The 276,153-nt window shown below is 42.4% G+C and overlaps 2 protein-coding genes, 3 long non-coding RNA genes and 3 pseudogenes across 10 annotated transcripts; 5 read left to right on the top strand and 3 right to left on the bottom strand.

Moving 5' to 3' along the window:
- The first annotated feature begins 20,258 nt into the window (after nt 1-20,258).
- LOC110287197 (testis-specific protein TSX) lies at nt 20,259-30,169 on the top strand. The gene is made up of 7 exons (XM_021153852.2): nt 20,259-20,418; nt 21,477-21,512; nt 22,214-22,250; nt 23,610-23,691; nt 25,942-26,042; nt 27,436-27,494; nt 29,876-30,169. The coding sequence occupies exons 1-7, from the start codon at nt 20,325-20,327 to the stop codon at nt 29,899-29,901; spliced, it is 435 nt and encodes a 144-aa protein (XP_021009511.1). The 5' UTR covers nt 20,259-20,324; the 3' UTR covers nt 29,902-30,169.
- Nucleotides 30,170-54,169: 24,000 nt separating this feature from the next.
- Nucleotides 54,170-93,339, top strand: LOC110287366 (small ribosomal subunit protein eS12-like; annotated as a pseudogene). The gene is made up of 2 exons (XR_015047160.1): nt 54,170-54,381; nt 92,920-93,339. The product of XR_015047160.1 is annotated as a small ribosomal subunit protein eS12-like (transcript).
- LOC115030082 (uncharacterized) lies at nt 64,586-83,525 on the bottom strand. Its single transcript, XR_015047159.1, has 7 exons — nt 77,449-83,525; nt 74,612-74,702; nt 74,331-74,462; nt 73,361-73,571; nt 73,068-73,216; nt 72,585-72,739; nt 64,586-71,786 (listed from the first exon to the last, which is right to left on the bottom strand). It is a non-coding gene; the product is annotated as an uncharacterized LOC115030082 (long non-coding RNA).
- Nucleotides 93,340-96,905: 3,566 nt separating the features above from the next.
- On the top strand, nt 96,906-177,202 carry LOC110287378 (uncharacterized). 4 transcript variants are annotated; one of them, XR_015047157.1, is made up of 5 exons: nt 96,906-97,099; nt 99,867-100,022; nt 115,211-115,330; nt 130,444-130,573; nt 177,112-177,202. It is a non-coding gene; the product is annotated as an uncharacterized LOC110287378 (long non-coding RNA). The 4 variants fall into 4 exon arrangements; XR_015047156.1 differs by lacking the exon at nt 177,112-177,202 and adding an exon at nt 131,223-132,502; XR_015047155.1 differs by lacking the exon at nt 177,112-177,202 and having other exon boundaries at nt 96,921-97,099; nt 130,444-132,510.
- LOC147004612 (receptor-binding cancer antigen expressed on SiSo cells pseudogene) lies at nt 135,202-136,486 on the top strand (annotated as a pseudogene).
- LOC110286322 (ankyrin repeat and SOCS box protein 13 pseudogene) lies at nt 172,989-174,272 on the bottom strand (annotated as a pseudogene).
- Nucleotides 177,203-192,353: 15,151 nt separating the features above from the next.
- On the bottom strand, nt 192,354-227,314 carry LOC110287272 (uncharacterized). Of its 2 annotated transcripts, XR_015047158.1 has the most exons (13): nt 227,144-227,314; nt 219,485-219,569; nt 217,478-217,650; nt 213,825-213,976; nt 212,153-212,411; nt 211,543-211,646; nt 210,941-211,075; nt 210,090-210,251; nt 207,810-207,857; nt 204,298-204,393; nt 201,987-202,063; nt 198,464-198,520; nt 192,354-195,058 (listed from the first exon to the last, which is right to left on the bottom strand). It is a non-coding gene; the product is annotated as an uncharacterized LOC110287272 (long non-coding RNA). The 2 variants fall into 2 exon arrangements; XR_003835677.2 differs by lacking the exon at nt 204,298-204,393.
- Nucleotides 227,315-233,581: 6,267 nt separating this feature from the next.
- Nucleotides 233,582-234,622, top strand: Zcchc13 (zinc finger CCHC-type containing 13). The gene has a single exon (XM_021153773.3). The coding sequence runs from the start codon at nt 233,673-233,675 to the stop codon at nt 234,183-234,185; it is 513 nt and encodes a 170-aa protein (XP_021009432.1). The 5' UTR covers nt 233,582-233,672; the 3' UTR covers nt 234,186-234,622.
- The last annotated feature ends 41,531 nt before the right edge of the window (nt 234,623-276,153 follow it).

The raw sequence follows: 276,153 nt of genomic DNA, 5'->3' as shown, positions 1-276,153 counted from the left end.
TCAGAGCTTAACTTTCCAGCCTCCATAGGCACACATGAACTCTCAAAAATACACACACACAGAGCACATAAAAATAAGCAAGCCTAGTTCTGTCAGTGGAAGTTGTTGACAATGACAATGGTTCTTTGAAAAGAGCAAGTTGAAAAGCTGAGCAGTAGTGTAGCATGCCTTTAATCCCAGCACTCAGGAGGTGGAAGCAGGAGGATCTCTGAGTTTGAGGCCAGCCTGGTCTACAAAGTGAGTTCCAGGACAGCCAGGGCTACACAGAGAAACCCTGCCTCGAAAAACAAAATAAAAACAGAGAAGAGAAAACACATACAGTTTATAACACAATAGAAACAAATATATTGGAAAAGTCTAGAAAAAATTGGTGTTGATGACTTCCGAGGGTTTATGTCCATCTCACAGTAAAATAGGAGCCCTAAAATAATGGAGCCACAGCAATTCAAACTTGCCCAGTAACCCCATGCTGGTGGAAGAAGAGATTTCCCACTATTCTAACAGCTTACCTCATGCTCAGATTACCATATGTGTATCTGCTGCTTTCTGTTCACCTCTTCAAAGTTGGTGTTGCTGTTGTTAGGTAGATAAGGTTAGTAGCCTTGAGGATGGACCTTTCTGGCATGGCCCTCTTTTCACCTGTACTCCCATTGCCTGCCCCGTCCAATTTACAACTTAAAGTTCCGTTGCCCAGATGGAGAGTTCCTTTACGTGAAAGCTAAACTTCCTCCCGGTGGAAAGAATGGATTCTGAGCTCTGCCTCTGGCTCTAGGTGGAAACTGACATTCTGATCACTCCAAAGATTAGAAAAAGGGCATAGTAGCGTCTCCACCCTCAAGAGTTAGCCCATGGCTGGAGGGGATGGTTCAGTGGTTGAGGGCTTATTGCTCCTGCAGAAGACTCATATTCAGTTCCCAGCCCCCACATCAAGTGGCTCCCACCTCCTGTAACTCAAGGTCCAGGGGATCCAGTACTCTCTGGTCTTCAAGAGCACTATGGGTCTGGGGTGCACATAAATTTACACAGGCACTCACATATCCATACACAGGAAGTCAATAATTTTTTAAATAATAATTAATCCAGGTGGGCCTGGAGACCATCCCACAAATTCTTGTCAACCTGCATTATTACTGAACATGCCGCCTTGGACCCTAACTCAAAAAGCAGGGCTTCCTCTTTCTCTTTTCTTTCCCTCCTCCGGGCAACTGCTGAGATTGACAGCTTGCATCCTCTGTATGCCTATCTGTTTTTTTTCTTCAAACTCTAGTAAAATGTTCCATGAGGCTAGGCTGTGGGAGTTTTATTGTTTGTTGTTGTTTGAATTTATTTTTTTGGTCTGTCCTTTTGGGGGGAAGAGGTGGAGGGAACACTGACTTACAGTATATCCTTGCATGGCCTGAAACTCCCTGTGTAGACCAGGCTGGCCTCAGAGATACACCTACCTACCTCTGGCTCCCAAGTGCTCCATTCAAGGCATGTACCACCATGTCTACCTGTGAATCTTTTATTCTTTTGTTAACAAGACTGAGTCCATACTGAATTTCCACATGACAAGGAAGAGACAATGAATCTTTCTTTCCCTGTCTTGTCCAAATTATAAGTAAACCCATTTTCCTTTACCAATTTCCATTCTCAATTCTTTTAAAAATACAGAAAAAGTAACAGCCTGCCGGGCGTGGTGGCGCATGCCTTTAATCCCAGCACTCGGGAGGCAGAGGCAGGCGGATTTCTGAGTTCGAGGCCAGCCTGGTCTACAAAGTGAGTTCCAGGACAGCCAGGGCTATCAGAGAAACCCTGTCTCGAAAAACCAAAACCAAAAACAAACAAACAAACAAACAAAAAACAAAAACAAAAGTAACAGCCTAAGGTTTTTTGGGGGAGGGGGTTGTTTTAAGGAATTATTTTATTTTATTTTTTACTTTTTGGTTTTGGGTGTTCCCTGCTCTTTGTTTTGTTGTTACTTCTTTTAAAGGTGGCCAGACCACAGTCACACACAAGGTAGCCTGAAACCCACCAGGTTAGCTCCAAACTCACAAATGTTCTGCCTCAACATTCTCAACTTGCCTGGATCGCAGGCATGCACCATGCCACTATACCTGGTCAGTGGCAGCCATTTTATGTGTCTGGGTGCTGGGTAACAATAAAGCAAGATGATTTCAGTCCATAAAAATCCCTAAAGTCGCCGGGCAGTGGTGGCACACGCCTTTAATCCCAGCACTCAGGAGGCAGAGGCAGGTGGATTTCTGAGTTCGAGGCCAGCCTGGTCTACAAAGTGAATTCCAGGACAGCCAGGGCTATACAGAGAAACCCTGTCTCGAAAAACAAAAACAAAACAAACAAAAAACAAAAAGGGAAAACCGGGAAAGAAGGAATCAGACCAAAACTGGGATTGATTTAAGGGTTTATTTAAGTTTACTGTTAATCCCAAATGTGGGAGGAGAAAGGCTACCGACTCAGATCATCAGAGCCAAATTAATTAAAGCAAACAATTAAAGCAAGCTCTTTTATTCATGTTATACATTTTTTTTAATTTTTTACTTACTCACTTTACATCCCACTCACAGCCCCCTTCCTGGTAACCCCCTCCCACAATTCTTCCCCCATCTCCCTCTCCCCTTCTCCTCTGAGAGGGTGGGGCCCCTCCTGCTTATCTCTCTCCACTTTCCTGGGCATATCAAGTCTCTGTGAAGCTAGGTGCTTCCTCTCACACTGAGGCCAGACGAGGCAGCCCAGCTAGAAGAACATATCCCACAGACAGGCAACAGCTTTTGGGATAGCTCCTGCCCTAGTTGTTCAGGACCCACATGACAACTGAGGTGCGCATCTGCTACATATGAAAAGGATGCCTAGGTCCAGCCTGTGTATGGTTTGGGTCCAGGTTAGTTGACTCTGTTGGTCTATCAATGGAGTTCCTATCCCCTCTGGGACCCACAGTTCCTCCTCCTATTCTTCCATAAGAGTCCCCAAGCTCCAGCCACTGTTTAGCTGTGAGTGTCTACATCCATTTGACTCAGCTTCTGGGTGGAGCCTCTCAGAGGACAATCATGCTAGGTTCCTGTTTGCAAGCATAACAGAGTATCATTAATAGTGTCAGGGATTGTTGCTTGCTTATGCAATGGGTCTCAAGTTGGGCTGATATTCATTGGTCATTTCCTCAGTCTCTTCTCCATCCCCTGTACCTGCATTTGGATACAGGATAACCCATCCACAAAACTTTCAACCCAAAATTTATCCTGTATCCAAATGCCTTGTTTTTCTGTTTCCTACCTGTGATGTATTAGGCAGTGTGGATTTCCATTTCTACACTGTCAAGTGAACAGTTTCACTATTCTTTAATGGTCTTCCCAGGTCTCCATTTTTAAGCTCACATTATTTAACATTGTAAGGCGACATTGTGCATCTTTACCAGTTCTTTACGTGCCCTAGATGCAAAGCTCATCCATTAACCTGAAACACCCCACCATTAATGGAATCAGAAAGGTCTTCTTGCGTCCCCTTGATGATGCCCTGCATCTTAGTCACATGGTGTGCAAATCTGTGCAGGCAGATAGAGCTCTATGAGCATAGAGAGGATGCTCTGGGAACTCAGGAACTAGGTTGAAAAATGAAGTATATGTGTCCTTAGTAGAATGTTCTCTAAGAGGATCTGACATTGTCTTGCATCTATGAATTGGTGTGGCCCTTGTAAGTAGAAATATCTAGTAACATGGGGCTGGAGAAATGGCTCAGCGGTTAAGAGCACCGACTGCTCTTCCAAAGGTTCTGAGTTCAAATCCCAGCAACCACATGGTGGCTCACAGCCATCTGTAATGAGATCTGACGCCCTCTTCTGATGTGTCTGAAGACAGCTACCGTGTACTTACATATAATAAATAAATCTTTAAAAAAAAAAAAAAAGATCTAGTAACATTGTTCCCTCGTTTGTTACCTAGTTAGCACTTGTGTACGGTATATGCTATTTCTGCAAATGTGTTTCCTATTATAACCATCCAGATATTTTTTTAAATTATAGTACACGTTGGGGATGCTATTCAAGTGTCTCCAGAAAAGGTACATTTGCCAGTCCACAAATCTCAACTTTTTATTCAGAAAGTAGAAAACACTCCTCTTTTACCACCACAACTAAAATATTATGGTATCATGAGAAGAGAAAAAAATCATGTTTTAAATTCCTGTCTGTATTATTATAGCACTTAAGATAGCATAGTAGGGAGCCGGGCGTGGTGGCGCACGCCTTTAATCCCAGCACTTGGGAGGCAGAGGCAGGCGGATTTCTGAGTTCGAGGCCAGCCTGGTCTACAAAGTGAGTTCCAGGACAGCCAGGGCTATACAGAGAAACCCTGTCTCGAAAAACCAAAAAAAAAAAAAAAAAAAAAAAACCAAGATAGCATAGTAGGTTTTAATCAAGCTATGATGTCAGCAGTTGGATTAAGAAAAGGTTAAATTTAGACTTCTCAAACAGGAGCAGGGCTCCCAGATATGGCATGTGACAAGAGTCCTTGTATTCACAAAAGCTACCCTGCCAAGATATTTTATTTATAATTTTTAAGAGGTAGGTACACAACATACTGAGGAAATGCATTTGCTTTTTTTGTTTGTTTTGTTTTGTTATTTATTTTTATTTTTTTCAAGACAGGGTTTCTCTGTGTAGCCCTGGCTATCCTGGAACTCACTCTGTAGACCAGGCTGGCCTCGAACTCAGAAATCCGTCTGCCTGTGCTGGGATTAAAGGCGTGAGCCACCACTGCCCCCAGCCCCATGCCTTTCGGTTCCTTAGACCTCAACCCAATCACATTTTACATACCTATAGGGCTTTTAACATTTCCACAGGTTTCTGGTTTCTCTCAAAAATTCTCACCGTCCAAAAGCTTGAGTTTTATCAGTAAAGTAGGCTTACTGATGTCTAACTTGAAGATAAGGAACTCCTTCCTGAGAGGGAAAGTGAGCTTCCTAACTGCTTTGTCTTAGAGCTTACTTCATTCTCTAAGCTGTCCATTCTCTAGCCTCCCCACTTTCTGGACTCCAAAGCTCTGACAGTCACAAAGTAGCCATGTGCTTAGCACAGTACTTAGAGCATTTGAGCTGGGGTAAAATTTAGAACCAGGGATGCTAAGGCTTAGGTAAACCAACTTGTCCAATGGGGAAAAAAAACCTAAATGTCCACTAATCTTTTTTTTTAAGATTTGTTTTTATTTATGAGTGTTTGTGTATGTGCATATGAACATGTTTGCAAGAGTTCAATGCCCACAGAGGTCAGAAGAGGACATCAACCCTCTAGAGCTGGAGTTTCAGGTAGTTGTGAGCTGTTCAACATGGGTACTGGGAGCACAACTCCAGTCCTTTGGAAGAGTGGCAAGGGTTCTTAACCACTAAGCCATCTCTCCAGCCAGGCTGAAGCTTAGGTAAATAAATTATCCAATGCTAAAAACAAATTAAATGACCACTAATATTTTAGTATAAAGTAAATGACCACTAATCTTTTAATATGCTTTCATCAATTATTTGAAATTTTTATATAGTGTTTTTTGCTCATACTACTCCCTACTCCTCTATCAGCTCCTCCAGACCAATCCCTAACCACTTCATTCCTTCTCAACATTGAGCCCTTTTTTAATAGATAGATAGACAGACAGACAGACAAACCACAAGTCCAGTTTGTGCTGTCCAAATTTACCTGGGTGTGGGCCTGCCCATTCACTGCAACTACCAAGGGCCACACTCTTAAAGATTTATTTATTATATGTAAGTACACTGTAGCTGTCTTCAGACACTCCAGAAGGGGGCGCCAGATCTCGTTACGGATGGTTGTGAGCCACCATGTGGTTGCTGGGATTTGAACTCTGGACCTTCAGAAGAGCAGTCGGGTGCTCTTACCCACTGAGCCATCTCACCAGCTCCAAGGGCCACACTCTTAAAGTTGAATTTCCCTCTGCCAACAGCTGCTATCCACTGTCAATACCTCCTTAGTTAGGGGATTCAGAGCCCCTCATCCTGCTACCACTAATACTTTAAATACCTATCAACGGGCCTTGAACTGATCAGTTAGCTGCTGTGCTCTTCTTTGCCTGTGTCTACTTGTCCAACGTCTTTGCAAAGAAGTCTGTCTTGTTTCAGACTTTTTGAGCTCTAATATTGACACGACTGAAATTGAGGTCCAGTAAGGTAACACTCATGTCACTGGTCGATTTGCTATCCTTTCCCAGCCAAAGAAACACATAGAGCCGGGCGTGGTGGCGCACGCCTTTAATCCCAGCACTCGGGAGGCAGAGGCAGGCGGATTTCTGAGTTCGAGGCCAGCCTGGTCTACAAAGTGAGCTCCAGGACAGCCAGAGCTATAAAGAGAAACCCTGTCTCGAAAAACCAAAAAAAACAGCACTCGGGAGGCAGAGGCAGGCGGATTTCTGAGTTCGAGGCCAGCCTGGTCTACAAAGTGAGTGCCAGGACAGCCAGGGCTACACAGAGAAACCCTGTCTCGAAAAACCAAAAAAAAAAAAAAAAAAAAAAAGAAACACATAGAAGTATAGCCGGGTGTGGTGGCGCACGCCTTTAATCCCAGCACTCGGGCGGGAGGCAGAAGCAGGTGGATTTCTGAGTTTGAGGCCAGCCTGGTCTACAGAGTGAGTTCCAGGACAGCCAGAACTACAAAGAGAAACCCTGTCTCGAAAAAGGAAAGGAAGAAAGAAAGAAAGAAAGAAAGAAAGAGAGAGAGAGAGAGAGAGAGAGAGAGAGAGAGAAGAAAGAAAGAAAAAAGAAATACATAGAAACAAGAGACCCCCCACAGGGAAAAGACGAAATTAGGAAACTATAGCATGTGTTCATCAAGTGGCTCACAACGTTCTTTACCTTCACAAAAGCTCCCAATTTGCAATTCACTTTCTATGTATCACCCTCTCCCCCACCTCCCCCTTTGAGATGAGAGTCCAACTCTTGCTGTCTAGCTGACTTACCAATGAGTAGAAAGAGATCTTGGGTATTTTTCAGTTCCTTATACAGAACCTGGATCTTGAAAGGACTGCAAAGGATCAGCAAAAGGCCTGAGATGAGAAATGACAAAATGCATGTTGTATCATTAGGTGAGCTGACTGCTGCTTATCTCTAGCCTGGTCTACTCTTGATTTTCAAGCCTTTGAGATCTAGCATTATACAAGATTGCTAAACCACAAAGATACGAAATAGAATACATGTTTCTTTTTTTAAAGGAGGGTATGATGACACAGGACTTTAATCCCAGCACTAAGTAGGCATAAACTCAGATCTCTGTGAGTTTCTGGGTAGCCTGGTATACACAGCACGTTCCAGAACAGCAAGAGTTGGACTCTCATCTCAAAGAGGGAGGTGGGGGAGAGGGTGATACATAGAAGTGAATTGCAAATTGGGAGCTTTTGTGAAGGTAAAGAAAGTTGTGAGCCACTTGATGAATAACAGGAAGTTAAATGGAGAGCCAGTTTAAAAAAAAAAAAAAAAAACCCTGTTATTTATCCTCCCTCTTCCTGCTTTTTCCATTTTTGATTCTTTGTGAATTTCACATCCTGCACTCCAATCCCACTCATCTCACCATCCCTGCATATCAACCCTCCAGTCTCGCAACCTCCCCTCCCCCCAAAAAAACTAAATATTTTTTTAAATTTTATTTATTATTTATATGTAAGTACACTATAGCTGTCTTCAGACGCACCAGTGGAGGGTGTGAGATCCCATTATGGATGGTTGTGAGCCACCATGTGGTTGTGGGATTTGAACTCAGGACCTTCATAAGAACAGTCAGTGCTCTTAACCGCTGAACCTCTCCAACCCTTCTCCACACATGTTAACTTGCAAATGTTTATTGCAATATGTCATTGGTCTGGTTCGAGACCTCTGGCTTCTGCTACACTATCAAAACCAGACCCTCACAGAGACTTCTCTAGGATATCCTACTGTTGCCCTGTGTCACAAAGACTGCAGTTTTGGTTCTGCAGACAGACCCCCTGCACGCACTTCAGCAGATCATAGGTAGGGTATGTGTTGGGGTGGGCTAACTTAAAGCCTTGGATCTGGGTCTGAGTGGTAGCTGACTTGGTCAGTCCACTAGCCCTCGTGGCCATGGCAAGGGGCGGGGCCTCCTTCCCCAAAGTGCCTCAGCGAGCAAGGGGCGGGGCCATCTTTCCCGCTCACGCCATTAAGGCCAGGCAAGGGGTGGGGCCAGCCCTCCTGCACTGCCCCACACTGGGGCGGGGCCAGCTCTCCCAGGTGCCTCAGCGAGCAAGTGGGGGAGGGGGGCGGCTAGGTACAGACCTCAAACAGCAACCTTTCCTCAGATGGCGTGTGAGACCACGCACTCCCGTTGTGGTCTTTGGTGGTAACATGGGCCATGGTCATTGACACTGATGCCTGCTGCTATAGAGCCACAGAAGCATACATGGCCTTTGGTGGCAGCACAGTCCCAAACATCATCATGGTGGCTGTGCAAGCCTCTTACATCAGGCTGTTCCTCATAGTTCTACCTCTCTTCATAGAGCACAAACTGCTCTGCTTCTCCTTCTCTGCCATCTTTTCACCACATACTTGCTCACTGTAGTAGTGTTTACCCTAGTCCCCAAAGGGCAGGCCTGTGGACTCTGGCTGTCTTCCACCCTGGTCCCAAGACTCATAGATCCCAGGCTGGCCTTGAACTCACTATATAGCTGGAATTCTGATCTTCCTACCTCCACTCTAGCTGGAATTGCTACAGTTTATTCTATCAAAGTCAGTATTGGCAAAGTTGATTTATGTAAGCTTAGTTTCCCAGGTTATCTATCCAAATGTAAGAGTGGGCTGAAATGAGCAAGCACTCTAACCAACTAAGCTATCCCTAGCCACTTCCACCGTTTCTTTTAGTCTCTAATCTGTCCCCAAAGCTTCTTTTGTCAATCTTCATGAAGATGGCTTGTTTATCTTTTTTTTTTTTTTTTTTTTGGTTTTTCGAGACAGGGTTTCTCTGTGTAGCCCTGGCTGTCCTGGCACTCACTTTGTAGACCAGGCTGGCCTTGAACTCAGAAATCCGCCTGCCTCTGCCTCCCGAGTGCTGGGATTAAAGGCGTGCACCACTACGCCCCGGCTTCTTGTTTATCTTTAAAACTGCCTTCCTCAAAGGGCCAACTGATAGACTCCCATACAGTTGAACTTGTGAGATCTAATTGGGGAAAGTAATAAACTGTGGTATTTAGGACCTAGCCCCAAACAGAATCTCTATGATGTAGTAATCGGGCATCTGTTTTTAGCCCTCCCTGCTTTCCTACCCTGGCCAGGTAATTCTGGTGTACAGGTTAACTGATTTTTATTCCCAATACTCTGATGTGCTAGGTGAGAAAACTAAGTGATGCCTAGAAAGGGGCAGAATTCAAACCTAGAATAACAATATCTGTAGTGAATGAAGTAGTATCAGAATCCCTTAGCCCATTTGTGTCAGTCTATTTGTGCTGTTATAATTGATAACACAAAAATACCACTCTCACCTCAAAGAGGGTAAGACAGAACTTACTCTGAAGCCAAGTAGAAGTGATTGCAGCCCAGGAAGAAGAAAGTCACAAACCAAAGCACTTTTTAAACACATTGATGGAGATAACAGGTTACAGGCAAGTGGAAAAATCTCAGCTATAAGTCTCAAATGTTATTTAATGTTTTGGGTCATGGAAATTGAGGATTTGTTAAATTAATACATTCCAAATGGTTTTTGTCTGATAGTCACAGGATAATGGATCAGAAACTGCGATGGGTAAGAAATAACTATTAAGGAAGCTAATATCAGGCTGGAGAGCTGGCTTAGTATTTAAGAGCCCTGACTTTCAGAGGAGCCGGGTTCCCAGCACCCACCAGGTGGCTCATAGCCAGTTCCAGGGGATCTGATGTTTTCTTCTGACCTCCTCAAGCACCAAGCAATCATATGGTACACAGACATAAATGAAGGCAAAACACATAAAATAAAATGAATAAATCTGATTTCTAAAGAAAACCTTTTTTAAGGAGGCTAAATAGAGCTTAAGATAACTAAATTAAGCTATGGACCAACAGCATTCCAACTTCTCCACAATCTTTGAAATTCTAATCAGTTAATCAGCCTTGAAGAAGTTTCTATGGAAGGTGCAGTTTCTAGTAACTTCCATTCACAGTTCCTCCTATAGGTCTAGCATCACATTTTGTGCATGTGTGAGGCAAATATTAATATGTCATTGTTATAAAGACTCATGTAGCCGGGCGTGGTTGCGCATGCCTTTAATCCCAGCACTCGGGAGGCAGAGGCAGGTGGATTTCTGAGTTTGAGGCCAGCCTGGTCTACAAAGTGAGTTCCAGGACAGCCAGGACTATACAGAGAAACCCTGTCTCGAAAAAAAAAAAAAAAAAAAAGACTCATATATGAGGCTGAGATGTACTTAGGAAGGTAAACTTTGGGAGAGAGAGGACTAGTTGAGAAAGCCATTAAGGAAGGTACTCCTGGATAATGTTGTCAAACTCTGCTAGCCATTAAGATCCCAGTCTGACTGTTTTTGAATTCTCTGCACTTAACATAACATGAGATATATGATGAAAATAATATGCCTAAAACCAAAATAATCAATACTGTCTAGCCTAACAAAATGAAGGCAACAGATGAGGAAAATAGGCATCTATTTTTTTTTTTATTTAATTAAATTTACTCATTTATTTTATTTTCCGAGACAGGGCCTCACTCTGTATCCCTGGCTGGCCTGCAACTCCCAGTGTAGACAAAACTAGCCTTCAACTCATGGAAATCCACCTGCCTCTGCCTCTGCCTCCTGAGTGTAGAGATTGAAGGTATGTGACATCACAACTGGTGAAAACAGGCATTTTAAACAGCCAAGATTTATATATATTTTAAAAACTAGATTCCTGGAGAGATATGAACAAGCTTCTACTCATTCCAGATAGGGAACCAACTACAGACCAAAGTATGGATACTATCTACATCCCACTTGGTAACCAATGAGTTTTATTGTGATTAATTTCAGAAATATGGGTGAGGAACATTTAAACTACAGAAGAAGTTAGATAAGCATACAGTATTTTTTAAATTAAAGAAAGTTGTCTTTTTCCATGTACCAGATTTTAATAATAATGGTGATGTAAATAAAAGGTTAAGACCTGTCAGGAATCATCATTTTGCCTTACAGACATAGCCAAATCTTATCTTTTTATCTTAGTAAATAGAAGGAGAAAAGAGACTCTAGTAGGAAAGATTATGACATTGTCCAGTTCCATTTTTTAAAGCAAAATATGCTTATCATTTAACAAATTTTTGCAATCCCACCTAATTATACCCTAAGACACCTTAAATACTCATTGTATTTGGCTTTGTCAAACATTTGAGCATGAAATACAGGACCTACCTTTTAGAGTGCTTAATTCATTGGGGTTTTTTTTAAAGACTTATTTATTTATTTTATGTATATGAGTACACTGTAGCTGTTTTCAGAAACACCGGAAGAGGGCATAGGATTCCATTACAGATGGTTGCTGGGAATTGAACTCAAGACCACTGGAAAAGTAAACAGTGCTTTTAACCACTGAGCCATCTCTCTAGCCCCATCAATAGACTTTTTAAAAAATATCTCTATCATTTGAAACCACATGCATCTATTCCTAAAGTATTTGGTGGGAAAAGCAGTTCTCCCACTGTGTCTTAGACTTGTCCAACACATTGTACAAGAAACATGATGGGGCTCAAGACACTGGATGACCAGTTCTCCTGAATGTCTTGTTAGGTGAGCCAATAAAGTTCCATTCATTCCACCATCACAGTATAGATGAAGCTCAGGGATGCTAGTAGCCTTACCAAACACTAGGTAAATCTTGGGCCAGGAATACATAAGCAAAGTGGTCTGGTTTCATTCTGTTGCTATGACAACTATCATAACCAAAGAAGCAATTTAGAAGAGGAACGGGTTTATTTGGCTTACACTTCCGAGTTATAGTCTATTACTAAAGGATATCAGAGTAAGAATTCAAGCAGGAACATGAGTCAAAATCCATGGAGGAATGCTGCTTACTGGATCACGCACAGACTCATACTTAGCTTTGTTATATAGCCTAGGACTACTTGCCCATGGTTAGAGTAGGCCACAATGGACTGGGCTCTCCTGCATCAGTTAATAATAATCAAGATAATGACTGATAGACATCCGCAGGCCAATTTGAACTGGACAGTCCCTCAACTGAAAATCCCTTCTTAGTTGACTCTAGGCTGTATCAACTTGACAGTTAAGGATGACTAAGACACTCTATTCCTTGTCAACTTGACATGGAACCTCTTTGTTTGTTTTTGAGACAGGTTCTCTCTATAAACCTTGGATAGCCTGGAACTTGCTATGCAGAATATGCTAGTCTCAAACTCACAGACAACCATCTGCCTCTGACTCCCAAGAAGCTAGTATTAAAGGTGTACACCACCATGTCTAGCTCAAATACTGTAACCCTCCATTCTTTTGCTCCAAAGAATTCATGTTAATGCCATAATATAAAACACAGACCTAGCTGGGTGTGGTGGCACACGCCTTTGATCCCAGCACTCGGGAGGCAGAGGCAGGTGGATTTCTGAGTTCCAGGCCAGCCAGGTCTACAAAGTGAGTTCCAGGACAGCCAGGGCTACACAGAGAAACCCTGTCTCGAAAAACAAAACAACACAAAACAAAACAAAACAAAACAAAACAAAACAAAACAAAAAACACAGACCGGGGGCTGGAGAGATGGCTCCACGAGTAGAACTGACTGCTCTTCCAAAGGTCCTGAGTTCAAATCCTAGCAACCACATGGTGGCTTACAACCATCTGTAATGAGATCTGACACCCTCTGCTGTTGTGTCTGAAGACAGCCCAAATTTTTTTAATTCCCACAGCCTTTTCTTTTAATCTAATATTTACTGAGAAGTGGTGGCACACACCTGTAATCCTAGCACTCAGGAGGCAGAGGCAGGAGGATCTATGAATTCAAGGCCAGCCTGGTCTATAAAGCGAGTTTCAGGACAGCTAGTACTACACAGAGAAACCCTGTCTTTAAAAAACAAAAAGGAAAGAAAAAGAAAAAAAAAAAGAAAGCAAAGGGGCTAGAGAGACTGCGCAGTGGTTAAGAACATTGGCTGTTCTTCCAAAGGACCTGGGTTCAATTCCCAGCACCCACATAGCAGCTCACAACTGTCTGTAATTCCAGTTCCAGGGGATCTGAACCCCTCACATAGACTTACATGCAGAGAGAACACCAATATACATAAAACAAATTTTAAGAAATAAAACAAGGGGGGCCTAGCAAACACAGAAGTGGATGTTCACAGTCAGCTATTGGATGGATCACAGAGCCCCCAATGGAGGAGCTAGAGAAAGTACCCAAGGAGCTAAAGGGATCTGCAACCCTATAGGTGGAACAACAATATGAACTAACCAGAACCCCGGAGCTCATATCTCTAGCTGCACATGTATCAAAAGATGTCCTAGTCGGCCATCACTGGAAAGAGAGGCCCACTGGACTTGCAAACTTTATATGCCCCAGTACAGAGGAACGCCAGGGCCAAAAAGTGGGAGTGGGTGGGTAGGGGAGTGGGGTGGGGGGGGGTGTATTGGGGACTTTTTGGATAGCATTGGAAATGTAAATGAGGAAAATACCTAATTAAAAAATTAATTCTAAAAAAAAAAAAAGATTTATAACTTCTTGATGGCTTGTTCTGTTTTTTTTTTTTATTTTTGGTTTTTCGAGACAGGGTTTCTCTGTATAGCCCTGGCTGTCCTGGAACTCACTCTGTAGACCAGGCTGGCCTCGAACTCAGAAATCCGCCTGCCTCTGCCTCCTGAGTGCTGGGATTAAAGGCGTGCGCCACCACGCCCGGCTTGTTCTGTTTTTAAATGCACTAAATATTTTATTAGCAGTCTTGTCTCTGATTAATAGTGATCTTTTCTTTTGAAATGTTCAGAAAATATGGTGATAAATTATATGAAAAAAAAAGAAATAAAACAAGGGCTGAAGAGATGGCTCAGTGGTTAAGAGCACTGACTGCTCTTCTGAAGATCATGAATTCAAATCCCAGCAACCACATGGTGGTTCACAACCATCCGCAATGAGATCTGGTGCCCTCTTCTGGTGTGTCTGAAAACAGCTACAGTGTACTTACATATAATAAATAAATCTTTTTTAAAAAAAGAAACAAAACAAATCTAGCAGTATAGATCTAAATCCTGTAGGCAAAGGTTTTGCATTTGAAACTCAATCGTTGTGTGGTCTTTGGGCTCTAAAAGGCGTGGTCAGTGCTTAGGGACTAGAAATTGGATAGCTCCCTGACAGGCAGATAGATAGGCAAAGAGGCCACATAGATCAGTAATAAAGATGGCAAATTTCCAGCTTTTTCCACACCCTCCTGATCTAAGACAAAGACCTGGTGGGCTTTTTCTCCTGATAGCAGGGTCTCCTTTCTCACTAACTAGACCAGACTGGTCACATATGTTCAAGGACAGTCTTTAATATGTTTACCTGAAGCTCTGGGCCTATGAGCTCCCCTTTCTTTGTCTAAGTTGACCAACTCAAAAATAGAGGAGAGAGACCTACCTACCCTATATTATCATGAATGCATGTTTACCTGAGGCTTTGGTCAGGGACTCCATCTCCAAAAACCACTTAAAACCCCCAGCCCCAGATTTTTTTTGGGGGGGGGGTGTTCAAGACAGGGTTTCTCTGTGTAGCCCTGGCTGTCCTGGAACTCACTCTGTAGACCAGGCTGGCTTCGAACTCAGAAATCTGCCTGCCTCTGCCTCCCAAGTGCTGGGACTAAAGGCATGCGCCACCATACCCGGCTTCCCAGCCCCAGATTTTAAAAACTGAATTTGGCTTTCCAAATCCCTTCTTGGCCCAGCAGGGACTGTTTTCTTCATGTGTGCCTCCCTCCACCACCACCTCCTCTGTCTCTCTGTCTCTCTCATATGTGTGTGTGAGTGTGTGTATTGTGCCCTTCACATATATTTAATAAAGTATGTTAAATATTGTTACCTGATGTGTCTGAGTTCTTTTTCCTGCCTTTTAATTCTTTAATTGGTGGAGAATGAACACAATCAAGACCCCAAGACAGTAATGGTACAGTAATCCACTTCACACCCGCCACTGTCCTGGATTAAGGTAAGTGCCCATTGTGTTTCTCCACAAGAACCTTGGCCAGGTATAGTGGTGCACATCTTTAATCCATGCATTTAGGAGGCAGAAGCAGGAAGTGGATCTCTTTGAGTCTGAAGCCAGCCTAATCTACATAGCAGGTTCCTGGCCAGCAAGGGCTACATAGTGAAACCCCATTTCAACAAAGACAGAAACATAAAAAACAAGAGACTAAAGGGAAATGGGGGCAGGAAGCTTTCTTCTTGAGGAGCAGCAGCAGTGAGAGGCCATGTTGGGGCAAGGCACTCAGCTCTCAAGAAAGACTAAAGGGAAGGCATGTACTGGGCAGTTTCTGGCCAACCCGACACACAGCAGGGTCATCGAAGAAAAGGGAACCTCGGTTGAGAAAATTCCCCCATCAGATTGGCCTGTAGGCCAATGTCTGGGGCATTTTCTTATTTAATAATTGATGTGGGAAGACCTAGCTCACTGTGGATGGTGCTTGCTCCTCTAGGACAGGTAGGAGGTCCCCTGAGCTATATCCACTCTGGGCAAGGGGTTCTGGATTGTACAAAAAAGCAAGTTAGGCAAGCCAGTAAGCAGCATTTCTCTGTGGTCTCTGCTTTACTTCCTGCATCCAGGCTCCCTCCAGCCTTAAGATTCTGCCCTGGCTTCCCTTCATGATGGACTATACCCAGTAAGGTAAAAGAAACCCTCTCCTCCCCAAGTTGGTTTTGGTCAGTATTTTACCACAGCAAGAGAAAGCAAACTAGAATAGAAACTTGTACCAGTATGGTCATTGCTGTGACAGAGTTGCCCGCATTTTGGAAAGGGTTGTGGTAGAGTGTGAAATGTTGGGCTAGAAAAGCTGTTGAGTGGTCACTGCTTAATGGACCACTCCATTAACAAACACCTTGGGAGGCTGAGAGAACTGCAGGCGATGAAGGCCTGGTTTGTGAGGTTTCAGAGGGAAGTTTGAAAGTACTTAGAAGGATGAAATAAACCCTTATCTCCTGTGTGGCTAGTTTTTAACTTAACAGGCTAAAGCCATCCTCACCTGACCAAACTCCTCCCTCAGATTGCCTGGAGGCAAGTCTGTAGGACTCCCCACCCCCATTAATGATTGATTGCTGTAAGATGGCCCATCCTGTAGTAGGCCTTGACTCCCTGGCCAGGTGCTCCTGGGTTCCATCAGAAAGCAGCCTCCAAGGCTTCTGCTTCAGTTCCTGCCTCCAGACTTTTGCCTTGAGTCTTACTCTGACTTCCCTCCCTGAGAGTAACTTGAGAATTGTAAGCTGAAATGAAAACCTTTCTTCCCCAAGTCACTGTTACCTCTACTGTTTTTTTTAAACTTCTATTATTATTATTACTATTATGTAAGTACACTGTAGCTGTCTTCAGACACTCCAGAAGAGGGCATCAAATCTCATTACAGATGGGTTTGAGCCACCATGTGGTTGCTGGGATTTGAACTCAGGACCTTCGGAAGAGCAGTCAGTGCTCTTAACCGATGAGCCATATCTCCAGCCCCACCCATACTGTTTTATCACACTAGAAGCCCTAAAATTATTGTTAAGCCGCCTATCAATAGAAAGCAAACTAGAACCCAGAAGGACTGCAGAAATGGCTGCCTAGGAACAGACTGCAGAAATGCCTGTGGGGGCTGAACGTGGTGGCGCATGCCTTTAATTCCAGCACTCAGGAGGCAGAGGCAGGCGGGTTTCTGAGTTCGAGGCCAGCCTGGTCTACAAAGTGAGTTCCAGGACAGCCAGGGCTAACACAGAGAAACCCTGCCTGGAAACACCACCATCCCCCCCCCCCAAAAGAAAGAAATGTCTGTGGGGAGCAAGCCGTTAATGTGAGCGAGCTCAGTATGCTTGCTTGCTTGCTTGCTTTTTAACTGTCAGAAAGAGCAAATTCTGTACACCAGAAGGCCAAGGGGACAAGCCTTCTGGGCTTGGCAAGTACAACTGGGAGATCTAAAGGTCTCTACAGTCAGTTGGGAGGAAGAACCAACCTCTTCAGTAAGATCTCGGTAACTGTTTCAACTTAAGGAGACCCAATACCAGACCCGGAGGCACTATGGGTCACCTCCATAGCCCAGTGAAAGGAAGAGCAAGGAACAGGTAGGTCTCACCCCACCAATGTATATGTATGCATATACAGCCAACCATGAACTAGATCACAGACATTTTCTTAGCTTTTCATCCTAGCTGGGGGGGAGACTAGGCACCAGCATAGTTTTCAATTTTTCAATGGTGATGTGACAGAATATTCACTGGGCCTTTAGGGTACTACAGAAGTCTGTCATTCTCTCATCATACACCCCTACCTGCACCCTCTTGATCCACATCCCTGCCTCCAGCCCAATTCACAGCCCACCTTATATGCTGCATGAGTAGTGCTAGGAAATCTAACAGTCTGGGCAGGTCCCTGGAAAGGAAAGCCAGGGTCAGAAGTGAAGTCTTGGCACCCGTAGAAGGCATAAAGAGGTCTGTTATAAAACCCAGTGAATGGGAGAACATAGGGACAATCCAACCCCTCAATATTAACTGGGTCCCAAACATTTTCTTCACAGTTCCAACCTAACTGAAAGAGAACTTAGACACCAGTATTTTCTAGGCTCTCCAACCACAACGAACCTTCAGGATGTGACAGAGATGTGACTTTTTCTATTCTTACCCCCCTAGAACCCTTGTGCTACCCTCCCCCTCCCCCACCCCCAGCTCCACTCTCCTATCTCCCTCTACTGCACCCTAATCCCACTTTGTGTTTCTCAAGCACTACTTCAAAATCAAATGGTAAGGTAAGTCAAGGTTAGCTTAGGGGCCTTGACTTCATTCTGTTTGGTTTAGTTCTGTTTGTTTTAGGAAGACAATCAATATCCCCAATAAGAGTTTAAGATCTTTATAAAGAAGAGATGCCCGGTACTTGATCTAGTGGAAGAAGGACTATAGATGCAAATCTCCACACCCCAACAACAATGACCAAAAAGTCCTGTTTTCTTAGCACTTCCAATCTAGGTGAGGGAGAGTGTGCATCAGTGTTTTCTGGGTCCTCCGACCAACGTGAGCCTTCGGATACTTTAGAGGCTTGACATTCTCTAGTCCTATACTCCCCACCTGGCCCCTTCACACACACTTGACTTGATCCTCCCCACCACCATCGCCACACTTGGAGAAGAGTGGTCTGTGTTGTAGGTTTGGGAGGATAGCTAAGCTAGTACCCGGGGCCCTCTCCTCCCGAATATTAACTAGATCACAGATATTTGTTTTGTGTATCCATCCTAGGTGATGGAGAATCTAGGAGCCAGTATTTTCTAAGTGTTCCAATGTGGATGGAACATTATGATACTACAAAGATCAGACTTTCTCTCTTCCTAGACTCCCAACCTCCCCCATACTAACCTCCCCTACTCCTCTCCCAGAACCCAGATGACCCTAAGCCTATCTTCTGGGCTCCATAATTACTGCTGGGAAATCTAAATGAGGTCTGTACAGGTCTCTGGAAAAGAGAGTCGTGCTCCAAAGTGAGGTCTTGCCATCTTTATAAATAAGGCAGTTCACTACCTGACCCAATATAAGGAAAAACACAGAAATGGCTGCCCCCTTACAAAATAGCAACCAGAGGACAGTGCCGTAGTGCACACCTTTAATGACAGTACTAGGGGAGGCCAGAAGCAGGCTAGTGGATCTCTGTGAGTTGGGGTGAATCTGATATATATAGCAAATTCAGGTCCAGCAGAACTACATACTGAGACTTTGTGTCAAGAAAACATTCTCTAGAGCACAGCCATTTCTTGTGCTCTAGGGTAGTTGAAGAATAAACAATGCCGCTTGCTGTTCTCTAGTATCATCCCTCAGAGAGCAGCCACGAGTCTTTAGCCTGCTGCCACAAAGGTGTGACAGTCTCTTCTAATGTCGCACTGCCCCAACTCCAGCACACCACCTCACTTTCTGGTCCCCCAGACCTGTGCACCACCACGCACCGTGCCCTGTCGTTCATTCCTCCACCTTAAGTACTCCACAAGGACTGTTTGAAAGTCTGGTGCTCATTACAGATCCACTGGGAAATCGAGTCCAGTTGTGCAGTGAGTTCTTGCTGGCTTTGTAAGGTAGGAGGTCCCAATATTTAATGCATCCAGAGGAAGAACATAGGGCAGCCCACCTCCAAGGCTTTAAACTAGATCAGACATTTTCTTGCTGCTTCCCATAGAGCTGAAACCTAGCAGCGAGTGTGTTTGTTCTAAGCCCTCTAATGAGGAAGCACATTTAGGGTAGGTACTACCAAAGTGTGCTATTTTCTAGTTCTTGTCCCACCTCTTTGCCCATCACCATCTTACCCCACGTAACCCCATAGCTCCTGCCACGAGCCCCACCTGTCATGGCGCTGGTTCCAGCCTCATGCCCACCCCCACCATCTGTGCTCCTTGAATACTGCTGGGAACTAACAGTCTGTGCCTGTTGATAGATAAGGAAAGTCAAGCTCTGGGAGTCCCAGTATCTGACACAGTGAAAGGAGGGGTATAAGAATGTCTCCTACAGCCCAGCCTTCGCTCAGATACTGTTAAGCTTTTCCACCCCAGCAGAGAGAGAAGTCAGACTCCAGTTTTTTTCCCATGCCCTTAGAGGATAGGGGTATAAAGTACAATGGCATTCTCTTATACTACAGCTCTGCAGAACTCCCTGCCTGCTCCTGGCCCATTTCCTCACCTCCACGTCTCACCTCCCATCTACTGGTTCCCAACCACCGTCCCCCACTGCCTGCTGATCCCACCCAGCCTCCTATTCTATACAAGTGCTGGAAACTGGAAGGGTAGATTGGGAAGGACAAGCTCCATGGTTGGAAGATCTAATACCTGATCCAGTAAAAAGAAGTACACAGGACCTACTCCCTCATCCCAATACTCACTAGATCACAGAGATTTCCTTAATACTTCTACCCTAGCTGAAGGAAAATGTAGTGGTCAATGTTTTCTAAGACCTCCTTGGAAGATAGGCATTTAGGATACTACAGAGGTGTGTCATTCTCTGGTTCTACCCATTCCCAATACCCGAGGCTCTCCAGACTCCACCCCCTCAACTTGACCCCACCCCATCACGAGCTGTGATAAAAACTTGAAGCTCTGGCCCAAACCCTCAGGCCTTTATTCACAGCACCCACCTAGACTTGGGTATCAGCTCCACCAACAAGGTCTCCCTCTACAGAAGCCGAATCCCGGAGCTATGTCTGAAGAGCAAAGCCCCAAGACCTCTGAAGCAGAATGCAGTGCAATGGACTTGCCGGAATTCGAGGATGAAGAAAACTGGTTTTTCAAAGGTAAAGACCTATTTTCTTTTTATAGTTACCGGAAAGAGGAAAGTGACTCCTCTGGGCACGAGTCCAGGGACACTGTTTCTTTCAAATTCCCCAGGAGCAAAGGGGAAACCATCTCCTGTCTCCCCAGGTTTTTCATTTCTCATGCCACCTCTCCCTTGATATCTAAGTAATATCATCCTAGGATCCTTAGTTTTCTCCAAAGCTGTCAAACTAAACCAGAGATTCCCTTTAACTGGAGGCAACCAGAATGATGAACAACACAGACTGTTGCGAATGAACTAAAGTTAGGAAACCGTGTGGACCTGGAGGTGGTAGACTGTTGGAAAGGATTGTCTTTTATAGATTAGAATGTTCCAGTATGAGCCTGCAGTTAGCATCTTCTTTCTACATTCTCCTCGAATGTGGGTTATCTCCTAAATCAAACTGAAGGACCTACGCAAGAACAACAAAAAAACTTATAAACTAAGACATTTAACATATACGTTGGATTCATTTTTTTCTCCTTAAGAAAGTAAGCAGGAAGCCAGGCAGGGGAGGTGTGTGCCCTTAATCTCAGTACTCAGGAGGCAGAGGCAGGTGGACCTCTAAATTCAAGGCCATCTTGGTCTACAGAGTGAGTTCCAAGAGAGCCAGGACTACACAGAGAAACCCTGCATTGAAAAAAAAAACAAACAAAACAAAACAAGAAACAGAAAGTGAACTAGATATGGTAGCATATTTAATGCTAGCCCCTCGGAAGGCATAGGTAGGCAAACCTCTTTGACTCTGAGGCTAGCCTGTTCTACATAGAGAACTCCAGGCCAGCTAGGGCTATATACAGTGAGACCCTACCTCCAAACAAACAAAATATCAATAAAGTTGTTTAAGCTTCCTCCATAACAGCCCATAAAATCTATATATTCTTGCTCCTATACCTCCTAAAACATGGAATACATGTGAGGATATTTTCAAAGTGCTTTGACTTCTAACACATTAAACACGAGTTTTATTTGCATTTGAGTCTGTGTATGTTTTAATCCTCAGTTTGCCTTTTTATTCTCTTTTTGTTTCTTTCGCAGTTCTGGGATTCCAGCCTGGGCCGTCCTCTGCTCTGGGCAAGTATTGCACCTTGGAACCCCACCCCCAACCCCCACCTTGATATTTTTGCTTCTGTTGTTGTTGTCATTTTGGTTTTTATTTATGCGTTGACAGTCTAGGTTTAAAAAAAAAAACAAAAACCAAAAAATAAACCAATACCAAAACCAAAACCCAACAGTTAAGCCTTCATGGGAATGAACTCAGCAGCTCGGGTTCTCTCCGTTAGCGCTGGAGTGGGCCTGGTCTGAAGAGGAACTCAGGTACCTTTTTGTTCTGCATCCCCCTTTAAGCTCATTTTCCTTCACCCATTTTAAGAACCTAATGTGTTTGAAAAAGTGCTAAATAATGCTGAAATTAATTTAGGGCTGAAGGGATTTTTTTCCAAGTTTACTTACAAATAGTCAAAACAATAAATGAAAATACTATTTCTTTGGTATGTGTAAACACAAAATTTAAAACACTAAAAAAGGTAGTAAAAGACAACTTTTAATTCTTTTCCTTTTATATTCTTGCTTGTTTAAAGGGCCCAATCTCCAACTATTCCACAGGTTGTAAACAAAAAATCTCTGTTGTATTTAGCTTCAACAATATCATTGAGCAGGTAGCAGTCTTCTGCACCCAACAGCTTAAGCCCAAGAGGCCTTTGAACCCAACCCCTCCTTTCTACCACCCTTTGCTTCCTATCTGCACTTTCACATTTGATTTTTTGTGATCACAGATGATGACACCGACATTCAGGCAGATAAGCCACTGAGGTAAGTAAGTTGTGCAACACTTTCTTCACGTCAGCAATGGTCACCTTTGGTGTCAGCAGCTGATTTCCACCCAAGTGAACAAGAAATGCATCTTGCATGACCTTGCCACACAATTTGATGCTCAGCACAGAAATGTACACTTCCATGAGACATCATAGAGCAGTAGCTGGGAATCTATGACACTCCCCCCGCCCCAAAAAGAAAAGAGCCTTTAGTCTTCTTGTGGATTGAAACTGGTAACTTGCTGTGACTTTTTAAAAAATGTGTTACTGCAGTAGACTAAAAAGTTTTCTTTGGACTTTTATTTCCCACAGTGTTTCTGAAGCCCTTGTTATGAACATGGTAGATAGCAACTTCTCTTTTGTACTCAGTTTTCATGGGGGATGTTCCCAAGGCCAGAAGCATTCTAGTTGCTAAGGCTAGTGAATGAGGCACAGTGTCCCAGAGAACTGATAATGGAATTCTCAGAAACTCTAGGAGAAAATGTAGCCTATTTGTTTCATGAAAACAGAGGGTGGGAACACAAGCACAGCCACACCAACTTGTAGAATCTTGGTCTAGACTGCCTTGAAAAGCACACATTCTCCACTGTGGATGGTCCAGGGCCCAAATTGCAATATAGTTAAATCATTTAGGGACTACTGTTAGGAACAAATCTGTTTCTGTTAAAAGTATTGGGAATCGCCGGGTGATGGTGGCGCACACCTTTAATCCCAAGCACTTGGGAGGCAGAGGCAGGCGGATTTCTGAGTTTGAGGCCAGCCTGGTCTATAAAGTGAGTTCCAGGACAGCCAGGGCTATACAGAGAAACCCTGTCTCGAAAAACCAAAAAAAAAAATTAGGCTAGTGATTGTGACGTGAACCAAAAACAAGAACAAACTGGATAAAATTCCAAAACTGAAGCTTTTTAAAGAAAAGTGTTTGGGGAACAAAATACACATATCAAGTAAGCCAGTAGAAGTGCAACAAAGTTATAGTCAAAAAACAGATTCACGCCGGGCGGTGGTGGCACATGCCTTTAATTCCAGCACTTGGGAGGCAGAGGCAGGCGTATTTCTGAGTTCGAGGCCAGCCTGGTCTACAGAGTGAGTTCCAGGACAGCCAAGGCTACACAGAGAAACCTCGCTATTTCAGTTCTTAAGTCTATACAATGAAAAGGTTACTCTAGGTGACACCCTTCAGCTTTTAGATTTTGTTCAAGGCATTTTTCTGAAGTAAATCATAGTTATTCAATCATTTATTTGGCCCCTGATTTTACTTTAAGCAACAGATTAGTACGTCTGTTTCTGAATTGCATGTAGTCTGTCATTGAGATAAATGACTCTCCAGTACATTTATTATTATGACACTTTTCTCTAGCGACGCCGAATTTCTTCACCTGCAAGATATTCTTCAGGAGGACAAAGTCAGCAGTACCAATGATGAGGACACTTGCCAAGCTGTAAGTGGTCCAAGGAAGACAGAAACACACCAAGATGGGACTCTGAAAAAACACAAATATCAAGGGTGGATAAGCTCTAAACATGATGCAATAGATATGGTACTAGGATAATGATAATGATGTCCACTGAAAACTGAACCAAGCTAAGATTGTATTTAATTGTTTTCCAGACGATCCCCTATAGTCAGGAGTTATAAGAGCTTGTGAGCTAGCTGTACAATGTGGGTGGTGGAAATTAAACTCAGGCCTTCTGGAATAGCAGTGAGAACTACTAAGTGCTCTGCTAACTCTCCGGCCCATAGTACATCCATTTTTGAAAGCCTCACTTTAAAAGTTTCCAAACAAATCTTGGGGAGAGGGGAGCTCATGGGGCTGGAGTGGGGGTGGAGAACTAGGAGGAGTGGAAGGAGGGAAATGCAGTCAAAATGTTATGTATGTGAGAAGAGCTTTTTAAAAATCCAAACAAACTGATAATGTGTCTAATTATATACCCCAAGAATTTTCCTTGGTAGTATATACCATGAATAAACTAAAGTGTAACTGCACACGTAGCAAGTTTATTCTTGGCCGAATTATTGAAGCACAGTATACAGAAAGCGCAGTGACAGTACTAACTTACTGTGTGTCATTCAGCTTCTGGCGCACTGTGTATTTTTAGTATCATTTTCTAAAGTGTGTGTCTGTGAAAAGGTATTTTAGCCCATAAAAAGTTATTTTAAAAGCCAGATGTAGTGTGATCCTAGCATGTCTATGGTGAGGTGAGAGGCAGAGACAGAATGGTCTGGAAAGTTGTAGGCCAGTTAACCTGAACTATGCAGCATGGCAGGAACAAGACTTACCCTGCCCCAGAGAAGGTAGAAGGTGAGAGCCAATCTCTCTCTCTCTCTCTCTCTCTCTCTCTCTCTCTCTCTCTCTCTCTCTCTCTCTCTCTCTCTCTCTCTCTCCCTCTCCCTCTTTCTCCCTCTCTCTCCCTCCCTCCCTTCCTCCCTCTCCCTCTCCCTTTTTCTCTCTCTCTCTCTCTCTCTCTCTCTCTCTCTCACACACACACACGCACGCGTACGCGCACACACATACACTTTAAAATTTGAACAAGACACAGCATCAATACAGCCTTGTGTGCTTAGACACACCCCATAGAGTTTTAGCACTATGCCTTGGGGTGGAGGTTGCCAGCAAAAGGAATGTAAATGTGGAAATTGTGATATTAGATGAACAATGTAGAGGATGTGTGCTTAAAGTTTGAGAGCTGAAACCAGGTGACAAATTGTTCATCTCTCTGTGTGTGTCTGAAATGACCAAAATGCAATTAAAGTATTTGCAAATTTGCAATATCGAATACATGAAAATTGAGAATTTACTTCCAAAGTAAAGATTCTTTCCAAGTAGCTGCTATTTGCCTACCCTGAAGCCAGGACACTAGCCCTGGGGAGCTAAGGTGAATGAGACTAGACAGATATAACCTTCTCCACTCCTCCTTCTTTCCTTATTTATTTATGAAACAAAGTCTCACTGTACAACTCACTCTGTAGACTAGGCTGGCCCTCAAACTCACAGAGATCTGGTTGCCTCTGCCTCCTAAGGGCTGGTGGGATTAAAAACTGGGCTTCGAGCCCTCAGTGTTGCCTCTACCTCACCAGTGCTGGGACTGCAGATGTGTATTGCCACATTCAGATTTCCTTTTGGGATTTTGAAAGAAAGAAAATAAATGTGAGCAGTAATAAAAGTCAATTGAGGATTATAGTCAGCAACCAAAGCCACTAAAATATTCTAGAACCAAGTCAAACTTCTTCAGGGTATCTGGTGCTTTCATTAATGTGAGCAATCTACCATTATAAGAACATTGGCCGGGCGGTGGTGACGCATGCCTTTAATCCCAGCACTTGGGAGGCAGAGGCAGGCAGATTTCTGAGTTCGAGGCCAGCCTGGTCTACAAAGTGAGTTCCAGGACAGCCAGGGCTATACAGAGAAAGCCTGTCTCGAAAAACCAAAAAAAAAAAAAAAAAAAGAACATTGTACCCAAGGCCCATTTTCTCAAAACTTATCAAGGTATCTATACTAATGATCTCGATGTGGGAGAGAAGCAGTAGTCCAGTCATAAGGTACAACTATTTACTAAGCTTTGTCCCAACTTTATTCTCATCAGTTAAGACTATCAACTCTAGGGTTAACATTAAGACAAAAGTCCTCCTTTGACAGCCAAAAATTACTACTTCAATTTTGACTTTCCCCTGTGTCTTTATCACTCCATAGGAATGTACTGAAGATGATGAAACCAGTTACAGTGGCAGCGACATAGACAATAATGTGAAAGTCACCACTGGCAACATTAAAGCAAGCCCCTCCATGTATACGTATGTATTCTCCATGTATATGTATGTCCTTGGGTTATGGAACATCCAGGGAGGAGAAATAAAATAGGAGTTGGCTCTCCATTAACTGTGCTTAGTCTTATCCTTGGTATCAGTTGAGAAGCAACGTAGGAACATGATGAAGTCTGTAATGACAAAGTGTTGTAGTGATCTGGTCTGTAGTTCCACACATCAGTTGCAATATGCTGCTGTTCCTTTATGGGATAGATTGTTTTTGTCTACTTTGTTTTGTGTGTACCTTTTCTCATAGATGATTTTGGTATGAAATTATGTAGGATTTTGCTTTTGTGGGCCTGGCTCTCATTTTTGTAGGAAGTCAGAGAGTTCAAAGAGTAAAAGAGACCCTAAGTCTATTTGTATTAATGTGACTTCTCTTGAGTACAAGCAATGTCCTAGAGAAGAACTTTCATGCTCTGTCCTTTCAGTACTGTCATTTGTCATGTGCTAGTGGAGGCTTACATTTTTTTCTTCTTTTTTTTTTCCTTTTTCCTTTTATTGGATATTTTCTTTATTTACATTTCAAATGTTATATCCCCTTTCCACATCCCCCCCAAAACCCTTTATCCCATCCTCCCTCCCCTGCTTCTATGAGGATGTTCCTCCACCCACCCACCCACTCCCACCTCCCCGCCCTCAGTTCCCCTACACTGGGGCATCTATCAAGCTTTCATAGGACCAAGGGCCTCTCTTCCCATTGATGCATGACAAGGCCATCCTCTGCTACATATGCAGCTGGAGCCACGTGTACTCTTCGTTGATGACTTAGTCCCTGGGAGCTCTTGGAGTTGGTTTATATTGTTCTTCCTGTGGGGTTACAAACCCCTTCAACTTCTTCAGTCCTTTCTCTAGCTCCTCCATTGGGGACCCTGTGCTTAGTCTAATGGTTGGCTTCAAGCATCCATCTCTGTATTTGTCAGGCTCTGGCAGGGGGAGGCCCACATTTGATGTCTTTTTTCCTTTGAAATGGAGAAATAGTCAGGTAAGATAGTGCACACCTTTCATTCTAGCACTTGGGAGGCAGAAGCAGGATTTCTAGGCCAACCTGCTCCACATAGTAGCTTCCACTTGCCTCTGCCTCCCAGACTGCTGGTGGAATAAAGGCTGGCCTTGAGCTCTCCATCACTGTCTCTACCTCACCACATTGCCACTTCCAGATTTCTTTTTGAGAGCTACGTAGAGTGTGATTTACATAGTGGCTTCTAGGCTGGTTAGGACTATGTAGTAAGAGCCTGTCTCAAAGGAGGTGGGGTTAGATAGCCTGTCTTAGTTCAAATATAAATGGGTCATATTTTCATGTGTGTGCATGAATGATTTTCATGTCTCTCTAAGTTGTTGGATTTAGCCTATTGACAGTTGATTACACTATATATTCTAGGGAGGTGCTCACTAATCAGAACCCACAAGCTGACCAAGACCTGGAAGAAACTGAATCAGGTATCTTTCTTGCCCTTTGGATTGTTATTAAAGTCACACATTGCATCCTTGCAGCCTGACATACATACAGGGAATTTAAAGGCACTGGAAGCCAGGTCTAGGGTGCACACCTTTAAGCCTAGCACTCCAGCACTTAGAGAGGCAACTGACAAGTATCTGTGACTTGCCAACATGGTCTACATAACAAGTTCTAGGCAAGCTAGGGCTAAATAGTGAGACCTTACCAAATAAATAACTAACCAAATAATAAATAAGACAATGGAGGGATAATCAGGATGTAGCTCACTAGTTATAGTACTTGCCTTGCATGAAAGAAGCCCTTGGCGCCGGGCGTGGTGGCGCACGCCTTTAATCCCAGCACTCGGGAGGCAGAGGCAGGCGGATTTCTGAGTTCGAGGCCAGCCTGGTCTACAAAGTAAGTTCTAGGACAGCCAGAGCTATACAGAGAAACCCTGTCTCGAAACAAACAAACAAACAAACAAAAAAGAAGCCCTTGGTTAGAGTCCTTAGCACTACAAAAGCAGAGTATGATATAATCCCAGTATCCAGGAGACAGAAGGCACCCTATCCCATTCCGAGGATGGTCTAGGCAGTCAAAGAACATCAAGGGTAAGGAAGAGACACAAATGGTCACTGTTCCCACAGATTACACTGTACTTTGGCCACAAGGGAGGACTCTAGCTCAAGGACTGTCCCTGGTGTCCTTTCCCACTCAGACATCCCCAGATAAGCACCCACTCCTTTCTCCTTTGTTAACAAACTAAGTTCAAGGCTCTTGAATCTGGCCAAGGAGGAGCCCCAGCAGGCTGGTTCAGCTGAGATCCCTGGGGAGTAGATAAGGTTTTCACCTGTAGGATCCAGATTGTGAGTAATAGTTATCAAGAAAAAAAGGAAATGAGAGAAATGAGACCTTGAAGGAACTGGGAGAATCTGAAGCAGTACAAGTTTATAGGGTCCTAATGTTCAGACCACACTAAACTGTACTGCTGCCCCTGGAACCAGAATCCCTGAAGCTACAATCACAGTGAAGGAGTAGAAGCTAGGAAAGAGCTGAGCAGCCAATCCCCAGCCAGTCCTCCTTCTGAGATCCCACCTCTTAGGCTCTGACTTTCCAGAACAATTGAGCTCTGAGAATATAGAATAGACCCACTGACTCAAACACTCTCCATGACTTGGCAGAATAGAGGGGAAAAAAAGAAAAACAGTGTCTCCTATAAAGAACTAAAACCATGTGGCTCAGTAGTTAAAAGCTCATATTGCTCTTACAGAGGAGGACCCACGCTTGATCCCCAGCACCTGTGTCAAGCTGCTCACAATCACCTATAATTTCATCTCCAGGAGACCCAACTCCTATTACCCCTGTAGGCACTAGCACTTGTATAAATTAGATAAAAGACACACAACTGCTTTTAAAAAGATTTATTTATTATTATATCTAAGTACACTATAGCTGTCTTCAGATGCACCAGAAGAGGGTGTCAGATCTCATTAAGGATGGTTGTGAGCCACCATGTGGTTGCTGGGATTTGAACTCAGGACCTTTGGAAGAGCAGTCAGTGTTCTTAACCACTGAGCCATCTCTCTAGCCCAACACACAACTTTTATCATTTACAGTAAACCTTAAACAGCTCAAGAGCTGGGCAGATATAGCACTCATGTAACACAGAGACATATAATTTTCAAAATAATAATAAAACACCATGAACATTTTCCTGGAAAGAAGTGAGGTAAATAGTTATTGGCTAAGCTTGGCATTAAGTAGAACTGACGTTTAGTAATCAAATCAGTGTAATTTCTTTATAAGTTTTCTTAAAAGGTAAAGTCACATTTCACACAAAGGAAAAGGATTTTATAGTTTCTGTAGTGCCTTCTGCCTTTCACAGCGTCAGAACTATAGTTTACAAAGCAAACCAATGACAACATCCATAGGTAAAGAAGGAAACAGACATTTAACTGTTTAGCATTGCATGTATTGGCAAGTACTCTTACACACATGCACACTCACAGGTTTGACAGCATGCAACTTAACCAGCTGCATCTCCAGCCCCATACTGCCTTTCCACGTAGGCATCTAATATAGCTGAAATACTAATGTTTGGCCTTTAATATAAGCAATCAACTGGATGGTGGTAGCACACACCTTTAATCCCAGTGCTCAGGAGATAGAGGCAGGCAGATCTCTCTGAGTTCAAAGTCTGCCTGGTCTACAAAGGAGGTTCCAGGACGGCCAGGGCCATTACACAGAAAAACCTCCCAAACAACAAAACACAGAAAGAGAATCGATAAGACTTGGTAGACCTTGGAAGGCCCCTTTTCTAAAGATGTTCACGAGGGAGGCATTACTGAAAAATAGAGAATAATTGAAAACCTTTCTTCCACAGATGGTGCCATGAACCCAACTGATTAAGCAGGCAGGCAGAAACGTGTCACCATCAGCTATCATTGTGCATGAGGATGCATAAATGAAGTCCTGATGGAAAACAAACAAACAAACATCTCTACTGAAAACAAATCTATACCAAACTGCTAAAATAAATGGAAAATACTTAATTTGAGCCTGGCTGTTTTGAAAATTGGAAATCCTTGTTCAAAATGAAAATCACCGCAAAACAATCTAAAGTCATCTACCGACTAACTAGGGTGTTTGATGCTTGCCAAACTTCCAATAAATTCTGCTTGAAACCTATGAGTTTCTGTGTCACTGTTTCTCATTATCCCTTCCTTGTCATGCTAATTATGCTAATTACCTCGTTTGTTCCTTTCCTTTCCCTTTTGGTTTGGTTTGGTTGGTAGTTGGTTTTTAGAGACAAGGCTTCTCTGTGTAGCCCTGGCTGTCCTGGAACTCACTCTATAGAGCAGAGATCTGTCTACCTCTGCCTCCAGAGTGCTGGAATTAAAGACATACACCATCATGATCAGCTTTTTCCCTTTTCTTTTTTCTTTTTTTCTTTTCTTCTTTTTTTTTTTCCCCGAGACAGGGTTTCTCTATATAGTCCTGGCTGTCCTGGAACTCACTCTGTAGACCAGGCTGGCCTCGAACTCAGAAATCCGCCTGCCTCTGCCTCCCAAGTGCTGAGATTAAAGGCGTGCACCACCACGCCCAGCGACCAACTTTTTTCCTTTTCTTAAAATGTAGTTTGGGATGCTGCTGGCTCATGCCTTTAATCCCTGCAAAAGAGGCAAAACCTGTGGGTCTTTAAATTAAAAGCCAGCTGCTCATAGTGAGGTCCAGTTCAGGACTACATAGTGAGATCCTGTCTCAAAATAAACTTTAAATTAGTTTAGTTGTGTAGATTAATTTCTTATATTTTCTGTTGCTTTTGTTAAGTGTGCTGAGAACACAAACACTATAACAATATAAAAAAACAAAACTATTAAAGATCTGGTCATTAGCTCCAGTGAGTAATTTTTTATTTGCAAGGTTTTTTTTTTTTTATAGTAAAGGTTTTTTTAAAGATTTATTTATTTACTATATCTAAGTACACTGTAGCTGTCTTCAGACACACCAGAAGAGGGCATCAGATCTCATTACAGATGGTTGTGAGCCACTATGAGGTTCCTGGGAATTGAACTCAGGACCTCTGGAAGAGCAGTCAATGCTCTTAACCACTGAGCCATCTCTCCAGCCCCTATAATAAAGTTTTGACTTTAAAAAAGAAGATACTTTAAGAAGTTAGGAAAAAATCAAGAGCACATTGCAATCACTCTTGCCTTACCAATGAGAAGTATGTTTCCAGATCACGTCACCAATTATAAAAATAGAAATCATTGTGCTTGCTGTTTTACAATAAATATTCAAACACCTAAACTTTAAAAATGAATAAGTCTGGTGAGGGGAAATTGCTGGAGTGAGGTACCTCAGTCAGTGGCTGAACAGTGAGGGATCTTCATTATTTGTAAATTCCAAATTTTAAAAATTTTATTTATTTTTATTCCATGTGCATTGATGCTTTTTTGCCTGCATCCATATCTGTGTGATGGTATAGGATCCCTTAGAGCTGAAGTTACAGACAGCTGTGATCTGTATGTGGTTGTTGGGAATTGAAACTGGGTTCTCTGGACCTCTGGAAAAGCAGCCAGTGCTCTTAACCTCTAAGCCATCTCTCTAGCCCCCAAATTCTGAATTTTTAAATATCCATATAGTAGATCTCTGATTTCGTTGCAAACAAACAGACAGTGGTTTATAGGAAAGGGCTTTTATTCCTTATCAGCAATTAAACAGTCAAGGGTTGGTTTGGGGTGGGGTGGGGGCTGGGGGCTTAAGCTGTTCTAAACCAAGTGATGGTTCAGTACATTTACTTTTTGAACTCTGACCTGAGGAGCTCTTGCCTTACACCTTACAGTTACACGTTACAGTTAAATCTCCTTACTACAAACTGGGCGTGGTGGCGCATGCCGTTAATCCCAGCACTCAGGAGGCAGAGGCAGGCGGATTTCTGAGTTCGAGGCCAGCCTGGTCTACAAAGTGAGTTCCAGGACAGCCAGGGATACACAGAGAAACCCTGTCTCGAAAAACCCACCAAAACAAAACAAAACAAAAAAAATCTCCTTGCTATAAATGGGTAGAGTATGCCCGGCCCCTCTTCCTGAATCAGAAAACAGCTGGAACCAAGTAAACACCAGTTTTTCTACTTCCTTCCTTTTCTCACTTTGTAATCTTCTATTGTTCCATCTATCCGGGGACTGTTACTCAGCCGATGCCCGTGATGCGGAAGAAACTTGAAGTACTACAATTGATATTATAAAGGATTTTCTACTGGACTTGCTTAGGAGACATTAATGCACACAAAGTAGAATTTAGCAAGGAACTGCTGTCTCCAAACGTATGAGCTGTGGAGTCATGACTAGCTTCACCTAGATTTCAAAGGATTCCTCCATGAGCTTTGAGAGCCAAGCAGAGAACCAGAGGAAAGCTGATAAGTCTCTACCAGCACAGTGCTTAGCGACTTTTGCTCAGAGAATAGACCCCCAATGAGAGCAATGCCCAAAAGAGCTATGAAAACACTGCTCTCAGTTATGATGCCAGAGCTATAGAGCCACCAGTATGCAAAAACAGCTTGGGAGAGGCGCGGGCAACTGGTTCTGACTGACAAGAAGTGCTGTGTCAGCGTGCCTAGCGAGGCAAGCCTAGAGCCCTGTGAACTCAAACGGCGCGCTCCATGTGTCTAGAGGCAGAACTTGGAGCCAAAGTTTGCTCTTGAGCCTTAAGATGAAGTATTACCATGTTGGGGTGCTGCTCCTCAGGGGACTTATATTCAGTCCCCAGATGTCTCAAAATTGCCTGTAACTCTAGCTCCAAGCGATCCAATACTCTCTTCTGGCATACTCCAGCAACCCACCCCCTGTACTGATAAATACAAGTAAAAATCTTGTTTTTTTTTTTTTTTTTTTTTTTTTTTTTTTTTTTTTTTTTTTTTTTTTTTTGGTTTTTCGAGGCAGGGTTTCTCTGTGTAGCCTTGGCTGTCCTGGAACTCACTCTGTAGACCAGGCTGGCCTCGAACTCAGAAATCCGCCTGCCTCTGCCTCCCGAGTGCTGGGATTAAAGGCGTGCGCCACCACGCCCGGCAAAATCTTAAAACTATATTTATAAAGAGAGAGCGAGGAGAGAGCAGTGGCATCTAGACCCTGGGATCCATCCCCTCTTAGGGGAATATGTTGGCGTACATACCTTTAATCCCAGCAGTCAAAATACAGAGGCAGGTGAATCTCTGATTTAGATGCCAGCCTGGTCTACCTGATGAATTCCAGGCCAATCAGGCTACATAGTGAGAGACTGTCTCAAACAACACAACACAACAACAACAAAACCTTCCCCTGATGTTACCCCACCCCTCCCTGGGGGGGTCTATAGTTGGTGAGAAAGGGAGAGAAGATCTGAGTGTGTAACTACTTGTAGGGAGTCCATTCTCCTACAAGTAATCCCCTCAACCAGGACTCTGAAAGCAACTATAATGAAACACTTTGGAGCACGTGCGCACACAGAAAGAACTCTTGCCCTGCCATGTCTGGGGCTTATTTGGTGTAATTTATCCCTTTCTTCTTTCCTATCTCTGACGTTTGGAATAAGTATGTCTGCCTAATGTCTGTCTCAAAGTTGTAGTTTTAGACTTTTTAAAGATATTTTTTGCTTGTTATTATTAGTGTGTGTGCATGCACACATCATGAGTAGGGTGATCAGATGGTGCACGGCTTTTGTCCTACCACTCAGGAGATAGAGTCAGGAGGACCTTTGTGAGTTCGAGGTCAGCCTGACTCCAGAGTTCCAGAATAGCCAGAACCAAACTGAAAAAACTTGCCTCAAAACCAAAACCAACCGAACAAAAACAACAAAAAAGATAAGGCCTTTTTGGATGTATTTGGTAGTGCCTTCATGAATCGATTACTGTTCCTGTCCTTGTAAGAACAGCTAAAAGTACACTCCTGGTTGTGTCTTTTGCTCTTCCATTTCTTCTGTCTTGTGAGAGAAGCACCTCTGTGGAAACAGGGATCATCCGCATGGCATGAAATCTGCTATCACTTTCTACCTTCTAGCACGTGAAAAGTCAGTGGGCTATTTATGAATTATCATTCTGGACATTTTGTCCTGGCAGTAATAAAGAGTACAATACAGCAGATATCTGAATTTCTTTCTTTCTGTTTTTTTTTTTTTTTTTGGTTTTTTTTTTTTTTTTTTTTTGGTTTTTTGAAACAGGGTTTTTCTGTGTAGCCCTGCCTGGCTGTCCTGGAACTCACTCTGTAGACCAGGCTGGCCTCGAACTCAGAAATCCACCTGCCTCTGCCTCCCAAGTGCTGGGATTAAAGGCGTGCACCACCACGCCCGGCTTTTGAATTTCTTTCTTAAAACAAAACACTATTTATTTCCTGAGTACACTGTGGCTGTCTTCAGACACACCAGAAGAGGGCATTGGATCCCATTACAGATGGTTGTGAGCCACCATGTGGTTGCTGGGAATTGAACTCAGGTCCTCTGGAAGAGCAGTCAATGCTCTTAACCGCTGAGCCATCTATCCACCCCCACCCCCCTTTTAAAAAATATTTATTTATCTTTATTTTATGTGCTTGGATGTTTTGACTGCCATATCTAGGTACCATGTCTGTGCAGTATCCACAGAAGCCAGAAGAAGGTGTCATGTTCCCTAAGAACTGGAATTATAGATGGTTGTAAGCTACTATGTAGGTGCTGGGAATTGAACTCAGGACCTCTAGAAGAGCAGTCAGTACTCTTTTTTGTTGTTGTTGTTTTGTTTTGTTTTATTTTTTCGAGACAGGGTTTCTCTGTGTATCCCTGGCCGTCCTGGAACTCACTTTGTAGACCAGGCTGGCCTCGAACTCAGAAATCTGCCTGCCTCTGCCTCCCGAGTGCTGGGATTAAAGGCGTGCGCCACCACAGCCCGGCGAGCAGTCAGTACTCTTAACCACTGAGACATCACTCCAGCCCTGGATTTCTTTTTTTTTTTTTTTTGGTTTTTCGAGACAGGGTTTCTCTGTGTAGCCCTGGCTGTCCTGGAACTCACTTTGTAGACCAGGCTGGCCTCGAACTCAGAAATCCGCCTGCCTCTACCTCCCGAGTGCTGGGATTAAAGGCGTGCGCCACCACGCCCGGCTTCTGGATTTCTTTTTAAGTGTAACTAATAACTCATTGAATATGAATCACACTTTATTTATCCATTTTTTCATTAATGGACACTTGGGTTCTGTCCAAGTTTCTCAATTTTAGGGTCTGCAAAACTTCTTTTGGATGTGAATTAAAGATCTGAATAAAGTTCAGCTGAGAGAAAATGTGAACAAAATTGAAGAAATTGCTAATATGTGTTAAGGACTAACTATATGTGAAATAAAGGCTATATTACATACAAATTTGCTTATTTAAAGAATTTTAACTGTATATATTAAAGTCTTTCTGTACATAGTGAATTGATTACTAGAGGTAAGATAATTCAGAGACATCTTTCTATAGTTGCCACAGTAGGCGGCACACACACAATCTACTCAGCAAATTTCAAGAGCATTACATAGAGGCTGGAGAGTTGGTTAAGAGCACTGGCTGCTCTCACAGAGGACCAGGCTTTAGTTCCTAGCACCCACATGGTGGTTCACAATCATCTATAACTCCAGTCCCAGGGGATACAATGCTCTATTCTGTCCCTCTCATATATATATATATATACAGGCAAAACACTCATACACATAAAACTACAGTTTTTGTTGTGTTTTTTTGGTTTGGTTTGGTTTGGTTTGGTTTTGGTTTTTGGTTTTCCGAGACAGGGTTTCTCTGTATATCCCTGGTTGTCCTGGAACTCACTTTGTAGACCAGGGCCTCAAACTCAGAAATCTGCCTGCCTCCGTTTCCTGAGTGCTGGGATTAAAGGCATGCGCCACCACACCCAGCAAAACTAGAGTTTTTTATAAAAGGATCTAACACAGTATCATTAACTGTGCTATGTATACATTAGATCTGTAAAACTTATTTATCTTACATATCAGCTATTTGTATCTTTTTAATTAGTGTATACTATTTGTACAAAGTAAAGATTTCATTAACGATTTCCATAATGCATATAACATAATTGCATATTCACCCCTCTAATTACTCTTTTTTATCCCTCCTACTTTTCCTCATAGTTTGGTAAAAATCAGTCCAGCAACTAAGTAAGTTGGTGACTATCTGGATCTGCTCGGTTGCACACTCAATCAGCCTATCCCTCAGCATTTTGGATAATGGCAGACACTATCATCAAACACTTACTTACGTCCCATTTCCTGACACTTAACAAAAGGAAAAACAGCAAATTCTAGACTTTAGCTAAACATTGCAACACTTCAGAAGTTTCTAGCTAACCAACAATAGTTAGATGATAAACAGCTCAGTTGATTTTAGCATTATTTGATTTGAGAAGTAATGTCTTTAAAATGATCCTGCCAGGTGTGGTGGGGTGAGGAAGACGGCTCTTTCTGAGTTCCAGGCCAGTTGAGGCTGTATCGTGAGACTCTACCTCAAAAATAAATAGCTAGCAGATAAAAACATTCCTTTAAAAATATTAAAGATAAAAAAGAAAGAGACAGAAAGGAAGGAAGAGAGACAGACAGACAGAGACAGAGACAGAGACAGAAAGAAAAAGTGCCAGGCAGTGGTGACACATGCCTTCAATCCCAGCACTTGGGAGGCAGAGGCAGGCAAATCTCTGTGAGTTCGAGGCCAGCCTGGTCTACAGAGAGAGTTCCAGAATAGTGAGGGCTGTTACATAGAAAAGAATGTGTCTCCAATAAGTAAGTAAGTAAGTAAATAAATAAATAAAAATAAGCAAACAGATAAATTAAAGATATATGTTCTTTGTTCCTGCATTTTATATTGTCTGCTTAGCACAGATACAATACTTCTTAATTATATTTTTGACTGTCTAAACAATAAAATTTCTTTTAAAGTCTTTCTTTCCAAGTAAAGCTACTACTTGAATATTGTAAGAGGTTATTACTTCATGACTTTTACATCATAGACATAGAAGATGAAGTCACAGATTTATCACCATGCTTGCTTGTTATTCTCCTTTTCTTTATTTCTTTACTAATTATTTAGAAAAACAGTCATAGTCTGGCCATCTTTTCCAGGCTGGCTTCAAACTCCCAATTTTTCTGTCTCAAGGTCCTCAGTTCTGGGATTACAGATATTCATCACAATATTCATATATAACACAAACACACACTCAGCTGATGGTAGAATTCTTATTTCTATTTTATTTGGTTTTCATTTTGTTTGGTTTCATTTTGCCACTTTGTGATTTGTGTTTTTGAGACAGGGTCTTTTTGTTGTAGTCCTGGCTGAACTGGAACTCATATTTTAGACCAGATTGGATTTAAATTCAGAGTTCTGCCTGCTTCTGCCTCCAAATGCTGGGATCAAAAGGCATGTTCTACCATGCACCCACCATATTTTAATTTTATTCGCATGCATGTGTGCGCGTGCCTGTATGTGTGTGCGCACGCACATACCTGTACGCATGCGCAAATGTGTGTGTGTGTGTGTGTCTGTGCCCGTGTGTGTGTGTGTGTGTGTGTGTGTGTGTGCATGTGTGTGTGTTCATGCGTGCACACGTGTACCCGTGTGCCCACACACTGCCAGCACGTGTGCTAGCTTGCAAGTTTTCAGTTTGAGTACAGACACCAGGCCGTAGCCCAATGGCGGCAGTGACAGGGAGGACCGTGGCAGCATGTAACAATCAGAAGACAACTTCAGCATTTTCACTCTGTCCTAAAAAGGTAAAACGCTTAAGCTCACTTTTGTAGAAAAGATGCGGTGATTTATGCCTACACCTGACCTTATTACTTATGTCTATACATGTTTGCTTTTTACTGTGAATTTAATAGAAAGGAGAAAGTTGAGGCTCTGTCTGGGCAATAGTCTTTTGTTTCACACATGCTACAGGGTTACCTAGACACCAAGTGTTTTCTTGCTCAGTAAAGATAATTTACATTGTTTTCAAAAAGCCTCCAAGTAGGGATGTTTAAGCGTCTGTTTTTCTCCTAAGGCCTACTATGGTGTTCCAGTGCAGTATAATTTGTGGTATAAATTGTAAATGATTGCCATTTCTCTGGACGTTATTTCTTATCAAGAATTCCAGCAGGAGGAGACTCTTCTTTCCCACTGTCATGGGAGTCTCTGGGACCTATTAGTCTTTTTTCTTTCTTTTCATTTCTTTCTTTCTTTCTTTCCTTCCTTCCTTCCTTTTTTTTTTTTCCAGAGATAGGGTTTCTCTGTATAGCCCTGGTTGTCCTTGAACTCTCTCCCTCTGTAGATCAGGTTGGTTTTGAACTCACTGATCCTCCTGCCTCTGCCTCTTGGGTGCTAGGATTACAGGTGTACATCACTATGGTCCATTTGTCTTCTTAAAGGTAGTGTTGTGGGCCAGTCACTGTCCACTAGCCCTCCACTCAACCTTCCTTTCACTTCCGTTACACTTCAGGATCAGTCCAGGAACTATAGAGACATATACTCCTCCTCCCACCCCACCCACCGGCCGGGGCACCTGACCACTGAAGGACACAAAAACGAGTTCAACCAGACCCACACCTTTAAATTCCAGCACTTGAGACAGAAACATTTCCCTCCCACCTACAGTGGAAAGACCTATTCCAAGAGACAGAGACTCTACTTGTCTTGTTCGTAAACAAGCACGGAATGACCTATCTAACTTGTCATCTGACAAAACACCGAAGCAAATTGCATTAAGCCAGACTTTCAAAAATACTTTAGACATTTAGTCTTGCATTTAATTACAATTAATTTATTTAGTCTTGCATGACAGGTTAACCCAGGTGAGCCTTGACACGTGGAATACATGGTGAAAATTTGTGTCAACTTTGTGTGTGTGTGTTTTGGTTTAGTTTGGTTTTTGAAACAGAGTCTTATGTAGCCCAGGTTAGCCTCAAACTCCTAATCCTCCTATCTCTAGCCTCCCATATCTGGATCAAAATTCTACAATTTGTCATTTTCACACTTACAAAGAAAGAAGAAAACTTTTAAATGTATTTATTGTGTGTGCTTGTGTTTGTGATGTACGTGCACTCATGTGTGTGAGCTTGTGCATACACGAAGAGGCTGTTACCATGTCTGCCTCTGTTTGCCTTGTTAATCCTCCAATCTCTGCTAGCCTCAGTGCTGGGCTTATAGGGATGCATGGGACCACACTTAGCTTATTATATAAAAGTGTTAGGACTCACACTGTGCTGTTCATGCTTACTCAGCAAAGCACTTTTAATCAGTGAGCCATCTTTCCAGTCCTCAGAATTTTCTTAAGTGCAAGTTGTGAGCTGTGCTTTTAGGTTTAATATCCATTATTTAAGTCACTTACAATAGTTGATGTTTTGTTTTGTTTTGTTTTTAAAGATTTATTTATTTATTATATGTAAGTACACTGTAGTTGTCTTCAGACACTCCAGAAGAGGGAGTCAGATCTTGTTACGGATGGTTGTGAGCCACCATGTGGTTGCTGGGATTTGAACTCTGGACCTTCGGAAGAGCAGTCGGGTGCTCTTACCCACTGAGCCATCTCACCAGCCCCTTGTTTTTGTTTTTGTTTGAGACAGGATCTCACTCTGTATCCCAGACTGGCCTCTAACTGATGATGTAAGCCCAGGCTGATGTTGAAGCCATAGTAATCATCCTGCCTCTCTCTCTCCTGAATATGGGGATTACAGGCACGAGACAACATACCTAGGTTCAACTTTATTAATTAAAAGAAAAAATGCAGCCGGGCAGTGGTGGGGCACGTCTTTAATCCCAGCACTCGGGAGGCAGAGGCAGGCAGATTTCTGAGTTCGAGGCCAGCCTGGTCTACAGAGTGAGTTCCAGGACAGCCAGGACTACACAGAGAAACCTTGTCTCGAAAAACAAAAAAAAGAAAAAAGAAAGAAAAAGAAATTGTGGCATGAAAATTAGAGAGATATTCTAGTTTGCTTTCTATTACTGCGATAAAACATTCTAACCAAAAATACATTGGGCAGGAAAGGGTTTATCTGGCTTGTACTTCCACATCACGGCTTGCTCCCCATGGCTTGCTCACTTTGCTTTTTCATACCTCCCAGGACCACCTATCCATGGGTGGCTCCACCCACATGGCTTAAGTGCCCCCCCCCCCCCGGTCAATCGTTAATCGAGAAAATGTCCCACAGATTTACTCACATGCCAATCTGATGAAGGCATTTTCTCACTTAAGGTCTCCTCTTTGAAGGATAACTCTAGTTTGTGAATGAGCACAGGGTACCAACTATTTTTTTTATTTGGCTAATTAACTTTCTGATTGGAGTTGGGGCTCACTTCCTAGGAGAAAGTTCATGCCTTGTCAAAAGCCTATAGCTGGGGAGACCATAGGCTCTAATGGAAAAGCTTTACCACTATTGCCTCCCTAGCTGGCCACGTTATGACTATCAAATTGTCTTCTAACCATGCATGTTTATACCTGTAGATTTGTGCTACTGTCAGCTTTGGTGAGTCTAGCTTCTGTTCGTGCAGACTTTTAGTTCTGAGTCATAAGAATATGTGATTGGCTGGGCGTGGTGGCGCATGCCTTTAATCCCAGCACTCGGGAGGCAGAGGCAGGCGGATTTCTGAGTTCGAGGCCAGCCTGGTCTACAGAGTGAGTTCCAGGACAGCCAGGGCTACACAGAGAAACCTGTCTCGAAAAACCAAAACCAAAAACAAAACAAACAAAAGAATATGTGATTGTATGATTGTTGAAGATCAGTCCTAATGGGATCTGCATCTCCTCCCTTGCAAGGTTCAAGAAACACCACAGCAAAGAGGGCAGAAAGGTAAAAGTGGAAGAAGGGATGGAGTATTGTGGAACATACAGCAGCAGTCATACTCATAAACTCACAGCACCATGTATATACAAGGGGACCCCCACATTCCTTAGGACGTGTAGGAAGATAAGAGTTGCTACAAGAGGCTCACAAGGCCTCATCCCTCCCTGAGGACTGATAGGCAGTTAACAGTGTCTAGGGGTAAGGGACCAAGATGCCTCATTCCTCCCTGCAGAAGGGGTATTGGTAGTTATTGTTTGCTGAGGGAGTTGGGAGGGGGAGATACTTTCTTCGGTAAGAATCTGCCATGTTCCTGTAAATAACCCTTCTTCCATGCTCATAGAAGAAACCAGAAAGCAGGAGAAGTATGTGAGCAGAATAAGGGGATCAGTAAAAGTGAGAGGGAGAAAAAAAAAGAGAGTAATGGGAGTGAATAGGAACAAAATCTTACGTGTATGTGATGTTATAATGATACCCATATTGTATAGAATATACCCTAATAAAATGTAAAGGGTTTTAGTTGGTTACTGTGGCTCATTCATGTAATCCCAGCACTTGAGAGGATGGTTGTGAGTTTGAGGCCAGGCTGAGCTACATAGTGAGTTTCAAGCAACCTTTAAGATTTTTGCTGGAAATTGCACCTTATGCCTGTAATCCTAGAACTATAGCAACTGAGGGAGGCAGACTCCAAATTCAAGGCAAGCCCAGGCTAAAGATGAGGCCCTATTAAAACAGATGAACAAACAAACAAAAAAATCTAGGTTTTGTGTTCTGGAGAGGCAAAATGGAAACCAATACCTTATTCTGCTCTGTGTAAAATGTGACGTTTGGTTTCCCCCAAGGTCCATCGGGACCAGAGCTGTTCCTTTTCAGGATTATTTTGGCTGTACATGGGTCTTCACGCATCTATATGTATTTTATAGTTATTTTTGCTACTTCCAAAATACAAACAGAAAACAAACAAAAACCCATTGGGAGTGCGATAGACATTGACTGACTCTACAGATCACTTTGAACAGAAGTAGTATTTTTGTTTGTTTGTTTGTTTTTCGAGACAGGGTTTCTCTGTATAGCCCTGGCTGTCCTGGAACTCACTCTGTAGACCAGGCTGGCCTCGAACTCAGAAATCCGCCTGCCTCTGCCTCCCAAGTGCTAGGATTAAAGGCATGCGCCACCACCACCGGGCCAGAAGTAGTATTTTAACAATATTAAATGTTCTAGTCAGAGCAATTATCTCAGCCTATTTTTTGTTATAACAACATTCCTCAAGCTAGATTAAGTCATGAATAGTAAAGATCAATTTAGCTCACAATTCTGGAAACAGAGACATTCAAGACTGTGCTGGTCAGGATTTTCTCAGTTTCTGGTTGGAAGCAGTGTTAACTCATAGGAGAGTTGTGGTAGGGAAACATCTATTTTGTCCAGTATAATATATGCACAAGAGCTATCAAGTAGATGCTATGATCATTTTATAGCAACCCCCTCTTAAAATCCAAGAACTCAGCTAGGCTCTTGTGAAATTAATTAAATCCTCTTAAAGATGCCACCACATTTCAGCACCAAGACAACATACGAATTGTTAGAGGAGTAAACCATATATTTAAACTATAACACCAAGTTTGCTGTCATGGCTTGCACCTTTAATCCCAGGACTCAAAGGCAGAGGCAGACAGATCTTAAATAAATTGGAGGCCAGCCTGGTCTACATAGTAAGTTCCAAGCCAGCCAGGGCTGTATCAAACAAAAACTCAGGTCTTCAGGCTTGGGGGCAAGTGCCTGTAATTGCTCAGCCATCTCAGTGGCCCTCAATTCACTTTTATACGCTCATTTTGTATCTTATAACTTTACAGCTGATTTACCTGAGTTGTACGGTGTGTTTGTGTGTGTGTATGTGTGTGTGTGTGTGTAGTCTCCCACATAAATGATCATGGCATCTGTGAGCAGAGTACTCCAGTCAGTTACAATTCAGATATTTTTTTAAAAAAAGTAATAAAATAAAACAGTATCTTTAGCCCAGGGTGACTTTGAATTGTAATCCTCTAGCTTCTATGTCCCGAGTATCAGGGTCATAGGCTTGTACCACTATGCCTGGCTTACACAGTGCTTGGGATTGCACATAGGGCTTTATGCATTCTAGAGAAAAGCATTCTACAGACTGTGGTACAGTCCCAGCCCTGGATTCCTTTTCTTGCCCAACTGTTCTGCACAGGACTATCAATTCTATTAGGATTGGAATCTAAGACAATAAAAATTCTTGGTTCATTCATCTTATTAAAGGGAAAGCACTCAAATTTTCACCATTGACCACGTTAGCTGTGGGCTTTTCCAATGTGGCCCTTATGTACTCAGACAATGTCCTCCTATTCCTAGTTTATCGAGAGTTTTTAATCATGAGTACACTGAGTTTTTCCAAGTGATTTTTTTAAATTTATTTATTTGTTATATGTAAGTACACTGTAGCTGTCTTCAGACACTCCAGAAGAAGGCATCAGATCTCATTATGGATGGTTGTGAGCCATCATGTGGTTGCTGGGATTTGAACTCACGACCTTCAGAAGAGCAGTTGGTGCTCTTAACCGCTGAGCCATCTTGCCAGCCCTGTGTTTTTTGTTTGTTTGTTTGTTTATTTTTTTAATTCTATCAAGATGATCGTCATTGTATTGTGGTGATATTGTGTACCCCGTAAATTGATTTTTGTATGTTGAATGATTCTTGCATTCCATGAGTAAATCCCACCTGGATATTTTAATTCCGTCAAACTCGGGTTCTGGATATTGTGATGATCATAAGGGGTGTGGGCTATAAATGTTTAACTTTCTTTTGTGTCTCTTTCTGGCTTTGATATCAGGATCACTCTGGCATCATGAATTGAATTAGATAGCATGCCTTCTGCTTCGGCTCTTGAGAGATTTTAAGCATTGATAGATTGTAAAGTCTCCTTTTGCACACGTGATTTAATTGAGTTTGTTATTGGTGTAGCTTAGTTTCATCAGCTTCTTTTTTTTTAAAAGATTTATTTATTATATGTAAGTACACTGTAGCTGTCCTCAGACACTCCAGAAGAGGGCGCCAGATCTCATTACAGATGGTTGTGAGCCACCATGTGGTTGCTGGGATTTGAACTCAGGACCTTCGGAAAAGCAGTTGGCGCTCTCGCCAGCCCCTCATCAGCTTCTTAAAAAAATTTTTTTTTCAAGAAAAACAGCATTTTAAAATGTTGTATTTATGCTCTAGCCTTTGTCATTTCTGTTTTCTGCCAAGGTTTTCCTGCAGCTGGTGGTGACTTAGAGATTCTTTCCTTAGGAATGCGCATCTGGAACTCCCCCCGCCCCCCCCCCACACCTTTGTGCGGCTTTAGCTTCATTCATTCCGTTAGGTTTTAGGTATTATCTTGTATCTTTATCCCATTTCCAGTTGTCTCCTGATACATTCTGCTTGTCTGGCATTGTTTGTCTCTTTATTGTTAGAGGGAGATTCTCCCTACGCATTCCAGGCAGCCTTTGAACTTCTGATCCTTCTCAGCCTTCCAGATTTGGAGGATTGCAGAGATGCACCGCCAATGACAAGCAAAATCCCTAACTAAATCCCTTCCCCTCACACCCCATTTGTTGTTCTGGGGTGTGCTCTGAAGTGTTAGCTTCCAAATCTTTGTGAATGCTCACTTCTTAATGCTATTGATTTTGAGCATCGGTTGTGTTGATGGTGTTGGTCTCCTACTCATGCATGTTGTCTCCGATCAATGACTTCTCTGCCCGTGAAACGAGACAATTCAAGCCCGAATGCATTAAAGGTGGGCTTATTGGGGAACTGCTCTCTGGGAGCTCACTGGCTTCAAGGATTGAGGAGTCGCCATGAGGAGAGGGGAGAGGAGAATGGGGAGAAGGGGTGCGCTCGTGCAGAGAGAAGGGAGAAGGGTGGGGAGCAAAATGTCTAGATAACATTGGAAAGAAAGTCTGGTGGAAGGGCAGCTAAGCCCCTGAACTAGAAAGTTCAAGGTTGCGAACAAGGTCTATCAGGTAGGGACTGAACGCAGCTGGAAGAACCTGGAGGCCAGGTCTGCATTGATATGTAAAATAAGCACCTCAGTCCCTCGTCTGGGGTCAAAACCAGTCTGCCTGCCGTTTTGTTTTGTTTTAGCACTTTCACCATGTTAATCATAATTAGATGTACCATCTAATACTTGCAGATGTCTACTGCGCCTGACTTTGGTTCTGATCTGTATTTTCTAGCTGAGATTTTTTTTTGTGTGTTTTAGTAAGCTTTACATACAGTGTTTGATGTGGTTGAAAATGAGGGCTATACCATGGTTGGGGAATGTTCCAAGTGTCTTTATTTTTCCTAATTTGTTGCTTTGGTTGCTCTAGAGACTTCTTGGATTCGTTCTGAGTTGTATGACCCGTTATTGTATTTCTCTGATAGTACAAGAGGCCTTGATGGTGGCAGGGTGTTTATTAGCTGTGTCTATGCCACTGAACTGTGGTCATCACAGCGATTCTTCTTGGGTCTTGTACAGTTTTCCTTCCCGTCGGTTAAGCAGAAGTGTGGTGGGCTAGAATTGGGCTTTTATTTTTTCCTTCCTTCAGGTCGGTTTGGGTCTTAAGAAAGCTAAGGTGGGGCAATGTTCGAGCTCCGGAGTTGCAGGTCAGCCTGGGGGTTAAGGGACTCAGTTACTTGAATTTCTAATGAGTCACGTTTGTCTGAGGCTGAAGCTAGGAGAGCAGACTGCTTTGGGGGTGTTTCAGAATGCTTCCTTTTCTCTTTCTGTTCCAATCCCTATGAAGATCATTTTCACTAAAAAACATGCTCTAGGACTCCTATGAAGAAAAGTCACAAAAGTGTATTGCTCGCTGGATATAGCCTGGATTATCTTATTATTAAATTTATTCAAACAGACCTTCCAAGAAAGCGTCAGTTTGTTTTCCTGTGTTCACACTGTCTGTGGGCAGGAGCTGTTTTCTAACTCATCAGCAAGTCGCTGCTCTCTCTAAGAGACTTTGTAATTTGGGGAATGCTATTTCTCTGATAGAGTCAAAGAAATTGTTAATTTTATTCAATTTTTTTGTGATGCTAAAAATGATGGCTTTGGCCTGGTGTAGTAGTTTTTTAATGGTGTTTTTGTTTTTTAATAACACACTGAGTCCTGTTTGTGCCAACCAACCATATATGCATGGAGATGGGGTCATCCATTGCAGGTTGATGGATCTATCAGAGGGCCACAGCATTAACTCCCAATGGCTCCTCAGCGGTAGATCAATTACCTCCCCCAGTATTGGAATGGGGAATCACAGCTGCTGTGAGCTCATGAGCACCGGTCCTGTCACTGCTGCTTAACCCCCCAGCACAGATAGCGATCTTTCTGCACCCCCCTACCCCCGTCTTAAGTGATTTTCTCTGAGGTTTGCATGTAACTGTGTGATATAGATGCCCCATTTAGAACTGAGCACCCTTCACACTCTACAGATACTATTCTTTCCATTTTGACTACATCAAAGCCCTGGTCACTACACAAAGAAGTGTCTCTGGGGGAGGTCTGAGAGCTACCCTAATCTATGGGTCTAGAAGTATGCGTTTAAAAGATCATTTATTTGTTCATTTCTTTATTTACTTAATGTATATGCGTTCTCTGTCTTCATGGACAATGAAAGGAAATTAGATTCCATTGTAGATGGTTGTGGGCCACCACGTGCTTTGAGCCACCATGTGGTTGCTAGGAATTGAATTCAGGTGCTCTGGAAGAGCAAGCAGCCAGTGCTCTCAACCACTGAGCCAGCTCTCCCATTGGAGGTCTGTATTTAGAAAGGAGTCAGATGATGTGTCTGATAAGCAAAATAATAATGGATGGTCCACCACTACCACCCCAAGGGTCTTTGAGTGTCCCCGTTGTGGGTTCTTGGTCAGATTTACAGCACCCATGTTTTTTTTTTAACTGTCTTTTTAATCTTTCTTTTATGTCAGTATTTACAAGTATAAATTTTCTGCTACAACTATTACTTTATGCTACAACTTCTGGTCTGCTGCTACTTTGAGATGCTTTTATCCATCTTCATATTTTATAATTTCCCTTCTTTCATTCTTTGGATGTTTAGGCAAATTGTATTTCAATGTATTTGTGAATTTTCCCTATATCTTTTTGCTTTTATTTCTAGTGTAATTCTATGTGGTTAAATTCTTTTTTTATTTTTAAATTTGTTTTTGAGAATTTATGAGAGCTATATTCATATTATTTCCCCTAGAGGTATGCGTTTAAAGATCATTTGTTTACTTGTTTATTTACTTACTCAATCTATATGTGTTCTCTGGCCTCATGGACAATGAAAGAGGGAATCAGATGCCATTATAGAGGGTTGCGGGCTACCATGTGCTATGAGCTAGCATATGGTTGCTGTATACTTGTATATATGTATACATGTGTGTGGTGTGTTACAACTTGCTGTGTTTCAATTCAACGTTTTAATATTTATTGAGGACCTCTGACAAGAAGCCTTGGGACTGTTGGAAAGAGTTTCCCTAAGAGTGAAAAAAGAAACATATGTAAATAAAATAGAAAGGAGCTAACAGCCCAAAAATGTATCCATGCTAATCCAGTCTGATTTGAAATGCCTTTAATTGGAGTTACATATAAACTATAGATCACTGCAGAGGACTGCATCCACCTAAAGTCATCCAAGGTACTACAAATAGACGACCAACCAAGCTCCTTTCTAGTGCTTTAAGTCTGTAGCACAAACCTGGGCTTATATTGCCACCTAGTGACCAAATAGCAAAACACCAAACACTGAGCTTGTTTTTCTGGAGTCTAGCTGGCTGAAAAATGGAGCAGTCTAGGTAGAATTCTACCATTGCAGAGGATACTGGGCCAGCACCAGGGTTAGCACATCCCGAGGAAACACTTGGTTTTTGCCCTAGGATACAGTCTTCCCTGAAGACTGAGCCTACAATGAGAAGCTTGCTTTCCTACTGTTGTGCCTTTGTATTGTTCTGTGTTATACAGTCAGATTACAGTATCACTCAAGTCTTTTCTTTGATTGACTATCTTCTGGATTTCCAGGAGACAATTTTGTTTTGTTTTGTTTTTTTGTTTTTCGAGACAGGGTTTCTCTGTGTAGCCCTGGGTGTCCTGGAACTCACTCTGTAGACCAGGCTGGCCTCGAACTCAGAAATCCGCCTGCCTCTGCCTCCCAAGTTCTAGGATTAAAGGCATGCACCACCACGCCTGGCTCCAGGAGACAATTTTTATTCATTTCTATTTTTCTTTTCTATGTATTTATTTATTTATTTGCTTATTCACTTTACATCCTGCTCACTGCCCCCAACTCCAGGTCCCCCCCCCCTCCCATGATCCTTCCTCCTTCTCCCTCCCCTTCTTCTCTGAGCTGGTGAGGGCCCCTGGATATCATCCCACCCTGACACATCAAATTTCTATGAGGCTATGTGCATCCTCTCCTACTGAGGCCCACCAGGCATCTCAGCTAGGAGAACATATCCCACAGACAGGCAACAGGTGTTGGGATAGCCCCCGCTCCAGTTGTTCAGGATCCACATGAAGGCCAAGCTGCACATCTGCTACATATGAGCAGGAAGGCTCTATTTTTCTTATGTACAAATCTTAAATTCCTATTTGTTTACCAGCCTGGTCATTTTTGGTTGTCACTGTGACAGGTTGAATTTTATAAGCTTGCTACTTGGGAAATAAATTGTGCTTTCTTTCTCAGAGTTTTGACCCCACTGCTCCCCTCCTCCAAGAATGAACAAGTTTATTTGTGTCACTTGCTACAGCACCTTCAGCCAGTTTCTGCCTGTTACATAATTATCACCAGGTCTGTTCCCAAGCAAACTCTCATTCAACGGAGCTGGATAAAGACGGCTTCCAGCAGCATAACGAAGGCTCAGTTCTGAGACCTATAGAATGTCCTTGCAAGGACACCCTGTGTGGGCTTGTCCCATACCAAAGATTTCTCACACGCCCATTGCTCATTTACTTGAAGTGTGTTTGCATATTGGAATTTGAGGTGTAAATTTTTATAAAATCCGCATTCTTTGTTGTGTGTGGCCATGGGTGTCTGTTTTCTAGACTTGACAGAATTTCCTTAAATATGTGATACAAAGAGGCTGAAGAGATGGCTCAGTGGCTAAGAGCACTGGCTGATCTTATGAAGGACTTGGGTTCAATTCCCAACACCCACATGGCAGCTCACAGCTGTCTGTAACTCCAGCCCCAGGGGATCTGACTCAAGCATCTGGCCTCCTCATTACTAGCCATGCAGGTGGTACACATGCTGGTAATTACCAAAACACATAAAAAAGAAACTTCAAAAAGAAGGGAGACAAAGCTATCTCTCCTACAATTTGCAGGTGGGCTCTATGTTCGTTGAAACACACTTTTAATACCCAGAAGGCAGTTTTCTGTTTGTTTGTTTGTTTGTTTGTTTGTTTTGTTTTTGTTTTTGAGATGAGACTTCTCTATATAGCCCTGACTGTCCTGGAACTCACTGTAGACCAGGCTGGCCTCGAACTCAGAAATCCACTTGTCTCTGCCTCCCAAGTGCTGGGATTAAAGGCCACCACTGCCCCGCAAGCAGGCAGTTTTCAATGTTGTCCTGTCCTTCACTTTACTGCCTTTGTGAACCTAGAAGCTGGTTACAATCAAATTAAGGACTTCAACCTTTTTCACCCCCCCCCTTTCTCCTGAATATGACTTGAGTAATGGGCACAGAGATGACTTTGTAGTTCCCCCAGAATTCGTAGAAACAAAATTTCAAAGCTATCTTCCCCCATCCTCACCTCAAAGCCTCCCTTTTGCTGGCTTTGACTATGTTGTCATAACCTAGATAACAACACTATAATTAATGTTTAAATGTCTGCCTGAGGAAGTTCATGTAAGTGGATCAATCATTAATGCCCTGAGTTGATCTTCTGGGAGCCAACAATCAAAACACAGGCCCACAATTATGTCCACATTCTCCACTCTACTCCAAGTAAACTCCATCAGCTATGAGCTGCTAGCCTTCAAATCCACCTCCATGTACTTCTGTTTTTAAAGATTTATTTATTTATCATATATAAGTACACTGTAGCTGTCTTCGGACACTCCAGAGGAGGGAGTCAGATCTTCATTACAGATGGTTGTGAGCCACCATGTGGTTGCTGGCATTTGAACTCAGGACCTTCAGAAGAGCAGTCAGTGCTTTTAACAGCTGAACCATCTCCCCAACCCCTCCATGTACTTTTGATTCCTGTAGCTTTGTAGGAAGTTTTGAAATCAGCACATGTGTACACAGTGCCTTTTAAACCTCTGAAATTCTCTGCAAATCTCTCTATTTCTTTTCAAGGCATTGGCTATTTTAGTTTATTCAGCAGGGACTACCTACTTAGCAGCCCGCTGTTCCCCTGCAGTATACTTTCTCTTTCCAGAGTTATGGTCACTGCTATCCAAATGTGTTCAGCTATTTGATTTCTGACTCCAGATAGCGTTCAGATAAATGTAGAAAGTAATGAGCGTGGTATCCCTAGATCTTTCTCCTTCCCGAAAAAAGAAACTGCTTCCTCCAACGTTGTTACATTCCACAAGACAGAGCTAGAGCAAGGACCAGGAAACATTTCACAAACTTTCTCTGCGGAAAAGAGGGCCTTGAACTTCCTCTTCTACTTAACCTCGCACCTTGTCTCTATCGCCATCTTGTGGAATTTTTACTACATTACAGAGCTTTGAATATGGGGATTCTGTGGCCGACCATGTTTGAAGGCTTATACTAAACTTTATATGCCCCAGTAGAGGGGAATGCCAGGGCCAAGAAGCAGGAGTGGGTGGGTAGGGGCGGAGGGCGGAGGGAGGGTATTGGGAACTTTCGGGAGCATTTGAAATGTATATAAAGAAAATATCTAATAAAAAATAAATAAATAAATAAAAGGCGGCTTATACTGCTAGCACTTGAATGGTGGAGGCAGGAGCATGAGTTGAACAAGATATCCCAAGCTTCCTAAGACTCTCCTCCCCCAAACAAACACCTGATTCTGGCAAATTTTTACTTTTGTTGGACATTTGAGTACTCCCCACATGCACACTGCCTTTCCCCTACTCTATTGACTTGTGTTTTAACATTATAGGTATTTTATACAGGGTTTGATGTTGTTATCTATTGTTGACTGGTTGGTCGTTTTGTTTTGTTTTGTTTTGTTTTGTTTTGTTTTGTTTTGTTTTGTTTCGAGACAGGGTTTCTGAATGTAACAGCCCTGGCTATCCTGGAACTTGCATTGTAGACCAGGCTGGCCTTGAATTCTCAGAGATGCATCTGCCTCCCTCTGCCTCTCTGCTTCTGCCTCTGCCTCCCAAGTGTTGGGATTAAAGGTGTGCATCACCACCACTTGGCTCCACTTTATATAGTTTTAATGTAATGATTTCTCAGGTATACTTGAATGTACTCATTTCTAAAGTGAGTATTTCCCTTTGGTTGCTGTTTTATATTTTTCAACTTCAAACTCTTCACTTTATTACTTTTTTCCTGCCAAAAATTAGTCCAAAAAACAAAATAGGAAACGCATACAATAAAACATTTAATAACCACATCCCCCAAATTGTAAGTAAGGAGAGAGGTACAGTCAACAGTTTACAGACTGTGGATTTATCTCTGACACCAATGATTCTCAGCATCAAGAAAACTTTCTCTGTAAAACATATACAGGGCAAATATTGAGCACAAGGTTTCACAAGTTCAATGGGCCTCCTGAAGTCGATTCATGACCTTCATTTTCAAAAGCAGTCCCCTCTCCCTAAGGACCAGTGACCATGGCAGAAGAGGAAACAGACTTTGTGATGTACAGGCAAAGCTGGACCAGAGCAAAACAATACTTTCAGGACAGGACATTAACTGCTGCACTTGTGAACTGTGGCTGCCTGAATAAGCTTGTGTTAATCACCATTCCAGGCATAAGGAAGCACTATTTAGAGTTGAGAGCTTCTGGGAGAGGGACAGTCACGGTTTTTTGACTCCTTGGTAGGCACACCACCCCAGTGGATGGTTCACATCCAGGCATTCATGTGTAGCACAAATTGGACACTGTGGGTTATTTTTTTTAATGAGGAGATTAAGTGAGAGAGGGTGGCAGGTGGTGGATTTGCAAGGGGTTAGAGAAAGGAATGGGGATGATATAGTACATATGCCAAATTCCCAAAGAATTAATAAAAATATTATTATAAAAATGTGGTGATAGTTTCTAGAAATCAGTATGTTTTCTCCTGTACGTCATAGAAATGCTATTTTCCCACAGTCAACTTTTGTTAGGTAATTAATGTTATCAGTTGACAACTACCTATAATACTAATCTCTATCAGCATCCATCATTAAAATATTTTATTAAATATTTTGGAGTATTGCTTTCTATCTTCTAAAGGTAAAAAAAGAATGCATTCCAGTAACAACATATGCATACTGGTCATTTTCGTTCATTTGAAGAAATATGAATGAATTGGGCATCGATACTTAAAAGCAAAGTATCTCACTGTTAAAGCTTTAAATTCCTAGAAAGCTCAATAATTTAATAATTTTACACACACACACACACACACACACAATTGTTTTATGGTTGTTTTCAAGACAGATTGTTTTCTCTATGTAGCCCTGGCTGTCCTAGAACTTGCTCTGTACATCAGACTGGTTTCGAAGTCAGAGATCCTCCTGCCTCTGCCTCCCAAGTGCAGGAATTAAAGGGTCTCATGCATCCCAGCCTGGCCTCAAACTCACTATATCGTCAAAGAGGATAACCCTGAACACATACAGCCAAGTGCTGCAATTACAGACTTGTGCCAAGCACACGGAACGGTAGACATACTAAGAACATGGAGCTATTTCAGTATACTTGGGAAAGGTAGGTGATTAGCTTGGGTGCGGCTTCGTGTGGCCTTCCATGAATTTTCATGAATGGGCTTCTTGAATTTCTACTGAGAATTGATGGCTTCTGGGGAGAAGCCATTTTACACCATTTGTTTCAGTTCAAAGAACTCAAGGAAGAACATGAAAGAGCTCCATTCCAGCTTTTCCTCAGTACTTTCTTTTGTATGTGAAAGATGATAAAATTCTTTTTTTTTTTTTTTTTTTTTTGGTTTTTCGAGACAGGGTTTCTCTGTATAGCTCTGGCTGTCCTGGAACTCACTTTGTAGACCAGGCCGGCCTCAAACTCAGAAATCCGCCTGCTTCTGCCTCCCAAGTGCCTGCCTCTGCCTCCCAAGGGCTGGGATTAAAGGCATGCATCACCACCGCCCGGCGAAAGGCTCTAATTCTTTTAATATTTCAGACCTGGATGGTATAGAGGGCTTTTGCCAAAAATCACATTCTTGGAGATTTTTGTATTCATTTTACTTGAAGAATCTGCCTTTTTCACTCATAGGGTTTTTTGTTTCCTCCCTTGGGCTACATCCTATTTCTTTGCAAAGAAGTTCCCCTCATTTTCTACTTTTATAAAATTTGTATCACATACCAGCAAAGCTTTGGGGACTGAAAATTGACATTGGGGTTAAAGTGATGGCACCGTGGCTAAGAGCAGCGGCTGCATTTGCAGAGGACCCAGGTTCGATCCCCAAACACTCGAGTACCAGCTCACAGACGCCTGTAACTCCAGCTGCAGGGGGGGGGGGGGGGGATCTGATGCTCTCATCTGGCCTCTATGGGCTCTGCACACACCCACACACATAAAATAAAAATATTTTTAAAAAATCTTTGAAAAGAAAATTGGGTTATTATGTGGCAGGAGGATTTTCTTTTCTGGTCCAGTCTAATTGGTGCTCTACAGGCTTCTTGTGTGTTTATAGGCATCTAGGCAGATTGCTCAGTTTGCATTGATACTGACTGTTATACATTTTTTGAAATTTGGATATGTACAGTTTAAGGAAAATTTTCTCTAGTAGATTAAGTCTCTTGTCAATTGAAGGAGAAGTATATCAATCCATTACAGTAGGTTTCCCTCAAACTCAGTCATTAAGACCGTAAAAGTTTAAGAAAGGGGGCAGGAGGAGGCAAGACTAGGGAGGAAAGGGTTGGGGTGCAGGCAGTCTGCCACAAACCAAACAAATGAGGCTGTGTTGGAGCTGAGCCTGGCAGCTTTGGTCTCTGGGTTTCCAGCATTCCAACACTCACCAAGGGCCATTCGACCAGGCAAGCTGCTACCTGCTGGCCTAGCTTTCCCAGTTCTCAAAGGCAAATGGGCTCAGGTTGCAGCCATTCTTTTCTGTGACTCCCACAAGGTCCATGCTCTGTTCCCCTAAGCTCTGCCCCCTCTTCTCTGCGCAGGTGGTCAAGTGTGCTAACCACACCCTCTCAGCAGGATCCCGCGCCTCAAGAGCCCTAGGTCCCGCCCCACACTCCCTCAAACCCTCAGTGCAGCGCTTGTGTCAGGCGCAATCTCGTAAGACCGGGTGAGGCGCTACATCGTGTTCCACTCGGTCCCAAAAGGGCCCGCAAGAGCCACACACTTGCGCTCTGCGCCCTTGCTCTGTTCTCACTTTCCGAGATATCCACGCATCTTGAGTCCTGCATCCACTCCCGGGAGGCGGCTGCGGCAAGCGCGTGATGGAAGAAGAGCGTCATAGCCAGCCAGACAGGTGGCCAGAGCGGAGCGGTGGGTGAGATGCGGGCTAGGGAGAGGACAGATGCCTAAAGTGCCTGCCGGACGGTGGGGAGGTGCCCCAGGCCCTTGCGGGATAGTGGAGAGGTGGCTGAAATTCTTGCGGGGTAGTGGGGCGGTGGCTAAGTGCTTGCAGGACAGTGGGGCGATGGCTAAGTGCTTGCGGGACAGTGGAGAGGTGGCTAAGGGCTTGCGGGACAGTGGAGAGGTGGCTAAGCGCTTGCGGGACAGTGGAGAGGTGGCTAAGGGCTTGCGGGACAGTGGAGAGGTGGCTAAGTGCTTGCGGGACAGTGGAGAGGTGGCTAAGTGCTTGCGGGACAGTGGGGCAGTGGCAAAGTGCTTTCAGGACAGTGGAGCGATGGCTACGTGCTTGCGGGACAGCGGAAGAGATGGTTAAAATGATTGCCAAGCAGCAGAAAGATTCCTAAAATGCTTGCCAGCTATGCGGAGATGAAGGTAAAATGTCTGCGTAGTCCCGAACCGATAGTTAAAATGCCTGCCGCATAGCCGAGGAATGGCTAAAATGACTGCTGGGTCCTGGAGCCGAAATTTAAAATGTCTGTCCCTTACAGGTGGTTAGACTACCGGCCAGGGACCTGGAAAGATAGCTAACATACCTGCCACGTACCCGGACTAATGGCTCAAATGGATGCCTGGGACTGGGAGACTTTACTAAAATGCCTGCCACCGGGGACCTGGGAGGTCGCTAAAATGTCTTCCACTAGGGACCTGGGGTTTCACTAAAATGCCTGCCACCAGGGACCTGGGTTATCAATAAAAATGCCTGCCACCGGGGATCTGGGAGGTCGCTAAAATGCCTGCCACCGGGGACCTGGGAGGTCGCTAAAATGCCTGCCACCGGGGATCTGGGAGGACGCTAAAATGCCTGCCACTGGTTACTGGGAGGTCACTAAAATGTCTGCCACGGGGGACCTGAGCTATCACTAAAATGCCTGCCGTCGGGGATCTAGGTCACTAAAATGCCTGCCACCGGGGGCCTGGGCTATCACTAAAATGCCTGCCACTGGGGATCTGGGAGATCGCTAAAATGCCTGCCACCGATTACTGGGAGGTCACTAAAATGCCTGCCTCTAGGGATCTGGGAGGTCGCTAAAATGCCTGCCACCGGGGATCTGGGAGGACGCTAAAATGCCTGCCACTGGTTACTGGGAGGTCACTAAAATGTCTGCCACGGGGGACCTGGGCTATCACTAAAATGTCTGCCATTGAGGATCTGGGAGATCGCTAAAATGCCCGCCACCGAGGACCTGGGCTATCACTAAAATGTCTGCCACTGGGGATCTGGGAGGTCGCTAAAATGCCTGCCGTCGAGGATCTGGGCTATCACTAAAATACCTGCCACCGCCAGGGACCTGGGGAGATCGCTAAAATGCCTGCCTTATAACCAACCCCTAGAGGTCGACTAAAATGTCTGCTGGGCAGAGAGCAGAGGTGATGAAAATGTCTGGGATACCGTAGAGACGGTTGACTAAAATGTTACAGGTAGATATGCAAAGCGTTCAATAAGCCTGGCGTGGATAATAAGCTGCAGTCTAGAACGGAAAAAGAAAGCTAAGGGCGTGGCTTGTAGCAGGATCTAGAATCGGCACACTCACCTCGGGGAAAGCCTCGTGTCTAAAAAACTCTTTGGAATAGTCTTAATATTTTAATATTGCTCAAGCCAAATTCAGCAATACTACGTCACCTCAAGTGTCTTTTTCAGGTAAGATTTTTGCTCTTGATTTTTTTTTTTTTTTTTGGTAACAATTTTCCCGCCATGTGATTATGCTAAAAAACAATGGGATTTTACCTCCGCTTTAGTGGGGTTTTCTGATTGTACGCCTTTGGATTAAAGTTGATGAAAGAATGTGGGGAGGGCACAGATTCAGAAAAGTGGAAAAATTACTGGTAGCGTGTGAAGTAACCAAGAACAAGTAACTAAATCTGCGATAACTTTCTTTGAGAAGCCCTGGAAGTTGAGACCTAAAATTTTGGTACTGCGTTCCGTTTATTTCCGAGGTACATAATGACCCGATCTCTGGTATTGTTGAAATTCGAAAATAATCTGAGTGCTTTGAAAACCCATTAATATCCAGTCTCTACTATCTGGGTCAAGGAGTATTTTCGGAGTGAGGGTGGAGGGCAAGGCAAAACAATTCTCAGTGGTTCGTAACTGGAAAATCATACTCTGATTTACTATAGGCATGGAAAATCCCTCCCGGTAGTGTTTATTCAGTGTGTTCAGACGAGCAAATAGCACTAAGGAATGAATCCAGTTTAGAAAGAAGGGAAATTAACGATCAGCTTTGGTTTGGATTTGGGGTGAATTTTTTTTTTCAGTGCCTTATTTCTGAGACAAGGTCTCAGTAAATAACCTCAAACTCGCAAAGCTCTGCCTGCCACTGCCTTCAGTGGGACAGTGCCGATTTTAAAGGCTTCTGCCGCCATGTTTGGCTTAATGTTCAGTTTTCAACGCGGAAGAGAAAGACTTGCAAAGTACTGATTTTGTAATACCTATGCAAATTCTTACCTGCGTTAATAGGCAGACAAATAAACATTGACTCCCCAGAATATACTAATATACTATATTGCATTGGAGGAAGGAACTGAGGTTTGTAATCAATCGACCTTGATATAAAAAGATTCCCCTAGAAGGTAAGGTGTCATTTCATTGAAATGGCAGGGATAAAAGATTGACAAAGACTCTAGTTCCGGCTATAGACATAGAGGAAGGCAATTACTAGCTAAGAAATTTGAAGCTGAAAAGGGCAAGGAAATGAGTTCTCTAAAACTTCCAGAAGGAATGCACCCCAGCTGATCATCTCAATTTCAACTGGGTGTCTCACACTGAACTTCTGACTTCTAAAGTTATAAGGTTATAGATTTGTGTTGCTTTAAGCCACCAAGTATGTGGGGGGCTTAAACAAATACAGCACTGTAGTGCTACCTGTGTCTCTGTATCTTCTTAGAGGTTGAGGTGGTTATGAAGACATCCAGAAAAGGAAGGCACAGAGTATGTCTTTTATTTACAGTTTCTTTGTAGAACACCTTTACCTAATGTCTTAATTAGCTAATTAGCATAGTAAAATACAACATTGGGTAGTTAGAGAACAAATGGTGTGTCATAGCTCAAGAGGCTAGACCTCTCTAAAATGGAGGTTGGGTTCTGGTGTTATCCCTTCCTGTCTTCCTGGATTGTGAATGGCTGCCTTCTGGCTGCCCTGCGTCTGGTAAAGAGACAGGTTTAGGCTCCATTCTTAAGACCTCATTTGATTTGAAATTACGTCTTTTATTTAGAGGTTTTATGTACATATGCAGTCAAATTCGAATGGTTTCTTTCTTGCGCTCGTGTGTGTGTGTGTGTGTGTGTGTGTGTGTGTGTGTGTGTGTGTTCATTTTTGAGACAGCATTTCTCTATGTAACAGCCCTGGTGTCTTGGAACTAGCTCTGTAGACCAGGCTGGCCTCGAACTCACAGAGATCCTCCTGCTTCTTCCTTTTCTTGTGCTGTTGAGTAGAAATAGCCTCAGATCTGGTGAATAAAGAGTTGATTACTCAAAAACAAAGTTGGAAGCTTCTTTACATGTGCTGGTATTGGCATGCCTGAAGCAGCTAGACAGCCTTTTCTGTGCAATGTAAGTAGGGTCTTCTACTGAAATCCATTTGGAATTATATATACTCTATAGGTCTACTTTATTATTATTATTATTATTATTATTATTATTATTATTATTTTAGATTTTACGTGTATGAGTGTTCTGCTTTTCTGCATGTTTGTGAATCATGTGTATGCCTGTTGGGCACCAATGTCAGAAGAGGGTTTGCTAGGATCCCTGGAACTGGAGTTATAGATGGTTATGCGCCACAATGTGGGTGTTGGAAATCAAACCAGGTCCTCTGTGAGAACAGAAACTGCTCACATTAAAAATAGTAGTTATAGCTGGGCAGGTGGCTCACACTTGTTAGCACTCTAAAGGCAGAGGCAGAAAGGGATTGCAGCTAGTTCAAGACTAGCTTGGGCTACATAGTCAGTTCCTGACCAACTTGGCTAGAAAACACATGTTTTTTTTGTTGTTGTTTTTTTTTTTTAAGTAAACATCTGAGCTTACTATTTAAACACACACACATGAGGGCATAGCCGCTTCAATTCATAGCAAATAATAAAACTTTTATCAATAAAAACTTATCAGGTCCTTGTATAATGAAAATGAAAGTTGACTAATAAACATGAAAACCCAAGAAGTTAGAATAAGGCTGGAAGTGAAAGTCCAAGGTAAATGGAATTATAGGGGGGAAAGTGATGGTTGGAATGTTGATGGTAATTGAGGAGACTACACATAGAAAACATTTAAGGTAGGCATTGGCATAAGTGAGGATTTGATTGTGAAGACTAACTCATTTTAGACAAATGGATGTTTTGGTTTTGTTTTGTTTTTATGAGACAGGGTTTCTCTGTATAGCTCTGGCTGTCCTGGAACTCACTTTGTAGACCAGGCTGGACTTGAACTCAGAAATCCGCCTGCCTCTGCCTCCCGAGTGCTGGGATTAAAGGCATGCGGCACCACACCCGGCTCACAATTGTTTTTAAATATGTGTGTCTAAGGCATTGGCCCCCTGGAGATAGAGTCACAGAGGCTTGTGAGCTACCTGACTTAGGTGCTTGGTAGCAAACTCAGGTCCTCTCAGCAAGAGCAGTATGTGCTGCTGACTGCTGAGTTCTTCTTCCACCTTTGTTCTTTTGAGACGCAGTCTCATGCAGTACAGCTGGCTTTGAGTTTGCTCCGTAGCCAACGCTGACCTTGCTCTTCCTGCCTCCACCTTCCAAGTGTTGGGTTTTCCCTATATTTAATATATTTATTTATTCCTTGGCAATTTCATACATGCATTCACTCGTACTTCCCCCACTCCCCTACACATCCCAAAGCTGTCTTCCTATAACCTTAATGAGGTCTCCTTTAAAAAAAAAAAATAGCCCTGTGAGTCCAGTTAGCAGTGTTTGCTAGAATGTTGGCTAATCTTGTCAGAATCCTATGCAGGTAGCCACAGCCGCAGTATGCTTGTGAGGGAGGCAGCTAACATTTTCACAGCTTGCCTCCCCATCTTTAGCTTTCATGTTCTTTCCAGCCCTGCTTCCACGATGTTCCATGGGCCTCAGGCAGTGTGTGGGTTGCTATAGACACCGTATTTGGAGCTAAGCATGCAATTGTTGCTCAGTCTCAGGCCAGCTCTGAGTCTGCGTTAGCTGCTCCTCCTTGCAGAAGAAACTTCTCTGGCCAAGGTTGAGGACAGTACAGTATTGATTTGTTCTTAAGATAGGATTTTCCAGGGTAGCCCTGGCTGGCTCACTATATAGTATAGCCTAGGCTGGTCTCAAACTCACAGTGATCGACCTGCCTCTGCTTGCCAAGTGCTGGGATTAAAAGCATGTCCCTCTTTGCCTGGCCCTACTTACTTTTTGACATGGGGATCCACTGTCTGGTGTCCCCCTCTTCCTATAACCTCAAAGTGGCTGAGCAGGAGGCAGGTAACTTGCTTCTCTGCCATTCCTGAAGCCCTGGGTTCCATTGGAACCTGCATAAACCAGGTAAGGGATGTGCTTGTAGTCACAGCACTGAGGTCAAGGCAGAAGTGTCAGAAATTCAAGGCCATCCTCATCTACAAAGAGAATTTGAGACCAGCCTGGGCTACACAAGACCCTGTCTCAAAACGAACGAATAAACAAACAAACAAAAAACAAATTCAGGGGCTGGAGAGATGGCTCAGTAGTTAAGAGCACTGACTATACTTCCAAAGGTCCTGAGTTCAACTCCCAGCAACCACATGGTGGCTCACAACCGTCTGTAATGGGATCTGGTGCCCTCTTCTGGTATATCTGAAGACAGCAACAGTGTACTAATATAAATAAAATAAATAAACCTTTAAAAAAACAAAAAACAAATTCAGGTGCTCCAGAAGAGTAGCAAATGTTATTGGTAACCACTGAGCCATCTTTCCAGCCCTCCTTTCCTTCCTTCCTTCCTTTCTTTTTCTTCTCCTCTCCTCTCCTCTCCTCCCCTCTTCTCCCCTCTTCTCTCTCTCTCTCTATTTTTTTTTGAGACAGAGTCTCATGACATTGCCCAGCATAGACCCAATTCTTCATCTTCTTGCTCTAAATCTCCCAAGTGCTGCGGTTACAGGCCCTTGCCTCCAACACCAGCTGGTTCCTAGGTTCTAGATAGCTATTCCAAGTGGGTAGATGCGAGGGATATCCAATTATAGTTTTGCTGCATTTCCCTAGTGGGTGGTAACCCAGAGAATAAGGCCTTGTTTATTTACTTACTTTTTTTAAAAATTTGTATTTATTATGTGTAAGTACATTGCAGCTGTCTTTAGACACCAGAAGAGGGCGTCATATCTCGCTATGGATGGTTGTGAGCCACCATGTGGTTGCTGGGATTTGAACTCAGGACCTTTGGGAGAGCAGTCAGTGTGCTCTTACCCGCTGAGCCATCTCACCAGCCCTATTTACTTACTTTTAAAGGCTCTCATGTAGCCCAGCCCAGCCTTGAATTCTGATCCATGGTCCGCCACCTCCAGGCTTACAATGCCTGCCAGCTTTTTTCAGACCTGTAGTCTTTTGTTGTTGGGTGTGTATGTATGTATTTATTTAGTGCATTGGTGTTTTGCCTGAATGTAAGTCTGTATAAGGGTGTCAGATACCCTGGAACTAGACTTACAGACAGTTGTGAGCTGCCATGTGGGTGCTGGGAATTGAACCAAGGTCCTCCGGAAGAGCAGCCAGCATTCTTAACCAAAGAGCCATTTCCCCAGCCCCTTTGTTTGTTTGTTTTTTAGGGACCAGTAAATTAATTTTAAACCTAGAAAGTCCTCTCTTGTCTAGAGAATTCTCTTAGTTCTCTTAGTTCTCTTAGTTCTTCTTTCTATTGGAACTGAGCTTAGGGTGAGTGCTTGGTTAGGGTGCCTGCTTGGTTAGGGTGAGTGCTTGGGCTTCCAGCAGTATGCCAGAGAGTTCCAAGCCAGCCAGGACTGCAATGTGAGACCCTGACTCAAAAATGAAAGAAAAACAAAAGCAAAAACAATTGTCTCTGTGTGTGCTTAGTTTAATCTTATCCACTCCACCTTCTCTCCCTGATAGGAGACAAATTTTGGTTCAAGTAAAGCACAGAAGAACTAATTAACCTGAGATTACTTGCAGAATAGCCCTTCCTGACCCTTGAAGGCGCCATATTATTACATGTTGCTGTCTTTTCTATACACAGCTTTCTTCCTCTTCTTTATTCTTGTGCCAGCTTCACCCCACTGTGCCATTGTGCCGGGAGGGCAGTTTTAATGGCCACTTGCTTGTCCTCTCCTGACCTTGCGCAAGGACCTGGGTTGAGGTGAGGGCTTTGGGTGCTGTGGGCTCCACGTGTTCCCAGGCCCTGCTGGGCCCAGGTGCAACATGGTGGCTTCCCGCCCTGGAATGGGAGGAGTGGAGGCAGGTGTCCCTAAGGACTCTGCCTCTCATTCTTCAGTCTGGGGAAGTGCTGGCTCAGGCTCTGACCACAGTGCAGATGGGAGAGGGGCCATGGGACAGAAAGGCAAGGACCCCCAGTGCTAGCAACTGCTGGCTTTGTGACCCATACCCAGCCCAGCTCCTGCCTCCCTCTTGGATGGCAGGGACAGTCTGGGAACTTCTCCTACCTGATCCTCACATCTATTCTCTCTTTCCAGAAGCCTCAGAAGGTCTCCCTGCCCCTGAGTTTTCAAAGCTCCTCACCCCAGGGGGAATAAGGATGCCCATGCATAGCATGAACCTGTCACTTGCAGGTTGGCTGTAAGACCCGGGCAGCTCACAATTCATGCCTTGGACCTTAACTGCCTGTTTCTAGTTGAGGAACCCAGGCTGAGGAAACCAAGTTATATCACCAAGAGCATTTATTCTAGCAAACCATGAAGGGGCTCATGTGTGCCGGGCAAACCCTCTACCACTGAGCCACATCCTTACTTAGCCCAGATCCCACCTTTGAAGAATTGCAGTGTTTGGCTTCTAAATGACCAGGGTGACAGTCAGACAAGGGAGTCCAGTGCTGCTGACCGTGCAGCGACCCTAGCCATCAGGGCAAGGATGCTGGCAGCCCTCCTCTTGGCTCTTTTTCGTTCCTTCCTTCCTTCTTTTGTGTGATGCGTATTGTATATGAATGTGGATGGTGTGTGTACACGTTTGTGGGTGAGGGTTGCACAGAGCATAATGGAGTCAGAGGACAATTTCAGGTATGCATTTGGCTTTCCACGTTGTTTAAGACAGCATTTCTCTCTCTCTCTTTCTTTCTTCTTCCTTTCTATTTTTTAAAACTTTATTTTGTTTTACATAAGTACTGTTGCTGACTTCAGACGCACCAGAAGAGGGCATCAGATTCCATTACAGATGGTTGTAAGCCACCATGTGGTTGCTGGGATTTGAACTCAGGACCTCTGGAAGAGCATCCAGTGCTCTTAACCTCTGAGCCATCATCTCTCCAGCTCAGACAGGTCTTTTGTTTTGTTTTGTTTTTGTTTTTGTTTTTTTGTTTTTGTCTTTCGAGACAGGGTTTCTCTGTGTAACCCTGGCTGTCCTGGAACTCACTTTGTAGATCAGGCTGGCCTCGAACTCAGAAATCCGCCTGCCTCTGCCTCCCGAGTGCTGGGATTAAAGGTGTGCACTACCACACCCGGCTTTAAATAGGGCTTCTTTATTATAAATTTTTGTTCTTTGACCATTTCATAGGTATATAGAATGCATTCTGCTTACTCTCCCACTTTCAATTTCCCTCCTGCCCTGGCCAGCACCCCTTATTCCTTAAAAAGTCTGTCATATTTGCTAGTTTTTATTTTGTTTAGTGTTTCACAGTTCACCTCAGACATAGTTTGGAACTATTAAATACTCATCAGTGGGCTTATCAGTGTATACGTTTGCGTGCCCCGTGTCCCAATCCTTTAGTTGCCAGTAATAAATGGTAAGGTTTCATGGGCTTCTTGGAGTTGGGCCAATACTATTTCCCAAAGATGTTAAGATTTACCATAATAGATTCTTGTACCTGCCTCACTCACACTCGCGGTACCTGTCTATCTTTCTCTTCTTACCAATCACATTGTAGATGAGGCTTTTGTGGTTTTGTTGGCCCCTTGTATTAGCATAAGGTGAACTGATTTCAGGTAAAATGTTGTTGCTTTTCTGGACCGTTCATTGGATGGCCCAATTTTGTTGGAGCACTTCTACTGGTTAGCAATGGCTAGGCAGAGCCATGTCTAACAGCACAAACTCTCCTGTGAGAATTTATCTTTTCTCCTAAGAGGCAATTTTGTCACTTTGAATTCTAGAACTATCAGAGGCCCCTTTCTCTACTCAAGGACTTGACAGCCATGTTCTTTCTTTTCATCTTACCAGTACTCCCACTCTTGAGCCTAAATATTTTGCTTCTCGTGATTTTATTGGATTTGTGTTCTCAGTATCTTTCTCCCGAACAACTTAAGGCTCTAAGTTATGAGACCTCAAATTACCCACCAAGGAACTGGCTAGGCCTGCCTGGTGGTATATAGGCCTTTAATCCCAGCCACTCCTGAGTCAGTAGCAGACAGATCTCTATGGATTTAGGGCCAGCCTACTCTACATGGACTTCAGACTAGCCAGATGGCCAGGGCAACATAACCAATCCCATTACGTAGGGAATTAAAACTGAGGTATCTGGTATGATAAAGGGGCCACTGAGTTAGAAACTATCATCTGAAAAGCAGGCTTAGTGGTGCAAGCCTGTAATCCTAACACAGGAGGATCAGGAGCTCAGAGTCATCCCGGCTACTTAGGGACTTGGAGACTAGCCTAGTTCTGGCTCCATGCAAAGGAAAAGGGGATTGTGGCAGTGGTGGAAACATCAGTTAAGAGCACTAACTGCTCTTCCAGGGGATCTGAGTTACAGTCCGGCTACACACAAGATGGCGTCTGTAACTTCGTTTCCATGGGATCCGACACCCTCTGCTGGCCTACAAGGGTATAACACCCAAACCTAATGCATAGACATATACGCAGACAAAACTCATGCACATTAAATAAAATTTAAGGAAAATATCATATACAGCACATGATGTTTTCAAAACAAAGCATTTTATTTAACAGCAAACTACTCCACCCACCCACCCACCCATCCACCCACCCATCCACCCACCCACACATGGACTCATTGTGACATGTTGGTAAGCAACAGTTTTTTTTCAAGCCTTCAAAACACCCAAGAGTCAACAGGAAGTTCTGCATTCCGCATCCGTTCACAAAGTCCAGGTGTCTTCCATGTGTTTTTACACAGTTGGTGGGAAGATGACTCCAGTCTTTCAACAACAGATTGGTTCACAATGTTCATTTATGTGATCAAAGCAGATGATGGTAGGATGTACTTAATCGGTAGCAATATTGATGGCAGTAACTGTGAAATGAAGGCTTTCAGTTATTTTTTCCTTTGCAAATTCCAGAAATGTAAGCCCATTCCTACCCATAAAGGGATATTACTGAATCCAGCCAATTTCCACTAATTAAAAGCTAATATTAGTAACACTTTTGATGCCCAATTGAGTTTTAATGAAAATGAAAAAAAAAATTTGTTTGAACTCCCAGACCTCTTCAACCTGGCTCCATCTTCTCTGTTCCTTTTCTTTTGCCTGAATGTTCTGATTGGCTTACTAAGTAAAGTCTAGATACTTTGAAAGTATGCATAAGCTACAATGAATAAGCTTCGTTACAGCAAATTGTGACTTCAGCTCTAAGGCAACTTGGATAAAGAGATCACATTGACTTAATCTGTTTCATTCCCATCTGACTCAAGGCTTAGCTGATAGCCATTTAGATGAAAATACATTTTCAGAAACATTTAACGAATTAATACCAATTTTGTGGAACTGCATTAAAGTCCCAACTTAGATTCCAGATAGACAGGCTTGACCCTTTCCTTCACTCGGCCTCCTGTCCCACCCTCTGTGAGTGAAAGAAAAATGGAAAGGGTCAAAGCACAGGCATTTTTAATCTTTTTCAAGTTCTTTCAATTTGGTCTTTCGTTCCTCCAGTTTTCTGATTGTTGTCAATTTTATTATTCTTAAATTTTATGCAAGAATGTTAAGCATTAATGTTATTTTCATCCTCTGGCATTATTTTACCATAGCAAACCACCTTGAGTATATAATAGTAAGGAGAACATTTCTAAATTACTGTGAGCATTAGCATGTAAAAAGGTAAAAGATTAAATGAGCACAGGCAAAATTAGTCAATGTATTTCAAAGCCTGCTGCAGCTCAAAAATGGCTTGTTTGCCCCAGGATAATGCAAAGTAGCCTAAGATTGTGGAACTTAGATGGCTGTCATCCCTCCTGACCAATAGTGGTCACAGTCATAGCTAAAATGGCCTAGAAAATTGAGTTTCTTAGCGTGGAGGGTTTCTGTAACTTTAGGGTCAGGCTTGTTACAAAGCCCAGCTTCCCACTCATTGCAGTGGCCAGAGAAGACATGAGGATGAGGACTCACATTGCATATTACTTGGAGACTAAGGACTAAGTTGTGCCACTACCCAGAAAACAGACCCCCAGATCCAGCACTTCCCTGGGAAGCTATGTCTATGTTTCCTTTTTCCATGTCTCAGGAGCCAAGTGAAGGCCTAAGAGACATGCAAATCCTTGTAGAACAGACGAACCAATAAAGCAAATGACTGAACCAATAAAGCAAATGAATGAATAATGACCTTCCTCCTGTATCCAACCTCTGAGGCAAATTGTGGGAATTGAGGAAAGTGTCCTTCAGTCTAGAAAACGTTTGAGCTAATATTTATGTTTAATAAAGAGCATCACTCTGCTTTCCAGGGCATCTGTAAGTTACACTAAGTGCCCTTTTGGAACAAATGTGTTGCACTTAGCATCCAGTAGCATCTTCTGCAATGTGTGGAACTGAGGAAATAAAGAACCTCTTTTATTATTTCCACTCTACCAAGCATGCCCATGAGGAGGGGAGCACCTTTTTATTTAACTTGCCTTCTCCACACCTTGATGTCTTTCCCAGCTAAAGTGAGAGCTGTAGTCTCAAGGTGTGACTGCAGTCCCCTCAGAAACTACTGAGGTAAAGTACACTTTGGGTTGCATTCTTTAAATGTCTTTGTTCTTTTCAGTACTTAGAACTGCACTTTCATCACACTTAAGTTAAAAGTATGAGTGTGATAGTATATTCTTCTTGCTCATATGACGCTGAGCCAGGCAATGAACAAATATGTTTAGAATTATCGATTCATCTTGATTCTCCTTTGAAACACTTCAACAGTAAGAAAAGGAGAATGGATAATGAATTAAAGGACAGACTGTCCTGGCTCCAAGCTAGGCCAATGAGAAAATGACTTTTGGAGCTTCCTTAGCTAGGAAGGTCTCCAGTTTATGTTGAAGGAATCTTGGCCTTGGTTGGGTTTTCAAATTAACTAATTCATCAAGCCTAGTACCTTCAAGCAAACAGCCATTAGAGTTAAAATATTTACTCAGAAGGCTGGAGAGATGACTCAGTGGTTAAGAGCCCTAGGTCCTGAGTTCAAATCCCAACAACCACATGGTGGCTCACAACCATCTGTAATGGGATGTGGTGCCCTCTTCTGGTGCGTCTGAAGACAGCCAGTGTATTCATATACATAAAATACGTAATTCTTTAAAAAATATAATTCACTCAGTAATCAGATATATTCTACAGGCTGGGCATGCGTAAGCGCATCTGTAATCTCAGCACTTGAGAAGCTGTGACAGTAACCAGTTAGAACCAGTTAGAACCAGCCTGGGCTATATGAGACCATGTCTCCTCTATGATCAGTGATCTAACACTAGGTCCACCTCACATTTTAGTTTTAGGACCTAGGTTAGCATATTTTATATACAATGTTTCATTAGGTGTTGTGTTCTGCACGCTTGGTCCCTCCAGCCAGTACATCTAGTTTGAGAGGTTCTGGACCACACTGAGTACACATACCATCAGATGCTCTGGCCTCTTCCCATTTGGTTCCCTGATACCCATGCTCTGGGATTACCTGACTCTGGCCCTATAAAACACCTTTACTGGCAAGGTGTTTGTAATTCATCTCTGGCAGCAGCATTCAACATTTAAGAAACTGGATGGAAAAAGTACCTCTCATTAATCAAACCTTTTCCACCTCCTCAGTCAAGCCAGCTGGGAAGTATCATTTAGCACACTGCCTTACACAAATTAGGTGGTGTTAGGTGATAAGCATTCTGATTAAGTTTCAGCCATTATGAAACTTAGAAAGTAATCACTGTTCACTGATAAAGCCAACAGTTAGGTCCCGGCTTTATAGAACTGTAGACTTCACAAAGTCTCCATCCACACAGATCTGTTGTACATGCCTGGGATAAAAGCAAAGTCATTGCACACCAGGCAAATATTGCATATATATATGGCAGTTTACAAATTATAAATTAATCTTATGCATAATTTCTTTAGATACACAGGACAATGAGAATTCTCTTTGCATCCCAGTGCCTAGCAAGGGCACTGTTTTGTAATAAATGACTGCCATTCAGTATGTACTCATCAAGTGCTGAATGCTTCATATATTCAGTGGTCCACAGCTACTTATTTACTTTATTTTCACAGTATAATAAATGTGGCAGAATTTTAAAAGCCTGGAAATTGATACCAAGTAAGAAAATAAATTGTTACATTTATATGGTACCTCCGAGTTCATAAAATGCCAATGTACATATTATTCTCAAGTGTGGACACACTGAAATGTACGTCTGTGTTATCTCTCCAGTACCCATGAAAGAGAATATACACATGGCAGACAATATTTAGCCTCCAGGTTTGAGATTGACCTTATGGTCTTCCCAGGCTAGCCTCCAATTTCTGGGCTTAAGTGGTCCTGTTGCTTCAGTTACCTGAGCTCAGAGCACATGCTACCACACCCAGCTTGTTAACTGTACTCTTCTTCCCATTGTGGGCCAAAAAGTACAATGAAAATCTCATAGAGACCATGCCTATTTTATAGGCAGCTTTATTGCTATAGAAAACTTGTCTTACACTAAGAAAGTACCCACAACCATAATGTGACCTGGGCAAATGTTCTTGTATTAACATGCCCTTATCACTCAAGTTTTGACTGATTAAATTAAGCATTGGCTCATTCCTTGTGAATGAATAGTATGGAATGCAAACATTCTTGTTTCATGGCAGTTACTCATGAATTTTTCATGTACCCAAAACAATATCGGATACATCAGAGGTAGTTAGTATTCATTCATTTGCATACATGGAACAATCGATAGCTGTATAATGCTTTATTTAATGCATTCTTTTGTAAATTCTAGTTCTGTGGTAATGTCCCCCTTTGTCATTCCCAGTGCTGAACATGGGTCTTCAGACATTAGAAGGTGATCAGAATAGGGTAATTAATCACCTGCATTAGTGGCCTATTTTGTAGTTTAAAATCAGTTTCCATATGTTTTCTCTTCTGCTACCTGGTATAATATAACTTACTGAGCCTCACCAAAGCAGTAGAAGAAACACATTGGCCTTAAGTATATGGACTGTTATTCATTCAAGCCCCGTTATGTTCATATATATGTTTTTACTCATTATTCCTAGAGCAATCTTTGTGCCTATAGCACATAGAAGCGTAGAATTCAGCTACTATGTAATATGTACCCATTCATCAGCACTGACTTGGAAGTTACAGTGGGCTTCATGGGTTACGTATTCATACGTTTCTTGGTTACCTGGTAATATCTTGTTACCTGGGAGTGACCACAGTGAAGCATCACAGCCTTAGTATTCAGCACAGAAAATATGCAGGGAAGGAAATTAATGTTACTCAGACATTCCCTGGCATTTATATCAGGGCTTGATCAAGTACAGGCAATGGACCAGTGTGCCTTTTTCTTACCTTTCGAAAAGGATTTGCAACTAAGACCATGAACCCACAAAGCTTCAGGTACTTACAGTCTGATGCCTTATAGGAAAATCTCTATGCTTTCAGATACTAACCATGTAGGATTGCCAATGTGCTATGAACATGTTACTTTTTCATCCCGTGTCATTTAACTTCCCTCTTACAGAGAAGAGGGAGGCACGAAAAAGATTAAGCCCGTTAAATAGTCCTCAGAGTCTCTCATCATTAATTTTAAAGGTAGGTATTAGACCCAGGAGTTCCTTTGGTGAAATGCACCAAATTACTCGGCCACTACTATGAGCAGGGAGTTCAGACCTCATTTTGTCCCCAAACCATTATTAGAAAGTCCATACCCTGCTCACCTAAGCCCAAAGAAGGAAGGTGACGCTGGCTGGTGCTTCTCAGAGGGTTGGCACATCTGCATATTGCTTGTCTAATTCTTCTCATTGGTCTGGAACAACTCTTTATTTATATTTTCTCTAGATAGCCTGACATTGTTTTCTCCCTAACAACCTGATGCTTTCCTTTTCTTGTCAGCCTAGGGCTGCTGAGGTAGGGAGGATGGCAATACAGTATCTGTATGCATGCTTATTCCTAGGGGAGTTTCAATAGTGAGGCTATATACACTGGCTGGATTTGGTTCTGTCTCCAGTGGAGCAGATGTGAAGAGAAATGGAAGTTGTAAAACGTCAACAATTTAACAAATGGCTAAGACCCAGTTTAAAACAGACCCTTGCACAATACTATCCAGCTAAAACGTATTCCTTTATGGGCAATGGCAACAATGAAAATTACATCTCAAGTGAAGACAGCTTAAATAGAAATATAAGAAATGGAAAAGGATGATGCGGTTGGGGGGCAGGTCTCATCTTCAAATTTCCCTTCTTGGTCTTGGGGATAGAAGGATAGAAATATCCTTTCAGAGTTCTGGGCCATAGGCCTTTATCTCTTAAACATTCTGTCCATATAGGATTGGGTCCTTAGGTCTTATGCTTGGACTTAGCTCAGGTTTTGTGTCTAATGACATACGTAGTTCTCCGCTGTTAGAAGTCACAGGTGTCCTGTAGAAACAGTTCCTCTTCTTTGGGTTGTCAGCATTCTGTCCAGCCAGCTCAAGACGAGCCATCTGTGTATTTTGGTCCTTTTACATCTCAAGTCACAAAACTTCTGTCTTCTACTTGGGCCTTCACTTCAGAGCCACTTGAATCCTGACCGGACGGAATGATGTATTTTGTCTTAGATTATTTCTCAGGGCAGTCTGGTGTGAGGAACGGCTCCACAGGTGACATTCTGGACCTATTGGGAAGGGGCTATGAAGCCCCTGTCACACATGACACACATAACACACACACACACACACACACATGTACATACAAAGAAATATCCAAGAAAGGATTACTTTAGAATACAAGAGAGACACAGACTTGTAAAGAGACTGAAATGCTCAAAGTGAACAGAAAGGAGGAAAGTAGAAGATAGAAACACAAGCAAACACAAAGCAACAGAATAATGCTGAGATAAGAAATCCACCAACAGCAAAGAGACACAAATACAAAAGAAAACAGAGAAAGTGGCCCAAGAAAGGCAGGAAAGAAATGTAAACAAGGATAGAAGCAGCAGAAAGAAAACTGAAATGGACTGACAAAGAGAACTCGAACAAAGAACAAGTGCGGTGAGCACAAGAAAAAGAGAGGGATGCATGCAACATGTGACCCAAAGGGGAGTCATGAAAGGCAGGAGTGAAAGAAGAGCTAAGAAAAATAGCAACCAAAGACAAAGCAGACCACACAGGCACCAGAGAAAGTGAAACAAAGCTCAAAGCTCTGCAAGAAAGAACATGTAGGAGAAACACGGGAATAGGTAAGACACACTGCAGACAGAAGACACACAAAGGGAGGAAGGAGACATGCAAAGGAAGGAAGAAATAGATGTAACAAAGAATTAGACACACAAGGAAGAAGTAGATACACAAAACAAGGAAGACATAGACACACAAAGCAAGGAAGAAATAGATGCAACAACGAATTAGACAACACAAGGAGACATAGACACACAAAGCAATGAAGAAATAGATATACCAAAGAATTAGACACAATGCAAGGAAGAAATAGACACACAACTGCAAGGAAGAAATAGACACACAAAAGCAAGGAAGAAATAGATGTAACAAAGAATTAGACACAACTGCAAGGAAGAAATAGACACACAACTGCAAGGAAGAAAGACACACAAAAGCAAGGAAGAAATAGATGTAACAAAGAATTAGACACAACTGCAAGGAAGAAATAGACACACAAAAAAGCAAGGAAGAAATAGATGCAACAACGAATTAGACAACTGGAGGAGACATAGACACACAAAGCAAGGAAGAAATAGATATAACAAAGAATTAGACACAAAGCAAGGAAGAAATAGATACATAAAACAAGAAATAGACACACAACACAATACACACTAATGGTTGGAAGTAAGCAAAGACCACCAGAAAGAGGGTAACAAGAAACAGGGAAGGGCAAAGAAAAAAATTGCCATTAGTACACTGTACCAGGCTATCTACAACAACTACTCCCCTACATATATGATAACGGTAAACTTAAGGTTTCCTTAACATAGGACACACCCGTCAACTCTTCCAAGTGGCCTAGTCATGCAACTCCAGGGCATATTTGCCAGGCTCTGTACTCAACACTTTCCATTCATGATTTCATTTGACCTTCACAAACAGACAGGTCTTAGCAGAACTAAATTGGCAAAGGGCATACAACTAGGGAATATTACATTTAAACACAGAATGAACATCTCAACATTCTGTTACATGGATTCTGTAAGCAGCAAACACTATAAGCGACTGCATATTTAATTGTCAGCTTCACTCTCCTCTTCTATTTAAAAAAAAAAAAACGGGCTTGGTTTTTACATCCTTCACGAGTCTAATGGCTGTTTCACAGATGGAGATAAGAAATAAACTATTTAAGGCTTTTCAATGTTTAAGTCTGTAAGAATGGTAGGGCACCAAGCCAAAACAAACAAACAACAACAACAGCAGCAACAACAAAACTTAGAAGCTAAATTCCTCTTGTGATCTAACTGGTAAGCAGATAATAGTTTGAGTTGCTGCTGTGAGGCAATTTGATGTGAAAGCCTGTTCATCTTCCATCGTGTACATGGCCCTGCCTCACATTAGATCTCTCCACCCAGCACCATCTTCCAGCAAATGCAAATCCTCAGAAGACTGTAATGCTGGTGACTTACCTCCTTCTATTGCTTTTAAGATGCTGCAGTCAGGCATGTTGATCCTCGGGTCATTTATAAAGCTGCCTTCCTTTTGTGTGTTCACATTGCTTGATCATGCTGAAGACCCAGTTTTCTGTGCTGCTTTGGGGAAGGGTAATATTTGGTAGATGGCACTACAAAGAACAAAAGAAGCTGTATGAATGTCAGGAAAGAAATACTAGAACATCCTGGCTCTTTAAATTCTGCCTAATGATAGATACTTCTGTATCAATTCGAGCCAGGTTTTCATTTGTAGTTAGAGGCATTCATCATCAGTAATGTTAGTGATGGCTCAGTGGTTAAGAGCACCAATTGCTCTTCCAGAGGTCCTGAGTTCAATCCCCAGCAACCACATGGTGGCGCACAACCATCTGTAATGAGATCTGGTGCCCTCTTCTGGTGCGTCTGAGGACAGCAACAGTGTACTCATAAATAGCTAAGGTAGGTAAATAAGCTACTCACTTGTTGTATTATATGGCATGAGTAGTGTAGCAGTGCATCTTGAAGTATGTAAACAGCTGGCAAAGTTCTCCTAACTTCTGGAGAGAGAACCAAATAGAGCAGAATGGCTTCCTCGGAAGGTCAGTGCCACTATTGCAGGAGCTTTTCTCCTAGAAGAAACATTTGCACTGTTTAGTTACATTTCCCAGATGTGGGAAAATGATAAAATTTATGTATATATCTCAAGTAAAAGGCTGACTCTAATGGAAAACAAGATCAAAATTAAAATTATTACACTGTTGCAGAAAACTTACCTATTTTGATGTAGGGTGGCATTCTTTGAGCCTTTGTCTTCCTTGCTGGGTTCAGGAAAGCGTCTCACTGAAATATGGACTAGGCCTGTTGCCCAGTGGTGGTGAGCTATTCCCCTGGAGGATCCTCATGCCCCATCTCCACCTAGGGATCGTCAAAGGGAATAGGTCGCCAGCACTGCAAAGCAACAAGCCCACAATTCTGGGGGGAGATCTGGAAAAGAGGTGAAAGAAAAACCATTTCTTGAAATCAAGAACACTGGGAATGTTGTCTCATTATGTAGTAACCAGCAGTTGTGTTAAATCATGGGGCGGGGCTTGGAGAGTGGACTCTTCCGATTTGTAGATCTTAGTGTTAACTTAGAGACATGAGAATTGCTCCATCCAAGTTCTTTCTGGCTTTTATTCTGTCACCTACCAATGAGGGATCCTTTAGATTATACGTTGTGTTAAAGTCCTTGTACTTCAAATACTCTGGGAATAAAGGGGTTAAATTATTTTCTTCTTTTAATTTGTGCTTTAAGCAATACCATGCCAGAACACTGGCAAGGTGAATAGCATTGTTTGGCTCAGTGCTTATGGTGCATATGTCCCTAGAAACTGGTGTAGCATTGGACCTCGAGTTCGAGGATATTCAGAGACCAGAATTATGACAGGCCTACAGAATGTGACAACAGCCATATCTACTTACTCTATCAAGTACAAAAGACTAGGGTGCCAGAAACTGGCCTTCATGGGCCTTCATTCCTCTGATAACCTATCTTTTAGGCATTTCAGAACAGAAATGTTACAGATTGGTCATAGCATGGTGGGGATGATTTCAAGGCCTCATCAGAAGGCAAGGATGTCATTGGCTAACTGACTATGCCAGGGGACCAGGAGATGGGGAGTGCTTTATTGACTTGCCCCCCTCATTCTCTGATGAACTGGAGATCAAATAGAAACCCCCCAAATAGCAAATTCTCCAAAGTACCTATTTTTTTCTCCCTGTGGCCTGTAAGCTTTTTGTTCAGAGTAGCAGGACTTGAAGAGAAGATCTGCTGAGATGTAATAATGTAGCCGTAACGGCTGCTGGCAGTCCTTGAATCTCACATAGGGATTGTCCCTGTGAAGAAATACAAGGCTAGCATTAGACTACAAAAATTGTTGAAAATTCCACACGAAAATAATGAGGTATTTACTTAGGATGTATAACCTGACACATTAGACCCTTAAGGGAAGAGACTATCTCAGTCAACCAAGTAACAGGAATACCTTTGGGCTCTCTCCAGCACTCTTCACTCCTCTAAATCCAGGCAATCCTTCTTCTTGAGGCAGGGCCACAAAACAGACTCCAAATTCATCCCTGGAAAACAAATGATAGTTATACTAAACTCTACAAATGATAATTTGATTACTAGCAATACAATCTTCATATGCACAGGCCAGCGTTTTCAATTGGTGGTAAGAACTCAGGGTGTGGATATGTTCTCATGGATCCCCTAGTTCTTAAGAGATGTGAAAACAGCCTTTGAACTTGAAAGCATGTCTACATTTCAAAGGCCTTTCATTTCTTTTCCCTTTTTGTACATTTAAGTACTCTATCTGCATGTGTGCCTGTGTGCCAGAAGGTCAGACGTCATTACAGATGGTTATGAGCCACCATGTGGTTGCTCGGAATTGTACTCAGGACCTCTGGAAGACCATCTCTCCAGCTCTCGTCTTAAGTGAGCTTTCTCTTTTCCTGTTTTATTTAAAATTAAGTAACAAAAAAACTTTCTTATGACTACAAATATAGCCATCTTTCCCTGGGATGAGCCAGAGGACTAAGTAAGGGACAGGAAGAAGAGGTTCACTGGACTGGGAGAGAGGGCACAGGTTGGGCAGGGGCTAGGTTATATGGCAGTATGCATACAAAGACCTGGTCTGGTTCTGCCACAGGACTTTGTACACAATCAGCTGGCAAAATCCACTACTTCCACTTCCCACTACTTAATGAAGGTGTAATTCATAAGCATTCTCAAATTCACTTGTTCTACAGAATTCTTTGTTTACAAACTCCTAAGTCTGAGTCAAGCCATTGGACAGCTTGGGAGAAAGATTTTTTTTTTTTTTTTTTTTTTTTTTTTTGGTTTTCTGAGACAGGGTTTCTCTGTATAGCCCTGGCTGTCCTAGAACCCACTTTGTAGACTAGGCTGGCCTCAAACTCAGATATCCGCCTGCCTCTGCCTCCTGAGTGCTGCAATCAAAGGCGTGCGCCAACACGTCCAGCTGAAAGCTCATTCTTAATGTAATTCAGGCAGCTTGAAGATGGTGATGGCGAGTTGGTGGCTTTCCATTCCATAATTACTGACAGTGAGGGCTGGGTCAGGACACTAATTTGGGGAACTCTTTGTATTCCATCAATTATGGGGACCGAAGATGGCCTCCAGATGGTTTTGTGTGATGGCACCTCCTAATGGACATTTCAATCACCGACAAGCTCATGTTCCAGATGTCCTACTACATGAAGTAGTGTGTATTTTACAGTGCCGTGGAGGTCACGTAGGACTAGGTTGCCATGACAGAATTGGCCCTGATTAATGATCTGCCTGCTCACACAACTTGATCATTTCAATAGGGAACTGTCAGTGATAGTGGGTTTACTGTGAATACCAGCAGTACCAGCTTCCTCCAGGCCACTAACTGGAGTCTGAGTCCTAATCTCTATTTAGGTCCACAGGTGGCAGGCTGAAAGCTTTGGGTGCCTAGGCACGTCTTGGGGGGGGGGGTCACTCTGCACATACTGGGGCGGGTAGCCAATGGTGCTAAGGTGAGACCGAAGCTCTAGCTATCTGTCTCAGTGCTCTAAACACATTCTTTAGCATCTCAGAAAGCTTTTTTTTCCTTGCAAATGTTTCCTTTTGAAGCAGTTACTTGTACAACAATGGTCCTAGTTTCCTAAAAGACTCAATAGTTCTAGATGTATTATCTCCTAGAGAGCCAGACAATGCTAAGCTTTTGGAGTTGGGGGGAAACCTGCTGCGAAGGAATTTACAGTGGACTTAAAAGGGTTAAAGTACTAGAGGGTCATTTGCATGTACAAAAGGCAAATGCAAAAAAATGTTAAGTGTTATGGACAAGGATGTTTTTTCAGCTAGACCATTTTCTATTGAGGAGTCAAGTATTTGTTGTTTTAACAAAGTATCTGTTGAAAAGTGCTGGCGGGGGTCCAGTGTGGCACCCACCCTTAATCCCAGCACTCCTAAGGCAGAGGCGGGCGGATCTCTTGCAAGGCAGAGGCTGGCGGATCTCTTGCGTTTGAGTTCCAGGATAGCCAGACTACACAGAGAATCCCTGTCACAAAACAAAACAGAGAACAAAACAAAATTAATTGATTAATTAATGAAAAAGAAAAATGAGCAAGGAGAGTACATAAAGTAGTCCATGGTAAAATTTGTTCACAAAACTTATCCTTTGCCCTTTTGTAAAAAAAGATTGTAAGCTATAAAGTTCTCTTTCTGAGCTGTTAGTGCCGTCCAGTAGTCTGTTCTGGGCAGAAATGCAGCAAAAATGGTTGAAAGAACCAAATTATCAAATGTATATTCCCAATTCCTAAACTTACTTCACAAGCTCATCCCTTGCTACCCTTGGCGCACAGCCAAGCATAATGCATGGAGTCTTTCACTCTTAATATTCGTTCCATGCTTCCAAGAGGTAGATAGAAACAGATGGCATTCAGATAAACCAACCAGATGGTACTAACCAACAAGGCAAAGTAAGCACACTTCCCTCTTCAAGAAGTCAAATTTCAACCCCAGTAGACTTCCTAAAATACTTAAACAATTCACATGGGCAGTACATTTCCTAAAATGATCTCAAGTGTGCTTATATTACATTAAGTCTTAAATAACATAATCATCGCACGGAAGAAATTTTGTAAAATATTATCGCTTCTCATTTTAGCGTACCCTGGCATAATGGCAATTGGGTACACAATGTGTTAATTCTACAATTTCATTGGCATACTATGTGTTGTGTATGTATAAGCTGAGAAGAGCTAGTGACTTATTAGTCACTTTGACTTTTCAGTGGGTGGAAAGAAACTTGAATGAGAAAAAGATAGTACTTACTGTAGTCTTAAACAGCCAGAGTCTGATGTAACTGAGGAGCAGTAGTTCAGCCTGAATCCTGCACTGGATGAGTTACTTGAACATCCTCCTCCGAAAAATAGTATCATTTTTCAGTAATGCCGGGAGAACTGCTGTTGTGATGACCATTTTCATCAGCAATGTCATATCAAACACTCAGCAGCGGGATGGCAAGATGGCACACGGAGGGTAAAGGCACTTGCTGCCAAGCCTGATGATCTGAGTTTGATCTCCAGGACCCACAAGATAGACGAACCAGCTCCCATTGTTGTCTGATCACCATGTGAATGAATGACTACGCGCAGGAACATGCATGTACACACATACATACACTCATACACAATAGCTCCAAAAAAAGACCTTAAGTACTCGGCGGCTACAAAACACCCTTTGCACTAGAGAAAGCTCTTTTCTTACTAGGCAGATCTCTCTTGGAAATGTACATTTAAAGGAATGATTAGATCCTGGCATATATATTTTAAAATGTAAAGTGGGGAAACAGGTTCCATCATCTCTAAAATAAATTCCCACTTTAGGAATTTTCAAGCTACTTCAAATTGTTGCCAGAATTTAATGGTGGATAGAATGAATTAATTAAATGTGATGGCCTATGATTTTCAAAGGTGACTTGACATGTTCTCGAATTTAATCCATCCACAGCCACCTTTTAAAAATAAGCAGGGACTGGTGACCAATATGTCAGACAAAATATAGATTAGAAGGCTTAGGCCATCTTCCTAAAAGTTAATCATACTAAAGGCCACACAAAGACTGACTTTTTCGTTTTGTTAAACTTGTAGTAAAGACCAAGCAAAGATACTTGTCTTAAACATTCTGCAATAGTTGCAGTGAGCTTTCCAGACTCACCACCCTCAGTACACTGAGACACTGCTTACTCTTCAGAAACATAACACAAATGGTTATTTTTACTTCACAAAAGCTAATGATCTCACAGTCAATCCACCTTGCAATCCAAATGCCTTTCTTAAGGAATAAAATTATCAATAACTTTTCTGGCAGTTGGTCCTGTACAGTAGCAATATACAAAATCGGGCTTAAAGTTTCTTAAGCAGACAGTTGGCTCCCTCCTGGAGGAAGAATGGAGAGAAAAGTGCTAAGCTTCCTTCTCAGGAAGACAATTTTCACTTCATACTGTAAAGGAAAGCCCCAAGTAAAAGGTGGCAATCCAACTCCCTGAGCTACTTGCCTGCAATATTTTGCACAATAAAGCATTAATAAAGGTAGGCAAGAGTGGTTTCTGGCCCTAGAATGTGCCAGCAGTTGGAATTGGAGTAATTTAGAAATGCAAGATTGAAGGCTCATCCACCTAGTTTTGGCCCGCTTTTGCTATTCAGTGTATAAATACACCAAAATTTATTAATGACACATAGGGTGTTTGGGGTAATTAACATTACCCAGAATAATGTAAGAATTCGAGGTGTCTCTCTGTTCAGTGGGAGCAAGGAGAAGGCAACTGAGACACTGTAGCCATATGAAGTGAGTAAACTGGTGTTGTTGACTTTAAGTCAAGAGAAGGGCTTTGCCCAGTCAATACTGTTCAAAGAGGCAAAAGGGATGGAGTGATGGAATCGGGAAAGTGCACAAACTCTTCCTTAATGATGGGTTTGTGAGAATTAGTGATTCAGAAGAGTGGTCAATGGACAAACTAGGGGCCGGGCAAAAGGAACACTATAAGGTGTGAGATGGTGACTATTTAGGATTGTATATATTAAAGCCATGCCAAAAGGGTCGAAATATGGGTCATTGTTGGGTGTACATATTGCTGTACTTTATTATATCATATCATTGGGAAACTAGAGGAGGGGATTTGCTCAAATTGGAGTAGAAAATAAACCATCCAGAACTGCCATTGTGCCTATTAACAGTCCCAAAATAAGTTTAAAGAAGAAAGCAAGTCATTCGTCAGAGCCCCTGTGCTCATTGACAGTACCGGGTATGTTAGGGGGCTCAGCAACCTCTGCAATAATGTGAAGGGGAGTTATGAGGATAAAATATTCCAGACGTTCATAGTTAGAAATGTGCATAACTTAGCAATTCTGGGGCTCAGTAGCCTTGATGGTATGCAAAGAGAGCACACAGGCCCTTGCCATTTTTGCACAGTAATCCAAATGCTGAGGTTGTTAATAGTTAGTACTGCTCAGCAGCCCCAGTCCAAAGGTAGGCATTTCAGAACCTTTGCTGCTGTACCAGTCATATGTGTAAGGGTACAGATTAATATTGACAAGAGAAGTGCTCAGAAATAATTAATGTGCCTCTGGTGTCAAAAGAGTACAAGGATGTAAAATCCGACTCCAAAGGTAATGATGGACAACTAACTGCAATAATGCACTCAAGTCCAAATGAAGAGCACTTCGTACAACCCTTTCTGCTTTAAAGCGGAGAAGAGGGTACAGTAGTTCTTAGAGAAGTGCTTAGACATTGTTCATGTGAACTTTCCAAATGAAAGTCTTGAGCTTAGTATCACTTCCTGTTGAAGGTGCTAAGGAAGTGAGTGGGACCCTTTTCTAGTGCACAGAGCAGGAGGCAGTGCATATGCATACATTTAATATACGATAACAGTCCAAAAGAATGCAGCCTTGTTGATCAGCATATCCTGATATACTGCAAATAAAAGGTGAAGGAGTATGACCTTTGTTTACTGGCAAAGACAAAGGGAGATTCACTGTATATTAATGGTCCACTAGCAGGGACCTTGGCGGATAAACAGTATCACTTGCAGTAGTGCAAGAGATACAATGGTCCAAAAAGTAATAAGGTTGTGGATAAGTGTAAGTTTACACATTAACTGGCCAAGTATTTTTATTAAAATGAAAGGATCATGTCCCTGTTATGTACATTTATGTTCAAGGGACATGTGATCAATTAAAAACCCCATCCTTTATGCAAATATTAAGTCTTTAAAGTAATAGTCCTGGAAATTAAAGAGTGGAAAGGAGTGGGTAGCCTTATCCAGTGTCCAGGAAGATGAAGAAGCCAAAAGATTAGTGACCCTTGCTGTACTGCAAAAGGGTTTGAAAGTAGGATCATATCCAAACGGAATGTGTGCAGTAAATGCACACTAATATGCAAGGTACATGCTTGTGGCCATTACAGTTTTACGCTGTTCAGGTTTCCTTCTGTAGTGAACAGAAAAGGCCTACTACAATCAGTCATTATTAGCAAGCCACAAAATGGGACCTTAGGTCAACACCACTTCTGTACTTCAAAGTTAAGAGTAAAATTGATCCTACTAAAATTGCCAGTATGTACATAAATAGTTTGAGGAAGGGGTTTCAAGTGAACAGCACATACATAATTCCATAAAGCAAAGAGGATACGAATGATCAGAGACAGAAGTCTTACCTTGAAGGACCATTGACCGTATTGGAATCGTTTCAATCTATAGTCTCATGAAAGAGGCTTTATATTAGTGAGCCTCTTTGCTTTGCTAAGTACAGGAGTCCTGATCTAAAAGGCACAACTGTGGACATGAGAATATGAACAATCCAGTTAACACTGTGCACATTTACTATGTTAAGGATCTTAAATACTGCAATACAAATAAGGAAAGGTCTTCACCAGATGCAGATTACTACAGTGAAATGACATATGCACATTCACAATGTGAGAGACTGCATGCAGGACATAGTGGTAGAAACCAGATATGCCAACACTTGTTAAACACAGGCTAGATCCTGAGCTCAAGGCTAGCCCGGGCTATATACTAAGTTCCAGGCCAACCTGGAAGTTAAAAACAGAACAGACCAAAGGTCTTCTTGATTACCAACAAAATGACTTGAGTTAGTTTGATTTCTTTATCCAATGCTTAGGAAGAGGGACAAATGCAGCTGCGCACACAACAGGCACAAATGTATACATTACAGGTGGCAATGCCTGTAAGTCCCATAACTGGGACTGAGAGGCTGCAGGATTGAGTGCCTGCCCAGCCCAGGCTACATAAGAGACTGTTCTCTCAAACCACCACACGGTGGGGCTGTAGCTCTATGACAGAGTGCTTTACTAGCCTGCACAAGACTCTAGGTTTGATTCCCCAGCACAGCAGAAAGACCAGAACAGAGAAGTGGTCTTATTGGTTGGCACCCTTGATTGTCACCCATTAGGGTATGAGGGTATGGGATCTTGGTTACTAACAGAAGGGGACTTGAACAACTGCAATTTTGGCACAATTGTAGAAGAGGCATTAAGTAATCAGCACCCTCTTTACATAAAGCAAAGGTAGTAAGTATTAGGACCTTGAGAAAAGATTCAATTCCTAGTCAGGATTATCCACATAAAATGTCCCAGTGCAGAGGTTTTTGGCTGAAATAAGAAAGCATGTGAGACTAGTATACAATATCATGAGCAAATAAATGTATCTCCATCAGTTAGAAAGATGTGACCTGGGGCAATAGCACCCATGACAGCATGCAAACAGTATAGTACTCTACCCCCTTTAATGGCCAATACCTTGAGAATTGGGACTGAGCACTTTAACTGTCTGATAACAGACCTGTGTTTGCCCCTTTGCTAAATGCACACAGGGCTGGACTAGCTAGGGTCTAATCCAATGGATAAAATATTTCTGATAGAATTATTCAGTACTCAAGGTAATGCGTGAGAAAAGACGACTGAACACTGCTTAGAAACTTGGGGCTGTGACTACTGCAGCAATGACAGAATGGTTTTCTTTCCTTAAAGGAAAGGAGACTTGAGATGATACCTCCATGGCAAGTCTCTGATATAAAACTCTTGTTCGATTGGTGTATCTTTATTAGCATGAAGGACAAGCGTTCTTTGTTTACTTGTCCATGGACAAGTAAAGTAGGACTGTATGCAAAGTGAAATTCCATGACTCTGGAAGTCAGTATGGAGGGGGTATGGGGTATAGATAGGGATATCTCAGTCTTATAGGCTGAGTGATGGACACTGCATTTTAGCAATAGGATTGTATGCATTAAGTGAAATTCTATGACTCTGAAAGTCAGTATGGAGGGGGCATGGGGTATAGATAGGGATATCTCAGTCTTATAGGCTGAGTTATGGGCACTGCATTTTAGCAATAGGATTGTATACATTAAGTGAAATTCTATGACTCTGAAAGTCAGTATGGAGGGGGCATGGAGTATAGATAGGGATATCTCAGTCTTATAGGCTGAGTTATGGGCACTGCATTTTAGCAATAGGACTGTATGCATTAAGTGAAATTCTATGACTCTGGAAGTCAGTATGGAAGGGGTATGGGGTATAGATAGGGATATCTCAGTCTTATAGGCTGAGTGATGGGCACTGCATTTTAGCAATAGTAGGACTGTATGCATTAAGTGAAATTCCATGACTCTGAAAGTCAGTATGGAGGGGGTATGGGGTATAGATAGGGATATCTCAGTCTTATAGGCTGAGTGATGGGCACTGCATTTTAGCAATAGGATTGTATGCATTAAGTGAAATTCTATGACTCTGAAAGTCAGTATGGAGGGGGCATGGGGTATAGATAGGGATATCTCAGTCTTATAGGCTGAGTTATGGGCACTGCATTTTAGCAATAGGACTGTATGCATTAAGTGAAATTCCATGACTCTGGAAGTCATTATGGAGGGGGTAGAGGGTATAGATAGGGATATCTCAGTCTTATAGGCTGAGTAATGGGCACTGCATTTTAGCAATAGAACTCTATACATTAAGTGAAATTCTATGACTCTGAAAGTTTTCAGTATGGAGGGGGCATGGAGTATAGATAGGGATATCTCAGTCTTATAGGCTGAGTTATGAGCACTGCATGTTAGCAATAGTAGGACTGTATGCATTAAGTGAAATTCTATGACTCTGAAAGTCAGTATGGAGGGGGCATGGGGTATAGATAGGGATATCTCAGTCTTATAGGCTGAGTAATGGGCACTGCATTTTAGCACTGAATCAATGAAGATTTGAATTTCTCTAGGCAGAAGTGGGCTAGGGATAGGTCTGAAAGTATCTGGGCCTGGGGCTAGGATTGGGCTGGGGCAGGGATGGACTGGACTGGACTGGGTTGGTTGGGTGGGGCAGGGGCAGGGGCAGGGGCAGGGGCTGGGGTTGGGACTGGGACTGGGGCTGGGGCTGGGGCTGGGGCTGGGGCTGGGGCTGGGGCAGGGGCTGGGGCTGGGGCTGGGGCTGGGGCAGCAATAGCAGCAGCACTATTTGCTGAGTCTTGAGGAGAATCTAGATGCCATAAAGGCAAGAACACACAGAAAGTTGAAATGTAGGCCTTAATATTACTATTATAACAGTAAGTCTGATAGAGGATACAGAGCACTACAATTCAAGACTCTTGCTGACAAGTAAAACCATTAGTCAATATAGCATCAACAATAGCAACAAAAGCAAAGCCTGAACTGGTCTAGAGCCTCAAATACTCCTGATATCCAGCCATAATGTTCACTTTACATTAACAGTATCTGTGCCATAAGACTTAAAATTTTTAAGAGTAGTTCAGTAGATGAGTTTGAAAGAAAGTACATTTAAGTGCCAAGTAATTTGAGTATCATCTGCCAAAAAAATTATTGAAAACTTTAAGGACTCCAAATTCACTAAAGGTAATTAAAATAAATTCAACAAGTAAGCAAATCCCTAAATACATTTTGAAAACAATCCCTTCGGTTTTAAATCCAAACGCTAGCAAAGCACACTATCAGACTTGTTGTTGGCATCCAAACTATTCATTGAAATCAAAACCCAACCCCAGCAATAGTCATGGGGTAGATTCTGGAAGCAGGTAGGATTCTACCGCTTGACCAGTGATTTGTGATCCACTATGACTCTGGCCAAAGTCACCACTTCTACCCAGTAGGCTTAGAGAACCGCTTGAGATCAGTGCTGGCTAAATCAGAGGCCAAGGTGTAAGTAGACTAGTCTTAGGCCACTGAACAATACAAAGGAACGGGACGGGCTGAGTCTTAGCTTGCACCGCCACGTATAGAGCACTGTAAGAGACTATGAACGCAAGCGGATGAGTCAAATGTCCTTGAAATGGCCTTAAATACTTTTCTTTCTTTTAATAGGTGAGGTTTCAATGATTCACATCGACCTCAAGAACCCGAAGCCTCGGTCTCTCTAATCGGATCAGACATCATCATTCAACACTTCAATGTTAGAATTGCAAGCATGCGCTCTCCCGACCTGGGCAGGCACTTCGAAAAACTGATGACTAAAGACACATGTGAAGTACCAAGCGAACTCACGTCCTTATGGGACAGTGACTCATCACACTCTAATTCCATCCTGGCCACCAAGCAGTAATGCACAGTTTCTAACTGGTTAAGTCAAGCAAACAGCAACACTTTCACACTTGTGCCCATTTCTGACGAGTTACGTCAAGTGGCAACCAACACTTCCACATAGCCTTGCCACAGCTTCGTGTGGCACAAGATAGGACCAACCACGCCCTACCATAATGCACCAAGTGTACCCTCGGGCAAAGCCCGCCAAGGAGCTAAAGCCCGCCAAAAAAAAAATCACTGAAAGAAACCACTAGAGGGCAGGTCACATGACTTCCGCCATCTTAGACACACTCAAGAGCATGTGCCACCTCTCCAGGCTAACTCAGACATGAAGCTGACATGTGAAACACAAAGCCCTTTGCGTTATACTGCACCAAGAACTTGAGCCGCCATCTTTTCCTGTACGACCTAAATGTCCTATATCCATTGCTACACACCAGAACAAAGGTTGGGCTGTCGAGCCTCGGGTGGAGCCCCCGAGCCGCCATTTTACAGACTTCTGAGCAGCCCTTAAAGCCACGGGGGACCCCGCTAGGGGTCCATATGCACACACACCCTGCCCAATCCCCACACCCACGCTGAGCCCTATCCCCTAGTCCTCTGCGGCTTCCGCGCAACACCGCACACTAATACGAGCACTCCTTGGCTTTCTACTTCCGGCTCGCACAACCCCGCAAATGCTACCACAAATCAAGGCGAATCCCGCAACCCCGCACATATAAAGAAAGCCTTTAGCTAGCGCAGCGCAATTGGTTGCTTCTATCCAGTCCGCTGTGCTTCTCGGTGTCCTAATTCTTGGCGTAACTGGCTCGAGAATAGCCGTATCACGCAGAAACCATAATGGCGGACGCGGGCTCTCCACGCCCTGAACACCCACTCAGTTTAAGCGCAAAGTCGTTTTTTCTAAGCCATAGGTTCACTCACACAGCACCAAACGATCAGCAGCAACAGTACACACAAATAAGAGGCATAGATATTCCAGGTAGTGCAATAACTCACAAAACCATATTTCCATCCACCAAGCGCCCCGTTGGGCCGTGAAAAAAAAAATTAAAGCAGGTATCCACAGCCCCGATGGGCAAAAGAAAAGGAAAAAAAAATAATAACAGCAGGTATCCGAGGCCCCGTTGGGCATGGGAAAAAAGACTAAACGCAGGTATCCGAGGTCCCGATGGACCGAGAAAGAAGGTTTTTTTTTTTTTTTTAACAAAAAGCAGGTATCCATGGCCCCGATGGGCTAAGGAGAAGAAAAAAAGAATAAAAGCAGGTATCCACAGCCCAGATGGGCAAGTTTAGGAAAAAAATAAGAAAAAAAGAATTAAAAGGCAGGTAAGTATCCAAAGCCCCGTTGGGCATGGAATGGCGGGGAGGACACACAGGTATCCGTGGCCCCGATGGGCAAGAATATTTAAACAATGAAAGAAAGGTAAGTCCACCATACACACACAAGTATCAACCAAAAGGCACAACAAAAAAATATTCCTTAAAAATGAAAAAAATGACTGAAAATATTACAAATATCAAAAAGTATGGAGGACGTGTCTAAAAAAACCTTACCAGAACATATCAAAACGTCAAAAATCTCGTGGAATTTTGATATGTTTTCTTAAATAAGCCATAAGGCTTGGTGGTAGGGGAACTAAAAATGTTCCCCCAAAGCTCCTCAGATGGAGAGAAACCACGGAAGAACCGCACATCCACGGGAAACGAGCAAACATGGCTGGAGCAAGCCGTTGCACGCCTTTAACTGATCGCGGCGCTGAAGGCGGAGAGACCAGAAGAGGAGTGGCCACAAAGATTGCAAGTCTGACATCTTATTGGACCTTTAGGTCTAACTATATTATAAAAAATTAAAATGAATAAAAATGGAGGTATGTAAGCTCGGTGACAGGACGCGTGAATTTCATTATTTTACGAAATAGTGAAGGGTTATCTTCTATTTTACAGCTAAAAACGTTTATGTGGAACTTCCACATAAACGTTAAATAATGTACATTAGGTCACACTCCTGTCTATGCAAAATTTCAATGTATCTTCTACTTGGACAAACCATGTATCGCTCCGCGTCTTGGACACTAGAAGTTCTTCTGCATTAGTTGACGACCTCAGATGAGGAGAGGAAAGGGTCGAAATGCCTCACAAAATGGCTCCTTGGTTCCTAAATTATCAGAGTATTAGTTGCGACCTATTTGGTGGGCTTATGCTCATAGTCTTGGGTCTTTGACGTTTTAGTCTTTCTCTGGGAACCTGGTGACTCCATACCTTGGGACAAAAATGCACTGAAGTACGTTACTCGCTAGCAGTAATGAAAAATAATTCCTAAATGCCAAAGCAAAGCCTGAGGGAATAATAGCTCATTGGTAGCTTACTCACCCCAGAGAAACTGCTAACTTAAAAGAACTGTCAAATTTTGTTAACTGTCAAACTATGAATATCCACATGAAAGAGATCAGACACCACTGGGTATTAGAAAATCAAAGGATATTGTTGTCTCGTTGATTCACGCTGACAAATAATTCACAGTCTATTCTAAGTTCCCTTTAGGTGTCCCATGAATAATAAAGGACACAAAATTGGTTTGCTTATGGACGATCAAAGTACCAGCAATTCACTAATCTTACTAATGAGGTGGTTCAGGTAGGGATGGAAAAATATCTGCTACAAAATAAACCGTTTCAACAAAAGAAAAAAATTAACAACTAAATAAATGATGCACACAGACTGAATAAACCAGCAGGTGGCAGCATGAATCTTTCCAAGGCCCCTGAAGCCAAACTTGGAGTGCAAAAGGATTACTATCTGAATTGAAAAGTAAAGGTTACTTTGTCTAACAAAGTAACAAGCACATGGGAACCCTCCAAAAGTATCACCAGTGAGAAGTCAAATAGGGACATATTACGGAAAAAAAGACCCAAGAAAGGGCTCTTCACAGCTAAGAACACCTGTCTCCACAATGTATATGGCTTTGTATAAACGAGAACTTCTAAATGAGCTGTACAGAGAGAATTTAGAACTTGGGAGGTACTGGTCACAGATTATGCAAGCCAGTCTATCCTTTTGTGGGGATGCTAGAGAGAATCATCAAATAAAAGAGTTGAATTTAGTCTCTGTGTTTTACTTAGTCCCAATTCTTGCAAACCTCATCATTCTATCTCACACCATGCACATCAAGGTATGTTGTGTTTCAGAGACAGTTTTTAGTCTTATCACAAGATTGCATGAAGGGATGTGTGCTAAAACTCAGTTCCTGGGCTGGAGAGATGGCTCAGTGGTTAGGAGTGCTAACTGCTCTTCCAGAGGGCCTGAGTTCAATTCTCAGCAACTTCGTAGTGGCTCACAGTCATCTGTAGTGGGATCCGATATCTAATCTCTTCTGATGTGTCTGAACAATGACCAACAGTGTCCTCACATTAAATAAATATTTTTCTAAAAAACACCTCCATTCCTGTACAATTAACTAGGTAATTTATTGCATATTCTTTGGTTGGTTTGTTCGGTTTTGGTTTTGGTTTTTCGAGGCAGGTTTTCTCTGTATAGCCCCAGATGTCCTGGAACTCACTCTGTAGACCAGGCTGTCCTCGAAGTCAGAAATCAACCTGCCTCCACCTCCCAAGTGCTGGGATTAAAGGCGTGTGCCACCACTGCCTGCCTCATTGCATATTCTTAACATTAAGATTAAAAATGCACCTGGGGTAAAATAGTAATCTTGAGGAATTCTTCATGCAAATTCAAAGAGGAGGAGAAGGAAGAACAAGATGATGATGATAATGGGTCAAGAAACAAGGACACACTACAAAGCAGCAAGAAACAGAAATGGGAGTTAAGAAATGGTCTCCCAGTGTGCAGAGAGTAAGATACTTTGGAACACTTGGTCCTAGATGAGATGTCTTCATCAAGCCCGTTCTTTCAATGCTCAGGCATCTATGAAGATAAGGAGTCAGAAAGACTGCGGTAAATGACTCCAAGAAAACACCATCCAGACAAAACAGGACAGTTTTCGTTTTGTTTTCAAGAAAATGAATGTGGATTTGGATGAGTGGGGAAGAGTTGGAGGAAGGAAAAATGATCAAAATAAATTATGAGAAAAGGTTTGTTTGTTTTTTGAAGGAAGAGCTGTTCAATGACACTACTGGCTCTGTGAACAGAGAGAAAGTTGGAGCCACAACTATAGGTAGATCAGGCATCCAGTCGCTCCAGGAAATCTATATTTCTTGCAGTTCTAACGTATATTGGGAGAGGGGTTGATCTGGTATAAAACGGTTGAAGAAACACTCCCAAGTTCATGATTCAACATAATGTTGTCTTAAATTGCATCAAAAACCCATCTATGGATTTAGCGCTATACTCATCAAATTGTAATGACATTCACATAGTTTTAAAAAATATGTGACATGGTAAGTAGCTCATGCCTGTGAATCCCAGCCCTTGGGAGTTACAAGGATGATCAGAAATAGCCACATAGAGAATTGGAGACCAGATTGAGCTACATGACAAAGCTTCAAATGAACAGGTTGCACCACAGCGTCAACATGCTACTGCTCATAGGTAGGCTTGTAAATCAGTGGGATAGAATAGAGGACCTGGAGACAGCCATCCACTACTCAACAAAGGTACAAACACCATATGTAAGAGACATACAGTCACTTGGCCAAGTGATCCTTAGCATATTGGTATTATCTCACCCTATACAGAAATCAATCTAGCAAAGATCATGTAAGAAGAAATGACTCCCATAGCCTCAGACATTTTACCACTAAGCCATCAGGAGTGGGGAGGAGGTGACCCTGCTTTCAAAGGATTCGGAAGGACATAAGTCACTAGGGAGTGGGCTTTGAGGGTTCAGAAGCCCAAGCCAGGGCCGGTGGTTGGCTTCCTGCTACCTGTGGAACCAGATGTCAAACTCCAGTACTATGTCTTTCTGAATGCTGACCTGCTCCCTACCATGATGGCAATAGACTTCAACCCTAGAAAATATTAGAAAGCCCCTATACAATGCTATCTCTTAAAGTGTGGTCAACCAGGTGGAGGTGGTGCATGCCTTTAGTCCCCAGACCTAAGAAGTGATCAATTATGGCACTTAAGACTACTCTTAGATTACTCCTGAGATGCTTAATATTCCAGATGACCAAAGTTCAAGATTTACACTCACACCAGACAGATCTTTACTGCCTGTAATTTCAGTGCTTAGGGATCTAAAGATCAGGCTTTCATGTGCAACTTCACAGACTTTATATAAGATAAAAAACAATCTCCAGCACGTCATAAAACAGGCATACCAACCTATAAATTATAGTAATAGAAAGTGAGTCCCCAGCTCCAAGTCCCGGAAAAATATCAACAAAATCAGAAGAAAATTTTCCCAACCTAAAGAGATGCCACCCTTTCCCCTGGCTGGCAGCATGGAGGCTGAACGATGCCTGGAGTTACTGTAAAAGATGTTAACCCCCCAGGAGCTCGTGTCTCTAGGTGCATATGAATCAGAAGATGGTCTAGTCGACCATCAGTGGAAAGAGAGACCCATTGGTCGTGCAAACTTTATATGCCTCAGTACAGGGGAACGCCAGAGCCAAGAAGTGGGAGTGGGTGGGTGGGTGAGTGGGTGGGGGACTTTTGGGATAGCATTGGAAATGTAAATGAAATAAATAGCCAATAAAAAAATGAAAAAAAAATAGATGTTAACCATCAGGTTCGTCAGAGCGCTGGCAGCCTTCCTCAAAAAGTCCAGGAAGCTGAAAGTCCAGGAATGTGTGGACACAGTCAAGCCTGGCCAAACATAAAGAGCTTGCCCCATATGATGAGAACTGGTTCTACCCACGAGCTGCTTCCACAACTCGGGACCTGTACCTCCAGTAGTGCAGGGGTTGGTTCCGTGACCAAGATCTATGAAGGATGGCAGAGGACCGAGGAATGGCGTTAGGCCCAGCCACTTAAGCAGACAGAGGCTCTGAGAATGTGGCTTGCCGGGTCCTCCAAGCCCTGGAGGGGCTGAAAATGGTGGAAAAGGGTAGAGATGGGGGCCGCAAGCTAGCACCTCAGGGACAGGAAACACATCTGGACAGGATCGCTGAACAGGTGGCAGCTGCCAACAAGAAGCATTAGAACAAATAATACTGGATTAATAAATTGCCTCATTCATAAAAAGAAAAGAATAAAGAAAGAGAAGCCTATAAACATACAAGAAGCTTATAGAGTACCAATTATAACCAAAAACAAACAAAAAAACAAAAAGCAAAACCCTCCTGGCACATAATAATCAAATGTAAATACAAATAATAATGTGTTTGGGAAGATGTAATGATCCATTCCATTAATACGAGCACTTGGGAGGCAGAGGCATGGTGGATGGATCTCAGAGGAGTGTGAGCTTAATGTGGGCCTCTGCTGTAGCAGCAAGTGTACTTAGCTGCTAAGCCATCTCTATGGCTTCCTTTATTTTGTTTTATTCCAAGGACTGTTTAAGCTGACCTGGAAATCACTATGTAGACCAAACTAGCCTTGAATTTATGGTGAACTTCCTGCCTACAAAGTGTTGTGGTTACAAGCATGTGTCACAGATATAAGTAATAAGTATTTATTATATATAAATAAGTAAATAAATATATAGATTCTATACCTGTTCTTCCACTTGCCACATCAGTTTTCCCTTCTCAGCTCATACTCCGGATTACATACTCCGGTGTTATAGTCTTGGCACAGGAGCAGGCAATGCAAGTTGATGGTCACAATTATGCAACCTGAGGAATCCTCAGAACCGCAGAGTTCTCTCTAGTTATATAATGTTGTGATTCTTGATTTATATTACAGAAAACTTAAGAATGCTTATTGAATAAGATGAAGGAAAGATATGAGTGGGTATTGGGAGGGCCATGGACTGAAGTCCAGCAGTAGTAGCTATATACCTGATTTGGTTTTGTTTTGTTTTGTTTTGTTTTGTTTTTGAAGTTTCTGTTATTTAAAGGAAGTATTTTATAACCAAGGTTGAGAGAGCAAAGAATACATTTGTTCATCTTCCCACTCTACCCTTGCCTTTTCCATGTTTGTGTGTATATGCATTTTGTCCACAGATGTGGATACACGTGTATACATGTGGATACACATGTGTATAAGTTCATATGTATATGTGTGTGCATATATCAGCCTAAGTTTAAGTCTTCAATCATTCTTCTGCCTTGTTTACTGAGGCAAGATCTCAGCCATACCGAGAGCTCACTGATATGGCACGTCTTATTAGCCAACTTGCTCTGGGGATCCCTATTTCAGCCTTTCATAGCTGCAATTATAGGAGGGCTTCACATGGGTTCACGCCTTGGGGATTTGAACTCTGGTCCTCATGCTTTTATGGCAAATACTTAACCTCTGAGCCATCTCTTTAGATCCCCATTACATCATTGAAAAGTATTGAGTTTTTAAGGTTTATTTCTGACTTTAGTTATGTATATGGTCTGTGTGTGCCCTCAAAGACCAGAAGAGAGCAGCAAAGTCCCTGGAGCTGAAGTTATAGGTGGTTGTCAACTGCCTGATAGTGTTGAGAACCAAACTTGGATTTTCTGAAAGAGTAGCAAATGTTTGTAAGCATCCAGGTATGTCTCTAGTCCCAGGTTTGTTTGCTTTATTTAAATAACATTACTGAGAGTACTGGTGAGGTTGCAATATGAATAAAAGAGATGTGATTAAGATAAACCCATGGAATGTGAGCAGTGGAGGTGCACACCTTTAATCCCAGCACTTGGGAGTTAGAGGCAGATGGATCTCTGAGTTTGAGACCAGCATAGTCTACTGAGGCAATTCCAGTATAGCCAAGGCCACAGAGAAACGCTGCCTTGAAAACAAACACAAACAAACAGAAAGAGTAGATAATAATACATTTGGGGGGACTGGAGAGATGGCTCAACAGTTAAGGGGATTGGCTGCTTTTCCAGACGATCCAGGTTCAGTTTTCTTTAAAGAGTAGGCCACTGGCAGTTTGACCTCACGAGCTAATAATGTTTTATACAACATGGAGTAACTTAGAGTAGCATAACCTGATGACAAAGGTGGTCAAGTGATAAGAGCCATAGAAGGGTTCAACGAGCCTGCCCCCATCGCTGGAGTATTGAGATTTAAACTAAAAATAGGAGAGACATTTCAATAGAGAACAAAGAGTACCCATAATAAGTAATTTTCGCTTTTTTTCCCCCTGCCTCCATCAATTTGCGCGGAGGTGGAAGCTCAGGTGCGCCATGGCTGAGGAAGGCATAGCTGCTGGAGGTGTAATGGATGTCAACACTGCTCTACAAGAGGTGCTGAAGACCGCCCTCATCCACGATGGCCTAGCACGTGGCATATGCGAAGCTGCCAAAGCCTTAGTTAGACAAGCGCCAAGCCCATCTCTGTGTGCTCACATCCAACTGTGATGAGCCCATGTATGTCAAGCTGGTGGAGGTACTTTGTGCTGAGCACCAAATCAACCTGATAAAGGTTGATGACAACAAGAAACTAGGGGAATGGGTAGGCCTCTGTAAAATCGATCGAGGGGAAACCACGGAAGGTGGTTGGTTGCAGTTGCGTAGTGGTTAAGGACTGTGGCAAAGAATCTCAGGCCAAGGATGTCATCGAGGAATACTTCCAGTGCAAGAAATAAATAAACTGTAGCTCATTAAGAAAAAATAAGTAATTTTCTTCAAGGTGTAGTCTCACTAATTATTGTGTCATGTGGTACTGCAAGATAGCCCAGAGAAACCCTCATCTTGACTAGCCTTGGTAGCACACACCTATAATCCCAGCAGAAGAATTACTTTGAGCTTGAGACAATACTGTGTCTTGAGAGAGTTCTTGGTTTTTTAAAGGGTGTCTCATGTTTGAAGCATAAACTGATTACTTTTGCTTTGCATCCTGGATAATTGTCCTCATATGGAAGAAGGTCTGTCCTGGGAGGCTTTGCTCTTCTTGGAGTTCAACATGACTAAGGATGAATGAAATAATTTAGGAAGACACTCCATCTGTTATTAATATGCTTATGCACAGTCAAGCAGGAGTTTGAGATGAAGGGAAAGACAGACTCAAAATGAAGGCAGAGACTCAAGTCTTTAATCCTGTGGTTGGTTACCTTGTGAAGCCAAGTAGGCCATCAATACTTTTAGCAAAAGCACTTTCTGAAAACCTGTTCTAACAGGACATAAATTTCTAACAACAGTGCAACTTAAATGAAAACACAGGACTGTTTCAAAGACTGATAACATGTTGTCTCCTATGTTTCATATACAGCCTCATGGTTTGCCTTGGCTTTGCTCTCCACCCCTCTTTCACGAGGTCTCATGTAACTCAGGCTGATCTGGAACTTACTGTGTTGCTGAACTGAACTCCTGATGCTCCTTCCTAACTCTCTCAAATTCTGGAATTTTAGGCAAGCACCACCTTGCTCAGCTTTTCTTTGATTTTCATTTAGAATATTAAAGAATAGTTTTATTTAATCCCACCATTCAGTAGGCAGAGGCAGGAGGATTTCTGATTCCCAGTCTGGTCTACAGAGCAAGCTTCAGGACAGCCAGGGCTACACAGAGAAACTCTATCTTGAGATACCAAGAAAGAAAGAAAGAAAGAAAGAAAAACATTTTTCTTGGGGCTGGCAATATGGCTCAGTGGTAGAGCTATGGCTTAGCATGTAATTAGAAAATCATGGATTCCGTCCTTAGTAACACACACACACACACACACACACACACACACACACATGCTGAGTCTTGACTGAAAGATGGCTCAGCTGATAAGGAGCTTACCTCAAAGCCTGGCAGACACCCTGAGCTCCATCCTTGGAAACTATGTGGGGGACACACCCATATACATTCTCTCTCTCTCTCTCTTCTTCTTCTTCTCCCCCCCTTGGTCTTTCTCAAACACAAAAATAAATAAATGTAAAATATTGTAAGAAGTTATAGGTCATTTATATAAAGAAAATCAAAGGAAATAAAGGAAATACTTTTAGATGAGAATAGAGTATAAGGTTTTTATCCTAAAACTAAAAGATTGTTCCCAAATGGACAAAAAGGGGTGATGAGGGAAAAATCCAGAAAGTTTTAGTTTATTGCCAAAGGCCTGAGTATGTCACAAGACGTTTGTAGAAGATAAAGTGAGGCCCAGGAAAGGAAGGAGAATTGGGAATTCACAGTCATTCTCTGCTACATAATGAGTTGAGGCCAGCCTGGAATAACTGGGGCCCTGTCTCAAAAACAGAAGAGCAACAAAACTATGCATGCCTGAAAAGCCAAATCTTTAAAAATTAGCTGGAGTCCCACTTTCCTAGGTTCGTTTTGCAACAGTTTTGCCACAGACATTAATTAGAGTGAAGCTGGAAACGCAGCCAGTTGGGCTCCCAGGTACCCCTCAATCAACTTTTATGTTTGGCTTTTGTTTTTTTTAAGTTTATAAATTTTTTTTTTTAGAATTTTTATGTGTGTGAGTGTTTTGCCTGCATATAGGTCTGTGTACCACACTCGTGCATGGTGTCAGAGGAGGTGACAAGCCTCATGCAGCTGCTAGGCATTGAACCCCAGTCCTTTGCAAGAATATTAAGTACTCTTACACACTGAGCCAACTCCCCAGCCCTGCTTTTGGGGTGTTCAACAACAAAGATAAGTAGAAACTAAATACGCACCCAGGGAAAAATCACATACATACAAAAGCCATACAATTTGAGAGGCAATGTGTGTGTGTGTGTGTGTAGTGGCGAGGAACAACATAGGAGGAATTGGAGAAGGGAATGGGGGAGAATATGTAATTATATTTAGATTTATATTTAGATTAATTTTTTTTAGTATAGAATAGAGTTTATTCAGGGCATGGGGAGGGGAGTTAAGAGGGTAGCAGAGGCAGGCAGGGAAAGGCAGAGAGAAAGAGAGAGAGAGAGAGAGAGACAGAGACAGAGACAGAGAGACAGAGAGAGAGAAGAGAACTAAAGGCCGGCCATGAGCACATGGAGAGAGGGGGAAGGGAATCTAGATTAAAATTTTAAAGGGGGGGGCAATAAAGTGATTATAGTCACAGGAGCATATCAAATTGATTGTCTTGGCCATGGGTGTTTGTATGTGTGTGTGTAATAATTTCCACAAACTTGCCATCTCAGAGAAACTCTAGGAGGAAGAAAGGATTCCAAACAGGCAAATTCTGGCTACAGCTGAGGAGAGCTCGCACAGGAAAGAACTGCCTGCAATGGAATGAAAAGAAGCCAGGGCTCTGCTGTCTTGGGAAAGAGGGAAACCAGTGTAAGGGAAAATGTGCTCCCTTCTGGAGAGAGGACAGTCCTTGGCTCCATGACAGCTGTCCCAGGTTGCCTTAGCAAAGCCTTCCTCAAGCAGATATTCACTGAGGCTCCTTCGGCAACTTTCCAACATGGTTTTACTTAAATACACACACACATGCATTTACTTCGTGTGTGTGTGTGTGTGTGTGTGTGTGTGTTCAAGTGAACAGCCTGCCAGAGTTAGTTCTCTCCATATGTAAGCGTATACATGTTTGTCTGTGTAGAGAGATCTGTGTAGAGAGAAGTATGTGCCGGAGACTGAACCTGCATCCTTTGCTAGAGCAGTAAGCACTGTTAACCACTGAGCACTCGCTCCTGCCCCTGTGCCTCGTGGTGCAATAGGTAAAATGAGACTTTCTTTCTTTCTTTTTTTAAATGGAAGTGTAGTTCTCTGCCTTTATTGATAACCCAGGATCCCTTTCTAATTTGTGTGGTAACCAGTATTGGTATGAACATCCAAAAGCCAAAGGAGTTATTGTCAGCTTCGGCCCCGTGAGGTGGCCTATAGGAATAGGACAAGGTATAACTCTGTCTTTATCAAAAACTAGGGGACATTCCCAGGCCTGTGGTTTACTTTGCCACCTAGCCTCTGTGACATGTAGATTGCAGTTATAGCAGCTACAGCCATGCTGGCGGCTAAAAACACAGAAGGGGTTCCTAAAGAGATCTCGGGAGCAAAGCACAAGCCGGTCTTCTACAGAAACAAAAAAGAAAAAGGAATTTGGGTGGGGGGTGGTGGTGGCAAGAGAACAAATTAAAGACGGGCAAGAAACGCGGGAGCACGTGAAAGAAGCTAACAGAGGCAGCCGTGAGAGGAACCGCAAGCGCTCAGTCGTCTGCGGAAGCGACAGAGGACAGTCCCGGTCACGTTGCTGGAGCAGCCATTTAGGGACAGCCTGACAGCGCGGCGCCGCGCCGCTCAGGGACAGTTCGGCTGTGACGCAAGCTCTCCGCCCTCCTGACCCCCCCTCCACGGCGCCAGGCTTCTGTAACTTATAAGATGGCGGCGTCCACATGTATTCGTCCTTCCCGGGATTAGCCAGGCAGCTAGAGGATGACTTAATAAGGAGAGTGGAAAAACTGGCCAATTAATGAACATGCCCTGGTGAGTGCCGGGTCTCGCGCTGCCAGAGAGGTGGCCGCCGCAGCGGTCACCACTCCGACCTGCCGCAGCGGTCACCACTCCGACCGCATGGTCTGCCGAGCTGGACGAGTAGTCGGCTGGCACTCCGGATTTCTCCCCTATTCCGCCCACAATAGATGAGTGATCAGTGCCCACATCACCGGGCCTCCACGGATGAGCCTGTCAGGCTGGGGAGGCTAATTCCTAGGAGAGGTCGTGTTTTGAGGTTTCCTTTTGTTTTCCTTTGTCTAATTGGGGTTTGACGGATAGTGAGTGTCTCCAAAATGGAGTGTTCATTCTAGCTCCCCAGAGGCCTCGAAACACGGCCTCAGTTCTTTCTCATCAACACTTAGTAGTTGATAAACCTAGCTTATTGGTAACATTAATTATGGTATAATACGCTTTCCCCCCTATGCCCTTTTTATGTACTCCAAATGAGAACCAGAGTACGTTACTAAATATGTGGTCTGGGAGCATCTGTTCTAATAGGCCTTACAGGGTGATCTGTGTTCTGTTGTTAGATGCTTACTTGGTCAAAAAGACATTTCAGTACCTTAGCTAGGCATTGCTGAATAAAGTATGAATTGTTGCAACCATTTGGAAGCATTGATGTAGCTATATTTAGAAAACTAATATATATATGGAGTACCAAGTTCCAATATCTGACTTTCAAGGCTCAGTCCTTCAGAAAGAGAAGCATCAGTATATAAATAAGGATACCTAAAAGAGGATGTTTGTGCAGTTCTCTTCTTGTGGTAAGTAATGAGAAACAACCTGTGTATCCATTAATAGGAGGATGTTTGAAAAGCCTGTATATTTTGACTCTTTGGTATAAAAGATGATATGATAGCTTGTTACATTAAAAACAACTTGTAGGATAATATGATCTCATTTTTTTTCATATATGTATGAGGGTGACAAAGGAATGTTTGCTATTTTTAAAACATTTTGGCAGCTTTATATATTATGACCTATTTAACACAAATGCAAACACAGAGAATAAAATGAAACACTAATATTAGAGTTGAAGTTTTGCCTGTCTATCCACAGTTGCGTGTCACTCTTTTGTCATCCTGTCGATTACCCATTATTTTTAGTTTAGTGATTATGCTTAGTTCCCCCTTTCCCCACTAGTATTGGTTGTGGAGCCTAGGACACTGCTGCTAGACAGTCACACTACCACTGAACTAGATCTACGTCTGTCCCCACTTTAAGAGTTGTTTCTAATTGTGTGTGTAGGTATGTGCACATGAGTACAGTTATGGAAGCCAGAAGAAGCCATAGAATCCTGTGGAACTCGAGTTCCAGGCGGTCGTAAGCCCATTTTTTGAGCCCCCTATCCCCCTTTTCCCCCCCAAATGAAGTCTTCTGTAGTTGAGACTGTCCATGACCCTCACTACCCATTTCTAGCTCCCAAGCTTTGGGATTACAAGCTTGTACCACCATGCCCAGCTTGTCTCTCTTACTTTATGTGTAGTAACCCAGGCTGGTCTTGATTTTGAAATCTTTCTGCCTCTGCCTCTGCCTCCCAAGTAGCTAGGATTATAAGCTCAGCTTCTCCACTTAATTTTTTTGTACATGAGGCTCTAACATGGCTGGTATTTTGCATGGGAGTTCTCAATATTTTGTAACTCAAGTTCCAGGTGATCCAAATCCTCTTCTGACCTCCTTGGGTACCAGGCACGTGATGCACAAACACAAAATGAAATAAATCTCATTTAAATTTTTAATAAATAAAAACAAAATTAAAAGTAATAATTTCTATTTGCATAGGATCTTACTAAGACCAGAATAGTCTACATCAGCAATTAATCTTTATTAATTATAGATACAGGGCAACTGTTACCACTGCATAAACAAAGGAAGCTTTGAACAGGGCATTACGTGGGCGGCTACACTATAAGTCACTTTAAATGGTTCTGCATGCAGGCAAAGGAAGTCACATATTTGAATCTTGGGAATGCTATATTCTTTGGGACACTGATGGCACTTTTGAAGAGTAAATAATATAGCGCCCGAGACTCAAATTTAGAATGTTATTTCCACTTGTGTAAAAACGTTACTGTGTCGATGGATCTTTTTGCACAGCAGCAGTGGTTCAGGACTTTGATTCAGCTACTGAAAGTCAATCAGCCAATTATGAGAAAAGACCATGCCTTCAAACAGTCATATGTGTGGTCCCAGCGAGAGGGTTATCAGGACATCAGTGATGAATCTGACCCTTTCTAAGATGTAACAGTACCATCACTTAACAAGTTCTATGGAGATTGGAAGGCAAGAAATCCAGCAGATTAGGCTCCAGTATGCGACTCTACATGTGACTCCCCCAATATGACCTTTGTAAGGCTCAGGAGAAAAATATCCTGCTGCTCCACCGTTCAGGTAATAACAAGGGCTCTGAGACTGTGTTCATATCAATTTCTTTCTTGTGTTTTTGAGACAGGGTCTTGCTATGTGGATTAGGCTGGCCTGGAATTCCCAATCTTTCTGCTTCAGACCTGATCCATCAAACTTATGGCTATTAATTGACTTTCAGCCATTGAACAGGCACTGAAAAACAGACAAATATTTCAGTTTAATAATTCCAACCTTCAGTACGTATTTAAGTCTGATACTAATACATGCTGGGTTTTTAAATTTTAAACTGTGTTGTCTTTATTGTCTTGTTTTACTATTTACTATTGTCATATAACACGCTGACCAAAGGCAAAGTAGAGGAAGAAAGGATTTATTTGGCTTGTACTTCCAGATCATTAATCCACCCCTGAAGGAAGTCAGAGCAGAAATTCAAGCAGGGACTTGAAGAAGAAACCATGGAGGAATACGACTTGCTGGCTTACCAGTGCGTGCTAGCTTGCTTATACATCCCGGAACCACTCACCCAGGGAATGATGTCACCCATCAGGCCAGTGTGATTTGATCAATCTCTCAGATGACTGTAGACTGTGTCAATTTGACAGTTAAAGGGCATGTGCTTTGTATTCTCTCTGTCTGTCTCTGTCTCTGTCTCTCTCCTCTGTCTGTCTCCCCCCTCTCATTTCTCAGGTTTTTTTTTGAAAGTCAAGTATGATGTAACCAGTATAAGGAACTACAGTACATAGGCCTATAGTGGTGTGGTAGTAAGATACGTGGTGATTTGACATGTTCTGAATGCCCCTGGTTATTCTGTCTTTTACTGCTTGTGTGCTCCTGGGTTGTGAAGTACAATTGCCCACCCTCCTAGTTATCTCTCCCCCTCCATGTAAGTGAGATGTGATGACAAGAGAGCTGTGGGTTGGAAACTTCAGGCTGGAATTGGGTACGCAGATATGTCTGTCCCCTTTCCCATCTCCTTTAGTCCTTGACAAAGCAGTTTATTTTTTAAGCAGGAGCCTTGTTCAGTACAGAACACTTTTATGTATTTTGAAATGGCTGAATATATTTGAAGGTCGTTGCACCCTCCTAAGCATATGGGATTTTTCTCCGATGTTCATCGTGAAAACCTGGTAGTAGTCCTGGAGGTAGAGATCATGAAGAATTTTTGGACTCTCCATGGCATCGCTCTCCCTGTGCCCAGGCTCTTTGTTTGCTTGCTTTATCATTATTTATTTCTTTGAGACAAGGTCTCACTACATAGACTTGGCTGTTCCGGAACTTACTATGTAGACCAGGCTGGCCTCAGACTCACAGTGTTTCTGCCTGCCTGTGCCTCTGTCTCTGCCTCCCAAGTGCTGGGGCTAAAGGTGTGTACCAGCATGCCTGGCTAGAATGACAGTTTTCAAGCTCTGAGCATTCTGTACTGTAAAGCAGAAATCATCTATAAATTTTTGACACAGTAAGTTAGTGTCCATAAATTTTCTGCTAGGAGTTTTGGATTGCTTTTCATCTGTAGGTCAGTCTTGGGGCATCACATTCCATTAAGGCCCCTTTAGCTTTGCTTTGCTTTGTTTTAGTTTTCAGCATATAGTAGTTTGTCATACATTTATCACTTTGCTGTTGTAGAACTATAATAGTGACTTTCCCCCCTACTGTTACATAAGCAAGACTTTACAAATTTCCAGTTTATACTGGTTTATTTTTAACATATTAGCACATTGTTTTTGTCTTATTTTGAGATAGGATCTTCTGTAACTCAGGCTGGCCCCAAACTCCCCAGGTAGCTGAGTCTTTCCTTGAACTCCTGATCCTCCCTCTAGTCTTCATTTCCCAAGTGCTAGGATTACAGATGTGCTCCACACAGCTTTCACACTGATTTTTGTTTGTTTGTTTGTTTGGTTGGTTGGTTGGTTGGTTTTTGGGTTTGGGTTTGGGTTTGGTTTTTTCGAGACAGGGTTTCTCTGTGTAACTCTGGTTGTCCTGGAACTCACTCTGTAGACCAGGCTGGTCTCAAACTCAGAAATTCACCTGCCTTGGTCTCCCAAGTGCTGGGATTAAAGGCATGTGCCACCACTGCCCAGTTTCCACACTGATTTTTATTACTGGCCTTGGATAGTACCAGTTTGGTGAAATAATCTACTGTTGGTGTGTTATCCTTTTGTATATTCTTTTGGTTTTCTTTTTTTCTAAACACCCCCCTCCCCAGTATTAGGGATGGAACTCACAATGGAACATGGTAGGCAGTACTCTCCCACTGAGCTACATTCTAAGCCCTTACAGTTTTCATTTTCTTTTGAGGCAGGGAGTCCTTGTAGAGATTAGCCATGGCACCTAAGTTTCCTTGGGATAGTCAACTTAGTGTTTGTGGTTTCAGTTTTGATCATTCTTCTGAATATTTTTCCTGTCTCCCCTCCTTCCCCCCCTAATCTTTAAAACATTACTGCGTGAACAGGAACCACCACTGACTGCTTTAGACTGGCAGTATAGGTCTTCTTTGTTTTATTATAATCTTTTTTTTTAAGATTTATTTATTTATTATATGTAAGTACACTGTAGCTGTCTTCAGACACTCAAGAAAAGGGAGTCAGATCTCGTTACGGATGGTTGTGAGCCACCATGTGGTTGCTGGGATTTGAACTCTGGACCTTCGGAAGAGCAGTCGGGTGCTCTTACCCACTGAGCCATCTCACCAGCCCGTTTTATTATAATCTTGATTTGATTTTTTAAAATTTGAGACAGGGTTTCTCTGTGTAGCCCTAGCTGTCCTGGAACTCACTCTGTCGACCAGGCTGGCCTTGAACTCAGAAATCCGCCTGCCTCTGCCTCCCCAAGTGCTGGGTTAAAGGCAGGCACCACCACTGCCCGGCTTGTTTTACTATAATCTTAAGAGAAAAGTTTCAGACTTTAAGCATTTCTGTGATTTGTATGTGCATATGCTTTGTTGTGGTAGCATTTCTTTCTATTCCTATTAGCCGAGAAGATATATATATATATATATATATATATATATATATATATATATATATATTTTATTTATATTTTATATACATTGGTGTTTTGCCTGCATGGATGTCTGTGTGAGGGTGTCAGATCCCATGGAACTGGAGTTACAGATAGTTGTAAACTACCATGTGGTTTCTGGGAATCGAACCTGGGTCCTCTGGAAGAGCAACCAGTGCCCTTAACCACTGAGCCATTTCTCAGTCCCTAGCTGAGAATTTTTTAAAAAGATGTATTTAGTTACATTTCCGTGTGTTTGCATGAGTTTATATACACTACATGCATGTAGGAGCCTATAGAGAGCAGAGGGTATCAGAGCCCCTGTAACTGGAGTTAATAATACTTCAGAGATAGAAGCAGGAGAATCTTGAAGGAGTTCAAGACTAGATTCAGCTAACTTGTGAGTTTGGTGCCAGCCTGGGTTAGATAAGATTCTGTCTCAAGTCAAAATCAATGAGCAACATATTAGCAACAAACCACTAGAAATTGAATTTTGAATTTTTTTTTATAAATTGAAATTTTATAAAGTTTCATTTATATAACCACAGAAAAAGCATCGCGTCTATAGTACCTCAATAGCAAGATGATGTGTAACAAAGGACCTTCAGCATCAGTTATAGCTGCTGGATATGACTGCTGGGAGCTGAAACCCAGTCCTCTGCAAGACCAGGAATCGATCCTGATCACTGAACCATCTCTCTAGCCTTGTCCACTGACAATTTTTATCACGGAAGAATATTGATTGGGAGGACACTGGGGAAATGGCTCTGTTGTAAAGTGCTTGGAGCAGAATCAGGAACACTTGAGTACATCAACACTGGGCATGGTGGCAGGCAATTGTGACTCCGGTTGAGTGAGGGTATCAGACACAAGTGGATTACTGTAGCTTGCTGGCCAGCCAGCCTAGCCAAATAATGGACTCTAAGTTCTTTGAGATCTTGTCCCAAAAACTAACATTGAGAGTGAAAATGACACAACATCACTCTCTGACCTCCACACACACATACGCACATACTTATGAATACATATACACACAAAATAATGCATACACATAAATAATAAATAAATAAATATTGGATTTTTAAAAATGTATCTGTTGATATGATTGTGTTTCTTCTTTCAACTGTTGGTATGGAAAATTTATTTTGCAGTTATAGCCCAAGCAAGAAAGTTTCAAAGTACTATGAATGTAAGACCAAATTAGAGTCCTTTATTAGCTTGTAACAGAGTGCAGACTCCTGCTCCGAAGAGCAATGAAGCTCAAAGGTACTGCATTTGTAAAGGCAAAAACTGCAATGATGTCATTGGCAGGCATGGGTCAGGGGAAGCCTGGTAACGTTTCTTTTGATTATACATTCAGCTGATAGGTTGATTATTCATCTGTGCTGTGGTCAGGGCCTTAGAAAGTTCCAAATATGTTGTCAAGGTGGGTTGGACTTTTTAGGGGATTAGGGGCTGAAAAAGGTACCTCAACAATGTGGAGTCAGGGTAAAATCAGGACAAGATGGCGTCACCACAGTCACTTCAGCAATGGTGGGGTTAAAACTGGAATGTGCTACGCAAGCACTCTCCCACTGACCTATGTTCTCAGACCAGGTTGTTAAAATCATTAATTAGTTAATGAATTAATTACTTAATTAATTCTAATTTAAGATAAAGTCTTGCTTAGTCTAGCTTACCCTTGAAGTCCCAATCCTTCTGCCTCAGCTTCCCAGGGGCTAGGATTCCAGGTATGGTCCACCGTGCCTAGCTCATTATGGATTGACTTTTAAAAAGTTTAACCTCCCCTGGGGTCTGGCAATCAACTACATTTGCCTGTAGTATGTTCTCTTCCTATAAGCCCTATGATCTTACCATCTCTACCTCCCAGCGCTGAATTGACAGATGATGCTGTCACACTGCCTACAAAAAAAAAAAAGAAAAAAAAAACGGTGGCTGGGATCCTAACACTGACATATCTCCCAAAATCGAATTCCTTTCAGGTGGTATTTAATTTAATGTAATATTTTGTTATAGTCTTTGTACCCAAGCAATACTGATTGTATTTTTGATTTTCTTTTACTTGTTTGCTTTCTCTTTGGTTTTGATTATCAGGGTAATCTGGACCTATAGTTGGGAAGTCGCTTTTGCTTTTCAGTTGTTTTAGGAAAGCTGAGGATTTTGTTGTTTCTTTGCTTGCTTGTTTCTGTTTTAAAGACACGGTTTTACCCTGTAGGCTATGTAGCATGCACCGTGTTGACTGAGCCCCAAACTTGCCGCGCTCCTCCCGACTTAGCCTCCTCTTTCTCGGATTACAAACAAGAGCTGGGAGGCCTGCCAGAGCTGGTGTTGACTGGAGACGAAGCCTGATGATGTGTCACACATCTTGGAGGCCTTTATATCCTGGATTTGGTTTCTACAGTAGATCAATGTGCTTCTCCTGATCTCTGTCTTATAACCAAACTATGACAATTTCTGTTTCCCAAGGAATTACTTCCTTTTGTCTTCATTTAGCAAACGTTAGTATCACCATTGCCAGACTTAGTGTGGGGTGCTCTAGGGGCTCTTCTTTAACTGTTGATATTCATAAATTATTTTCTCTTTCTCTTATGATAGTGGTTGTTTTTGCATTTCTGGTCTCCTGGCAAGACAGGAGCAAGGGCATGTCCCAGTTTCTGGCCAAGGATAGAACTTAGAGCTATTTCTTTCAAGGTTCATACCCTAAATGGCTTGAGCACTTTCTAGCTCCTGTTGTCATTAGCAGTCCCAGGTGTCAGGTGTGAACTGTGTTTTTTAAGTCATTTTCTATCACTAAAATTTCTGTTCCTTATACAAATCCTACCCTCCCACTTCCTTGTATATCTTTCAGTCTTTATTGAAACTTGAATATTTTAGGTAATATGTTGCAGCGATTTCTTTTATTGGAGGGTGTTTCTGAGACAAAGTCTTACTCTGCAGTACAGGCTAGCCTAGAAATCACTTGTAACCTAGGCCTGCACTAAACTCCCAGCAATCTTTTTTTTTTTTCCCGGTTTTTCAAGAGAGGGTTTCTCTGTGTAGCCCTGGCTGTCCTGGAACTCACTCTGCAGACCAGGCTGGCCTTGAACTCAGAAATCCGCCTGCCTCTGCCTCCTGCAATCTTCTTTCTTAGTTTCCAGAATGCAGGGATATAGGCTTGATGAACTATACTCTGTTCATCAGAGCGATTTTGAGTAGTGTGTCTTCCTATGTTTTAGAGTTGATTGGTATGGTCTCCTTTTTTCATTTCACGATTTGACAGGACTTCAACTAAAGTGCTTATTATTTATACTACATCCTCGGTGTCATTCTTAGGGGAGAACGGCATTGAATTTAATCTCTGGTTCTTGTTATCATATTGAACTATTACTTTGTATTAATTATGTGCTAATCTATTGGTTTTTTTGTCCCAGACACTGTATGTGTGTGTGTGTGTGTCCGTGTCTCTGTGTCTGTGTTCTTGCACACGGATGCACACACACACACGTGTCATGTGATCAGAGGTTGACTTTGGGTGTCTTCCTCTATTGTGCTCCACTTTGTTTTTTAATTTTAATTGTTTTCTTTGAGACAGGGTCTCTCTGTGTAGCCTTGGCTGTCCTGAAACTTACTCTGTAGACCATGCTGGCCCCAGAACTCACAGAAATCTACCTGCCTCTACCTCCAGAGTGCTGACATATGTCTGCATACCACTTGTGTGCTAGGTGTTCAGGGGAGGCAGGAAGAGGGACCTGGATCCCCTGGGATGGAGCTGTTGACAGTTGTAAAACACCTGTTTATAGGTGTCTTAGGTGCTGTGAATGAACCTACATCCTCTGGAAGATCAGACTATGTACTTTACTGCTGAGTCAACCTACCTTATAGTTTTGAGATAGGATGTGGTAGTTTGAATGAGATATCCACCATAGTCTCAGGCATTGGGATACTTGGTCCCTAGTTGGTGCCATTGTTTGGAAAGGTTAGGGAGGCACAGTTTTGTTGATGGAATTATGTCACTGGAGGCAGGCTTTGAGAGTTTAAAAATTCGCACCATTTTGACTTCACTGTCTCTGCCTTATGCTTGCAGTTCAAGATGTTCAACTTGGCTGCTCCAGCCACCATGCCTGCTGCCTGCCGCCTCCACTCTGTCATGGAACTGTAAGCCCAAATAAACTCTTTTTTTCTATAAGCTGCCTTGGCCATGTTTTATCACAATATCAGAAAAGTGACTGATACACAGGGTTTCTCACTGAACCTGGAGCTGGCCAGCAAGCCTGTGGGAGCCATCTGTCTCTATCCATAAGTGCTGCACTGTGCCGTCATGCCCAGCTTCTAAACATGTGCTTGGGATCTGAACTCAAGTCTTCATGCAAGCACTTGGCCCATTGAACTATCTCCCCCATCTCTCCCATGGCTCTTGGTAATGTTGTTCTAAAATGTGACTCAAATAAATTTGTATCCTTTTGTAAAGGTAGTGTTTGAAGCCTATGAAGGAGTCCAAGAATGGCCACTCCCAAACACGGTGCTTTATTATGCTTGCTTTATCAAATGAGAGTAGAAGATACTAGGAAAGTATACTTCGGTCTGCTTATAAAGGTCAGACCTGCTGAGGAATATAATAATCACCTCTATTCTCTTTCTTGAGTTCTCTTCTCTTCCTTCTCTCCTCTTCTCTTCTCTTCTCTTCTCTTCTCTTCTCTTCTCTTCTCTTCTCTTCTCTTCTCTTCTCTTCTCTTCTCTTCTCTTCTCTTCTCTTCTTCCCTTCCCTTCCCTTCCCTTCCCTTCCCTTCCCTTCCCTTCCCTTCCCTTCCCTTCCCTTCCCTTCCCTTCCCTTCCCTTCCCTTCCCTTCCTTTCCTTTCCTTTCTTTTCCCCTTAGAGATAGGGTTTCTCTGTGTAGCCCTGGCTGTCCTGGAACTCACTCTGTAGACCAGGCTGACCCTGAACTCAGAAAGCATGCACCACCATCCCTGGCTTTTCCTTAGGTTTTCATTAAGCTGATTTGTGCCAGAAGGGGAAAAATTGGAAACTATATATACACCTAGATACACCTTTGCCCTACCTACATCACTGCTTTAGCCTTAGGTTTCATTTAATAGTCCATAAAAGCCAGGCAGTGGTGCCACATGCTTTTAATCCCAGCACTTGGGAGGCAGAGGCAGGCAGATCTCTGAATTCGAGGCCAGTTTGGTCTACAGAGTGAGTTACAGGACAGCCAGGGCTACACAAAGAAACCCTGTCTAGAAAAAAAGAAAAATTCCATAAAAATAGTACACAAGCAGATGTCTGTCTAGAGCAGTGGTTCTCAGCCTTCCTAATGCTGCTCGTGGCCCTTTAATGCAGTTCCTCATGTTGTGGTGATTCTCAACCATAAAATTATTTCCATTGCCACTTCATAGCTATAGTTTTGCTACTATTATGAATCACAATGTAAATATTTTCGGAGATAGAGGTTTGCCAAAGGGGTTGTCATCTATGGTAGTTTGAGTACCACTCACTGGTTTATAGGCTCAACAGAAAGTCTTAGCCCATTCTATGTTTCTCTTAAGTTTATTGAATTCTCATAAAAAATGACTTTACTACTCCCACTTAAAATGTAAACATCCCCCACTTTCCTGCTCCCCAGTGGAAAATAGGGTTACATGTAAGCTTCTAAATTAAATTAGACTCATGGATAGCTACCTTTAATTTGCAAGCTTTTTCTCTTATTCAATCAGTCAGTTCCTACTAGTGAGCTTTCACATAAGGCAGACTGAGTGATGAGTTAGACTAGTTTAGTACCTTCAGCTAGTTAGAATTTCCTGTTTGTTGCTTTCCACCAACATCTCTATTGTGATTGGGAGCATCCTTAGGCTTTTGCTTTCTCCCATTGTGTTCCTAATCAGTTTTCTTGAGGATGTCTTTCTGGGCTCTGTCTTCCTTCATCCTGGCCTAAGCCTCTGCCCCACTGCTCTGGAGATGAAGCTGAGGCTTGCTTTTCTCAGTGATACATCTTTGTAGGGTGTTTGACAGGGAGCCATTGCCTCTGGTTTCCTAAATAACTCCATTCCTCTCAGGTGGTTTTTGCGCTGTGTCTCAGAGCTCTTGTTCCATGTAACTGTGTTTATTTCTGTAGTAAGCCTTCCGTTGTAGTGCTGTATTGGAGTGCTCCTTAGCCTTGTGACTGGCAGGGAGTGGGCCTCATCTGCTTGGTCTATTATATCTCAGTCTTGGATTGTGTGGTAGTTTCCTGCTCCCTACTCCTGCCCCCTCCCCCTCTCCCAAATTTAGACACTTTTTATTTCTACCTTTCCCACCCCCCCCCCAGCTGTTTTATTTAACCCCTTCCTGTCTATTCACCAGGGTCAGATGGCTTTCACACCTGGCCAGAGGCTGTAGTATTTGTTGCCCTTCTCGTATAGAATAAGGATTTTGTTCTGTATAGGAGGGGAAGATCTAGGTAGGGCTTCTTTGTGTGTGTGCCTCTGTGTGGGTTTTTTACCAACTCTCCCCACACTGTTTATGCCTAAAATGTGTGGTCCTCGGGTCATTTCCCAGTGCTCTCCTCAACCTTCTGTGTGCCCTGAACACATAAATGAAGAAAATCCCAGAAGGGAGAAGAAATTTCCTTATTTTTTATGCTTTTGATTCTTGTACTTGCTTTTGTTTGTTTGTTTGGTTGGTTTGGTTTTTTGAGACAGGGTTTCTCTGTGCAGTCCTAGCTGTCCTGGAACTTACTCTGTAGACTAGGATGGCCTTGAACTCAGAAATCCATCTGCTTCTGCCTCCCAAGTGCTGGGATTAAAGGCATGCGTCACCACTGCCTGACTATTCTTGTGCTTGTTAACACATGTCCTAGCCACTTCTCTTGATGTCTTAGTGAAGAGGTGGTCAGATCCACTGGAACTGAAATTGTGAGCTGCCATGTGGATGCTGGGAATGAAGGCAGGTCCTCTGCAACAGCACTGAGCCATCTCTCCAGCCCCTAATTATCAATTTACCTTTTACAATCTCTCTACTTTTTTTCTCCTGTGTGATAGGGTCTTATGTAGTCCAGAATGGCTCTTGCTGCTGTCACTTCTCCAGTGTGCTTCCTGTACTGTAAGATTGTGATGCTTACCTTGTAGTTCGCCTTCACTATGTCTATCCCTAGCCATTTCTATGAGGAGCCTGGGTACACTTCCTGTTGAAAAAACGATTTAGAAGGTAGCGTGTGAGTATTGAGTGTCCTTTAACCGGTGAAGCTTCATTGCTTCTGGACTAAGCAGCAACCTAGAAAATACATGTATATAGTAATGCTGGTGCCTGGTTAATTATCTCAGTGTGTAGCTATCTGTGTTATTTATGAAAATAAACATGAATACACGGAGGACTCTGTAATGGAGGTAGTATTGTTTGTTTGTTTTTTTAAACTTTCCTCTGACCATAGGAAAACTGGTCCTGGAATGTCTAGTCGCTTCTGCATTTAATTCTGTGTGTAGAGTAGTCTCGTGGTCGCTGATGCATGTGGAGAAGTCCAGATTTACCAGCTAGAACTAGGACTGTTCCTTCAAAGCCATTTCTAAACAATGCACAAGTTTTCCTTTTGTTTTTCTCCATAAATGTCATATAAAGTTTTTTTTTTAAAAGTTTTTATTAGGTATTTATTTCAGTTACATTTCCAATGCTATCCCAAAAGTCCCCCACACCCTCCCCCACCCACTTCCCCACCCTCCCACTCCCACTTCTTGGCCCTGGCGTTCCCCTGTACTGGGGCATATAAAGTTTGCACGACCAATGGGCCTCTCTTTCCACTGATGGCCGACTAGGCCATCTTCTGATACATATGCAGCTAGAGACACGAGTTCCAGGGTACTGGTTAGTTCATAATAATGATCCACCTATAGGGTTGCAGTTCCCTTTAGCTCCTTGGGTGCTTTCTCTAGCTCCTACATTGGGAGCCCTGTGTTCCATCCAATAGCTGACTGTGAGCATCCACTCCTGTGTTTGCTAGGCCCCGGCATTGTCTCACAAGAGACAGCTATAACAGGGTCCTTTCAGCAAAATCTTGCTAGTGTATGCAATGCTGTCAGCGTTTGGAAGCTGATGATGGGATGGATCCCCGGATATGGTAGTCTCTGGATGGTCCATCCTTTCGTCTCAGCTCCAAACTTTGTCTCTGTAACTCCTTCCATGGGTGTTTTGTTCCCAATTCTAAGAAGGGGCAAAGTGTCCACACATTGGTCTTCGTTATTCTTGAGTTTCATGTGTTTTGAAAATTGTATCTTATATCTTGGGTATTCTAACTTTCTGTGCTAATATCCACTTATCAGTGAGTACATATTGTATTAGTTCCTTTGTGATTGTGTTACCTCACTCAAGATGATGCCCTCCAGGTCCATCCATTTGCCTAGGAATTTCATAAATTCATTCTTTTTAATAGCTGAGTAGTACTCATTGTATAAATGTACCACATTTTCTGTATCCATTCCTCTGTTGAGGGGTATCTGGGTTCTTTCCAGCTTCTGGCTATTATAAATAAGGCTGCTATGAACATAGTGGAGCATGTTTCCTTCTTACCGGTTGGAACATCTTCTGGATATATGCCCAGGAAAGGTATTGCGGGATCCTCCGGTAGTACTATGTCCAATTTTCTGAGGAACCGCCAGAGTGATTTCCAGAGTGGTTGTACAAGCTTGCAATCCCACCAACAATGGAGGAGTGTTCCTCTTTCTCCACATCCTCACCAGCATCTGCTGTCACCTGAATTTTTGATCTTAGCCATTCTGAATGGTGTGAGATGGAATCTCAGGGTTGTTTTGATTTGCATTTCCCTGATGATTAAGGAGGCTGAACATTTTTTCAGGTGCTTCTCAGCCATTCGGTATTCCTCAGGTGAGAATTCTTTGTTTAGCTCTGAGCACCATTTTTTAATGGGGTTATTTGATTTTCTGGAGTCCACCTTCTTGAGTTCTTTATATATATTGTATTTTAGTCCCCTATCTGATTTAGAAGAGGTAAAGATCCTTTCCCAATCTGTTGGTGACCTTTTTGTCTTATTGACAGTGTCTTTTGCCTTGCAGAAGCTTTGCAATTTTATGAGGTCCCATTTGTCGATTCTCGGTCTTATAGCACAAGCCATTAAATCTAGTATTCATTAGAATGAATATTTGTATAATGAACGAGTGTTTTGTTTTGTTTTGAAATCTGGTCAATTGTTTCACCATCTTTTGTTGAAAGATCACGGTTTCCCGGTTGTATGATGATTGTATCTCTGTGAAAATAAATTCTCAAACAGTGTTTGGGGACACTGGCCTGTAATCCTAGCACGAAACAGAGGCATGAGGATCAGAAGTTCAAGGTCATAAGCATCTACATACTGAGTTCAAGGCCAGGTTAAGGACATGATACCATGTGTCAAGAGAGTTTGTCAAGCCAGGCATGGTGGCGCAGGCCTTTAATCTAAGCACTCGGGAGGCAGAGGCAGGCGAATTTCTGAGCTCGAGGCCAGCCTGGTCTACAGAGTGAGTTTCAGGGCAGCCAGGGCTACACAGAGAAACCCTGTCTCGAAAAACCAGAGAGAGAGAGAGAGAGAGAGAGAGAGAGAGAGAGAGAGAGAGAGAGAGAGAGAGAGAGAGAGAGAGATTGTCAGGGAGGATAGAGAGAGGAGGAAGAGAGAGAGAGAGAGAGAGATTGTCAGGGAGCATAGAGAGAGGAGGAAGACCTCTCCGCTCTGTTGTTCTCCTGTACAGGAGGCAGACATGGCACCCAGCCAGAATGGCGTGATCATAAAGCCCCACTTCCACAAACATTGGCAGCAGCTAATAGATACTTGGTTCAACCAGCTGCCATGCAAGATCCGCAGACTCACCGGGCGTGGTGGCGCACGCCTTTAATCCCAGCACTCGGGAGGCAGAGGCAGGCGGATTTCTGAGTTCGAGGCCAGCCTGGTCTACAAAGTGAGTTCCAGGACAGCCAGGGCTATACAGAGAAACCCTGTCTCGAAAAAACCAAAAAAAAAAAAAAAAAAAAAAGATCCGCAGACTCAGGGCTCAGCAGTCCAAAGCGTGCTGCATTGCCACTCGTCCCGCAGCCGGTCCTGTCAGGTCCACCATACCACACCAAGTCGGGCCGTGGTGGCACACGCTTTTAATCCCAGCACTTGGGAGGCAGAGGCAGGTGGATTTCTGAGTTCGAGGCCAGCCTGGTCTATAGAGTGAGTTCCAGGACAGCCAGGGCTACACAGAGAAACCCTCTCTCGAAAAACCAAAACCAAAACCAAAAAAAAAACAAAAAAAAACAAAAACAAAAAACCATACCAAGGTCTGGGCTGTCAGGGGCTTCATCCTGGAGGAACTCAGGGTGGTTGGTACTAGCAAGATTTTGCTGAAAGGACCCAGATATAGCTGTTTCTTGTGAGACAATGCCGGGGCCTAGCAAACAGAAGTGGATGCTCACAGTCAGCTATTGGATGGATCACAGGGCCCCTAATGGAGGAGCTAGAGAAAATACCCAAGGAGCTAAAGGGAACTGCAACCCCATAGATGGATCATTATTATGAACTAACCAGTACCCCAGAGCTCTTGACTCTAGCTGCATTTGTATCAAAAGATGGCCTAGTCGGCCATCACTGGAAAGAGAGGCCCACTGGACTTGCCAACTTTATATGCCCCAGTACAGGGGAATGCCAGGGCCAAGGGGTGGGGGTGGGTGGGTGGGGGACTGGGGGGGGAGTGTATTGGGGACTTTTTGGATAGCATTGGAAATGTAATTGAGGAAAATACATAATTAAAAAAAAAAAGAAATCATACCATCGGCATCTCTGTGGACCCAAGGAAGCGAAACAAATCCACTGAATCGCTGCAGCGCCCGAAGGAGTATTGCTCCAAGTTCATACTTTCCCCCAGGAAGCCTTCTGCTCCGAAGAAGGGAGACAGTTCTGTTGAAGAACTTAAATTGGCCACCCAACTGACAGGACCTGTGATGCCCACTTGGAATGTGTACAAAAAGGAAAAGGCCAGCGTCGTCACAGAAGAGAACTCTAAGGCTTTTGCCAGTCTTCACATGGCCTGTTCCAGTGCCCAAGCAAAAAGCGTGAAGGAAGCTGCGGAGCAAGATGTTGAAGAGAAAAAGTAATGTGCAGTTGGAGAGTTGCAATAAATTTTCTGAAAAGGAAAGAAAAGAAAGAAAAGAAAAAAAAAGAAAAGAAGGAAGGAAGAAAAGAGAGGAAGGAAGGAAGGAAGGAAGGAAGGAAGGAAGGAAGGAAGGAAGGAAGGAAGGAAGGAAGAGGAGGAAAAGAAAGAAGAAAAAAAGATTTAAAGTTTGTACAATTTTCCCTGGTGTGTGCGCTTTCAGGAGTCTGTCTCATCGTTCACCTTGTTTTGATGTAGGACTTCCAGCCAGCCAGCTCCTCCTGTAGTACGCTAGTTTGCAGAAAAGCAGACAGCTCAGACCTCCCAGTACAAGATCCTAGGTCCAGACCAGAGAGTTGAGCCACTGAGTAAAAACACTTGCAGTGCTACTCAGACAACCTGAATTTGACCCCTGGATCACAGTGGAACATCTATAATCCTAGTATTGCTCCAGTGAGATGGGCGGAACAAAAAGGAAGAATCAGACAGAAGCTTGCAGGCCAGCTAACCTGGAGAAGGCCACCAAGTGGCAGACCTGATCCTGAAGGTTGTGGTACCCTGACTCATGTACTCCAGCATCACACTTCAACACTTGATGGGGGCACCCTTACCCTTTCAGTCTGGTAGAATGATCTAACACCCCCCCCCAAATTGGCACCCTCCCAGTTACTCCCTTTTCTCTCCCTTAGCCTCACCATCTGTATGTTCAAACAGGGCTTCTTCCCCTTGACCTGTGTCTCCTCATCAACCAGACTGAAACTTTCCACCGATATACTTATTCCCTATCCCCCAACATAAATGTTGTTCCCAATAACCAGAGCTTTGACTGGTTGCATGTGGAATACAAGACACATGATTATTTCTTACTCTTTCCTCATAATCTTAGGGTTCATGACAGATGTTGGCACAGGAACTATGTACTTTGTACACTACTATTCCTTATTGCAAGCCATACAAGAAATCCTTGATGTAATTTCTCAGTGTTTAACAAGAATCTAGGATTGCGCCTGCGCGGTTGGTTAAGAGCGCTTGCTGCTTTCCCCGAGAATCTTGGTTCCCAGCACCAACAACTGCCTGTAACTCCAATGCAGTAAGTTCTAGGGGACCCAACTCACTCTTCTGGCCTGTGCAAGCACCAGACACTCATGCCCAGTACTTATGCATGCATGCAGGCAAAACACTCATGTGCATAAAATAAGTATTTAAAAGTAAAAATGAAGAAAGGGTCTGGTATCAGGTAGAGTTCTTGGCAGGAGTCACTTCTCCAAAACAGAAGAGGCCTAAATCTCTTGGCCAGAGAAAAGGGGACTTGGCCTCTTTGGGGGAAAGTAGCAGAGCTTTTCTGTAAGTCATTCTGGCTAGGTCAGGTTGCAACAACAATGCTGACCATATTTCAAAACCTTGAGCGAGGCATGGTGGCGCATGCCTTTAATCCCAGCACTCGGGAGACAGAGGCAGGTGGATTTCTGAGTTCGAGGCCAGCCTGGTTTACAAAGTGAGTTCCAGGACAGCCAGGGCTATACAGAGAAACCCTGTCTCGAAAAACCAGAAAAAAAAAAAAACTGGAAGTAGTTATCAAATTCTGGAACAAATGGTTTTAGAACTCATCCTGAATCGACTTGCTTATACTAGCTGTTACCATGTTAATAACCATTTTGATTTTTATATCCATAGGTCCCTTTCTACTCCACGTGTTATCCAGATTTACCTAAACCACCATGCAACACACAAGCACTATCCGTCTGATGTGTGAAGTCAGATACCAGCCTTTGCTTCAGAGACTGCCACCCAATAGTGAGTCGTAATTCAGCAGGATGTGACCAGAACGATCTCAGTGCCGCCTATGCCCCTACCACCACCTTTTCTATAAAATATGTCCCTCTGTTCCTCTTACCTAAATGAAGAAGCTGAAAGCAAAAGAGGCTGAAAACCTTCTGTCCCATTAGTGAGGAGTGTGTCCATCTCAGAAATGGTCCTTTTCAGAGAGCAAAGCCCTAAACAGAGAGAGCTGTGGGCAAGGACTCACTCAGCTTTCCAGGCACCCAGGGCCTAGAAGCCACTGAGCAGTGACTCACCACAGAAGTCACTATGCTCATTGTCCTGCAGAATTTTCCAGATGTCCCTTTATCTCAAAATGTATTTGAGATTTTTTTAAGCACCCGCCCCAGCCCAAACTACAAAGTTTAAAGAGCCTTTTAACCCAATTTGGTAATGTCAACCAACTTGGGCGTTCTTGAGGTACACATCCCCCTCACTACGAGGCCATAACACCCTTTGCTTTCTGTGGCTGGCCTAAAGCATTACCTTAGACTATGCATACTGTGCTATTGGCTCGAATAAACCTTTTGCAGGAAGGACATTCTGACTTGGCGCCTCCTTTGACACCCCCGCCCCCTCAGTGATGGGGTAGCCGAGTAAATTTGTTGAAATAAAGCAAGATAGTTTGCTTCATCCGTTGACTCTTTACATCTGTTGATTTCTCCGTAGCGCTATGATTGAACTTTAATTGCACTTAGTGCTTTCAAGCACTGCTACTGTGCTACCAAGTGAATGTAATATTTTAAATTCTTTGTGATGTAAGCAGTGTTTACAGCATCTTTACAATGTTTAAAAGCCATTACAAGAAACTTGTTCTTTTTCATGTAAGAAAGCAAACTCCTCATCCATTCATTTTTATTTATTTATTTGCTTGTTTGTTTCTCTCTTTCTGAGTGTGTGTGTGTGTGTGTGTGTGTGTGTGTGCATCTGTGTGCCTATGCTTTCAGAAGCTGGAAAAAGGTGTCAGATCTCCTGGAACTGGAGTTCCAGGCAGTTGTTAGCTGCCACGTGGGTGCTGAGAACCTAACCTGGGACCTCTTCTTGCACAGCCGGTGCTCTTATCTGCTGAGCCATCCCTCTAACACCAACAATAATTAACTAACAACTTTAGACTCCTTTCTCAATTCTACTTTTTGATATTTTCACTACATTTTAGGTTATTTCCTCTACTAAAATCTTGGCTCATCCCCAAGATCACCCATCAAGATTGGAATCAGCTTCCTCCAATCTCCGGTTAATTTTACTTGTTTTCCTGGCAAAGGTTGACGGAACACACTGTGCAAATGCTCTATCACTACACTACTGCCATAAAGCCACTGTGTTTCTATTTTACTCACTCCTCTCATGGATCACTAACTGTAATACACACTGTTAATGTTTGTGATTCAGTGGCAGAGTGCTTTTACCAACATGAACGAGGTCCTAGGTTCAATCCCCAGGAGGGGCAAAAGAAGAAAAAAGAAATGTAATTCATAATTAAACTTGATAATTTAAATTATTCCTTTGTTGAAGCATCAACTGAGAAATGGATACTGTGTTATAAGGTGGCATGGAAATACCAATCTCATGCGCGTCATCCTCACAGTTTTTGGGTGAGCAGATACAGATCTGACTGTTAGGCTTGTATGGCCGGCACCCTGACTCACTGAGCCACCTCACGGGTTCCTGTATAGACTTTTTAACATTGTCTTTCTGAACTCCTTTGTTCTATGACTAGTCTTCATAATAATACTGTTTTGTCTAAAATATGCCTTATCTGCCAAAAGGACCAGAAACAGGAGAAAACTTCAAGAGAAATTGCGAATCAAATGGTTTTTTAATAATTTTATTCAGACTATACATTGAAAAGTTGCTCTGCCTTCTGAATGCTGGGATTAATTACTCCACCATGACTGGTTGTAGGAATTTTTAATACTTAGGTACCATTATCCTTAAAGATATATTTAAATATATAAGTTTAAAATAAAAACTTTTATGATAATATATACCACAAACTATCCAGAAGGAACCTAACTTGCTTTGCATACAAACAATAAAGCCTTTGTAATTATGGTCTTTTTTTTTTTTTTTTTTTTTTTAATATTTTTATTACATAATTTCCTCAATTACATTTCCAATACTATCCCAAAAGTCCCCCATAGCGCCCCCCACTTCCCTACCCACCCATTCCCATTCTTTTGGCCCTGGCATTCCCCTATATTGGGGCATATAAAGTTTGCAAGTCCAATGGGCCTCTCTTTCCATTGATGGCCAACTAGGCCATCTTTCGATACATATGCAGCTAGAGACAAGAGCTCCAGGGTTCCGGTTAGTACATCATGTTGTTCCAACAATAGGGTTGCAGATCCCTTTAGCTCCTTGGGTACTTTCTCTAGCTTCTCCATTGGGAGCCCTGTGATACATCCAATAGCTGACTGTGAACATCCACTCCTGTGTTTGCTAGGCCCCGGCATCGTCTCACAAGAGACAGCTATATTTGGGTCCTTTCAGCAAGATCTTGCTAGTGTATGCAATGGTGTCAGCGTTTAGAAGCTGATTATGGGACGGATCCCTGGATACAGCAGTCTCTAAATGGTCCATCCTTTCATCACAGCTACGAACTTTGTCTCTGTAGCTCCTTCCCTGGGTGTTTTGTTCCCAATTCTAAGAAGGTGCACAGTGTCCACACTTTGGTCTTCATTCTTCTTGAGTTTCATGCGTTTAGCAAATTGTATCTTATATCTTGGGTATCCTAAGTTTTGGGCTAATATCCACTTATCAGTGAATACATATTGTGTGAGTTCCTTTGTGATTGTGTTACCTCACTCAAGATGATGCCCTCCAGGTCCATCCATTTGGCTAGGAATTTCATAAATTCATTCTTTTTAATAGCTGAGTAGTACTCCATTGTGTAGATGTACCATAATTTCTGTATCCATTCCTCTGTTGAGGGACATCTGGGTTCTTTCCAGCTTCTGGCTATTATAAATAGGGCTGCTATGAACATAGTGGAGCATGTGTCCTTTTTACCGGTTGGGACATCTTCTGGATATATGCCCAGGAGAGGTATTGCTGGATCCTCCGGTAGTACTATGTCCAATTTTCTGAGGAACCGCCAGACTGATTTCCAGAGTGGTTGTACAAGCTTGCAATCCCACCAACAATGGAGGAGTGTTCCTCTTTCTCCACATCCTCGCCAGCATCTGCTGTCACCTGAATTTTTGATCTTAGCCATTCTGACTGGTGTGAGGTGGAATCTCAGGGTTGTTTTGATTTGCATTTCCCTGATGATTAAGGATGTTGAACATTTTTTCAGGTGCTTCTCTGCCATTCGGTATTCCTCAGGTGAGAATTCTTTGTTCAGTTCTGAGCCCCATTTTTTAATGGGGTTATTTGACTTTCTGGAGTCCACCTTCTTGAGTTCTTTATATATATTGGATATTAGTCCCTTATCTGATTTAGGATAGGTGAAGATCCTTTCCCAATCTGTTGATGGTTTTTTTGTCTTATTGATGGTGTCTTTAGCCTTGCAGAAGCTTTGTAGTTTCATGAGGTCCCACTTGTCAATTCTCGATCTTACAGCACAAGCCATTACTGTTCTATTCAGGAATTTTTCCCCTGTGCCCATATCTTCAAGGCTTTTCCCCACTTTCTCCTCTATAAGTTTCAGTGTCTCTGGTTTTATGTGAAGTTCCTTGATCCACTTAGACTTGACCTTAGTACAAGGAGATAGGAATGGATCGATTCGCATTCTTCTACATGTTAACAACCAGTTGTGCCAGCACCATTTGTTGAAAATGCTGTCTTTCTTCCACTGGATGTTTTTAGCTCTGTAATTATGGTCTTAAACTAATTAAGTTCTAGGCCAGCCTAGTCTAAAGAGTGAGTTCCACAACAACCAGGACTAAACAGAAGAACTTTGTTTCTTAAAACAAAACAGACCAAAAAAAAAAAAAAAAAAAAAAAAAAACCAAACAACAACAACAAAAAAAAATCACTGCAACTCTTACTTTTCAATTGAATAGTCTGAATAAAATTATTAAAAATCATGAAATTCTCAATTATTCTCTCCTGTTCCTGTTGTTATTATTAACTAATAAAAATAGGTAATTAGGCAAAAAGATAAAAGTCAGTGAACAAAAAGGATATTAAGGAAAGGCAAGATGTAGTGGTAGGTAGCATCTTCTCATCTCTTGGACTGGGATAAATTCAGTACACAGCAGAGGTAGTGATAAGAAAAGGCCCTTTTTTGTGGTGCTATTGTGGCTGTGAATAATCACTTTCTTTTTGGATAGATATCTTGGCTTCCCGCAGGCAGCCCTTCCTCCTTAAACTCCCCTTTGTGTTTGTTTGGCCACATTTCTTGCCTTGGCTTCAGTATAGTAGCTTTGATTTCTTTGTTTTTGGTACCCAAGGAATGTCTTTTCTACTCTTTGATGTTTCTTACAGATTATTAATGTGTTCTTCTTTATACAGTATTTCTACTTTGAGTTGCTTTGCTTAGGCAACTCCTCAGTTTATTATTATTTTTTAATAGCATACAACTTGCTTCCAAGTATTAAGGAATTAACACAATTGCATGTAAAATAAAATAATTCATGGAATTAGCATACATTAGCTTTTTTTCTGGTGGTGGTGTTAATGGTGGCGGTGGCAGCTGTGGTGTCGATGGTGGCGCTGGTGCTGGCAGCAGTGGTGGCGCTGGTGTTGTTTGAACAGGGTTTTGAGTATCCCTGGCTGGCCTTAAATTTGAGCTCCCAAAATTTCTATGATCCTGCCTTCCCCTTCCAGGCACAAATCACCACAGCCTTGCAAACTGTGATTTAGTATCAAGAGCAGAATATTCACATTATTACATATATAACAATATGATAAATACATTTTGCTACCTCCTTATTCATGAAGTCGCTTGGAAATTATTATTTTTTAATTAGCAAACAAAGAAGTGGGTTTCATTACAGCATTTGAGTACATATATGCCTCAAACTCACAAAATCAGCCTACCTCTGTTTCCTGAGTGCTGGGATTGCACGCATATGCCTGACTTGATAATTCTACTTTGAATTGTTTCAAGAATCTCCATACCAACTTCCAGTCACTGTACCAGTAAAATAAAAGTTTCCCTTTCCCCACATCATCGTTGGCTTTACCCCCGTTCCACAATCTCAAATGTACTCCCGAACTTGCATTTCCCTGATGGCTTAGGGTGATGGACATATTTTCAGATATTGGCCACTTGTGTGTGTTCAGTTTCATTTACTGGCTGGATAATTTGTGGGGTTTTGAAGGGTTTAATTTCTTTATAAAAAACCTGTCGATGTTAATCTTCTGTCTAATGTACAGTTGACAAAGACTCTTTTTTAAAACCCCATTTTGTGGACTGTCCCATCATTTTCATGACAATATTCTTTAAATGTTATAGATTTCATTCTTTGATATTTAATTTATTATTATTATTATTATTACTACCGTTATTATTAGTGTTTGTGTGCATTGCTGTGCTGTGTGTATGGGGTCAGTTCTCTCCTTTCACCTTTATATGTGTTCAAGGGTACCATATGCCTTTATCTGTAGGGCCATCTCTCCAGGCCTTTCATATTATTTTTATCCTAATATTAGAATACACTGTTTTCATCTATCACAAATTGCAAAGAAAGGCTGTGTGTAAAGGAATAGCAACAGCAATGTCATTGTATTGATGCTGCCTTTCCATTATGGTGTTTATCACACAAGTCTATGCATGTGATAACATGCAATGTTAATATGGCTTGGGTACTGTGCTTTATGTATTTATTTATTATTTATTTATTTTTTGGCTTTTTGAGACAGGGTTTCTATGTGTAGTCCTGGCTGTCCTGGAACTTACTCTGTAGACCAGGCTGGCCTTGAACTCAGAAATCTGCCTGCCTCTGCCTCCCAAGTGCTGGGATTGCGGGCATGCACCACCACTGCCCGGCTTGTACTGTGCTTTATTTATGGGCAATGTGATTCCTTGGGAAAATCTGGGTGGTGTGGGCAAGATGGCGATATTGTATTTCTATCACAACATGTAAAAACGTAAATCATCATGGTAAAAGAAAACAGGCTGGAGAGATGACTCAGTGGTTCAGAGCACTGGCTGCTCTTCCAGAGGGCCCAGGTTCATCCGCGTGGCAGCTTACAACTGTCTGTAACTTCTGTGTCCTGATAGGACACCCTCATACAGACATATGCACTCAAAACAGCAATATACATAAAACAAAAATAAATAAGTAATCAAAAAACAATCTGAATATAGGAGAGTGACAGTTTGCAAATGATAGGAAAAATGAAAAATGATATGAGTAACTAAAAGCGAAGATTAGTAGGGGTTGGGAGTTTAAGTCAGCAGAGGAGAGTTTGCTAGCAAGGCCTTCTGTCCTCAGATGGGGGGAGGGAATGGGGGGGCCATGAGAGGCAGTAGGGGCTGGTAGGAGACAGTAGGGGGGCAGTGGGGGGCCAGTAGGTGGCAGTAGGGGGGGTGGGAGGTACTGGTGGGGGGCAGTAGAAGGCAGTAAGGTGCCCTGGGGAGTGAGGACTAAATAACAAGATTAGCGTAAAAGAAACTGACTCCAAAAAGGGACCGCTGCATCACTGCCTGCAGGCCATGCCTAAATAATTTTTTTTTTTTGATAAAACAAAGACAGAACTTATAATAAATGAAACAAATACTGAACTGAAGGGGAAAAGGGTTCCAAAAGTTTATGTGAAAACAACAGGTCTAATTTCTTATTATTAGTTAAAACAAATAAAATGCTAAAGTGAGTTTGTCAAATAGAAAGATGAAGGCACAAAATTTAAAGGTAGAATGTATTGGAATGTATTGGAACACAGAAGTTAAGTATTCACTCAAATCCATAAGAAAATAAATTCATGGAGGTATGAATTAAGAAAGTTTTCACACGAATATTTCAAGACAAAGTTGTTAAAATAACGACTACAGTGATTTATGAAGGTAAACATAAGAAGAGTCAAGGCAGAAAGAATCAGCATAAAATAGCATTTGCAGGAGCTCTCCCCTGCTGGCTGAAGGGCTCTCCCTAACCATGCTGGCTGTAGCCTGGCCTGCAAGCACTATGTGCATCCTGACCTGCTCTTGCTCAATACTTTCGAAATCTTCATCACGCTGGTAGTTGGCTGCCAGCTGTCAAACATCTGGAGCGTCACCTCCAAATGTCCTTGATTTGGTGCAGATGTTTCAAAGAGGGCAGCTCCTATTCGGATGGCTTGGTAGCTTCATGGAGTCTGGAAAATAATGGCAGTTCCCTCCCCCCCCAACACACACACACTCTTTTGCAGACATATCCTGGTCATCTGTTTCATCCCTTCTTTCTCTTTCCTCTGTAGACCCCACCTGAGTGTTTTTCTGAGAGTGACTGGAGGCCTCCTGGCTAGGGTTGTGGCTCTTTTCCAGATCATCCCCCTGATAATCTGCACTGTGGAGGACACACAGACCTTTACCTTTCATGCTAACTCTGGTCCCCTTTCCCCCTATTTCTTTAAGAGATTATTAATGTCATTGATGGACAGGGCAACATGGAGGGGCTTTGCAAAAAGATAAGGCCCACATGGCAGGATGAGGGTTCCTTCTTATCATTTTAGAGGAAGGGTAAGGTTCTCCAGCACTTCAGTAATGCACATGCTTGCTGTGTCATCCTGGCTGGCAGTGGGGATGAAGGGAGCTTGTTAGCCTGGGGCCTATAAGCTGAGTCAGCTATGAGGGTGGAGATAGCAAGAATGTAGGAGAACTAGTTATTGGAAGAACTTTGTGAAGTAGCATGGCCCTGATTAACATTCCTGACTTCTGTTTTTGTCAGATAGGTTTTAGAATACTATAAGATGGTTCGTTTCAAGGGTGCATTAAGCTTTAAGTCCAGCTACAAATGAGCAGAAAACATTAGTCCTTGCTAATGCATGCTAGGCTACCAATTTCCTAACCCCCCAAAGTCTGCTTCACCACACACCCTTCACCCCACCTAGAAGTGTAGAGAATTAAATTACTCATAGCTAGACTCACCTGCACAACTATGCACCGGATAAGCTGGACCAAATTAACAAGAGGTAATACATAGAGATGAACCCGTTTTGTTAAAATAAATAAATAAATAAATAAATAAATAAATAAATAAATATGACTTGGAGAAAGATAATGCCTAGATGAAGTGTTAAGATTGTCCAGATTATGGAAGGAAGGAAGGAAGGAAGGAAGGAAGGAAGGAAGGAAGGAAGGAAGGAAGGAAGGAAGGAAGAAGGAAGGGGAGGAAAGGTCATGGGTTAGAGTATATACATTTCTCTATGCACTGGGCCAGCCCACCAGACATTCCAGGCTGATACAAATAATAAACTGCTTTGCTTTCACTTCTGAGTCTCTAAGACTCTTCCCTCCCTCTTTTTTTCTTTATTAGTTTTTTTCTTGTAATGTATTTTGATCATATTCACCATCTACTCCACACTTTGTTTAGATCCACTCCCCCTTTCCTACCCACCCAACTTTGTTCTCAAATCCTCCTGTACTCTTATTGTAAAGCAAGTATTGCTGTTACAGTCAGGGAAAGAGCATGATGGGCATGTCATCATCCTAGGGGCTCTCTCTCTCTCTCTCTCTGTGTGTGTGTCTGTCTCTCTCTGGTCAAGAGTGGCATTATTCATCAATGGGGCCTTGAGACAGTCTCAGAAATTTTGAAGATTAGACCTATGTGTCTTTTCTCATTTTTACCAAAGTCTCTTTCTCCTCTTCTTTCTCATGCTTCTGTTCTTTCCTTGGATCAAGTTGTTGGATCCCAGGAAAGGCCCTTCAGCACTCACTTAACCTGTACTTTCTCCAGCTATAATAAGTGGCAAACCAACACCTCTAACTCATCCTTTCTTTTATCAAATTCACCTGCTGAATCAGAGGCCAACATGGAGGATGCTAGCTGTGGCTTCCTTTCTTATAATTCCTCCTTTACACCAACAGGTTCCTGCTGGGCTGCAGTTCCTGCCCCAAAACATTTCTATCGCATAGCAGCACCCCAGCAACTTCCATAGCTGGGTACTGATACTCTCTGCCCTTCTGCGCTACTCTCAAAGACTAACATTTGAAACCTTTCGCTGTTCTCAGGCATCTCCACATTCAAGTGTTAGATTCCACTCATCAGGCAGGTATGCTACCCCAAACCAGAGAGTTGAAGACTGCCTTCCTGGGATCCCTCTCACAGACACCCCACGCAATGGCTCAGCCTTAGTTACACATCTCACCTCTACTAGCAGGAACCATGTAACCAATGCTGTAGCAAAAAGGCACGCTAGCGCACACCATATGGATTGGGGTTGTGGTGGTTTTCGGTGAGGAGACTGCTTTGTGGAATTTCCTCCTTAGATGACCCCCACCCAACCCACCCGGGCCCCCCAGCTTGCTCGGCCTAAATTGTATGGCTTGCTTTCTATAAAGAAGATCACGCCGGGCGTGGTGGCGCATGCCTTTAATCCCAGCACTCGGGAAGCAGAGGCAGGCGGATTTCTGAGTTCGAGGCCAGCCTGGTCTACAAAGTGAGTTCCAGGACAGCCAGGGCTATACAGAGAAACCCTGTCTCGAAAAACCAAAAAAAAAAAAAAAAAAAAAAAACACAACAACAAAAAAAAAAAACAAAAAAAGAAGATCACACAATCGCTCCTCTCCAACTCATCTTTGCTCCTGTCAGGTCCCTGTTGGGGCACTGAAGTTTGTTGTGACACACTTTTGGGGGGGGGGGAATGAAACACATACTCATCTACTTGACCCAAGAAAGGGAACCTATGGCAGACAAAAGTAATGACTGCACTAAAGTCCAACTTGGTGAAGCAGTTGTGACCTTTAATTGGGGTCACCACCAGGAGTATGGATGAGTGGTCAGTTACAGATACTGAGCCAAAAGCATTTTAGTCAGGAAAAGCTTATCTTTAGAGCTCTCTGAAAAACTTGGAGGAAATTCAACTAGCCTCTAGACAGCTGGGCTAGTCAGTCTCCTTTCTCTTCCAACAGTTGTTTACTACTTCTGCAAAGCTGGGCAGAAGCCTTTGAGAGTCTTGTTACATTTCTATTCGCTAGAGATACCCGAAGGCCCCCTTCTCCTTCAAGGGATTGTTTTTGTTCAAAGGAAACTGCTACACTACATAGGAGCAAGCAGGAGTACGGGCGTGGTGGGAGATGATGATGATGGTGGTGTTTGTGTGTGTGAGTGTGTGTGTGTGAGAGAGAGAGAGACAGAGAGATAGAGAGAGACAGAGCGAGAGAGAGAGAAAGAGAGGGAAAGAGAAAGAGAGAGAGATTGCCCATCAGAGCAATAATCTCCATATCCGCCAACCAGGCAGTTCAGAGACATACAGAACACTCTTAAGATCTCCTAGCTTATTTATATCATGGCCAACTTAAGCACACTTGCTTCTGTAACCAGAATACTGGAGTTTGTGCAAGCTGTCACCACAAAGGCCACTGAACAGAGACAGGAATTGAATTTTTGCTGTGTTTTAACCTAAAGAGCCAGCAGTCTCGAGAAGGTAGAAGATCTTAAAAACAAACAAGTAGACAAAGAAACAGAGAAAGAAAGAGAGAGAGAGAGAGAGAGAGAGAGAGAGAGAGAGAGAGAGAGAGAGAGAGAGAGAGAGAGAGAAAGCGAAACAAAAAAAATCAACCCAAAAAGAACCCTGCTCCCCCCTGCTTCTCACTAGAGCAGGCTGGCAGTGGTGGCACACTCCTTTAATCTCAGCACTCCGGAAGCAGAGGCAGTTGGACCAAGGCCAGCCTGGTCTACAGAGTGAGTTCCATGATAGCCAAGGTTACCCAGAAAAAAACCCTGTCTTGAACAACCAAGAAGAAAAGGAAGGAAGGAAGAAAAGGGGGAAAAAAGAGCAAGCAGTTCAAACTGGCTGAGTGGTGGCCTTTAATCTAGCACCAGGGAGGCAAAAGCAGGCAGATCTCTCCATTGTTGGTCCTGCCCACCCTTCAGTTAGCAAACTGTATCAGATTCAACACCCTTGGGGAAAAGGATCAAGGAACAACCAGCGGCTGTTTTCCATTTTGGCCTAACTGCCCCTGAGCCTCCTTCACCTAGTATCTACACACAAATGCATGTTTGCCTTCCCAGCACTGGAGAAGCTGGAAACAAAGCCGAGAGCCAGTCAAACCAACTGATTGTTGAGCCCTAGCATAACGAGAGGCACTTATCTCACAAACAAGGTAGAACATTAGCCTATAGTCAGGGCCTGGAACTGGGTTATGATTGTGTGGCGATGCATCCGTTGCTGGTTCAATTGGTGAAGTGTGGGGTATAGGGCTTGTATTACTAAACTGAAGGCCTGTAAGCCTCAGCTTTGGCCAGATCGAAGTTAAATCGTGGGTTTGTTGCTTGATTTGGTTCTTCAAACTGAAACCAGGGAAAGTACTCAAACCAATTGTGAATCGAAGTATGTAATTTTTTGACAGTTTACTTCTATTTTATGGGCACATAGTGTATCATGTGCTAGTGTTAAAAGGCTGTGTAGCTATGATTTAACCTTCCTATTTGTCCTCTCTCGGGGTTTGCTTATAGAATGGTAAGTAATCCATAGGAGCACTGTGCTCCCTGCAAGTGGTGTTTCCTCAGTAATCAAAGTTTGAACTTCCTCTTTTTTGCCCATGAATATGAGGCCACAATAGCAGCAGGATTTTTCCCCCTTCGTTATTAGTTATTTTAGGTTCAGAGAACACCAGAAGTTCCTTGTGTGTGCCCATCCCCCACTGCTGACTTTTGGCCTAAAAGTTGCCGATTATCCCTGATCTTCCTGGTTCCTAAGAGGAAAAGCAGGAAAGGAAGGGACCTGATACCTACAGCCAGGAGCCTTCCTGTGACCCTTCCTCCAAAATGACAGAACTTAAAAAAAGGATTTCCTTCACCTATCCTTATAAGGATTTTTCTTGAGTAGTTTCTGTATCTAGGTAGCTTAGAAGAATATTTCTTGTCTTGAGACATTCACCTAACAACTTCCTAGGGTTTCCAGGGTCTCCTCCAGTGATTGATGGCTTCCATTTGTGGGACCCACTGTATCCAATGTGAGGCAGCCTCTGCCTTCTCCAGAGGGATCCAGTGGATCTCACCTGGTTTAGGCCAAGCCATCCATCCCTAAAGCACAGAGGGCAGGATCCTTGTACAAGGTCCCTTAGGCATCCTGAGCACGCTGCCCAGCCTTTTCCATCCTGGAACTTCAGGCTCCCTGGGGCAGGGGTGAAGATGAGGAAATTCTGCCTTTATATTCAAAGCATTAAGTCTTTTGACACGGAAGAGGGTATTGGGGGGAAGGGGGCAGGGAGTCGTCAAGGGAAGACATTGCCACATTGACCAGTGAGGATCCTTATCTTCCTAGTGAATGTGACTCTCCTACTTTGCCAGGCTGAAAATCCCAGCCTCGTCTACCCCCTCACCAAGTTAGTGGATGCACAGGATTTGAGTCCCTCTCCTGTAATCACCAGCCCATTATCTACCTGACCGCTCCTTACACAGCTCACCCTTTCCCCTGTGCCTCTGGAATAAGCCACCGCAGCACAGACAGAACCTTGGGAACAGACTCGACTTAACTCTACTAGCAGCTCTGTTACAAAATGACCAATACGCCAGGCAGTGGTGGCTCACTTTTAATCTCAGTACTTGGGAGGCAGAGGCAGTCAGATTTCTGAGTTTGAGGCCAGACTGGTCTACCAAGTGAGTTCTAGCAGGACAGCCAGAACTGCACCAAGAAACTCAGACTCAAAAAAACAAAAAAAGGGGCTGGTGAGATGGCTCAGCAGTTAAGAGCACTGACTACTATTCCGAAGGTCCCGAGTTCAAATCCCAGCAACCACATGGTGGCTCACAACCATCCGTAAAAAGATCTAATACCCTCTTCTGGAGTGTCTGAAGACAGCTACAGTGTACTCACATATAATAAATAAATCTTATAAAACAAACAAACAAACAAAAAACAAAAAACAAAAAAAGATCAATACAACATGTGGTCACTCTTTCTGGAATATGAACCTTGCAAATTGGGTCCTAGAAAGAAATCAGACATTTTCAGACCCATCAATGTAGCTGGGGACTGGGGATTTGACCAAAGCAATACAACAGGCAGCAGTAGACAGCAACACAGACACATCAGCAAACCCGAGAGTCTTCCCACATAGTGCTAGCCAAGTGAGAGGGCCAGACAGTAAGCCAAAATGAATGTGAGCACATGCTGTGTCTCTCAGCTCAAAGGGCATACACATTTGTGATATCCCAAGTATTTCTTTTCCTCGAAGTTGAGCTTGAGGTGTGTCCCTGGAGCACTGCCTTGATGGAGCTCCAGAGTTTGTGGATATGGAAGATACTCTTAGGACTTTTGGGTCCACTTTATTTTTACCAAGATAGCCACTATTTTAAAAAGCCTTTACCCAGAGAGTTTCTTTGCAGCATGCCAGTCCAGCACAACACCAAATGAGGCAGTACAAAACACACAGAGGCACATGCATGAAGTAACAGAATCAGTTTATATTAAATGTAAGAGAAAAGACAACAACCACAGGCCAACATCTGCTCAAACAGTGGGCAGGGGAAAACAGACAAAAACAACAGAAATAAAACGAAAACCCAAATGGCGAAAACAACTATGCTGGCATCGATGCCAAAGCTCCACGGGGCCATGCTGTAACTAAGATGTCCTTCTTGTGGCTATTGGCACAGTGGATGCCAGCTATGAAGGTCTTCCTGTGAGGCAAGCGCTTGTGAGATCTCCCAGAGGGATGTGGGCATTAGCGTGTATACAAATCTGGATGCATCACACTGAAAACCTGGAAGGAGACACAGAGGAATAGAAAATGTCTCTACCACTAGTAGTTCCTGAGAGAGGCCAATTTGTATTAACATGAAATTACAACAATATGCAATTATAATAATCCACTACGGTTCACCAGCTAGTACCTCAACACCAATTTTAAATATAAAATAATGTCGTTGATTAGCTTTCTATTATTAGAACAAATAACTGAGATAATCAATCTAAAAAGAGAAAATGTTGATTTGGCTCACAGTTTCCATACGGCTACACCATTGGCTGCTTGTTCCTGTTGATCTGGGACAGTGGTGAAGTAGCAAGGCATTGTAAGGGATCGTTCAACTCATGGCCAGAAATAGAGGACAGGGTCTCACTACCCACTTTCAGGCTCACACTCCTAATGCTCCAGCCCCCCTCCACCCTACTTAAAGGTTTCAACAGCTCCCAATAGTGCCCATGCCCTGTGTAGGTGAAGGAGACTTTGAACTCCTGATCTTCCCCTCTCCTTGCCCAAGTACTGAGATTACGGGCATGTGCCACCCTGTCCAGACAGTTTCCAAATCCTTTACAATTACCGTTGTTTGTCCAGTGTTTAAAGTTTCTAACACAGGATTTAAAATGTTTGCGAAACAGAGTCTGTAGGATATCGTTTAGAAATATCAAAATGTGAAATTTTTGGCAAAAAAAAATTTTTAAATCGAAGTTTCTACATTAAAGTTAGCTTACAAACAACCTTATTTTTTAATCCCAATGACAAAAATAATAGGGAAACAGACAGCAAAAATTACATCAGGAAAAAGTGACTTGCTGGAGAAACAATATAGAAACTTATGAGTTAACTGGAACTTTGCTATTTCAGAAGGTGGCACCATTACCATCACAAGGTATCAGCAAGTATTCTATGGGGATCTTGTGTGATGTCACTACACCAGTAACATGGGTAGTAACTACGATGTGTGTATAACATATACAATGAAGTTAATACATACTTAATTATATATATATATATATATATATATATATATATATATCACAAAGACTGCCTCTTAAGACATTTTAAGTCTGAAGGTTTATGGCTCAAGTCATACACCCTACTGGAGACAGTTTCTTCCTGTACTACAGTAATTCCTACCTTTTAGAACGGAATAACATCTCTTCAGGAGTGCTGTTACTTTCAAAAAACAGGTAGCCTCAAAATATGATGTCAACATACAAACGTAGTTAAAAAAAAAAGAAAAAGTCAGTCTTTGTGAGTTTACTTTGCAATTTAACGAAGACTGGCTTTGGACCTCTGGGATGTTGTTTTCCAGAAGGAAGACCACGGAAGCCACCGCAGACAGCAGAACCTCAATCAGCTTGAAAGAGAATGGGCTCAACAAAAGAGAAAACTGTCAACAGTGATGATGAGGTGCAACATTCAACTTCACAGTTCTTGGAATAGTAAGGAAATTTAAAAGTCAATGTTTTTTTAAATCCCATTGTTCTAAGCTGTAGCAATCCTATAAACACTAGGATTTCTGGTGCAGAAAACAGGTATGCCAGAAACAGTACAGCTTATAATGATTCTATGTTTTCTAGAACTCTTCAGTAAGATTCAGTTCTGCAGAGGCCTTCTTACTTTCTGTCCTTTCATGATAGCTGTAGCAAGTCACTCTGAGAGGAGACCTTAACAAAAGGCAGCAGAGCATCCTGTATCCTCATCCTGTATCCTCATATCCGCTACTGTACACTGTACTTGTTGAGTTTGAAAGTCCTTCAGCAACTGACCACTGCATGTGATAACTATTTGACAAGCTGCAGCAAAGCTTGTTGTTCTTTTGAAAAATGTTTCTTTGTCCAGTGGTTGCATTTTCTAAGAGTCAGATAAACGTGGTTTTCAGTGGCTTAACATGTTCAGTGTATGCATTAGTACCCATAGACTCCAGTACTAAAGACATACCAGTACACATAAACTAAGACACTATTCCACAACTTCCTTAGTGTTCTCTTCACTTGAATGGCCTGGCTGTGGAACAGCAGCGGGTTCTGGTGGTCCCAGACAACGTTCTTTACTGAATTCACGCCTCTGCTTTTTTTCTTTTTCCTCTAGACCTTCCACTAATTTGTATACTATGCTTTGTAATTGTGGATCCATCCTCAAGTTTTTATGAGGTTTGGCCTGGTGCACTATAAGGTTGCACTTTGGACATTTGTTGCTGTGTTCAAAATGTTTTACGATGCAGCTTTTACAGAAAGTATGAAGACATTCTGTAATGGTCGCCGCATCTATTAAGTAGCCTTTGCAAATAAAACAGGAGATGTATGGGATCATCTGTGAGAGAGGAATGAGATGCTCTTCCTGGTTGGACTCCACCCTCTCTGGGCCAGGAAGCCTGAATCCTGAACCATCTTGCGTTCTCCTGCTCTGGGTAGACCTGCCCTGCCTGGCAGCTAAGTTCGCAGTGGCAATTACAGGAGAGGCTTGGAGTGGGGGTGACAAGACCTCTGTTCCCTCTACTCCGGAAACATCCAGGCTGCCCTCTGGGCCCACTAAGTCACTTTCCATGGCGGCTTGGGCAGAGCACAAACCCGTAGAGGAGAGACAAATTAGGAAGCGAGATCTTACGTAGGTGAGGCGAGGCTAGAGCGTGGGGCCAAGGACACCTCGAAGCGAAGACTGGAGACGAGACGGTGAGTTGAGGAGACTCGGGGCTCTGAGCAGGAAGCCAAGCAAAACAGAACAGAAAGGTGACGGGGAGGGGGTACTGTTCAGGCCCTACGACCAGAAAGGGTAGAGAGGAAGCAAGCCGAGTAGGGAGGAGCAAGGAGGCTAAAACACAAGCCACTAGGCAAAGGAAAGAAAAGAAACTAGATACAAAGTAGGCGAGGCAATGTGAGGACCCAATGAGGAAGGTCTATAGGGAGTCTTAGGAAACTGCTATCTAAGCCAATCACAAGTTGCCATGTTCAGGGCCTTTGAAAACCTTTTCAAAATTTTCATGCTTCACAGTGGGGGTTATTGGCGGGGAGGAACAGGAAGGACTAGAGGGAGGGAAAGCTGCGGTTCAGATGGATGGTATGAGAGAATAAATAAAACTTTTTAAAAAAATCACTTTTCAGCCTAAGATTCTGTTTGCCTCCATTTACACACCCGGCATTGAACTGCATCCTGGATCTCGTGTGATGATGCATTAGAAATAACGATTTCTGGGCTGGAGAGATGAATTAGTGAATAAGAGCATTGGCAGCTTTCTGGAGGACCGGGGCCCAGCACCCATACGGCCTCTTACAAGTGTCTGTAACTCCAGTTCCATGGGATCTGACACCTTCACACAGACATCCATTCAGGCAGGCAAAACACCAATGCTCATAAAAAGTAAATAAATCTTTGAAAAACAACAACAACAAAAAACAACAGCCGGTCAGTGGTGGCACACGCCTTTAATCCCAGCACTTGGGAGGCAGAGGCAGGCAGATTTCTGAGTTTGAGGCCAGCCTGGTTTACAGAGTGAGTTCCAGGACAGCCAGGGTTACACAGAGAAACCCTGTCTCGAAAAAACCAAAACCAAACCAAACAAACCAAAAGCCGATCAAACAGAAAAAGAATACTGATTTCCGATTAAGCACCAAAATATGTGCTCCTCTGGAAAATCACATTTATCCAAGATAATTTTTGAAACTTGTACGTTTATTTATTTTGAAGAATAATATATTGGTACAGTATGGAAATCTCATTACAATTTTTTTTTGAAACAGTATTTTGCTCTGCAGCTTCAAGCTGGCCTGGTGCTTAGGATGTGTTCCAGACTAGTCTGGAACTTGAGGTTGTCCTGTACTAGACACCAGTGCTCTGGGATTACAGGTGTGTGCAGCCACAACCAACTGCTTCTTCAATCTGATCTCTTTTCAGAGCTCTTTCATTGATTTGTAGCCATTCATATATTTTTGTTAGTATTCATCAATAATACAGCTATCAAATACTTTGTCTCAACTATAGGTTACATTTTTGTGATGTGTTGTTGTTGTTCTTTTTGTTTTGTTTTTTGGAGACAAGGTTTCCCTGTGTAGCCCTGGCTGTCCTGGAACTCACTCTGTAGACCAGGCTGGCCTCAAACTCAGAAATCTGCCTGCCTCTGCCTCCCAAGTGCTGGGATTTAAGGCATGCAGGACCACTGCCTAGCTTTGTGATATTTTTTGTTAGTTTGTTTTGTTTTGTTTTTAGAGAGAGAGTTTCACTGGGTAGCTCTGGCTGTCCTGGAACTTGCTGTCTACACCAGGCTGACCTCTAACCCTGCTTCCTGAGTACTGGAATTAAATGCCACCATTTCCAGGGCATTTTCATTATTTTGTGTTGCTATTTTGTTTTGAGACAGAGTCTGGGAATGTAACCCTGGCTGCCTAGAACTGGTATGCAATTCTTCTGCCCCTGTGTTCAAAGTGGTGGAATTATAGCACCACTGCACACGGCTATTTGTATAAAAAAATTAAAAAAAAAAACCTGAGCTTAATATAGTCCATGCTGTAGTAAAGATGACCTTAAATTCCCATTCTCTTGCTTTTCTTAACTTTGTTTTATAGTCATTGCCAAGTCTAATGTATATTCTTGTTAGCACTTATGATTTTAACTGGTCTGTTTTGGTCTTTGATGCATTCTTAGTTCCTTCTATTTGAGTGTATATGTTTGTGATATGTGTGTGTGTGTGTGTGTTTCTATCTGTGTGCATGTGTATATAGAGGCTAGACTCAAGTCGATAGAGATTGATATCAAATGTCTTCCTTGGCCGGGCGTGGTGGCGCACGCCTTTAATCCCAGCACTCGGGAGGCAGAGGCAGGCGGATTTCTGAGTTCGAGGCCAGCCTGGTCTACAAAGTGAGTGCCAGGACAGCCAGGGCTACACAGAGAAACCCTGTCTCAAAAAACCAAAAAAAAAAAAAAAAAAATGTCTTCCTTGATGACATTCTAATTTAATGTTGAAGTTCACAGCTTCAGTGACAATGATTGGCCAGTGATTCTGGAATCCACCTGTCTCTGCATCTTCAGCAATATTACTACAAATATGTGCCCTTACGTGGATGCTGGGGATTTGAATTCAGGAGCTTGTTTTTGTACAGCAAGCACTTTACCTACCAAGCCAGCTCCCTGGTCCTTGGGATCATTTTTTTTTTAAATCACTCTTTTGTACACGCACATGCAGCCTTGCCTGAACCCTTTGTTTTGAAAAGACTATTCTTTTCCCAAAATTAAGTTGTCTTGACACTCTAGTTAAAAATAACCTAACCACACACATGAGCATTAATTTCTGGGCTGTTCATGCTAGCTAACTACTGTTAGTAGGAGATATTGTTTGTTTGTTTTTGTTTTTTCGAGACAGGGTTTCTCTGTATAGCTCTGGCTGTCCTGGAACTCACTCTGTAGACCAGGCTGGTCTCGAACTCAGAAATTTGCCTGCTTCTGCCTCCCAAGTGCTGGGATTAAAGACATGCGCCACCACTGCTCCGGAGAATTTTTTTTTTTTAATTCTCACTGTATTAAGTTTAACTAAAATTGCTGAGCATTTAAGATTGATTTTTACTTCCTTGTGCTATAACACCTAGACCAAATACAGAATATCTAAGAGCAAATAGGTACTATGCATTGGCTGCACCTAATGGGATACTTTCCTTCTTCAGAAACCAGAAGTTCACTAAGAGCCAATTCACACTTCAAGATACTCTTTCCTTTCTGCATGTGTTCTCGCTGTGTGTCTGTGTTTCCACGCAGCGAGTAGAGGGTAGCATCCAGGGCCTTCTGCACTGAGCTTCATATACAGCCCTCATTTCTTTACTAAGTTTAGTTTCTAATTTCTTGATATGTACTTAACTACTGGGTTTTGCCAAAAAAAAAAAAAAAGAAATTTTGGGGAATTTTGGAGAAGGGGTGGCCACAGTGGTTGCGACAGAGCGCGCGCGCGCGCCGGCTTTGAATGAGCGAAGCTGGGACTGAGATGGCTGAGCGCGAGCCCTAGGCAGGCAGCAGCTGAGTGCCGCAGCTCTGAGCCTCCACAGGGTAGGCGGGCGGGGAGGGGGAGGGGCAGGTTCTGGTTTTCACCATGGCCATCACTCAGTTTCGGTTCTTTAAAGTTTGTACTTGCCTAGTAACAGTGTTCTCGTTCCTAAAGAGATTAATGTGCAGATCTGGCAGAGGAAGGAAATTAAGTGGAGATCAAATCTTTGCCCACCACGGTTGATTATTCGTCTGTCCCTAAGCAGACAGACCTGGAGGAGTGGACTTCCTGGGATGAAGATGCGACCAGCCCACAAGTGCATCGAAGGCGGGAATGGGATTGTAGCAACAATGGGATTGTGGCAGAACTCTTTGGAGCAACTGGAGCCTGACTACTTCAAGGCCATAACTCTAACTATACAGAAAACTCAGAAAATTGTCATTAAGAAGAGAGAACCATTGAATTTTGGTGTCCCAGATGGTAGCACAGGTTTTTCCAGTAGACTGGCAGCTGCACAAGATAGGCCTTTTATTCATCAGTCTTCAAAATTAGGTGACTTAGATATGTGGGAAGAAAATACCAGTGCATGGGAAGAGGAAGCCTGGCAAGCAGAAGAAGTCCAGAAGCAGCTGAAAATTTCAGACGGAGGGAGAGAAGAGAGCAGCAGAACAGCAAAGGAAGAAAACGGAGAAGGAAGCGCAACACCCCATGAAGAAGGAGCAAACCAAAATCAGTGTGAAGCTTTCCTAACACAGGCTTTGTCGTGTCCATGCTAGGAGAAGTCTGGGTGCACAGTCTACACACAACCATTTGCATGGACTGGACAGTATTTTCAGAATACAAACACTCTGCTAGATCTCAGTTTGTTTATTGAGCTATCCAGGACACCAGGATTCTCCCATAATGCCTTGAACTATTAGGAATCAATACTCAAAACACAAAAATAATGAGACAATTATTTTCTTCAATGTGTTCCAAATAGAAGACAATTGTTTGCTGTAGAGGAGTTATTTCAAGAGCAATATACCTGACAAGTACCTCTCAAGCTAGTGTTTCTAGATGAATAAACGGGTGTAAATAATTTTATGATGGAAAAGTACCCTGCTATCTACTATGCTTTTGTTCATTGTACATAATTATAAAATAATTTTAATGATCATTTGTTTCCATGACCACTTGATGTAAATTAGACAAACTGTAGGTAGGGCTTTATACCCTTCTTAATTTTGTTTTCAGGTACTGTTGACATACATTTTCTATCATTTGAACTGGCATTGTTTGGTACAACATTAAGAGATATGATGATTTGGATTTTTTTTTTTTACGTATTTTCCTCAATTACATTTCCAATGCTATCCCAAAAGTCCCCCATACCCCCCCCCACTTCCCTACCCACCCATTCCCATTCTTTTGGCCCTGGCATTCCCCTGTATTGGGGCATATAAAGTTTGCAAGTCCAATGGGCCTCTCTTTCCAGTGATGGCCGACTAGGCCATCTTTCGATACATATGCAGCTAGAGACAAGAGCTCCGGGGTACTGGTTAGTTCATCATGTTGTTCCCCCTATAGGGTTGCAGATCCCTTTAGCTCCTTGGGTACTTTCTCTAGCTTCTCCATTGGGAGCCCTGTGATCCATCCAATAGCTGACAGTGAGCATCCACTTCTGGATTTGGATTTTTAAGAAAATAACATTAAATGCAATAAATTTTATTTATCAAAAAAATTTTCTGCCTTTCCATAAATGTCATGTAGACATTTCTAAAAAGCGAACCTCAAAATCTCCCCTTGGAACTTCCATAAGGACCAAGACTCCTCACCATCTGACCCGTGCTCCTTACTACTCTCTTCTCTCTCCGATTTGTCCCTTCTGCCCTCTTGCTATTAAATCTGATGGAACTCACTGAGTGTGAGCCTTCATGTACCCAGAGTGTGCAACTTGAACGCAGGTAACACTGAATCCCAACTGGTAGATATTGTCTATGCAGGGTCTGGGTCCATATACAAGGTAGGCCTCTCGTTATCAGGGCAGCTGATTTGACCATCCTTCCAAGCTCCTCCAGTGTCTGTAGAAACTCGCTGAGGAGCAGAGTACATCTCTGTCACAGCTTCAGTCTGAACAGACCTGCCATATATCAGGTTGAAGTGGAAACTTAAGGGTTCTTTGGAAAGTTGGTTGGATGGTGTTTTGCTGGGGGCAAACATGTGAAGGAATGTTTAGCTGAAGCAGACACAGGAGAAAGGATGGTCTGCTAAAACAAGCATTCAAGAGGACACATGATGAAGGATTCTTTGCTAACAACACTCATTTCTTGGCCCAGCTTACATTGTGTAGTTGAGCTGCATTTGTCAGTACTCCATAGAGAGAAACACACCGAAAGACTTCCCATAGTGTGCTGCAGTTTCTTGTTGCTTACATGGACTCGGACTGATTGGCCAAGTAATGTCAGCTGAGACAGGTATGCATACTGAGGCAAGACCTGTGGAGGACACGTGATGTTTGGAGGGTATAACTAGGACTCGATGGACAGTGATTGAGGCCAAGCTTGGACTGCTTATAGAGCTAGCTGTGAAATGCAATGTGTGTGGGTCTCCAGTCTTGGATGATTTTTCGCTTCCCTGAGAGGCACAGCTGGGAACTTCTTCTGGTGTCCCTCCAGGTCCCTCCTGCTGACTTGTGCCAATGCAGAGGCCTGGCTGTCTCTGCTAGGTAGTGCCATTGCTGGGGATACCTGTTTGCTATCCGACTCTCTCAGTGAAGTGTTTGCGCTGCGAGTGGATCGGGCTGCCACTGCTAACCTGGAAACTAAATTGCCGATTTCCAGACAACACAGACAGGAGTTGCTCCAGAGAACCTTTTTAAAAAGTCTGCTTCCCGGGGCCTAGCAAACACAGGAGTGGATGTTCACAGTCAGCTATTGGATGTATCACAGGGCTCCCAATGGAGAAGCTAGAGAAAGTACCCAAGGAGCTAAAGGGATCTGCAACCCTATTGTTGGAACAACATGATGTACTAACCAGAACCCTGGAGCTCTTGTCTCTAGCTGCATATGTATCGAAAGATGGCCTAGTCGGCCATCAATGGAAAGAGAGGCCCATTGGACTTGCAAACTTTATATGCCCCAATATAGGGGAATGCCAGGGCCAAAAGAATGGGAATGGGTGGGTAGGGAAGTGGGGGGCGCTATGGGGGACTTTTGGGATAGTATTGGAAATGTAATTGAGGAAAATATGTAATAAAAAAATATATATATATATATAAAAAAAAAGTCTGCTTCCCTGTATCCTTTCTTTCCCACTACTTCTGGTGGGTAGTAGTCTACAAGGGAGGTTCAAGTATCTAAGATCCATCATTAAAAATAGGTTTTGAAAAAAATTAAAGTTTCATCAGGTGCTCAAAGTTCCCATAGCCCACAAGGGAGGAAGACTGCCATGTGCCTCTGCTGAGGTACACAGAGGAAAGAACTTACCTGTCTGGGGACACCCTATAGTCCAGGGAGTTTCTCTCAGGGTTTAGCTCTCTTTCTTAGTTCTCTCTCTCTCTCTCTCTCTGTGTGTGTGTGTGTGTGTGTGTGTGTGTTGTGTGTGTGTGTTTCCATGGCCCTCCTCAGAAGCAAGAGCTCTGTTTCTCTTTTTCATCCCTAGGCTTTGGAAAAGTACACCACCTTGGTGTACTTGGCGCTGGCTGCCTGTGCCTTTGCTCTTGTTCCACATCCCACTCCTTCCTTCCCTGGTAACAATGCCTCTCTCTGATGAGCTGATGAAAGCTTTAATCCCTGGCTCTCCTCTGTGTGGAGGCTTCCCCTTTAAGGGAGGCAGGGCAGCTGCATTCAGCCTGGCTGGGGAGCTGCCAGCTGCAGCTCCTGCTCTGGCCTCTGCTGGTGGCTGCAGTGTCTCCTCAGAGGGTCCCTCCCCTCAGGCCTGTGTCCCCTCCTGTATTGTGCTCCTGCACTTAGGCAGCAGTACTGAAAAGCCTCATCTCACAGGCAGAAGGCCTGCCCCTCCCCCCCTCCCCACCCCAGCCAGTCCTAGCTTTTCTTCCTAGGCAGGGATGTGACAAAAGGCTTCATCTTCTTCGTGCCTGCTCTGGCTCTGTCACCAGCACAGGCCAGGAGGCTGTCTGCTGGGTGGAGATGCTGCCTTTGAGTATGTGTGTTAGGGGCTGGGGCAGGGAGACAGTTATCATCCAGAAACCCAGATGTGGAGCTGGACAACCAGGACATGAGGGGCAGTGGGCCTATCTAGGGGCTTACAGGCCAGCCCCAGCAATACAGGGGACCCTGTAGTCAGGAAGGAGAAGCCACCACAGAGAAAATAGTGTTTTCTTGTGCTATCTGGTTTATGCAAGGATATTTGGAGATGGCGTTTTAAAAGTAAAAGAAATACTGTCTCGGCACATACTGTTCTTCACCTTTCTTTCAGAGGAGAGGTTGTGAGACAGGTTTCTTGCTAGTTAAGCAGTGTGGTTCCTGCTCCAATGCTGCTGCTGCTGCTGCTGTCGCCACCGCTGCAGCTGCCGAGGGACAAGCAACAAGCAGCCTTTGTGTCTGTCCAGAGCCTCATGCTGAGCCAACTGCCCAAGTCGGTGTAAACACCACACTGTTTAGCCCGGCTCAGTTTGTAATCCCTGGCCTAGTGCAGCGCAGGTGCATTTTGAATAAGGGCACTTCCTTCCCCGCTGCAACCTATTCCTGTCAGCATGCCAGTGGCTCCTTTTCTATAGTCAAGACCAGAAAATATCTGTGACCTGGGATGTTTGCACTGAAATATGAATGTCCCAAAAGCACACTCTGAGTGTAAGCCTGCTAGTGGAGGCTGTTGTTAGCACCCAGAGAGGAGATGAGATGGTATTTTCAAGGAGAATATTGTTTATCACATGCAACAAATCATTAAATCACCAGTACTATTTAGTGGGTGTTTAGATGTCTGTGTTCATATTATCTGTGCATAAACATTCCCGAGAAGAAGTTGTGTCTTGCTCTATGAGCAAAACTCTTCTGGAAGAGGTGTCTGTGTCTGCAGAGACTGATGATGGGTGAATTGGGATTTCAGGCCTGTGGAGAGATTGGAATTTTGCTGGCTCAGAGGTTAATTACTTTGTCTTGGGCTAGTTTTAGCTTTCTGGAATGGCTATTGTTTGCCAAGCCATTGTATTCCCTTAGCAGGACACTAGCTTCTGCCATTCAGTAGCTAAGAATGCTTGCAACCAGATTGTATTTTAGGCCTATAATTATCACCCTCCATCTTGTTCTACTTGCCTTACTAGTTTATCCATCAATATATTTTAAACTTGCCTTGAGTTTTTATAACTTTCTCTGCTCTGTAAAGCTATAAACCTTCATGAAACTGCTTCCACATCAGAACATGAAATTTCAGGTAACCTAAACTTGTTTTCTTGGCCATGGTTATTCAAAATAGCTCCAAAATAAGCTAGTTCTTATTCCTTTTCAGATGTGATTTTTATAACAACAGATTAAATAATACTGTTTAATTCTATGTGACCTACGGTTACTATTGCTCTGATGAAACATCATAATCAAAGCAACTTGGAGAGGCGATGGTCTATTTGCCTTATGCTTCCACATCGCTGTTCATCATCAAAATAAGTCAGGAAAGAAACTCAAATAGGGCAGAAACCTGGAGGGAGGAGCTGATGCAGAGACCAAGGAGGGGTGCTGCTAACTGGATTATCTTCATGACTTTCTCAGTCTGCTTACAGAAATCAGGACCACCATTCCAGGGATGGAATCACCCATAATGGGCTGGGCCCTCCATCATCAGTTACTAATTTCAAAAATTCCATACAGAGGGAGGATTTTTCTCCCCTGAGGCTCCCTCCTCTCCTAGCCTCTGTCAAGTTGACATAAAACTGGCCAGCACAAATTCTCAGCCTATAACACAGGTGAATATTATCTCATTTTACAGGTGAAGAAAGAAAGGAATAGAGAATAACTTCCCCAGATCTCTCTGTTAGCGACTGGGCCACATATCTTTTCCCCAAAGAATCATTTTTAAACCTTTCCTCCCATCACACACCAAATACCACCCTTTCCTTGGGTATACAGACTAGATCTCAGAATAATATAGAACAGTTTCCTGATTAGTTTTAGGTCCCTGCTAAGGGCAAAATATAAATAGAATGTTTCATTTACTCTTGGGATGGAGAGCAGACAGAGAAAATATCTCCCAGAAGGGGAGCATAAGTAACAGGGCACAGGGTGTATTATATTCCAAAATATACAACCAGGCATGGTAGCTTCTGCCAGTAAATCCAGTTCCAGGGAGAAATAGGCAGTAGAATTACCATGAGTTTTGGGCCACCCTAGCCCACATACAATCAGAAAAGCAAAACAGGGCTGGAGCTATGGTCCAGCATTTGCCTATATATTTAAGACCCCGTTATTAGGAGCTTGGTAAACATACAAAGAAGCAAACGCAAAATACTAAGTGTACACCCTACAGTCTTTGTTGTGCTAGTCATTAAACTCAGGGCTTCACACATCTTAGACAAACATTCTACCAAAGAATTACATCCCTTTTTTATTTCTTTATTTGTTTGCTTGAGACAAAGTTTTCTATGTAGCCATGTCTGTTCTGGAACTCCCTCTGTATATCAGGCTGGCCTGGAACTCAGAGATCTGCCTGCCCCCGTCTGAGTGTTAGAATTAAAGATGTGTGTAAGCATATCCGGTCAAAGTTACATTCTTTAACTTACAATTTTAAGACATCTTCTTACTATATTTCCCAGACATCCTTCATCTAGTTCTATAGCCCAGGAAAGCCTTGGCCTCATGAGTAGCTGGGGCTATAGATTATGCAACTAGGCCTGGCTAAGATCGGAACTCTTAAAACTCCTAGGAAAAAACTCAACATTGGTTCATGGCAGGGATTAGGGTTTGTGCATTGGAGTGGCGGGAGTTGTCTTGCTTTTGCACAGCCAACAAACTCAAAACCAGATTCCAAATTGGCAGAGAATATATTTGCTAAGGAGTTAATATCCAGAACATACTTTGCTAAGGAGTTGACCAGATTCCAAATTGGCCAGAACATATTTGCTAAAGAGTTAATATCCAGTATATTTAAGGAAGCTGGACAACTAACTAACTCTAAACCAGAACAAAACAAGCAACTTAATTAAAAAATTAGTGAAGGGGCTGAGTAGACATTTCTCAAGTGATGGCAGGTGGGGGGGGGGGGGGGGAAGAAGGGTCTCACCCATAGAGAATGGCAAACTAAACCCACAATCAGCTCTCAGCAGGCAAGAAAATGATCATAGTATTCCAAAGTATTTCAGCAAAGCAAAACATTTTATTTCTGCTGAAGGGTCCACAGTCCTGCCCTGTGCAGCAGGAAAGCATGTGCAGTGGGATGCAGGCGTCTGTGCTGTATTTCTGTATTGCTGTATATTGCTGTGCTGCATTACTGCAGTAAAGGGTGCTGTGTGCTTCTCTAGGGGTGCTTACATTCTTCATTGTTTTGTTTGGTTGCTTTGGTTTTTTTGTTTTGGTTTGGTTTGTTTTTTGTCTTTTGCCTCTTTAAAATTTTTCTTTTCTTTTTTTCTTTTATTTGTTCTTCTTCTTTTCATTGCACATCCTTCCCTCCTCTTCTGAGTTTCCCTTCCCTCCTCTCCTGAGAGAGTCCTTCCCACATCTCCCCTCTCCTCCAGATCCACTCCTCCTCCTTTACCTTCAGAAAAGATCAGGCCTCCCCGGGGATCTCAACCAAGCATGGCATGACACCTTAGAAGACTAGGCACAAACACTTAGATTAAGGCTAGACCAGGCAATCATGTGGGAGAAAAAGGGTCCCAGAAGCAGGCAAAGGAATCAGAGACACCCCTATTCCCACTCTTAGGGGTTCCACAAGAACACCAAGTTACACAACTATAACACATAGAGAGGGGCCTAGGTCAGACTCATGCAGGCTCCCTGATTGTCTGTTCAATCTCTCTGTGAGCCTCTATGAGCCCCGTTTAGGTGATTCTGTGGGGTTTCATGTGGCGTCCTTGGCGTGTTCACATTCTTATGATTAGCCTACACAGAGCAGCACGGTCTCCAGGGAGAAGGAAGTCGAGCACATTTTGTTTTTTTTTTTTTGAGTTTTTTTCCAAGCAAGGTCTCACTACTAGCCCTGGCAATCCCTGAACTAAATCAGCAGACCAGACTTGCCTCAAACTCAGCACTCCACCTGCTTTTGTCTCCCAAGTGCTGGGATTAAAGGCATGAGCCGTTATGCTTGCTCCGGTTTTGAGCACATATTTTATTTCAAGAAGTGTTGACCCTGGAGGAATCTGAGTTTCTGTCAAGTGGCTTCTTTACAATTTTTTTTAAACTAGAATTTTGTCTTATTTAACCCTTTGATAGAAAAAAAACCAGTACATTTCGTTTCCACCCCTTTTTCAATACATTTTCATTCTTGTCCTCAGCTTGAGTTAGCATTGCCCGACTTGCCAGTTTTGAGGCCTTCATCAGTAATCCTGTTTTGAGATGATGGCAATGTTTTGTCAGTTACATAGTCTTTGCATCAACAACCATTGTATGTATGGGGTCACGGGATATCCAACTATATCCCTAGAACTAGACCAAGGAATTTTAGGACTGAAATCCTTATCCTTTTTCCTTTCCAAAACATTGCTTCCTAAGATTTGAAAATGGGTCATTTATTCTTGAATTTTGTTGTGGGGTAGAGCCAAAGGCCACTCAGCACAACCAAAGTCCAAACTGATTGTCCGTATTAAGTCACACTACTTCTAACGTACAGTATACCTGTCTTCCGCAGTTCCCAGGTCCAAGTCTGAGGGAAGTGGGGGCTGAACCAGGACCCTATATTTATACCAAACACAAGACTCAAGAAGAGGCCAGGCAGTGGTGGCACACGCCTTTAATCCCAGCACTTGGGAGGCAGAGGCAGGCAGACTTCTGAATTCGTGGCCAGCCTGGTCTATAGAGGGGGCAGGGAGTAGAAGGGCTTGAAACTTTAATTAATTTAATTAATTTTAATTTTAATGGGTCCAGAGTCTGAGGACAGTACACTTGGCATCATCATCTGTGGCTTTGGCTTTCTTCACCTGGGTGTAGTGGATCCATGGTGTAATACCAACTACCTTCATGGTCAGAGTAATAGAGAATCACCTGTTAAGGCCCCTTTGGCTACCTACTTGACCCAGGCAGTATTATTGGGCTTGAATAAGGGGAAACTGGTGGTGGACTTGGAGGCTAGTTTGGTCTCTCAGATAGTCTGAAGAATCCAATCATGTCTCACACAGAGTCTGGACACTAGATCAGTGGCTACAGCTGGCCTTTCCTTTATGTCCTAAACAGAAAGCCTTTATGGAGAACTGGAGGGCCTGTAATGACTAGTTTCATCTTAAACGATGCCAGTCCTACTAGTGTAGAGCTCTGTATTGAGATCTTTTCAGGGGGATGTCATCTCATGACAGTCATGGATGAACATCATGGTCATCACCAGGCAAGAGGGTATTAGGACTGATGGTAATAAGTCTCTCAAACTATTCTCAAAGGTAGCCCAGGAGTAGGGCCTGGTACTAAGTCACATGGGTATTAGACAACCAGAGTTCTGGTGGTCCTTGGAGGAGAGCTCAGCTGTGTGAGTTGCTGTTGGAAGTTCCTAGCCTTAGTTAACATGTGAGCTTTTTGTTCATTAGACTAGCAGGAACCACTCAGTTCTTTGATAGGTGGGCCTGTGTAATGTCTTTTGTTTCATGGACAAACTAGTGAAAAGTGTTTAAAGTCTACTTTGTGTTGGACAGAGGGAAAACAGATCCTATACAGTCTGTCTGGCAGCAGTAGCCCCATCTGGCTTGGGAACAGGTGTTTTTTCCTACTCCTTTTCAGGGAATGATGGCTTTTGAGTTTTCTAATGATCAGATCATTGGTTAAAAGACATAAATCAAGCCGGGCGTGGTGGCGCACGCCTTTAATCCCAGCACTCGGGAGGCAGAGGCAGGCGGATTTCTGAGTTCGAGGCCAGCCTGGTCTACAAAGTGAGTTCCAGGACAGCCTGGGCTACACAGAGAAACCCTGTCTCGAAAAACCACAAAAAAAAAAAAAAAAAAGACATAAATCATGGAAGCGGAAGGGGTGGACAACCCTCACCCGACCTGATCCCTGCACAGCCCTGTGGCACCTTCCCTTTACTTGGGGCTGCCTAGAGCAGGAGGTGGGGAGCAGATGGAGTGAGATGCTTGGGGAACTTTCTCCAACTCTTTATGTATTCCACTTAGATACGTTCACACAGGGACTGGGACTGACTGAGCAATAGTCAAGCAACAAAGGAACACTCTGGGAGTGGGACAGATGGAGGTTTTTGGTTTCTCTGGACAACTTGATAGAGCCAAAGGATTCAGGTCCCTACCAAGAGAGCACAGGTCTTAAGCGGAGGTGGTATGGGGCTGGGTGATTCTCACACCAGAGAAATCCACTAGGAAAATAGAATGGGCAGAAACATATAGAAAGAGAAACACATTAAAGACAACCATGGGTTGACCACCATACATTCTTATACCTGAACAGAATTGGAGAATCCAGTCATGTCTCCCACGGAGTCTGGACAGTCGATCAGTGGCTGCAGCTGGCCTTTCCTTCATGTCCTAAACAGAAGGTACTTTAACCAGACTTATCTCAGGACCTCAGGAGATGACAGGCTAGATGATTCTTACTGGAGGAACTTTAGACAGGAATGTAGGATTCACCAAGATCTTCTCTCCCAGAGCCCTGGAAAGTTTCAGGTTTTGAACCCCCTAGGTTTTGAACCTGCAGGTACTGTGTGGTTCACAGCCTGTGCCAAGATCTACAGTTGGTCACACTCGTAAGAGTCTCAAAGAGATCTCAGTGGGATTCTATTTGTTGATAGGTAGAGACCCAAAGACCACTCACATGACCGAAGTCTGAATTAAAGCCTGTATTAAGCTATCTAGAAATTGCGTGGAGAGAAAAACAGCCTCAAATGCATTTTATGGGGAGGTTTTTGTTTTTGTTTTTTCTTTTTCAAGACAGGGTTTCTCTGTGTAGCCCTCGCTGTCCTGGAACTCACTTTGTAGACCAGGCTGGCCTAAAACCCAGAAATCCGCCTGCCTCTGCCTCCCAAGTGCTGGGATTAAAGGCATGTGCCACTATGCCCGGCTTTTATGGGGAGTTTTTAAAGGCAGAGATTACAGGAAATCCTCATCTTGGTTGACAGATGCAGGGGAAAGTAAAGCAAGCAATCAGATTAGCAGAAGCCAACAACATTCAGTGAGCTGCGATTTTGACCTTGAATTCCTGGAACACAGATGGTTACAACTGAGACAAGATGGAGGAACCTTTCCCCTGTCATAATTTCAGTTAACCTATTGAGCATAGTAGGTAGTTCCTGAAGAGCCTTTGTATGGTGCTATCAGAAGTTTTCTTTTCAGAAATGAAGTACAACATGGTCTAAGCAACCTGCCATCATCACAGATTCCCCTTCATGTGCTAATATCACAGTGAGGGCTAGCCAATTTACCATGCCATTTCACTGATGACCTCCGGATGATCTGCTATACCTTTGAGAAGTATAAGTATCCTTGTGTAATTTAAAAGTCTTTATTGAGTTTAGAATGCATCCTTTATCCATTCTACATTTTTATTTATGGTAGATTGCTGACCCAAATCCTGTTGCTATTTGGTTTCTAGCATTAAACTGAATTACGGGCCCCTCTTGAACTCCAGTGGAATCTATAGAAACCTGAGGGTCAGTGACATTTCTGTTTTGGATGAAATCATTGAGTTTGGCCTTGGTATACTGACGATATGTGGTGATGAAAGGGATAGCCAATTGAACCAAAGTGTTAGTCCTGCTCCAATTGGTTGGTAAGATTTTAAAGTTATGGTTCACCATATATCTCTTCTGGCAATGCTCAGGCTAGTATGGTGTCACATCTCCTCAGAGGCACAGACCTTCTTACATTCAGATACATTTTGCAAGAATTCCAGCTCATCTCCCCATCTTAGGAGACAGGAGGTGTGATTGCTTCCTGTCAGAGAAGGTTAAATAGTGAGGAGACATTCTTTGGCTCAGTCTCTCTATGGTTGGGAACAAAAGGAACACAGATTTAGAACACAGGTTTCCCTAAGTCATCTCATCTTAGAGGACAATCCTGCAGCCCATCCCTAAGGTGTCTGGTGTCCACCTGAGCAAGAATGAGATGACTCAAGCTTCTGGCCTCCCTGCCATAGAAGAAGAATAATAGTGTCCGAATAGTGACAGAATAGTTGATACATTCCAGCCAGATACTCATCTTAACACACCCAGTTTCAACCCTTATTGCCTATTTTAAATTTTAAATGTTACTACTTGTGCTTTTTTGAGTCATCTTTAGGAATCTCTGGTTTAGAGGTAGGGCTAGGTTAGGTAACTAACCTAACAGAAAAATGTGCCCAGGGTCTCTTTCTCTTTCTCTGTCTCTGTCTCTGTCTCTGTCTCTCTCCCTCTCTCTCTTGGTTTTTTGAGACAGTCGAGACAGGGTTTCTCTGCATAGCCCTGGCTGTCCTGGAACTCACTCTGTAGACCAGGCTAGCCTCGAACTCAGAAATCTGCCTGCCTCTGCCTCCCAAGTCCTGGGATTAAAGGCGTGAGTCACCACTGCCCGGTTCCAGGATCTCTCTTTATTTCCCAAAATAAACCTCATATACATATAGGCCATTTATTCCAGTGATGAATGAATGAATTCTGGGGCGTTACATGGAAGGTCCTGACAGTTTCCTAGAACACTGCCCTTCACTATTTGTCTTGGAGTCCTTCAGTGAGATCGTCCCTTCATAGTATAGTGTGTCATAATCACCAAACTCATGATGTGGAGGAAATCCATGGGAAGAAAATTCAGGACATACATATTTATCCATCCAAGTTCTTTTATGTTTCCATAGGGTAAGAAAGCCACTTCTCTACTTGGACTTTACTTGTTTGTTTGTTTGTTTTTAGTCTGAGAGTTAGAAAAAAAATTCATTCCAGCATAAGAGTCAATGAGCTTGAAGTGAAGGGATAGTTCCTGAAAACAAGAAAAGTTAGAAAGGAATGCAAATGCAGAGTCAGAAATTTTTATATGGTAAGCCTGTAATTCCAGTCATATATAGAGATGTATGTTCCTGTTCTAGTTAAGATAGAGAGAAATACGTACCCCTAGAGTTAGCCAGAAAAGTAATTTCTTTTCCCAACAAATCCACACTCGGATCTTCTGTAACTTTCTTACCATGTACAGACAACTTTAAAAAAATGTTTAATACAATTTACATGTATGGGTATTTTGTGTTCATATATGTCTGTTCACCACATTCATATGAATGCCTGATGGGGTCAGAAGTTGGAACCCCTGGAATGAGAGTTGGGATACTTTTGACTTGTCATGTGGTCAAACACTTCAGCTCCTATTATCAGCCCTATTTCTATTACTGCTGCTGCTGCTAATACTACTACCTCTACTTCTACTATTACTACTATTATTGGAGCTCTCTTCACTAAAAAGACATCAACTTGGGCTAAGTATAGAGTTGGGTCCCAGAAATAGATGCAATTGATCTGTTTGTTGTCCCATATCTAGAAACCCTCCACCAGAGGCATCTGCTTTCTTTTGTTCAAGCATTATCTTCCCATTACTGGAACATGTGTGCCAGAGGCCTATCTGGGAGAGTTATTCTTACTGGTCTCAGGTCTTTTAGCATCCCTCTTCCAGGACGAAGGACCTGGTTTTCCATCCCTATCTTGTGTTTGTGATGACTTGATCAGAGGCTTAACCCCCTTTCTCTCTCCTCCTATCATGAAAACTCTCAGAAAGCTTCATAGGGGTCTTTCTTGGCTCCTGGTAGGTCACCGTAAGTACCTGACGACGGAGCTCCTGGACAAGTCCATATAGAAGACCTTATGCCACATAAGGGACTGAGACAATAGAGGATCTACATGCCTATGCATATCTGCCTGGTCTAAGCAACAGCTGATCATTTGATGTTTGTGTCATGCTCACTTAGTCAGAATGGGTATAAGTCTCCCCACCCCAGCCCCCTCTCTGTCTCTGTCTTAGTTGATTATTTTAGTTGACTTATCTTAGTTGACTATCTGCTAGGTGTTTTTTACTTGGCCAACATCCCTACCTTGTGACTTTGCAGGTGTCTTGCTGATAATTATAGTAAAGCTCTCTGGCTGTTTTCATTGCTGTCCTTGACTGTCTGCTGACTGTGTTTTACTGGCTGATGTTGCTACCTTTGACCTTGCAGGTGTTCCACGGCTGTTAATTATGTTTTCATTGCTCTCTCACTTGCCACAAAAGCAGCTGCAGTGTTTATGGTTTTCTCTTTGTCTACTAAAGGATGGTCTGGGGTCTCTTTCCTGAAAGGGCAAGGGGGTTGTTAGAAGCTATCCTTATTTACAACTTAGTCGATTATAATTACTACATTAGAGATGATACATTAAAAGCAGTAATATAGCCGGGCGTGGTGGCACATGCCTTTAATCCCAGCAGTAGGGAGGCAGAGGCAGGCAGATTTCTGAGTTCGAAGCCAGCCTGGTCTACAAAGTGAGTTCTAGGACAGCCAGGGCTATATAGAGAAACCCTGTCTCGAAAAACAAACAAACAAACAAACAAACAAACAGCAGTAATATAATGTGTAATACTACCTAGCATGTTCTTGCTTCCCTATGGGGACAGGTCTCAAAAAAGCTAAGCTAACCGCTAACCAGCTTTTGTCACTGGTCTTGCTTCTTAGAGCCCCTTTGTTTCTTCTCTGACCTATTTGGCTCTCTCATTCTTTGTCTCTTCTTGGTGCTTCTAGATCTGCTATTTTAACCCTCACATTGCCTTTTATCCTTAATATCCATTCCCTCGGTCACACAGAATAACTTGTAGTTTTCACAGAATAACTTGTAGTTTTCACCGTAGGCTCTTTTTCTTACTGCCTGATGTGTTTATAAAAAGATAAAGAGAAGGGGGATTTTGTTCTATAGGGGTGTAGTCAGGTATGGGGGAAGGGGGTGTCTCAGCAGGCCCATGCCAAGGCATCCCTTCCCTCTGAGGGAACCAGCCACACGATGGTATAGTGTAGAATAGAGTTTATTCAGGGCATGGGGAAGGAAGTTAAGAGGGTAGTAGAGGCAAAGAAAGTCAGAGGGGGAGAGAGAGAGAGAGAGAGAGAGAGAGAGAGAGAGAGAGAGAGAAGAGAAGAGAAGAGAAGAGAAGAGAAGAGAAGAGAAGAGAAGAGAAGAGAAGAGAAGAGAAGAGAAGAGAAGAGAAGAGAAGAGAAGAGAAGAAGAGGAGTAGAGAGTAGAGGCCGGCTATGAGCATGTGGAGGCGGGGGATGGAGAAAGAGGGATGAAGGGAAGCAGAGAAAGAGCAAGAGAAGAGTAAGAGGACAAGAAGGGGGCAAGTAACCCCTTTTATAGTGGGTGAAGCCTACCTGGCTGTTGCCAGGTAACTGTGAGGCAGAGCTTAGACAGAATGCTAATACTGCCTACTATGAGCTAACTCCTGCCTCAACATGCATTTTTATTTATTTATTTATTTATTTATTTATTTATTTATTTATTTATTTTTGGTTTTTTGAGACAGGGTTTCTCTGTATAGCCCTGGCTGTCCTGGAGTTTTGTAGACCAGGCTGATCTTGAACTCAAAAATCCACCTGCTTCTGCCTCCTGAGTGCTGTTAAAGGCATGCTCCACCACGCCTGGCGCATCTTAATTTTTAGAAAATTACGTAATTGCGTGCAACTTGAAAGTCATGTTTTGCATTCTAAATTATGTAGAAAAGAATTTGTGAAGCTTCAAATTTTTTTAAAATAGTATTGGGTGGTGGCATCACTCAGGAGGCAGAGGCAGGTGGATCTCTGTGAGTTTGAGACCAGTCTTGCTTACACAGCAAGTTCTAAGATGGCCAGAGTTACATAGAAAACACCCTATCTTGAAACTGCCCCCATCATAAAACAAAAAAGGAAACAACAAGAAAGATAGGAGAGAGAGAGAGAGAGAGAGAGAGAGAGAGAGAGAAGGGTAACAATTGACTTTTCTGAATGTACCACATACATGAAATATACATATAGCTTAATGTTAACAATTACTCAACTGTACCTGGACAAACATTCATCAGGTTACCCACACTGGCATCCCCATTACCGTCACACACTGTGTTAGCTTTTTTTTTTTTTGTCTAGGCTCTGCCCCACAGTTACCTGGCAATAGATGCCGGACTCCTCACTATACTCTTTCTTGCCTTCTTGCTATTCCTCTGTCCCCTTGTTCCTGCTCCCTCTCCTCTCTGCCCCCCATTCCCCTCCCCCCTCTCTCCATTGGCTTATGGCCTGCTCCCCCCTCTTCCTTTCTCTGTCTCTACTCCCTCAATACCCCATTCCCATAACCTGAATATATGTGGCTGGTCCCTCAGGGGTAAAGGGTGCCTCAGCATGGGCCCACAAAGGCAGCCCCTTCTCCCACACCATACATCTGCCAAACATATTCTTTCTTTTTTTTTATTTTTATAAAACACAACACACTGCATTCTTCACATATAATCCTTGTGTTGTCTTGAATCTTAAAGAATAGACTTCCTTACCTGCTCTGTTCAGCTTTCCAGTTGCCACTGTCCCTTTGAAGGGACAAAGCACACTTTCTCTAGGCTATCAATGAGGTATGGTCAACAACTTTTAATGGTGTCTCTTTGCATATACACACATGAAAAATCAGGGTCTTTCTATGGCGGCCCCACTGACAAGAAAAATCACAATGTAGCCAAAGATGGCATTGAATTTGCTATAATCCTGCATTTGTCTCCTGAGTATTAGGATTACAAGCTCTAGCTACCATGACTACCTCTTAATGGTGTTTAACTTTCTCCAGACTCATCCTCTTCCAAAGACATTCTCCCCACCAACTAAGTATATAGAAAGAGTGCCTGCCAGAGTGGTTGGCCACCTACAGAAATGGACAATGCCTTCCTCTGCAGAGTGTTCAGGAGGACTTCCAAACAATACTTGAGCTGGTGGGTCTGTTTCAAACAAGGGTGCAAGCTCTTAGGGAACTTTACAGAGGAGGCCTCACTGACTGAGAAGGTGGTAGACAGGAACCCAAGAGAGAGGTTACCACTCATAAATGAGGTCACCTGGATTCACAGGAATGGGTTGGTGAACATACAAAGGGAGATGAGAAAAAAATTAATTCACAGAAAACATAGGTCAAAAAGGAGGGAGTAGGGCCCATTATTCTGCTTTGGGGAAGCTACTTCTGAAGGCTGTGGCCCTGCTTAGAAACACAGCCAGAACTGGAAACTTCAGTCCTTAAACAAGTAAAGAATTAGAAACCAGCTTAAAGCAGCTTCTAGGCCACAGGTAAAGAAAGAACTTTGAACTTTGGACTACTGAGTAAACACCAGGTCGAACAAGCACAATAGGGACACCAGGTTAGTTATTAATTTATTAGCAAACCACCGAATAAGAAACAGAGGGCATAGTCGATTTCTTTGTGGGTTTTTTTTTTTTTTTTTTGGTTTTTGTTTTTATACCATGCTAGGAAAGGTCTCTTCCACCAAGCTTCATTCCAGGTCTTCGCAGGCTTTTGTGTCTTTACAAGGTACGTTACAAGTTAAATGACAAATGAGAAGCTGTTCCAAGTGACAAAAGTCACAGGACTAATCACATCTTTGCTCAAATGATATTTGTTCCCGGACACTCTTGAAATCTATAGCTATTTTGATCCATCTCATCTTTAAGTGGTAACTAAATATAATATATAGAAAATTATGTGCTTGAAATGCTGACCTTTAGCTCTTTCTTTGACTAAATTTACTTATAGGATTACTTACAGGATCAGGCCCGACTCAATGGCAGCTGCATCACCAAAGCCCACCCACCCTAGCATGGATGATAGTTCATGAAAGCTGGGATGCTATGGTTCACTGCACCACATACTTGACAGGTTAGGGAAGATCAAAGACTGGCGGCTCTCTGCCTCTTCCAAGCAGCTTGGCTGGCCCAAGAATGTCCCTAGGTAGTCTTTATGGGGGCATGGCGCACCTGCGGAGGTTTCAGGGGCTTCCTGAGTCTAACAAGCCTCCCTTTTGAACTCCTTGAGTCTTTTTTCTTTTTGGTGTTTTGAGATAAGGTTTCTCTGTGTAGCCCTGGCTGTCCTGGAACTCACTTTGTAGACCAGGCTGGCTTCGAACTCAGAAATCCTCCTGCCTCTGCTTCCCAAGTGCTGAATTAAAGGTGTGCATCACTACTGACTGGCGAACTCCTTGAGTGTTAATGATCTTCCCTTCAAGATAGAATATATCAATTTGTAGCAACTGTTATGTAACACTCTCTCTCTCTCTCTCTCTCTCTCTCTCTCTCTCTCTCTCTCTGTGTGTGTGTGTGTGTGTGTATGGTGTATGTATAATCAAACACAATAGGTTCACATTTTGGGGAATGCAAAGCTGAAATACAAAAAAAGTTGATAACTATTACTTCCATGCAGTAGGCAAAGAGATTAAAGCACTCATTCCCAAAGTGATGCTCTCCATGGACAAGAGAAGCATGCAGACTCAACTCAGGGTGCCACGCCTAGTCAGAGAGAAGATTGCTGATTCCTAAGCAGGTTGAGTTTAGGAATACATTCCAGACCTAGCTCAGTTTAAGAGTACAATTTCAAAGGAAAAGATAGTAGATACATTTTTGCTGTGTAGCTCAAAAGTCTCAGAGCATATATCAGAGATTCCAGAGATGAACAGAAATGCCTATGGGCTTGCACCATAAGGCTTTAGCAGAAAATAAAGGGAAGCGTTAATACATTAATAGTATGTATTAGTGTATTAATACATTTAACACATTAATAGGGAGTCCGTTCCTGAAAGTACCTGTTTTGCTTAATCACTAACATATGTACATTTGTGTGGGTTTCTTCCTCAATCAGCTCCACCTTATTATTATTTTGAGTTGTGAAGTCTTGGGTTTCTTACTGATTCAGCTAGGCTGAGCTCCAGGATTCCTCCCATGTCCAATTCCATAGCCCAGTGCTGGGATTACAGATAGCTCTCCTCTCCAAGCGAGTGCTGTGGACTCCAATGCAGAAGTTCATGTGCTGCAGACAGGGTGCTGAGCCAACTTCCTCGCATTTGCATATGATTTTGATGACATCTACTCTTGTTCGGAAATTCATGGAAGTATGGCATTAGATTAAGAGTGTCTTCCAGTAGGATTGAGTTGGCACACTGAATATTACGTTGTAACGTTGTATTCCTTGGAATTGAAACATTCTGTCCTAGACAGAAGAGGGTGGTTCACAAAACACAGGAAGCTCAGAAATTAGAAGGTTCGTAAGATCCATCCCCCAAATTATAAAATCTGTAAACAACTGCTAACTCTCTTTTCGAGAGCCTCAAATTTATTGCCAAAATTACATGCAAGTTTTTTTTTTAAAGATTTTATTTATTTATTATATGTAAGTACACTGTAGCTGTCTTCAGATCTCATTACAGGTGGTTGTGAGCCACCATGTGGTTGCTGGGATTTGAACTCAGGACCTCCGGAAGAGCAGTCAGTGCTCTTAACCGCTGACCCAGCTCACCAGCCCTACATGCAAGTTTTGGAGAGTCCAGAGATACAGCTTCAGTGAGCTGTCACCTGTTAACCCCTCCCCACCCAAAACTCATTGCAACGCCACGGTAGACTTGGATGGGTTGAGTCTCTGCTCTGTTGTTGTCGGCGCCCTACTTGGCATGAACTGATGTGTGTTCATCTCTGCCCACGAAAAGTGGCAACACATTTTAAGTCCAATATATTTAAAAATTTTGAATTTTAGTGGTGATTTATCCCCCAGCCCCATCCTACCATGTGTCTATGTGTCCTAAATGAATTGTACACCTCCTTCAACCTGATATCTAGTGTCTTTAGGAAGCCAGGATAAATTCCTGACACTTTCCTTGTCAGGTTTTCAAACATGCTAAATGTCTACTATCTCCCAAAAAGGATATATTGGCTAAGGCTACCATTACAAGTCATCACAGAACCAGTGGCTTTTATCTTTTATTTTTATTGCTTATTTTGTGCAAATTCTCCTCTCCTTTCTCTCCCTCCCTCTCCCCTTCCCTCCCCTCTTTCACATTTGATTCTAAGGCAGGATCTCACATATCCCAGGCACACACGCTGAACTGACTGCGTGTGCAGTCAAGAGTGAACATGAACTTCTTATGTTCCTGCTCCTACCTTCTCAGTGCCGCTATTATAGGCACATATCACCACACCCAGGTTTCATATACATTGCTAGGGATGGAACCCAGGACTTTGTGCATGCTAGCCCTCTTCTAGCTGGGCTACATGCCCGGTCCTAAAAAGCATTCTCATTGTTCCTACTCAGTTCCAGGTGTAGAGGAGGACTTGGGGTGACAAAAAACCTGCCTCCACTGGAGGAAGAGGTTCAGGAATAAGTGCTGATGCGCATGATAAGTATAGGAGGGGTGCTCAGTGAAGTTTGGGGCTTCATGGAGGTGAAGCCTCTTTGGGAAGAGAGTCTGCAACAGACTGTGTTGACAGTCTGTATAATTAGAGGCAGCAAAAGACTGCAGCTTCCAGTTGGCAGCCAGAGATTGAAACAAAAAACGAAAACTCATCCCTGCATCGTCCCCACCTGCTCCCCAACCCGCTCAGCCACAACTGGTTTCTGCAACCCAAAAGTGGGAACAGATGTGAAAATCCAGCTTTCACCTCTGTTCTCCTTCTATCCCCTCTCACACTTCCTTCTGTTGCAACACAGAGGAGGGAGAGAGAAGAGGGGACATACAGTAGCTCAGATCGAAAGCCCATTCTATTTTTACACTTCCTGAGCTGACAGCCATTCCTCTCATTGGACCTTATTCTATACTACACAGCACGCGCGCGCGCACACACACACACACACACATACACACACACACACACACACACACACACACACACACACACACATACACACACACACACACACACACACACACACACACACACACACACACACACACAGCCAATAAGCCAGCCTTTTTCATCAGCCCAGCTGCAATCTGCCTCCAAGTGTAGCTCTGAGCCAACTGGCTTTTTTCAGGGCCAAACTCCCTAGATGCTCTTCCGAAGACTTTAGACTCCCCCTCAACCAGCAGCTGGGGGCTCTGGAGGCCTGCTAGAGACACCGCGCTGCATGCCCCTATCTGGAGTTTCCACTACTCCTGCTCTGAAACACTCAGCCCTTACTTCAAGAGAGAAATTTGTTCTTGCTTTAAGAATTCCATCATTTGTACCAGAGACTTGCTTCCACCAGGAAACTCCTTTCTGCCTTGAAACACTGTTAACAAACCTTGAAAAAACATTGCTAGTCCCTGACCAAAGCCCTATGTTGAAACTCTAGCCCTTCCCCATCATCGCCAAACTCAGTGCCCATTATGACCCCCATTCTCTTTTTTGTTTGTTTTTCGAGACAGGGTTTCTCTGTGTAGCCCTGGCTGCCCTGGCACTCACTTTGTAAACCAGGCTGGCCTCAAACTCAGAAATCCGCCTGCCTCTGCCTCCCAAGTGCTGGGATTAAAGGCGTGCACTACCATGCCCAGCCATGACCCCCATTCTAATTGGCAGGGCCAAGGGAGTTTTTAAAGATAAAACAGCCTTGTCTGGAGAAACAACTTCAGGAGGGAGAAACTTCAGGCTTGCAACTGCTATAGATCCAGTAGTACTCCTCAAACCTCAAGTAAAAACTCAAGTATACCTCGCTCTTTCGAAGACACCCCTTCCTTACTCTGGATATTTCCTTCAATAGTTGAAATAAATGGTCCCATCTTATGAGGTCAGATGGGTCTCTTTTTCTGCTTCCTGTCTTTAAGCTGCCCCAGAAACTTAACACCCACCACCTCTGCCATTCACCCTCGGCCTGCTCCCAGTAGACTCCTTCAGAGGACTGTTGCCATACCCTACCATCTGTGGGTTTTGATTGGGCTCATGGCTGACATCCCAAAGGCTCTTGGTTGGCATCCTGCAGTCACTGAGAATCTTAAGGTTTCTACTTTCCCATTTGAATAGTTACTCTGGAGGGCCAAATGAAGTCCCTCCCCATCCTCATCTTAGCCTTTACTCTCACCTTACACGGATCATGTAGGTGGAAGCAAGACACGAACCCTACAGGAAAACTGACCGTCTCACCAGGAGGTGTGATACTTCCAGAACATCATTCGTGAAGACAAGCTATTGAGGAAGAGTAGGCCTGGGAACCAGGAAGCTTACGGAGGTTGGTCCCGTGAGAGCCTTCCCTTCCCCAACCCCTCCAATGTGTACGGATGTTTTATATGCATATATGCTGTGCACCACATGTGTCAGCTGAGGCCAGAAGAGAGGTTAGAGCCCTTAGAACTGGAGTTGTAAATGCTTATTAGCTGCCATGGGGGTGCCCAGAATTGAAACTAGGTCCTCTGGAAGAGCAGCCAGTGCTCACAGCTACTGAGACATCTCTCCAATCCTTATGGCCATTTTCTTGACTTTTCCCTAACCTAAGACGTAAATATACAGGAATCCATAAAGATGTGAGACAGAGCTCTAGGTTCCATCATCCAGAAACGAACAGATTTATGCTCTTCTCAAAGGTTTTTAAGCATGGCACTCAGAGTTTTACCGTATTCATCTTAAAATGGCTCCTACATATTGTAGAACAGAGCACTGCCTTTATGCTCCTTAGCCACCTCCCAGAAGTACCTTCTTCCCCATCAGAGCCATGCCTTGGTCAGACAATTGCTATGGATGTGGAAGCCCCTGGTAGGCCAGCAAAGGAATTGACCAACCATAGACACACAAAACGCATGTTAGCTGGTGCAGGAAATAGGTGACTAAGACGATGGTTCAAGGAGTTCCCTCTAGAATGAGAAAAAGGCTCTGCTCTCTGATTTGTTGTTTCTCAAGGCAGGGTTTCTCTGTGTAGCCCTGGCTGTCATGTAACTCACTCTGTAGACCAGGCTGGCCTCGAACTCACAGAGCTCTGCCTGCCTCTGCCTGTGGAGTATTGGTATGAAAGGCTACTGCTCTGTTGCTCCCTGACTTTTTTTTTTAACCCGAACACTATTGAAGCTAGAGATTGATCTGCAAGACCATCAAACACACAGTCAAATAACATTTCCTTTCACACAGTCATCTGAGGCGAAAGCATAAGAGCGTGGGGGGAGGAGGGAAAGAAAGGTTGGGTCCTTCTGTGACCATAGAAAGGATCTGGCTTCACACTGTCTTCCCTTTGTACTTCAACACTCTTTATAATCTCTCCCAATTGCTCTTTTGTCTTTGTGCATTTCTAAAGGAGCACCTTGCTTTTTGCCCTGGTTATCAGGAAGCCAACAAATCACAGTTCCTCCCAACACAGGAAGCAAAGGAAACAGGAAATGGGGCCAGACTATAAAACCTCAAAACACTCTCTCCAAGAGATTTCTGTCCCCTCTAAAGATGCCACCTCCAAAAGATTCCATAACCTTCTGTCACATCCTTACATGGCTTTAAGGACTGACCTGATTTGGGGGTGGGGGGGCAGTCAGGGAATAAATAGAAAAGAGGACACACAGGCAAGCTGGAGTTGGGTGGACAGGATACGATGGAGAAACCACAGCAGCCTGGAAGGACAGCACATTTATTATGTAGAGTCCAATGGGGTGGTGGGTTATTGCCTGGTGATAAGTAAGGAGGTAGGAATTGTGGTATGCAGCTGATCAGGAAGAGAGGTTGATCTAGTTTCAGTAGGCACAGTCTCTGTAGGGCACCAGTCTTCAGGCCGTAAGTACTCAGGGGGAGAAAGCTGCAGTGGAGAGTTCATACACACACTCTCACTAACACTTGCACTCAGAGCCCTAAGGAAGACTTTAGCATCCCTCTGACCTGCATGGGGATGGGGAGGGCACTTGGCCACTCCATGGGGCTGAGTCTATGCTCCTTGATATGGTGGTGTCCACATCAGCAACACACATTGGCTCAGACCTTCCAAGGATTGGCTACAACCTTCACCAACAGCACCAGCAACTGGACCGTAGACGCTGGAACATGATCATATGGGGGATCTTTTCTGTTCAAGTCTCAGCTTCCATGCAAGTCCAAAAAAGTAGAAGGAGAAGCTCTGCTCACTGTTAAGGCTCTAATGTCCTCTTTGTTTAGGACAAGTGAGATGGCTCAGTGGGTAATGGGACTTGTGACCTGCCACCAAGCCTGATGACTAGAATTCAATATCCAGGACACATGTGGTGGAAATGACCACAAGTTGACTGGTTCCTTACCTTCATGCACACAAAGTACAATAATATGAGAGAGAGAGAAAAAAAGGTTTTGTCTAATCCTCTGTCTTCTGAGTCCACCCAAGTGGGAGAAAGGCACCTTACTTCTGAGAATCAGCCCTGAAAAGAATGTGGGGGACAAAGACACAGATACCTGGCTGCTACAGTATCAACTCAGCATGAGGCTCTGGATAGACACAAAGGCTGCTTGTTGCACTGATTTCAGTCTGTCCCTCAGAACAGGAACAACACTGTTTCAGTAGGAGGGCCAACTAAAAAAGGAAGGAGCCTGTCTCACAGCTTCTCTGAGTAAGGGAGGAGGAACAGTATGTGCCAAGGCAGTATTTCTTTTACTTTTTTCTCTGTGGTGGCTTCTCCTTCCTGACTACGGGGTCCCCTGTATTGCTGGGGCTGGCCTGTAAGCCCCTAGGTAGGCCCACTGCCCCTCATGTCCTGGTTGTCCAGCTCCACATCTGGGTTTCTGGATGATAACTGTCTCCCTGCCCCAGCCCCTAACACACATACTCAAAGGCAGCATCTCCACCCAGCAGACAGCCTCCTGGCCTGTGCTGGTGACAGAGCCAGAGCAGGCACGAAGAAGATGAAGCCTTTTGTCACATCCCTGCCTAGGAAGAAAAGCCAAGTCTGGCTGGGGTGGGGAGGGGGGGAGGGGCAGGCCTTCTGCCTGTGAGATGAGGCTTTTCAGTACTGCTGCCTAAGTGCAGGAGCACAATACAGGAGGGGAGACAGGCCTGAGGGGAGGGACCCTCTGAGGAGACACTGCAGCCACCAGCACAGGCCAGAGCAGGAGCTGCAGCTGGCAGCTCCCCAGCCAGGCTGAATGCAGCTGCCCTGCCTCCCTTAAAGGGGAAGCCTCCACACAGAGGAGAGCCAGGGATTAAAGCTTTCATCAGCTCATCAGAGAGAGGCATTGTTACCAGGGAAGGAAGGAGTGGGATGTGGAACAAGAGCAAAGGCACAGGCAGCCAGCGGAAACACACACACACACACACACACACACACACAGAGAGAGAGAGAGAGAGAGAGAGAGAGAGAGAGAGAGAGAGCTAAACCCTGAGAGAAGCTCCCTGGACTATAGGGAGCTCACAGAAATACAGGTAAGTTCTTTCCTCTGTGTACCACAGCAGAGGCACATGGCAGTCTTCCTCCCTTGTGGGCGATGGGAACTTTGAGCACTTGATACATGCCAGGTTTGTTCAGCCTGAAGTTGTGCCAGATGTCCCCTATTCCTCAGCAACTTTCTGCAGACACTGGAAGGAGCTTGGAAGGATGCTCAAACAACTGCCCAGAATCCTGACCGCGGACCATTGCCTGGCCATTAGAGAAAGCTCCTGCTATGGTCCACAGACCTCCACATCTGGAGACTCAGGGGATGTTGCATGAGGAGATTCTACCCCTTGGGTCCACTTAAATAAAAGAGGGATTCATCCACTTCTCTCTGTTTTATATGTCGAATAGAAGAGCTGCACTCTTTATCAAACAATACCTTAAAAAGATGATGGCTCCTTGCCTAGCATCTTTTTAGTTTTGCATGGGAAGAAGTTACTTTACTGACAGCATACAGACCCACAATAGCCTCCCAAAAAATCACAGACATGTTGCTTTCAACTTCTATAGTGGATTTCAGGTCCGAACCTTCTTATCCTCAGCTCAGACTGGATTTTGACCCAGTCAGTAAACACCCCACATTCCTCAGTAACCTTTTGAAATGGCTTTGTTTGCCAGGAAAAGCCATTACCCTCTTATCTGCTCCTACCTCACTGCAACCTCCGGAATTAAGTCAAACCTCTAGCAGTTTTAAGCCCTGCACTAGTTCCAGACTCTTCCAGCTAATCTCTACTCTCAAAACCCTGGCAACAGCCAGTTTTCTTCTCCCCCACTTTAGGCCAGGAGAGTCCCCCAGCTGCTTTTTGCTATTTTCAGCCTTTTATCTACAACAAAATAATTCCCTCTAAGCATGGAATGGCATTGTCCATGTTTTTTGTTTTTTTTAATTTCACTGTGCCCTTTGCACACAGTTGTTTTCTTCAATGTTGCTGTCAACCCTAATGCTTCCAGCAAATGCTGTTTTACACACACACACACACACACACACACACACACCTGAGACAGGGCCAAGAGAGAAATATGTAATGTACTTAAGGATTAAAGCTGTATTTTAAGCGTAGTTTGTCAAAATTGGACTCCACAAGGAGTCCAAGGTATTGGCTGCAGGGTTTTCTCTAAAATGGGTGAAATTGAAAGGTGCTGAGCACTCACTAGGAAAACAAACTGAATTCATAGTTGTCAACTTTCTCAAGGCATATTATCAAGCCAGCTGCATGTTCCCAATGATAGTTCAGTGGGGAAACGTATGCTGGCAAAAGATGTTTCCAGAAAAATTTCTTCTTATAGCAGTTCCTGATCCCAGTTCCTGATGGTTCCACAAAGGAAGGTTCTGTGATCCATACAGCTTGGCTTGGAGGAACTCTTTGGTATTTGTTTTTTCTTTTCCTTTTTTCTTTTCTCGCTGCTATTCAACTGTGTGTGTGTGGGTGTGTCTGTGGTGCATGTGCGTGTACGTGTGCATGTATGTATGTACCATCCATTGGAGTCCCAGAGTCATGGTGGATCTTCCCGAGTTGCCCTCCCAAGTGCAGTGAGTAGAGTTGGCCACCCTGCTTGCCTGTATTTATTCTTTGCTTATTCATCACTATCTCATTCCTTTTTGTCTTCCTCCTCTTAGTTTCCATTTTAATCTTGCTTTGTCCTTCCCCCCTCCCTCTGCTTAAACATCCGTGGACAGGAAAGAAGGAGTGGGGGTGGCTGGACTTGTGATTCTGGGGCCTGTTTGGGTTTGGGCAGAAAGGAGAAATGATTAGTCATAAGAATCTGTCCAGCTGGGCACTGAAGTGTATGCCTTTAATCCCAGCACAAGACACCTGGGATTAACTCAGGATCTCAGGTCCACCCTGGTCTACATAGTGGTTCTAGGATGATATCGGTTACACAGAAAAACCCTAATTTCAAAAACCTAAAGTATAAACTTTTGATGGTTCTGCCTAAGCAAGGGATAATCTAGACAAAGTGGATGGGTTACTTACTTGGCAGCTTGGCAGTTGGTTTTTCCTATTAGGTGGGAAAGAACTGCCACCATCCATGCCCATCCCAGAAAGCAAAGTGGGTGAGAGACATGAACGCTAGGGGACTTTGCCTTGGAGCTCAGAGCCATCCTGGCATGAGACTCAGCCGCAGGGCTAGAATGTGCCAGAAGTCACAGAGGGAGACTGTAAACCTGCCACAGCATCAGTCACAGCTTGCCTGTGGGCAGGCCATGCTAGGATTTAGGCCGCCTCTCTAGCAGCCATTTCCTTCATTCTTTTAAACTGTGAAACTAGGAAGGTATTAACGTAATGTCAGGAATTTCTTGTGCATGCCCTGCTTTTAAGAAAGTCTTCAGTTTGGGGGTGGGAAGGAAAGGTACCTTGTTTTAGGTGATTAAAAAACTCCTCAGCTACAAGGGAACAAAATAAATGAAATTCCACAGTGGAATAAAAGACTGCCATATACCTTTTCTTTTTCTTTTTTCTTTTTTTAGTTTTTTGAGAAAGGGTTTCTCTGTGTAGTCCTGGCTATCCTGGAACTCACTGTAGACCAGGCTGGCCTCAAACTCAGAAATCCGCCTGCCTCTGCCTCCCAAGTGCTGGGATTAAAGGCATGTGCCACCACTGCCTGGGTCTCCATATACCTTTTCAAACTTCATTGTAATACTAGGAGGATACTGCAGAGAAACATCCCATTTGTTTTTGTCATTTTTTAGTTGGGCCATGATAACTTCTAAGGTGCAGTGGCTTTATCATGGTCTGCAAGGCCGGAATAGCTCTTGGCTTCCTGGTTATCACCCCAGCAGTGGTGAAGATGAGGGACAGCAGACAGGCTGAGCATGCTCTCTACCATGTGTAGAGGGTAGCCATGGCAAGGCCCGATAGCCTGGTAAATCTTATTCATGCTTGGGTGGCTTCCCAATTCAAGTCTCATATGTTCACTTTAGATTCCTTACACGAGGAAACAAATACACAGTACGGTATCTTAGCATTTTAAGTGTGAGGTTAATAAATAATACTTATAAAGGCTTATAAACAATACTTTAGGGGAAGGCAGTGTAGCTTAGTAGATACAGCGCTTGATTACCAGGCATGAACCCTGGGTTTGATCCCAAGTATGGTATGAACCATGTGTGGTAATTCTAGTACCAATGAGGACGAGGCAGGATTAGAAACTTAAGGTCAGGGCTGGCAAGATGGTTTAGTGGGTGTTTCAATTAGGGTTTCTAATAATGTAAGAAAATACCATGACCAAAACCAAATTGAGGATGAATGGTTTGATTTCATTTTACACTTCGAGAAAACAGTCGTTATTATACCATATAGTCCTACCTGACTAGCATAGCACCACTCACTAGGTCTTTCCACATCAATCAATAAGCAAGAAAATGTCTCATAGTCTTGCCTACAAGCTCATGTTATAGAACTATTATAGATAGAACTATTATAGATATGTCTGTTTGTGTATTCCCAAGATATCTCTTAAAGTAAGTGAACTGTGGCTCCTGAAAATTAAAAAAAAAAAAAAGGTACATATTTCTATTCCAAACGGGAAGAAAAAAGAATCAAAGCAAAGCAAACAAACATTTCAGCAATGCCAAACATGTGACACTTGATGTGTACGACCTCTGGGAGCCGCAGGGCCTCATCCACATCTCTGGCTCTACCCTTTGCAGCAAACACAGCTTGTCTCCTAGGTCAAACCTACTCTACTCCATGGCTTCTGCTGTCCTGTCATATCACAGCTGAGAAGTTTGGGGCCAGCTTGTCCCTAACAGTCACCCATTCACAAACAAAACAAAACAAAACAAAACAAAACAAAACAAAACAAAGCCAAAAAAATAAACCAACCTAAAAAGTCAACAAATGAACAGAATAAATTCTAAATAAGGAATATGCTTTTTTTTTTTGAGGCAAATATTCATGTAGGATAGATTGGCTTCAAAATAGCTACGTATACAAAAATTATCTGTTCTCTATTTCTCTTCTGGCATTCTTGTGTATACCTCCGGAGTTCGGAAATTACAGGTGTGTCCCACCACTATCAATTTTATGGGGTTCTGGTTATACGGAGTGGTTATTTTATGCAATGATGCAGATTGAACCTCAGGCATCATATATACTAGAAAAAAGACTACAAACTGAGCAACATAGCTAAGACTGGATCATGATTCCATTCTTTGATACCATTTATGGCAATTTTGTGTCTACTTAATGGACATTGGTACTATATATACTTCTAAAATTATTATTGGGAAAAGACATATTTTCACTCTTTCTTCCTTTTATTAATCTGGTATCTGTTGACTTTCCTGTGATTCTGATCTCACAAAACTTCTAGAACTTGGACTTCCTAAAGTCCTTTGATATTGTGCTAAAAGTGCTAAAGGAAATGGTAGTCAAGTTTCTTCGTATTTCCTTTTTCATTGACAGATGCCTTATATAAACCTCACATTAAGCAGTTGTTTCCCAAATCTTCTGGTGATTAATGTTCAGAAAACATCTGGAAGCCGGGTGGTGGTGGCACACGCCTTTAATCCCAGCACTTGGGAGGCGGAGGCAGGTGGATTTCTGAGTTCGAGGTCAGCCTGGTCTACAAAGTGAGGTCCAGGACAGTCAGGGCTATACAGAGAAACCCTGTCTTGAAAAACAAACAAAACAAAACAAACAAACAAACAAACAAAAAGAAGAAGAAAAAGAAAAAAGAGGAGTGTACATTTAAGTTTTGGCTAAATGGATTACGCATTAGTAAAGGAATAAGTGTTCTGACTGCGCTGGTAGCTGGGAACATTGAAGAACATCAGCTATGAAATCTTTGTGGCTTTGACAGAGATTGAAGCTAAGGTAGCTCTAGAAAATGATGGTCAGTTCTAATTCACTGGTATCAAAAAATAATTCAACTCTTACAACCTCATGGGTAGGATGGATCGTGTATTGTTTTTCTTGGTCTGATAACTTCAAGTTCAATTCTATGTCACACCTGACACTGATCCCTGTACCTAATAGAAAGAGAGCGGACCCCTACAAGCTCTTCTCTAATCCTGTCATGTACTCTATGGTGTGTCCCCAATCTCATAATAAATGAAAACATGGTAAAAAAAAGTTTTAACCAAAGAATAAGACAGCATGATATTTAGGGGGGAAAAATAACAAACAGAAAACAAAAATCCCACAAACCAAACCCCAAACCAATAGCATTCTTCACAGGACAGGAAGAAACCATCATAATACTTGTGAAGAAGTAGTCAGTCTGTTAAAGAGACATCTGGCCAGGAGGTATTAGTGCAGACCTTTAATCTCAGCGCAAAAGTAGGCAGACCTCTGTGAGATCAAGGCCAGTCTGATCTTTAAATTCCAGGGCAGCCAAGGACACACAGTGAAACCCTGCCTCAAAAAACAAACAAACACCTGCATTCTCTTCTTCATTAGAGGATCATCACAGTAATAAAAAACCCCTTTTGGGACTGGAGACATGACTCAGCAGTTAAAATCAATAGTGGTTACTCTTCAGAAGATCAAGTTTAGAACACAGGTCCCCAAATGGAGGAACTAGAGAAAGTACCCAAGGAGCTAAAGGGAACTGCAACCCTATAGGTGGAACAACATTATGAACTAACCAGTACCCCTCAGAGCTCTTGACTCTAGCTGCATATGTATCAAAAGATGGCCTAGTCGGCCATCAGTGGAAAGAGAGGCCCCTTGGTCTTGCAAACTTTATATGCCTCAGTACAGGGAACACCTGGGCCAAGAAGTGGGAGTGGGTGAGTAGGGGAGTGAGGGGGGAGGGTATGGGGGACTTTTGGGATAGCATTTAAAATGTAAATGAAGAAAATACCTAATTAAAAAAAAAGAAGATCAAGTTTAATTCTCAGCACCATATGACAACTCACAACCATCTGTAATTCAAGTTCTAGAGAATGTGATGGACTCCTTTGGTACCAGGACTGTACACAATACAGATATAAATGCATGCAAAACAAAACCAAACAAACCTAGTGTGTGGTGGTTCCTGTCTACATTTCAGCATTTGGGAGATGAGTGCAGAAATATTACACACTTAGGCTTATCCTCACATAAAGCTAGCAAGTTCAAATACATCAAAACAAATCACCAAACCAAACAAACAGACAAACAAACAAACGAGCAGGGAAAAACAAATCTTAAGAATAAAATAAATGCTGTCCGGGCAGTGGAGGGATATAATCCCAGAACATGGGAGGCATAGGCAGTGAGATATTTGAGAGTTTGAGGCCAGCCTAGTCTACAGAGAGTTCCAGTATAGCCGTGGAGAAACCCTGGCTTGAAAAAAAGAACAAGAATAACAACAAAAGCTACAGATCAAAAATATTGCAACAAAATGAAAATTGCCTTTCATAAGCTTATTAGCAGACTGAACCAAGCCAAAGAATCCCTGACAATGAGACTATATTAGAAAATTTCTAAGAGATAATTTTCAGCGAGATAGATTAGCAGGTAACAGCACTTGCTGCTTAATAATGTGGATCAGAGTTTAGATTCTGCTACCTGTATCAGGTGGCTGGCAAATGCTTGTACCTCCTTCTTCAAGGAGTTGAAGTCCTTTTCTAGTTTCCTTGGGTACATGCATACGCGCACACACACACACAGACACACAGAGGGAAGGAAGAGAGAGAGAGAGAGAGGGAGAGAGAGAGAGAGGGAGAGGGAGAGGGAGAGGGAGGGAGAGAGAAAAGAACATCATATAACTGGGACAACTAGAGAATATACACATGTATAATGAGATCACTAGAGAGGACTGAAAAAAAAAGAGAAATATTTGAGTAAGCCAGGCAGTGGTGGCACATGACTTTAATTCTAGCACTTGGGAGGCAGAGGCAGGCGGATTTCTGAGTTCAAGGACAGCCTGGTCTACAGGGTGAGTTCTAGGACAGCCAGAGCTATACAGAGAAACGCTGTCTCAAAAAAAAAAAAAAAAAAGAAAGAAAGAAAATAAAAGAAAGAAAGGAAGAAAATAAAAGAAAGAAAGGAAGGAAGAAAAAAATATTTGAAACACAAGGGCCTAAGATAATCGCTCAATTCATATCAGAACCACGAGCTTAGAGAACCTGGCACGGTTTAAAAAAGATTCAAAATACAAAATGAAGTATACTCCTAACACTGAGAGTGAAGTGTCATTGAAGAATGTTCATCAGGTACTACCTCAAAGGGCTGGAGATGATTGGTGAATGCTTTGATTCTTCATTCCTCCTAGGACACATATCAAGCCCCCAGAATTTCTCTCTATCCAGTTGCACCAGTGTGAGGAACTTGACAGTGTCAAGTCATCATATTCAAATTACAGAAGGCCAAAGAAAAATCTTGAAAGACTCTTGGCTGGGGCTAGAGGACAGCTATAGAGGAACTTTTCCTTAGCAACCATTTCAGCAAAGACAAAACGGAGAGATATGCTAAGTGCTCAAAGGTGAGGAGAAGTGACAGGAGCAAGCTGACGGGTGTAATAGTGAGCTAGCCTTTATCCAGCCTTCACAGAACAACTTAACAACCACACATTCTAAAAGCAAGGTGTGTTTATAGAGAGGAGTGCAATACCAAGGACCTGTACACAGGATTCCTGTGTAGCCTTGGCTGTCCTGGAACTCACTGTGTAGACCAGGCTGGCCTTGAGCTTGCAGAGATCCTCCTGCCTCTGTCTCCCGAGTGCTAGGATTAAAGGTGAGCTACCATGCAATGCATGGCTTTGCATCTGCACGGTCATTTATATGGAGCAGAGGAGCAGTCTCACTTTCCTGACACCGTCAAGTTCCTCACACTGGTGCAACTGGATAGAGAGAAATTCTGGGGGCTTGATATGTGTCCTAGGAGGAATGAAGAATCAAAGCATTCATCAATCATCTCCAGCCCTTTGAGGTAGTACCTGATGAACATTCTTCAATGACACTTCACTCTCAGTGTTAGGAGTATAATGGATGATGAAAGCCAGATCATGAGGACAATGAAGAGCACAGGGGAGGAATGGGGGGCTCTCAGCAGCCAAATCCGTACTAAGCCAGGAGTGCAGACTGTTTAGCTGACAGTCAACGAAGGCATAGAGTGTGCATATCTCCAGCTGATCCAAATTTATCTCACTGAACAGCAGCTGACATGGTCTCCCAGGAGACCATGAAGATCTAAGTGTTAGTACTGAGCTCAGCAAAGAGAGCAATTTCCAGTCTACAGTGCAAGGCTTGGCAGTCAGCCAGGCTTTCAGCAACTGGCAAGGCTCTCCCAAGCCAGTGTTGCTCTCTGCAGATGGTGTGAAACGGCACAGTGGGCAACTGTCTTAGAGGGATGGTTCAGGCAGTAGGAGGCCACACATGATTCTGACACTGCGCCATCAGGAGGAAGAAAATGAGAGAAACTTGTGTCATCATCTCTTCATGGCAGTGCAGCGACCTGGCACAAAACACCTAGAAAGGGAATGTGCGATTGGCAAATGACACGATTACATTTTCCCACAGTGGAAAGTCGTGAAGGACATGGACACACACACACACACAACACACACACAGGCAAAGCTTGACACATTTCAGAAAATCTTTAAAACTTTCTGTTTTCTGTGTTTGCATATGTTAGTGTAATATGCATGTGCACCACATTTGTATAGGTGAATGTAAAAGGCAAAAGCTGCATCAAGTTACCTGACTCTGGAGTTACAGATGGTTGGGAGCCATCTTGTGGGTCGATTACAGCTCCTATTCCTAGAAATCGTTTTTTTAAGGCTGATTGAGTATTTTTTTTTCCTGCACCAAAAAATATCTGTAAAGATCGCAAGAGGAGGCTCCTTCTCCAAATGGACAGTTGCTCACACAGGGATACAAGAACAAAGTCAGGAAAAACATGAAGCTATCAGAGTCACAAAATAAACTCCCGTAACCCTTAGAATATGCAGGTTTGTGCATTACCTGTAAAGAATTCAGAATAGCCATCTTAAAAAAGCTCAGCCAGCTGCAGGAAGACAGGGAAAATAATGAAATCAAGAAAACAATACTTGAATCTATGATGGGGAGCCCCCACCCAGATGATCAGTCAGACACAGTTCATAGCCAATAGAATGTCTTTATATCAAGCGGGCTGGCAGCACACTTAAGAATTTGGATTTTTAGTGAATGTTCACAGCACAGGGTTTCTGAAGGCAACGTCCACATCATAGCACCTTGCTATGCAGCTGCAAGGGGGGTTCACAGAAGCAATTAACTAATGGAACCTAAAATAAACATTTTCCATACAGTAAGTTAACAGAGGGAAAATTAGCTAGGGCATCTTGACCTCGGGTCCCCAGATTAGACTAGTAATTTTCCATGGGATACTCCATCGAGGATCGTGCCTTGTCATAAATCAAATGAAAAGTTCAAAAATCAGAACAGCAAATGAATTATGACAATGTTAACTGAGCAGGAAACCTTCAACAGTATGCTTGATCATTTGACTTGAAGTTCGGTTGAAATTATACCATCAGAGAAGAAAGAAGAACAAGAAAACAAAACCTAACAACAAAAAACCTGGAATATGAATGTAGCTCTGTGGAGACCAGGAAGGCCTCAAGTGAAGTTCCAAGTTAATGTGCACTGCTGGCACTGAAGGTTGCCACCAAAACAGCAGATCAATGACCACAGCCTCAGACCCATGGAGAAATGACAGAGCCTTCTCCTCAGGGACACGTCCAGCATGTGCAGAAAATGTTGACCTCTACAGAGAATGCTCCTATTAAGATTATGAAAATGCAATCTGGGAGTCCACAATGTATTTGGACTGTCAGAACATAGAACCCGAAGCTACCAAATGACGCTGCTAATGACTATAGTGGAACACGTTTCCTTGGTGTATTCTGGGGCATCTTTTGGATATATGTCCAGTAGCTGGGGCTTCAGGTGGAACTATTTTCACTTTTCTGAGGAACCACCAGACAGAGTTTCGAGAGTGGTTGCACAAATTTACAACCCCACCAGCAACGGAGCAGTGTTCCCCTTTCTTTACATCCTCAACAGCATGTACTGTCACTCGAGTTTTTGATCTTAGCCATTCTGATTTGCATTTCTGTGGTGACTAAGCATGTTGAACAGTTAAGTTCTCAGTCATCTGGGCTTTCTCATAAAAAAAATAACTTTTATCTGCATTTATTTTGTGCTGAATTTATTCCTACAAATTTCTGCTTCTTCAGCTTTTTCTGGGATATCTTTCTCTTCTGTGCATTTCCTTCTCTGGCTTTGGAACAATTTCAGTGAGGATTTTCTCATTGTGTCAGGGCAATCTCATGCATGGCTGAATCTGCAATGACCTCTGTAAAGTTGTCTGAGCATCTTAGGAGTTTTGTTCACAGGCTGTGTTCAATGACCAGAGAATCCACACCTAGACCCTTATGTCCAGCATTAGTATCTGCATTTTTAAGCATGTACACCAGGGTGGAGAGATTCTGGGGGCAGGGAGTTCTTGGGAGCCTAAGACAGGACAGGTTTTAGAAGTTCACGTTCAGGTGAGCTACATAGTGAATTTCAGGGTAGCTCAGGGTTAAAAACCAATAACAACAACTAACACATCGAGAAACAACTAGAAACAAGTGAATCTTAGAAAAAATAAAAGTTTTATTGACAATTATATTAAATATAAATATTTGAGGGTACATATATGCTGAAGATGTGGGAATGAAAAAAGACACTTGATATAAATGGTAAATACAAGCAAGGAGATATGTTAAGTCAGCAGTATCACAAGAGACAAAGAAGAAGCCAATCAGGATGTAGTAAATGCCTGTGCTCCCAAGAAGATGTAAGCACACAAAGCAAGTAGATGTCACTTCAACAGTGGAGAGGGCACAGGCCGGAAATTAGCAAGGAAATACCGAAAGAAAAAAATGTAAGTGCAAATGAACTGAAAGCATCCAGAACATTCCATCACTAAAACGACATACACCTTATCAAGCACATACAAAAATTGCTGCAGCTCGAATTCAAGGCCACCCACAGTCGAGACAAATTTAGAAAGATTGAAATAATTTAAAGTAATGCCTCTAACCTTAAAGTGATGAAATAAGAAATCATAACAGGAAGGTGTTTGGAAATTTTACAAATACAAGGAAATGACACAACATACCCCTGAACAATCAGTGGGTCACAGAAGTAATCAAAAGGGAAGCAAAAACTATCTGGAGACAAGTCAAAATGTAAACACAACACATTTCAGGCTTTGAAACAAAGGGAAAGGAATTCTAAAAGGGAAGCTTATAGCAATAAACTACAACATCAAAAAAGAACGCTGAAGCAAACCGTATACCTCATGGGATTGGACAAAGGAACAAATTATGTCCAAATCTACTAGTTGATGGGAAATAATAAATGTAGAACATAAATAAATTATTTCCCTTTGACCACCAAAATTGTTTTTTCACCTATGACTGAAATTTGCAATTCTCGGGGTACACACATACACCCACACCACAGAGACACAGACAAACACACTCACACACCCAAAGTTTTTAAGAACAGGTGACATATATTCAAGGCTTCAACTGGCTATGAACTTGAGAACGACTCTGAACTGCTATTCTTTCTAGTGTTCTTCTCAGAGTGCTGGGGATACAGGTTTGTACAATGATGACACATCATTGAATGCTAGACAACCACTTATCCAGGGTATGCCTTCCAAATGAAGAAAAGCTCAGGACCACTCACTGCTGAATTCTACCATATAACAGAAAGGACTTCATCCAAGCACATTCTGTGAATATGCAAAATATTTTGTCCTTGATTAACATAAATCCTCAATAAAATACTTGCAAACTAAATTCAAGAACACAATGAAAAGACAACAGAGCATAATAAACTGGTTTCATTTAAAAGACGGTTTCATAATACAAAAAAAAATGAAATATTTCACATACATAGAATCAAGGTCAGAAATCACATGATCATCTTTTTTTTTTTCTCTTTTCATCCAACCACTTTTATTGGACAATAATGATGAAAGAACTTTATTCTCTACCCAAGATATAGCAGATGGGCTGTTATTGGGTTTTATTGCTAGAGGCAAGATTCTGTTACAAAGACGAAAGAGACAGACTCCAGTGCCTTTCTGAAAATAACTGCTATTACTCTTCCATGCAAAAACATGGATTTCCTCAGAACTTGTACCTAAGACTGACAGAAGGAAGGTGGCTTTTTTCAGTAGAGAATGACTACTGGAAAATTCTCTAATTCTTTCTATTGTATGTGGGGTATTATCAGTATTGTTAAAATACAGAATGTCAATCAGGAAAATTCAGTCTGAATGCAAGACTTAGTATTTCACCCACAATGTACAGAACTCATTGTTATCACTATAGGAAGGAATTGTGACCCCTTTTTCTGCTTTGGTTAAAGAATCTCATTCTCATCTGGATAAAGTTTGCACTTTCATATTAGCTATTGTTTATATTGTTTGCATTGCTCATTACAAATCTTGTTACAGCATATATATGAATGTATGTGTATATATATATATATATATATATATATATATATATACACATCTATATATAATCTAAAGATTCTCCAACTTTTTAAAAGATTTTAATTTATCTGTGTGTGTGTGTGTACACATACATGTCTGAGTGCTTGAGGAGGCCAGAAGAGGATGTTGGATCCCCTGGAGCTGAAGTAACGGGGCCATTGTAAGCTGCCTTATGTAGGTTCTGGAAACTAAACTCTAGCCCCAAGCTATCTCTCCAGGCTCCAACATAAACTTTTTAAACAGATTTGAGTCCTAATATTGGAGACAGTCATCCCCCCCCCAAAAAAAAACCACTGCTTGATGTGGGGGTACAAAGTCTGATCTGTAAAGCCCCTGAGTGATATACCTGGGTGCAGGTAGACCTTGGAAAGTGCCAGCTGCTGCCCCAGAAAAACTATCCAAATGGCACGATGCCAGCAGAGTAGTGTCCCAGTCCACAGGGTCAAGTGCTTAGAACCTGATGCTTCTGTGGCATGGCACCCAGATAAAAACCATCGACATCAGCATTGAGTCCCCAGATTCCCCTGTGCACCTTGAACTGTCTTTGAGGGTGGCCGGTGAAAAAAGAAACATGGAGAACTGAGCCTGTCCTAGAATGACTACATTTGTTCCAGAAGACTAGCAAGGGTTACATCCACAACTGTGATGACAGACACTGTCCTTCTGGGACTTCAGAGATCTGGGGTTCAGAAGAAGACATCAAAAAGGACAACCAGAAGGAACACGAAGGAGCATCAACCAATCTACAGCAATGATAGTGTTTTAGAGAAACAGGCAGAATCTCTTTACAGCCCAGGGCTAGGCATAGCGAGGTGAAAACTGGGCCAGCCATCAGCCTTTCAGGCCCCCTGCCTGCAGCTCAGTTGTAGGAAAGGTAGTCGATGAGGCGGGGAGGGATGTTCAACTTGGCGACTTTCTCTAGTCCTTGGACAGGTGGCCTTCCTCAGGCTCACCCTGCAGAGCTGTGAGAGGCTAAGAGGTGTCTTTTCATAGTACTCAAAGCACTTGGCCGGGGCACTGCTGCTCCATGTGTAGTCCGAGGGCTTCTTGCCCCGGTTGTCCCGGGTGTAGATGTTGCCTCCAAACTCTATGAGCATCTCAATGAGGTCAACGTTCTTTACCTTGGCTGCATGATGAAGCGCAGTCTCATGAAGTTTGGCTGCGTTCACATTGGCCCCTGCATTGAGCAACACTTTGACACAGTTCAAATGCTCCCAGGCACAGGCAACATGTAGAGGCGACCCAAAATGGCAATCGTGGGCTTCCAGGTTGGCCCCAACGTCAATAAGAAGCCTCACGCATTCAGAACTCCACTTTCGTACTGCTGTTCATCACCAAGGATGTCAGGACTGGAACTCAAGCAGGTCAGAAAGCAGGAGCTGGTGCAGAGGCCATGGAGGGATGTTCCTTACTGGCTTGCTTTCACATGATCATCTTAATAGATGCTGACAATGCTTTAAGAAGAATATTATCTGAGTATAAGTGCTATACTCAATGCAGAGACAACACAATGCTGAAAGGCGTCTACCTGAAACTGTTTTCTCAGCAATGAGGAATGACATAGGGCTGCCCCACCCTCATACTATTTAGTCAATATAGTTTTGAAATCTTAGCTACAGAAATGAGACACATACCATTGCCTCCTGCAGCTTCTCTGTAAGTAATATTAAACATGATGAGAACTATATTAAGAATTTCAGCCGGGCGTGGTGGCGCACGCCTTTAATCCCAGCACTCGGGAGGCAGAGGCAGGTGGATTTCTGAGTTCGAGGCCAGCCTGGTCTACAAAGTGAGTTCCAGGACAGCCAGGGCTATACAGAGAAACCCTGTCTCGAAAAAAAAAAAAAAAACCAAAAAGAATTTCATGCATGCTTGCCCTCTTGCTCTCTCTCCTAGTGCTCATGGACAACCTCTACTCCTCCCTCCATCTCTCTGTCTCTCACTCTGCCTTTCTTTGTCTCTACTGCCTCAACTCCCTTCCCATGTTGTAAATAAACTCTATTCTATACTAAAAAAAAATTCCATGCATAAGAGATTTATAAATATCAAACAAGTATAAATAAACGTAACCAAGATCTCTGAAATGAAAACTGTAAAGCAGATTAATACACTAGACACTGCCCAACACTAAACATAGAGTAAGTCATATTAATTGAAGTGATCTACAAATTAAGTGAAAATTTAAATATTCATCAGATAACTAGTGTAAAATCTTGCAATTCGTATGAAAAGAGCCAAGGCAATCCTCAGACCAACGAATAACATCAATATCACACTTCAGATTACACTGCATAGACACCTAACATGGATGTCGCAGAAAACCTCTATTAGCATGATTGGTAGTGTTTTATGCACATAGATGTTCTATCTGCATGTCTCTGTGTCTCTATACCATGTATGTGCATATTCCATGCAGAAGCCAAAATAGGGTGCTGGGAATCCAACCAAGGGCTCCTGAGCCATCGCTCCAGCCACCCACCTGAATAAGTTTATTAAAATAGCTGACATAGGATCTGCAATGGTGAACTGCCATATTAGGTACCACGGGCATCTATCTCGTATGTTTGAAAGCCATAGCCATCATTCAGCTCCCTTACCAAAGTGGGAGCCAATGGCATAGAGCTCAGTTGTAAACTGAGGCTCACCCTGTCTCCCTCATTTCAACAAAAGTTCCCAAAGTAAAAGTAGGATACCCACTGGTACAATATCTCTGCCTTTCACGCTATACAAAGAATAGTGCAAAATGGATAAAACACCTTAAAATAAAGCCACAAACTACAACTCGTATAGGAAACTGGAGAATACTTGGAATTAATAGCATAGGCAATAATTCTTCAAAAGACTACAACAGCTTAAGAAATAATAGCAAAGTTTGATAAATGGGATCACACGAAAGTACAGTGCGCAGCAAAGGAAAGAATGGCAGGTCTTCTGACAGAATTAATATGTGGAAGGTGGGAAGAATTAAACACCAAAAGGAAAGGAAACTCACCCATGTTGGGCAGCTGAAAATTGCCTGTAACACCAGGTCCAGGCGAAATCTGATACCTTTAGTGTCTGGCTACTATAATCATATTGACTCATACACAGAGCTAAGGACAATTATACCTAAAATTACCTATGAACTTTGCTCGTAACTGTCAGAAGCAGAAATATTCCACATGTTAAATAACTAGAGAATGGTCTAATGCCCATCAGCATGGGTAAAACTCAATCACATTTAGGAAGTGAGAGCAGCCAGACTCCAAACTCTAAACATTACATATGATTCTACGGATTTCACTTTCTAGAAGTCAAAATATTAGCTATGTTTATCAATCAAATTAGTCGTTCCCATGCAAAGGGGTAAAGAGTGACTGAATTTAGAAGACTTCCAACTGCTCGGTATGATGGCACATATGCAATTCCACTACACAACTCAATAAAAGGCAAGGCAACACACCCTCTCCAGGAAACAACCCCCAGCCACAAAAGCAGTCTGCATGGACTGAAGATATGCAACTACATATATTTTACAATCTATAGAGCTACAATCAGATACCAACAAAATGTTACAAAGAGAAAATGTTATATTTCAATTGTTTAATGAAATATCCACATTTATTAACTACAGGCAGGAAGTTGTACAAGCATATTGAGAATACCTCAACAGCACCTTTATGATACCCCAAGTATTCAAATAAAGAAAATAATTGGCAGAAATTAATTCTAAAGAAACAAGATATATAAATATTAATGTACAATGTATGTTACATTTTATATAAAAAAATTGGGAAAGTCCAAATTGTACAGTAATATGGTATGATCTAATAAAACCTGAAGTACATATTAGATGTAGATTTTATATTGTACTAATCAAAGGATATAACATAGAAATATACTTTTGAAAACTCGAATTTAAGATATATAAAAAGTATGATGGCTATTCTGTTCTGAAATTATGCTGCATCCATACTCAAATTTTTATAATTATTTTGTGGGTTATAGAACTATGCCTGTTCACAACTTTCAAAATGTTGATCATGTTACTTTCACTGAGGGAAAATAAATTCCTTTTTCAATAGAATAAAAAAGTCCAGTCCAATTGAATTAAGTTACTTTCTTAATGGTCTTCAATCAACACGTCATATTCTTGTCAACTGGGTGTTGGTTCTTTTGCTCCTTCAGGTATTGGACTAATTCACGAGATGATAAAATTTTTAGTTCAATGTGCCCAGTGAGCTGAAAGTGGGAAGAGCATTGAGAGTCACCGGAAGAGCAATATCTATAATGTAAGTGCATAAGAGCTGCCCTGTGTTAAATGTCTTCCATGACAAAAATCATAGTCCTTCCCTGAAGTAGCTCTTGTCTGTTGGGTGTTCCACCATGCATTTCAGGATGACAAGTATTAGGTAGATTAACCTTTGATGTTAAGACAGCACTAAGGATGTCTGGAGCCTGTCTGCCTACTGGACATAAACTGTACTTCTTTAATCAGTTAATTACCACTTCTTCTATATCTTGTCCTTAAGTCTTTAAATACCTGTATCAGAATTCAATCAAAACCTTGTTTTGGTTTCTTTCCCAATTATGTAAATAGAAATCTCGAAAAAAGGAGTAACATGTAACAAGTGTTGAGAAGCGGTCTATGAATCCCTCACAAAAGAAAGACATCGCATTCACTCCATTTCCTATCGGAAACAATTATCTCCCCAAACATCAGCATTTGTTATTTGGTCACAGCACTTCATAACTTCCCTCTCCATCTTCTTGGGGCACCACTCCTTTCGTTCTATCCAGAGAGCAACTTGGGTTCCAATCCGCACACTCACTGATTCATGATTCAGCTTTGCACAGATCCAGTACTGGGCAGGGAAAGAAGATTGCTGAAACACATTTGGGTTGGGTAAAGAGAGGCAGGAGTTAAGGAGTCCACACAGGAATGAGGAGGCAAGACCGAGGGTAATAAACACAATAAAGCTTGACTCAGGTGTTCTGGGAATTCAATGTAGAATAATTGAAAGTCAAGACTTTTCACACCTAAGTTCTACCCTACCCATCCTACGAGACTTAACCAAGAGTGCCAAGGGCCATGATTGTCTTATAAAGCCTAATTCCTACAATATTTTCTTACAGAGCTCCTGTTCTTATATAAAGCTTCTTTAGTTGTCAACATGACATCAAATGGCTGGTATCAGACTAATAAACAAGAATGTTCTGTATTGTAGGAGCAACCATGATAATGTCTGCATTTACCTTCAAATCCACTGCCCACACTCTTCGTTCTAACTTGGTATTTCGGTGCTATCTTCTGATATTTGGGCCTGAGGGATTTTTCATTGTTGATGTCTAACAGTCTAACACAACAAAGATTTCTGTCTTATTTTGCGTATAAGGACATTAATGCTGTGGAAAAGAATGGTTAACGTAAACAAAATCATAAGACAGGGATAGCATGTGACTGAGAACAGGCACCTGTGCTCTATAAGGCTAACCACTTGGTGTATGAGGTTCTGTGTGGCTGTGGTTACCTCGGACAGTATTTTCCATTTTTCTCCCTTGTCTAAGCCCCAGGGGCAAATATAAAGCAGGCCAAATTTCTAAAGGACCAGTCATGAAAACTATGATTATTAAATCAGCGTTGAAGTAAACACAGCAGGGTCTTTTCCTCAGGAGCTGGGTCAGTAAAAAGTAGTATGAGGATGAACTGTGCAATCCAGCCAGGCTCTGTCAGTTCCCTAGACTTTCTTGTGTGGTTTACTTTCTAAAAACTCAATTCCATCTCTCTGTCATCCCAAACAGCCAAGGGAAATTCTACATGAGTTGAATGTTTTGTGATACTAGAATGGTTTCTATCAGTGGTGGTGTAACATGCTAATCTTCATCCCTCTATAGTTTATCTTAAAAGATGAATTAGAGAACAGTGCAACTTTCTAATGAACATGTGCCCATGTCTATAATCCTAACAATTGTGAGGCAGCAGCAGGATTGCTACAAGACTGGGGCCTCCTCCATCTTTGTAGGTAGTTACTAGCTAGCCAGGATTACCTAGCAAGAAACAAAGAAGGAAAACCATGAATCTTGTGCTTTTTGGAGTCCATGTCAAACCTCAAATCCTTTCAAGACCACTCCAAGTTGTCTTCTTTATATCTCTGCGTGCTCCAGTGAAGAGATGGATCCTTTCATAGAAAGCTCTTCTAGCAGGCTGTACATTCTGCCCTCTGTGGTGCTTTGGAGGAACACCGTGGCCCTAGCTCATGTATCAGAACACTCATATCCCAGGTGGTGGTAACATTTGGGAATGTAATGGGACCTTTCAGAAGGAGAACCTTGCTTGAAGTGTGCCACTAGGGGCAAGACTGAGGTTTTCTACCCTGGTTCCACTTCCTGTTCTCACTTAGCTTACCACACTGAGGCCATGCCTGCTCTGTTACTATATCCTTCTGGAGCTATGAGCAGCAATAAAATTATAAATGGAGGTATGGGGAAAGCGGGTAAAGGAAAAATGAATACCAACCATAACAGCACACCCCAGATTTTAAAGACGAAGCTCCTACTCAGTGATCACTGTAGTCCAACCTAGGGAGTAATCGGTAGCAATTATAGTAACAACAACAGAGATGCAACAATGACAAGCAGGCATTTCCAAAACACAGGCATAAATACAGTATTTCATAGAAAATATCACATTTATGGCACATGAGCTATTATCCCTTCCACACCCTCAGGATAGAAAAGAACCAGATATGGAATCCTTTTAATAAAACACAGTCGAGGCACGGATTATCAATCAATTGGAATTGGTTCGAAAGGTAAAATATATCCACTATGATTATACTACACAGAACACAGGAATGAGCTGCAGAAATAAGCACGCTGCGGAGAGCTTGAACGTTGAAGGCCACTGGCAGGAACAAGCTGAGCCCATGGAGATCACAGAGCAGGCGCCCAATTAATGTCTGTTGATGATTCATTTTTTCATTCAACAAACATTTAATGAGGCCTACAATGTGCACCGGATTAGGCACTGTGAGTACAAAGTCACCATCCTTGCCCTTACGGATTAGTTTGATAGACGATAGCCATAACCTCGGACAATGATAATACAACCTGCTAAGTGCTAGAACACTTAGCAGGTTGTATTATATCCACCCGAGTAGGATTTCTTCAGAGGAACACCACTCCAGGTTGCTGCGCGATCCATGAAGTTCTCCTGATCACCAAGGCCAGCTGTTGTTTCTTGCTCTCCAGGGTTGATGGTCACAAGAACTAACATAGCTAGTTACCAGTTAGAATTCGGCTTCAGGTCAGTTGTGACCATTCCCCAAACATCCTTTTCTGTGTTTATACAAAAACCTTTATTCAGCTATAACACAAGTTTTCAAAAGCTTTTAAGTTAGAACAAAGAAGAAAGGCAATAGATTACTAATCAAGAGTATGAATGGAAGAATCATCCGAGTTTCCTACATGGGCTAACTTCACATTAGTGAATCATTGAAAACGTCCATGATCCCTCCCCACAACACCATTGACCATTCAAAAGGTATAATAATAATTAACTTTCTTCTTTTAATTCTTGCATTGTTCGCTCCATCATTAACAGCAACAATAACTAAGATAGCATTGAGTGGACGCAGTCAACAAACAGGCCAGCTAATCCTATCCCCAACCCTAGAGTCACTGGTTGCATGCACACTTCAGAGCTTCCTTTCCCAAATCTGAAACCATTTACTTAAGTAAAGTTGTCCTCATTATAACTGCATTATTTGAATAGTAAAGATCAGTACTATAGGTCTGAGTAGAAAACATGTTCATAGATTTTGTTGTTTGTTTCAGTCAGGGACTTGTTATGAAACCCACACTGGACTCAAAGTCAAGATGGTCTTCCTGTATAAGGACCCGAAATGCTAGGATTCTAGGCAAGTGCCAACATGCCTTGCTTTATAATGCTTTGAGATCAGAAACACTAGAATGGATATTACACATATCTGATGTTTCAAAGTAAAGCAATGAACATTTCAAGTCTCTAAATACTTCAAAAGACTTCACATGCTCTTTCAAAGAAAAACAAAGTCCAGGAGAAAGCCTGCCAGTGACAAAAGACTATTCAGATGAGAATGATGGGGCACTGCTGCTATCTCAGTGTCTTACTGAGGATTGGCAGTTCCTAGATACGGCTGTTATATGGAGAAGAAACTAAATGTATATCTAAGGAATGAGAGGATGGCAGCTATCCGTGACAAAAAATCCTTTCCTGTAAAACTCTCCTCTATATATCCTACCCCAAACCTCTTAGCGAGTAACTAGTCAGCCTGTAAGGTTTAATCCATATACCTGAATATCTGTCATCTTTGGGACTAATTCAATATCCTGACTACTGAGAGAACTGAATAATAACAATAATAAATGATTTGAACTGTGGACAAACATTTAGATCAACATGAAAAAGTGATCTGAGAGGGAAACAGACTCTTAAAAACCCCCTTGTAGCCCCGACAAAAGTTACTCATGAGTTAAAAGACATTTGTTGGCAGCCTTATCAATAATCTTAGCCTGGGGTTTAAGATTATAGGGTAATAAGCACCTTGAAATAGAAGACCCTTAAGGTGTATCTATATTCATTCTGTTAGAAGTTTAAAATGGACAGACAATCTGGTATAAATCGTCATGTCTCTGAGCCAAGTTGGAAGATGAACAGCAGCTCCAGTATCTTGAGCCCAATTCTCATCCATACTCAACTAAACACAACCTTGCAGTGTAACCCATTTTCTGGCAGTCCCTTAGACAAGGAGCAGAAAATACCTTTAAATGAATTCAAGGCCAATAAGGATGTCTGGATACAAATTTCTCCAACAATATGTAACTGAAAACTTAAGCCTTCAGAACCACTGATTAAAGTTTGCAAAAATGATACATTATCAAACATAGTAAGAGACTATCAATCTTTCTTTCATTCTTTTTTTTACCCTGTTGAGACATGGTTGCTCGGTGTAGCCCTGGCTGTTCAGGAACTGGCTTTGTAGACAAGCTGGCCTTGGATCATTTCAAGGTAGACAAAGGGAATGTATCCTTGATGTGATCTTCCCATTTACAGATTATGTTTCTAAAATACTGTTTGTAATTTTCATTGTCAGCTATTCCAAAAACAAAATGTAGAAGTGAATAATAGTGCCTGTTTTTTTGTACTAGGGATTAAGCCCTCTGTAACGCACATGTTGGGGACATGCTCTACCATGAGCAGGCAACAGGAACATCCTACAAAATGCTCTATCCCATATACCCAGAGTTCCTGCGCTTGTTTTCTACATATGCATTAGATATGCAAGGGTAGACTATAGTCTTCCTGGTGCACAGAATTTTTACGACTGTGCTTAGCTGTTAGATAATGGCCTTTAAAACCTCGCTGGGATGCTTCAGAAGGCTGTTGTGGTGATCATTAAATGGGAACATATCAAGTGGGGAAACAAAGTTTTACTAGAAAATGGGGACCATCGAAGAGGTTAAGGATTAAAGTTGATTTACAAGATTAAGGTGTACAAGAGCAGGACTTGCCCAGCATGGGCAAGGTCCTGGGTTAAAGCCTAAGCACATTTAACCACAAAACACTCTAGGTAGAAGAAAGGGCTGCACGGAACTATGTATTCACAACTCAAAGACGCTCAAATGGAAAATCTTCAGCATCAATTATCACAAAGACAATTATTGGTAAAATATAAGTTATAATCCAACATATATAGCAAATAACACTCGTAATAAGTCTTAAGCATTGTACAAAAAATTAAAGTGTCTTAGAAGAATTCTATAGTTAGGGTACATAATAATGGAAGTCACAAAAGGAGAGTAAATGAGGAAGCTTAAAAAACAAAAATCAATCCATGAATGAACAACGTATGGCAAAAAGTTAAACTCTGACATCAAATCTACTCATGACAGTAAGGTGACACAGTCTAAGATATTGAAAATATAATCCTACAAAAATGCAATGAGACACAAATTATTTCTGATGGGTTTTCAATAAGACAATGAGCTGATTCTCATGACACATCATACAGAAGTAGGATAAATTGATTCAGGACACTACAGAGCAATAGAATCTCACATGAAAGATAAACAGCATTAGGGAAACTCATAACATCAGTACCACAGACTAAATCAATTGTCTTCTCATGGTCCATTCAAGTACAACTGTTTAATGGAATAACTGAAAACCAATGTGCTTAGTATATACAGATGATTTTTTGCCTTTTGGTTTTGTTTATGAGACAGCACTTCCATATTTAGCCCTGGCTGTCCTAGAATTAGCTCTGTAGATCAGGCTGTCCTTGAACTCCTCTTGAACCAGCCTCTGCCTATGGAGTGATGGGATTAAAGGCAGGCGCCACAGCTTCTGTTGCATATTTCTGAGTAGCGAGATAAGGAGTCAGATGTCCTTCCTTATCATACTCTAGACCCCAAAGGCATGATGCTCCCCTCCCAAGCAGGAAGTAGAGTCAAAAAATGATGCCATACCCTTTATATATACATATTGGATCAAACACCACACTCCCTAAAACTAAGCTCAAAGTTCTAGGAAGCCAGATATTTGGAGTAATAAAGGTAGATTCCCCTTACCAAGATGCCTGGTGGTTACAAAACAGACCCTGACTGCCATGTCAGCTTAGCTAAAGAAATGAACTACCTTACCCATTTGGCTTCTAATAAAATTCACCTTACTATCCTGAGAAGAAAAAAAAAAACAAAACACTAAAAACAAACACCCCAAGTGAACAAACAACTGAAGAATGAAAACAAGCAAATAGAAAATCAGACTCAAGCATGTAATCAACACTCTCTTGAAATCTGTTCACTAGGAATCTGCATCTTATAACCTGCCCAGTGTTCCCAGAACTCTCTATGGCACAGATCTGCCATTAAATAAAGCTCACTGGAGCTGTGTGAGACTGTCTAATTCTCATAGTTTATTATTCCTAGAAACTTAACTCTTACGTATCCTTAAGAGATTGCTAGTGAATACAAGCAAAACTAACACTGTTTACCAAGTCATGAAAAAAATATTTTGGATTCAAAGGCTAGCAACACACATGCCCACTGAGAAAACAGAGCACATGAACAGTATACTGCTATCCTTTGTTTTTTGTAGGAAACCTAAATTTCAAAGACTTTATTTATTTATTTCAGCAAATATCAGGTCAAAGTCAAGTGAAACAAGAAACAGTGGTATGATTCTAAGTTATCCTACTTCAGCTTTCATTAAGACATACTTACTGTGCAGTGACACAGAGCAAATATACTTACCATGAACACAAAAAGCAGTTCCACAATTACCATAAAAGGGTTTGGTAATAATGCCCATTAAAGCAGTCAAATTATTCCAATGCTATTAATGAGAAAGTACTAAGAAAGCTTAGCAGTACAATGAAATTCTATTTAACCATATGTTCAAAGCTTGATAGTGCGATTCAATATCACTAGATAACCTTACACAACAAACTAATGAGCAAAATAGGACATAGCGCCGGGCAGTGGTGGGGCATGCCTTTAATTGCAGTACTCGGGAGGCAGAGGCAGGTAGATTTCTGAGTTCAAGGCCAGCCTGGTCTACAGAGTGAGTTCCAGGACAGCCAGGGCCACACAAAGAAATCCTGTCTCGAAAAACCAAAATAAATAAATAAATAAATAATAAAAATAAACCAAAAGCAAAAAAAATTAAATTAAATTTAAAAAGGACATAGCTTATTACCGGAAGTATATTACCTGTTGACTAAAGCAAATGATGTTGGTTTTAGTGCTATTACTAACCTGTCCTTGATCATTTGTAAACGAAAAAAGGACCTTGAGGTTTATCACTGGAGGAACAGTATTTCCAAAAGGTCAAGGAGATTGCATATCAAAGAGAATTTAATCTGATTTTCCATAGATAACCAACCCTTACAAGATTAGTAGTGCTACTCTGATTCCCAAAGTTTTAAGGACTGTTTTGCATTTTGTGATAAAATGATAAGATTTTTGCATTTGCTGCCTACTTGACCTTCCTTACATTTTACACAGTTTTGGACAACTCTGATCACTCATTACTTGTAATGGAAAAATATTCTGTATCACCAAACATTATCCTTAATTAATCTGAGGGTATAGGATGTGAGTGTGTGTGTGTGTGCAGATGCACACACGCCACAATAAGGATATGAGCCAAAGGACAACTTGAAGCAATCAGTTTAACAGTGCTACTTCTCAATCTCAAATCCACACAAATCACTCTTCTATATGTAGTGACACTGGGATTTGTGTAAGTGCAATGAAAGCATTCAAGATAATAAAAAATAGGCATATCTAAGTACCTCATCTGCAAGGTCAAAACTGAATATTGTGTGTAGTCATTATATGTAACAGTAATAAAAACATTTACTTTTCTTGGTAGACAAAGAACACTACTACATTCAGGCTCATCCCGCCTCCTGATGACAAGAGAGGTCTTTCTTTCTTCTCTTCATCACTCTTTCAACATTCTAGAGGTTAATGCACAGAAGCTCCTTGCTAGCCACAAACTCCGAATTATCACAGTATCATGTTCACATATCCTGTCAAAGTTCAAACCCAGAATGCATACTAGAACACCAATTTAAAAGGCTGAAGACAGGCAGTCTCAAAAAGAAACACAGATAATAGCATCTATGTGGACACCTCTGGTTCTTACTCTAATAGAAACGATAGCAAACCAGAGGCACCTTCTGTAGTTTCTTAGTAAGAAAATTGTACTATCACCAGATCACCCAGGTTACTAATGAGTTCCATTACATAGTATTTTACTCCCAAGGAACAAATAAGGTACTAGTTTTTCTAGCAATTGAAATTTCTCTGAAGATAACTGGCTTCCCTGACCAGGGGAGTATAGATGTGATATCAAGGAAACCCTTCATACATTAACTTTTGAAAATTATATCCTTAAATATAAAGAGAAAGAAAATATGTGTTTAGTCATGTTGCTAGGCTGTGAGTGATGGCTGACAAGTTTAATCCCAACACTTCACAAGTGGGCCTGTGCTAAATGAGTTCTAGAATAGTCTAGGACTAAGGGATAAAAAGGTCTTGGGTTTTTTGTTTTGTTTTGTTTTTTGTTTTTGGTTTTTTGTTTTTTTGTTTTTTTTTAAAGTGGGGCAGTGTGCCCTGAGAATTGAATCTCCAAAAGGGAAGGGGATGATAGAAAGATGAGGGTCCATGAGCGTGCTCAACAGGCTCCAAGCTAAAGAAATAGGGAAACTTGCCCATTTCTGCTTAGCAACAAAGTCATTGTTATCAATTACTCCAGTGGCTGGAGAGTTGACCTATCACATTTTCAAACACACCTGATAAGCTGGGCAACTTGTGTTACAAAAACATTTTCCTACTCATGTTAAGAGAATGTTTGAAGTTAGGTGTGGTGGCACACACCTCTCAACACTCATGAGACACATTTAGGATGCACAGCAAGGCAGAAGCTTGTGAATTTGAGGAGAGCCAATCCTATGCACAGAAAACCTGGCTTAAAAAAAAAAAACTTTCTTTCTCCCATGCTACCCCATTGTTGGTTGATAGCCCCTTGATCGCATAGCATTAGGCCATAGAAAACCATTTTTTGCAACATTGTTCAGGGGTCCTAAATGAATGGGTTCTCTTACGGCCCTTAAATTCCGCCTTGAAATACACGGGACATACAATAAATTCCAAAATAGGAGGAATCAGAATTAGAGTGAGCTGGGGGGCAGATAAAGCATTATGCCTTGTCAACAAACTGGAGCAGAACTGGTGTTTTTACCTACTTACAATACATGCTTCCTGGAATGTTAGCTCTTGGAAGCACTATGCAATGTTAAAAAAAAAAAAATCAACCAGTCAGGCTGATCTAAAAGGAAAGATGTTCTTTCCTTCTTGCCCTAAAGCAACACATATATTTGTATCACCCGTATCCATAACATTTCCTATTACACTCCTACGATTTCCATTTGCTCCTAAATAGATGACAAGTCAAACTATTAAAATACTGGAGGGGGGGTCATGCAGTTTCCTTTAGTTTGAGTCAGCCCACCAGCCCACAGAAGGAAAGGAGACTGATTAACACGTTTTAATGCTTACACATAAACACTCAGCAGGGCCTACTCAGTGAACCTTTAATATAAGGATCTGCACTCCTTATCTCAAACAACTTACCCTTGTCTTAAGATTCTGGGGGTAGCAGCGGGCATAAAGGATACAGATTTTCTAAAGATGCAGCACACCTTCCAAAGAGACAGCAAATCTAATGCCAAGCAGACATTTGCACCTTGTAATTAAAGGAATCTTTTAGATTCTGCTCAAGTTGTCCTATGAGAGCACATTAAAAAGATCAAATGGTGGAGTAAAAATGATCACAAGTCTCATATTTGGAATGGCTAAGGGGCCAGGGTTAATCCAAGTGACTTTTGGGGCACAGTAACTTCTGTAAGTTTCCATAGAGCAGTGGTTCTCAACCTTCCCAATGCTGAGACCCTTTAAGACGGTTCTTCATGTTGTGGTGACCCCCAACCATAAAACTATTTTCATTCATTGGTACTTCATGCTTGTAATTTTGCTATGGTTATGAATTTATTGTAGACATTTGTGTCTGCAATGGTCGTAGATAATTGCTAAAGCGGTCAAGACTCACAGGCTGAGACCCACCACCATAGGGAAAGACAGAACCCAAAATAGTTAAAGGAAGGTTGAAAACCTAGAACTAGAGAGCACTAAAGAGACCAGGCAATGCAGGGCCTGACTGACAGCACTTGCCCCACAAGAACCTTTTTTGTCTTCTTAGTTCTGTAATGGACCAAAGGCAATCCCGGAAAAGAAAAAGTTGGGAGGTGATCTAGCCAAAAAGCAAGGAGCAAGGCTTCCTTGTTCATGAAAGCTGTAACACTAGGGGTAGAGGCCCTGGAGTCAGAAACTAAGGGATGGTTATATTTTTTTACAATACTGGGCTGGTAAGATTGCTCATGGGATAAAGATGCATCCTTCCAAGTTTGACCCAGTTTGGTGGAGAGAACTATCAACTTATCCTCTGACCCCTACACACAAACAATTCTAAGTGTTTAAATGGATAAGAAAACAAACTGTTCTCCGGAAATGCTTGGCTCCTTCCAAAGGAGAGTTCTCTAGATCGGAATCAATATACTACTTTGCAAAGAGTACCATTTTTTGTTTTTTTGTTTTTTTTTTTGGTTTTTCGAGACAGGGTTTCTCTGTATAGGCTGTCCTGGAACTCACTTTGTAGACCAGGCTGGCCTCGAAGGAGTACCATTTTTAAGTGTGGTAGACTGTAAGTTATCAGGAAAGACTGATGATAATGGGGGATAAAAATACCAAAAAAAAAGTGAAGTTACAAAGACAATACTAGAAAATATAGCAAAGCACTAGCATGGCAGGCTGCTGTATGATTAGATTCAGAGAAGGTACTCTTTGAACAAAGTTTGAACTTCACTGGTTGGATGACTTGTCTATAAAGTATAATGGAAATAGTAGCAGAAATGTTTCAGAGGTTGTATTCAAGGCACATTACGGAAGTCTGTTATCTACCAGCAGAAAGAATGGAATTTACCTCTGGGTGCAGGCATGCCATTGTCTCCTCCCTTACAAATTAATCCAGTTGGGCTGAGTCATGTGCTTTGCCAAGGGACAATCACTCAGGAAGGTGGGCTCACCTTGAGCCACACTAAAGTGATAGGAGTAATAATTAGTCCTTTAACCAGATAGTACAATTATCTTTCCAAGAGTCTCTACTCCCTAGGGTTGTTGTCCCAAGTCCTCATGAGGTTTTGTTGAATCTGCCCGACTTTATGAGGCATATTCAGGTTTTTACTAGACAGGTACTGCACAAAATCTTAACATCACGTAATAAACTTTTCCATTTTTCTTTTACTAATATCTCTAACCATTCCAAAGACCTTCCTATTATTTCCAGCTTTACCATGACTAACTATAAGACTGTCTTACTCTGGGATGTTTGAGAGCAATGCTTCTGAGTATGACTGATATCAATTGCCCAATCAGAATAAGCTATATGAGAATTTACTTTGGAAAGGCTATAAAATGCTCTGACCATAGGTCACCGATAAACCACAAAAAAAGTTACCCATTGTTATCAAACTACTGTTTTTAGAAATACTGTATACCTATTGTTGAAGACAATTTTTAAAACAAGTCAAAGATTTCCACAAGTGCTCAGGTTACAGTCTGCAAATTTTCCTGCCAATAGGATCCTGAAAATGTTTTCAAAGCTAGGAATGATGAACACTTATATCCCAACACTTATCACATAGGAAGGCTGAGAACATAGGTCACTGCAATTTTGAGGACTATACGGGCTACATACTGACTTCAACCCCAGCATAAGCTATTCATCAAGATTCTGTTCCAAAAAATAAAAATAAGGGGCCAGAGAGAGGGCTCAACAGTTAAGAGGACTGACTGCTCTTCCAGAAGGCCTGAGTTTAATGCCTAGGAACCACATGGTGGCTCATAACTATCAATAATGTGATGTGATGATACCCTCTTCTCGAATGTAGATAGAATACTCATATACATATAATAAGTAAATAAATCTTAAAAAGTGAATAAGTGAATGAGCAAACAAACCAAAAAAAAAAAGCAGAACAAACTTTAAAACCATTATCAAGGCTGGAGAGATGTTTCAGTGGTTAAGAGCTCTGGACACTCTTTGAAATGACCTGGACTCGTTTCCACATAGTAGTTCACCGCTTCTGATCTGTACATGTACCTGAACATGTATAAATAACTAAATTTAGGGATAAAATTAGACTTCTTTATATGCCTTTAATAACTACCCTAAAGTTGGGCTGGCATACCTCTGTGAGTTGGAGGCCAGCTTGGCTACACAGAGAGTTCTAGGGCACCAGAGCTACATAATGAGACCCTTTCCCCCACCCTAATGTTCTAAAACTTCTGTCAAATTTACAGAAATCAGCATATATACTTCTATAACTTTATAATTTCTGCATGCTAAATTAAAATGATTTTATATAATCCACAATAGAAATTTTTTCAAAAAGCAAATACAGAGGCTCAGCTGAAAGTTTAGAGAAGAGGAAGAGAAAAAGGAAAAGCATATTTGTGAAGTGGAGGACCAACTGCATACGTAGCCCAATCCCGTATCTTCATATTTAAGTCAATTTGAAGGATTTTATTGTAAGATGTAAAGAATCCTGTCCTGATAGAATCCCTTCCTATAGCTAAAAGCAATGAGCATGTTTCAGAGTAGCTCTATGTACACATAGCACAAGAACAAAATGTAGCCATATAAAGAGTTATAGGAACAACATGAATGGCCAAGCAAAATTCATGTCCATACAATGAAATACTGCTCAACATACATGATGCATGAACATGAAGGATACTATGTTAAGTGAAGTATGCTGGACACAAAAGGAAAATATTGCATAATTACAACGATGTAAGAAAGATTTAAGCCTACAAAAATGTCACAAATGAACTATACTAAAAAAACCCTGAGTGTCACAAATACACTATACTAAAAAAAAACCCTAATATATGCTAATATTTAGAAAATGATGACCCTGTTTATTATGGCAAGTGTTGTTCTGTCGACAATATCCCAGGTAGGAGAGTGGATAAGAAATGACTGCACTATAAACTAAAACAACGTTGGTGAAGGACATGGTGGTGCTCACTTGTCGACTGAGGACTCAGGAGGCGGGAACAGGAGATTTGCTGTGAGTTTCAGGCCAGGTTAGTTTGTTTCAGGTCAATTAGGAATACATAGCAGACACCTAACTTAAAACAATCAAAGTACTTCTTAGAGTAGCAGTGTATCAGAAATTTGTAAAAATTGTACAAAGCTAAGATTCGAGACCATCCTTGGCTATGTTTTACTTCAAGCTAAAAAGGAGTACATTAAGATTAGGACCTGTCTAAAAGAACACAACCAACAGACTATACTAATAAAATACATAAACAAATACATGCATTAAGTCAGGTAGTTGAACTCAGATATACTAAGATAGTCACATACCTTTTCTTACAAAAAATTTTCATTTTATTTATTTAATTGGTTTTGTTTTTGGGGGGCAGGGTTTCTCTGTATAGGCCTGGCTGTCCTGGAACTCACTCTGTAGACCAGGCTGGCCTGGAACTCAGAAATCTACCTGCCTCTGCCTCCCAAGAGCTGGGATTAAAGGCACGTAACACCACTGCCTGGCAAAAAATTTTATTTTTATTTATGAGTGTGTATGTCTGCTTACCTACATGTTTACCAATGCAAAATAACTTCTAATATATGTACTCTAATGGAAGACCGTATGTTGTTTCTCCTGTTGTTTTAATAACAATCACTTAGAATTTCTTTTGCTAAAAATCCATGGCTCCTCTCCCTACCTGGGTCTCCAAGGTCACTTCTCTGCTTACCTGGGCCTACAAGGTCACTAAAACAAGGACAAAAGCCTAGAACATCTGCCTTTAGTTTTGGTTACTTCTTTTGGATCAGATGCCTGAAGTTAATTATTCAAGGTTTATCAATCTAAAGACTGCAGATGCCTAAGCTATCTTATCATCAGGGCTGAAAGCACAAAGATAAACCCAAGGAATTTCATTGTCACCTTTTACAATGCACTGTGCCAGACCCCAGAGAGGTGCCTAAAAGTCTGCCTCAGGTCTTTTATCCTACAATCCTGAAGGTCACCTGAAGACATCACGTACACAGCAAGTCAATGAGTCAGCAGTCCCTCCAGTCACCTGACTGTTAAGCAATCCAAGGACTGATAAGGCTTTCAGAGACACCCAGCAGAACCAGGACTAAGATTAAGATCAGCAGGACCCCATATTATCCAAAGGCCTGGTAGAAATGGAAGTATCTACAGCCATCCTTTACTTAAGACTATGAAACTATCCACAAGCCCAAAGAATTTCAATTTCATTATGAATCTTATTCTGATGTACCTTTGCTAGACCACTGGAAGGAATCTCACAGCTATGACAAAATTTCCATCAATTTATGTACATTTTATAATCTTTGTTCAACCCTTCCCTTTTTGGGGAGTGAATTCCAGGACAGTCAGGGTTACAGAGAAACCCTGTCTCGAAAAACCTAAATAAATAAATAAATAAATAAATAAATAAATAAAGGCGATGAACCATCTAGATAGACATTATACATACATTTCACCTCAGCTCTCAGGAAGCCTTGAAATTGTGTAATGTCCCAGTCCTTTCTCTACGTCTCCGAGTTTAAATACTTAACAAACTTAGTAACTTTGCTTCTCCAGGCTCACCCTGAAATTCAAGACGCCAGCTTTACTGGCACAGCATTCTCTAAGTGGATAGAGATCGCAGGGTTATGTCTCCCTGCTGCCAGCCACTGGGACATCTTTAGCTGCCACACAGAGCTGCGCACTCGGGGGGGGGGGGGAGGGGGATCAACTATGGACATTCAGAGGGATGCAGCCAGAGAAATACCCTATCAGAGTTAATTATAAAGACAAATCAGGACTTGGGTGCATACTAAAGAACAACTAGACACTAAGTAAAGTGAAAGGCTCAAGGAAAAATGCAGTTAAAATAGTTTAGGCTCACTACTATGAGACTTCAACACCATGGCAACTTAGAAATCTTCTGAAGACACTGAGCCCCAAATCACTGACTGCATACAATGGACTTAGTTATGGCCTCCCTTTTTGAGGGAGGGTAAAGAATTGATGAACTTGTCAAACTTCCCTATCCTTTACTATCTGTGAGACAATTAACTGATAGTCAACTTCTAGTTAAACTCTTGTAAAATAGCATGCATTTAAAATTACTGAATTGGGCTGGAGAAATGGCTCAGAGGTTAAGAGCACTGACTGCTCTTCCAGAGGTCCTGAGTTCAATTTCTAGCAACCACATGGTAGCTTACAACCACCCGTGAGATCTGATGCCCTCTTCTGGTGTGTCTAAAGACAGCTACAGTGTCCTCACATACATAGAGAATTCATTTAAAAAATTAAAAAATAAAATTACTGAATTGATCCAGCCTTGGCAAACCTGTAATCCTATTTTTCTGAATGATGAAACAGCATGATTGTGGTCCACGCCAGCCTGAGCTACATAACTTGAGCCTAGCTTGTTTTCAATAAAAAAGACTGGGAAGTGGACTGATAGTGTAGGCCCATAATTCCAGCTACGCCAATGGCTGAGGCAGGAACATAAAAGCCACCAAAGGAAACTTAATGGCTATGGCTCAAAGATAGAATTACCTAGAATTCCCAGTGGTGCTCAATGCATGTAGCTTGGACAATAGTAGAATGGTTTTACATAGCCCTCACTTAGTACATGGTCCTGGGTTCTATTCCTAGCACCATAAGAGGGGACAAAAAACACCCCGAAAACAACAAACGTGGGTCGCAGTAACATGGCTCAGAAGGTAAATGCACCAGCCATAATGCGGATAAACTGGAGTTCCACCACAAGTACATAGATGGTAGACAGAACAGACTCTAGATGTTGTCCTCTGATGTCCAGGAGCCTGCTGCTGCCCTTCCACACATGCACACAGAACTAGCCTTCTCCCATGTGCGTGTTCTCTCTCTCTTTTTTTTTTTTTTTGGTTTTTCGAGACAGGGTTTCTCTGTGTAGCCCTGGTTGTCCTAGAACTCTCTCTGTAGACCAGGATGGCCTCAAACTCAGAAATCCAGCTGCCTCTGTCTCCCGAGTGCTGGGATTAAAGGCATGTGCCACCACGACCGGCTCCATGTGCACGTTCTTAACCTCCCCATCCTTCCCTCCTTTCTACAAAATAAATGGAGGATGATGGCAACTTGAGGCTCAAGAGAGGGCTCAGTTAGCTATGTATCTACTGGTAACATTTAAGAAGCCAGGTTAGGATGCCCAGCACAAGCTGAATGCCGGCAAGTGTGGACATGACAGCCCACTTGCAATCCCTGTGCTGGAAACAGGCACCCCCAGAGCAAGCTGTCTCACTGAGAGAATCTGCTTCCATATATAAGTTGTTAATTATCTGAGGAAGACAACTGGTCATCAATAACACCCCACACAGGGAAACACACACACACACACACACACACACACACACACACACACACACGCGCGCGCGCGCCAAAGAAAAATTTAAAAGCCCCAAGTAGCAGGGGAAGTAACATAAACAGCAAAGCATCTTAGTATACAATGTGGTAAATTTTAAATGTCCTTTTAAAATAGCCAAGCTATAGTCTGGACTCAGTGGAAACAGCCTGTAAGATGTATCTTTTCTTGCTTACCCGGCATCCGCATCCTGCAGTGTGCTGGATTGACCCAAGGAAAAACATAGTGGCCAAATGCTCTACTAATTGAAACAATTTCTCCGTGGAAATTTAGACCTATTATCTGATATTTCAGAAGAACATTAAAAAACAAAACCAAAAAGCCCAAGATTTTGCCAGGCATGATGGCAAATGGTTATCACCCCAGCTAGCTGAGCTGGAACCAGTTCCCCAACCGCAAACGAATAAACCAGCATTTCTTCTTTGCTAGTGTTTCTGGTTTTTTTTTGTATGTATAAAAATCTATTTTTTTCTAGATTTTATCCTAACTTACACAGATGTAACCACATTGTGGTCCAGTTCTAAACTCTGTCCAAAGGAAACCTCCAAGGGCTCATCTGAGTGCAAAAGGAAGTGTTCCACATACCCTTTGGTTAACGGAACACAGTTAACATCACAGTAATACAACTGCAAATAGACAGAGACTATAAGACTATTAAAGCATTTATGAACACAGTCTTTTACTGTGAGGCATGAAAAGCACAAAAACCTTGAAGCTATTCAAGTTTCAGAAGTCCTGGCAATCCTGGATGTACCTCTGCAGACAATTAGCAGCAGCCAAGTACTAGCCTTTCTCTTTAGATGCATTTTGCAAATTAAATGGGTCGGGGTCTCAAATACTCTCCCATCCTCCCTTGGCATCTGGTAATCTCTATGATAAAGAAAAAACACCACAAAACCCAGCTTTGAGAGAGAGAGAGAGAGAGAGAGAGAGAGAGAGAGAGAGAGAGAGAGAGAGAGAGAGAGAGAATGAATACCAGGAGCCATCTCACACATGTCCCCCATCTGGATCCTGCAGGCATTTGCAAATGAAACCCCTGAAACAGAGGATGGAAGAAGTCAGTTGTTAACTGTACATTAGAAATAAGCAGAGTAAAAGCACAGGCAGCGTCATATTAAGCAAAAAGCGTAACACCAAAGATCTACAGACTGTTCTCTGTAACCTGGAACAGGACAGGTCTAGCAGTGAATTCTCAGTTACTGGAGACGGGTTATTCACAGGACTCATTAAAGGGAGGTAAAGGAGAAAGATACATGGAAAGCCAACACGCAATGCAAAGATGAGGCTTTGAGGGCTGAAACGAATAGGAAAGCATAAGCAAGCAAAACTTAAGGGAAAGAGGAAGCCATACAAAAGCTATCCAAATATATGAACTAGAAAAAGAAAAAGGAAATCTGGTACCTAACAGAAGACATACAATACACTAAGCACAGAGACAAGGTGGCTGGGCTACGTAATATATAAACGGCACAGGCCATAGCATCAACAGGAACTTCTGCTATTCTATTTCCTAGAGTGTCTCAAGTTCAAAATACCATTCCTAAGTGATGCTACCATACCCAGCTCCCCTTACTCCTGGAACTGCGTTATCTCAGTTACCATTACCTCCCTATGGCAGGAGGGCCAAAACCATACATTTTATATTATTATATAGTATTATTGAGCTTCTTATAGAAATCCATGGTAAGAAGAATAACAAGAGCTCTGAGTGGCTCATGTCTGTAATCCCAACACTCAGGCGTCAGAAGCAGCTGGATTATCCTGAGTTATAGAGGAAGACTCAATCTCCAAAAAACAAAAAACAAAAAACAACAACAACAAAAAACCCCAAAGCTAAACAGCTAAAGAAAGCACAACAGCCCCCAAGTAGGAACATGGTTTAAAGAATTGGATAAAAAAAGAATCCTCTTCTGTTTTCTGACAACTTGGTAAGCCACAGCCACCAAAGGTGTGCACAGTGGCATCCATTTATAATCCCAGCTCCCAGAGAGCAGGGGGAGAATGATTGAGAGGTGGAGGCCAGCAGGAGTTAGGGAGTAAGTTCCAGGCCAGACAGAGACATACAAAGAGGCCTTAGAAACAGAGATAGAAAACAAAATGAAAAGGAAAGAAAGGCAAGAGGCGAAGCAAAGGAGAAGACAGACCCTCTAAAACATTTGTGTCCTTCTTTTTGATACCCCTAACCCCAACAGTGTTGGATTAATCGGAGGTCTTCACAGATACCAAGCAAGTACTCTACCAGGTGAGCTACAGTCCTTCTCAGTGGCAAAGTATGACTCATTCTCTGGTATTTCTTTTTTCTTTTTTTAAATTTTATTTTATGTATATGAGTACACTGTAGTTGTCTTCAGACACACCAGAGGAGGGCATCAGGTCACATTATAGATGGTTGTGAGCCACCATGTGGTTGCTGGGATTTGAACTCAGGACCTCTGGAAGAGCAGTTGCTGTTCTTACCCACTGAGCCATCTCTCCAGCCCCGCATTCTCTGGTATTTCTGAAGAACATTTAAAGAAGAAAAAAAACACCCTAGATTTTGCCAGGGAGAAGGGAAGAAGGGGAACCAAGTGAGCAAACAGGGCTAGCATAGATTATTGGTAGCCCCGAGATGACTACTCAGACAGTTTATAGTGAATTGCAAGTCTGCATTCCCACTGGCACCCATGAACAGTGAGTGTTCAGAGCGCACGGTTTTTGAAGGGAAAAAATCCAAAAAATCCCAAAACCATATCCTGGCAGTCTGGCATTTTAATTGGCAGTTGGGGGCTGGAATCTCAGGAAGCAAGCCCTTTAACCTAACAGTCACTAAGATATACCTGGAGGGTGTTCTGCATATGCAGGCAGTTTAAGAGAAACTGAGATAAGTTAGCCGGAGGGGCTCCTGCACAAATAAACAATTTACGAGAAGTTAGCTAGGACATTCTGACCTTGGGTTCCAAGAATTTCCATAGGATTCTCTACTGCGGAGATGAAATTCTAGTTAAGCATGAAATGGCCTCAGCAAGAATACAAGATGGAGGAAGCGCTGCACGCTCTTGCCCTGTAGTACATGTCTATAATGGCAGCATCCCAGCACTCAGGAGACCAAGGCTGTAGATGAATGTAAGACTAGCTTGGGGGAGGGGGGGAACTATATTCCAAATAAAACAACAACAACTTCTGTCCACTAGAAAGTAAACCATTGAGAGACTTGCAAGTTACTGCAACGTGAAGGTTTAAATCAGTCTAATGAGTTTTAAATCTATTCAAAATTTTAAAAAAACAGCATCTGTGTTCCCCATGTCCAACATTTAAGGAAACTTAAACAAACAAACAAACAAACAAACAAGTATTCTTGCGTCTAACTATGCATCCTCCCAAGTCAGGGTCAGATCGCTCACCACCTCCACCTCCACCACCACCCACACACACCCCCACCTACACAAGACCAGAATCAAGGACATGTATCCATAAGTTGGTCAAGAGCCTAAGATTTGTCATGCCGCAAAAGTTTTCCTCAAACAAGAACAAAGTGACAGATTCTATATAATTTAAAATTTCAAAAAAAAAGGACTTGGAATATAGCTCAGTGATAGAATACTTGTCTACTGTGTGAGACCCTAGGTCCAACCCCCAGCACCTATTAAATAAATGAAAATAGCTAAAATCAAGTATGGAATGTGCAAAGGAACGACTCAAGAGCTATGAAGAGGCAGAATCAGCTCATCCAGGTAAACAGGATGGGGAAGTCTGTTAGCAGCAGGGAGAAAGCAAGACAATGCTAAGAGAATGGGGTTTCAGAATTATCTGTGTGATGGGCAGGTCCAAAGATAGTCATATATGATACAACTCCAGGGCTGGGTTGCCTTTAGGGTTTTAAAGTAATTGAACAATCCTGATTATATTTACATTAGATTGATTGCTTTGGGCTGAAGCAATTTCCGACTTAAACATAAAGAGAAAATCCATTCACATATAAGGAGCAATAATAGTAGGAAATATCCTAGGACCTGACAAATAGGATCTGCTACACCTATGTTCAGAGGAATGGAACAACCCAAGAGGAATGAGATTTAATGACCAACGAGACTGGTGAGCGATGAGAGCTACAGCAAACTGTCTATATAGAGAAAGATGCAGGGAGTAAGAAGGCCATGCCCACAGACCACAGAAGCTCAAGGGAGGAGTGGAAAAAAAAAAGACTTAAGTCAACAGGAGGCCAAGGCTACATTATGACGACACCCGAATACACCAGAAGCAAGGTGGCATGCACAGAGAACCAGATGGAAGCTGAAGCAGTCATGAAACTACACCAGAGACAAGCTCCAGAAACTTAAGCCTATTTCTACAATGAAATATGGTCCAACAAGAACACTCTCAAATGGTATGACAGCTAATTTTGCTTTGTATCATACCTGGGAAGGGGGAACGTCAATTGAAGAACTGTCTCCATTATACTGACCTGTGGTGGTTAGTGCCACTTCTTGGTTGGAGGGCCTGGGCTGGATAAGAAAGATAGCTGAGCAACGCAGGGGAACAAGTCAGTTAGCATCAGTTCGTGCTCTCTCCATTTCCTACCTCCAGGTTCTTGCCTTGGCTTCCCTCTGTGACATATAAGTTAGATAAGCTCCTTCCTGCCTCACGTTTTCCGTCAGTGTTTTATCACTGTAAGCTAGGACAAAAGGAAGGCAGCTACTGGGAATTATACTAATATAACAAATCACTTTCACAGCCCAGCACAGGAGCTAATGAAAAAGGAAGCCACTAGGTTAGCTAAGGTTGCTCTTTGAAAAACAAACAAAAACCTGTTATGGAAACCGGTCATCAGCAAAAAACTGGACGGAACCAAGTGAATCAATCAAACCATTCCAGTTGAGCGTGGTAGTGCCTCAAATTCTGCTTGAGTCATGAGAATCACTGCAGGTTGGAAGCCAAACTGAGCTACACAGTGAATTCCAGGCCTGGGCTACAGAGCCAGAGCCTCAGAAAAGAAAACAACAATTAAAAGGAAAAAAAAACCTTCCAGCAATTTACAAAGGAGGGGCTGGAGAGTAGGCTTAGCAATTAAGAACACTTCCTGTTCTTAAGAGAGGACCTGTGTTCTGTAACTCCAGTTCTAGGTATCTAACACCCAACTTCTAACATCTTTGGTACTGTCTACATGGGATTCACTTACATACATAAAAAAAGATTAGAGCAGAGAATCAGATGCGTGAACATTTGAAATATAATTACGGAGAGTATAAGAACAAAGTGTAATAAAGCAGGTACTGGACACAAATAAAGCTCACTCACTTTTCTTCAAATCGTTTTCCTGGAACACAAATGCACTCATGTCTATGCACTGCCTAGATTTGTTTACATGCTACAACAGCAGAACTCATACGGCCCCTGAAACCAAAACTATTGTCGTATGAAAACTCAAAACTCTCTATGACAACATAAAGCCAGTGTTAGCAGAGCTGGTCTCATACTCAAAGACTTTCTTTTATATCATGTTAGAAATGAACACTGTACTAGATCTTCACAGAGCCTCTTAGCACACCCCCAGGCCTGAATGTGCTGACATGAACACACTAGCTACAGTGTGTGTGGGGGGAGATGGCTCACCAGGGAAGAGCACTGGCAGGCAGAGACCATCCCCAGCAGCCACACAGTGGCTCACAAACACCTGTAGCTACAATTTCAAGGATCCAATACCCCTGTCAGATCTTCCTAGGTACCAGGCACGCATGAGGTATACACCCATACATATGTAGACAAGCCACTCATATATAAATTAAAACTATAAATACTGTATGCAAGAAATAAGTCACAAATAATGGCACACATTTATAATTGCAGGCATTGGGGTGTAGAATTGAGTCTAAGTCAGGAGGATCACAAGTTCGAGACTGCGCATGCTATAGAGGAGTGATTTGAGCTTAATCATTGCCTGAGCAACTCAGTGAGATCTAAAAATAAAATGTTAAAAAAAATAGTGAAGGAAATTATATAGCTCAATGGTAGACTGCTACTTACTTCAGTAGCATGTACAAGCCCAGTGTCCACAGAAGACAAGTTATGATAAAAACTTTGTGAAGGCTAGGTATATACCAAAGCTGGTAGTGTGTTTTCCTAGTGTACATTGAGTCTCTGTTGATAAAATATCATTAGAAATATTTCAAAACAAAAATATATAATACTGCCGGGCGTGGTGGCGCACGCCTTAGATCCCACCACTCGGGAGGCAGAGGCAGGCAGATATCTGAGTTCGAGGCCAGCCTGGTCTACAAAGTGAGTTCCAGGACAGCCAGGGCTATACAGAGAAACCCTGTCTCGAAAAACCAAAAAAAAAAAAAAAACAATTATTATAAAGTATGGGAAATTATACTTATGCTCATCTCGTGAAAAAATTAGGCATATTGGTGACACATTCCTGTAATTCTAGTTCCTGGAGGTTATGATAAAGCAGGATTCTGAATTTGAGGCTGGACTTGACTATATAGCAAAACACTGTGTCAAAGAAAAACAAAAAAGAAACAAACAAAAATATTAAGTGTCACAAAGGAAAGAATGCTTAAGCTACATAAATTGTTGTGAGTTAGGCCGACACAATTTCTGAAACATGAGATAATAAAAGCCAGTGGTTCAAGCCTTAATCCTAAAACAAAAGAACTTCTGAGTTTGTGACCAGCTTGGAATACATAAGGAGATCCAAGACACCCTAACCCTAAGCTATGACACCCTGTCTCAAAAAGCAACCAAAGAAGCCAAGTTGAAGCAATTATCTCCCAAAGTGATCTTTTCCACTCATTAAACCCCCCAAAAAGTCAAAATCACAAAAGTATGTCAACCAAGGAAACAGAATTTCGACTCAGGATATGCACTCTAATTGCCTTACACTTGAGACCACACGCTGCAAAGGAGGTAAGGAAAGGCCAGGGAGATGGCTCAGCAGGTAAATGGGCTAACCATGTAAAAAGATGGATTTGGTACAAGCCACCCGTAACCCCAGCCCCGCTACAGAAGTGCCTCGAAGTGCCAGGCAAACTAGCCTAGAGTGCACAGCAGTAAACATGAGGACTAGCAGGCTTGAATTTGCATTTTGGATCATAGGATCAGACAGGGGAGTATGCTAGCCTCCATCTTGTACCAATATTCCTTCCCTCCTCAGCCTTTCCAAATGCTGGGATTACAGATACATGCCCCATATTCAGCTTACAATTGATGAACGTTACAAATAAAGCTTAATATAGTATCCTAGTATCAATGTAGAACTATGGCTACTCTCACATTACTAGACGGACTTATACTTCATCCAATTTTAGGAAATAATTACTGTAGCTTGCTTTATATAAATTCAAATAAGAGCAGTTTGGACTGGGGGCACAGCTCAGTGCAAATATCTTTGCCTAGCTTGTAACAGTCTTGAAAAGAGCCCAGGAGAAAAGGAGAACAGTATCTGTGATAAGTCTAAATAGAAATGCAAATTAATGTCCTATAATCATACAGGGGATACAGTGCGTCAGTTGTAAAATGATGCCATTAAATGATATTTAATGGCATGACATATGTTTGAGGTCTCCTTAATTTGAAACTGACAAAAACCATTAATGAGTCCATCCAAAAATGGCAAACTGTCAACCATCCCCCCACCAAAATGCAATCTGAACCTAGAAATAAAACACTAATGAATTTTAAAAAACTAAATGAATTAAAAAACAGCAAAGTTAAAAAATTGGATTCAGAATCCTTGGAAAGTAGGGAGTTTTTCTGGAAACTTAAGGCTAGCACACAGTCTTAGAAAAGCTACTGAGTGGACCAAATACCACCCAACAGCCAAAAGAAGAAAAGGTAAGTTTTTTCCCCCTTCATTTTTTTTGGTAAGAAGTCTTGGTATGCAGCCCTGACTGGATCCTCCTGGCTCAGCCTCAAGGGATGGCATTATAGGCATGAAACACTATACCAGTAAACTATTCCTTCCATACTCATCAACCACTTACCTACAGGAGTGAGATAACTGTTCGTTTGCCCACATCTCCTTTTGAGATATTCATGGAAACATTAACTCCTCAGAATCCTGAAAGTGGAACGGAAAGACAAATCATCCTGAACTTAACTACTGGGACAGTGTTAGAAATTAAAACAAACAAACAAACAAACAAACAAAAAACAACCCATGATTTGGTGGGGGTGATGCTGTCTATGGAAACTTTTAGAAGTGGCACCTAGCCGGCAGAGGTGGGTGTATGGAGGAAGACCCTGGAAGGTAATAACTGAGCCTTACTACCTCTCCCATTCTCTGCTTCAAGGTACAAGAAATCGTACCACAAGAGCCCATAGAAGCGAAGCAAGCATTAACTCTTTCCCATCATGATAGACTGTATTTTCTGGCACGGTAAGCCAAAGAAATCCTTGCATGTGTTGGCATGCTTGGGACTTATACAGTGTAAGCAGAAAATCAAGTCACACACAAATTAAATTAAAAACAACATAAAAAGCCGCCTCTTTTAAACTGCTTCTATCACATATTATTATCAAAGGGGTAAAACAAAGTAGTAAGGCTACTGAAAGAGTGTCTCAAAACCAAAAAGGGACATAGGTCTGGGAATGAGGCCATGCATGCAATCCCGAGTACCCAGGGAGCGGTATGGGATCAGAAAAAAATCTTATCTTTAGAGTAAAATTAAGCAAGTTGATTCAGGGCTAGAAAAATGGATCAGCAGTTAAAAACCACTTGCTAGTCTCAAAGGACCCAGTTTAGAATCTCAACACTCACATGGCGCCCAACCATCTGTAAATAGAGTTCAGGAGAGCTAAGGCTATCTTCAGCTCTCACCAGGCACTGCATTCACGTGGAACACAGGCAATGCATGCAGGCAAAACACCCATAAACATAAAGTAAAAAAGAAAAGCCAGGCGGTGATGGTGCACGTCTTTAATCCCAGCACTCGGGAGGCAGAGACAGGCGGATTTCTGAGTTCAAGGCCAGCCTGGTCTACAGAGTGAGTTCCAGGACAGCCAGGGCTACACAGAGAAACCCTGTCTTGAAAAACAAACAAACAAAAAACCAAACCAAACCAAAACAAAAGGAAGATAGACAAACAGAAAGAAAGGAAGGAAGGAAGAAAGGGAATCAAGTAGAGGAAAACTCACAAGGCCTCAACCCTAGAGAACTAACTGCAATCAACTAAAGGGATGCCTTGAGTAGGAGCAAGTCTTCACTAGGGAAGGGGACACTAATTGGTTAATCTTAATACCAAATGGTCAGTTCTGAAAACATACATGAGCAGGTCGTATGTAGGAACACACACACACACACACACACACACACACACACACACACGATATCTGAAATTACATACATCCTGGGCTACATATAAAATGCTGACAGAAAATCAAACAAATAACAAACATAACAACATGGGAGCTTGGAGATGACACAGTGGCTAAGAGCTCTGGATGTTCTTCCAAAGGATCATGGTTCGATTCACAGCACCCACAATCATCTGTAACGCTGTAATTCCGGAGATGGGGTAAAAAGAGAGGATTTAAAAAGAAAGAATCATTTTCTATTAAGAGGCTGAGGCAATGTAGGTAAGTTTGAGGCCAATCTGATCAACAGTGAAACCCTATTTCTAATCAAGCTACAAAACAAACACACAAATGAAAAGTTGTACAAAGACTCAGAAAGCTAACTTTTTAAAAAATATATATATAATCCCAAAACCACCAAGTACTCTTGGAAATTCTTGCAGTACCATGGTTGTCTTAATCTAGTGAGGCATTCTTTTACAAGGCTGGCGAGATGGCCTTGATAGGAGGCCACTCTTCAACATTTTTCAATGATAGTTTTCTTGTATGTGCGGGTGTTCCGTGTACTGCAGTGCAGGGAGATGGCAAAAGACAACTTGTGGGAGCTGGTTCTCTCCTTCAGTTGGGTAGCTTGCAGGGGCTTGAACCCAGCTTTTCAGTTTGTTGGGTGACAAGCACCTTTACCCACTGATCCCTCCTATGGGAGGCCACTGAATTTTAAGATCCTGCTAAAGAGAAAATAGTCTCACGGAATGCAAGGGCAGAATGGCTTCTACCCTTACACTGGCATACTTTTGGTAAAACCTCCTCTCTCTATGGCTATTTTAAAGACAAGGTCTCATTTTGGATCTCCAGCTAGCTGGCCTGGAAATTGCTATGTAAACCAGGCTCAAATTCACAGCACCACCTGCCTCTGCTCTTCGGTACAGGGTCTAAAGGCATGTGCCACGATATCTAGCCAATTATGACTATTAGTTCTTGTCTGAAAGTTACTCTCACCTCACGTACAAACTGTCAGAGGCAGGTACCTGTAGACCCAGTTAACCGGAAGACCAAAGCAGTAGGATTGCTTCAGGCTAACGATTCAAGGTTAACCTATGGGAGGAAAAAATCTAAAATGTGAACAGAATTTTCAACATTTCCTATAATCGAATCCCAGTCATCATAATACTATTAGCTATTAAAATAATACCTAATAGCTATTAGTATTAAATACCTAATACTTAATAGTATTAAAACAAAACAGAAAACAGGGTTCGGGGGAAGTTCCTACTCTGTTCTGTCTGTCCATACTTATTACTGCATAAAGCTCTTCCCTGGGGGCTGGCATCCCAGATGGCTTAGTGAGTAAAAACACTGACTGCTCTTTCGAAGGTCCTGAGTTCAAATCCCAACAACCACATGGTGGCTCACTGCTACCTGTAATGAGATCTGATTCCCTCTTCTGGAGTGTCTGAAGACAACTACTGTGTACTTACATATAATAAATAAATAAATCTTAAAAAAAAAAGATCTAAGGCAAGAAAATTAAAAAGCCAGGTGTGGTGGCACACACCTTTAATCCCAGCACTTGGGAGGCAGAGGCAGGTGGATTTCTGAATTCGAGGCCAGCCTGGTCTACAGAGTGAGTTCCAGGACAGCCAGGGCTACACAGAGAAACACTGTCTTGAAAAACAAACAAACAAACAAACAAACAAACCCAAAAACAAAAGCTGTTCCGTCTTCAAAAGATTAGGACAGGGACCTGGAGGGTTGGTTCAGCTGTTAAAGGTACTTATTGCTTTTCCTGAGAACCTAGGTTCAATGCCTGCTTAAAACTGTCTGCAAGTCATTTCAGGGGACTTAACATTCTTTTCTAACCTCCATAGAAATCAGGCACATGCACAGTACACATACCTACATGTAAGCAAAACACTCATACACGTAAAGATAGATAAATAAATGTCTTTGAAAAGAGAGAAAAGATAAGGAGAGGAAGAAAGTGTGTTCGTAGCTGCCCTTGACAGAAGGTACTATAGAAGAGAAACTGCTATGGTGTTAGCTGAAACATCACTAGGTCACTCTTTTGCTTAGTGAGTCTGAAGAAGAGATAGTCATTCCTACAGACAGACAGACAAACTGACAGCATGATATGCCTGGGAAGAACAAAGGTACTTACATAGGAACATATCAAAATTGGCTTTCTGACTCCTGATTCCAGTTAGAAGCTATGGATTTCTGAACATTATATTTTGCTACATATACATATATATGTATGTAGCGTACCTATACATATAGGCATTCAGGGCAATGTTCATGTAGAGGCCAGGGGACTAAGAGTGCAGTCCTACTCCATTACTCTGTACTTTATTCTTGCGACATAGGATCTCTTACTGATCCTGGAGCTAGACTTAGTGGCAACAAGCCCCACTGCTCCTCATGTCTGTCAGCAACAGCCCTGGGGTTACATGCACTCGTGGCCATGTCAGGCTTTGTTTTTAGGGTTTTACTCTTATGTGTATACGTATGTGTGAGTCCATGGAGGCTAGAAGCGTATTGGATCCCCTGGAGCTGGAGTTCTAGGAGACTTGACCTGGACATTAGGATTGAACTCTTATCCAATGGAAGAGCAGCAAGACTTTTTTATTCTGCTGAGCCATCTCTCTGCCTTCCATAGCCAGCTTTTTATGTAGGTGTTAAGAACAGAAACTGAGGTCCTTATGTGCTCTAACCCACTAAGATTTTAAAATGTAAGAATAGGTCTGGTGTCCACTGGTAAACTGCTTGTCTAGTATCCCTAAGGTCCCTAGGACCACACGCCAGCAGTGTCAACAAGAAAATAAAAAATGTCAAGATGTCAAGCATGGTGACAAAGGCTTGTAATTGCCTGTAATTCCAGCTACTGGGAGGCTGAGGCAGGAAAAACAAAAGTATAAGTTTGCCTGGGCTATAGAGTGAATTCAATGGAAGCCTGGGCAATTAACCAAGATCCCTATCTCAAAACATGTTCTTCATCTTCTTCCTCATCATCTTCATCTTCCTCATCGCCTTCCTCCTCCTCCTTCTTAATTTATTTATTTAATGTATATGAGTACATTGTAGCTGTCTTCAGACACACCAGAAGAGGGCATCTGATCCCATTAGAGATGGTTATAAGCAACCACATGTGGTGGCTGGGACTTGAACTCAGAACCTTTGGAAGAGCAGTCAGGGCTTTTAATCACTGAGCCATCTCTCCAGCACACTGTGAAACTTCAAATACTTAAATAAAAAGTGTGGCAGGATGGGGTGGGTGTGCTGAAAAGATGACTCAGTGGTTAAGAATACTGGCCATTCCTCCTGGGGACTTTTTCCCACTTCTGGACTCTACTATCCATGCATGTGGTGCACACATCAATATAGGCAAAATACTCATAGACATACAATAACAATTTAAAACTCTTTTTACCGGGGCCTAGCAAACACAGAAGTGGATGATCACAGTCAGCTCTTGGATGGATCACACGGCCCGCAATGGAGGAGCTAGAGAAATTACCCAAGGAGCTAAAGGGAACTGCAACCCTATAGGTGGAACAACAATATGAACTAACCAGTACCTCGGAGCTCTTGTCTCTAGCTGCATATGTATCAAAAGATGGCTTAGACGGCCATCACTGGAAAGAGAGGCCCATTGGACACGCAAACTTTATATGCCCCAGTACAGGGGAACCCCAGGGCCAAAAAGGGGGAGTGGGTGGGTAGGGGATTGGGGGAGTGGGTATGGGGGACTTTTGGGATAGCATTGAAAATGTAAACGAGGAAAATACCTAATAAAAAATAAATTAAAAAAAATTTAAAAAAATAAACCCTAAAAAAAAAAAAGCATGACCTCCAATTTCCATATTGCCCCATACTCTACTTAAAAAAAAAAAAGAAAAAAAAACTCTTTTTAAAGACAATGAGGGGCTGGTGAGATGGCTCAGTGGGTAAGAGCACCCGACTGCTCTTCCGAAGGTCCAGAGTTCAAATCCCAGCAACCACATGGTGGCTCACAACCATCTGCAACGAGATCTGGCGCCCTTTTCTGGAGTGTCTGAAGACAGCTACAGTGTACTTACATATAATAAATAAAATAAATCTTTCAAAAAAAAATAAAGACAATGAGAGGGCTGTGGGTATAGCTCACTGGTAAAGCATGCACATGGACATACATCTGACCATTCTGGGGTGATAGAGTAGGCTTCGAACTAAGTTCAGTGACAGACTGTTTGCCTAGCATGTGTGAGGCACTCTAGGTTCAAGTTCTAGAACTGCAAGGGCTAGATCGGCCGTGGATATACAGATTAGTGATAAGAGCAAGCTGCTTACCAAGAAGCCCTGTGTTAAATCAGCATGGGAGTGAAGAGAAGAAAGAAAATGTCAATTTTCATGATGCTTTTAACATCTAATTCTACCCCTAATTAGAAACCAGACTATGGCGAGTAACTACTGTCTCTATGACAAAATACCAGCGACAAACAGCTTAAAAGAAGGGAAAGTTTCTTTTGACTCACAGTTCCAAAAGTTTCAGTCCATGGCCAACTGGCTCTGTTCCTTCCAACCTACGGCAAAAAAGAAATCAGCATGGCAGAGAGAACAAGGTAGAGTGCTGCTCATGAAGAAAACAGGGGGAAGGGGGTCACAGCCACAGTGCCCCCTCAAGGCTCCATCCTCAGCATCCTAAAAAAAAAGAAGAGGGAGAGAGAAAGAGAGAGAGAGAGAGAGAGAGAGAGAGAGAGAGAGAGAGAGCCATCTCCAAAGAATCCCCATGTCAAAGCAGGAAACAAAGCTTCAAACAAATGAACCTTCAAAAGACACTTAAAAATCCAATCCTAACTTGGGTATGGTGGGCCACCCCTTTAATTCTAGGCTTCAAGAGGCATAGATAGGCAGAGCTCTATGAATCCAATGCCAGCCTGTTCTACAGAGTGAGGTCTGAGATAGGCAGGACTAGAAAGAAACCCTCTCTCAAAAGAAACAAAACAACACTAACAATTCCAATCCTATTATTCCAGTGTTGTGCGTTCACTGTATGTAGTCCTACTATGAGTAAATCCACAGTAACTTGAACTCAGGAATTTAAGACTAGTCTGGGCAACACAGCACAATACCATTGGAGGATTAAAAAACAAGTGACAAAAAGAAAAGGAAAAAGAAAATCCAAACCTTAGAGCAGTGCTTCAGGGTCAAGGTATATATGTTTGAAAAACATATATATCTTTTTTGGAGATGGAAATGGCAACTCTTCTAGGTTTTGGGACAAAATTTCACAAGAGAATATGTCTAAGTTTCATACCAGATGCTCAATAAATGGCATCAAGTAATAAAAAGCTCATCTACCACATGACACGTGCATGAACGCATGTTATAGTAATTTCTTAATCCGGGCATTCAGGAGGCAGTTTACAGAGCAAGTTCCAGCCAGCTAAGGCTATGTAGTATAACACTGTCTCAAAACCAAAAGCAAACAAACAAAAACTTCATTTTAAAAGGCATCCATGCAAAGAAAGGGGAAAAGAGAAAGGGGAGAGCCATAGAGAATAAATTAGTTGGCTCCATGAGGCATATAAAAGAGCTCTTTCTGTATTCACATCCAGTCTGAAAATGCTTTCGTATTTTTTCAGATGGGTCTCATGTTACTGAGCCTGGCCTTGTTCTCCTACTCTTCGGGAAGTCAGTCCCCAAAAGCTGAGATCACAGGAGGGCACAACCATAGCCCGCACTGTCGATATACACTCCCCTCCCCCCCTTTTTAAAAATGATTTCCTTATTTTATTTTGTATACAGTGTTGTGAAATCATGTATGTCTGCATGCCAGAAAAGGACACCAGATCTCCTTCTAGATGTTATTAGTCACCATGTGGTTGGTGGGAACAGAACCAGGCTGGCCTCGAACTCAGAAATCTGCCTGCCTCAGCCTCCCAAGTGCTGGGATTAAAGGCATGTGCCACCACTGCCCGGCTCTCCAATGTACATTCTTGATCTTAATTTTCCTGGGAAGCAATGCAGGAAGAAACTGATTTCAATTTGTAGGATCCGTTGTAAAGGCAAGTACCATAGAAATAAAATGGGGAGAGGAGTTAACTTACACTGGCAATGGCCAAACTTCCTCAAAAGGCCAAATGGTAATACTTCAGGCTCTACAGGCCACATAGCTGGTACAATCACTCAGCTAGGCATTAGCACAAAAGACCACAGACAGTAATAAATGAAAATGGCTATGTTTCAATAAAACCTTCTATATCAAGCAGGAGCTTGGGAGCTGGTGGTTATAACTCGGTGGCAGAGCACCAAGATGAGCACTAGGTACATCCTCAACACAGAACCAAAGCAAAGCAAAGCAGATCAGGAGCTTCTGGTGCCCAGCTTCCGTTCCTTAGGAGCCATTTTAGCTCTTCTGGCCCTCAGCTTGGTGATCAGGTTGAGAAGCACATGATCTACCCAAACCATCTGAGGATATCTGTAGTGTCAACTGACTTGTGCTTAGAAACGGCACTTCTAAAACAAAAAGTGAGGACAAAAAGTGAGGCCTGTATTTCCCTACTTACTGCTTCGTCATTGAGAAGTACCCTCCTCTTTTCTTTTGAGGTCACTCACGCATAGGATCTGGCAAATGCTAAACCCTTTTTCAAAAATAGCTTCCCTAGAGCCAGAGATACAGTTCATTGGTAGAGGAATTGTTTACTAGTGTCAAAACCCCGTGTAGCACCCAAGAAAAAAAAAGCTGTTTGTAGTCTAGCCAAAAGAGGGGCATCGAAAAGATGCCCTACACCACCTGTGATTTTTCCACTCACCTAGGTCAGCCATCATGTCGTGAAGAGACAGTGGCAGCTGTTAACAGAGGCAAAGATGGGCAGGTTCGTGCATACGTGTAGTTACTCCCAGTATTCAGGAGATGGTAGCAGGAAAAGACTAACTTTGCAGCCACATTGTGTTAATACTCCAGGCAACAGGGACTGTCAAGTTTAAAAAATAAACAGAAAAAAAAAACAGTAGAAAGAAGGAAGCGAGGAAACCAGAAGACACTCCCTCCGTTATTAACTCAGGCACCTGCTGCTGTTGTTTTGAGACAGGAAGATTGCTATGTAGACTATGAGAGCCTCAAACTGGTAACCTTCCTACTTCAGTCCTGCTGGGATTACAGGCAGGAGCCACTATGCTTGGCTAACTTTATTCAATGTAATTTTTCAAATCATAAAGGGAAAAATCCAATTTAATATATATGCTCTATTATACATATAGTATATCTCTCTCTCTCTTTTTTAACCCACAAAAAGGAAAGTCCCATAAGGGCACGGCTTTCTTTTTCTTTCTTTTTTTAAAAAGACTTATTTATTTATTTAATGTATATGAGTACTCTGTCTGCACGTATACTTGTGTGCCAGAAGATAACATCAGATCCCTTACAGATGGTTGTGAGCTACTATGAGGTTGCTGGGAATTGAACTGAGGACTTCTGGAAGAACAGCCAGTGGTCTTAACCACTGAGCCATCTCTCCAGCCCCATGGGCAGGGCTTTGATAACACCTAAAATAATCTCAGGTAACCACATACTATCTATTGAAGAAGGATGGAAATGCCACATGGAACCACTTTCCTTTTGTTTCAAAATGAGAAACCTCACCCAAAAGTATTGACATCTTACCCAGACTTTCAACTGTCTCCCAAGGTTTCCATGGAAACAATGATTATCCTCATGTGTTGTAGAATCTGAGCAGAAAACTTCAGTATAAGTAAGGGACAGATTCGACAAATGACAAAATTCCAACTTCCCAGCAATCTGTATGTGGAACAACCATCCCAGATGATTTGTTATGTAACAAATAATATTTTATATAAAGTACCATCATCAGAAAAAGTATGATCTTGGAATCTGTTATACTCCAAGAGTAAGCTCAGGCTTTTACCAGGGATAGGGAGACTGAGGCAGAAGGACTGCTACGTCTTAGACCAGCCTGCACTACATATTGAGATCCTAATACAGACACAGACACACACAATCTTTAATAAAAATCTTTTAGCAGAGAATATACCATTTCTAGATTGAATCAAATCTATCTTCTACTAGACAATTTCCAATTTCTCCATGTATAAATGTCTCACACGAGGAAAGGGAGGGTAAGCTATTTCAATGTGCTTCCAGACAATGGGTAACTGGGGAGTAATTGTTTGATGCTTAGTGAAGACCTCATTTCTGGTCTGCTCTCATTAACTGAGCAAGCCAAGTAGAGTCACTGAGTCACTTACCAAGATTTTATCGTGATTTGAAAATTATATTCTTTAATAACCTCACAGAATCAAAAGAGTTCAGTTTATCTCTTCAAAAGCGGCATAATTTCTGACAATATTATCTGGAGATAGGGAAAAGAAACAAATCGACAATGAATAGTCAAGGTTGAAACCCAATGTTAGTTTTATTTTCCTCCTTTGGCTTCTAGACATCTAAATCTATCACAGATTCCCCACTTTTCCTCCCTCCTTCCCCTGTCTCAAGGGTAGTCTGAAACCTTGACTTATTCCCTGGCACAAGGAAATACATACATAAATCTAATATTTATAACTAAAAGCAGTACATTTTTTAAAAAGAATTATTTATTTATGCATGAGTACACTGTCAGTGTCTTCAGACACACCAGAAGACGGCATCAGATCCCATTACAGATGGTTGAGCCACCACCATGTGGTTGATGGGATTTGAACTCAGGACCTCTGAAAGAGCAGTCAGTGCTCTTAACCACTGAGCCACCCCTCCAGGCCTATATTTTTACTCTCACCATCCAAACTTTTGCATTAAAAATTGTATCTTTTCATATTTTCATGCATGTGTAGAGTAATTTTGATCACATTCCCCAATTACCTTTTCATCTCTTCCATAGTCCCTGTACTCCTTTCCAAAGAAGCCCCTCTTCTTTTCATATTTGTTTGTATTGTAGAAAGGCTAGGTGGCATAGGCCTACAATCCCAGCACTCCAGAGACTGAGGCAGGACTGTGTAGGATGCCATATGATGCAATTCTGTCTCCAAAAAGGAAAGAAAAAAGGCCGAAAGGCTGAGGACTGAGATCGGGGGTAGACTGCCTGCCAAGCACACATCAGTCTTGAGTTGGGCTCCCAGCACTATAAAAAGATAAGAAGAAATTAATCTGGGTAGAGAAGTACATAGTAACTACACCAAACTGTCAAATGTCTATGAGCTCTATAATCTTTCCTCTGAGGCTTCAGTAGCCCTATCTTTGAACTGGAGACAAATATGACTCCTTGGTGAGCGTTCTATAAATCCATATTCGTGACAAAAACAGCACAACAGAACACATAATGGTACATATAAACTTTTAATTGCATAGAAGGCTAAGGCAAAAGGACTGAAAGTCCGAAGGCCAGCCAAAGCAACCCTATCTCAGGAACAAAAAGAGAGTCCCAAATCTTCAACTAGTTATCATTAGACAGTATATGATTCACAAAACTGGGCTCTGGACCAAGCACTACCATTTACAATTCCATCACCTTGGCAGTTTATAGTAAGTGAAAAACAGCAGCTGCTGTTATCAGCAATGGCTAGTATCCTACCTCCAAGACGCTGAGTTGATTGAATAACTGGAAGGTGAGATGTCAAAGGAGAAAGAACCCCAATCGTACCCATGGTTCTAAGAAGGCATCGTATGGCATGTTTACAGCATTTCAGCTGCTTAACGTAAGAAGTAACCCTCAAATCCAGCAATTCAACAGTGACCCAAACCTGTTATAGCTATTGGTAGCACCAGCCAAAACTGCTCAGTTTTCTGTTTTTTCTTGAGGAAAGCTCTTCTCAGCTTAAACCTCACAAAGGACAAGAAGCAGATTCCCAGGGCTTAACTTGCCTACTGCCATTCACCACCCACTATTCACACCACGCACTACCTGCTCTCTAATCTACTAGTGGGCACGGAACCTCAAGTCAAAGCTCTCTCACCATAGGTGGAGAAAGTCTGCAGCCTCAGCGATAGGAAACTAAAGCTGATATATATATATCATATATGTATATTGGACAAGAGCAAGAGAGATGGCTGAGAGGTTAAGAGCACTGTCTGCTCTTCCAGAGATCCTGAGTTCAATTCCCAGAAACCACATGGTGGCTCACAACCATCTGTAATGGGATACAATGCCCTCTTCTGATGTGTCGAGACAGCAAAAGTGTACTCCTATATAGTAATCTTGCCAGGCGTGGTGGCGCACGCCTATAATCCCAGCACTTGGGAGGCAGAGGCAGGTGGATCTCTGAGTTCGAGGCTAGTCTGGTCTACAGAATGAGTTCCAGGACAGCCAGGGCTACACAGAGAAAAACCCTGTCTTGAAAAACCAAAAAATTTTAAAAAATTAAAAAAAAAACCCCGAAAACACAAGAGCAAGATCTATGTAGCCACAAGCAGCTGCTGCCACTCCTGATAATACCATGTTTAATCTGGAGAGCCAAGGGTGAGAGAAAGAATGTTGACATGACCTAATAGGGCAATGAATGTTAAGTATAAACTGTAGGCTGTAAAATGCCCATACTTGCCCACTGGGCAGTGCCTTTCTCTGAAAGCCACGAACTTCTTTCCAACGCATTCTTCTGTCATGCTCCAAGCCAGCTCTTTTCCAAAATTAATTTCGTCAGCTTCCAAGTTCTGCAATCATCTTTATTTACTCCACTTCTGTTGAAGTCACTGCATTGAAGAGAAAGAGCCTTAAGTCAGATGCAAGGATGCTAAAGTCTTAAATACTGCATCACCCTACAAATATGTATACTTGAGTCCCCCAGAGTGCAGGGCCCTGAGTTGATAAGATACCTAGTACCATACCACCAAATCATAATAAGACCTCAACACAGTGGGAGTACTATCTGAGGATCTGGGTCAGAGTACCATGCTGAATGTGTAAGGCCTTGCTCAACCCCTTGTAAAATAAGACAAAATAGATCACAAGTCTATAACTAATGGGCAAATCCAAAGCCATCCAAAAGGTCCACGACATAGAGTCTATTTTTCCTAACTACTTTCATGTATAGGTACAAATAGGAGCTCTGATTCTATAAAAATTACATCAACTATTTATTATTCTGTAGTCATTTCCTTAAATTACTATAATGTAGTCGAAGTTAATATTCATCTGAGACATTTTCTTTGTTTTGAGATGGTCTTCCGTAACCCAGATTAGCCTTAAACTCTATGGAGCGAAGATGACTCCACTCCAGATTATGCTGCCATCCCCTTCCCAGGTGCTAGGATGACAGGCACGGACCACCATGCTTTGATTGCCCTTTGAATTGATTTTGTTATAGAAATAACACCCTTTTCTCACTCAGTAAGAGATCACTTCAGATACTTTGAGATTAATAAAGGAAAAGCTCTTTAATACCACTTGCTCAAAGAAGAGAGGCCTTGAAAAGAAAAAGGTATATCCGCCTTAAACCTTTCTTATGTCCCAGAGCCCACATTACTTTTAACAATAACCAAAGCCTGGAGATTTAGTCTGGCCACTGAAATGGGAGATTTATAAAGCAATGATAATGCCAGAATTATTTCTGGGTTTTGTTTGTTTGTTTGTTTTCCTTCTTTTGGTTTTGTTCAGGCTGGCTTCAAACTAAAAAGGTCTGCCTGCCTTTGCCTCCTCAGTGCTGGTACTAAAGGTGTGCACCACCACAACCAGGCTAGCCAGAATTATTTAAGCACAGCAATATTGTTCTTTTCAAATAGTTGTTACCCAGGGTGATCTTTCCATCTGGCATAATTATGCTCCTGCTCCCACAAAAAGAAAACCCAAGAACTTTCTAGCAAGCCAGAACTTAACTTTGGTTGCGATCCTGTACTGCCCCCTTGGAGTTGCTAGAGGAATTCCCTGGGAATGGGCTTAATGGCTGGTTTTAAGCCCCAATTGTCTCCTTTGGTTATGTGAATGTGCCTAAAGGGGGTCAATCCTGGTGGATAAACAATCATTTACATCCTAGCATCCTAAAGGCCATCTAACTTCGGATCTTTGTGGAGCTTTAAAAGCGGACCTCCATTCGCTAATTCTACTTTTTGTGATTAGATGTCTCCTAAGCAAATCTAACAGCAAATTCCTTATAACATTAACTTTATTACTTTTAGAGTTTCTTCTACATTCATTCATTTATCCATTCATTTACTTTTTGAGACAGGATCTCAATAATGTAGTCTTTGGCTAGTCTGGATCTTGCTACATAGACCACACTGGTCTTGAACTTCTACAGATCTACCTGCCTCTGCCTCCTGAGTGTTGAGAATATTTTTATTTTCAGCGGCTTTGTCATTGTACATGAATACATCAAGTTTTATTTAATAACTTCCTACGCGTGAACAGATATTTCCCATTACTTACGGCTATCAAATCTGTGAACATGCCCATCCTTAAAACTTTTTATATATCCCTAAATACATACTTCGGCATATATACCCTGCAATGAATATAAATCTTTATTTCCAAGGGAAATTTAAAAAGGGGACTATGATGTGGATTCTGCCCTTCCACTTAAATTAATATAACAAACACAGAGGTAACCAGAGTTCAAGATAAAAATAAACAGCCATCTTGCTTGGGCTTTGTTTATTTGTTATTTTTCTTTTCTTTTTTTTCTCCCGAGACAGCTTCTGTGTAGCCCTGGCTGTCCTGGAACTCACTCTGTAAACCAGGCTGGCCTTGAACTCAGAAATCCGCCTGCCTCTGCCTCCCAAGTGCTAGGATTGCCTGGCTGTTTGTTTGTTGTTTTTCAACCTGGGCTTCTCTATGTAGCCCCAAGCCGTTCTGCTTACACCCCACAGCGATTCCCTACATGGGAGTAAAGACCCCACAGTGGGATTTTTGTCCTCTTTTCTAATTTATCCAATTGACTAAAGGAAAACTACAAGCATTGTGAATGTAAAGTCCTGATCACTGGAATTCAAAGTTATGCTAATGCTAATTCTACCTTCATTGGTATTTCAACTTTTCCTTTTGTTGTAGACACTTAGCCAGCACAAAGTATTTGAGGCAGAGTAGGATGGGGCCTGCCTAGAGTACTAGGCCTGGCTTTACAGCTTCCCTTCCTCTTATGATTTTCAGCAAACAATGAGCAGAAGCCATGCTTTCAAAAGCTAAATGGTTGTATTTAGGTAGGCTGTGCTAATTAATATTCATCTCAGCATGGAAAATATATGAGAAAAAAATTAAAAAGAAGCTGTTTTTTTGCACCCTGATAAATCAGATACAAATGAAATGAAAATGAACTTTTTTTTTAAAGCCCATCAGGAATGAATAAGATAAAGCAAATACAGTAAAATGTCCCCAACAAATCTAGGTATGAGGAATTCTACATGGGTACTTGAAAATAGTTTGAAAAATAAATCTGTAAGGTCCGTCCCACCTTTTCACCTCCAGAAAGAGCTCATCACAGAAGTAACCTCCATTTTGGGTTTCTTTCGGTTCAGGGAACGAGACTGAGCAAGCCTTTATAACCCTGGCCCAGATCTTCGCTCTAAGCCCCATTAGGGTGGGGTTTTGCTGTTTTTAATGCTTGCTTTGGTGAGAACGGGCCTTGTTCTGTACCCTGAGGCAGAGTTGGTTTTATTTCATTTCAGTTTCTTTCGTTTTACTTTTCAGTGTAGCAAAATGAATCACAACAAACTCTTTTTTTGGGGTGGGGGGTGTTTTGGTTTTTCAAGACAGGGTATGAGAGAGAGAGAGAGGCAGGCAGGCAGGCAGACAGACAGGAGGGAGGGAGGGAGGGAGGGAGAGAGGGAGGGAGGAAGAGAGGGAGGGAGGGAGGGAATATGCATGTAGAGGTCAGAGGCTAACTTTGAGGAGTCAGGTCTCTCCTTCCAGGGATCTGAGGACTGAATTGAGGTTGTCAGACTTGAGCAATAAGGGCCACTGCTGCTTCAGTTCATTTTGTTGTGATCTTAGCTGCTTTCAGCATTAGAGTAATTCTGGTCTTTTTTGTTTGTTTGTGTTTGTTTTTTTCGAGACAGGTTTCTCTGTGTAGTTCTGGCTGTCCTGGAACTCACTCTGTAGACCAGGCTGGCCTCGAACTCAGAAATCCGCCTGCCTCTGCCTCCCAAGTGCTGGGATCACAACAAACTCTTAGGCTGACTACCAAAACAGTGCTTTTGCTCTAAACTCAGTACTATTCCAGCTGGCTAGCAGAATAAATCTGAGTGAGTAACTTCACACACCTGCTTTCTCTCCTAACATACCCGCTCTGGTCTCTCTTCTGCCTCCACTCCCAGTGGACACCAACTGCTCCTGTGCCACGGATAAATCCTGTTCTTGCACCAGTTCCTGCAAGAAGAATTGCTGCTAGAAGTGTGTCCAGGGTTGTCTGTACAAAGAAGCTTTGTTGCTGCATCTGAAGGGAACAGAAACATTATTCTGTTACAGATAATAGAAAAACAAAAGTTTGAGGCTAGCCTGGTCTACAGAGTGAGTTCCAGGACAGCCAGTCTCAAAAAAAAAAAAAAAAAAAAGAAAAGAAAAGAAAACAAAAACACCCAAAACAACTAGGTTCTGGTTTTTTTGTTTTGTTTTGTTTTTTGTTTTCATTACAACCCTGACCCCATTCTCCACAACCATTTCTAAAACATGCAACTGCTAATACGTGTTGACTTGATTTAAAACGAAATGAGCGCATTAAAAAAAGTTAGGGGCGGGTGGGCAGTGGGACCAGCCTGGTCTACAGAGCAAGTTCCAGAACAGCCCTAACTACACTGAGAAACTTTATCACAAAACATAACCAAGTTAAAAAAAATCAAAGTTAGGAGCTGGAGAGATGGCTTTGGTAGTTAGGAGCAGTGGCTGCTCTTGCTAGCAATTCCAGGTCCAGGGGATTCCAGTACATTTCTTAGTGTCATCGGGCTCCTCACGAACATGGTACACACACCCCTATAGGCAAAACACCAATACACATAAAAATAAAGGTTAAAAACAAAATTAGTAGTAATTAATTGCCAGGTACAGTGCCCATGCCTGCAATCCCAGCACTCTGAAGGCTGAGACAGGAGGATCGGGAGTTTGGTCAAAGGCAGACTGGCCTACCTCAGACACTAGCTCAGAAGTGGAAATTCTTTTTTTTTAAAAGGGAGCGGGGAACGATAGCAGAGGAGTTGGTAAACTGTTCAGTTAACGTTCAGAAAGTACTAGATTACATCAGTAGCCTGAAGGTCTGATCTGAAGAGAGAGTTCCAGAACAGCCAAGGCTACACAGAGAAACCCTGTCTGAAAAAAAAAAAAAATCAACAACAGCAATAACAAAAAACAAACATACAAACAAAACCCTTGCAAAAGTAATAAGGAATAGCCGGGCGTGGTGGCGCACGCCTTTAATCCCAGCACTCGGGAGGCAGAGGCAGGCGGATTTCTGAGTTCGAGGCCAGCCTGGTCTACAAAGTGAGTGCCAGGACAGCCAGGGCTACACAGAGAAACCCTGTCTCGAAAAACCAAAAAAAAAAAAAAAAAAAAAAAGTAATAAGGAGTTTCTTTCTTTTTCCTTTTGGATGGGGGGTGGGAGGTGTGGATGGAGGGTTTACTCCTGTATCCCAGGCTAGCTTCAAACCCATGCTGATCCTCCAGCCTCAACTTTCCTGTGCTGTGATTACCACCTGCTGCTTAATGAGTTTCTAAATGGTAAAAGGACCCCTGGTGAACGAAGTGGGTAAATGCAAAAGCTTTGCCAAAGCAGTCGGAGCCAAAAATGTTAAGGAATGAGTATGACACAAAAATAGTAACAAAAATAGGGGTCCCCGGGGCTGCATGGCTTTATATATTTAAAGGGTGTCTCCAGTAACAGTGGCGGTGGCATAGGTTGAATGAGAAATGAAAACAAGGAAAAAGAGCCATTTGGCAAACACTGGGCCGTGAGGCTGAGTTGAAATCTAGCATCCAGGCTCCATCATGAAAATAAATGTCTGGCGTGCGGCACGATCCCGTGGGAGCTTCAGGCGTGGGGTGGAGCATGTCCGGGCGAGGCAAGCAGGGTGGCAGGTGCACGCCAAGGCCTAGTTGCGCTCGTGGTGCACGCACGGGCCTGCAGTTCCTCCCCAAGAAGGAAGTTTCCCTATTGACTGCGTTCACAGATTGATGTGCATGGGCAGCTACGAAGAGCGCAAGGGCACGGGGGCGCCCGTGTACCTGGCAGCCGAGATCTTGGAGCCAGCGGGCAATGCGGCGTGCAAAAAGATGCTCACCATTCTGTGCCATCTGCAGCTAGCTGTCCATCCACCTCAAGGAGGAGCGCAAGAAGATGCTGGGTGTGTCTGCAGCCAATAAAATCTGTGAAAAGAGTTTAAAAAAAGAAAGAAAGTAAATGTCAGCCGTTCCAACAATGGAAATGTGCAAATACCAAGGCCAGAGATGCAGACACAAAACCAGAACTGTCTCTTGAAAAATCCCCGAGAAAATAATTAATTAGAAAGAAATAGAAAGTGTCTGACCATTTTCAATAACATGGTCAAGAACCTCCTGTAGAGGCGAAAAAAACCAAAAACCAAAACCAACCAACCAAAACAAAACAAAACAGAAAAAGAACCTGTAGAGGTGACTTTACCAGGCACACAGATGCTTGCTGATGGACTAATTATTACTAATCCAATAAAGATTTACAGAGGCCTACTAATATGCCAGAATGAGCTTTGAAAAGTAAACTTCCCCTACCCTTATAGCAAAGCGGCTATGTACCCTGACAGCATACAGTCTGACTAAATACAGGTTGTATTAAACTGGCTGATGTAAAATTTCTTCCCGGGCTGTAACAACTGGAGAAGGGGGTGGGGGAGGGATATAAAGGGTTAAATGCTTTAATGGAGGAGGAGGCATTTCAAACTATTCCAAATTTCCCTTAATTTTGGATCCTAGTTATATTGAAGAAGCAGCTGCTGGCATGGGGTAGAATGCTTCAGACCAGCACAGAGCTCCAAAAAGAATGTTTTCCATCAACTTTCTGTAAAGCATGACCCCACCCTAACTTCTCAGTATATCCAACCCACTACATACAAGCCTAATTTAATACTATCTACAGCTAGAAAAATACTGGAAAATAAGAGGTTGCAACCAACTAGGTTAAAGTCACCGTAACGATGTAGTTGAAAGCAGTTAAACTCACTCGGCACCTTTATACCCCCAGATCTACAGCCTACTCTGATTTTTAAAAAGTTTCACTTGCTAGGTCTATAATCCTAGTACGTGGGACTCTGAGGCAGAACGATCCCTACAACTGGCAGCAAGCCAGCATTAAATAGGGAGCATCAGACCAGCCTGAGCCACGCTAAGTGAGACTGTTTCAGAAATATGTAAAAATAAAAACAAAAACAAACGTAGCAATGCCACCAGCACCGGAGAAGTGGAAGCAGTAGGACCAGACAACCAGACATTCAATGGTCAAGCTAAAATACGTAAGATAACACGTATATAACATACACACACACACACACACACACACACACACACACACACACACGGACGGACGGACATAAAGTAGGACCAGACATTCAATGGTCATGCTAAAATAAAGACACACACAGGGACGGACAGACGTAATGCGCACGCACAGGGAGAAAGACTAAGAAATGCAATAGATGAAACATACAACATATGGAATAAAAATAAGCTAGACCACTGTATCTAGTAAGCCTAACTAAACAAAGCGTATATGGATCAGGACCAACTAGTTTCAGTAATTAAAGAATACTGGCCACCCTTCCCACAAATTCTGAGAACATCTGATTAGTTTGTATTTTAAGCATTTTCACTCCCGCTTCAAAACTGGGCAACAGTAATAGTCTCTTTAAGGAGAGATTACCACTATAAAAATTTATTTGTGAGTCCCAACATCTGGCACAGCTTCAGCAGCATGTGCTGCAAGGAGCACCCCAGCTCCGGGAGGCCCCCCCCAACCCCCCCCCTCCAAGTCCCGACCTTACCGCGGTGCGTCACTTCCTTCTCTGCCACCCGCGCTAGCGCGCGCGAGGCGCGGGAAAAAGCTTCCTCCAGGCGGCGGCTGCGGCGGGCGGACACGGGGGGGGGGGGGGGGAACGGGGACGGGCGGGCGACGTGCTGGCTCAGCCGGCGTACTACCTGACACTACATTTCCCGAGAGGCCGTAGATGCGATGTCACCCGGAAATGGATCCTAGCCCTTACACGCGCGTGTGAGGCGAGCGGGCTGGAACCAACAAAATGGTTGAGCACCCCACCAGGGATCTTTAGGGCCACAGTTTGCTAGCAGAGCAAATTTCCGGCTTTAAACCAGAATCAGATGAGCACAGCATTTATGATGTGAAGACCTTTAAGATCAAGCTTTGTCCTTGCGTGCACAGGAAGATGGAAGTCAGTCCTAGAGACTTCAGCAGCCCCACCCCCAGAACCTCAAAAGGAGCCCGCGGGGGCGGGGGGGGGCGGGGGAGGGATGCCAGAGAACAAAGCGTTACTTTCACGTGGTCAGTACTGACCCTCCGAATTCCATCTTCCGGGAAGGGTCTTTAAACTTGAAACGATCCAGAATAACTAGTGGCAGCATCTGACATGTATTTCCTGACTAAATTTGTATATTTTAATGTAGACAAGTTGAGGATAATGTTTAAGCATTTTGAAAGATCAGCAGTGCCTAGTATTGCACACCCATAGTTCTGCACGGCTTTTTAAAAAAATGCTCCTAACCCAGATCATCCAGCAGTAAAAGATGTATCATCTAGACTTTTGCACGACTTTTAAAGCAATGGCTCTCTGCTTTTATTGATTTTTACTAACTTTCCCTATCGTGGTTTAATGGTAAAACATTGTCAATAAAGGCAGTTCTCAGGAAAGATGGGTTTTTCCGCTTTGGGATTTTTGTTGTTTTGAGTGGGGAGGTACTTCTTAATTGACCTCCTTTCTTCACTTTCCGGTGCTCTAGTTGTATGTCTTAAAAGCATTTCACCAGTTCTTTACAATATTCTCTCTAGGCAGCTCTAAGTAGTGAATATTGAAGAGATAAGCAGGTGTGACTGAACTCAAACTGGCACATTAAACACCACAGCCCTTACTGTCAAGTGTGGACTCCTCCCTTCAAAACCAAAACTCTGGTAATGATTCCGGACAACTTGCCTGAAACAGCAAATCTTTTGGAGTAAATTTGTTATTCAGAAACAAACAAACAAAAAAAAGTTCTATGGTTGTTCCATAGAGGGTTTTTTTTTTTTTTTGAAGGGGGGGTGTTTTTGGTTGTTTTTATGAGACAACTCCCAGCAATCCTCTGGCCTCGTTCTCTAGAGAGCGCTAGGATTATATAGGCATGCGCCACCAAGCTTGGTTTTAACACTTTTTCTTTTAAGGAAGGGGTTCATGCACGTCAGGTTAGACTTAAATGAATTAGGTAGCTAGGCACGGTCCTTATGTTTTCTTCCCGAGTGATGGGATTACAAACATGGGTACCATAGCTGATTTTATGCTGTGCTGGGGATCGAACCCATAGCTTTGTTCAGATTAGGCAAGAAAGTGCTCTACCAATTGAGCTAGCTGTCTTCCCACCGTTCACATCACATTTGAAGTAAGGCGGCCTAGGGTTTTTATTATCATTGTTGCATTTATTTGTGTGCATGTAGGCAGGTGCACATGGAGATGAGAATTTCAGGAGTTGGCTCTCATCCAACCCTGTGGATCTGGGTTTGAACTCAAGTGGTCAGGCTTTAGCTACTGAGCTGAAAGCTCTAGGCTGGTTCTAACAAACGACAATAATATATTACTGGCAGTATATACACTGAGACCCGGGTTTGGGGACCTACTTCACCTATGAGTTCATTATTTCATTTTAAAACAAGAACTGGAACTAGTGGTATACATTTGTAATGAAGGAGGAAGGCGTGGAGATCAGCAGTTTATATCATCCTGATGCCAGCCGGTCTCCAAACAAAATACATACATTGTTTTTCAAAATAATTTTTGCATATCATTCTTTTGCATATTAAGTGAGAAAAAATGGTGAAAAAATTAAGTCCTTAAATGACTAGGTGCAAAGTATGACATAATTTTCTGGAAAGCAATTACGACCAATATTTATTGCAATCTTTAATGAGTAGTTCTAATTCTGGACCTTGATGAAGAAAGAGAAAAACGACAACAACAACAACAACAACAAAAACCAGGGCAAACAGTAGGCCAAGGAGCCTGCCACACATGCCTAGTGACCAACCTGAGTTCAGTTCCTGAAACCCACATAATGACGTAAGACACCAACCTCAAAGTTGACATCTGACCTCCACACAACATGGCACATATGCCCCATCCCTGGAATAATAATAAGGTTTTTTTTTTTTTAAAAAAAAGAAACAGAAACAAAAGAATAAAAACAAAGATTTTGATTAAATAATTTACTAAAAAACTGCATAAAATATTTAACACATATGAAACCATGGAATGACAAATGTGGAAATAGACACATAATGTTAAACAGAAAATATAATGTGAACTATATCAACTATACAGAAGAACACAAAAAGAGAGAAAACTAGTGAACAATCTAGTTAACACTGTCTCTGGGTGATATTAGCTTTTTCCTCTGAATGGTTATCCACAGACAAAGCCACAGTGAGTATTTAGTCTGTTTGGAGACCTATTCAAATGTGAAGAATGGAAGAAAAAAAAATCTGACCACATGGTATCAAATCTATATTTCCCCAAGATTTAAAAAGACGGGATATCAAATAATAATAACATATAGTTATTTATCCATGTTATAGAAATCTGCGCAGTAGAATACTAAGGGGCAATAAACAGTAAAAGTTAACATTTCAACAGATATTAAGATATGAAATATTACATGAATAAAAATAAAACTGAAAAACATACAAAGAAAAATTTTAATTTCACCAATTAAAAACAAGGAAAAGCTGGGCAGTGGCGGCGCACACCTTTAATCCCAGCACTTGGGAGGCAGAGGCAGGCAAATTTATGAGTTCAAGGCCAGCCTGGTCAACAGAGTGAGTTCCAGGACAACCAGGGCTATACAGAGAAACCCTGCCTCACCACCCCCAAAAGGAAAAAACGTGCTGTTTCTTTTTTACACAATTTATCTAAAGCCATCAGGCAGACCTTCTGAGTAAACACTGGTACAATCTTTTGGGGAAGAATTTGGCAATTATTTGATCAAGTGATAAAATATTCATACCAGTTGATATAACAATTCCATGTAAATGAATCTAACTAAATAATTTTAACTAATATTTTTCTTATATTACCAACAAAAGCCAATCTTTATGAGTTAACATAAGACGTTATCAATAAAAGGTTTTCCAAAACGAATCTGTCTGCAGCAAGTGTGATTGCCTTGGACCTACTAATCAAGCAAATACAAGAGTGTGTCCAGCATCTTGCAGTCGGCCATTTTATACCCTCTGCAGAACAAAAAATACAGAAGACAACTGAACATTAAAGAAAGCCACCCCCATGGGTTCCACAGCAACAATGCACTTCTCTTCCATTTGGGTAACCAAATACTATGCACTGTGGTAAAAACAGACAACTGTCTCCTTTCTTAATGCTTTCCTTAAGGTTTATGGTTTTCCGACAAAAACTGAAAGAACTCTCTTAACTGTGTCCCTTCAATATAAGGGATAAGGCATGTCTAAGAACACAGAATTAAGCAGCAATAAAACCTGGAGAAATACCCAGCCTTGGCCATTTAATGGGCTATAAAACCTTAGAAAAATTAATCTGTGTTCCTCAAAGTTCTTATTTTTAATAAAATGAGTAATAGTTTATCTATTCCATAGGATTGTGGGGGCTACGAAATAAGTTAATGTGACCTGTATATTAATTAGTTGATAAACGGGCCCAGAGAATGAAACTGTAACAGCAAAAGATTGGCAGAATTAATAGAAAAGACATTTTAAACTTCTGTACCCTTTCCTATATCTAAATACTAAATTACTAGTTTTAAGCAATTAACTATTATAGATTTTCACTAGCCATCCTCAAAGGCACAACAGTCCTGCAGCCAAACAAAACTAAACAACCAACCTCCAATCTCCCACTTTTACGTCAGACCAAATGATGCAGAAAGTTCCACAGAAGAGAAAGGTGTGTGTGTGTGTTTGGGGGTGGAGGGGAAAACGTAAGCCCCGGGACACTTTCATATCACCACTGCCTTTACTTTTCAGGGTAATGACAATGACATGACTCTGCATATCAGAGTTTCAGGAGGTAGTTTGCTCAGATCTTAGGTTTCAACCAATGTAGTAAGCACTTAGAAACACAGCGAAATCCTCTCCCCTATGTTCTGTAGGGGAGAAAAACCCAAGGGTTTTTAACGCACTTCGCTGTGGTCACAACGTTCTGCTACTCTGGTGATATGAGTCTGCGGAGAGCCAAGCTCGGCCAGGATCTTTCGCATAGGCTTTGTCTGAATGTGGTTGGACTAGAAACGCAACATGCTGCGGAAGCAACCTTTCGCAGCCTCACTATTGCCTCTGCATTTTAAAATCCCATTATCAGACTGACCAGGGAGAGACTAAGATTCTGGAGTGATTTTTTTCTTTTCCAGTGGGTTTGGTCACATCCTCCACTCAGACTAATCTCTTCAACAACTAGAATGGGAGAACTGCATCTCTACGGGCACTCCCAGCCTAAAATGGCGATTTGAGCGAAGGACAACTTACCGAACCCCTCGCTATTTCGCAATCATAATTACCAGAACGTTCCGCGCCTCCCTCCCTTCCAGCCTAGCCACTGGCAACACGCACGCGCAGTTCTCGATCCCTAGTGTTAACCGAGCAACATGCTCCCTCTTACGCATGCGCACTTTCATTCCCGCGCAGAGGCCTTCTGCTTGCAGTGAGCATGCGTGATTTCACCTTCTCTCCTCTCTGCCCCACCCTCGCCTAAGGGGCCACGATCTCCCGTGCCAGCAGAGCCCTACCCCTCACGTCACGCTTTCTCAAGAGTACTTGAGCGCCACCACCTGGTGATATGGTTCCTCTTTTGGCATCCACGCAAAGAGCGCCTATCTTTACTATTCTCCCTTCTCGTGTATGATTATATATATAATATATATACGTACATGTATATATATTATATATATAATATATATAATCTCTGTGGCCACTGCGTTCTGCTACTCTGGTGAGATAACTGTGAGGAATATATATATACATATATGCGCATATATATGTATATATATATATTCATGCCGGGTGCATCTGCACGTGTTTCTCGCCAAAGTTATGCCCCAGTGTCTAAACCATATCATTAACAACATTCCTTAACAGGATTAACTGTGACAAACTAAGTTACACATGGAATTAAAAAAACGTCGTAGGCGATAAAGCATATCCCAAATCCAGATGGAATCCCTCAGCAGCCTAAGGGAGAGGCTACTTGGTAGACGGATTCCTTAATACAGTTAAAACCCCTCCAACCTAAAACCACTGAATCAGAGCCCGGCGTGGTGATTTACGCCAGTAATCCCAGTTTAAGCAGGAGAACGGCCGCGAGTTCGAGGCCTGCTGCTGTCAGTCTCAAACTACATTCACTCACCCCCAAGGAAAACAAAAAGCGGATGAAGCCTAATCCTAAAGACTCATCCTTTTGATTCACCCGTAGCAAATGAAGAACTCGAAAGTTTTTTTTTGTTTTGTTTTGTTTTAAATAGATGTCAAACAAAACAGTGATGCTCAGGTGCCTTAAACCTGCTTAGAGAGTCTAAAAATCTTTCATAATATTAAGTAATGCGCAACATCCTTTTGGAGGGCTGGGGATTCGTACTGGCCTCCAGTTCTCCCTCCCCTCAAAGGAGAATGCACAAATTAAGGATCTCCCTGACCCAAGTTCCCTCCTCCGCCCTCCATGTTACATTTTCGTCCTTCGTCGTTCCTTTACCTCCTGATGAAGCGAGTGTCGCAGTTAAAATTCTTACGGCTGGCAGTGCCTAGAGGGTGGAGGGAGCGGCGTCATAGAGAGCCGTGCCTGGGTGGCAGCAGCGATGACTTAACGGCGATGAACACCAGGTACGAACCTGCTATACTTGCGGCCGCGGCGCGGATGCCACGAACCCACAGCCTCTCCAGGAGCGCTGCGCTGTGCTGCAACGCATGCGCCGCGCTCCTCCCTCTCCTCAGAGCGCCCCTCTACAACTTACAGCAGCCCACTGAGTCCAGCACTCAGGTCCCTAATCCACACTTCTTTTCCTACCTCTGCTCACACCGGCGTCCACCACCCATCCTTTCCTCAGCCCCTTTTGTAGTCAATACGTCCCCATCCTTTTAAATTTACCATCACATCTCACTACTGTTATTATTCCCTTTCTGGCCCACCCTACAATTCTTGACCTTCTCTGCTTCTCTGGAGCTCTGCTAGGCTCCCTCATATTTCCTGATGTACCTAATATTCCAAGTGTTTCGAAAACTAACAAACCAACCAACCAACCACTGGCATGGTGATAAGTGCCTGTAATTCCAGCGATTTATAGACAACCTCACCTCCATGACAAATTCTAGGTCAGCTTGGGCCACAAAAGATTATGAAGAAAAAAAAAAAAACCAGCCTCCACCGAGCCGGGGGTTGGGGGAATTGAAATATATGTATGTAGATTTAATTGTGGGCCCAAGTTACAGAGACTGAGGAATAAGTCTTTTTCTAATACCTGGAACCAGAACTCTTGGGGCAGGCTATTTTCACTCTCAGCATGTTGTTTCCTGTGGGGAATCTTGAGTTTTAAGGGTCTCCTTAAGATCCACTCCCCCTTCTTATTCATCCCTGGATCTTGAAAGATCATCCGACTGGCTCCTGCCAGTCTATCTATCATTACATTGAAATGTGAATTTTCATGTAGAGCACCAAAGCACCAGAAGCATACAAGTAAAAAACAGTGGGGGAGGGGAGGAGGAAGACAAAGAAGAAAAAAGAGGAGGAGGAAGAAGGGAAGGAGGAGGAGGAGGAAAGGAAAAGCAGTCCCATGCCTGCATCTGAAACAAATATCATGATCAGAATAGAAGTAGAAGGCAGGGCCATTGGATATATTGCGACACCTACTGGACATATAGGTAACGTACATAAAAAAAACCCTCTGATGTTTCAGCTTTAGTAAGACATCCCCACTTTGACAATTTTTCTGAAAGAGCTTTTTCTTTGAGGGGGAAGGGAGTGTGATGGTAAAGCTCTTTTCAGTCCAATTTGAGCAATGGAAGAAGCCTTTAAATTAAGTTTACCCGGAGTTCACTACAAAAGTGTTAGCTCGCATCTCAGAACAAAGTTGTACTCATGCAGAATTAACAGGCTGTACTTACAAGCTCCAAACTGGGGCTGGAGAGATGGCTCAGTGGTTAAGAGCACTGACTGCTCTTCCAGAGGTCCTGAGTTCAATTCCCAGCAACTACATGGTGGCTCACAACCATCTGTAAAGGGGTCTGATGCATTCTTCTGGTGTGTGTCTGAAGACAGTTCAGTGTACTTATATAAGTAAAAGTAAATAGATCTTTAAAAACAAAAAACAAAACAAAGTTCAAACTAAATTTTTCTTGTAAAACTAGCTTAGTTCCATCTGAAGATTCCATGTAAGAGAGTTTTTCTTGATTGCCACCAGGGGAAACAACATATTTGTACATCTGACAAACTGTAAACATAAATAGATATGTTAGAAATCATCTCTAGCCGGGCGTGGTGGCGCACGCCTTTAGTCCCAGCACTCGGGAGGCAGAGGCAGGCGGATTTCTGAGTTCGAGGCCAGCCTGGTCTACAAAGTGAGTGCCAGGACAGCCAGGGCTACACAGAGAAACCCTGTCTCGAAAAACCAAAAAAAAAAAAAAAAAAAAAAAAAAAAAAAAAAAAAAAAAAAAGATATCATCTCTAAATTTCCAAGATATCTCTTTCCTAGAATTTAATTTCTCTGATATTTTTAATTATAAGAGATAAGAACAATTGTAGTTTAGGGTTTGAGGATGTGGCTCAGTTGGGAGAGTATTTTCCTGGACATAGCTCTGGCTTCAGATGCCCAGTACTTCTTAAACGCACCTGTAATGTCAGCATTCAGGAAATAGAAAGAATGATCAAATACAAGGTCATCTTCAGCTACATAGAAAGTTCAAGGCAAACCTGGGATATATAACACCCTTTACCATAGAAAGACAGAGAAACAGAGACAGAGACAGAGAGATAGAGAGAGAGACAGAGAGAGAGAGACAGGAGAGAGAGAGAGAGAGAGAGAGAGGAGAGAGAGAGAAGAGAGAGAGAGAGAGACTGGAGAGATGGCTCAGAAGTTAAGAGCAATGATTGCTCTTCCAGAGGTCCTGAGTTCAATTTCCAGCAACCACATGGTGGCTCACAACCCCATCTGTAATGAGATCTAACACCCTCTTCTAATGTGTCTGAAGACAGTTACAGTGTACTTATATATAATAGATAAATAAATCTAAGAAAGAAAGAAAAAGAAAGAAAGAAAGAAAGAAAGAAAAAATACACAAAAGACAGCTTTGGGACAGGGGAATATAGCACTTAAGTTCAGTGGTTTTCTCCCACCACTGCCTGGCAGGATCAATGATTTGAAGTCAATTTAGGCTGCATAGTAAATTTCATGCCATCCTGAGCTATAGAATGAAATCCTATTTCAAAAAGAAAAAAAAAAAAAAGGAAGCAATGTGTAGTGCCTTCAATCCAAGCACTCAGGAGGCAGAGGCACATGATCTCTGTGAGTTGAGGCCAGCCTGGTCTACAGAGTGAGTTCCAAGATAGCCAGGACTACACAATAAGACTCTGTCTCGCAGGGTGGTGGTGGCGTACCACTTTAATCCCAGCACTTGGGAGGCAGAGACAGGTGGATTTCTGAGTTTGAGGCCAGCCTGGTCTACAAAGTGAGTTCTAGGACAGCCAGAGCTAACACAGAGAAACCCTGTCTGGAAAAACAAAAAAACCAAAAAATACAAAAAATACAAAAACAAACAAACAAAACCAAAAAGACTAAGCATTAAAAAACAACAACTTTAGAGTACAAATTACTAACAGCTAGGCTTGCCTGATAAACTTGAAAATGGTCAGGATATAAAACAGAGATGAACCTATTCATGGTTTTTGTTGTTGTTGAGAGAAGACAAATGTCAGCAGCAGAGAGCTGCATGACATGTAAGATTGGACCTGCCTAATGGCTTAGCCTGAGAAGAGAGGAAGGAGTTTGTTGAGTTAGAGTTATAAAAATTGTTCTCTGTGCTCTATCAGCACACCAGATGGCCGTAGACGTTTCTGATAATTAACAAGCGTTTGTTCTTTTGACTTGGTTATTGTCTCCTATTCAAAGGAATTGATTATAGCACTTGGAACCATTAATTTACCCAAAAAAAGACCCAAAGAAACCTATTTGCTAGAAAGAAAGAAAGCCAAGCCAAGGAGGCCCTGAGGAGAATGATCCATGGCTGGCAGAGGACTGAGCCTAAGACAAGTAGATTCAATGAGCTTTAGGTTCATTGAGTGGCACTGTTTGAAAAAAGAAAACGAATGAAGTGAAAAGATGTTGTTTTGACATCTAAAGTCAAAGTCCGGCCTCTGCACACAACATACACAGACACATACACAGACACACACAGACACACACACACCTGTATGCACATATATACACACAAATTATAATTTAAATAAATTTGCTGGGGTTAGGGGTGTAGCTCAGTGATAAAACATTTGTTTATCATACACAGGGTCTTGCATTTGATCCCCTTCACCAGAAAGAAAGAAAGAAAGAAAAAAAGAAAGAAAGAAAGAAAGAAAGGAAGAAAGAAAGAAAGAAAGAAAGAAAGAAAGAAAGGAAAAAAGGAAGGAAGGAAGAAAGGAAGAAAGAAAGAATAATTTCTTAAAAGTATATACTGAAAACCTTAAAAAGTTGGAAACAAAGCTTTTATGCTTTTCTTTTTCCTTTTTTATTTTTTATTAGCTATTTCCCCCAGGAAATATGATTTTCCCCCAGGAAATATGATTCCCCCCTGAAACACTCTATTCCATCCCTCCTCCTCCTGCTTCTATGAGTGTGCTCCCCCACCCATTCACCCACTCCCACCTCCCCGCCCTAGCATTCCCCTACACTGGGGCATCTATCAAGCCTTCACAGGACCAAGGGCCTCTTCTCCCATTGATGCCCAACAAGGCCATCCTCTGCTACATATGGAGCTGGAGACATGGGTCCCTCCATGTGGACTCCTTGGTTGGTGATTTAGTACCTGGGAGCCGTGGGGAGTCTGTAAAATCATTTAAACCTAGCCCTAGCTGCACACTCTAGTATAACACCATTAAAATAAAGAAAGGAGACAGACTATCAGGCTGGGGATATAGCCCACTAGTGGAGTACTTTCCTAACGTGTAAGACCTAGTTAGACCTCCAGTGTCACAGACACATACATACACATTCACATAAAGCTGAGTGTGGTATCACATGCCTATAACCCAGCACTGGGAGGCAGCAGTGAGAGAATAAAGTTAAAGGCCACCTTCGCCTTCATGACACCCTGACTGAAAAGCCAATCAACCATGCTGGGGAGATGGCTTAGAGGTTAAGAGCACTGACTGCTCTTCCAGAGGTCTTGAGTTCAATTCCCAGTAATTACATGGTGGCTTGCAACCACTCTTCTGTTGTAGTAAAAATAAAGAAATAAATCTTTTTTAAAAAAAGTCAAACAGTAAAAGAGAAAAATTAAAAGACTGCGAATTTCTTAGCCCTAATACTTTTGTATTTGTTTAAATGTACATGTACATATATAAGGTGTAAACAGTAGGGAATACACCTATGAGACAAGAAATCCAATATTTGATTGCATTTATATTTTGTTTTGGTTGGGATCAAACCCAACCTAAACAAATAGGCCTAAACAAATAGGTGACCTATATCCCAACTCCTTTTAATTGCATATATTTTCCAAGCAATAACATTGGTTTTATATTGAATGCTACAATTTTGTTCTTTTTTTTAAATTAAATTAAATTAAAAATTTTTTAAAATTAAATTAAATTTATGTATTTAAATTTTTTCTTTTTAAAATTAGGTATTTTCTTTATTTACATTTCAAATGTTATACTATCATTTCCTAGTTTCCCCTCTGAAAATGCCCTATCCCCTCCTCCCTCCCCCCATTTTGTTCTTTCCTAACGTAAATAGTGCTTTTCTGTTGAAAGTTAAGATGGCAAGCCAGGCATGGCAGCCCATTCGGGTAGGTCCTAGTACTTGGAGGCAGAGGCAGAAGTTCATTCTCAAGTACTTGAGGGCAAGCTAGGCTATTTGAAAAGCCCTCATTTCCACAAAACAGGCAAGTTACGTTTGCAGCAATAAACTAACAATAGAGTGTGTTAAACTGTGAGCAAATTTCACTGTAGATTTTTAGAAAATATATATCTTTTGAATGTGTTGTTTTCAGCTCTGGAGGTGGAGCATAAGATGTGTACAGGCTACACAAGTACTGCACCTCTGAGCTCCATCCAAGCCCTTGTGGATTTCTTATTTTTACGCACATATATTATTTAAGAACAAACACTAGTTATCAAAGCTGGGTACAGCATACTCCACTAAACCCAGCACTCAAGAGGCTAAGGCTTGAAGATTCCTGCAAGTTTGAGGCCATCTTATGGTACCTAGTGAGTCTCAGGTAATACATGGCTGCACAGCAAGACCCTGCCTCGAATTAATTAATTAAGCTAACATATCAAGTATGCAAAGGGATTTCTTTGTGATTTAGGAAGTAATCAAACTTTCTTGTTATGTACCCAATGTCACTGTTGTGTAGGCCTCCTGAGTCTGGGATTACAGGCCTGTGCCACCACATCTAAAGGGACTAACTGAATTAGGAAATATTCTACAGGTAAGAATTCCTGAACAGAAAGAGATTCATCCCCAAATTTAATAAATTAAGTGTTGAAAACCAACCAAAAAAAGGTAGGCGTGTGTAACAGTACATATATGTAGCCCTAGCACTCATGATGCCCAGGGAAAAGGATCTTGAGTTCAAGACAAGGCTGGAGTAGGTGGTGAGATGATATCGGGATGTCTGGGAAAACTAAAACTAAACCAACCTAAACTAAACTAAATTAAAATAAAATAGAAAAGTGCCGTGCAGTGGTGGCACATGACTTTAATCCCAGCACTTGGGAGGCAGAGGCAGACGGATTTCTGAGTTTGAGGCCAGTCTGGTCTACAAAGTGAGTTCCAGGGCAGACAGGGCTATACAGAGAAACCCTGTCTTGAAAAAAACTTTAAAAAAAAAAAAAAAGCCCAAAGGCTTTGTGATGTACGTGGCCATTGAGGCCGTGTGCAAAGCTCATGAATGTCACAGAGGCTTGCCAGGAAAAGTGACCATTTCCATCTAAGTCATCCTAGGCGGGTAGCCTCGGGGCCCGTGGCAGTCGGTGTGTGTGGGCCTGCTCACAGGAAGATCTCACCGTACCCATGAGCAGTAAAAGTTGCTTCAAGTGTGGACACTCTGGCCACTGGGCCCGGGAGTGTCCTAAGGGAGGAACCCGAGGGCGAACAGCAAGAGGTCGTACCAGAGGTCCCCAGTGCAGCACCGCCAACCAGTCCGATGTTTGTTATCGGTGTGGTGAAACCGGTCACTACGCCAAGGACTGTGATCTTCTCCAGGACACCTGCTACAACTGCGGGAGAAGAGGCCACATAGCTAAGGACTGTACCCAGGCTAAAAGAGAGAGGGAGCAGTGCTGTTACATCTGCAGCCAACCTGGTCATCTGGCTCGGGACTGCAACCGTCAAGAAGAACAGAAATGCTACACTTGTGGTGAATTTGGGCACATCCAGAAAGATTGTACCCAAATTAAGTGCTACAGATGTGGTGAGAATGGCCACATGGCGGTGAACTGCAGCAAGCCGAGCGAAGTCAGCTGCTACCGCTGTGGGGAGTCTGGACATCTGGCCCGGGAATGCCCTATTGAGGCTACCGCTTAGTACCCCCCCCCTTAATCCTATCTATCCTTTACTACTTAGTTAGAAACTTAGCTGTTTCTAACATTTCTTTGCAAAAACGTGATAGATGGAAGCTACTCCTATACCATTATAATTATCATCTCAAAGCAAGAAATGACTAGTGGGGGAAACGTCAAAAATGTTATAATCAATATGCTATTTGGTTGCCATGAGGAAATTCAGATAGGGCACAGCCATTTTTGAATTGGACACTAGTGGGTCCTTTGAGTACGGTTCGTTTTGACACACTAAATTAGAAATTGATAGTGACAAATTACATCAAGCTTGGAACATCGTCTTTGAATTTACTAACAAATAATATATATGTATGTCAGATAGAGATAAACTGCTTTGAATCGAGAGACAGCCAACTACAACGCAAAGAGAAACCACTTCCTCGGTGGTGGGGGCAAGAACATTTTGAGGAAGTAACATTTCTTCAGAGACTTTTAGAGCAAATAAAAGTGTTTCTGAAAACATTGATGACTTTGATAACTTTTTATATTTAGTTTTATTATATTGATAACTTTTAGATTATTTCATTTTTTTCAGCTTTTTGGTTGGTTGGTTTTATTTTAAGGGATTTTTTTACTTTATCAAGAGCTCATGCCGGGTGTGGTGGCGCATGCCTTTAATCCCAGCATTCGGGAGGCAGAGGTAGGGTGGTGGGTTTCTGAGTTCGAGGCCAGCCTGGTCTACAGAGTGAGTTCCAGGACAGCCAGGGCTACACAGAGAAACCCTGTCTCAGGAAGAAAAAAAAAAGAGCTCATGTTATCGCAGAATTGACCCCCTGAAAAATACATCTCTCTGTGTCTTAGTGCCCCAAATGCTGAGATTACAGGTATGAAACACCACACTCAGCTCTGATCTTGTTAACTTTTAAATAATATTGAAAGCCATCTTAGGCCAGTGAAAGGAAACTGGCCCCGCTCAGCAGGTAAAAGCACTTGCTTGCTACCTGGTGGTGTGAGCTTGACCACTTGTCTGGTTCCTGAAACCTACCTAAAGGAGAAAGTAAAGAACCAACTCCACAAAACTGTCTTCTTACAGGCACGTGCCACACCGCATACAAACTACTCATAATAGAAACGAAAATACTTATAATACTAATAAGAAGAACCCAATTTTTTCCTTTTTTTTTTTTTTTTGAGACAGGATCTTTCTGTGTAGCCCTGGCTGTCCTGGAACTTGCTACATAGACCAGACTGACCTTTAACTCAGTGATTCTCCTGCTTTGGCCTCCTAAATGCTGGGATTAGAGGTATGTGCTATCATGCCTACCAGGAACTAGAAATTATAAACCTCTTACATTTCACACAGTGTACATTCAGTTATAAACCACACAAATAGGTATAATGTATATGAATCATTTTGAGAAAGGTAGAAGCATCAAAATTCTTTTATTTTATATAACTTAAATGATTTATTTATTTTCTATTTTATGTTGTTTCACTTGGATGTATGTCTGTGTGTCACATGCATGAAGTGGCCATGGAAGCCAGAAGAGGACATGAGATCACCTAGAGCTGGAGTTACAGGTGGTTGTGAGCTGCCATGTATGGGGCCAGGGGTTGGAATCGATCTGGGTCCTCAGGAAGAACAGCAGGTATTCATAAGCACTGAGCCACCTTTCCAGCTCTACTTCTTAAAAAATATTTCTTAAAATATGAATTATGTATGTGTATGTGGTGTATATGATTGCAGGTGCCTTCAGAGTTCTGGAGCTGCCATTTGCAGATGGTTGAGAAGTGCCCAACATGGGTCTTTAGAAACACCTTCTACAAGAGGAGCAAGTGGGCTTTATTGTTGAGTCATCTATTTAGTCCCTAAACAAAAACCTATAACAGCATATAATGGTCTTACAGATATTGATGATACAGTTTGGATTTATACAGTTTTACATACAAAAGAAAATATAATCATTAAGTATAGTTTGAAGCTTTTAAAATATTGAAAAATTCTTCAGAAGGCAGAATCTTACAGACTGCAGCCATGTAGAGACATGTTTACTCGCTTTTTTGGGGGTGGGTGAGACAGGGTTTCTCTATAGCCCTGGCTGTCCTGTAACTCACTTTGTAGACCAGGCTGGCCTTGAACTCAGAAATCTGCCTGCTTCTGCCTCCCAAGTGCTGGGATTAAATGGGTGTGCCGCCACACCCGGCATTTACTAGTTTTTTAAAAGATTTATTTACTTATTTTATGTATATTAGTACACTGTAGATCATCTTCATACTATAGCTGTCAGACACACCAGAAGAGGGTATTGTATCCCACTGCAGATGATTCAGATGGTTGTGAGCAACCCTGTGGCTGCTAGGAATTGAACTCAGGACCTCTGGAAGAGCAGTCAGTGCTCTTTTTTTGTTTATTTTGTTTTTTGTTTTTGTTTTTTCCTTTTTTCTTCTTCTTCTTTTTCTTCTTTTCTTTTGAGACAGGGTTTCTCTGTGTAGTCCTGGCTGTCCTGGAACTGGCTCTGTAAAGCAGGCTGGCCTCGAACTCAGAAATCCACCTGCCTCTGCCTCCCAAGTACTGGGATTAAAGGCGTGTGCCACCATCGCCTGGTATAGTCAGTGCTCTTAACTGCTGAGACATCTCACCAGCTGCCGCCTTCTTCTCCTCCTGTTCCTCTTCCTCCTGCTCCTCCTCTTCCTCCTCTTGCCCTTCCTCTTCCTCCTTTCTCTACTTCTTCCTCTTCCTCTACTTCCTCTTGCTCTACCTCTTCCTCCTATTTCCCTTCCTCTTCCCCTTCCTCTTCTTCCCCTTCTTCTCCTCCTCTTCCTCTACTTCCTCTTCCTCATTCTCTACCTCTTCCTCTACTTCTATTTCTTCATCTACTCACTTTTAAGGGTAACTTTTCCTTCACTTCCCTTTTAAAGCATGCTTTTCTTCACAGTGTCCTGTCATGTTTAGTGTCTTCACCGCCTGCCTTCAGTTGGCTCTCCAGTGGCTCCCCCACTCCACCTTCTTTCTCTCCATTCTCCAGGTACCTGCTGAACTTTCACAGCTTGCCTGCCCTGAGGTGTTTTGCTGTTGTTGCTCCTTCCCTCCCTCTAATAAAATTAACCACGTGATTCCAAAAAAATATACTTCAGAGATCAAAATAATATTTACAATCAGGAGTTTTCTGAAAAGCACACTTTCATTGACATAAAAACATGTAATTTGTATTCCACCCTCAGCAGTAGAAAACAAACAACAGCAACAATAGCACACCCCCCCCAATGGACAGTTAACAATGAATACCTTATGACAAACCTTGACTATGACTGAGTTTATAACAAAAGGATTAGTGAGCTTTTATAATTCTTTTTTGTCCTGTAAACCCAAGTCCTCAAGAAATGCAACTCATTTTTACACTGAAAACCACATTCGTTTCAACTCTAGGGTCTATACATCATTCTAGGCATTATCACTGAGCTATGTACCCAGCCCTGGATTCTGCATTTGCATCCCTTCAAATCGTCTGGAATTTTATTTCTCCAGTGATCAAGAGAGTCAGAGTTGAACAGGAAAAAAAAGATCTTACACTTTATCAAGGCTCATTCAAGGTTAGACTCCTTTATTTCTTCTCTTAGGTAATTCTTTCTACTTAGAAGAAGAACATCCTTATTTTGTCTCATCAGTATTCCTATGCCAGAAGACAGAAACGCGGGCTCACAAGCATGTTATTTAACCTGCACATTGCTTTACAGAGTTTCTGAATTAGATGCCCACATTGACAAAGGGGACAGCTGAGGAGGCAGAGTGGTGGGGAGTGCTGCCTTAGCACTCCTGGGGCCCTAGGTTTAGACCCTAGGTTTTAACATTCCTGAGGCCCTGGGGGGGAGGGAGACATGGGGGACATGCTGCAAGTCCTTAATCTCAATTCTCTGAATGGAAAATCAGTAAAAGCAGTAGGATTAGGAATTTAAGGCCACCTTGGGCTACACAGTGAGCTGTAGTCAGTCAGGGCTACATGAGGCCCTGTCCTAAATAAACAAATCAAAAAGGAGAACATGTCTCATAAAATACTTATTTTCACTCTCTTTGGAAAGAAGATTAGGAGGCTACAAGCACATGCTCCTCTGGAGAAGCCTGAAGCTGCAGGAGTGAACTACAGTACTCTTATAGACAAATTCATAGGGCATGTTAGTAATCCCTGCCCCTACGACTCAACTGCGATATTCCAAGAGTCCCAGACAACATTTAAAGCATTATTACAACTGTGTAGTACTATTTCATTATTTTAAACCACATGTATTTTGATCATGTCTAACCCCCAGGACCCTCCAACCAGTCTCCCAAATTTATGTTTTCTTTTTCTTATTAATAATCCCTTGTGTTCAGTAAGTGCTTTGCGTAGGATGCATGGGTGTGGTAGCATTCACTAGGGCATGGGTAATCTACCAGCAGCCATAACTCCAAAGAAAAAACGACTCTCCCTCTCTCCACAATTAATCAACTAATTAACTGCCAACAGCTACTCCTCTACAGACAAGCTTGCAACAGCCTCTCCTTCCCTGATGGAATTTAGGTTGGTTTGATCTTGTACAGGCAACCACAGCTGCCTTGGGTTTATGTATGCAATAGCCATGGATGAGTATTAATTCATTTATTTTGAGAAACACAGAAAGGGGTGAGGGAGAGGGATGGGGGAGGGAAGGGAAGGAGGGGGAGGGAGGAGGAAGAGAGGAGAGAGAGGGAGAGAGAACCCCATAACACTCCTGTGGAGACTAGATGAATCTAGTGTGAGGTGGTCCTCTACCTACCATGTGGGTCCTGGGGATCAAACTCAGACCATCAACCTTGGTGACAAGCACCTTTCCCTACTAAACCACCTGGTCATATGCTCTCAGTAGTCTTTTAAACATTTACTTTGTCTAGCTCCTGCCTAGTCTGGAGATTGTTATGTATTACCATCATTGTAATAGATGAAAACACAGGCCCTGGATGTAGCTTCATTGACATGACATGCTTTTGAAGCACCACCCCCCCCCCCCCCGTTTTGGTGGTATTGAGTATGAACCCAGGGTCTCATACAAGCTAGGAAGCACCCTATCATCCATCCTTTCATGCAGGGTTTTAAAGACCCTCTATTTTCACATTTTAAATCATCATGCTACACAACTTTAGATGGAAAAGGTTAAGTACAATTAAAACAATGCAGAAAAATAAGAATAATTTTTCCCACCAGCGCTTCTAGAATCCATCCAAAACTGAGGGTGGCATGGGGTGGGGGAGGCTGAAGGTTATAGAAAGAAGAATGAAAAAGAGCAAAAGCTGCCAGGATGACAATGACACATCACTTCAGGATCATTAGTACTTGAGAAGTGGAGGCAAGACAGTTTGTCATCCTATTCTGGGCTAAGTAAGACTACCCCCCTCACCCCCCCTCCCAGCCCCCCACTCCCCAACTTAAGCTCAAACAAAAAGGTAACAACAAAGGAAAGCAGTGAATTAGTTTGAGCCTAAATGCAGGGAAGAAACAGGATATGCAGCTGCTGATCTGAGCTTAGGCAGTTAGCAAGTGTGGACCCCAGTAGGGAAACAGAGCCTCACTACTTCAGGTGAGAGATACTAAGGACACTGGGGAGCTCACTTTGAAGTCAGGACTTGTTTCTTAAGTAATGAGGGCCTTTGCCCAGGCATTCCTCCCTAAGCTTTCCCCCTTAGACTTCTGCTGTAGAGCCCAGGCAATGCTCTGTGGACAAGGTCCCATCTCTAGTCCATTGTTGATTAGTTGCTTCCTCTCTCCAAATTTCTGTGTCCATCCTAAACTCAATTTATGCTGCTTTGGGGGTTCCGGAAAGCAGCCATTGGAGACACAACACACACACACACACACACACACACACACACACACACACACACACACACACACACACCCCTATATGTACACTGGCCAAGCATAGGGCTAGGTGTTGGGTCTGACGTGAATTCTGTAAGTATAGATGAGACACTCTTATAAGGGCCCCTTTGTTTTGACTGCTGCTACTCTGTGTGTGTGTGTGTGTGTGTGTCTTTGTGGGGAGGTGGCAGGGGGAGGCAAATATATGCCTGGCTACCAGAAAGATCTGGTGGTTTGGGGAAAGAAAGCAGTGGTATGGGGACAAGCAGGCCCTACTTCCTGTTCCTGAGGACCCAAATCCAGGGAAATGCAAGGACTGTGGGCTACAGGCCGCATTGGGCATTTCCAGCTCCTACTCTAGTCTGTAAACACCTAGAAGTGGGCTTTAGTGACCTCCGCTTGCTTGTCTTGGGCCCAGGTGTTACTGGATCCCCATTGGACTCCCCATGGACCCGGGCCAAGTCTTCCTGAGGCTGGGAGGAAGCCACAGAACAGGAGGTGAGCTGGAACTATACTCATGGCTCCTTTTGGGGGGGGTGTCCTTATCTCTTTTGTCCACCCAAACCTACATTTTAATTTGACCATTTCTGAGAACTTTTGGGAGAAAACCTGCCTGTCATAGTTGTTCACAGAAGGGCTCTCCCTACCCCTATACTCACATGGGCAGAGCCCCCTTCCCCAAACCAGGGACAGGGAAGGGTAGCAACTGATCAACAAGTCTTGGAGTGGAGATGGGCTCTGGTCCACAGGGGAATTGCCTGGCCTCCAAAGGCTGCTGGAATAAGAGACAACTGTACAGAGAGATCCTAAGACTGCTACTTAGACTATCACAAGGTCCAAAGCTCTCTGTTCCTTAGGTTGTTTATAATTGCTGTCTGCTTCACTATACTTGGTAAGGCAGGCAATAGTTATAGCTAAAATGGAAATAGTAGCAATTACATGTGAGTGAAAGTCTCCCTGTGCCTCTGCAGGGCCTGGCCTAGAATTTTGAATGAGCATGACAGCTTTTATATATAAGTGACTAAAGACTATACCTAGAGTGTGAAATGGAAGCCGTTCCTTTTTGCCTCCTAAATGTGCTACTTTACTTGCAGAGGCCAGGCCTGGATTTTGGAAAGCCTTGTAAAGGGCCATATTTTCATCATTTTGACAAGAAATGCCAGTTAAGAAAACCAAACCCTTCCCCTCGTTTGTTTTCTGGTCATTAATTCTAAAATCCAGGGCTGTTTTGGACTGTCAGCTCATTCAGACTCTGTAGAGGAGAGAGAGGGAAGGGAAAGAGAGAGGGAAGGGAAAGAGAGAGGGAGGGAAGGAGGGAGGGAGGGAGAGAGAGAGAGAGAGAGAGAGAGAGAGAGAGAGAGAGAGAGAGAGAAAGAGAGAGAAACTCATCATGTATGAGTTTTCTAAACATTTATTCATAAGCATTCATACTAGTAGAACAAATAAATAAGCACACTTTTAACAACACTATTTATTAAACAACACTACATTCCTCACGTGGACTTCTCTGCTTTATCATTTTAAAAAATCTACCTGTTTTCTTTCAGACACCCATAACGAAGCACATGGACATGTTAATCAATCGAAGCCTGTTTAAAAACTGGTAAATCCCTAACCTAACCTACACATTCCACTTCAAGGCTGAAGGCACAAAGGTGAGGTCGATATACTATCAGCTTTTACCATGCTCTGTTCCAAGTTCTCTAAAAGGCAAGCCCTGAAAATCTCCACTCCTTGTCTTAAAGGAGTGCAACTGCCTTGGATTCCAGGAAGAGCACAGATCACTCCATAATTAAATCACCCCCTAAACAGAAGCAATCATTTCAAGGAAATTACATTGTCCCTAAAATAATAGGGTGATAAGGACTTCTCCGTGGCCGCCTGGCAGAATCCAAACTAATGTAATGATCAACCAGACCACAATGTAACCAAATCACAAATGGCCCAATGCTTAATTTCTGTCTTGGCAAAATGGCTATTTTAATTAAAATCCTTCCCTCACTTTTTCACCATTATTTTTGTTTGTTTTCTCTGGAGCAGGTGTTTAGACCTGACCTGTTAGAAACCCTGAAAGCAGCCTCTGTCCTAAGACTCCGCTGCTACTGCATCCAGGAAAGGCTATTTCAAATTCTGTTCCTCTCATATTGTTTTGGCTCATATCCATGGCATGTTAAGACCTATGTTGAGTGGAATGTGACTTCGTAGCTCAAAATCACAAATTGGTTTCAAACAGTTACCCATTAGGAATAGGTGGATCCATTGGACTCAACTTATTATAAGGAGTTATGAGCAAAGAAATGTAGTCGAAAGGGATTAGATAATTAAAAATACTTGTCCAACTTATCCTGTGCCCCTTTAAGATGGAATCAATGGGGCTGGTGAGATGGCTCAGTGGGTAAGAGCACTGACTGCACTTTCAAAGGTCCTGAGTTCCAATCCCAGCAACCACATGGGGGCTCACAACCATCTGTAATGAAATCTGATACCCTCTTCTGGTGCATCTGAAGCCAGCTACAGTGTACTTATTTATAATAAATAAATCTTAAAAAAAAAAGATGGAATCAATGTTGTGGTTCTGTCTTACTGTTTGTTTGTTATTTATTTTATTTTGCTTTTGCCACAGGGTTTTGCTGGATATCTCTCACTGGCCTGGAGCTCCTACATAGTCCAGGTTGGTCTCCAATTCAAAAGCAGTCCTCCTGTCTCAACGTCCCTTTTATGTTTGGTACTGTGGATGATTAAAGCAGGGTCTTACACAGGCTCGTCCACTTCTCTAACACTTCATTCCTTCATCTATTTCCTCATCTAAATTTGTAGTTTAATCTATTTCCCAGGACGTTGAGGAAGAAGACCTACCTGTCTTTTGTATTTATTTATTTATTTATTTATTTATTTATTTATTTATTTATTTATTTTTGGTTTGTTCGTTTACTTTGTTTTGGTTTTCTGTTTTTCTTTGTTTGTTTGTGTGGGTGTGTTTGTGTGGGTGTGTTTGTTTGTTTTATTTTTACTTTTTTATTTTGGTTTTTGGATTTTACTTTTTGGAGACACGGTCTCTCTGTGTAGCTTTGGCTGTCCTGAAACTCATTCTATAAACCAGGCTGACCTCGAACTCACAGAGCGCCTCCTGCTTCTGCTTCCCAAGTTCTGGGCCACCACACCCGGCTCTCTCTCTCTCTCTCTCTCTTTCTCTCTCTGTCTCTCTGTGTGTGTTTAGTTTTTGTTTTTTTGTCTTCTTTTTATTGAGGGTCTCATGTAGCCCAAGATTGCCTGGAGCTGGAAACAGAGATGAGCCTGGACTTAAACTCCTGGCTTAGATCACAGGCATATGTTACCTACCATTCCCAGCTTCCCTCTATCTTTACATCATTTATAGGTTACTTACAATAACTAGTACATTGGAAATTCTAGGTAAATGATTGTTTTACTATATTATTGAGGAACAGTTACAAAATTTTAAACTATCTATGATCAATCCAAATGCAAGTTTTATTCAAGTGTTTTTAACTTGTTTGAGTCTCTGGATGCAGAAACTAGGAATACTGAAGGCCAATTGCATGTGTTCATGAGAAGATGTGATGAATCTAAAATCCTAGTCCAATCATGCGAAAAGAACCAGTTCTTTTTTGTTTCTTTGTTTGTTTTTTGTTTTTGTTTTTTTTGAGACAGGGTTTCTCTGTATAGCCCTGGCTGTCCTGGAACTCACTTTGTAGACCAGGCTGGCCTCGAACTCAGAAATTTGCTCCCAAGTGCTGGGATTAAAGGTGTGCGAGTCGTGCGCCACCACCGCCCGGCTTTTTTTTTTTTTTAAAGAGTCATCTATTATATATGAGTACACTGTAGCTGTCCTCAGATATAGCAGAAGAGGGCATCATCAGATCTCATCACAGATGGTTGTAAGCCACCATGTGGTTGCTGGGATTTGAACTCAGGACCTCTGGAAGAGCAATCAGTGCTCTCAACCCCGGAGCCATCTCTCCAGCTCAAAAAGCACCAGTTCTAACAGACAGCCTAGAACAGCGCTTCTCAACCTGTAGGGAGCAACTCTTTCAACAAACCTCTATCTCCAAAAATACTTACATTAGGACTCATAAAGTAAAATTACAGTTACAAAGTAGCAATAAAAATAACTTTATGATTGAGAGTTCAAAAGCAAACCATCAAAACAAACAAACAAATGTAACCATGTACTGCCTAAGTTACTAGAGCAGAAAAGGGCCTGGTCCCAGCACTTGAGAGGCAGAGGCAGGAGGATCTCTTGAGTTTGAGGCCAGCCTGGTCTACAGAGAAAGTTCCAGGATAGCCTGGGCTATACATTGAGACCTTGTCTCAAACTAAAACAAAGCAAAGCAAACAAATAAAAACAAAAACAAAATCCTTGAGCTTTAATACATGAATATCGGTTCATTAGTTCTAACAAATGTACCTTAGTAGTAGAAATACTTAATAACGACAGAAAGAGTAAAAGTGGTAAAACTTCCTATTCCATCTCTCATTTGTATGGTAAATCAAAAACATATAGCTGGGCCTCTTAGATCATATCTGCAATTCCAGCACGTGGGCTTTGGGGTTAGAGGTCAATCTGGACTGTAAAGCAGGACCCTGTCTCAAACAGAAAAACAAAAAAACAAACAAACAAAAAACCCAAGCCAACAAATAATGAAGTAGAGTTATAAAATTAGAACCGACAGTGTAGTTCAGTGGCAGAGCACGTTGAGCATCAGGTCCTAGGTTCAATTTCTTTCCTTCCTTCCTTCCTTCCTTCCTTCCTTCCTTCCTTTCTTTCTTTCTTTCTTTCTTTCTTTCTTTCTTTCTTTCTTTCTTTCTTTCTTTCTTTCTTTCTTTCATCTTTTGTTGGTGTTGTTTTTTTGTTTTCTTTTGCTTTGTTTTTGCGATGAGGTTTCTCTGTGTAGCCCTGGCTGTCCTAGAACTCGATTTGTAGACCTGGCTGGCCTCGAACTCACAGATATCTGCCTGTCTCTTCTGGAGTGCTGGGATTAAAGCAGGGTACCTGGGGTCAGATTCTAGAACAGCAAACAAACAAAGGAACTGAGAAACAATACAGTTGATTCAGTAGAGGAGTGCTGAAGCTTATGCCCTACATGGCTCCTACATGCCAAACAAGTGATTTACCCCTGAGCTACACCCTGAAGCCCCTTTTATTTTGAGATGAATTCGCACTAAATTGCACATACTGACTGCAAAATTAAGGTGCTGCCTTAGTTTTCCAAATAGCATTCTGCTTGCCTGGCCTTACACTAGGACTGCTTAAAATGAGTAAAAAGACATGTTAAACTGCTCACTAGCTTTTAAAAAAAGATAATTTATTTATTTTTATGTTTGTGAGTACACTGTAGCTGTCTTCAAACACACCAGAAGAAAGCATTGGATTCCATTACAGATGGTTGTGAGCCACCATGTGGTTGCTGAGATTTGAACTCAGGACCTCTAGAAGAACAGTCAGTGCTCTTAACCAGCTGAGCCATCTCTCCAGCCTCCAGTCACTAACTCATTATCTAACCTAGGTTTGTAACCAGTCTTCACAAAGCTCTTCAACTGTTAGCTGTTGGAAAGCAAGGAATTCTTGCCATTGTTTGATGGATTTGAGGCTGATAAGCTGAGGGAGGCAGAGTAGGGCCCTGAGAGTATTTCTTAATTGCAGCTGCCCCTTGGATCTTTATTGTGGTATTACCTGATCGAATACATTGCTAGGTCTTATTTATTAGTTATTCTTCTTCTTGGATAAGTTGAGGTTCTGTTTCCTGCCATCAAATTGTCCCCAGTTATGTAGCAGTTCATTATAGGATAAGAGGACACATGTAATACTGGAAAAACTAACCACAAGCCATCCTTGGGCTATGTGACACCTTGGGTTTTGTTTGTTTGTTTGTTTTTAAGATTTATTTTTATTTTATGTATGTGAGTACACTGTCACTGTCTTCAGACACCCGAGAAGAGGGTGTCAGATCTCATTACAGATGGTTGTGAGCCACCATGTGGTTGCTGGGATTTGAACTCAGGACCTTCGGAAGATGAGTCAGTGCTCTTAACCGGCTGAGCCATCTCACCAGCCCCCAATTTCCCTTTTTATCTTCTTTTTTTTCTTCTTTTAAACTCAGTCTATCTATCGGGCTCACACCAGCAGTGGTTGGGTTTGAGCCATCTGTGAACTGTCTGATTTTCTTCTCCACGTTCTTTTCTGCCTGTTACTGTAGCCTTGCCAGCTGCTGTTTCCAGGAGTGGATCTTCTTCTCCAGGGTAGCCCTCAGCACCTGGTTTTTCCAACTGACCTCATGAGCCAGGCACTGCAGGTAAGCGAACTTTCTAATAGGCTTCAACACATAACCTTGGGGGTATGGTGGGGTAGCCACCAGAGAAGACTAATTGTACATGAGATTAAGGTAATAGAAAGTCTTTAGTAGCTAACTAGCCACTACACTGTGTGTTTGAGAGCCCACTGTAGCACCATCATTACTCGGAGTGAGCTTTTAAAATCCAAAAACAATGCCCTGGGTTGATATACTTCAGTTAATATGAACAGTTAGCCAGAAGCCAAACTATTGATGCCCAAAGGCAAGGTTAGTGCATTTAGAGACTTGCCCAGAACTATGGACTTTGATGGATTAAGACTTTGCTTTTTTGTCTGTCTGTTTGTTTTTTGTTTGTTTGTTTGTTTGTTTTGGGTAGGTGGTGCTGTCTACATGCTGAATTTTACAATCTGAGTGCTACTTTCTAGAGTCCATTGTGCTAAGGTTGGGGTGGGGGTGGGAGGTGGGTGGGCATCTGCTAAGATATGGGGCCTGGCCTGGCAGTAGTGGCGTACGCCTTTAATCCCAGCACTTGGGAGGCAGAGACAGGCAGATTTCTGAGTTCGAGGCCAACCTGGTCTATAGAGTGAGTTCCAGGACAGCCAGGGCTACACAGAGAAACCCTGTCTCGAAAAAACCAAACCAAAACAAACAAACAAAAAAAACAAAAAACAAAAAACCCAAAAGATATAGGGGCCTGTTACAAAGTGTGGCAGGCACCATGATCAGCTTTTTCTTGTCATAGGATAAAAGAATTCCATCAAACACCCCGAGGGAGTCCAGGGCAGCCTGGCTTCAATTGACCTTGGCAGCATGCCTGGCACAGTGAACTAAATGACATGGCTGAAGTTCTGAAAGCGACAAAGGACACTGGAAGGATTGGTGTTCATTTGCTTTGAAAGGTCAGGTACTTTAACTTGTTTCTGTAGAAGTTTCCAGAAATGTTGATGTCCTCCAAGTATACAACAACCATCTTCCTGCCCAGCAGTTATTCTCAGTACTGTTGGACCACAGTGGTTGTTAGGTCTCTTAGGACATGGCCCAAAGAAGCAGAAACATGGGAATCTGTCATCTACTGCCTGGGAAAACACACATATACAGTTTTTGTTACTGGGGATTAAACCTAGGGTTTTAACATACTAAGCAGATGCTCTACCCCTAAAGTCATATCCATAGCCCTAAGATACTGTCTTTCAAGTATCAAGTTGTCAAAGATGAAAAAGAATGACACATTTAATGTTGTCTGGGGCAATGATAAATGTGAAGATCACATGACATTTCCAGAAGGCAATTTGGCATTATAGATGACAGTTCTTTTAAAATATGCTTATCTTTTGAAATAGTAATTAAATGTTAGAAATTTATCCTATGTAAATGTTCATGTATATGTACTCAAAACATAGTTAGAATCATGTTCATGCCTGCATTACTCACTGTAGTGATAAATGAGAAGTGTTTGTCAGTCAGCAGGAAATTATTTAAATTATGACACATTTATAAGATATAGCTCGTACTGGTAATTCCAGCACCACGAGGATGGAGGATTGCCACAAAATTGAGGCCAGCTTGGGCTACAGAGTTGAGACCCTGGCTCAAACACAAAACAAAAAGTAAGACACCTGGTTGCCAGTAGAAACCAGTATTAGTAGATTGTTTTTATTGTTGTTGTTTTGGATTTTTTTTTTTTTTTTGTCTTTTTGTCAGAGAAAACTGGTCAGATCACTAAGGTGGCCACCAACATCTGGTCCTCCCACTGGCTCTTGGAGACTCCTTTCACAGTCCCCCAAGAAGACAGTCAATGATGTCAATGAAGCCTTCTTTTTCTTTTACTTTGTTTCTTTTTTCTCTCCTGTCCTGTCCTGTCCTGTCCTGTCCTGTCCTGTCCTGCCCTGCCCTGCCCTGCCCTGCCCTGCCCTGCCCTGCCCTGCCCTCTCCTCTCCTCCCCTCCCCTCCCCTCCCCTCCCCTCCCCTCCCCTCCCCTCTCCTCTCCTCTCCTCTCCTCTCCTCTCCTCTCCTCTCCTCTCCTCTCCTCTCCTCTCCTCTCCTCTCCTCTCCTCTCCTCTCCTCTTCTCTCCTCTCCTCTTCTCTCCTTTCCTGAGACAGGGTCTCTCTGCATAGCTTTGGCTGTCCTGGAACTCACTATGTGGATCAGGCTGGCCTGGAACTAACAGATATCCTCCTGCCTTATATCTAGCTTGAGACTTCCTTTTGAATCCAGGAACCATGGGGCATTTGAGTATCTTGGTTTCAGGAGACTCCTGGGCTCTTCGCTTCCTGTTGAAGGCCACTGGAGTTCAGGGCCATGGCATCTTTAATGTGCTTATTGTATTAAGCTTGCGTTTTCTTTCTTTTCTGAGTTTACATTCTTCCCCATTAAATCTTAAAAGGCAACAACAAAAGAAACCCCACAAAGGACTCTGATATAGCTATCTTTTGTGAGGCTCTGCCAGGGCCTGGCAAATACAGAAGTGGATGCTCACAGTCATCTATTGGATAGAACACAGGTCCCCCAATGGAGGAGCTAGAGAAAGGACCCAAGGAGCTAACAATATGAACTAACCAGTATCCCCCAGAGATTGTCTCTAGTTGAATATGCAGCAGAGTTTAGCCTAGTCAGCCATTATTGGGAGGAAAGGCCCTTGGTCTTGCAAAGACTATATGCCCCAGTACAGGGGAACACCAGGGCCAGGAAGCAGGAGTGAGTGGGATGGGGAGCAGGGCTGGGGGTGGTGGTGGTGGTGGTGGTGGTAATAGGGGACTTTTGGAGAGGAAACTAGGAAAGGGTAGGAAAGGGGATAGCATTTGAAATGTAAATGAAGAAAAAAATGAACCTCCCCCCAAAAAAAGAAAAGAAAAGAAATGGATCAGATCAAGGCCTAGGGATGATGTTGCTCAATGGTAGAGGATTTGTTTACTATGTGAGAAGTCCAGACGCTTTGTTAAACCTGAATATGTGGGGAGAAAGACCAATCCACAACTGTCCAATTAACATAAGCTTTTATTTTAGAGGTGTCCCTGGGTCTGGCCAGCTGGCTGTCTAGGCCTAGGTCTGGATTTGAGAGAGTAACTCCTTACTAGCATTTTGAGGTCCCTTTTATGAGGAAAAGTTAAGGTTGATACAAATGATCTTTGAACATGTTTACAACGGTGAGATAATTGGCTATTATAAAAAATACAATAAAAGGTAAGAATAAAAGCAAGAATATCCTTCACATGTAAAGAGAGTCATACATCATGGGGTAGATAGATAAAATCTAGATCTCAGAACTCTGAGACCCATCAACCTTTGCCTCCTGAGTGCTGCAACTGAAGATGTGGGCCACTGTGGCCAGCTCAACATTATTTTTTATGGCTTGTCTTACAATTCTGGTAGCTTTGGAGTCACACATCCCAAAATTCTTTAAATATGGTTATTTTCTTTCTCCCTGTCCTTCCAAGATACTGAAATCTTTGTATTTATTCTCCCCAATAACAGTAGTTTAATTCCTCAGGGATTGGGCCTAGAATTATGGGGTAGCAAGGAAGGAAACGGGGTCCTTTTTTAAGGACACATCCAATACTTTTAAGTCCTCTATTTCTTTGCTTTAGGCAACTCATCCTTGTCTCAGGGGAACGGCAATTGTATTTGGCCTTATCAATATTCCTATACCAGAAGATAGAAAATGGCTAATCTGGGGCTGGAGAGATGGCTCAGAGGTTGAGCACTGACTGCTTTTCCCGAAGGTCCTGAGTTCAAATCCCAGAAACCACATGGTGCCTCACAACCATCTGTAATGAGATCTGATGCCCTCTTCTGGAGTGTCTGAAGACAGCTACAGTGTACTTATATATAATAATAAATAAATCTTGCCGGGTGGTGGTGGTGCACCCTTTAATCCCAGCACTTGGGAGGCAGAGGCAGTTGGATTTCTGAGTTCGAGGCCAGCCTGGTCTACAAAGTGAGTTCCAGGACAGCTAGGGCTACACAGAGAAACCCTATCTCGAAAAAAAAAAAACCAAATAAATAAATAAATAAATCTGAAAGAAAGAAAGAAAGAAAGAAAGAAAGAAAGAAAGAAAGAAAGAAAGAAAGAGGTCAATTTAAAACCAGGCTCACAAGTGTATCTCTTTTCATCTCCAAATTGCTTAATGATATTTGTCAGTCAGATGTCAACATTGAAGAAATGGAACATTTCTCATAAATATACTTATTTTCAGTCTCTCTGGTAAAGGTAAGCTATAAGTCCACAATTCCAGTCCTCTGGAGAACCTTTAAACTGCAGGAAAATCGATCCCTCTCTCCCCCTCTCTCTCCTTCTCTCTTCTCTTCTATTTTCTTTTCTTTTCTTTTCTTTTCTTTTCTTTTCTTTTCTTTTCTTTTCTTTTCTTTTCTTTTCTCTTCTTTTCTTTCTCTCTTTCTCTCCCCCTCTGATGTCCTTTGTACTTATTTATTTTATGTATTATTAATAAGTATAATATTTATTTATAAATTTGCTACTTACTTTACTGTTTTCAGACACTGGGGTTGGAAGCTAGGGCTTCCCAGATGCTGGGCAACCGCTTCCCCACTGGGTTACAGTCTCCCTTCTCCTTGTCCCTGTTTATCATGTAGAGTGGCTTAGCTTCTATTTCTTGATTAGCAAGTTATTTTTTTCACACCTTTGGCATATGTTTTCTCCACTTCTTTCTCCATTTCCGCATCCCAAATGTGCCAAGCAACCACCTGCTAGGGTATTTGCTCTCCAGGTTGGGGGAGTAAGTGCTGAACCTGGCTCTGCATTTCTTTATTTTCTTGGGGAGAATAAGAAAATCTGGAGCTTTGGCCTCTTAACCACTTTTTGTCCCTTCACTTAAGAAAAACAAGCATCCAAGAACCAGTTGACAAAGCCTCTCTGCTTAGTGTGCCTCTGACTATTTGATTTTTCTTTTCGATTAAACTTTGCTTTTAGGCTCTATCCTTTCTCCTTAAGAGAGGCAAGACTAAAGTACAGTTATAGCCAAAAATCTTGCTGGGTTAGTTCAGCAAGATTCCCCTAGCCTGCTTATCTCATCACCCAGGCCTGCCTTCAGCAAAAGTACAGTCACTTGAATCATGGTTCCTTTTAACCCAGGTATTTTTTGTCTTAGTCATTCTCTCCCTGCTGAGCCTTACTGTACCCTTTGGCTAGAATCCCTCCTAACCTAGTTACCTGTGAGATGGAGGCCAGTTCTATGCTGACTTTTTTTTTCTTCCTTTACTGTAATTGCCTTTAAGTATCCTAAACCAATCCAATAAATTTGGCCTAGCAATCTCTTTCTTTCATGGGATGCTTTACACATCAAGCTTACAGAAACATTTGTACCATACTACTGTGAAGAAATTATATGTTTCTCCCATACAAATACACAAAAACATGAAAGTAGAAAGTGGGGTGGTAGTAGGGGACAGGTCAGGAAGAGGGTGGGGGTTAGCTGGAGTAGAAGAGGGATGAGAGAGGGTAACCAGTGGGGATGAATATGATTTTAATTGAAATATGTTATGTACAACTATGAAGTAATGAAACTATTATGTATAATTGACATGTGCTAAGAAAACATTTAAATTTAAATGGCAATTGCTAGAAATAAACCATAAGTTTAAAACTATTATTTTATTGTGAAATAACAGAAAAAATAAAGAATAAACAAAACCCACAATTAACTGCCCAGATAAACTCTCCATGACACTATTCTTGGTGTTAATGTTTTTGTGAGGGAATGTTAAACCCAGGGCTTGATACATACTAGGTAAATTCTCTACCACTAACCTCTAGCCTTTATTTGTTTTGTTTTTTTTTAAAGATTTATTTATGGTTATATGTAAGTACACTGTAGCTGTCTTCAGATACACCAGAAGAGGGCGTCAGATCCCATTACAGATGGTTGTGAGCCACCATGTGGCTGCTGGGATTTGAACTCAGGACCTCTGGAAGAGCAGTCAGTGCTGTTTAACCACTGAGTCATCTTACCAGCCCATTTATTTGTTTTTGAGACATAGATTTTCCATGTAACCTTGGTTGGCCTCGAACTTGTGTTGGTTTGCCCGTATCAGTCTCCTGATTACAGTTGTAAGTCATATACCTGATTTCAAAAGACAGCGTAAGTGCATGTGAATGTGCATGAGTGTGTGTGTGTGCTCGAGTGTGCTCGTTCTGTTGCTGTAGCAGAGATCAGAGGACAACTTTTGAGAGTTGGTGCTTTTATCTGCTGAGCCATCACTTCAGCCCTGTTGCCTTTTCAAAAGTAACTGTTTCATTTCTTTTTGCAAAATAGGGGTTCTCAACCTTCTGAATGCTTCTACCCTTTAATACAGTTCCTCATGTTGTGATGACCCCAATTATAAAATTATTTTAATTGCTACTTCCTAACTGTAATGAATCATAATGTAAATATTTCTGGGGGGATAGAGGTTTCCTAAAGGAGTCACAACCTATAGGTTGAGAACTTTTTTTTTTTTCTTGAAACAGAGTCCCATTAGTTTCTGGCTGGTACAGAACTTATTATGGAGCCAAGATAACCTTAAACTTCTGATTCTCCTGCTGTCACCTACCAAGTGATTGTATTACAGGTGTGTGCCACCATGTTCTGCTTATGCAGTTCTAGAGATCAGTCTCATATATGCTAGGCAATATGAGACTTTTTTGTTTGTTTGTTTTGTTTTTTTGAGACAGAGTTTCTCTGTGTAGCCATGGCTGTCCTGGAACTTACTCTGTAGACCAGGCTGGCCTTGAACTCAGAAATTCGCCTGCCTCTGCCTCCCAAGTACTGATACAATGGTGCCCAAGATCAGAGAACAACTTTTGTGAGGTAGGTGTCTCTTTCTGACGTGTGGATTCTGTGAACTGAATTTAGACAGTCAGGTTTGGTGGCAAGTACCTTTATCCACTGAGTCATCTTTCTGGCCCGTTTCATTATTTATTTCCCCCACCCCAGAAGAGTTTTTCTGTTTAGTACCTGGTTGTCCTGGAACTCACTTTATAGACCAGGCTGCTTGCTGGCTTTGAACTCGGAGATCTGCCTGTCTCTACCTCCTGAGTGCTAGGATTAAAGACATACAACACCAGGCCTGGCAAAAACTTTGTCTTTTTTTTTCCTTTTTCTTTTTGTGACATGGCATCATTGACCCTGGCTGTCCTAGAACTCATAGTGTAGATCAAACTAGCCTCGAACCCAGAGCTACACTTGCCTGTCTCCAGAATTCTGGGATTAAAGGCGTACATTACCACACTTTTTTTTTTTTTTTTTTGAGACAGGATTTCTCTGTATAGCTCTGGCTGTCCTGGAACTCACTTTGTAGACCAGGGTGGCCTCGAACTCAGAAATCTGCCTGCCTGCTTCTGCCTCCCAAATGCTGGGATTAAAGGTGTGCGCCGCCATGCCTGGCTTCACACCTTATTTTTATCCTTCTTATTGGCAAATAGCAATGAAACATATTATAGGCCAATAGAAAGAACACAGTCTTGGAACTGTAAACCAAGTTCCAGTGCTGGCCTAGATGCTGACATGTTAAGAGGACTGAATAAACCAGAAATGGCACTTTTCAAATGTGTCATTCATAGCAAGAGGTCCTCAATAAGGGTCATGTGGCTACATGTTCTGAGTGGCCTTTGAACTTCAGCCTTTGGACTGGAGAGATGGCTCAGAGGTTAAGAGCACCGACTGCTTTTCCAGAGGTCCTGAGTTAATTTCTCAGAAACCACATGATGGCTCACAATCATCTGTAATGGGATCTGATGTCCTCTTCTGGGGTGTCTGAAGACAGCTACAGTGTACCCACATATATAATGAATAGATCTTTAGAAAAAAAAAGAACTTCAGCCTTTGCCTATAGCCAGTTCACTCCTGGCTAGCATCATTGCCAAAGTGATTCAGTTTATGACTTGATGAAATATTTTTACTCACCTCTTGAAAATCTGTTGTTGTGTTTTATAAAAGACAAAAAAGAATCAGGATATGTTTGGCAGAAGCAAGGTATGTTGAGGTGGAAGGGGGTGCCTCTATGGGTCAGTGCTGAGGCATCCCCCCCAACACCCTCCCCCTCCAGGGACCAGACATAGGACTGATATAATATGGAATAGAGTTTATTTAGGGAGTGTGGAGTGGAGTGGAGGAAGTACAGGCAGAGAAGGGCAGAAAGAGGGGGGAGGGGAGAGGGAGAAGGAGAGGGGGAGGGAGAGGGAGAGGGAGAGAAAGATAGATAGAAAGTAGAGGGTGCAGGAATATGTGGAGAGAGAGGGGGAAGGGAATGGGGATAGAAGGGACAGAGAGGGTAAGAGAGTAAGAGAGAGGGAGGAGGGGGCAAACAGCCCCTTTAGTGAGTCAGACACACCTGACTATGGGGAAGAGCCTAAAAGGAATGCTAGCATCTATAATGGATGCTCATTTTATGGTGAATAAAAACCAAAGTCTTTACTCTGGCTACCAGGCCCTATACAATCTGACTCACTCCAATTGTCTGCCATTATCTTCTGGCATTCTTGAAATGTTCATGCTTATCTTTACAATTCACTAAGAATTGCCTTGGGGTTGGGCAGAGTTTAGTACTACAGCATGCACAAGGCTTTGGGTATGATCTTGCTGCACCATGCTGTGCCTTGTTTTCTTGGAAGAGGATTCTATGGGTCTTGGTTCTCTGTTATAATAAAGAAGGGTCTGGATTCTGTTAAAGAAAACCAGAGTTGGACATTGGAGTGATGATAAAGATAAATATTGTTAAGAAATTTGCAGTAGAACAAAAGAGAGATCTCAGTATGGAACTGGGCTCAATGATGAATACAGGAAAGACACCCAGGAATTTACAGTTAAGAAGCCATGTGTTAGGAAGGGCCTGAAGGCCAGGGTGGTGCTTACACCGAGTGGATTGAACGTGTTACTAGAGAGGCCAGGAAATGTAGGGGAGAGTCTTGCTCACCTGACCAGATAAGATTTTCTTCTTTCTTTTTTCGGTTTTTTTTTTGTTGTTGTTCTTGTTTTTGTGGTTTTTCAAGAAAAGGTTTCTGTCCTGGAACTCACTCTGTTAGACCCGGCTGGCCTCGAACTCAGAAATTGATCTGCCTCTGCTTCCCAAGTGCTGGGATTCAGCACTTGTGCCAGAACTCCTCAGCCAGATAGAATTCTTGCTGACAACTGTGCCTGAGTTAGTGTTCAGCTATTAAGGGTAGGAACAAAGGGCTATTAAGTGATGAGTTACCAAAGGTGGAAGAGTCTCCCTAAACTAACATAGCAGGGTTCATGCTAAAACTAGGGCCAAAGCCGGGCGTGGTGGCGCACGCCTTTAATCCCAGCACTCGGGAGGCAGAGGCAGGCGGATTTCTGAGTTCGAGGCCAGCCTGGTCTACAAAGTGAGTTCCAGGACAGCCAGGGCTATACAGAGAAACCCTGTCTTGAAAAACCAAAAAAAAAAAAAAAAAAACTAGGGCCAAAGTTGGTGCCAAAATTCTTTGTTTGGTTAATCTTTAGTCAAGCTCCTGAACCTTCTCCTAACCCTGTTTACTTCCTTGTGCAGTCTTCTAAGTCAGTTTAGCAGGCTCCCCACCCCCAACACAACTGCTGTCCCAGCACATTCCTGGGAGGCTCGCTGTGGTGCTTTCTCCTTGCCTCTCAGCTCAGTTTAACCAGAACCTCCTGAGCCCTGATGATTCCTCCACGTAGGGACTTTCTGCCCATTGACTTTCATTTATTTTCTTGTGAATTCCAAGTTGTCCATGCTTCATTTACAGTTGATCCCCAACTTTTTATCACTACATTTTAGTAATTCCTAAATCTAAAATAAAGTATTCCTCACCATGCTTTGACAAGAGGCACTGCATAGTTTGTTCTGTTTTTTTTTTTTTTTCCTTCAATACAGTTTATGTAAAAAATGTCAGGATGACTGTAAAAAACCACTGCATAAGTGCAGCCAAGATCAAACCAGTTGTGGTTTTGCTGCCAAAATCATATTACATTCTGTAGCAGCTGGGCCTGGTGGTGCCCCCCTTTAATCCCAGCACTAAGGAGGCAGAGGCAGATGAATCTGAGTTTGAGGCCAGCCTGGCATACAGAGAGAGAGAGAGAGACAGACAGAGAGAGAGAGAGACAGAGAGAGAGAGACAGAGAGAGAGAGACAGAGAGAGAGAGACAGAGAGAGAGAGACAGAGAGATAGAGAGACAGAGAGAGAGAGAGACAGAGAGACAGAGAGATCCAGAACAGCCAGGGCTACACAGAGAAACCTTGTCTCAAAAACAAACAAAGAACAAAAAACAAAATTAGCTATACTTAGCTTTAGTTTTATTTTGATGGGGTCCCAATTAATGGGATGCTCTGAAATTTTGAAGTTTCCTGAAGATTAATTTTTTTCTGGTTTGTCTTTATTTTAATTTAAACAGATCTCTGCAAAGGAACAGTGAGCTTGGTAATAATTACAATACTACTAGTCTCTCTCTCTCTCTCTCTCTCTCTCTCTCTCTCTCTCTCTCTCTGTGCGCGTGTGTGTGTGTGTGTGCAAGCCCATCCACATACCATGACAACCCATGTGGAGGTGAGAGGACGGGAGCCAGTTCTCTCCTTCCATCTTACTGAAGCAGGACCTCTCCTGTCTTACACAGTATACTGCATACAGGCTACCTGGGCTCCTGAGTTTCTGGGTGATTTTCCTGTCTCTGTCTTCCAACTCAATATAAGGTTGCTGGGATTGCAGATGTGTGCCATTGTATCTTTTATTTTGTTTTATTGTTTATTTTAATTCTTTTTAGATTTTTTAGGGGCGGGGGGGCGGTTTGAGACAGGGTTTCTCTGTGTAGCTCTGGCTATCCTGGAACTCACTTTGGTGACCAGGCTGGCCTCAAACTCAGAAATCCGCCTGCCTCTGCCTCCCAAGTGCTGGGATTAAAGGCATGCGCCACCATTGCCCAACTCTTTTTAGATTGGTTTTATGTGTATAAACGTTTGGCCTGCATGTGTGGAGGGTCCCATGATGACCATCTTCTCCCTTCCTCTCTTTCCTCGTCCACCTCTTTTTCTTCTTTCCTCCTCCTCTCCCTCCTTCTTCTCTTTTCTTTCTGTATGGAATTGCATGGACTATAAGCTCCTCTGGAACATGTTTTGTTACCAAAGCTGACCTTGAATATCTGAACCTCCTGCCTTCCTCTCCCAAGTGCTAGGATTACTGGCAAGGACCATGGTGCTGTTTTTGTTTTGCTTTGTTTCTCTAGTATTTTAATTGTCCTGCCATCATGTGGCCTTCTCTATTTTCTAATAGTTTAAGAACAATATTTTTATGATGACATAAACTCAGATATATTTGCATTTTGTCAGTTCATTGAGCTGGTGTGTATGCTTGTAACTCTCTACTTTCAGAGATTGAGGCAGGAAAATTTTGAGTTCTATGACGATCTAGGTTGCATAGTAATAGCTTATGCCCCAACCCCTTCCAAATGCTTATAGGTGTAAATTTGTGATACATGTTATTTTCTGTTTGCTTTTTTATCTTTTGGGGATTATTTTAAAAGTTCTGAGGTTTGTGGTGTAAGCAGAGGCTCGGACGTCATTTCAAGGCCTGAAAAGTGTTTCTCCATGGCAACAATAGATGGTGATAATTAGCAACTTCCATCCCCAGTTCTAAGCTCATGACAAATCAAGCTGACATCTATCTAAAAGGTTAAGGTGTGTGTGTGAGCACGCATGTGTGTGTGTGTGTGCTAGTGGGGGACATGGTGTAGGGGTGCTGGATGGAAAATTACTAAGAGAGAATCTACTTAAACTGAAAACATAAGTTCAGAATCTAAGAGCAGGGTGTCACAGAGCTCAGTGAATACAGAATCCACAGGACAAGCATTGTGTAATACATGCAGGAGAGCATGAAGGAGCAAAACACACCATGCCAGACACTTGGTTGTATTTTATCTCTTTGGATGTCTGTGCCTCCAAGTGTGTATTCCTTGGAGTGGTGTATTCCTTGTGCTTAGGGAGACCCTCTTGAACTGGACTTAGAAGTAGTTGTAAGCCCCTGATGCAGGTGTGGGGACTTGAATCTAGGTCCTGTAGAAAAGCAGCCAGTGCTTTATAACTGCATCTTTCTAGCCTCTGGATACACGCATGCTAACTGTAAAGGCCAATAAAAGTCCAATCACAGACAGAGGCTTGAGAAAGAAACATTTGAGCCTCAGCTTCCTCAGAATGAAAAAACTGCCTTTTCCTAACCACTGAACTTCTGCCATATCTCTAGTCAATCTATCCATCAATCCATCCATCAATAAATTAATTAATCTATTTTTATTTTTTAAATGTGTATGCGTGTTTTGCCTTCATGCCTGTCTGTGCACCACATGAGTGCCTACAGAGGCCAGAAGAGGGCTTCAGATCCTCTGAACCTGTAATTACAAATAGTTGTATGGGGGAAGGATGGTGGGAGAGGGTGACCTGGAGCAATGAGCGAGATGTAAAGTGAATAAGTCAAAATAAATTGCATTTAATATATACATGGAATGTATATAATGCGGCTGAGGTTAAAAAAAATGTGTTCTTCTAGTAAACAAACAAAACCCAACTAGTTGTATCCTGTGTGGGTGTTGGGAATAGAACCTAGACCCTCTTGAAGAGCAGCAAGTGCTTTTAACGTCTGAGCTATCGAAATAGTCTCAACTTCTGTCATGTTTACAGATTCCTAAGCTCACCCTTCATATCACTATAACCAAAGAGAAACAGAGAGAGAGAGAGAGACAGAGACAGAGACAGAGACAGAGAGAACTGAGTTTATCTTTCATTTGCTTCTGGGGCTGGGAATGTAGTCAGTGATGGAATACTAGTCTAGCATTCAGAAGACCCTACAGTGCATCCAGAACCAAAAGAAGAGCGGGGAGGAAAGGATGAGAGGAGACCTGAGGGGAAGGGAAGACAGTGAAGGAGGGAGGAGGGAAGGAAAACAGGGAAGGGGAGGGGAGGGAAGGAGGGAGGAAAGGAGAGGAGACCAGAGAGGACTTTGTTCCTAACCCAGAAACAGTCCAATTCTCCCTAGAGCCGACAGTCTCTGAAGGCCCTCCACACCCTTGGCTTCTCTTGTCTCCCCCCAAACTGGCTTGTACTTGCAGTTCATCTCTCTCCCAAGGAAGACCTTCACTCAGACAAACAGGCAGATGGTTTACCACGTGGGAAACACCTTCCTAATGTCTCTGGGTGCTTACTGAAGAAGGGACACAGACACTCAGGAGTCAGGTCCCCAAAGTCATCCTGTTCTGGGGAGACTGAAGCACAGCTGCTCAAGGACAAACACCTGGGAGGAGAGAGGTGAGGAAAGGGAACTGTGCTGACCTTTGACATCTGCTAGGGAAGACCCAGAGAGGCCTAGGGGTGATTGGGGTGGACACCCTCTTTGTCGTCTTTTCAAGGGCTTCCTTTAAGGCTGACATAAGTTTTTTTTTTTTTTTTTTAGCATTTATCCTTGATTTTATTTTTTCCCCCTTTTATTTTTATTTTTATTTTTTATTAGGTAATTTCCTCAATTACATTTCCAATGCTATCCAAAAAGTCCCCAATACACTCCCCCCCCCCCAGTCCCCCACCCACCCACCCCCCACCCCTTGGCCCTGGCATTCCCCTGTACTGGGGCATATAAAGTTGGCAAGTCCAATGGGCCTCTCTTTCCAGTCCAACTCTAGGGTTCTGTCACCTCTTCACCTTACTGCTCTGACTCTCAGTGCCATCTTGGAACTGAGGATCCTGCATGGCCTTAAGTAGCATAAGGCAGAGCTCCCGCAGGTCTCCGGAGGAGCCTGTGAACCAGCAGTTCCTGTCACTCAGTCAACTCTGGAGAACACACTTATGGAAGAGTGTGTGCACTGTGGAATTTTTCCATGGGTGACTACCCTGTGCTGGAACCCTATCAGAGAGCATGAGGAAGGCACTTCTTTCTCTTTTTCTTCACCCACCTCCCTGCCTTTCTTTTTAGAGGGTCTCTCTACTGTATAGCCATGGCTCTTCTAGAGACTCCCCTTTTAGAACATGTTGGCTTTGATCTCACAGAAGTCTACCTGCCTCTGCTTCCCAAGTGGTGGAATCAAAGGTGTTTGTCACCAAACCTACCTGTGCAACCTTTTCTTGGTGTTGCTTGGGCAAGGATGCAGAATCTTCTAGTGTTGCCCACTGAAAAAAGCACACTAGTACATTTCATGACACCGATGAGCCATCAGGCATTTGACACTCGGGATTGGATGATGTGTTAGGATAGCACTCATCCTAGGTCTTATCATGACAGCAAGGCTGAGTGACAAGAGTTCTTGTCCTTCTGGATTGTATCCTGAAATTCCTAGGGATCCACTGCTGAGATTAATGTCTGGGAGCTGACCATCTCTAAGGCTGGGCGCTGTGTACAGGAACCCTTACCACAATGTTTTTGTGATTAGGTTTGCTGTTTTCTTTTCTTTGGTTTTTCGAGACAGGGTTTCTCTGTATCGCCCTGGCTGTCCTGGAACTCACTCTGTAGACCAGGCTGGCCTTGAACTCAGAAATCCGCCTGCCTCTGCCTCCCAAGTGCTGGGATTAAAGGTGTGCGCCAGCACACCCGGCAGGTTTGCTGTTTTCTGTGACAGCCAGTTTTACTGTGGGATACAGAAAGTTCTCAAGGAAGGTGTGTACCCAAGTGTGGTTACCTGGCCTCCTTGGGAAGGCATTTGGTGTGGTGAATAACCCCCACAGAGATGACAGGAACCCTCTGTGTGTCACTCTCTGTGCACTAGCAGCACTGTGGGTGTGCAGGCAGCAGCTTGTGCCTGGAGATGGCTAGCATGCCCCTTCTCTTCAGTCCCCTCATTCTGGTGGCAGCCATGCTACCCCTCAGTCTGTGGAGGCAGGGTTTGTGTGCTGGGCAGTGGACGAGAGAGGCCAAAGCCTGTTCCTTGGGAGGAATGGAGGGAAAGGAGGAAGAAAGTCGCTCAGAGGCAGGCATGAGCCTCTGAGTTGAACCTGGGGGAAGAGATGGCTGTGAGTCTCCTGATGTAAGTCCCTGTGCCTTCTTTTCTGTAGTTACTACCAGGTCCCTTTCCACTCCTCTGGGAGCCATCAACATGCTGTTTCTGTCAAGATGTGGGACCTCTGGGAAAATATCTATTATGACAACACAGAGTCAAATTCTGGAAAGGCCTCTCCTGGTGCTCATGAATTTTTAACTATTTCAAAGAATCTTGGAAAGTGAGACAAGTAGTAATTCTTCCTAGGTGACCACTACAGCATGGTCCTGGAACTATCTTAGCAAGCTGGAGGCAGCAAGAGCATCCTGTTTTTGCTGTCACATCAGGGAGGGGCAGAGCCTCTGACAGTGCCCGCTGGCCTAACAGCAAAGCTGATCATGTTGGTTGGTTCTGTGTTGTGGCATTTCTTCAGGCATGTATGCCTAAGATATTCCAGAATTTCAGTTTGTATACTTTTAGGAGTGATTTATCTTATGTGGTCCCTAGTCCCCTTCAACCTCAGTGTCTGGGGTGGTCATGTATGTACCTGTCCCAGGAGGGAGTTGTAGTCACCCAGGGTAACAGAATCTCTCTCCCATCCAGTCAGCTAATGAGAGTCCTACAATATCCATCTAGCAAGTTTATTCCATGTCTGATTATGTGATTTATACCTACAGCTACCTCATCATCACGAGTTGTATTCCTACTGTCCTTATAAATTTGACTCAAAGGGGCCCCAGGCTGGCAGGTCGGTGTTAGGTAAGGTCATTCAGCTGTCCCAGCGATCAGCCTCTTAATGCTCAGCATGTGAGAGAAGAAGTATTGTGGATGCAGCATTTGGTGGTTGAGCAAGAGCAGGGCCCAGACAGGTCCCCCCCCCCTTTGATAGTATCCTCTTAGGTTCCTGGTTTCTAGGAGAAGGCACTTCTGCTGCTAAGCAACAGGAGCCTGGTGAATTAAAATCAATTTTCTGAGCTCCGTGGGAGGACGGGGGAAAGAAGGCAGAATGTAAACATCTTGGGGAAGATTTTTTTTTTTTTTTTTTTTTTTTTTTTTTTTGGTTTTTCGAGACAGGGTTTCTCTGTGTAGCCCTGGCTGTCCTGGAACTCACTTTGTAGACCAGGCTGGCCTCGAACTCAGAAATCCGCCTGCCTCTGCCTCCCGAGTGCTGGGATTAAAGGCGTGCGCCACCACGCCCGGCTTGGGGAAGATTTTTGCTGGAAGATGCGGCAGGGTAACTGTGCACTAGGCTGGCACCCAGTACAGAGTAGGAAGATACCAGCAATTAAGGTGTTTATTAGAGGATTAATGAGGGTTACTGCTGGTCCTCTGTGAACCCCCAGGGAAGGCTACCACTCTCTCAGGTCTTTCTGAATCACTTAGCCATTTCACATAGGATTGGTCAGGGCCTGTGCTCCAAAGACAGGATCAGAGCATTTTGGAACCCATCTATATATTTACTCAGATAACCTCAGCAGTGACAGAAAGATGGTTCACTTCTTTCTAAAGCAGACGTGTCTGTAGCTTACCCTTAATACATGCTTTCCCCGACTCCACTCAAGTCCACTTCAATTTAGTGCCTTTGTGATGAAGGCTGGTGATCTAATCTGTCCCACAGTAGACAGTCATCTCCTTTTTGAGCTCTGCTCTCCATCTCTAGGAACCTTAGAGGACACACTTGAAGACAGGAGGACCTTTCCTCTGACTATCTGACTTTTCATGCTGAAGTCTCCAACTGGTCTTACTGACTTATTTCTTGAAACCATGAGGGAGGGGCTAGTTCTCATTGTGAGGGTTGTGTAGCAGAAGAGTCTTCTTCATATGCGCAAAGCAAGTGCTTTATCGATGACCTGCATTGTAGATCATTTTAATTTTCCGTTAATACATTTAGGAATGTAGAATGTGCCCCTCTGAGCAAAACAATGACAATCTTTATCACATCAGCTTTTAAGAGTCTGTGACCATAGGGCTTATTAGGCTTGCTGGCTGTTACCATTCCCTCATAGAGGAGGGCATCAGAAGGTTATTGGACACTGTTGCCCGCACATTGCTTTTCTGATCCTCAAGGTCTACTAATTTCTGGGGAAGATTTCTCCTACTGCTGGGTTTGCTTAGACTTTAGTAAGTATTGCTCAGCCTGAAAAGTCACCTTTTTCATACTGATGCCTCTTAGTGATAAACATCATATTCAGCTTGGGTGAATAAGCATTTTATATTTCTCTGCAATGTTTTCTCTAATGTACTATGTACTTATCTGTTTGGTGTTTCTTCAATCCTTAACATGTATGCACAAACACACACACACACACACACACACAACTGGCCTGGTGACTCATACTTGTAACCCCAGCAATATACATGAAGCTGAGGCAGGAGGATGCTGTGAATTCAAAGCAAGCCTGAGATTTATGGTTAATTCTAGGACAGCCTTGGTTGCAATGTGACCTTTTGTCTTAAATAAATTAAAAAAAGAAAGATCTGTGATGTGCCTTAGTAGTAGAATACATAGATAACATGTGTAGGGTCCTGGATTCAATCCCTAATATTGTCAAAGGATAATATATGTATATTTGTCTTAGTCAGTGTTCTATTGCCGTGAAGAGACACCACGACCTAAGCAACTCATAAAAGCAAGCATTTAATTGGAGACTTTGCTTACAATTTCAGTGGCTTAGTCCATTATCATCATGGCAGGGACCATGACAGCAGGCATGCAGAATGCTTGAGAAGTAGCTGAGAGCTACAACCATATCCACAAGAAGATGGAGAGAGACTGGGCCTGGTGTGGGCTTTTGAAACCTAAAAGCTAACCTCCAGTGACACACTTTCTCCAGCAAGACCACATCTACTCCAACAAGGCCACACCTCCAAAGCCTTCCCAAATAGGACTATTTCTTTGGTGACTAAACATTCAAATATATGAACCTGTAAGCTCTATTTTTTTTAAAAAAAGATTTATTTATTTATTTATTATATGTAGGTACACTGTAGCTGTCTTCAGACACCCCAGAAGAGGGTATCAGATCTCATTACGGATGGTTGTGAGACATTATGTGGTTGCTAGGATTTGAACTCAGGATCTTCGAAAGAGCAGTCAGTGCTCTTAACTGCTGAGCCATCTCTCCAGCCCAGTAAGGTCTATTTTTATTTGAACCAGTACATTCTACTCCCTGGTGCCTCATAAGCTTGTAGCAATATCATAATGCAAAAATGCACACAATCCAACTTCAAAAATCCCCATAGTCTATAATAGTCTCAACACTGTTTAAAAATCTAAAGTTTAAAAATCTTCTGAGACTCACTTTTTTTTTTTTTGAGGCAGGGTTTCTCTGTATAGCCCTGGCTGTCCTGGACCTCACTTTGTAGACCAGGCTGGCCTCGAACTCAGAAATCCACCTGCCTCTGCCTCCCGAGTGCTGGGATTAAAGGCGTGCGCCACCGTGCCCGGCCTTCATAGCAATCTCTTAACTGTTATCCCTATAAAACCAAAATAAAAAAACCAGATGACATCCTTCTACCATACAATGGCACAGAATATATATTATGATTTTGAAAAGGAAGAAAGGGGGCATAGTGAGGAAATACTGGACCAAAGCAAGGACGAAAACCAACAGGGCAAACTTCACTCTGCACCTCCACATCTGATGTCAAAGTGCTCTTCAGATCTCCAGCTCCTTCTGTCCTAATTGAACTGTTCTTACCCAAGAGAAAGAGACCAAGACAAGGTCTTTATGACTTTGAAGTTTTTTGTTTTTTCGTTTTTTGATTTTTTTTTGGTTTTGTTTTGTTTTTTGAGACAGGGTTTCTCTATGTAGCCCTGGCTGTCCTGGAACTCACTTTGTAGACCAGGCTGGCCTCGAACTCAGAAACCTGCCTGCCTCTGCCTCCCAAAGGGCTGGGATTAAACCACTGCCCGGCTGAAGTTTTTATATACAAAGGCAAAAACCACATGTTGGGCACTTTCTGTGGGGGAGGGGGGAAGAAGGCGGAAGGTAAATATCTTGGGGAATATTTTTGCTGGAAGATGCGGCAGGGTAACTGTGCACTAATCTGGCACCCAGTACAGAGTAGAAAGATACCAGCAATTAAGGTTCTGATTAGAGGATTAATGAGGTATTGGTGGCTGTTGGCCTTCATAGCAGGATATGAAATTTTTATAAATATGGCGCTGTATTACTATGTGTGGGGTGGTTTGAATATGTATGTCCTCCATAGAGTCATGTGTTTGAATGCCTGGCCATAGGGGGTGGCAGTTATATTGGGAGCTATGGCCTTGTTGAAGGAAGTATGTCAATGTGGAGGTGGCCTTTGAGGTGATATATGAGCAAGCTATGCCCAGTGTGACACAGTCTCCTTCTGCTACCTTCAGATCATCATGTAGAACTCTCCGTTCCCTCCCCAGCACCATATCTGCCTGAACACTGCCATGCATCCCACCATGTTGATAGTGGACTAAATCTTTGAACCTCTATGCCAACCCCAAATGCATGGTTTCCTTTATAAGAGTTGCCTCGGTTATGGTGTCTCTTCACAGCAATAAAACCCCAACTAAGACACCACAGTATCACTGTTTGATCAGGGAGGGGAGCAGTTTTGGGTTATAAAAGCAAAGCAAGGCCAGCAAGTTGTTTCCTGTAAGTACTCTGCATACCCATGATGGGGTCAGGGATTAGCAAACTCTTTTACTCACTTCATTTCCAGCGTTGCTGACTTCTCTCTCCTAGGCTGGCCCCACGCCTGCTCTGTAGCATTCCTTGGCAGGTATGCCCTGACTCTAAGGCAATTCAGATTTCACTCTCACAGCTTCACATAATGGCCTCTCTGGGGCTGCATACATGGACCCCTCTGACACATGCTGTCTGTCCCTCAGTGGCTTTCCTCAGTCATGGAGGGAGAATCCACAACCCCTTTCTTGTATCCTTGTCTTTAAAGCCAGAATCTCATCACTGAAGCTGCCAAATTCTGCTACTTGATGGCGCTGGAACTTGCTCCCCTCATTCAATGACATCACATCACATCTGAATCAGCTTTCTGTTGTCAATGGTTTCCGTCATTGCTCAAGCTTTTCTTTAATTCCTTTCACAAGTTGGAAGCTCAGTTGGGAGGGTCTTGTACTGAGATAACCACTTCCTTTATTCCATTTAGGATCGGGCTTTTCTTCAAACTTTTATCTCTTCCAGCACAGAACTGGACTCTATTCCACTTCCGGTGTTCCCTTTCTCCTCAAACTGTACAATTTGTAGCTCTTTGTACAGCTTGCTCCTTTTTATTATAGATAGGTATAAGAGTGATTATTAATAACCACAGGACATGGTCAATACTAGGCTGCTTTGAAACCTCTGCCAGTGGCATTAATCCAAAACTCTTCAATTTAGCCTCATGCAGATTTAGCCTCATGAAAGGGAAAAGCATACAAATCAGTCATATTCTTTGCCAAAATATCCCAAGAACAGTCTTTAGGCCACTTCCTAATGTTGTTCCCCTCTGAAACTTCTTGAGTTGGGCCCCCAACGTTCAATTTGCCCTCAGCATTGTCTTCTTCACTGTCTTCCGTGCTCCTACTAGTATGGCCCATTAAGTGCCACTTAAATCGTTCAACCTCATTTCTAGCCCAAAGTTCCAGAGTCCATATTCCACTAACAAGCAGCATGGTTAGGCCTGTTAGCACAATACCCTGTTTTCCTGGTACCTTCTTCTGGTTTAGTCACTGCTCTATTGCTGTGAAGAGACACCATGACCCAGTCAACTCTTATAAAAGAAAACATTTACTGGGGGGCTTGCTTATAATTTCAGAGGCTTAGTCTATTATTATTGTGTTAGGGAACATAGCAGCGAGGAACACAGTGCCAGGCAAGAGTACCACAAATGTATATATATGATAGAGAGAGCAAAATATGAATATAGAATGTCATCTCTGTGTGTGGTGGCCCATGCCTGTAATCTTAGAACTTAGGAACTAGAGGAAAGAGGACCAGGATGACCCAGGTCATCCTCTGATAGTAAGGGTGAGGCCAGCATGAGCAACTTGAGCCTCTGTCTAAAGAAAAAGAAAGAAAGAAAGAAAGAAAGAAAAGAAAGAAAGAGAGAAAGAAAGAAAGAGAGAGAAAGGAAGGAAGGAAGGAAGAAAGAGACAGAGAGAGAGAGAGAGAGAGAGAGAGAGAGAGAGAGAGAAAGAAAGAAAGAAAGAAAGAAAGAAAGAAAGAAAGAAAGAAAGAAAGAAAGAAAGAAAGAAAGAGGTAAGAAAATGGAACTAAGAATGTAGCCTAGTACTCACTGAAGCACTGGGTTCATATCCCTAGCTTCATTTCTCAGCAATGCAACAAATAAATAAATTCTAGATAAAAGCAACACCCCTTCCCCACAAAAAACCCAAATCCCTTTAAAAACACTTTAGGACTTGAGAAGCAGAGGCCAGTGGATGTCTGTGAGTTCTAAGCCAGCTTGCTCTACATACTGAGATCTTATCTCAAAATGAACTAAAAACAAAATACAAGGTAGACAGTTCTAAAGAAATGACACTAGAGGTTGACTTCTGCCCTTCACATGTGTGCACAAATGTGTAGACAACACACATTTTTTAAAAGCATAATTTCCATTTTATTTCTGTATGTTTTTCCCTCGGTGTTTATGAAGTCGTCTCTTTGCATGGTCTTTGGTGGAGAGTGAGGAGCAGCACTAACAGGTGGTAGGAATGTTTAGTCCTTCTGAGTTTCATGAGATCAATTCCTGACTACCTCAACATGAATGGCACATCTCCTTCAGCGACACAGCTTAACACTGATCATGGAAAACATAAACATTGAAGAAACTTGCTTTAGCAATGTCCCTGATGGCAGGGCCTCTACAATATTCTGAATGAGGAACTTTTGTTTCTTGGTTATTTTCCCTCTTCCCGGTTTCCCACTCTGTAAAACCTGCAATGGCCTTGCCATTGGGTGCTCATCCAGCAGAGCTTGTGTGCAGCTGATTTGCTGTACACGGATGCAGCCCTTTTGGCACAACTATTCTTTTTGTGGTCACCTTAGAGCTAAGACTTGAAAGAATGCATGCAAGTACACACACACACACACACACACACACACACACACACACACACACAATGTTCTTTAGAAAGCAAAATACAGAAGTCTGTCATCCCAACACTTGAGAGGCTGAAGAAGACAGATCTTGAGTTTAAGGTAAGCCCTAGTTACATCCTAAAAAAGGAATAATTGAGCCAAACAATGTATGGTTCAGAGAATGATCTGTGATTTCCACATTTTTCTTTTTTCTTTCTTTCTTTTAAAAAAATTTTTATTGGTTATTTTATTTATTTACATTTCAAATGTATCGGCCTTCTTAGTTTCCTTTCTACAAATCCCCTATCCCTTCTCCTCATTCCCCTTTCTCTCTCTCTCTCTCTCTCTCTCTCTCTTTCTTTTCGAGACAGGGTTTCTCTGTGTAGCCCTGGCCATCCTGGAATTCACTCTGTAGACCAGGCTGGTCTTGAACTCAGTGATCCACCTGCCTCTCCCTTCCTACCGATGGAATTAAAGATATGTGCCATTACTGCCCAGCTCATTTTTTGGCCTTTTGTTTTGGTTTGGTTTGGTTTTGGTTTTGGTTTTGGTTTTGGTTTTGGTTTTGGTTTTGGTTTTGGTTTTGGTTTTTTTGACATTTTGTTTTTGGCTTTTTATGAGTGAATTTTTTTTTTTTTTTTTATTTTTTTTTGGTTTTTCGAGGCAGGGTTTCTCTGTGTAGCCTTGGCTGTCCTGGAACTCACTTTGTAGACCAGGCTGGCCTCGAACTCAGAAATCCGCCTGCCTCTGCCTCCCGAGTGCTGGGATTAAAGGCGTGCGCCACCACGCCCGGCCTATGAGTGAATTTATTAAACAAATAAATACCAAGTCAGGCATGGTGATGCATGCCTTTAATTCTAGCATATTTGGGAGGCAGACACAGGCAGATCTCTGTAAGTTCCAGGGCAGCCTGGTCTACATAGTGAGTTACATGACAGCCAGAGCTACATAGAGAGATTCTGTCTAAAAAACAAACAAACAAAATAACAAAACAAGAAACCAACAAAACAGAACCAACCAACCAAAAAAACCTACCAACAGAAAATGTGTGTATATGTGTGTGTGTGTGTGTGTGTATATATATATATATATATATATATATATATATATATATATATATATATATATAAACAAGCAGCAGAAATTGTCTGGTGAAACCTTTCCAAGACAGCCAGGTGAAATATCTTTAAGACAGCAAGGAGGGCTGGTGAGATGGCTCAGTGGGTAAGAGCACCCGACTGCTCTTCCGAAGGTCCGGAGTTCAAATCCCAGCAACCACATGGTGGCTCACAACCATCTGTAACGAGATCTGACTCCTTCTTCTGGTGTGTCTGAAAGACAGCTACAGTGTACCTACATATAATAAATAAAATAAATCTTTAAAAAAAAAAAAGACAGCAAGGTAAGTTTTCCATTGGAAAGTTCTAGGTGGAGCAAAGGGTTAACATTAAGGGAAGTCTCAGACTGCAGTTTTCCTGGAATGGAATGAAGCTGTGGTTACTAGTTTTTACACAGACTGGTAAATATTTTGTAAATACTCATACTTAGACCAGAAAAAGGCTTTGCTATCCCTTTGAACCTCACCCAGGGAAAGCTTTGTCACTTTCATAGGTCAGAGGCATCGGGGTCCGTGACATGGCCATGTTCATGTCAACAACACACATTTACTCAGGGTCTACTTCACTGCCCACAACAGAAGCCTTCCAAGTACAACAAGAAATCTACACCAAGTGTCAACACACCGATGGAACACAACTTAAATGTAGGGGTTTAGTAATGAATTCACTTAGAATCTAAAATTTTCAGTTGTATGAATTAACTTTATTTTGAATATTTTACTTTTAATTATATATTATTTTATATATTATTTTAATTATATATATATATATACATATACATACATATATGTTTAAGATAAGGTCTCTTTACATAGCCTTGACTGTCCTGGAACTTGACAGACTGTCCCTGGAACTGTAGATTAGGCAGGCTGTGATCTTGGTCACATGAAAAGCCAGGCATAGTAGCTCATGCCTTTGGTCCCAGCACTCATGAGGTAGAGGCAGGTGGACCTCTGTGAGTTTGAGGCCAGCCTGGTCTACACAGCGAGCTCCAGCACAGTTAAGACTACAAGGAGACCATATTTCAAATATATATAGTTATAACTCCTACTATGTATTAAATGAGACACAAATATTGCATTATATTTGTCCAATTTAATATTTTGTCAATTGTCCAACTTAATATTTTTGCTTTGCTTTGTTTTTTTGTCTTCTTTATACAAGGTTTCTCTGTGAAATCTTTGATGTCCTAGAACTTGCTCTGTAGACCAGGCTGGTCTCAAATTCAGAGATCCACATGACTCTGTCTCTCAAGTGCTGGAATTAAAGGCTTGACTTACAACAGCCTCGTTCAATATGTATTTCAATAATAGTTAATCAATTCCTACTCTGTTGATGTATATATTGAGTCTACTTGACATTTTAAACTTCCATAATCCCTTTCTTCCAACTGTGTCTTTTATAATGTTTTCTGTTCTACTTATTTGAGGATTTTATACATCAATACATGGTATTTATATCATTTTCCCTCCCCCTCCCACCATCCCATCTCTCTCTCTCTCTCTCTCTCTCTCTCTCTCTCTCTCTCTCTCTCTCTCTCTCTCACACACACACACACACACAAGCACTCATACTCACATAGAATCTGAGTCCAATGAATGTTGCTCTTATGTATTTAGGGCTGAGCTCTTAGAATTAGAGTTTCATCCAATTCTTATTTTTCCTTCTCCTTTAGCCTCCATTGGCTGCCTGTGCTGGTTTAAATGAAAATGGCTCTCATAAGGTCATATATTTGAATGCTTGGTCCCTACTGGAACTATTTGGGAAGGATTAGGAGGCATGGCCTTGTTAGAGGAGGTGTGGAAGAGTCTTGTCACTGGGATGGGCTTTGAGGTTTTGAAAGCTCACACCAAACCCAGTCTCTGTCTCTGCCTCTGCCTCTGCCTCTCTCTCTCTCTCTCTCTCTCTCTCTCTCTCTCTCTCTCTCTCTCTCTGTCTGTCTGTCTCAGGATGTACAGCTCTCTGCTACTAATCAAGTGCCATGCCTCCTGTTTGCTTCCCACATGATCATGGACTAACCCTGTAAAGCTGTAAACAGCCCCCTAATTAAATGCTTTCTTTTATTTTTATTTTTTATTTTTTAAGATTTCTTTATTATGATATCTAAGTACACTGTAGCTGTCTTCAGACACACCAGAAGAGGGTGTTAGATCTCATTACAGATGGTTGTGAGCCACCATATGGTTGCTGAGATTTGAACTCAGGACCTTCGGGAGAGCAGTCAGTGCTCTTAACTGCTAAGCCATCTCTCCAGCCCAATGCTTTCTTTTATAAGAGTTACCTTGGTCATGATTTCTTTTCATAGCAGTAGAACAGTAACTAAGACCCTGCCTGTTACTCTTCATCTAGAGGTTGGTATCTTGTGAAATTTTCTGTTAGACTGTTGGTTGGTGTGAACTTTGCAGTTCTGGTGCAGGAGGTCTTGTTGAGAGTTCATGGGTACAAAAATCCTGTTGTTTCTAGGATAAGCTATCTAAGTTGTCCTGATCTTTCTGTCCTCCCTTCTGTGATATTTCTTCTCCTCTTTCTTCTCCTCCTCCTTCTCCAGTTTGTAGATTTGATCTTTTCTTTTTTTTTTTTTAAAGGCGTGCGCCACCACGCCCGGCTTTTTTTTTCTTTTATTCTTTTTTTTTTTTTAAGATTTTATTTATTTATTTATTATATGTAAGTACACTGTCGCTGTCTTCAGACACTCCAGAAGAGGGAGTCAGATTTTGTTACAGATGGTTGTGAGCCACCATGTGGTTGCTGGGATTTGAACTCTGGACCTTTGGAAGAGCAGTCGGGTGCTCTTACCCACTGAGCCATCTCACCAGCCCCGATTTGATCTTTTCATGGTGTTGCAAAGTTACTGTATACTGTTTGTATGTTTAAAAATTTGTCACATTATTTTTTTTTTAATTTTTATTAGGTATTTTCTTCATTTACATTTCCAATGCTATCCCAAAAGTCCCCCATAACCTCCCCACCCACTCCCTTACCCACCCACTTCCACTTCTTGGCCCTGGCGTTCCCCTGTACTGAAGCATATAAAGTTTGTATGACCAATGGGCCTCTCTTTCCACTGATGGCCGACTAGGCCATGTTTTGTTACATATGCAGCTAGAGACACGAGCTCCGGGAGGTACTGGTTAGTTCATAATGTTGTTCCACCTATAGGGTTGCAGATCCCTTTAGCTCCTTGGGTACTTTCTCTAGCTCCTCCATTGGGGGCCCTGTGATCCATCCAATAGCTGACTGTGAGCATCCACTTCTGTGTTTACTAGGCCCCAGGGTAGCCTCACAAAAGACAGCTATATCAGGGTCCTTTCAGCAAAATCTTGCTAATGTATGCAATACTGTCAGCGTTTGGAGGCTGATTATGGGATGGATCCCCGGGCATGGCAGTCTCTAGATGGTCCATCCATTCATCTCAGCTTCAAACTTTGTCGCTGTAACTCCTTCCATGGGTGTTTTGTTCCCAATTCTAAGAAGGGGCAAAGTGTCCACACTTTGGTCTTCGTTCTTCTTGAGTTTCATATGTTTTGAAAATTGTATCTTGTATCTTGGGTATTCTAAGTTTCTGGGCTAATATCCACTTATCAGTGAGTACATATCATGTAAGTTCTTTTGTGATTGAGTTACCTAACTCAGGATGATGCCCTCCAGGTCCATCCATTTGCCTAGGAACTTCATAAATTCATTCGTTTTAATAGCTGAGTAGTACTCCATTATATAAATGTACCACATTTTCTGTATCCATTCCTCTGTTGAGGGGCATCTGGGTTCTTTCCAGCTTCTGGCTATTATAAATAAGGCTGCTATGAACATAGTGGAGTATGTGTCTTTCTTACCAGTTGGAACATCTTCTGGATATATGCCCAGGAGAGGTATTGTGGGATCCTCCGGTAGTACTATGTCCAATTTTCTGAGGAACCGCCAGACTGACTTCCAGAGTGGTTGTACAAGCTTGCAATCCCACCATCAATGGAGGAGTGTTCCTTTTTCTCCACATCCTTGCCAGCATCTGCTGTCACCTGAATTTTTGATCTTAGCCATTCTGGCTGGTGTGAGGTGTAATCTCAGGGTTGTTTTGATTTGCATTTCCCTGATGATTAAGGATGCTGAACATTTTTTCAGGTGCTTCTCAGCCATTTGGTATTCCTCAGGAGAGAATTCTTTGTTTAGCTCTGAGCCCCATTTTTTTTAAAGATTTATTTATTATATGTAAGTACACTGTAGCTGTCTTCAGACACTCCAGAAGAGGGTGCCAGATCTCGTTACCGATGGTTGTTAGCCACCATGTGGTTGCTGGGATTTGAACTCCGGACCTTTAGAAGAGCAGTCGGGTGCTCTTACCCACTGAGCCATCTCACCAGCCCCTGAGCCCCATTTTTTAATGGGGTTATTTGATTTTCTGGAGTCCACCTTCTTGAGTTCTTTATATATACTGGATATTAGTCCCCTATCTGATTTAGGATAGGTAAAGATCCTTTCCCAATCTGTTGGTGGCCTTTTTGTCTTATTGACGGTGTCTTTTGCCTTACAGAAGCTTTGCAATTTTATGAGGTCCCATTTGTTGATTCTCGATCTTACATCACAAGCCATTGCTGTTCTATTCAGGAATTTTCCCCCCTGTGCCCATATCTTGGAGGCTTTTCCCCACTTTCTGCTCTATAAGTTTCACTGTCTCTGGTTTTATGTGGAGTTCCTTGATCCACTTAGATTTAAATTTGTTACATTTTGATTGAGTGATTTATTTCTCCCTTTTGCTCTGGCCCCGCTCACTTAACCCCCTGCCCCCCCCCTGCTCTGGCCCATAGTTTTTTTATTTGTTTCTCATTAAGGATGGTTGTGAGCCACCATGTGGTTGCTAGGATTTGAACTCATGACCTCCGGAAGAGCAGTGCTCTTAACCGCTTCGCCATCTCACCATCCCCTGGTTGAGTGATTTAATTCCTCTACTTTATCTTCAAGTCCTGATATTCTTTCTTCTACTTGATGGATTATACTGGCAAAGGTTTCCTCTGAGTTTTATCACTATGATTTTGAATTTTTCAATCATGTCTTTTCAGCTTGAATTTCATCAGAATTTCTATCTCTTTTTGAGCCAGTTCCAAATCCTGTGTTGTTTTTGGAATTCAATTCAGATATTTTTATTTTCTTATTTTTTTGTAAAATTATTTATTTTATTTGTATGTGTATGAGTGTTTGACTCCTGCATTTATGCCTAGTACCTGTGGAGGTCAAGTTTTAGATTCCCTCTAACTGAAGTTATAAAAGGTTGTGAGCCACTGTGTGGGTGCTGGGAACTGTGTATCCAGGTCTTCTCCTAGAGCAACAAGTATTCTTTTGTTTGCTTGCTTCAAGACAGGGTTTCTCTATGTAGCCCTGGCTGTCCTGAAACTTGTTTTGTAGACCAAGCTGACCTCAAACTCAGACAGATCTACCTGCCTCTGCCTTGCAGTGCTGGAATTAAAGGTGTACCCTACCACTGCCCGGCAAACAACAAGTATTCTTAACCACTGAGGGATCTCTCCAGTCTCTTTGTGTTTTCTTTTTTAAAAAAAGATTTATTTTATTTATTATATGCAAGTACACTGTAGCTGTCTTCAGACACTGCAGAAGAGGGCGTCAGATCTCATTACAGATGGTTGTGAGCCACCATGTAGTTGCTGGGATTTGAACTCAGGACCTTTGGAAGAGCAGTCAGTGCTTTTAACCCCTGAGCCACCTCTCCAGCCCCTCTTTTGTGTTTTCTTAAATTTCAATTAGGAAATTATTTCTGTTGTCTTTAAATTCATTCAGATGTTTGCTTATGGTCTCTTCGAATTCCTTGAATTGTTTGTTCTTCTTAAATTCTGTACCTTGAGATTAATCTAGTAATTTCCAATGGAGAACATTTCTATAGGACTGCTGGTCTTTTTGAGGGGCATACTGCTTGGGTTTTGTGTTGGGTCTTGGCATGTGGATTTATTTTGTTATTTGTGTGTCTGCTATGAGATTCCAGCTGTGCTCTATTGGTCAGAAGATTACTTCTTTCTGCTGTTGCCCAAATTTGGTTGATTTCAGGTCAGGTTGGAGGAGTAAACAGGTCAATCCCTCAGATACTCAATGCTGATTAGTGATTGCAGAGATTGGGGTGATTGCAAATCAATAAGTCCTAGGGGTGGTAATAGGTAGTATGAAATTGGTTGGCTGAAATCTAAGGAAGTCCCATGGCACAGTTCCCAGTTGGGCCTGGCATGGAACAGTATCTCCAGGGTGGGCCTGGTCCAAGAAGGTAATAAAAATTTAGCAACTTGGGTCAGATTCATCAACAGAGCACATGAAAGTGGCTCTAGGCCTTGGCATTGTGCCTGTAGTAGCAGCAAGAGAAGATAAGTGTTTTACAAGAAGGGCCCTATCATGTCCCAGTTCCTGGCAGAACTTGGAAAGTCAGAGCCAAAATATTGGCTGTAGTTTTTGACGCCCTCATCCTCATAGGTGGAGGCCCCCAAGCTGTGGTTGAGGAACACTTAAAAGAACAGATTTACCAGTATTTTAACTTTTGGGTAGTGTTTAAATAAGGCTTGACAACAAACAAAATTAATTTAAAGTAAACCTGATATTGTCAAGACTAAGCTTTCTTAAATCATTAAAACCAAACAAAGTTAGCAAAACCACAAGTAATTGTCTTTATAAAATAAAACTATTTATTTTTATTTCATAGCTATGGATATTTTTTCTGCGTGTATTCATGGG

Source organism: Mus caroli, unplaced genomic scaffold (genome assembly GCF_978045245.1).
Source record: "Mus caroli unplaced genomic scaffold, Mus_caroli_1 scaffold_5, whole genome shotgun sequence".
Taxonomy (NCBI): domain Eukaryota; kingdom Metazoa; phylum Chordata; class Mammalia; order Rodentia; family Muridae; genus Mus; species Mus caroli.
The sequence above is the reverse complement of the archived record's forward strand: the minus strand, read 5'-3'. Positions and strand labels throughout refer to the sequence as shown.

What these genes read in the sequence shown, in the direction of transcription:
- LOC110287197 (XM_021153852.2), top strand. Translation starts at nt 20,325, where the DNA reads ATGTCTGAAGAGCAAAGCCCCAAGACCTCTGAAGCAGAATGCAGTGCA. An exon ending in TGGGCCGTCCTCTGCTCTGG is followed by an intron (nt 21,513 to 22,213) that starts GCAAGTATTGCA and finishes TTGTGATCACAG; the next exon opens with ATGATGACACCGACATTCAG. An exon ending in CAGGCAGATAAGCCACTGAG is followed by an intron (nt 22,251 to 23,609) that starts GTAAGTAAGTTG and finishes ACTTTTCTCTAG; the next exon opens with CGACGCCGAATTTCTTCACC.
- Zcchc13 (XM_021153773.3), top strand. Translation starts at nt 233,673, where the DNA reads ATGAGCAGTAAAAGTTGCTTCAAGTGTGGACACTCTGGCCACTGGGCC.